This window comes from Bos javanicus, chromosome 22, assembly GCF_032452875.1.
Source record: "Bos javanicus breed banteng chromosome 22, ARS-OSU_banteng_1.0, whole genome shotgun sequence".
NCBI lineage: Eukaryota > Metazoa > Chordata > Mammalia > Artiodactyla > Bovidae > Bos > Bos javanicus.
The window spans coordinates 52,356,544-52,572,151 of record NC_083889.1 but is presented as its reverse complement, the minus strand read 5'-3'; the positions used below and the strand labels follow the sequence as shown (position 1 = coordinate 52,572,151).

Below are 215,608 nucleotides of genomic sequence, written 5' to 3'. Positions count from 1 at the left end.
GCTCAAATACATTAGCTGAAACATCTTCCTTAATAACACTAAAATGTTAAGGGGGTTAAATCAGGGTTCCTCCATCTGATATAACACGCTTGAGTTAGGGTTAATGGTATAAGGCTGTAACCCCACGGGAAATACTCTGGCTACCTTGTTAAATAGCATATTTAATGGGTATGCCTTTAAAATAGATGTATGTCTCTCTCCACAACCTTTGATACAAAGATAAGAGTTACTGAGCCTCCGTGAACCTCAGTCTCCTCATCCAAGAAAGTGCCAATTCCTGTGCCTCCGGGTTGAGAGGATCAAAGGAACCCAACCAGAGCGCTCAGTGCCCAGCAGGCAGTGAGTGTTCCAACTGCTCCACGCCCCCAAGATCTGGCAGGCCCCAGCCTCTTCCCCAAGGGCATGCTGCATTGAGCAAAACCACCCCAGTGAGGAAGAGGTGGGATCAGCCTCTACCAAGAGGCTGAACGCTCTGGCCCTTCTTCCCGCCCGGCAAGTGGTGCATCAAGGGTGGGTGTGTCTCCACTGAGCCCCGTGTCCTCTTATCACCTCAGTGATGTCCCCCTTTGATGGGGACTCCCTCTAGGACCCAAGCCCAGTGGCAGGGGGCGTGGTGGGGTCAGGGAACCCAGACAGCAGAAGAGCATGGCTGGGAAGTCACTTCTCGCCAGCCACAGGTACAAAGGCAAAGACAAGTGCCTTCTCTTGAGTGGCCTGTTAGCCTAAGTGCAGAGGCCCAGCACCAGAGAGGGGGCAGGTCTACTTCCTTTGCTCGGAAATGCAGTGGTAAGATGCCTAGGACCTGTGGGGAAGGCCTGGGATAAACTCCAATCTCAAGGATTAACCTTGGACTTCACACACTTAGGGCCACCATCTCCTTTCTCTCTCAGCACAACACTATAGACAAACACGCCAAGTTCTTTAATTGATTTTATTTTTTACATAAAAAGTTCAGTAAAAATTGGATAAAGTAAAGTGATTTTAAGCAGTAAATCAATCTTATCAACATAGCACAAGGCTGGCCGAAACCACAAGGCAGCCTGCTTTGGAGTATTTACATGATAACAAATTAAACCTTGCAGGAGAACTTAAACCATCCTTACAAAGTCTTCTGTGATCCTAGCACATAGAGGCTTAAAAGCAAAACAAAAAACAAAACCCAGGAAAAAAACAAACAAATTATTTTCAATATATTCACATATACATTAAAATATAATACAGATGGTCAGGGTCGGGGATTGTGGGTGGGGATGCGCATAAGCCTGTGCGCTGACAGCACCGCCAAGGAGGAGACCCAGGTTGGAGTGGGGTCAGGCTGAGCAGGTCTCAGAAGGAAGGTCTCAAGGGCCTAACCCCTGGCCTCTGATGGCCTCTACCAACAGCTCACAACCAGGGACCACGTGTTGTAGATGGAGCTCAGTATTGTGGCTTTCAGTTTAATCCGCAGGTTTGAAGTCCCCAGGGTGTTGCGTCACCAGCAGCACACAGCCCTGACGGTGGGGTGGGGAAAGGGCCCACAGGATGTCTTCTCCCCACAGTCTCTCCTACCAGCTTGCCGGGCCTCCCACCCTGGCCCCGTAGGTCACTCTAACTCAGTGTCCTCTTTGGGTTTGTAAACAGCCCCAAACTTCTGCATGTACTTCTTAATGTACTCCTTGGTTTTGTGTTTCACATTCTCATTGCACTCCAGGTCCTCGGGGTTCTTACAGTACTTCAGCTCCTTATTCATAACGCCATGAGTCAGCTGTCCAGGACACAGAAAGAGACCACAGGCCACCAATCAGAGTGGAAATGATTCAAGGGGGAAGGCAGTCTTCTGCCCCAGGACCCTTCTCAGTGAAACTAGGAGGTGAATTAGACGCAGGGAGGTTGGGGCAGGCTGGTGCTGAGGTCATCAGAAACAGGAAGCTCAGCTGTTAGAGAACCACTACCCTCCAGGAGGGTCGCCTCCCTTCCCAAATCTTCCCCTTATGTTCCTGGGTCTCCAGCCTGGGCATGTGGCAAGGAAACCCTTTTATGATGAAAGGGACCTTTTTAGAAGGTCTAGTGTGCCGAGAACGTTGTCAGACCACAAGCAGGGGAGAATACCTTGCGAGCTAGGTGTTTGAAGTCTTCGGTTGTGGTAATTCTTCCCACTTTGCAGTCAGGTTTCCGGTAAGGGTTCAGGCACTGGACGATAAACTGGGACATCTGCAGGCAGGGGGAAAAGAAGGCAAGAACGTTGTACTGAGGAAATGCAGAAAGGCAGCAAGCAGAGCCAGCCCGTCCTTCCCTTTCCCTTACTCGGGCTGGCTGGTGTGGGTAGAAGGAGTCTAGTATGCCAGCGGGACAAGAGATAAGGATCGGGGTAGCCCCAAGAGAGACAGGGCTCCCTCGGATGGGCTGGGCAATGGAGGGACAGAAAAGCAGGACTCCACGCTGAACCTCATGGTAGCCCCAGGTTTCAGCTAAGAAGTCTCCTGTCCTTCTCATAAAGAGACTGTAGCTAAATTCTCTGGCTCCTGCAGGCAGGGCAGAAAGGGCCTTTCTGTGCTGCCAGGAGGCTCAGTAACCCCAGGAATGCAGGTGTTTTGTTACTGAAGACTGCTTAGATTCTGTAAGTGTTGCACTTCATGGGATTTATACACATCAGTGTAAAGCAGATGGATGGTCGCATGTTAGAGCAACTGGTTGGAGACGATCTGGGATAAGACCCCGGTCACTACACAACTTCCCAAGTCCTCCTGAGCTGTCTCTAGTGTCTGTCCTAGCCCGTAGCTCTCAAGAGTGATCTAGGCGCAGGACCTCTAGAAGCATCTGGGGCACTAAGCCACAAATTTGACTCCCGAGGACAAAGGGAGCGAGGCGGTGAGTCACTTCATCAAGGAGCACCATGAACAGGGTCTACCCATTCCTGAAAGTGAGCTGTCAGACACTCAAACGACAAGGCTGTGTCACCAGGTTGGCACTAAATAAACAGCTGCTAGCTGGCTGAGCTGAAACGCCTGCCGATCATTTTACACGGTGACAGTGAAACACTAAGGTTTATCCTTGAGGAAGGCTTTTGATCAACAGTTTTTCTGTGGTCTTCTGCTTCCATACTTTCCCTTCAATCTGTTTCCCTGAGTACAACAGGGGATTTCACTATTCCCAGCTTAAAATCATGCAGTGGTTCCCTGTAGTTCAGTATGAAGCAGCACAATACTGTTCAGCTTCATCTTCCCCCACCCCCGCCACACCCTGAGCCACAGCCCCCAGAGTCCAGGAAAGGGATGCCGCCTTCTGCCTGCATTGCATATCCGGTCAATCCCGACCTCTGACTCAAGAGCCCTTCCTCACACCCTGAGTAGTGACCTCCGAGCCCCATCACTTCTTTGCAGGTCTGCTTCCTCCAATGGACTATGAGCCCCTTCAATGAATGAAGACTAGAGTTTAGAATCTGGATGCCCCGAGGCAGGAAAGGTTAGTGTTCTGAGAACTGGAAACATATACTTCTAACAGCATATAGAGGAGCTGCTTTTTCTCCATCACCACCAAAAGAGCCATCATGGGGATCGGGACTCTGAGCCAGAAGGCCCAAGTTCAAGTCTTCTGTCTAGAGCCTGTATTCTCTGAACCTCAAGAGCTCCTCCACAAGCAGAAGAGAAATGACAATTCTGGTGCTTCTACCTTGAGTGCTGTTGTGGGGGTAAAATGATACAATGGACATGAAAGCGCTTATTATCCAGCTGCGAAGGACCATACCCACGTGTCACCAAACAACAACTACACAGTCCAGTCACAGAAGCAAGGGAACACCCAAAGGCAGGGCCACCCAGTACTGCAAACAGCTGTGCCTACTTTGGACAAGAAGGAATGGGGCTCAAGTTTAAGTTTTCCAAGCTTAGTACCCACATCCCAGCCAACCTTACCTCTTTTCTGAATACTTCTTTGCTTTTCTTAGCCAGCTCACTGGAGGTGTCTGCTTCTGCTGTCTTAGGCTTTTTTGAGGTCTAGAAATGGTAAAGAAAACACCACGGTGCAAGGATGAGAGGTCAGGTCAGTGATGTCCCCAGATGGGATACCCAACTCTTGGTATTATTTATAGGATCCTAACGGGACACAACCTGGAGTCAGCCGAGCTGTTGTTACCACTCTCACTTCATGTCTAAATCCAGCCATCTGGCTCCAGCCTCATTTCTATAAAGCAAGTTCTAATTCTCTATCCTAAGAGAAAGTAGATCTTGGGTATAGCTGGTAACCCTTTGTTTCCGGGTCACCTCTGCAAGGGAGTGTGCTGTGTGACTTGGACCACTCAGGTCCCTGTTGTGAGATGCAGCACCCCACATTGCGAAGTTAGCCCCAGGCTCACCAGCTCCACCTCTCCCATCTCTTGACATCCCAGGACTCTGGGACAAAGGCAGAATGCGCTGCCCACCCGATCGTGGTCCAAATACCATGCTCCGCATCCTAGTCTCCTAGACTGTAGGAGACAGTCTCAGCATGCAGGAGAGGCTCCTTCAAGGTTGGTAGCCTCAGTCCAGGAATGGAAAGACTGAAGAGGTATCAAGGTACTAGGGGTGGGAAGGGGAGGAGATGAGAGTTATCCAAGTCACTGACCAGATGACTAGATTCAAAGACAGAAGATCCTCAGTCTCAAGATGCTGAAATGATGACACACTTAGGAATACTTCCCTCCAGCACTGCGAGCGGGGAAGCTGCCAGTCCCTGCCCCCCACCCCCCACCCCAATCAGGCACTGCAGAGAGGGAAGGGGCTGGCAGCCCTGGCATTCAGAGCCTCCGCTGGGCAAGGCCATTTTCCCACATTTTAGATCACTGCCAGTCATCAGCCCCTTCCTAGAAGCGTACTTGTCCATGGAAAAGATTATGAGCGTCCCCCTTCGAATACCACTCGCTTCAGGTGGATGCAGGAGCTGCAGTTGGCATTACAGGTACTTCAGGGTTTAGCTGGCTGCTTACAGCACAGTTTTTTCTAGTCCCAGCCTATCACCAGTTCTGATTCCTCTTTTTCAGTATGAAGGTACTGGTGATGAAGGGACAGTTCAACCCCTTCTGCTCTGGACTGGCTCCAGAGAAAGGTGGCACACCCCCTGGCTTCTGTAAATCAGCTTTCTCTGACTTGTTATAAATGCTTTGCATATTTTCCCCTTTTCTACTTTCTGTGGCTGTGGGACCAGGAAAGGGAGGGCAGGGTAGAAAGAACACACAGATTCAACCTCTGGTTTCAGGAAACAAAACGCAAATTTTCAAATGTTTTGCTTTGAGATTTTGTGGTTATTTTTTTCTAGCAGTAGAGAGTATAGGTGTGCTCCACAATAAGACCTCACGTAGCAAGGGATCAACTACACCCTGAGTAAGCCAAGATAATTTCATCACACCCTAAGCTATTCTCTTGTGGATCTCGGAAATGAGTAGCAACAGCAGTAAGTACAGAAAACCCCTCAAGGTATAACAACTACCTCAAGGCTCTGGGTCCTATAGAGGAGGCCAGGCTCTCAGTGAGGGCACTGTGTAAACAGGCACGTCCTGCTTCCCTCTGAATGGGGTATGTGTTCAGAAAGCAAAATAATTCCAGTGCATTTCTAATTTAATCTCTGACTTGGTGAGGCTGCAGGGCTTTAAAACCAATTACTGAGCACAATGTCCTGAGCTCTGTCTAGGAGCCTGGTCCAGAAGAAGTTGAGCTATCAGAAACACTGCATGTGATTCAACCTAAATTCTGCAACACACCAACCTGTACATGCCGATTCAAAGGTTAAGAAAGAAACATCCTTGAAAACAATACAAAACTCAATATATTGTTTTGAAGTTCCTGCCACCTTTGATAACAAAAAGAGCAAAAGAACTTCGGTTCTAGACCAGGCACTATATACCAAAAAGAGGGGTTGGGGGAGGAGGGCAGGAAGTGGGGATACAGGAACAAATTGTTTCCACAGCACTTTCAACAAACAGGGGCTGTTCCTGGCCTTTTTCATATCCACTTGTGTCCTTAGCCCCAAGTGATGCCTCTCAGATGCCTTTGCATGAATCTTCAACATCTCCATTCTGAGTTCCTCACTTTGCCTAAACTATTACAATACTCCTCAATCTGGGTTCCACTGCTGCCAACCTCATTTTTTCAAATGGGCCTGTTTCACTCAGGGGACACACTTGACTGCCGGACTCACTGCTTTAAAAGTATCCATGGCTTTTAATCATACAATAATCACACTGGGAGGACACCAAGATCTTAGACCATTAACATCTGATATACTTTTCCATATTTTTGTCTGGCTCACTACCCAATATGTACCCAAACTCTCACCATAATCAATTATTTGTATTGTTCTCTTTCTCTCTCTATATGCTCTGTCTTGTACTGACTTTATACTTTGCAAAAACTACTTTATTTGCCCAGAATTCTCTTTCCTGCTCAGCTTAGCTATAGGTCAACTCATGTTTTCTATGACATATCACTGGTGCATTTTCTTAAGACCATTAACCACTGTATTCCTATAGCATTCTGTACATTCTTCAACTACAGCAATTATCCCATTGTATTTCAAGTTTATAGATGTGGCTATTTTCTTAGACTGAACTTCATGAAGACTAGTACTCAGATTTATTTTTCCTTCTATGTGTAATACCTCATGAATTAATGAAAATTTACAATATTATGGTCTTCACTTCCAAGGGCTTTAAAATCGAAATGAAGACCCTAAAGATGGGGGGAAAAAAAAAGAACAGAATAAACACATGCCCCACAGGCATCCTTCTGAGATGCTGGGTGAAAACAGCAGGACACCGGTGAGGAAGGTGAGATCCAAATAAGTTCCTGGTTATCATACAGTCAGATCAGGTCCCCATGACAGAGACTAAGGCTTGTGCAGGACATGCGGGTTTGATCCCTGGGTCAGGAAGATCCTCTTGGAGAAGGAAATGGCAACCCACTCCAGTATTCTTGCCTGGGGAATCCCATGGACAGAGGAGCCTGGCGGGCCGCAGTCCACGGGGTCGCAGTCGGATACGACTGAGCGCACAGGCACCTGCCTCTATGAGAACTCTCCCACGGAAACTTCACGCACTACTGGCAGATGCACAGTGACGTAGCAACTCGAGAAAACAGCTGGGCAGCTGCTTAAGAACTCATACGCACATATTAACATTGTCTAATCGACCTAGCAATTCCACTCCTAGGTATCTACCCAAGAGAAATGAAAATGCATGTCCAAAGACTTGTACACCACTGTTCATATACCATTATTCATAACAGTCAAAGAGTGAAAACAACCCAGATGTCCATCAATTGGTGAATGGACAAATAAAATGTGGCACATCTAATATAAAGGGATATTAGTCAATGCGAAAAAGAAACAGGCTACCAAGCCATGAAAAAGCATCGGAGAACCTTAAATGTATACTGCTAAGTGAATGAAGTGAATCTGAAAAGGCTACAGAGTCCAAATATATGACATCTTATAAAAGGCAAAACTGGAGAACAGTAAAAAGCTCAGAGGTTGTGGTGGATGGGGACGGGGGATGGGGAGGGAGGACACGATGAAGAGGGGAGCACAGAGGACTTTCAACACAGTGAGACCACGCAGTGCACTCTAACAGGGGACACACGCCTCTACACGCTTGTCCAACCCACGGAAGTACCAAGAACCCGGAGGCAGACTGCAGACTGAGTAATAACGATGTACCAATGTAGATTCGATTGCGATAAACGCACCACACCCTGGCAGGCTGTTACAGTGGAGGACGCTGTGCATGTGTGGTGACGGGAGATGTATGGAAACTCTATACTCTCAGTTCAACGCTGATAGCAACCTAAAACTACTCTGAAAAATAAAATCTACCAAGAAAATAAGAGTTACGATAAGGACCTTTTCAGACAAACAGAAACAAGAGAACTCATCACCACTAGACCTGAAATACTCGAAATATTACAGGAAATTCTTCAGACTAAAGGAATGCTAACTATAACACTGAACAAAGAAAAACATATCCCTCAAAGTGAATAAAAATAAAATGAGCTATGGATTTGTTTCCACTTTAATTCTCTCTCACTCCAATTCCTTCCCTACTTTTCTCTCTCATGTTTCTCCACTGACCTAACTAGTTGCTGCTGCTGCTGCTAAGTCACTTCATTTGTGTCCGACTCTGTGCAACCTCATGGACAGCAGCCCACCAGGCTCCTCTGGCCACAGGATTTTCTAGGCAAGAATACTGGAGTGGGTTGCCATTTCCTTCTCTGGACCTAACTAGTTAAGTGCCTCTTATTTTCAAAATTAAATACTATTCAAATCTTAGAACACAAATATATTATCTTTGATTTCATTCAAGACACCACCTCCTTGGAGACAATGAGTCCTGTTCCAAGTGAAAAAGGATAAAGTTGTTAATTCAGTTGCTGAGAGTCACACTGATTTTACATGACCTCTAATCCTAATTCAACTGGAAGCTTGGAGCATCCCCTCAGCTGTAGCAAGTACAACTGTCTCTAAATATTATCAAAAGTCTCCTGAGGAGCAAAACTGCTCCTAGTTGAGAACCCCTGCATTAAAAAGCTAACAGTATTTATCTCCAGAGCGGGACTATGACGAAATGGGAGCAATAGAAAGAAATTAAGGGTTTTATGTTTTGTTCTACCATACCTACTCTGCCCTGTGTGGATCCCCTACCACCTCCGAGAATGTTTCACATGCCTAATTCTCCAGGACAATAAGGAAAACAGAATTCCAAGATAACGTGGCTAATGGTACTAAAAAATGACAAGACAAAGACTCCCAAATGACCAGGAAACAAGTAAGCCACACTCACCTTCATGGGATTTTCATCATATGTTGGGGTTCCCAAGTCCATCTCAGCTTCATGCTCAAGGCTGGCATCATCTCCTGGGCTTTCCCAAGTAGGAGGATCCCACTGAGTCTGCCTAGAAGAAGGTAAGAACAGCTATGCTGTCATGGCCAGAAAACAGAGGACTCTGGCATAGGTATCTCTGCTCATATACTCATAAAAATATAACATGCAATGAAACACAGAGTAGGTCAGCTCCATGAGAGGGACATTCTTCCCAACAGCAATAACTCTATCCCAGAGACATGTTGTTTAGGCCACTGTATTTCTATAGCCAACGTTGTGGCAACGTTTACTAAGTATCAAAGACAACAGTAAAACCAAATATTCTGTCTGGCTCTCATCTGGCTCTTAATGTCCTACAAATAGGATTCAACAAAGGCTAAGGAAAGTACATGCAGTAGGCGCCTGCCTACGCCACCCTTTTGCAGGTGAAGAGATCAATCATAACTGTACCTAGCATGTACGTGGAGGAAAAGAAAATGAATCACAACACCCTCTTCACAATCCTTGATTCATGTGAGAAAACTCTTTCCTGCTTTAGGAGTCTTCTTGTTTGTATTATTAATAATAGTTTTGCTCCTCTGGTTTGATGATTGACAAAATGGAAAAGATGTGATGAACAGGTTAAAAACTTGTGCCTTCTGCTAAAAATAGTCTCAACTGACTACAAAAAAAAAAAAAGAAAAAGAAAGAGTTCAACCATGTTAACTCTTTGCATGTTGTTTTCTTTTTTCTTTTGGCTGCACTGCAAAGCTTGCAGGGATCTTAGTTCTCCAACCAGGGATTGAACCCTGGGATCCTGGGCTAGAGTCCTAACTACTGGATTGCCAGGAAATTACCTCACTGCATGTTTATGGTTGTTTTGAAGGTAAGCAGGCAAAAGTGGCTTTGTTTTTGTTAAAAAACCTAGATCTGTAAAGTAACAAGTAGAATTAAGGAAACTCATATTCAGGAGTCAGAAGTCAGTTGTCACAAGAAATGCTGTTAAGGGGAATCACTTAAAATGTCAAAAGCCTCCAAGAAGCTAGCAACATGCCTGACAGGTCTATCCTGTCGTTACAGTCTTGTGCTTTTCTCCCACAGCAATTTTTAGTCAGCAACATTAAAAGCATTTGATGTAAATCAGTTCTGTAGATGATTATGAAAGTATCTCTATCCGACAGAATTAATTTAAAAAAAAAGGGCTCAAGATTTCTATTGTAATCAAAGAACCACATGGAGTTGTGGGTTTTATTATGGGAATTAAACAGAGAGGGAGGTATTATGCTCTTAGGTGCTAGCTGAAGAAAAGCTAGAAAAGTGCAGACATAAATAAGAAATACAATTCTTTTTTTCCTGGAAAAAAGTGGTAAAGTTTGCTTTGGTATTGGGAAAAAAACAAAGTCCTGATAAAATTTGCAGGCACTGATTTTTAAAGTCACAACACTTTCAGTCAGCAGTATAACAAGAGCTTGTTTTATAAAGATATTTTTACAGAAGTAATGAAGACCTAAGTAGAAAGGGAAAATACTTGAGTGTATGAAATTTTTCATTTCCTTCTGTCACAAGACGTTACCAACAAGAACTTGCAATATTCTTGGATTAAGAGATCTAACGATGCTAACAGAAAATTGTAGATGCCCCAAAAAAGCAATTCACAAAAGATAAAAATGGTCAATAATCTAATGAAGACTTTCCATCTCAAAAATAAAAGAACTGAAAATGAAAGTAAGATTTCTTATCTACTTTCTTACATGAGTTAAAAAACCTACATGAAAAAAAAGGCATCTTTGTATATACATTATGTGGGAGGCAAAACTAGTATGATTTTTTTTCTTTAAATGATAAGCTGACAATACATGTTAATTTAAAATGTATATCACTTTTGACCAAATATTTTGCCTCTAAGAACCTGCCTGAAGAAGGCAGTAATTATTAGCGTCTGTAAGAATGTCTAGCTTTAGAGCTATATATAAAATAGTAAAAATCCATCCATCGGAATAGGTTAAATAAAATTTGGTATAGTCAGACAGAAGAGCAGGGGTTAGGGGAACTTCTATAAAGGATCTGTGACCTTGTGGACCAAATGATCTCTTTCACAACTAGTCTACCGTGACTGGAGGATGAGAGCAGCTGTAGATAATTCCTAAATAAATGGGTGTGTTCCAAATAACTTTATCTGCCAAAACAAGTAGCCCATGGGCTGGGCATAGTCAACTGACCCCTACAACACATAAGCAAGTATTAAAAATACTGTAGTTTTATATTAATGGATAAGGGAAGTTCTATAAATAGACTGGTAAATAAAGCAGATGACAAAACACACACCCCAACAACTTACATTATATACCAATGTATACAGAACACATATATATTCACATAAAGCTATCTGCCTAAAATATATTTTTAAATTCTAAGAATAAGATAAATCAGGTTTTTTTATATACAGCAGGGGTCAAACTATGACTCACGAACCATATTAAGTTTACTCAGAACAAAGACACGCCCATTCATTTATGTACTGTCTATGGCTGCTTACGCAACAACAGAAGAATTGAATAGTTGTGACAAAGACTGTTAGGCATGTAAAGCCTAAAATACTTATTCTCAGGCTTTTTACAGAAAAGGTCTGCCCGTGACCCGAGAAATCTACTACGCTAGATGAAGTTACTACCATTTTTTAAAAAGATTCCTTAATTTTCTTCAAGAGTCTTGCATATTAAAAACACCAGAATGTTAACAAAAAAGGACAGAAGTCTAACATATGTTCCAACATTTATGATGTGTTTCTGGAAAGCCAGCAGCCCTCAAGCACAGTTAACAGCTAGTGACGAGTCTATAAACATAAAACCCCCCTCGTGGAGGCAGCTTCTTTGACCAACTGAAAGCCAACGTGGGGGTGCCAGCAGCTTTTCTTACCTGGTGACCACATGGTAGTAGTAAATCTTTCCTTCTGGGTCTCGGGCTGTCTTCCAGTTGGGAGGTAAGACAATGGTTTTTGGTTTGGGAGGAGATGGGGGTGGTAAATCCAGGAGATTATTTGTCACAACCATTTCAGGCTAAAAAGAAAGACACATAAAAGGTCTTGATCAGTTGATCAGTGACATTCCTTTTTTTTTTTTTTTCCTTTCACTTTTCAGCTACACCACATGGCTTGTAGGATCTTAGTTCCCTAACCAGGGATCAAATCTGCACCCCCTGCACTGGGAACACGGGGCCTTAACTGCTGGACTGCCAGGGAAGTCCCGGTGACATTTCTTTTAATTTGGCTGAAAAGGACAAAAGTAGTTACCTTAAGCAGTATGTTTCAATAAAAACATTACATGTATTCTTAAAAAAAAAAGACAGAAGGGTACAAGCTGGGGAATGATCAGAGATGGTTCACATGAAGAGCTTTTAGTAATCTATCAGAAAATTTAGAGCAGGCTCCAAGTTCACTATCCAATGCATCATATTTAAAAATATTCAGCAGCTCATTAGAACAATATTTTTTGATCTTAAAAAAAACCAATGCTAAATGGCATATAACCAACTCCAGGGTACTGATTAGCTGAATGGACTTAGGACATAAACACATGTGATAGAATGTTAACATTTATCCATTATTTATTTTCTATGTTTGAAATCTCATATTTACATTTTAAAAATATAGAAATGGGTGACCAGGTTGGTGGTTTTTTTTCCTCCAGTTTAAAAATTATTTTCTAAACAAATAGCTTTTAAAAATTTAATGCTACATTATGAAAAAACAGAAAAACTTCAGGCTCCTCTGTCCATGGGATTCTCCAAGGCAAGAATACTAGATCAAGTGGCCAAGCCCTCCTCCAGGGGATCTTCCCAACCCAGGGATCGAACCTGTGGTGTCTCCTGCATCTTCTGCACTGCAGGAGGATTTCTTCACCGCTGGGCCACCCGGAAGCCCAAAAACTTTATAATCACTGTTATAAACTGAATTCTGCCTCTCTCAAATTCGTATGAAGCCCCAACCCCCAATGTGACTGTATCTGGAGACAGGGCCCTTAAATAGGTAATTAAAGTTAAATGAGGTCATAAGAATGGGGCCCTAAGCCAACAGGTGTTACTGATGACAGTTTTATCAACTAAAATATTTCTTACTGGCTGTAAGGGCTGGGGCTGCCCTGGTGCAACTATTGTAGTCACGGCTGCGGTTGGCTGTACCACCACTCCTTGTGGGTGAGCTGTGAAAATCTGTTGTCCCTGGATGTACTGAAGACTTGGCTGGGCATAACTCTAAAAGATAAAATTAAGAAATTCACAATTCATACATTTCTAGCTCTAATAAAGCTGTATCTGACTTCAAGTTGACATAGATGTTGACTGGAAGAAACATCCATTAACTTTTTTAAAGTTTCAATGTGAGTATTTTACTACAAATTTGTAAAACAATCTTTTGTAAAAAGCTAAGAAAATTGACAGCCAAAACCCAATAATGCCCATTCTCTTACCAGCTGTATTTAGCACTGTAACATTAATTCTAAGCCAAACACGAAAGGAAAACCACACATACAAAACTAAGCGTAAGAACGTCCAGTGCAGTGATATTTATAATTCTGAAAAAGAACTTTCAATTTAAACAACTACTCCAGGAAAACGGATAAACAATAACCTTACAAGCAAATGTATTATATAGTCATCAAAACACATACAAAAAATACAGAGTAATTTGGAAAAATGGCTAAGAATCATGTTACACAGAAAAACATGATAAAAAGCGTCCAAATTCAAAATACTTAAAATATATAAACGTGGTAAAAGAGATCATAAAAAATGAAGGCAGTTAATACAGTTTAGGTTTTCATAATCAAAGCAGGACACTTTAAAAAGGGAAATAAAAAAAGCAGGATACTTTGTCATAGTCTTCTGAGCAAAATTTTGGTACAGCTTCATCATACACAAAAAAAACTAACAAGTAAAAATTACTTATTTGACTTCAATACTAAGTATGTCTACAGGAAACATGTCAGGGAGTCTCTGCCATCACAACAATTCACCTTTAAGGGGTGATGAGGAATGATGGGAGGGACACAGGAATGTGATGAAGATGATGCCTTAAAACAGTCTTCTTTTTTAGAAAAGCTTAAAATGTGTTGGTTTTACAAAAGATTTTTTAAGACTTGATTAAAAACCACAAAAATAGTCACCTTCCCTCCCCCAATCCCTCTGGGGGAAACCAGCTGGAATACTGTCAGCAGTCCTATTTAGGGTGGAGTAAGGAACCAAGAGCAGCTAACAACATGTGAGTGAGCTTGAAAGTAAATGTTCCATCCTCTGTCGAGCCTTCAGATCACTATGGCCCTGCTTAACAGCTTGACTGTAATTCTATCAAAGACTCTGAGCCAGAACCATCCAGCAAAAGTGCTTCTGAATTCCTGACCCACAGAAACTATGAGATAATTACTTATTGTCTTAAGCTGTTAAATACTTGTGACAAAACAGATAATTAGTATATTCAAAATTAGCAGCCTAAAAGTGCTCAAAGGCAGGACACCCACCTTCACCAGATTTACAGAAAAGAGGGTTTCCAAAATTAGTTACCTGCACAATTGGTGGAGTTGTCTGTGAATAGGGTGATGTCACACCATAGACAGTTGGACAAGCCTGTCCTTGGTAATATATGGTTGCTTGAGACTGTGCAGGAGAGTACTGCTGCTGTACGCTCACGGATTGTTGGTTTGAATCCCAAACACTGTAATTCTGTCCTTGGACTGGGCCTGGGGCTGGCACTGGCAAGACAGTGACATTGGAGTCTTGGTGTACCACACCGTCACTCTGGGCCACATACTGTGAACTGGAAACTTCCACAGGGGCTGCCACATGTGGCACCACTGGCACAGGTGGAGGGGCAGCAAGGGGTTCTGTAGAATGTCCCACCAAGGGCTGAGAGTGATCATAAGCAGCAGGAGAACACACAGGGTCCATGCTGGGTGTGGGGAGGAGCACCTTTCCAGCATTCGGATTGCTGGGATCCACATAGGCCTGCATGGGATAACCTGGTGGGTAGCCGGCAAAGGGGTGATGAGGGGCATTGTAGCCAAGAGAGTCATAGGGCAGTGGAGACGTCATTCCCAGGTTCTGCATCTGCTGCTGTTGTTTCTGAGCCTCCCGCTGAGCGACCTCTTGCTCAAACAACTTCCGACGCTCCTCTGTAGAAAGTTTATTTCGATCTTTAATTCGTACTTTCTTTTTAGAAGTTGGTGTATCATATCTAGAAAGAAAACAATAAAGCACCACAAGAAGTATTTCCCTAAATCAGAGACATAACCAAAGCACTAGTAAATGTTATGTCACTCAACGCTAAACCAATAACCACACCAACTCCAATTTGGCACTGGCTAAATATCATACAAAAAAAAACACCCCATGATAAATATGAGTAGAAATCAATTACCAAGATAAAAAATGCTTTCATTCTATGATTTGCATTGAAGGTATTACTAGCACAGTAACACGAACAAGGCGTAAGAATTAGAAAGGAAAACCAAAACAAATTCGTATGACAGACTGTTGACAAGGACAGAAAAGGAGAGGGTGGGGCATAATGGGCAAAAAAAATCTACACTATTTAAATTAGTAAGAATTTCATATGCTTAACAAACATACGATCAACATATGCAATGGTCAACTGCATATCTGAACACTAAAACCAAACTGAATATGTAACAAAAGGTATGTTTCTCAGAAATAAATACACCAAAAGATGTGTATTTTTTAAGTTTTCCTAAAGAAAACTATAAACAATTAAAAACATTAACAAAAAACTTTACAAAAATATTAAAGAATACCTAACGAGACAGAGAATATGCAAATACTCAAAGCAGATTCTAAGGAAGAATAAATGTGAGAAAAAGACAGGAACATCCCAGAAGATCAAGTAAGGATCTGTCCTACTTGCTATCAAGACTTAAATATAAGACAGGCATAGGAGCCTCGTCACAGATCCTCCCATATGTGAAGACCTGTTGGGAGAGAGGCGGTACTGCAGATCATTGGGAAAAAGAGGAACTTTCAGAAGTAAATGATAATGGGGCAACTGGGTATTCACTTAGAAAAAAATGAGACCAGGTCCCTACAGTAAAATATATACAAAAATTAATTCCCAATGGATTAAGAACTTAAATCTCATTTTTAAAAAAAAGTACACACACACAGAATCACCTTAAAAGTAGGGAAGAATTTCTTAAAATATTGTAAACGTTGACTATAAAAGAAACATACAATACTATGATATATTCAATAACATCATAATTAATACATCCTGAATATTTAAATACACAGAAAGAATCAAAACATAAGTCATAAACTAGGGAAATATACTTGCAGAATATTTAGAATATAGAAAAAGAACCCCTAGAACTTAAAAAGACAAAATTTAATGAACACATAATAAAAAAATTGACAACTCCATTACATAACTACTGCATCTCAATTTTTTTTTAAGTATATTTAATTTAAAAAGAACTTGTGAACAAATGTTTTCTAGTTCCCAGGAGGTGATCATGGGGCCTGTTTTTCTACCAGCAGGACAAAGACAGCCTCTGCCACAGGGATCAAACATTTTGAACAAGTATGGCACAAGAGTCACTAGAAACAAAAGTTCTGACTTTTGTTTAGAAGAATTACTATTATCTTTGAAAGGTTATCTCCCATCAACCGATACAACCCTTTAAAGAACAAATCTTTGGCTCCTCAAATAGCACTTAAATGTTATGAAGTCGAAGCCATTCAAGTAACAAAAATCTATTAGTCTTTACAATATTATTACTGTCAAAAGACACTATCTCAATATCCATGAATACTTTTATTATAAAAGCCCATGTTGCCCCCAATCAGAAGTGTGTTGCTTGGGCTCTCAAAAAATGACTTGCTCGAGACAGAGAATAACTCACAGAAGCCACTTACCTGTCATCTGGCCTTTTGGTTCCCCGCTCATAGGCAGAAGAAGGTGGTGAGAGGGAGCCCCTTCGTTTCCTTTTCTCTTTAATTTGAGTTTGTTTGTCTGGGTCTCTCTCTCTCGACCTGTTAGGAGTCTTTGGGGCAACTGTTTGATCTCTGAAGCCTACAGCATCCCTTCCTCGTTCGGTTACTAAGGGAAAAGGGTTTTAAAAAAATTTACTTGAAGACTTTTCTCCACATGATAGTGTATAACTGTATAATAAAATTTCTATCCAACAAATGGATCAATGGACTCTCCTTCACATACCCAGTCCTGAAGTTGGATGAAACACAAGGTCTTGTATGCTTGTGTGCTTTACTCCCTAAAAGACTCTTCCAAGAATGCCCTTTTCTACCTTTTTCCACCAAAGTCTCAGTTCAAGCTTTCATCATTTCTAATAAGTTCTGTGGAACACATACATGCACGATGTTCCTGATACCTTTAATAAGGCTTTTCGATTCAAAATGCAAAAGCCTTCCACTGCCCTTATAATGCCGCATATTTACAATTTGTAGAACAGCCTGGTAGGCTAAAGCATGACCACCTCAATAGAAAAGTCTCTTACTAAAAAAAAAAAAAATTGGCAGTAACTAAGAAAGTTATCAAAGCCAAAGAGCTACATCTCAAAAAAACAAATGCCAGCTTGCTCCTCAAAGATGGAAGCTAACCTTCTTCACTCAGTCTCTAGAATGGTTCTCACCCTCTTCCACTGCCACTGCTCCAAAACCTGCCCTAAAGTACTACTCAGAAGCATTAGTATCTGCTTTCACTTTGATCTGCCCAATGACTATTTCCTCCTTCAAATCTAGGTTCCTTTCCCTTGTGTTAATTTCCTTAAAATGTGGCTATTTCTTCACTATATATGTGTAAAATAAGAAAAGGAATCATAGCAGTAGTATATATTTTGACTCTGTACCTTTGAATATGTGAAGCAAAGAAATCATCTTACATATAGAAGCTGATTTCCTCATATTTTAAAATGAGGAAAAAGCTAGACTACATATTTCCCAAAGTATTTCACAATTCTTCTGAATGTTAACAGCTCTAAGCTTTTTAATTGCTTGACACTGAGGGGTAACACAGGAAATCAATGGGCTTCCCTTGTGGTTCTGATGGTAAAGAATCGGCCTTCAATGCAGGAGACCCGGGTTCAGTCCCTGGGTCAGGAAGATCCCTGGAGAAGGGAATGGCAAACCACTCCAGTACTCTTGCCTGGAAAATTCCATGCACAGAGGAGCCTGGCAGGCTACAGTCCTTGGGGTTGCAAAGTCAGACATGACTGAGCGACTAACACTTTCACTTCACCTTTTTCATGCACAAAATATCTCTGAATACCTACTCGTGCTCTCCTTTTCAGTTTGACTTTTCTTCGGAATTCGATATACCTCCTGCAAAAACACAAACCAAAAGAAGGGTTATTAGTGATGAGTGGAAGCGATAATTGCTTTGATTTCACACTGGCAAAAAAGAAATGGGGAGGAATAGTCTGGTATTTAATTATTCTTCAAAAATTTACTTATATTTGGCTTTAAATAAGAATAGATCCTGGTCCCTTAAAAAATATATAACACAAATACATATTTATTTTTAAACATCTACCAGGCTTGCATGACCTCATTAGCCAAGGAGCAGATTAAGTAACTAGGGCATTATTTCTGGCAGAAATACACCTCCTGAAAAATCTTAATTTCCATAAACTGTCTGCATATAAAATGAAGTCATCTATAGTTTCTTTCTACTGAGAGTATTCATATGAACAATTGGAACATCTCACTTGCCATCACTACTTATAGAAAGAAAAGGTTAGGAATAACAGCTTCACATCTCAGAAAAATTACATGTGTAAAGATAATTCCTGCTTTTCAGTATATTTTCCTACAAATACAGAATCAATGTAGCTAATGGCTAAATGTAATTTACTCTTACACTCCTGCTGTTATTTTTAAAAAGAAAAGTTTTGGATCATTGTGGCTCTTCAAATACCATCTAATATTCTATCAAGATTCTTCTTGAGAAATATAAACTAAGTCTTGAGGTAACTTTTCTTGCTGTATGAACCTAGAGCCTAGAAATGAACCTGTTTCCTGAAAATCTCTCTCTGTTTTAAGTCCATCAAGCAGCTCTTAGACACATTCTTCCTTATCCAGTCACCTGGTTGAGTGGGCAACAGCACACCCACACATTCTCAACAGTACATCATATAAAACCCTTGCTATAGAGTCTTTTTGAAATACTGACCACATACAAGGTGACCTGGTAATCCCATTTTTTTAAGGAACTGTACTCCAAGGAAAATCTTTCTACATGATTTTTGGTTCTAACAACATCTGAGGAAAATGGAAATAACCCATATATCACACAACTGAAGAAAGGTCAAGATATAATATTCAGCTGCCATTAAAAATGCCAAAGTGGACTATACACATACATGGCAATCTATAAGAATATAGATTTTTAAGAGAACCCTTTAATAATACTCCATGCATGCTGACAAATTATCTAATATAAAGATGATGACATTATTGAATGTGCACTTATCCTGTGTGCCAGGTGTCATGCCAAGCATTTCAAACACATAATCTTATTTGAGTTTCAAAACAACTCTCATAGTTTGTTATCTCCATTTTACAAATGGGAAAACTTACTTAAAAAGTTTAGCAACTGATGCTTTCAGAGCACTTTTGCTTTGACTCCAGAGTACATCTGTCCATATGACGAAGTGGCATATTCTGGAAAGGAGTGCCGTTTTGTGGATTTATGCACAAATGTAGTAAAAATCCACCATCCACCTAGCCTTTCCTAGGTAGGATTTCCACTAGAGCTGCGATTCTCAACTCTGGCAGCATGATTAGATCACTCCAGGAAACTTATAGATGTACTATCCCAAACAAACTGAACCTAAAATTCTGGGAATGAGTCCCAGGCATCTGTATTTTTTAGAAGCTCCCCAGATGATTCTGAAGTCCAGAGAAGATTAACAACCACTGAACTACTGGCTTCTCTTAACAGGCCTCACTCATTTCTTCCTCATAAGGGAGAATCTGACAAAAGAACTATGTTTATATCCTCAGTTCAGTGCCATCTAGGCTCTTCCTCCTCTTGGGCTGCATCTGCCTAGAGAAGACCACATTCCAACCTATCCCTCTTCCTTGACTAAGTTACCTACTACCGATAGGTCATTTTCTTCCAATAGTTTCAAAAAGTACACATGGGAAATTTATTGGCAAAGCACTCCAGCACATTCTTTTTTTTTTTTTTTAAACACATTTCAAATGAACTCACAGAATAGACTGTAGAAAAAGGATTAAAACAAAATTACAAAACTTTGTAAGATTACTTTTTCTGGAAAGTATAAAAATTTAGCACTGATGAGACTGTTCTTTAGCTAAACAAGACTTTGAGAACAAAATACTTTACAATGAGAGTATAATTAAATTTTACCTTTTATTATATAGATATCAGATTATATATTCTGTAATAACAGATTTTTTTTTTTTTTAACAACTAAGACTATTTTTCCCTGTTAGCAAGTACAGACAGAATTGTGTAGTATGCATCAAACAAATCTTTCTTCCTAAATGATGGCAAGACTAAGAATAAAAAAGAGAAAGACTCTGAGCCAGGTGCCATTTTTACTGATGGAAGGGCACAAAAAAAGAAAATGTGAAAGCAAAGTTATGAGATATGGAGGCTAGAAGTTAAAGTGCCAACTCCAGGTAAAAGGAATTCTAGGAGAGAAGGAACTATTTTGAGAAATAATCAAGGTGATTTTTTTCAGGATTAAAGAAATATAAAATACTTCTGATTAAAAAGGCAAAGAACATCAAATGAAGCTGGGCAAGACTGAAGGCAGGAGAAGGGAACGGCAGAGGATGAAACAGTTGGATGGCATCACCAACTCAATGGACATGAGTTTGAGCAAACTCCAGGAGATGGTGAAGGACAGGGAAGTCTGGAGTGCTGCAGTCCATGGGGTCATAAAGAGCTGGACACAACTGAGCAACTGAACAACAAATCAAATAGGCAACAAAAAGATTATGACTTAGCAAGTCTGCATCTGGGTTTATCGCTGCCTTCTCCCCTCAATCTCATTCTGGCTCATTTTAAGATAGGTAGAAAACTGCATCCATACAATGGAGTATTATTCAGCCATAAAATGGAATTAACTACTGATACATGCTACAATGTGGATAAAGTCTGAAAACACTATGCTAGGTAAGAGCACTCAGACACAAAAAGCCACATATTTCATAATTCTATCTATCCTCTTTATCCAGAGATTCTGTATCTGCAAATTAACCAGCTCACTAACATTTATTTGTAATTCCGAAATTATGTTGAGAGAAAACTTCAACAACTCTTCCCCCGAAAAGATGAGTCAATTGGTGACGTTTTTGTTATACTTTTTCCAAACAATTAACTGATAACATGATGCAACACACTTACCCAAGATGTACATGAGAATCTTTTCATTATGTGAAATAATGAAATGAAACAATAAAATAATCTTTTCATTATTTTCTCTGAAAATGCTTCTTGTATACTAGTATCCTTGTGTATTTCTTTTCCAACTTCTTCAGTATTATTTTTACTAACTTCACCCCAAGGTCTGACCTGCAGCCTGGTTCTTTAAGTATCCCTTCAACCCCAGCTAAGAATGGCTTTGCACATTTTTAAAGGGAGGGAGAAAAGGGGAGAGAAAAAAGAAAGGGAAAGGGAAGAAAAATTCCTTTAAATTCAATCATGGATCATAGTTTGATCTTTGCAGCATTAAGGGAGAAAAGATACTTGAACAAAACACTAAAATGGTCATTTCTATGATTTAAGAACGGCTTCCCTGGTGGCTCAGATGGTAAAGAATCCACCTGCAATGCAGGAGACTTGGGTTCAATCCCTGGGTCAGGAAGATCCCCTGAGAAAGGAATGGCTACCCACTCCAGTATTCCTGCCTGAAGAATTCCATGGACAGAGGAGTCCATGGGGTCGCAAGGAGTTGGGCACAACTGAGTGACTAACACTTTGGGATTGAAGGAAGTCTGAAAAGTATTCAGCAAAGGTACATAACATGGGTTGTCCAGGAAGGCTATAGCAATCACTATTTTTGGATCAGAAAAAGGAGTGGAAAGAATGTAGGATTTAAATCAGAAGACCTGAATTAATTTTTTTTTTTTTAAGTTTTATTAAAGTATAAAGGAGATAGAGAAAGCTTCTGACATAGGCATCAGAAGGGGGCAGAAAGAGTACCCCCTGAATTAATTTTCTACTACGTTGCTTAAAGTTAAATTACAACTTCATAGGCATGTTTCTTTCCATTTTATAGTTGATAAAAACACCACCACTTACTTTATAGGGCTGTAAAGATTACATGACACTCATTCTAGTTTCTGACCACCCATCAAATAAAATATACATACTATGGATTCAAGCAGCAGTGTGGTACCACGGAAAAAGGACCTTCATCATTCAAATATTTCTGAAGTGCCAAACTACACACTACACTCTCTCAGTGCTCTGGGCAGACTCGAGTGGCCACGGCAGACCCAGTCCCTGCCTCCGCACAATGTGCAATTACGAAATGGTTATCTGCTGTGACTGGAAAGGATGTTATGAGAGCATAAAGGAAAGGCATAATACTCTATCTTCGAGGAAAAGGAATGACTTTCAGGGCAAAGGAGGAAACTTAAGTGAGAAGAGACATCTAAATAAAAGTCTTCTCAGAAATGAGTCAGAGAGTGTGTGTGTGTATGTGCATGGAACATTAGTAGTATCATCCCACTGGAAGATCAGAAACGCTTGCAGTGCGAATGTATAAATAAATAAGGACCAGATTATGCCATAGTATGCAAGCCTTGTTAAGAAAAATGGACTTAACTTTAACAATGTAATAAGGAACCATTTAAAAGTTTTCAGTACAACTTTGACATGAATGCAGGTATATTTCCAAAAGGATAACTCTGGAGACTGAATGTAGCACAGACTGGAGGGGCATAGAGTATCATTCACTATTCTTAAGTGGTAACATTATTACAACTATTATTACAAAGACACCATGATAAAAGTAACTCTTATTAAGATTAAAGAACAGTCTCTGCCATTGAAGATCTCATGGTCCTGTGAGGAGAAACAGGCATCTAAGCAAGCAATTTCAGAAACCTGGTAAATCTGCTACCACTGTACAGAAATACAGAAAAAGGAAGGCTGGATTAGAAAATCACCATTTGTTAAAAATCATAGTTGCACAAGATTCAGGCCAAATCAATGGGCGGATAAATTTCACAAAAAACAAAGTATTTGTAATTTCTAAAGGTGCTCCTATATGACACTTTTTTTTATACAGGAGAAAATAGAAACCTAGGAGACACCACCATAACCAAGCGATCAAAGTTGACAATGCCAGTAATGAGATAAATGAACCAAGCACAACTCCAGACAAAACCAAATTGAGGGGTATTCTAGAAAAATTTTAAAGTATTCAAAAATGTGAAAATTGTAAAAGACAAAGATTGAGGAACTATTTCAGATTAAAGGATACTAAAGAGATAAAAATGTAATACTTGATCTCAGGTTACATTCTGAATCACAACTTTTTTTTTCTATAGAGAACAGCATGTGCACAACTGGCAAAATGTGAATGAGGCCTTTTTAAAAGATTAATAGTACTGTGCCACCGCAATTTGCTGATTTTGTAACACTGAAGTTATACAGAAGAATATCCTTGTATTTGGGAAATAAACATTTAAAAACATCTAGGCACAGTGGGCGTCAGATCTGTTAACTTACTCTTTAAAAGTTAAAAAAAAAAGAGAAAATAATGAGGTAAATTTGGTAAAATGCTAACATTGGGGAATCTGAATGAAAGGTTTAGAGGAATGTTTTACTGTTTTTAACTACATTTGTCACTGGAATGTGTATTACATGAAGAATACATAAAGAATAGTATTCCTTCAGTTTTCCTATAAATCTGAAATTACATCAGAATTAAAAGAACATTAAGGAAAATTTATATAGTCTCATTATGGTTATATATAAACTGGATTATACCAACTTATCTGTACTTGAAAAACTTCTTAAGTTTCTGACTAACTTGATCACGGTCCTCAGGGAAAAACAACATTCATTACAGGTATCTTCTAGCCCAGAGATTCCATACCGTATATAATCTTCTTCAGATAAGTCCTACATCCAAATCACTCAAAGTAACTTATCCTAAACAGAGTCAAGGCTTTTTTTAAAAAAAGTAACTTCACAGGCTATGGAAACATGATCATTAAGTCTTTAGGGAAACAGAATTAAGAGCTCACGTAAAAGAATAAACTGTCAAAATGACTTCATTCAAAATCGGAATGTTTAGAGCAGCCAGATTCTGTGTCACTCAGATCAGGTGTTGGCAAACTTTTTCTGTGAAGAACAACACAGTAAATATTTTAGGCTCTGTTGGCCATCCAGTCTGGTGCAACTAACTACTTAACCCTACCAGTGCAGTGCAAAAGCAGCCACAGACAGTATGTAAATAAATGAATTTGGCTTTGCTCTCCCTAAAACTTCATTTACAAAAAACAGCAGTGTGGCAGATTGAGCCAGCCCATAACTTAGATAAATTATCTGATAATAAAAAAACCCAGACTACTAATAAGTTTTAAACCGTGCTTGTCTTTTATCAAGTCAGATATTTATTACAAAAATTCAACACAGTGGTATCCAAAATAGTGCTCTTCGGGGGCAATTCTGAATTTTAATGAAAAGGATAACTAATATTGATCCTTATGGATACAGAATAATCTTTACTAAGGATTTTGAAATTTATAGAAAATCAGGGCACATCATTCATTTTGAAATGTTGCACAGTAGACTTCACATGTAAAATTAGTTAGGAACCAAAATTCCAAGCAGTGACAAAACCTTTTTTTTGGCCGCAAGGCTAGTGGAATCTTAGTTCCTCGACTGGGGTTCAAACCAGGACCCTCAGTAGTGAAAGTACGGAGTCCTAATCACTGGACTGCCAGGGAATTCCCTCAAGCTCAAAACTTTCCAGTTAGGTAACTCTATATTATTTAAAACTTCTGTAGAGAGTTCGATGCTTAACTTTCTAGGAAAATAATGTTTAATTAAAGATGTTTTGAAGGACTTCTTTGGCAGTCCAGGGGTTAAGACTTCGCCTTCCAATGCAGAGGGTGTAGGCTCGATCCCTGGTTGGGGAACTAAGACCCCACATGCCTCTTGGCCAGAAAACCAAAACTTAAAAGATAAATAAATAAAGACAATGTCTTGAGATAAAGAAGATAATAAGGATGGTCTTTAAGAAAAGTCCACCTTATCACATATACAAAATGTTCCTTAAATCATCTAATCGAGGTAACTAACTACTCAAATTTCACCATAAAGAGACACACATCCTGTGATCTAAGTGTTCATAAAAGAGGCTCTGGAATCACTAGCCATCGCAGTCTCTCAGCTGTTTAACTGCAACTGATACCGCCAAATGCACAGGAACCTTACCTCTTCTTCTCATGATCCAAATGAATGAAGATTTTCCAGTCAAATTATAATTAATCATCACTTATAACCAGCTGTTTTGCCCTGTGAAGCGTAGGGTATATTTTCAGCACGAGGGGTGATGTACAAGAATTCCTTTTACAAACAGAAATATATGCACATGCCCCTGCTGAAAACGTTGCCCAGTTGATCTGCATGTGAAAATGAATACACGCTTATGTGTAGCAATGTGCTTAAGTGATGTTTCTTGTTGAGGTCTACTTTAGGAGTCAAAAATGTGTAAGCCTTGTGGAACCAAGGCAGTGGTCCTGTGTATAGAGGTATAGAAAAAGTAGCTCACTTAATCCTTTCTCGCCAGGAGTCGGGATTTTCCCAGAACGACATCCATTGTCGGCAATGGACGCACCAAAATAACGCCGGCGCCAGTGAGTTAACCACCTCTGTCCTCTTTTCACCTATTTTATTTTTCATGCATCATCCAACTTCCCAACCATCTTCCTGTTTCTTCACAGAATGCACGCTAGGTTCTTGTGTTTCTTCAGCACGAAGTTGGAAATGGAGTTGAGAAAAGGAGACACATGGTCAGCTGGTGATGTTAACAAGCTCCGTGCTGCCCTGAGAAGCTGGATGGAAAGGTTCAGGTTACAAGGGGGGTCATCATTAGGCCTGCGAGGACAAAGAGTCATTCCCGAAGCTCCACTCCCTTCCCTCCCACCCTCTTTCATTCCCTGGTGGTCCCTACTGTCTGCCTTCACAGCTAAAGGGCTAAGAAACCTGAGGCAACCTCTTTGAGTTCTTCACTCCATCCAGTACGTAGACAGGCCAAGTGGAACACACGTCCAGCAATGTTACAGTGGCCCAGGAAGGTCAAGGAAGCTTGGAGTGGCTAACATAACCACAGTCTTAGAGCAAGGCTTTTTAGTGTAATCTTGGAATTAACACCAGCAACTAACACGTGCTTGCAAACAGGTGCTTAAAAAAGGTTGGTTGAATAACATTTTCTTTTCTGCCAACGTTTACTTGAACACATAGGTGGAAGTCAGACAGAAGTAGTTAACTCTCTCAATGCCGGGAATAGGATGGATATATACAAATCACATCAAGGCAAGGTGTTTCTCTAAAACATGTTCAAATTACGGGTCCCTAGCTAAAGTATATATATTTTAAGGACAACTACAATCAGTTTTGAAATTAGAACCATGGTAAATGTTAATCAGAATGACAGATGAATTAAGAACTCCAGTACCAATGCATACCACAACATCACAGTTCAGTCAAGCAAAAACATTTCTCAGTACTGCAATTCTAGATGGGTAATGATTCCAGAGCAAATTATAAAGTTTGAAGAAGGAAGATTTTATTTAATGACTTCCTTGATGCTAAGAACTGGGATAAATCCAAAGTATGAAGGTGAAGAAGGATATGCTTTAGGCACAAGTAAAATTTTAAATCTCAAGTCAAGAGAATCATTCCAGATAGTACTGTGTAACCACACTGATCTTTAAGATGGGAGGATAATAAGCAGGGGAAGAAATAATTTGGTAGGACTCAAAAAAATGTATGTCTGGAGAATGAGTTTAAAATACCAGTCATATCTGAGTTAAAGATATCCCAGAGAATAATTTATATCATTACGATTATAATTTTAAAAACTACCATATAAAGAAACAAAATACTTATTCTAGATTTTAAGAAGAGACAGGTTTTTAAGAAATTAAGATGATTGTGTCTTTTTTTAAAAAAATTACGTCAATCAGTGCCTCCTCAGGCAAAAGTGAACTACCAGGTCTGCAAGCCCGCTCTCACAAGCTGTGTCTGCCAGGGCCTTCCTGTCTTCACCTGCGTGCCTGTCTCCATTTCCACCCCCCTTACTGAGTCAGTCTTCACACAGGCTCTAACAGTAGTCTCCAAACACAGGAGGGACTTCTTCCAGGGACTCCTTTGCCCTCAACAAAGCAGGCCTTAAATAAAGGTTCACACATATGACTGTCCCAGGAACTCTTTCGATTAACTGCAATTCCAGTCCCTGTGTTCACATGCTGTATCAAAAACAGATTTAACTTTGAATCTTTCCTTTTGTATTTATAAAAGGTCAGATTTCAAAAGGCTTAAGAAGGCTGAGTTTATGCTGAGCTGTAAGTGATCAAATAGAGTAGCGTGAGTAAGAGCTCAAATGGGTAAATGAGAGCTGAAACCACACCATCCTTAAAGAAGGGTCTCAACACAGTAAATTACAAATGCAAACACAGGCACAGTGCACAAACAACCGACTACTCATTCTGCTCAGTGTAAGGACAGTTCCCTACAGGCCCAATGGTAGGATATAACGAGTGAGTTTTGTAGTCATAAAATTGGGAACTGAGAGGACTCCTGGTTTATCTGGCTGTTCACCGCTGGTAGAAGACAGGAGGAACAGAAGAAGTGGCTGGGTAGCAACCTATTCCCACGAGTCCACAAGATCTGGATCCCAGATCCAAATCACTTACAATCAAAATTTACCACACCTCTCCTAGGCTTATCCTGTTATTCACTTCTGTGTTTTATTCAAGACCCAGACTGGGTTCTCTGCAAAGAAAACCCTGCACATCATGCTACATACTTGAACAAACAATTATATACGTATTAGATGAAACGGTTCCAGAACTCTGTTTTTTTCTTTTGGCCAAAGAAACAGGCTTTTAAAACTAGGCCTAGTTCAGAAACAGTAATAAAATTGATATGAATTAGCTCCATATAAAGTTGTTTTACTGGAACAGATAATTTATGTTCAGTCATTTTTGATCAGAACTTGCTAGAGTACCCTGGCTTTCCAATTAATTTTAACTAATTTCTAGTTAATCCAAGAAATTAATTCCAAACTATTTTCAACATTCATTTTTTTTCTTACATAGACTCTTCAAATGTAGACTCATGTTTGTTACTCAAAGGATTTTTGTTTTTAATGTGAAGACCACTTGAATGACTAAGTTTACTATCATGATATACTTTTGCAAGCAAGGAAAAAGGGGATATCTGTGTATTGGTTTGGCTGGTATTTCTGGTCAAAGTTTAAAAGACGTTATTTATAGAAATACTTATAATTGGCTGACAGAGAGCATTCCATTTTTCAAAAGTACACACAGCTAGAAAAGTAGGTAATTCAACTCAAAGTTTATGGAACTCTAAACCTGGGTAATTCAGATTAAAATGAACAGAAATGTTCTCTTACCTTTAGGTCTTTCCAACTGTCCAGGAGCTTGGTGGCCAAATCACTTATATCTACTGTTTTGTCTGGCGGTTCCTGACTTCTCTCACTCTCCACATCAGATACACCCTCCTCTTCATCTTGGGATGGTGTTTCCTCGGCAATAGGTTCGTCAAGTTTCGCGCCACTGCTCTCTTTGTGTTCTAGTTCAGCGTCAGCCTCCAGTTCGGACGTGGGGAGCTTGCTGGCCTCCGCAGCAACGTCGCTGTCAACTTTAGGCTCAGGCAGCTGTTGCACGAGTAGGTGCTGCGGCTGAGGCTCTTCCTCTTCTTCGATGGGGACATTCTCTAACTGGTCCAGGTCCTCTTTCCCATCCTTGCCTTCTAGCTCGCTGGTGGCATCAGAGATCGCACTGTCCATGCTATTTTCACTTATAATTTTAAGTCTGCGAAACATGAGTTTCTTGGGGGTGTCTGTGTCAGCTTCTGCGCTCAGCTTGGTGGAAGGATCAGGTGTGTTGAGCGGTGTGTGAGCACGTGATGTATTTTCACTAGAATACCCGTCTCCTTCACTCAGCTGAGGGATAGCAGTCTTGGTTTGAGACCAACGTTGAATAATAGGAAGTACTTTGCTTTCCTCCAACATATTTTTAGTAGGAATAGGTAAATGTTCCAGAGTCTTTATAATCTAATTAAACACAATACAAAAAAAATCACTTTGTACAGCTGACTTTTCATGAGACTCAGATCAACTCTGTAGAAACAGTGGTTTTTGCTGTCTTATTAAATCAAGATCTAGGTCTTATAATCACAGACAGATTTACATGTCATAATATTACTTTCTTCTAGTATGGAAGGAAAGGTGTTTTATTTTTTAATATTTTTCTGCTGCACCATAAGGCATATGAGATCTTAGTTCTCCAACCAGGGATGAAACCTGCACCCCCTACAGTGGAAGCACAAAGTCTTAAATACCGAACTGCCAGCAAAGTCCCGAAAAAGTGTTTTAGTAACACTGACCAGCAAAAATATAATGTGGAGCAGGTGACTGCTCACCTATTACTAGGACTAATTTGATTAATATTCTCCACCAGTAGTTCTCAAACCCAAATGGATTTTTAAAAAAAAATATCAACACTACTGGACCTCATCTTAAGTATGTTTTTCTAAAAAATTTCCCAAGTGACTGTGATAAATGCTTGGAAACTATGCAACAAAAAATATACATTTAAATGTCTTATATACACACAAAAACACAGATATTACTTAACTTCCTTAGTCTTTGACAAACAGCTGTATAGCAAAGAGATTCTCTCTTCATTCCAAGATAATCATCCATCCCCACTCTCTGAAATTCAAGAATTCTTTCCAAAGTGTTTCCCCACTGTAGTTTTATAGAAACCCCAAGGCTTCCCTAATTCCTATTTATTGCTGAATCTCTTGAGAGAAGGATGGAAGCAAGGCAATCACTCAATTCACCACTCTCATATTTATGCTTTTAAAAGCATATTATTAAATGACTTTGGGATATTAGAATTTATGATTAAAAAGAACTACATTTAAACCAAGTTAGAAAATATTGTGTGTAAAGGTATAAATATAACAAGTCTAATGATGCTATCAATGAACATTTATTTAGATCTTTAAAAACACTTGATTACTCCTCAAAATGTTCTTACTCTTGTCATCAAAATTCAGCTCTTTACTAATTTTTTAGAACCTCAGAATTCAACTTCCATATAGCTTCCTAACTTTTAAAAACTATGGTTTTAGCAACACACTGGGTCTTTCATGTAACAATGTTATTATATCTTGCTCTTGCAGTTCCCAACTATGCAGTACTAAACTTTAAAAGACACCATAGAGAAAACCACTGGGCAAACTTACTTCAAGGAAGGTGTGTGTAAAGTTACAGTTACAGAAATGACACTGAGATGATAAAATTTATGCAATTATTTAATATGGGTGATAATTACACAGCTAAATTCATTATCCACCTGGCTTCCCACGTGGTTCAGTGGTAAAGAATTCACCTGTAATGTAGGAGACACAGGTGGGTTCGATCCCAGGGTCGGGAAGATCCCTGGAGAAGGAAATTGCAACCCATTCCAAAGTTCTTGCCTGGGAAATCCTATGGACAAGAGGAGCCTGGAGGGCTACAGTTCATAGAGTCTCAAAGAGTTGGACATGACTTAGGAACTAAACAACAACAAATTCATTATCACTGATATTATCAGAATGCCCTCAACCTAAATAATAAATTTAGTAGTTTAAAGAAACAAGCAGGTTGAATGTGAACTGACCTCTTCCTGAAGCTTCTGGTTACTTTCCCGGCCATCACCTAGTTCTGCCATCCAGATCCACAGCAAAGACAGCCCGTGACGTTCCAGAAAGGACTTCAGACAAGACTGTGAGTGTGTGTTCTTCCATGGGGGATGGGAAGCAGGATGCAGGGTATTGGGGATTGGAGGAAGGAGACAAATAACACCAGAGACAGCATTAAAAAGGGCCCATAGAGAGGACTGAAAAGTTTGTTTATATTCAAAAAGAAATCTAGAAATTGTTTTGATTAATTCAATTAGAATTGTGCAATTAATAAATGCTTTAGAGTAAGATTATAATCTCTTTTGATACCTAAAATGTCAACCTGGACTTTACTAAAGTTCAATTCTGAGGGATTAAGAAAAAAACTACATTCACCATTTTTACTGGAAAAGCTAAAACTATAAAAAAATTTATGGACACAGATGTATAGAACAATCTTTTGGACTCTGTGGGAGAGGGAGAGGGTGGGATGATTTGGGACAATGGCACTGAAACATGTATAATATCATATAAGAAACTAATTGCCAGTCCATGTTCGATGCAGGATACAGGATGCTTGGGGCTGGTGCACTGGGATGACCCAGAGGGATGGTACGGGGAGGAAGGTGGGGAGGCAGGGGTTCAGGATGGGGAACACGTGTACACCCGTGGCAGATTTGTGTTGATGTATGGCAAAACCAATACAATATTGTAAAGTAATTAGCCTCCAATTTAAATAAATAAATTTAAATTAAAAAAAAAAAAAGAATAAACATATTCCTGTTAAAATTCCTTGCTTTGAGATCATGTGGTAAAAATGGCCTTGGCATGCTAATAATCAAGTGAGGAGGGAAGACCTCTATTAAGAACTATTACACACAAGGGCATGCTAATAATCAAGTGAGGAGGGAAGACCTCTATTAAGAACTATTACACACACACACAGAAAAAAAATCTCACCATGTTCTTTGACTAGAAAGAAAACAATATCTACTAATAGAGTAAGTGATGCTGAACTCAAGACATTTTTAAGAGTACAAGTTTTCAATGTCATATAGAACTTGCAAAACCATTCTAAAAATAAGAGTAACTCTTATTAGAATTATTCCTTTTCATCATTCTGGACTGTAGTTTAAATGTCCCACCTCAAATTCAGAAATAAATAAAGTAATATCAAAGTGTTCACCTGTATGAGCTTGAGACAGGTAAGTTTCTGTTCCAAAGTTTCAATTCTAACCATTAGCCGGGATAAGCTGAGCACTTGGTTTTTATCAGAGAGACCCTCGCCATTCTCCATCAAAGCTTCTAGCTCCCCATCCACCTGCGACAGCAAGGGAAAAAAATCTGGTTATAAGACAAGAACAACAACAAAACTCCAACTAACCTAATAATCAATTTGAAAAGATGCTCAATCTCACCAGTAATAAGGAAAACAAAATTAAGACCACAATAAGAAACCATGTTATACTTGTTGTAAGAAGTCTGATAATATTAAGTCTAGGCAAAGACGTGGATCAAAATGAACTTTAAATTAAAAAAATGAACTTTTATACACTAATAATGAAAACAAACTGGTATGATCAACTTGAAAAGCTTCATTCAGTCATCAAATACTTATCAAGCACTTATATGTCAAGTACAGTTTTAGGTGCTGAAGACACTGCAAGAAAGCAAAACAAAAAAATCTGCCTTTATGGGAGGAAAAAAAACTGTATCAGGTGAAAAGTAGGTCAGAAAAAAATAAAGCATTAGCTTGAAAAATGAAATATTTGTATCCTCTATGCCTAGCAGTTGCACACCTATGAATAAACCCAAGAGAAACTTCTGCACTTGTGCATCAGAGAATCAGAAGAATGTTCATTGAAAAGCCATTCAAAAGAGCAAAACACTGCCAACAACCCAAATGCCCATGGCCAGGCTGGATAAACTGGCATGTTCACATACTGGAATATACCACAATGAAAGGAATCAAGTGCAACCAAATGCAACACAATTTATCAATATTTATAAATTCTTATTCTTTAGTAATACTTTACTATTTTGGGATATGAACTATCTTCAATGGGCCCAGGCACCACTTTTAATACATTCTGATAAAATATAATATACATATAGAAAAGTACTAGGTTGGTGCAAACATAATTGTGGTTTTGGATCATGAATTTTAAATCATTATAACTAGGCTCAAATTCATCTTAAGTAATGAAAATAGGAACCATTACAATCAACACATCTTTGCCAACGAGAAATAAGTTTGTTTATTCCTAGAGCATAAACGTCCATGCTTAAGGATTTGACAAACTCTTGGAAAGCATTTTCTGCCTTATGCAGGTTGTAGAACCATCTTCCCTGCAAAAAGTTGCCAAGATGCTTGAATGAGTGGTAGCTGGTTGACAAGAGGTCAGGTGGATATGGCAGATACGGCAAAATTCCATAGCCCAGTTCATTCAACTTTTGAAGTGTTGGTTGTGCAACATGCAGTTGGGCACTGTCATGGAGAAGAACTGAGTCCTTTCTGTTGACCAATGCTGGCTGCAGGTGTTGCAGTTTTCAGGGCAACTCACTGATTTGCTGAGCATACTTCTCAGATACAATAGTTTTGCTGGGATTCAGAAAGCTGTAGTGGATCAGATCAGCAGCAGACCACCAAACAGTGACCACGATCTTTTTTTGGTACAAGTTTTGGCTTTGGGAAGTGCTTTGGAGCGTCTTCTCAGTTCAACTGCTGAGTTGGTAACTGCTGGTTGCCGTAGAAAATTCACTCTTTGTTGTGTGTCACAATCCGACAGAGAAATAGTTCGTTGTTGCATACAATAAGGGAAGATGACATTTCAAAATGACAATTTTGTTGATCTAGGGTCAGCTCACGAGGCATCCACTTATTGCGCTTTTTCACCTTTCCAATTTGCTTCAAATGCCATACGGTTATAGAATGGTCAACACTGAGTTCTTCAGCAACTTCTCGAGTAGCTGTAAGAAAATCAGCTTTGATGATTACTCTCAACTCATCATTGTCAACTTCCAATGACTGATCACCATGCTGCTCGTCTTCAGGGCTCTCATCTCCTTTGCAAAACTTCTTGAACCACTACTGCACTGTTCATTAGCAGTTCCTGGGCCAAATGCGTTGCTGATATTGCAAGTTGTCTCTGCTGCTTTATGACCGATTTTGAACTTGGATAAAAAAAAACAATTGCTTGAATCTGCTCTGTGTCTAAAATAATTTCCATAGTCTAAAATAAAGAGCAAGCAATAAGTCATCAGCCAAAAAAAAAAAAAAAAAAGTGAGAAACGCTCATTAAAATGATGTATAATATAACCACACTTACTTAAGAATGTATACCAATATCAAACAGCAAAGGTCAACAGCAAAACCGCAATTACTTTTGCACCAACCTAAGATATAAACAATTAGCAACTAAATAGGTAAACAAGCAGTGGAGCAACATCCATAGCAACCAACACTCAGGTAAAAGGGTTGGGTGGGGTGATGGGGAGAACACCACCAGTGTTCGTGAAGGGCTGTGCATGCCACTTCCTTGTTATAATACCTTCTCTTCTCCACTCTAGAGATAATGTCTCCTAACTTTTTAGGAAATAGTACACTGATTGTTAAAATAGGTTTACTTCATATATATAAATCACTAAATATTATAATTTTGTCTATTTTTAACTTTTTGGAAATGAAATCACACTGGACAAAATTTTTGTGCCATGATTCTTTTGCAGTCAACTTTACAGTTTAAGAGTCAATGCTGTTGCATGTAGCCATATTATTTTCATGACTAGTTTTTTTCATCACACGATTACATTTTAATGTAGTCATACTAATGTTAATGAGAATTTGAGTTGTTTCACTTTTTCTAATATAAGCAGTGCTGCTGTGGCTCCTGATGTGCATTTTAAACAAATCTCTCTCTGGTTATAGACCTAGGAGTGCAACTGCTGGCTCATACAGTATACGTACATTTACCTTTAGTAATAACACCAAACTGTTTTCAAAACGGACTAAAGCCATTTACACCTCCAACACTAGTTTATGAGATCTCAAACACCTGAGAGTAGTTTTAATTTGTACTCCTCTGATTAATGAGATTGAACATCTTTTCATATGTTTACTGGCTATCTGGAATACTGAAGTGTCTGTGGAAATTGTTTATTTTTCCTTTGGGGCTATTTTTTATTATTATTGATTAGATGGAGTTCTCTATATATTCTGGACACTACGATTTGATTGTTAGCTGCTGAAAACAACTATTTCCTCTATTACATGGCTATTACATGGCTTTTTATGCTCTTTATTGTGTAAATTCGGAGAAGGCGATGGCACCCCACTCCAGTACTCTTGCCTGGAAAATCCCATGGATGGAGGAGCCTGGTGGGTTGCAGTCCATGGGGTCGCTAAGAGTCGGACACGACCAAGTGACTTCACTTTCACTTTTCACTTTCACGCATTGCAGGAGGAAATGGCAACCCACTCCAGTGTTCTTGCCTGGAGAATCCCAGGGATGGGGGAGCCTAGTGGGCTGCTGTCTATGGGGTCGCACAGAGTTGGGCATGAATGAAGTGACTTAGCAGCAGCAGCAGTTTATGACACACCGAAAGAAGGCAATCATCTGTTCTGGAAGAGCTTACAGTTTTGTTAAGCAGATAAACTATATGTATATAGCTGCAATCCTAAGAGCAAGGAATAAGAACTGTTCACCAATCAAGGGCTAATATGGGGTGGACAGGTACAGACTACAGTGCCATTAGCATATCCCTGTTAACAGTTAAAATGCACAAAACTATGTTTGAGACTGCTCCTCTCTTTCCCTCTCTTTGGCATCCCCTATCCAACAGACTTCCAAAAACTAACACTTGGGAATTTCTTTCTCTTTCTCTTTTTCTGGGGTGGGGAGGGGCGGGGAGGGGTGACAGCTGTACCACGTGGTTTGCAGGATCTTAGTTCCCCAGGGAACTAAGGGATGGAACCCAGGGCTACGACAGTGAAAACACTGAGTCCTAACCACTGGAATGCCAGGGAATACCCTAACATGTGGAAATTTCAAGAGGTGCTATTTTTGTGATTCTATTCAACTATATCTGACCAGAATTCAGAATCGAACAGGGCATTCTGCCAGAATTTCAGACAAACCAACCAAGAGTGAAGCTCTTCATGAGAGTCAAGGACAGATGAACTTTTTGGGATTCAGATTCATTCTGGGTCATTCCTCTATCAGGGTGAAGTTTCATCCAAAACATTTCTGTTCGAGAATAGCTTCAAATTCACATCAGGAGCAACCCATGACTTCAACCCACCAAATGACTAGATTCACGTTACATCTACTTTAGTCTACACTAATACAAAACACTGATATGCACACACTACTGTAAGAATAAAAACAAGCAAAAACCAGGAGTATCTACATCTTGGTCCCTTGGAGTTGTTCCCGAATCTTATCAGGAAGGCAGAAAGTCATCTGCTATCATTATGATGCCAGCATAATACCACCCAAGAAACCATCACATTATAAGAACATTCCCCACCAACAAGACAGTTTTTAATGCAAGTTTTGGAAACACAAAACAGCCAAATGAAAGCCTTTATGTAGATTTTAGCTTAGGTTGGAAAAGACCCTGATGCTGGGAGCGATTGGGGGCAGGAGGAGAAGGGGACGACAGAGGATGAGATGGCTGGATGGCATTACCGACTCGATGGATATGAGTTTGGGTAAAGTCCGGGAGTTGGTGATGGATGGGGAAGCCTGGCATGCTGCGATTCATGGGGTCACAAAGAGTCGGACACGACTGAGCGACTGAACTGAAGCATGTTTAATGAGTTTTGTGGTTGTTCTGGTAAACTACCAATTCTATGAAATAAGCCTTAATAATAAAAGTAATTCTGAAGTTTCTAGTGCACTGGGACGACCCAGAGGGATGGTATGGGGAGGGAGGAGGGAGGAGGGTTCAGGATGGGGAACACATGTATACCTGTGGTGGATTCATTTTGATATTTGGCAAAACTAATACAATTATGTAAAGTTTAAAAATAAAATAAAATTAAAAAAAAAAAAAAAAAAAAAAAAAAAAGAAAAATTTCCTGTTAACAGTAAAGTCCAGAAGCTAAAAGGCTGTAACCCAGTGACCCCACTTTCATGGATACACTTTAAAGAAACATATACAGAAGAGACATGTGCAAAGCCTTTAATGGTGACATGAGGAGTAAAAATTGAAAACATAAGTGTTCATGAGTACAAATATATGTAAATGAACAGTTACATGATGAAAAACTTTACAACAGTTAAATGTGTATGTATATACCTCAACATAGATCAAATTTTAAAATAAGAGTAAAAACAAATTGCAGAAATACATATATATCATTTCTAAAACTACACAAAGGAACTCAGTATGGTTAAGAGCAAAGAAAAGAACTAGGTAAGCTCTTTTCTATTGCCTACGGAATGACCATGTAACCTCTTTGAGCCTTAGTGTTCTCATCTGTAGAGGGAAAATCTTTGTTCCTAACTTAAAAGAGCTTTTTGTGAGAAGCAAATGAGTTAATGTGTCAGGTGATTAGAAAAGTGCGTGACAACAATTATAACACGTATGCTCTCTAAAACAGAGCTGAATGATAATACTCTAAAGAGCAGTTGTTCATCCTGGGTGGTACAAGCAAAACTGTTTCTTATAAACTTTCCTTTTTCACATTTTTTAAATGACCCTTTTTTGGGGAATTTTTAAACGGCCCTTTTCAATGCTTCCTGCTATCTAAATCTTCTTATAGAATTCAGATTCTCAATTCATTCTCTACAATTAATTTGGGTTTACTGAAATCACCTTTTAACTATTATCCCTTCCGTGTCTTATGTCTGTTGTCTGCTCATCTAAATAGTAAGATGGCTGTCATCTATGATTCTTAGTAGTATGGGTTTCTGAAAAGCCTAGAAATGAGCTAGCTGCAAGAATCACAGATAGATTTGTTGGCTGACACTTGAGGCTCCCTGGCTCCTTCACCCAGCCCTCCCTGAAGATTTGCAGGTCTAGGGTTAGGTCCCAAAATGTGCATCTTTAGGACGGACCCTGCAGGTGGTTCTGAGGTGAAGAAACACTGCTCTCACAAAGGGATCCTCAGACAGGGGAGGTTTGAAAAACAACACAAAATTCTTGTCCCAGTTAAGAGTCCCTTCAGTACCAAGATACCACTTACCTCCAGTAGTTGTCTCAGGTGTGAACTGAGGTAGAAAAAAGGCTATTAACCACTGGTATAATGGATTAAATAAAAAGACCATCTGAGACTATCCCTTTCTCACTCCTGAGTCACCTGTTACTTCTCAAAACTCACCTTATGCTCCCAAAGAGGATTAGAGATTTTAAGAACACTTGCAAACAAATGAAAACACTAGTATTAAAAGATTAGGAATGTAGATCAGACTTATGTGAGCAGATTAACATGACAGATTAACAAGTTACTTATACGTAAAATTACAAATTTTACAGGCTTTTAAAAACTATTAGCCCATGTGTTTTCAAGATGAATTCAACAGTTCTTAGTATTCAAGTGTAATCTCTATGAACTAAAAATAGCAATTGTACTTTTCCAAAATTATCTCATCTACTAATCCTGACTTTCTCTGGTTGTAGTTTAACTTTTCAAAGTTCAATCAGTAAAGTTACCTTCCTTCTCGAAATGTGTATGGTGAAAGCTGAAAGAAGAATGGAACTTACTGAATCCTTCTTACGAGATCGTTCTTTCTTCATTTTCCCTCCTGCTGCTCTGATGCTGACTCTGTTCTCTCCTCCCAGGTAACCCCGGCAATTAGCTGACCCACAGAAACACTTCTGTGCTTCTTTCCTGTGCAAGGAACATAAGAAAGATGTCTGTTATGTGAAGGTAAACCATAAAAACTGTTGATAGTAGTATAGCAATTACATACAAGAGAGAAGTCAATCCAACCTAAAGAAAAAAACCAAACAATTATTTCAAGAGATACCAACAAATCTGATACTAGCTAATGGAAATGCCTGAAAATTGCTCTTAAAAAATTCATTTTTTCCCAATCTTCTTTTATTAGCTAGACAAAACTAGCCAAGAAGTTAATAAGTAATTTCTCCATTTATGAGAGTTCCTACTAATGTATGAAAATAAGAAATCATGTATCTGTTTGGGCTAAGAACAAAATAGCTTAAATAGATCAGTATCTATTACTTACACATGAATATTTAACTGGCACACAGAACAAGATGTATTCTTATGAATACATATATAGATAATAAAATGCATAATTAGTAAAGGACACTTAGGAAACACGTGGCTATTAAAAGTTATCATTACGTTAAGGATGAGACACTACTAATACATATAGTAATAAATAAATGTAACCATGGAGTCAAGGAGAAGTGGAAGAAAGAACAGGCCTAAGTTTACAGTCCTGTGTATAAATCACCTCTGCCAACTATTTACTTGGCAACCAGAGCTACCTAAGGAAAACGTGAAGGACTATTCCAAAAGCAAACTGATAGATTTTAGTATTTAACAGTAACAATCAGAGGCACAAAAATATTTGATAAATACAGCCAGGGATCACAAACAGATCTAATTTCTTGTTTCCCTTCTTTCAAAGGGGACAAGAGAAAAAAAAATGGAGCCCTATGTGGAACTCGGTCAATCTCAGCATATCTGACTATTGCCTAAATCGATTAGTTCATTAGGTGTTGCAAACGGTGATACCATCACTACCTCATTTATTAGCTAAAATATCTTTATAAAGAATTCCTCTCACAAACTGCTTGAATCTGAAATAGAATTCACTTAAGAAAGGAAGGATAAATACTTGACTTTTTTCCCTCTTTTATTTTTTAAATCAGTGGTTACTAGTAAGGGGAGATAAAGGGGAAGGGGCAAAAGATGGATAGGGGATTAAGAGGTACTAACGATTATGCATAAAATAAATAGGCTACAAGGGCTTCCCAGTGGCTCAGTGGTAAAGACTCCACCTGCCAATGCAGAAGATTCGGGTTCGGGAAGATCCCCTGGCTGAGGACATGGCAACCCACTCCAGTATTCTTGCCTGGAGAATCCCACGGACAGAGGAGCCTGGTGGGCTACAGTCCATAGGGTAGCAGAGAGTCAGACATGACTGAAGTGATTTAACACATGTTGTACACACGTAACTTCTGTACCACTGCACATCAACTATATTTCAATTTAAAAAACCATAAATTAGTTTTCAAAATCACGAATTGGTTCCTTTAAATTATGACTAATGCAGTTTTAAAGAATTATTAAACTCATGGGTTTTATAATACTGTGTTTCAAACCACTGGTAGTTATTCTTATTGATGCTTAAGTCTAAATAAAAACTCTCCCACTTTCAGTAAGTGAGATTCTATTCAAATTAGTCCTGAATCCTTTGGACATGACCCTCATAATCGTTTATAACTGGTTTTCTGGCATGAGGAGATAATCCAGAGTCAATACCTGTCACAAACTTGACACCTTTCTTTTAGTGGGGTTTTATAAGACCACAATATAAATGCAAGGGGTATTCAGTGCTATTGTATCAGTTTTTGGTAGACGGAACTAGGTAACAAAAATATTTTTTCAGAGAATGATATGATATAGATGAGACAAGATTAGCCATGAGCTGATAATTGACAGATGAATTATGGCTACACAGGGATTTATTATATTGTTTTCTTTATACACATCCACACCCTGTTGACATTTCTATAATAAAAAGTTTTAAAATTACATTAGAAACATAATTATATAAATGAGGTTCAGAGGAACATGTAGTTCCTGCACAATATCCCTTAATGGCCTGATGTGACATGTAAAAGGAAAACACTACAAGAGAACACTAGAGATAAGAGCTGAAAGTGCATATAACTTCTTAGTAATTCACATCTAAGTTTTAGACTCCTACATCTAAACAGTATTTCCCCGTCAGAAGCAGCAGAACAGAACAGAATCAATACTTACCCGTATCTTTGGAACTGATAGTCAAATGTTAACTCGGAGCCTGAAGGAACCAGTTTGGTAGTAAAAAACCCAACTCTCAGTTGTCCATTCACAGTCCACTAAGGTGTTGTTTTTAAAAGAAAATAAATTAATGACTGGTTAATCTTTTTTTTTTTTAAGATCATCATTATCTGCCTTAATTATGTATGTGTCTCTTTGGACAATAAATGCTTTTCCACACAGCAAATGGAGGAATTAAAAAAAAAAAGAAGTATCAATCTTACTTAATGAGCTACCAATACAGTATCATCTATAATTTATCTCTAATAAAATTAACTGCTATTTTAACTTGTTTAAAAATACATTTCCATACAGTAAGGATTCACTTGTACCAAAAACAGGCATATAGGGAATGTTTGGTATCAATGAGTACCAGACAAAGTTGTATTACTTTATACTACGTAAAAAGTAACTATTTTCTAAGATAAGATGGGGCGTGGAAACAGGAAAACAATAATGCCAAAGTTTAACTGCATGAAGCCGTGGTTATAATGCTGAGTGTACAGAAAGTAAAGCATCAGAAAAGAGCATAAAACTCGACAATTAAACTGGGGGTAAATATGCCAGAACTGGACCTTGTAATTCCAAAATATCTAAGATGTAAGTTGACTGGAGAGCTCCTGTCTAGACCATCTGAGCATGTTATGGATGAAAAACCCAGGCTTAAAGAGGTGAAGGGACACAGTAAAACTAGAGTCTCATGGCTAGACATGTGGCCACCAGCTGCAGTCAAAACTAGAACCAGAACTTAATTAAATAATTCCACACTGGGTTCTCCTATTCATTATATGTTTCGGCTCTTGGGAGAGCTACATCTATTAGTACAGAGATCAAAGAGCAAAAAATATCCAAGAGTCAAAAGCACTATTTCAATATGAGAGGAAATTATTGATGTATTTTTCTAGGGAGTGAATCCATAGCTTTCTTAACCTAAAACAGAACCACAATATTCTAACGTGGATATATGTGTGTGAATATATGTACATATGTATATATTCATATATACACACACATATATGTACATACATGCACACGTGCGCACGCACGCACGCACACACACACACACACACACACACACACGTGTGTGTGTTTCCTAAGCTGAAAACACAAATCAGAGGGTATGGAGATCATTAATTATCTCAAAATGTTTTATCAAATTCAGTACATGGATTTATCAAGCATGTCAACTATGTGCCAGGCACAGGGACCTAAAGATAACCAAGACCTAAAGTCTGGCCTTGTTGAGGGTGAGAAGAATACCTACATGCACACCACATATTATCTTTCTCATCTGCAGCCACTCAGTCCCTTACAAATATTAAAACCACCAAATCTGGCACCTGGATAAGACGGATATATAATTGATATAAAATCTGAATACTGCACATTGGACTTCATCAAAATTAAAATTTAGTTTCTCATTTTGGCACCTTAACAATATATAAAACTTATAGGCAAAGAGATGTGACAATTAAATGCAATTGGAGCTCCTGGATGGGATCCTAGACTAGAAAAATGACAGACGGCAAAATTTAAGCAAGGTCTTTAAAAGAGTTAATGGTTAATAGTATTTCCTGGATTGGGTAACTGTACTATGGTTACATTCAGTAGACAGTTGGGGAAGCTAATGTAGGATAGCATACAGGAACTCAGTCCTCACTATTTATTATTCTATAAATCTAAACTTATTTAAAAATAAATTTTAAGAACAGAGTAAGAAAAACTGATTAAAAATAATATCCATGGGTATCTTTGATATAGATCTAAAATTAATAGAACAGCAGTCGTGAACAAATATTTCAAACTCATATCTACCTCAACTTACTTTTTGAGTCTCACAGTTTGGTTCACAGCTGTGATTCATGAACCGGGAGCAATTTCCTTTCTGAGTGGCATCTATTATCTAGGGAAAAGGATAATTTAAGAGTTAAAAATGAGACCTTAAATATATGTGCATTTTGCAAAAGAAAAGCATCTGGCAAATTAAACACCCTTAATATCCTGTTCCTTTAGAGAACTCTCTCACATAACTTTACACATCACAGTGTCAAATATCCAGCTTCTTAATTCTCAAGAGATCTGCTATAAACATTTCACCTCTGGGTCAAATTATCTCCATATTGATCAATGTCTCATTTTCTTTTAGCTATTTCTTACATCCTATTATACTGCAAACTTACTTCACGTGTATAAAACTTCATTTTAAAATGTATGCATGAAATACCACAGTATGTAGCTCTCAAGTTTGGGTATGTATCTAAATCCACTGGAGAGCTTGTTAAAACTCTTGCTGGATCCACTCTAACAGTGAGAATCAGCAGATCCAAGGATAAGTTCCTACAACTTGCATTTCTAGACTGAACAGAGGCAGACATGAGAATCTAGCTAAATTTATTAAGCCAGTCATTAAACAAATTGTAAATGGTGCTCCTCACTAAAAAACAACTTTTTTGGAAAACAATTTTCATAAAAGCATATTTGTGTCAATATATAATGGGCTTATTGTCACTTATTGTTATGTCCAAGGCCAGGGGCGGCGGCCAGGAGGAGCAACCCCACGTCCAAGGGAGCAGGAGGGCCTAGAGGAGCTATTCCACGTTCAAGGTCAGGAGGGGAGACGGTGAGGGATACCCCTCATCCAAGGTAAGGAGCAGCGGCTGTGCTTTGCTGGAGAAGCCATGAACAGATACCCCACGTCCAAGGTAAGAGAAACCCAAGTAAGACGGTAGGTATTGCAAGAGGGCATCAGAGAGCAGACACACTGAAACCATACTCACAGAAAACTAGTCAATCTAATCACACTAGGACCACAGCCTTGTCTAACTCAATGAAACTAAGCCATGCCCATGGGGCCACCCAAGAAGGGTGGGTCATGGTGGAAAGGTCTGACAGAATGTGGTCCGCTGGAGAAGGGAATGGCAAACCACTTCAGTATTCTTGCCTTGAGAACCCCGTGAACAGTATGAAAAGGCAAAATGATAGGATACTGAAAGAGGAACTCCCCAGGTCGGTAGGTGCCCAATATGCTACTGGAGATCAGTGGAGAAATAACTCCAGAAAGAGAGAAGGGATGGAGCCAAAGCAAAAACAATACCCAGGTGTGGATGTGACTGGTGATACAAGCAAGGTCCGATGCTATAAAGAGCAATATTGCATAGGAACCTGGAATGTCAGGTCCGTGAATCAGGGCAAATTGGAAGTGGTCAAACAGGAGATGGCAAGAGTGAACGTCTACATTTTAACAATCAGCGAACTAAAATGGACTGGAATGGGTGAATTTAACTCAGATGACCATTATATCTACTACTGCCAGCAGGAATCCCTTAGAAGAAATGGAGTAGCCATCATGGTCAACAAGAGTCCGAAATGCAGTACCTGGATGCAATCTCAAAACGACAGAATGATCTCTGTTCGTTTCCAAGGCAAACCACTCAATATCATGGTAATTTTGCCCCAGATATCACAGTATCACAGTTTTTGCCCCAACCAGTAACACTGAAGAAGCTGAAGTTGAATGGTTCTATGAAGACCTACAAGACCTTTTAGAACTAACACCCAAAAAAGATGTCCTTTTCATTATAGGGGACTGGAATGCACCAGTAGGAAGTCAAGAAACACCTGTAGTAACAGGCAAATTTGGCCTTGGAATACGGAATGAAGCAGGGCAAAGACTAATAGAGTTTTGCCAAGAGAACACACTGGTCATAACAAACACCCTCTTTCAACAACACAAGAGCAGACTCTACACAAGGACATCACTAGATGGTCAACACCGAAATCAGACTGATTATATTCTTTGCAGCCAAAGATGGAGAAGCTCTATACAGTCAACAAAAACAAGACCAAGAGCTGACTGTGGCTCAGATCATGAACTCCTTATTGCCAAATTCAGACTTAAATTGAAGAAAGGGAAAACCACTAGACCATTCAGGTATGACCTAAATCAAATCCCTTATGATTATATAGTGGATGGGAGAAATAGATTTAAGGGACTAGATCTGATAGATAGAGTGCCTCATGAACTATGGACGGAGGTTAGTGACATTGTACAGGAGACAGGGATCAAGACCATCCCCATGGAAAAGAAATGCAAAAAAGCAAAATGGTTGTCTGGGGAGGCCTTACAAATAGCTGTGAAAAGAAGAGAAGCGAAAAGCAAAGGAGAAAAGGAAAGATACAAGCATCTGAATGCAGAGTTCTGAAGAATAGCAAGGAGAGATAAGAAAGCCTTCCTCAGCGATCAATGCAAAGAAATAGGGGAAAACAACAGAATGGGAAAGACTAGAGATCTCTTCAAGACAATTAGAGATATCAAGGGAACATATTCATGCAAAGATGGGCTCGATAAAGGACAGAAATGGTATGGACCTAACAGAAGCAGACGATATTAAGAAGAGATGGCAAGAATACACAGAAGAACTGTACAAAAAAGATCTTCAAGACCAAGATAATGATGATGGTGTGATCATTCACCTAGAGCCAGACATTCTGGAATGGGAAGTCAAGTGGGCCTTAGAAAGCATCACTACGAACAAAGCTAGTGGAGGTGATGGAATTCCAGTTGAGCTATTTCAAATCCTGAAAGATGATGCTGTGAAAGTGCTGCACTCAATATGCCAGCAAATTTGGAAAACTCAGCAGTGGCCACAGGACTGGAAAAGGTCAGTGTTCATTCCAATCCCAAAGAAAGGCAATGCCAAAGAATGCTCAAACTACTGCACAATTGCACTCATCTCACATGCTAGTAAAGTAATGCTCAAAATTCTCCCAGCCAGGCTTCAGCAATACATGAACCATGAACTTCCAGATGTTCAAGCTGGTTTTAGAAAAGGCAGAGGAACCAGAGATCAAATTGCCAACATCTGCTGGATCATGGAAAAAAGCAAGAGAGTTCCAGAAAAACATCTATTTGTGCTTTATTGACTATGCCAAAGCCTTTGACTGTGTGGATCACAATAAACTGTGGAAAATTCGGAAAGAGATGCGAATACCAGACCACCTGATCTGCCTCTTGAGAAATTTGTATGCAGGTCAGGAAGCAAGTTAGAACTGGACATGGAACAACAGACTGGTTCCAAATAGGAAAAGGAGTACGTCAAGGCTGTATATTGTCACCCTGCTTATTTAACTTATATGCAGAGTACATCATGAGAAACGCTGGGCTGGAAGAAACACAAGCTGGAATCAAGATTGCCGGGAGAAATATCAATAACTTCAGATACGCAGATGACACCACCCTTATGGCAGAAAGTGAAGAGGAACTAAAAAGCCTCTTGATGAGAGTGAAAGAGGCACTGCAGATGGTGATTTTGGAAAAGCAGAGACATTACTTTGCCATCAAAGGTCTGTCTAGTCAAGGCTATGGTTTTTCCAGTGGTCATGTATGGATGTGAGAGTTGGACTGTGAAGAAAGCTGAGCGCTGAAGAATTGATGCTTTTGAACTGTGGTGTTGGAGAAGACTCTTGAGAGTCCCTTGGACTGCAAGGAGATCCAACCAGTCCATTCTGAAGCAGATCTGCCCTGGGATTTCTTTGGAAGGAATGATGCTGAAGCTGAAACTCCAGTACTTTGGCCACCTCAGGCGAAGAGTTGACTCATTGGAAAAGACTCTGATGCTGGGAGGGATTGGGGGCAGGAGGAGAAGGGGACGACAGAGGATGAGATGGCTGGATGGCATCACTGACTCGATGGACGTGAATCTGAGTGAACTCTGGGAGTTTTTGATGGACAGGGAGGCCTGGCGTGCTGAGATTCATGGGGTCACAAAGAGTCAGACACGACTGAGCGACTGAACTATTGTCACTTTTAAATGGTTTAATAAAAATATATTTTCAACTTCTCAGCTTTTAATATATTGATAAATATAATCCACATAAACAAAAGCTCTTTAGGAGACATCAGTGATTTTTAAGAATTGTAGTGTGAAACATGCATGTTTACATTTACATATACATGTAAATACTTCTCCCTCATCCTTTTTTAAAGCAAATAGAAAAAAACTATACACATTATTCAGCTCCTTATTTTTGCCACTTATATTTGTGGCAATATTATATTGATATTATAGTCCATATCAATGATCCCTTTCAAACTCAACAATTTCCAGATCTGCTTCAAAACAAACATATTCATGCCACTTACCTCATCATTCTTCAGGGCCATGAAATAGTAGTGGATGTTTTTGTTTCGTGCATACTCCTTTACCCGGGCTTTAAACTCTTTATGATCAAGTACCTCTCCACAATATTCCAGGACAAAGGTGTTCCTGGCCAAAAAAAGAAAAAGAAGTCTGTTAGTTTTCTCTAACATTTATCAATAGTCATGATTAAGCTCCCTTCTTGGCTTCTTTCAGTTAGCTTCTACCCTTGATTGTTCTTTAGTAGTTACTCATCTGTTTCTTCTCTATTGAAGGTATTAATTCTCAGTCTCTTCTCTCTCCCTTTATAAAAGCTCATTCTCACCAATGATTTCAAGTATTACCTCCATGTAAACAAATACTTCTCTATGCCTTACTCCCAAGTTCTGACAAGAAATGACCTACCTGGAAGTTTTCTCTAATCCTTGCAAAATACATATGCCCTGGGAATTCCCTGGGCCAGTGTGTAGGACTTGGTCTTTCACTGCTATAGCCTGGGGTTCATTCCCTAGTCAGGGAACTAAGACCCCCCAAGACACAAAGCAAAAAAATAAACGAACATGCCCTAACATTAACCACTGGCATTCCCTGGTGGCTCAGTGGTAAAGAATCCACCTGCTAATGCAGGAGCCATGGATTCCATCCCTGGTCCAGGAAGATCCCCTGGAGTAGGAAATGGCAACACATTCCAGTATTCTTGCCTGGGAAATCCCATGACAAAGAAGCCTGGTGGGCTACAGTCCATGGGGTCACAAAGAGTCAGACATGACTAAGCGACTGAACCACAACAAATACCCAAGAGACTTTTTAAATGTAAAAATGCAAATCATTTGTATTTGTTATGATATACTGACAAAATCAGTATATTTCTTTTTTTCGGGGAGGGGGGCCATGCTAAAAAAATGCTATGCTTAAAAAAAAAAAATGCTATGCTTAAAACTTTCTTTAAGAAGCCGGAAACAAATACTTAGAATAGTTAAATCCACAGAAATGGCAGATTTAGAGGTTGCCAAAGGTTGGGAAGAGGGAGCAACAAGGAGATTCTGCTGACTGGGTTAAGGGGTTTCCTTTAGGGGTGATAGAAATTTCTGTAACTAGACAAAGGTGATAGCTGCCCAACATCTGCTGATGCTCAATTGGTCAGTTGTATCAGACTCTTTGCAAGCCTTTGGACTCTGTCCATGCCTGAAAAATCTCATGGATGGAGGAGCCTGGTGGGCTACAGTCCAGAGGGTCACAAAAAAAATCAAACATGACCGAGCAACTAAACACACAACAACATTAGTTCAACCTGGACAGCACTGCCTTCCATTTCTACAACCTAAAACTGGAGGGTTTGGTAGGGATTTGCTTGGTTTTTTGGTGGAGTCTGTCATATTTTAACACTAACTAGTAGTTTTGTTCCAAACACCTACTTACACTGTGTACATCTGACAGTATGTCCTTGTTAAGTGGGAATACTCTAAAAGTGAACATCTAAATAGCTTGGAATCAGAAGTTTATAAAACTGGTATTACCATCAGCATATGGAAGTTACATGAGTGAAGGTGTCAGAAACATGGCAACATTAAGTCCTAGTATATTTTACCAAAGCAGGGTTCTTTGTGAGTAGCTGAGGAAAGCTCAAGAGCTTTAGGAAATTTTAACCTGCTATGTGAACCAGTCACGGACTTTCTCCTCTCCCATTTCCTTCTTCACAAAAGAAACGGATTTCTGAGCCAACGAATAGTCTCTGTTGCATATAGTAAGAATTTATATTTAAGTTGAAGCTATGTTAGTGCAGACTCTGCCAAAAGACAATAGTATCCATTACTACCCCATAACAGAAGTTTATGTCCAAACTGGAGTTTCTTTAAAAAATAAATACATTAAAAAAAAAAAAAGATTCTCCAAAAGAGAACCCTGGCTAGCTTCAGTAGAATAAAATCTGCATCTAGATCAGAGTTAGTGACTTTAGAAACGCAGTGGACCGCCTTGGGAAATACTGAGTGTGATGTCTAATAATAGACAAGAGAAGCTTGTCTATTATTTATTTAAAATATTATAATGGATCCACTGAGTTTGGATATGGAATATATTTAGATGATTCTGTGAGATATGTTTCAAAGAAACAATTTAAAAATGGTTATGAACCAAGATATTGTGATAATACTTTGTAGAAAAGAGAAATATGACGTTTCTACTATTTACTTTTTTTTAAATGAAACATGTTTTTCTGATTGGTTCTCAAAAAGATAAAAGTGATATGAATATCAATTCCGACCTTTCAAAAGATACATGAGGATTCCTGTCAGAAAACTAAAGTACCTGGTTGCTTTGAATTCTCACAATAAAAAGATTAAAACCCCTCACCCCATTCCAATTCCCATTCAAGTGTGGCCATACGCTTAGGATTCTGAAAGAATAGCTGTGCTTTAGTCACCAGAAGCCAGCAACTGTTTTATTTTCTTCCTTTATTCCTTTGATGTATTTTAAAAAATTCTTCCATCATAAACACATGTAATCTATATATACTTAACTTTAAAGAAAAAGACAATCAACTTTCATAAGAATACTTAAATATACTATGTATAAAAAATGAGTGGCTAAAGGAAATACTGAATATGGTAGAAAATAAACTGTTTTATTACATTACATATAAAAGTAACATGAGTTAGAAGGCAACATGTATTCATTCAAAAATGTTTACTGTTTATCAAGTATGCTTTAATTCTCTATTCTAATATCCTTAGACACTCTTCACCACTCTTATCCCAACTTATATAGATTCACTGTTATAGATTCTGTCCTAACTCCTCTTTACAGGATTTCATGGGGATTTTGGGGGTCTACACAAATACTTGGTAATTACTTGGAATTAAAGGTAATGTGACTATCAGACAAAGAAGGACTTGCCTATTCCAAACATCACAAGGGACAAACTGCTCTCTCAAATATATAGAGAAGAGATTTCTATTTAATTTCCTAAAGTGAATTAAAAAAAAAAAAACAAAACTAGCTACCAAGCGTCATTCTGCACAATAATCATTATTAAACTTTAGTGTAATAGGCAAATTATTTTCCTAAAAGGTATCTAATCAACTTCAACAATACAAATGAAATGAAAGATGATCAAAACCTAACTTACGAAGGAAGGTCTTTAGCAGCTCTCAAGCCCCAGCCTTTCTTTTCCGTGAGGATGACTTCCACATCTGCATGCTGTTTTCTCTGAAACCGTCTATTGGAACAATAATCCCCATTTGGACACCGAGAAGAACTGAAAAGACAGCGCGAGAAAATTAATTCTCCAAAGCAGCAAAAGAACTAAAAACGTGTTCACTAGAATTATGTAAATATATCTGTATCTTTATGGCATAATCAGCATATGTGTGGTAAACCTCCAAGTGACCCTTCCTCAATAATTCTTCCCATCATGAAGGGACTCCTTAGAACTGAGTGCCTACACTGTTAGTTAAACACATGGTACCCGAAATACAGTTTCTCAACTAGTCACTACCCCTCCCTCAGTGTTAAGACACATTTCCAGACTGCATGGAAGCCTGCGGCACTCTGACAACTATGCAGAGCTAACTTATTCTCAATCGGTGCGCCTTCTCTTATATTCCACTCATCACTGATTTCATCTTTTGAATGTACCTAACTACTTGAGCTACATGTAAGCAAAACCAAAGTCATTGTTAAACATATCCTTGTTCAGAGTAAGCACAACATGAAGAAGCAAGGTTCCTCCATAATGGATTCTGGAATAAAATAAAAAATTTACTGAATTCTTAATAGTCCAAAGCTGACGGGCTCCTCTGCCCATGGAATTTTCCAGGCAGGAATACTAAAGTGAGTTGCCATTTGCTACTTCCAAGGATTTTCCCGACCCAGGGATGCAACCTGCATCTCTTGCATCTCCAGCACTGGCAGGTGGATTCTTTACCACTAGCTCCACTTGGGAAGCCCCCTTATACTATAAAGCACCTTAATAATCTTTTGATGGTTAAAAATGATACAATTTTCATTCTGATTGTTTTTTAAAAATCACATTTTTTAATGTAAAGATATTTACTATTTACATGAAAAATACTGAACCAAATGTCTATCAATAGAAGATTAATAATTACACGTTAACTATGAATAGAATACACAATATAGTCAAGGGAAAGATTTGGGTAGGTCAAAATATGTAGCTCTGACTAGGTCTCCAAAACATATTAAAAGCGCGTGTGGCAAGTGAGGGGGAACAAAGTTTCATAAACTACATACAGTAAGAATTTCATTTTTACACACACAAAAAAGGAAATGTCTACCTCTGCTGCTACAGGCATAAAAATTATCTGGAAAGACTACAAACAGAGGGATTGAGGCTTACAACAAGACATTTTACTTTAAGCACTTTTGAAATGTTAGGATTTTACTTCATTTTATAGTAAAAATTTAAAAATACCAACACTGACTTCTCAGGACATGAACCTTACAAGAGATAAAAGGAGACTCGGTAAAAATTAATATTGCTATGTCAGCATTAGGGCTACCTTACAGAGCACTTTCAGTGTGTATCATAATCTAATGCACAATGTGAGGGAAATCTGTCTCCTTATAAACTGGAGACTGGAGTTTTCATCTCTAGTTTCACATGGGAGATTTCATGGCTCATAAATACTCAACAGTAGGTAGGAGGAGAAAAGTCAAAATTTTACTCTTAATAATTCTTCTCAATATTTAGAGACATTTAATAGAATAACTGAGCAAAAGCAGAGCATTCTGATTTACTTACCATTCAATCATGAGAAGACGATTCAGACAATCTTCCCCACATGCTATTTCACCTTGAGCTCTTTCATCTTTAGAAAGAGGTGTACACTCACATTGCATTCGCTTAATATCCCGATGGGATTTATTCTTCTTTCTATTAGGTAAAATTTTATTAAAATTGGTTAAATAAATGTCCTAGCAATGATACAATATACACAGTCAAAAAATGCCAAATTTCATTTGTTTTCCCTTTAATGATTCTGGTTAAGTCAATCATTTAAAAAGAAAAAATGTTGAACCACTAAGCATTTATGAGACTGAAAACACAAAGAACTGTGTTACAAAACAGATGAGAGGCAACCTCAGTCTTGGCAAATGGGAAGATGGGATAAGCTCAAGTCTATCGTCTTCTTTCCTGCTGCTGCTGCTAAGTCGCTTCAGTCGTGTCTGACTCTATGCGACCCCACAGACAGCAGCCCACTAGGCTCCTCTGTCCCTGGGATTCTCCAGGCAAGAATATTGGAGTGGGTTACCATTTCCTTCTCCAATGCATGAAAGTGAAGTCACTCAGTCATGTCTGACTCAGTGACCCCATGGACTGCAAGCCTACCAGGCTCCTCCGTCCATGGGATTTTCCAGGCAAGAGTACTGGAGTGGGGCGCCATTGCCTTCTCCATCTTCTTTCCTAGTCCTTGTCACCCAAGCCTTAAATTCTGAGCAGTTTCAAGTTAGTACTCATATTTGGCTCCAGAGGAAAATTGGAAAACTCATGAGTATCAGGTAATAACACAGCTGATTAATTAAAGTTAAGTTTAAGAATCAGTCCTTATGGACTTCTTTGTGGTCCAGTGGTTAAGACTTCATGCTTCCACTGCAAGGGGGTACAGGTTCGATCCCTGGTAGGGAAACTAAGATCCTGTATGCTGCCATGTGGTCAAAAAAAAAACCCAATCAGTCCTCATGGTTATACAAATAATAGTTGAGATACTAGGCTGAGAAAGATAAGGGGCTGCTAAAAAACAAAACAAACTAAAAAAAACAAAAATAGGAGTTTTAAATCAAGAATCTACCTCAATCAAACCCTTTAGAGACTCCTTCAGCAACATCATTTTTGTGCAAATCCTGTTTAAAAAAAATTCAAGGACAGATGAATAAGTTCCCCTTCTTAAGATCAGGGAACTATGACTTACTCTTCAACTAACAGACAAGTGAAGCACAGCTGCTGCTCTAGGAGACTGTCTTAATCTCCTAACTAATCTGCTTTCACCTTCAACATTAGTTCTTCTACAGTCCCAGTTTTAGAAAGTACCTAACCAGGGTCATGAGAGTTTTCACCAAGTTGCAATAATAAGAATGATTCATCTGGATCAATTTAAGACATAATTCATTAATACACATAAGAATATGCTTTGCCTGAAGAAAGATGACTAAAGATAAACAAAATACCTTCTTGCAAGTACTTAAAAGCTGTATATAAAAGCAGTAGTTTTATTTTGCATTGCTCCAGAAGGCCAGATGAGGACTAACGAGCCCAGATTTCTTTCAGGTAAACCTATTTTCACTAGACATAAGAATGCTCATACTTGACAGTAACTTGTTTTCTCAGTGGGTTCTACAAATGCCCAGCATATGTCAAGCACTTTAAAATGTTGCATATGTGCTAAGTTGCTTCAGTTCTGTCCAACTCTTTGCAACCCTATGGACTGTGGCCTGCCAGACTCCTCTGTCCAAGGGATTCTCCAGGCAAGAATACTGGAGTGGGTTGCCATGCCCCTCTCCAAGATTTAAAATGTTGTATATATATATATAAATGCCTCCCCCTCTAGAAGGCCCTCAAATGCCTCTCACCAACCAAATTTATTGTGTATAGTATTATATGTATCTGAAACTCACTGCTAAATAAAATCCAGAGAGTTGGGTTAATTTTATTTCTATTCCTGTACAAAGATCATGTAAGTTGCATGACTCTACTCACAAAATACCTAAGGAGTACTACTTAAAATAGTCAATATTTTGAAGTTAAACCTAATTTACAACTAGATACAAATGAATGTTACTATAAGAGGCTCTTTTTATCCTTCAAAAATAAAGTTTTGTTTTGTTTTTTTTTAATAGGAAAAACTTCTGATGGGTCTAACGTTAAGATGAAGTCTTTTACCTTTTCCACAGTGGAAAATGTCTTCATTTTAAAAAATTCTGAATGCTTAAAGGGATGATGGCTAAGTTGATTCTCAACTAGAGGAGAAATTTCCAAAAGGAGGTAGGTGATTAGGAGACTATAAACTTTTTAAACACATATTCAACATATATTTACATTGAGAAAATTAAGACTGTCAGAAAGAGGTGAAAGAAAGTTGACCAAAAAGCTCTGCTCTAGAGGATTATGTTTTCATTAGCCTATTCTCATTATACCTTATTTCATGTGAGGGATTTTACCATTTATTTCCTAAAAACTCATCTTATTGCCAAGTTTAATCTATTATCATCAGATTTTAAAACATGACAAAAGAACACTGTGTTTCAATCTAGTTCTAGTTTGTAAAGTACCTAAAGATATTTTTCAAAAATCTTCACAATGAAGAAAAAAAAAATCCAGCATAACTTTTTTCTTCTCTGGAGCTTTGTTCCACTTTCTATTCCAGGTTCACATGTAAAAAGAAATTTAAGAAAAACTGGGCTGCTCTATATACTTTGGTTTTAATGTACTTCTAGAACCAAAGAGGTAAAAGGAGGAAAAAAAAAAAAAAAGCAGATATCCCCTCCCTGAGAGGAAAAAAAAATTGAGGGAGGGACTCTAACACCACCAAATCTAAATAGGCAAATATACTTTTTAGATTTTTTAATTTACATTTTATCACACAACATATTTCACAAAACTGAGCTCATATATTAACTTCTGAAAGCTAAGTTTTTTCCTACAAAAAGAGGTTAAAACTTCTCAGACAAGTATTAATTTGGCTTACCTTTCTGTTAAATAAACATTTTCTTCAATCAGATCAAAGTAACAAGGCATCTTCCCTTGCTTGGCATATTCCTTCCACCGCTGGGGGTCCCTGAAGTCCTCCATGACACAGGAAGGCCCAACCAGCGCTGAGCCGAGAGGCACTGCTGTCTCTCCCTGCTCTATCTCCATTCGAACTTTCTTTCTGTCCTGAAGCTCACCATCACTTTCAGAATCACTCTCCAATTCCTGTCTTCTTTTTTTAAGAGGCCCTCGATCTTTCATATCATTTCTGTCTAAGTTTTTCAGAAGATCTTTCTTCTCATTCACAGCCAAAGAGTCCTTAATGGAATTGCTGCTTATCTCAGGTGCTTGCACTGAACCCTTGTCCTTCTGAAGGGACAGAAAAAATTTACTGGACTGACTTGAAAAGTGAGATCCTCCACGTTGATCCCAATTCTCCTCCTCTTCTCGGTCATCTGTTAAGGAATCTGGTACCTGCCCTTGAATTCGATCATACACAACCCCAGCTCCTGGCGGTCTACTTGCTGATCTTGGATCCCAGTAGCCGTTGCCTTGCCAGTAATTGCGTGCCCCGCTATACTGTTCTGCACTTTGCTGATACTTGTGTCCACCACAGGCTCCATAGCTGCTGTCAGGTTGCTGATACGTGGTGGTAGGCTTTTCTTGTTGAGAGAAGTCCCACCCTAGGTTTCTGAGCTCCTCTGATGAACGGAAGCCATCCACTCGGGAGATCTCACAAGAAGAAAAACTTGAGTCTGTTTTTCCCAGTCGACTATCTGGCCTGTTAGGAAAAGTAGTCTGTTGCCGAGACTTATTTGAGACATCTTCAAAATCATCAGAAGAATAAACTGGTAGCTCTTCCTGCTGCTGAGAAACTATTTTAGCTTTCACTGTTTCCTCAGAATTTGAATGACCTAGAGGGTCGGATTTTATGTCTGGATGACTTGTACTATCAACCCCATCACTCTGCGGATGAGCAATTTCAGGCAGGTGATTATCTATCTGTTTTCGGCTGGGCTGTATAAAAGAAATTTCGGAATTTTTCTCTGCTGCTTTATGAAAGAAGAACTTCTCAGTTTGAGGACAGGCTTTACTTGTTATACTCTCAAATTTTTCCTCATATGAATGTCTCCTTGGCTCCAATCTCTCATCTTCCCAGTGATCAGAATAGTGTCTGTAACTCTGACTGCTCCGAGAAGAACAAGGACTAGTTTCTTCCATGGTCAAAGTAGAATTCTTTGGCACAACCACAACAGACTGAAGACGGTTTCTTGGAATACTGCTATCATCAGAATCTGTATCCTCTGAATCACTTTCATCACTTGAACTTTCGGAAGAACCAGAATAATCTTCATGGACAGTAGATACAATCTCTGAGGCATGACCACTACTGTCACATTTTAAGGTATATGTTATACCATCACTGTCCTCCATAGTTAAATTCAAATCACAAGAAGAAAATACAACTTCTGAGTCATCAGAAGTATGTGCATGTCCTCTTCCACCTTCTTCATCTAAAGAGATCTCTGGTCTTCCTCTTCTATCAGGCAATAAAGAATTCCCTTCTTCGTGAGCCTCCTGCACACATTTCTCAGACAGTCCATTATTATGCCTGTTATCCCATGAAGCAAATCCCCTTCCTGAATCAGGAAGGTCACTACCTACTTCTATTACTGTTTCTTTCTCTGCATGCTTTAAAAACTCTGAGTTTTTACTCTTCGGCACAGCATCCAAAACTGGAGATATATTCTCTCCACACTGCAAGAGAGTTAAACTGTTCACTTTTATTCCTGGGGGAAGACTCTGAAGAGATGAAGCAATACATGAGCTCCCTGGAGTATGATATAAGTCATCAAAATGATTAACAGAAGCTGAACTAGTACTACCAACACTCTGCTTATATTCTCCACATGCAAATTTTGAGTGCTGATCAATTAGATTTCCATTATCACATATAACTGTTTTTGATTTCAAATGCACATTCATAAAGCTATTTGAAGACATCTTCGTGACTAAAGGCTCAATATTTTCAGCTCCGGAATGACATGAAGAAGGGTGGTTGTCATTTGAAGTACAGTATATATCTGAATCTTTGGTTTTACAGCAAGAAACTCTCACCTCAACTGGTTCTTTAACAACTGTTTTGGAATAATCCATAGTCATAACTGGCAAAGATATGAGTTGATCTTGGTGTGGTGACACTAGAGGTTCTGTTTCTCTAAATGGGCTTTCTGACTTACTATGCTTCATGCAAGTATCATCCAAGTCTTTTTCTTTACATCTATTAATATTCTGAAATCCATTTGATGAAAGCATGCATGTTTTGACCAAGGGGGATACCTCTGATCCAGTCACACTATCATCAGAAGACATCAAAACAGTGTCATGTTTAGAAGTGCAAAATGCTGCCAAATCAGATTCTGCCCCTGGAGACCCATTTATATTTAATTCTGTGGGACAATAACTTCTTAATTGATCATTCTTCACTTTACATAAAGAGTCTACTTCCTTAATACTATCATGGCTATCATGTCCTATAAATTCAGACTTAAAAACAGGTGATCCATCTAGCTTTTTAAAAGTAGGTGAATCATTTAATCGATTTGATGGAGACGGAGACCGAGTCTTCTCTCTCTCAGGAATTTTACTAATCACTCTTAATTCACTACCTTTTGAACAAGGAGTCTGTAAACTAAAAGAATGAGACTGTTTGGTTTCCTCATTCAATTCTGTACAACAGAAAGAATTTTTAAATTTATCAGACTTGGATACAGGTTTTGAAGGGGCAGATTTGTAACGGGAAGCATTGTTATCATGCTTGGAATATGATGACCCCCGTCGGAATCCGAGTTCATTGGGGGGAGAACAGCATCTTTTCATTGCTTCATTTTCTGAAGTCCTTTTGGATTCTCTTTCTAATTTGGAAGAATACTTTCCTCTTTTCTCAATCTCTAAGTAAGAGGACTCAGTTTTACAGTCTCGGTCAGACTTAGAATAGGATGATGATGTCCTTAGGTTTCTGTAAGAGGAAGAATGAGATGAGGTGCGCCTTGAGTATGTCTTCTTATACTCATCTTCTGAGTCAGAACTCTCTCTCGCCCTGCTATCTGTATATGCCCGAGAATAGCGAGTCCTTTCTCGATAGGGGGAACTCCTATGGTAGCGACGATCAGAGTCATAATAATGGGATCGTTCTGACCGAGAATAAGATAAACTAGTTCTAGAGCCTCTGTCAGATCTAGACCGAGATCTGCTCCTCCTTCGTTCTCTCTCTCTACAGCGAGAAGATATATACCGAGTATCTCTTTCAAGTTTTGAGTAGCTAAAATATTTATCATCTCTCTCTGTTTTAGATCGTGAAGATTTCCCTAAATCCTCACTTTTTAAAGTTGCTAAGCTCTTTTTTGAATCTCTTTCTCTGTCAATGTTTGCTGAAAATTTTAAATCATGCGATCTTTGACTTGAGGAAGTCCGTACAGAATCTTCATCAGATTCTGAACCAAGAAAGGTGCCTTCAGATTGTGAGGATTTCTTCTTAGAACCTGTTTTTTTAGAGCCCAGACTACTCTTAGAACTATCTGGAGTTTCTTCTTCCTTCCCAATATGGGAATCTTCTTTTTGTGAAGGAATATCTGCTTGCTCATTCAAACTGTGAGTTATGTGTTCTTCTGAACTATTAGATACAGGGTCCTGTTTAGTGTCCACTTCTGATGATTCTGGTACAATTGTTACTGGTGGCTCCTTCAAGGCTCTAGCAGCTACATCTACGGGTGCTGTCATCAGAACTGTAACTGGTGTGTGTGGCAAGGCCACTGGCTCTGTTACTGGTGCTGGTGATGAGGGTGTTGTGGCTTGGGGAGGTGGAGGTGGTGGAGGTGGAGATGAGGGTGGCGAGTCTACAGTTGTTGATTCTGCTCTGACTGCTGGTAATGGTGCCATGGGAGGAGATGGAGATGCCACTGCTGTGGTGGCAGTCAGCAGTGGCCTGGATGTTACATGAAGCAGATGTTTCTTAAAATGGATTTTGCCCAATTCTACCCTTGATTTCGGTGGCGAAGATTCTTCTGTAGTAGATAATGTATCTCCAATGTCCGTCTTAACTTTAGGGGTCGAGTCTACTTGAAGAGGTACAACTGGGGAATTTGGAGTATCATTTTGCTTTTCATTGCCAAGTGCAGTCAGAAACCTGTTCTGCAAAGTTTTCTTTGTAAGGCTGAAGCTGAATGACACCTTCTGTCGTCCCTGTTCCTCCAAATTAACTTTTGTCTTGGTGCCTTTGGGCAAAAACCGACTAGAAGCAACACCTTTGAACATTGGTCCTTTGATGAAACCTGTTTTCGGCACATTTTCAATCTTTGCCTAGGAATGAACAAAAAGAGCAGTTACTACTACAATAAAGTTACTTTTAAATGGCTAGCATCGCAGTTTACAATGTCAGAGAAACGAAAAGTCCTTTTTAATGACAAAAACAGCATGAATTTCATTAAGCTATAAAAGTATTAAAAAAAATCCTCTTTATTATGGAAAATTTTAAACATACCCATAGGTAAAATAGTTTAATAAACCTCTAAGTACCCATCCCCAGTTTCAACTAATCCAAAAATTATCCATATTTTTCTACTCTTATTGTCTCTTAAAGGATTTTACAGTTTTAGAACTATTTTCCAAGCAGAATTTTAAAAATAATCTGATGTGTATTTCAACATACACTATAAGAGGACATGTGGATAGACAGCAATAGCTAACATCTCCAACATGAAAATACTTTGTTCTTGTCCCTATCCTGTAAGAAACATCGTAAGTCATTACAACTAGTGGTCTTCTGGCATCACACAGAATCATCACTTGAAGGGACTACCTGAGGGGACTTCCCTGGTGGTCCAGTGGCTAGGGCTCCACACTCTTAGTGCAGGTGGCCCGGGTTCCATCCCTGATCAGGAAACCAGATCCCACATGCCACAAGTAAGAGCTCACATGCTTCCACTAAATATCCTATGTGCTGCAGCTAAGACCCAGTGCAGCCAAAGAAACAAACAGATTAAAAAAAAAAAAAAGAGTCGCTTGGGTACTTGGTAGAAATATAGATCTGTATCCAAACTTCAGCAAATATCCATTCAATAGCTCTAAAGTGAACAAGAAGCTTGTTTTGTTTTCTGAAAACAAGCATCTCAGGCAATTCTGAGGGACTTCCTAGATGTGGGGAACCGCTGGTACAGAGCAGTTTCCAACCTCATTCATTTTACAGATGAGGTAACCAAACCAAATGAGAACCAGGCCTTTCTGCCTTCCTGGAAATTACTGTCCTGGCACATTACCACTACATCTGCTGGACCCCATACATACCCAGGCCAAGCGGACTTATCGTATTACCCTACTATAAGCAACAACTACAAAGTATATATTTAAGAAGGCTCTATCCTTTATTATTTGCCAAACCACCAAAGGAACTGGTGGGCTTCAGAAGCTAAAGGCTTAACCTCGGTTGTAGACAGAACATCAGAAAAGTCTACAGCAACAAACTCAAGTCTAAATTAAAGATAGTACACTTGCCATCTACATTTTTCTAATTGATGTTCTTTAATCAACTCTGGCTATTTAAGAGAACAGTTTTCTACTTCAACGTGGTAAAAATCTGAAATCAGTTTTCAAAAATTATACAGTAACCATTCAGTTGGGAAAGTAAACATTTTTACATGCATTATCACAGAGCAGTGGTCTTCAAATATTTCTTAAGAAAGAGAATTCACTGTTCAAATTAAATCTTGCACGGAAGCTCAGTGCATAAAAACAGTAAAAAAATAAACTGTCTTAAGTTGCTAGCTTCCTTTACCTTGACAAAAGGTCTTGAAGCTTGAAAGTTTAAAAACCATTTTCATGAAATATACAACATCCCCACTGGAATGAATTATTTCAGATTCAAAAACAAAATTAAGCAAAAACTATTACTTCATTTCATATTCAAAATGATAGCTAAATTTTGAATGTTTTCAATCTCATAATCACTGAATACCTAATTAAATTACACTTACCTCATTTTCTTCTTCTCTATTGTCATCCAGCCAAGAAAGCATGCAAAAGAATAAAAAAGAAATCATAAATACTTAAAATGGAATGAAATGTAAGTTTTTTATTAAAGCTTAGGATACATACAACCTCCAGGTATATTCTAAATGGGTTATCTGTCCCTTCATAGCCTTAGTTACATTTAGTATAGCAAATATTCAATGAAGATAGTGTTATGCACTGTGCTAGGTGATGGAGAGAAAAGGTGATTAAAGCAGAGTCCTTCCCCTCAAGCAGCTCTTATGGTTCTCTGTAAACATAAAATATAATTGTTCTAAAAGTAATTCCAACATAATGGAGCAAATAAATACAAGGATAGAAGTATGCACAAGTATAACAGTAAAGAGGAAGATAAGCAACTTAGTTCAGTGGAAGGATAGGAATGCAAAGAATTGTTTTTAAAAGATCTTTTTAAAGACAGTAATGAAATTGTTAGGCCATAATTAATAGCAGGAATCAGCCACAAATGTTTTTAATAGAACACTTGCTTTGGTAAATAATATAATGTCAAGAGCAAAAAATAGGAAAGTTTGAAGGAAAGTTGATAGAATAGGGGTAAGAAGTCACAGGTAGTACTGAGTCTCCTGTGCCCTCGCCATAAAACATAAAAACATAATGCAAAAACATGCATTTAACTCTCCAACATGAGATCATGCTAGAATGCCTTGTTTCTTCTTTGGAAAATCTACTACAGAAGAAAAACCAGAGGAATATGCACCCCAATTTTCTGTCAAAAATGTACAGTATGCAGATCTGCAGCTTACTGAAGAACTGTATTTAAAGAATTTTGACTATCCATGTCCACACAAAGACAAATCTCTGTTAGGTCACAGGACACATGTGGAAAAAGATTTAATTAACAGTTTTTGTCAGAGCAAGCTCAAAGAACCAAAGAATGACATGATTATTCAAATCGACCAATCAACCAACTTCTCAGGAAACACAGGAAGTTTCCAAAGGGAGGACGCGTATAATGAGAGAGATTTGGCCATATCAACAAGATTCATAAATATAAACAAGTCAGATAGTAAGGAAATGTATTTCAGATACCATGTTACACAGGAAATGGTTATACTTAAAAGGATATAATTTTATTTACTCTGGAAAAAGACAAGTTACAGGACCATAGCAATGCATCTCAAAGTATAAGGAAACTTAGAAGATAAAATAGGCTTATTTTTGCACAATTCCAAAAGTTGGACCTGTGACCAACAAAAGTACAGAATGACAGATTTTACCTCATTTTAAGTTAGAACATATTAGTTTTCTTTATTTGAAAAATACATGTACACAGGGAAAAACATAAAATTTACAAAAAGATATACAACTAAAATTAGATGTACCTAGAGGCGACTATTGTTATCTTCTGCATATCCTTTCAAAAAGTGTGTGCTTATATGGGCACACACATTGCTTTTAAAAGAGAAAAGACATACACAAATGGAAATTATACCTCTCTACCTTTTCTGGGCTGAAAGCCCTGGATATAATTACACATCAACGTACTTAAGATATAGCTTCAGTTGTAGTTCTACCAGCCTAACAGATATCTATACGTCATTGGCATTTTTTTCTTTTTTCTGGGAAGTGCTTTTTTCAGCTCCTTTGCCACTGATTAGGTACTGAGTTGTTAGTCTTTCTTACTGCTTTATGAAAACAAAATATGAGGTAGCTGCAACTGGAATGTGCCTCTGTACTGGGTACTTTAATTTCCTTGTCATCAGAAACATTTAAGAAAAATCTGGATAAGAACTTACCTAAGATCAGACACAATTCTTAATCTAGATATAAGGTTATAAAAGTGAGGCCCTAGAAGGTCTCAATCCAGGATTTCAGTTTATTGAATTTCCTGAACCATACATCAGATACAGCATTTTATCTTGATTTTAATAAGTAAAGGCTTTAAAGAGTCACTCCTTCCTAATCTTTAATGCTTTCTTACTAAAACTCAAATATTCCTCAAATACTTAAAGCTGGTATTTCTCATATCTGAGTGAGAAATATCTCATATTTTTCTTTGCTATTACATGTGAATCTGTATTACTTTTGCATTCAGTGCAGTAGATTTTTTTTTTTTTTTTGCTTTTCTTTTTTTAAACACCGAAAACATTTTGTATCCAGGGATAGCCAATTAACAATGTGTGGCAGTTTCAAGTGAACAGTGAAGGGACTCAGCCAAACATACACCCATATCCACTCTCTCCTAAAGCCCCCTCCCATCCAGGCTGGCACATGACACTCTGCAGAGTTCCCTGTGCTATATATATTTGGGGGATCCAGATGAATGGTATATAAGAAATCCCTATTCCTTTTGAAATCATTCTATAAGCCTGAAATTACTTCAAAAATTTAATTATTTTTAAACATAAGATAATAAAATGTGAAAAAATATTAAATATCCTCACAGAATCCTTCATCCTTTAAGAATTTTTTTTTTTTTAAGAGACTAATGGACTCTTGGGGATCCTAGAGCCTCAGCTAGAAAAACACTACCTGAAATCTTTCTAAATTTGTATTCAGGTAGGCATTGAACTCGACTCTATAATAAATAGAGTATAAAATTCAGTTCAGTCCAGTCGCTCAGTCGTGTCCAACTCTTTGCGACCCCATGAATCGCAGCACGCCAGGCCTCCCTGTCCATCACAAACTCCCGGAGTTCACTCACACTCACGTCCATCGACTCAGTGATGCCATCCAGCCATCTCATCCTCTGTCGTCCCCTTCTCCTCCTGCCCCCAATCCCTCCCAGCATCAGAGTCTTTTCCAATGAGTCAGCTCTTCGCCTGAGGTGGCCAAAGTACTGGAGTTTCAGCTTCAGCATCATTCCCTCCAAAGAAATCCCAGGGCTGATTTCCTTTAGGACGGACTGGTTGGATCTCCTTGCAGTCCAAGGGATTCTCAAGAGTCTTCTTCTCCAACACCACAGTTCAAAAGCATCAATTCTTCGGCACTCAGCCTTCTTCACAGTCCAACTCTCACATCCATACATGACCACTGGAAAAACCATAGCCTTGACTAGACGAAACTTTGTTGGCAAAGTAATGTCTCTGCTTTTGAATATGCTATCTAGGTTGGTCATAACTTTTCTTCCAAGGAGTAAGCGTCGTTTAATTTCATGGCTGCAGTCACCATCTGCAGTGATTTTGGAGCCCAAAAGAATAAAGTCTGACACTGTTTCCACTGTTTCCCCATCAATTTCCCCTGAAGTGATGGGACCGGATGCCATGATCTTCATTTTTTGAATGTTGAGCTTTAAGGCAACTTTTCACTCTCTTCTTTCACTCTCATCAAGAGGCCTTTTAGTTCCTCTTCACTTTCTGCCATAAGGGTGGTATCATCTGCATATCTGAGGTTATTGATATTTCTCCCAGCAATCTTGATTCCAGCTTGTGCTTCTTCCAGTCCAGCGTTTCTCATGATGTACTCTGCATATAAGTTAAATAAGCAGGGTGACAATATACAGCCTTGACGTACTCCTTTTCCTATTTGGAACCAGTCTGTTGTTCCATGTCCAGTTCTAACTGTTGCTTCCTGACCTGCATACAGATTTCTCAAGAGGCAGATCAGGTGGTCTGGTATTCACATCTCTTTCCGAATTTTCCACAGTTTATTGTGATCCACACAGTCAAAGGCTTTGGCAGTTCCAGAAAAACATCTATTTCTGCTTTATTGACTTGGCATAGATGTTTTTCTGGAACTCTCTTGCTTTTTCCATGATCCAGCAGATGTTGGCAATTTGATCTCTGGTCCCTCTGCCTTTTCTAAAACCAGCTTGAACATCTGGAAGTTCACGGTTCACGTATTGATGAAGCCTGGCTGGGAGAATTTTGAGCATTACTTTACTAGCGTGTGAGATGAGTGCAATTGTGCGGTAGTTTGAGCATTCTTTGGCATTGCCTTTCTTTGGGATTGGAATGAAAACTGACCTTTTCCAGTCCTGTGGCCACTGCTGAGTTTTCCAAATTTGCTGGCATATTGAGTGCAGCACTTTCACAGCATCATCTTTCAGGATTTGAAATAGCTCAACTGGAATTCCATCAAATTACAGAGGTAGTATTGTGAAGAGATGAAAACTCAAGAGAAAGGAGAGGAGAACTGGCTGATAACAAAAGGAAGGAAGATAACTGACAAAACGGAAGGCTAGTATTTCATAATACTGCTCGTAACATCTTAGCCCAGAAGTTGACTTCAAGCAGTACTCTGAGCTCTCCAGGAGAAAACTGGTTTGCTATACACACCAAGGCCCAAGTAAGAGCCACAGGAAATACTGGCAAGGAATCCTTCTCAAGTACTAAGTGATTATCTCCAATATTAGGAAAAAAGCAAAATTTCACAGCTGCAGCCAGCCTCCTCCTACATCATAAACTTTGCAGAATGACAATCACATATATAGTCTTGATTTGCATTTATTGTGCCTGTTTTCCTTAAAACAGTGTAAATTACAAAGAGACAAAGGTATCAATAACATCTTGTCCTTACTGTACAATCTCCTTGGGTTTGCCAATCCCATTCCTAGCATAAATTCTCATTACTTTTTGAATCAAAGAAATTTCTTAACAATAACATCAGGTTTTAGCTTTCTCATTTTAAACAATTCTCAAAGGAAAAGAAGTCAATACCTCAAAACTGACCTGTAGAAAAAACAAGCCATACAAGTCATAAATTGTAACATTTGCCATCCTCTCATCCAAGTAATGGAACTCATGAGGACAAGTGAATAAAAACACTGATGAGAAATATATATATGATTTATGTGGACAAAAAAATAGCCATGAATATCACTGCTTTTTATCAAAGGCCTGGAAATTTCAGGCAAAGCAGTTTGGAATGAATATACTAACCTGAACTAGTGCCAACGGACTTGATAAACGTAGGCGCTATTTCTCATTTGCTCTAAAGCCCACATCTTCAACTAGTATAGTATCTCAAACAGAGAGTTTTAACTGATAAGAGTTTCATGTATACAGATTAAATGTTATTTTTAAATGTTATTAAAATTACAGCAAGAATATTCTCACAGTATGGCATCTTTTCAAAGCTATCTCTGGTTATATAAGTAAATATAGATCAAAACAGTATTTCTCTCCCCCATGTCATATTCATCAATTACTCTTATATCCCCAAATAGTTGAAACTTTAGTTTAATGTGGAGTGTCTATATAGATAGTAAAGTTATCTTCTTTAAACAAGAAATCACTTTGTAAACACAGCTGATCTCCAGTGTATCACTGAAGAGTTTCTAGTCAGTGAGGAAAGCTAAGAATATCATCCCAAATGTTAACAATAGTATGTATACCTGAAATGTTTCTAAATTGGTCTTCCAAATTAGCCTCCAGCAACACTTGCATGAACTGAATTATGTTCTCCAGTTAAAGTAATCTGTTTTCCAAAACCCATAATTGGGCAGTAATTTGAACATTTTAGGGCTTACTATATACAAATGAGTTTTACTACATTTTTCTCTGTTTTGAGTTAAATCTCTTAAATTACCTGTTTTATTTTCCTCATTAACAAATTGTGGGAGAAAGTATAACCATTACCAAATAACCTTCAAAAGACATTATGCATAAATGCTGAAATTCATTTTTAGTACTAGCCAATGAATCACAACAGAAAGAGCTGAAGGCTAAGTTCTTAGTAACTGGACCACGTTATGTATACTACTATCTTACAGCCAATTAGACTGCCAGCACCATTATAAGTAGCTAACAGAATATTTTCCATTTTTCCAGGTATTTCATTAAATGCTTTACATACAACTAGCTCATCTGATCCTCAAATCTAAGAAGGGTATACTAGCTATTTGTGTTCCCATTTTCACAAATGAAGAAACTTAAGTTATAGCTAGTAACGTGGCAGAGCCAAATATTCAGGCTGTTTGACTGCAGAGCCCTTGCTCTTTAAGTCAAATATTTATTAGCTGGAGGTGATGGAATTCCAGTTGAGCTATTTCAAATCCTGAAAGATGATGCTGTGAAAGTGCTGCACTCAATATGCCAGCAAATTTGGAAAACTCAGCAGTGGCCACAGGACTGGAAAAGGTCAGTTTTCATTCCAATCCCAAAGAAAGGCAATGCCAAAGAATGCTCAAACTACCGCACAATTGCACTCATCTCACACGCTAGTAAAGTAATGCTCAAAATTCTCCCAGCCAGGCTTCATCAATACGTGAACCGTGAACTTCCAGATGTTCAAGCTGGTTTTAGAAAAGGCAGAGGGACCAGAGATCAAATTGCCAACATCCGCTGGATCATGGAAAAAGCAAGAGAGTTCCAGAAAAACATCTATTTGTGCTTTATTGACTATGCCAAAGCCTTTGACTGTGTGGATCACAATAAACTGCAGAAAATTCGGAAAGAGATGTGAATACCAGACCACCTGATCTGCCTCTTGAGAAATCTGTATGCAGGTCAGGAAGCAACAGTCAGAACTGGACATGGAACAGACTGGTTCCAAATAGGAAAAGGAGTACGTCAAGGCTGTATATTGTCACTCTGCTTATTTAACTTATATGCAGAGTACATCATGAGAAACGCTGGGCTGGAAGAAGCACAAGCTGGAATCAAGATTGCCGGGAGAAATATCAATAACCTCAGATATGAAGATGACACCACCCTTATGGCAGAAAGTGAAGAGGAACTAAAAGGCCTCTTGATGAAAGTGAAAGTGGAGAGTGAAAAAGTTGCCTTAAAGCTCAACATTCAAAAAATGAAGATCATGGCATCCGGTCCCATCACTTCAGGGGAAATTGATGGGGAAACAGTGGAAACAGTGTCAGACTTTATTCTTTTGGGCTCCAAAATCACTGCAGATGGTGACTGCAGCCATGAAATTAAACGACGCTTACTCCTTGGAAGAAAAGTTATGACCAACCTAGATAGCATATTCAAAAGCAGAGACATTACTTTGCCAACAAAGTTTCGTCTAGTCAAGGCTATGGTTTTTCCAGTGGTCATGTATGGATGTGAGAGTTGGACTGTGAAGAAGGCTGAGTGCCGAAGAATTGATGCTTTTGAACTGTGGTGTTGGAGAAGACTCTTGAGAGTCCCTTGGACTGCAAGGAGATCCAACCAGTCCATTCTGAAGGAGATCAGCCCTGGGATTTCTTTGGAGGGAATGATGCTGAAGCTGAAACTCCAGTACTTTGGCCACCTCAGGCGAAGAGCTGACTCACTGGAAAAGACTCTGATGCTGGGAGGGATTGGGGGCAGGAGGAGAAGGGGACGACAGAGGATGAGATGGCTGGATGGCATCACTGAGTCGATGGACGTGAGTGTGAGTGAACTCCGGGAGTTTGTGATGGACAGGGAGGCCTGGCGTGCTGTTATTCATGGGGTCGCAGAGTCGGACACGACTGAACGAGTGAACTGAACTGACACAGAAATGGGAGAAAAAGAGTAAAATGTTTCAGAGAAACATATTTTGATTTAGTGTAATAGTAAATGTATCTGCCTAGCAACAGAAGGGGCTGCATCATGAAATAAAGAGTAACAGAAGTGTTCAAACTAGAGTCTTGATCATGTGTCTGTGTTTCAGGGCAATCAAACAGATGGTGAGTAATAGCTGTTCTTTATAGGAGAATTTTAGCTAATAAATACAATAATCATCAATGGCAGCAAAACCTAGCAGATGAAAGGTTGATGAGGAACTTTTATAATGAATGGATCAAGCCAACTACACTAGAATTCGATGATTAATTTTAACGTCGCTAAAATTAAAACAACCAGGTACATGCCCTCCCCTACCTGCAGCCAACATGATACAATATGTAACTGAAAAACTACTAGCAGGAAATAGGTGGGGTAAAAGGCCTGATATAACTACCAGTCTTCAAAAAAATGTAGCAAATGTATAAGAAGACTATCACAGATTGAGATTTGAAATCTAGGAATCATATGACTATTTAGATCCTGATATTTTTTTTAAAAAATGAGCAAGGACAGTATACTAAATAACATTAAATATTTACTGCCAGTTGCACTAGATATGCCTGGAGAAGGACATGGCAACCCACTCCAGGATTCTTGCCTGGAGAATCCCCATGGACAGAGAGGAGCCTGGTGGGCTACAATCCATGGGGTCACAAAGAGTTGGACATGACTGAAGCAAATTAGAATGTATGCACGGGCACTAGATATGACAATGATATTGTGGTTATTTTTAAAGCCTCTCTTATTTCTGTAAGTATGAAATGATAGAATACCTGGGGTGCTTTAAAATATTCCAGAAACAACAGAAGCGGAGAAGGCAATGGCACCCCACTCCAGTACTCCTGCCTGGGAAATCCTATGGATGGAGGAGCCTGGTAGGCTGCAGTCCAAGGGTCTCTAAGAGTCGGACACAACTGAGCGACTTCACTTTCACTTTTCACTTTCATGCATTGGAGAAGGAAATGGCAACCCACTCCAGTGTTCTTGCCTGGAGAGTCCCAGGGGCAGGGCAGCCTGGTGGGCTGATGTCTATGGGGTTGCACAGTCGGACACGACTGAAGCAACTTAGCAGTAGCAGCAGCAGCAGCAACAGAAGAGTAGGAGACAGATGAAACCAGAATGGCGAAACATTAATAACTGCTGAAGCTTGATGAGTACACTGGGCAGAGCAAAGGGTATTCATTATACCATTCTCTCTTGTATGAACGTTTGAAGTTTTTCATAATAAAAAACGCTTAAGGTTTAATTGCAATACGAAAGAGGATAACCAACCTGCAAACAAGAAACCATGTGTGCACATATAGCAAGCAAAGTGCTGGCAAAAGGTATGTATTCCCATTACCATCCAATCACACATCTACCCACAATCAGGGCCTAGTCACCTGGCTGTGGCTGAGCATTAAACCCTTGACCCAAGCAAAAATCATCACCAGGATTTACCCATCTGGTTTAGAATTTATTTCTATGGTTCTAAGATTTAACTCCCCAATAATAAACCAAAATAAAATCATAAATATGCAACCATAGCAAACATTATGTATGATGGAAATATTTTCTATATATTAACTTTTGCCAAATAACATCAATACACAGTTCTACTTCAGAGTCATTTTCTTTTAAAATAGTTAAGGTGAGAAACTTAAAAAAAAAAAAAAAAGATCAGCAACAGTGAATATAAAGCAATTTTGTGTTTCGGAAGGAGAATACTAATATTCTGAATATTTGAACCTATTTTCCACCCATTTGCCAATCTCTTTGGATAAGGCACCATGGTGCTAAATTTTCACTTCTGTGAAAATTATCTTTTGAGTTCTCAAAGTAAATCTATTAATAAAAACAGTATTCTGTATGTCATTTTGCAAATGAGAAATCTGAGTACAATTTCCACTACCAGATACATACTATAATAATGCATAATAACTTCTATACCATGTGTTTCTAGTTTTAACTTGTATCTCAAAAGTCAAGTTACACTAAATTACAATTTTGAAAATGTAGTTGGTCCACAGACCTAGTCAAGTCCCAAAATATTCTAGTCATCACAGAGGGTTGGGGAGTGCAGTCAACAGCTTACTGTATGAGGTCAAAACTTATGCTCTTTAACAATGAAATACTTCAAACTGACAAGGGAGATGCCCACCTCAGAGAAACAACAAAGAGTAAAATAAAAGGATAGAAGGACTATGACTTGGAATTAACAACAGTAACTAATATCATATCCAGAAGTGCGACTAGGCAATTGGGTTTTCATGTCTGCCATCAACACCTATAAGAACACTGAAAAATCAAGGCTGACACTGCGTAAACACTGTAACTAGTACAGTGTAATGAAAAAAGTACTATATGACTGAGCCAAAGTTTTCTTTTCTAGGGCCTTTCGTTCAGAAGGCATGCTCTAATCCCCCTTCTCCCCCTTTATGTGTTTCCAAAACACCTGATGGAGAGGCATAACAGAGTCATCAGTTCAGTTGCTCAGTCGTGTCGACTCTTTGCACCCCATGGACTGCAGCACGCCACGCTTCCCTGTCCATCACCAACTCCCAGAACTTACTCAAACTCATGTCCATTGAGTCGGTGATGCCATCCAACCATCTCATCCTCTGTCATCCCCTTCTCCCGCCTTCAATCTCTCTCAGCATCAGGGTCTTTTCAAATGATCAGTTCTTCGCATCAGGTGGCCAAAGTACTGGAGTTTCAGCTTCAGCATCAGTCCTTCCAATGAATATTCAGGACTAATATCCTTTAGGATTGACTGGTTTGATATTCTTGCAATCCAAGGGACTCTCAAAAGTCAGTTAAGTCGGTTAAAAGTTAGAAAAGTCAGTTAAACTGGATTTGAAAACCAACTACAATACCAAGAACTGAAATAGTAATACTGTAATTACTTCAAAGACAATGAAAGGAGAACATCTATTTACCATAAAACTCTTCACACAGAAAATATTTGCAAACAATGCAACTGACAAGGAGCTAATACTCAAAACATACAAACAACTCGATTAAAGAAAGAGCCAATCAAAATATGGGCAGAAGATCTTTAATATAGATATTTTTCCCAAAAGACACGTTGATGCCTGACAGGTACACAAGAAGATGCTCAACATGGCTAATTACTAGAGAAAAGCAAATCAAAACTACAATTACCACCTCACATTGGTCAGAATGGCCATCATTAAGAAGTCTACACACAACAAATGCTGGAGAGGGTGTGGAGAAAAGGGAACCCTCCTACACTGTTGGTGGGAATGGAAACTGGTGCCACCACTATGGCAAACAATATAGAGGTTCCTCAAAAAGCCAAAAATAGTTGTCATATGATTCAAAAATCCCACTCCTGGGCATATATCCAGACAAAACTGCAATTCAAAAGGATACAGGCACGCCTATATTCATAGAAACACTATTCACAGTAGCCAAGACATACAAATAATTTGAATGTTCATCGAAAGAAGAATGGTTAAAGAGGCTGTAGTGTGTGTGTGTGTGTTTATACACGCAATACATACATACATATATATATATATATATATATATATAAAATGAACTACTATTCAGCCATAAAAGAAGAAATAATGCCATTTTTAACAAAATGGATGGACCTAAAGTTACCATACTAAGTGAAGTAAGTTCTAACACAAAGCACAATACACTGTCCTACCTAAGGCAGCAGTCATAATCTCTCTCAGACCACCATCAGCAGATCTCTGGGTTTCATTGGTTTGTCTTCACCAAGATCAACAGAAAAAGCCTAAAAAGTGTCTTGAGCACCAACCACTTTCATAAGCTCAATACATACAACTCAATTCCCTGACCCCCCTCTCCTAATCTAATAGTTATTTAAGACAGTCTTACCATCAATGTTAGTATGATTATAATTTTCCTCATTCACTCTATGAGGAAAACAGGATAAATAGAGTTATGACCAATCAGATCAACTCAAACATTAACTAAGCACATATGACTATGTTCCCAGATGCTACTTACTGGGATTCCTCCATTTAAAAGAGTAAGTCTCTAAAACATACTTATCATGGTCCTTGGATTTTCTAGAACTAGGACTACAAAAGGCTTCCCTGGTGGCTCAGACATTAATGAATCCACCTGCAGTGCGGTAGACCTGGGTTCAATCCCTCGGTTGGGAAGACCCCCTGGAGGAGGGCATGGCAACCCACTCCAGTATTCTTGCCTGGAGAATCCCCATGGACAGAGAAGCAACAGAACCAACATGTCTAAATCATGCAACAGAACAGATAAATGCTAAGATAGGCTCCAATGAAATGTCAGCCTTTCTTTGATGGTCTGTATGAGGAACTACCCAAAGTATCTTAAAAGTTAGAGAATTATAAAAAATACACATGCATAAAAATATATCTTTTAAAATATTCGTATGAAAAATTAGTAATAAAAATACTTAATAGGGACTGGAAAAAACACAAGCTGGAATCAAGATTGCCGGGAGAAATACCAATAATCTCAGATATGCAGATGACACCACCCTTATGGCAGAAAGTGAAGAGGAACTAAAAAGCCTCCTGATGAAAGTGAAAGTGGAGAGTGAAAAAGTTGGCTTAAAGCTCAGCATTCAGAAAATGAAGATCATGGCATTTGGTCCCATCACTTCATGGGAAATACATGGGGAAACAGTGTCAGACTTTATTTTTGGGGCTCCAAAATCACTGCAGATGGTGACTGCAGCCATGAAATTAAAAGACGCTTACTCCTTGGAAGAAAAGTTATGACCAACCTAGATAGCATATTCAAAAGCAGAGACATTACTTTGTCAAAAAAGGTCCATCTAGTCAAGGCTATGGTTTTTCCTGTGGTCATGTAAGGATGCAAGAGGTGGACTGTGAAGAAGACTGAGTGCCGAAGAATTGATGCTTTTGAACTGTGGTGTTGGAGAAGACTCTTGAGAGTCCCTTGGACTGCAAGGAGATCCAACCAGTCCATTCTGAAGGAAATCAGCCCTGGGATTTCTTTGGAAGGAATGATGCTAAAGCTGAAACTCCAGTACTTTGGCCACCTCATGCGAAGAGTTGACTCATTGGAAAAGACTCTGATGCTGGGAGGGATTGGGGGCAGGAGGAGAAGGGGACGACAGAGGATGAGATGGCTGGATGGCATCACTGAGTCGATGGACGTGAGTCTGGGTGAACTCCGGGAGTTGGTGATGGACAGGGAGGCCTGGCGTGCTGCGATTCATGGGGTCGCAAAGAGTCGGACACGACTGAGTGACTGAACTGAACTGAACAAGTACATGTCACAAAAGCACACAACTAACAAACTGAACAGCTAGTACGTGCATATCTGAAAAAAATTTACTATCAGAGATTCCAACTTCTGCTCCAATTTCATAACCTCTGACACTATCATTATCCTCTCCAATAATCAAGAAAAGTAGCCAAAGAAAGATGAGCCCCAAATATTTTTTGGTAGACTCACTGTCTCTCTATAATACACAAGAGTATTCTATAATTGGGGAAATACTGGTTTTATATTTAACTATCACTGTTTCAATTTACTATTTAGTTATTAACCTTAATTCTTTATACAAACTGCTGTTAATCTGCCAAGAAGACTACATACTGTAGTTTTCATAATTTAGACAACTGGTTTCCTAAATAATTATACTCTCGTACTTATTTTTTAATGGATACGGTAAACTTGAGCGAAAATAAGATACCTATTACGGTGACCCTGAGGAAAACCTCAGGAGTCCATTTTAACCTATTTCTAACAAAGTGTTTTATTGTACCTCAAAACTCATCCGTTTTCTACAGATAATCTTTAAAATTTTTAGCACAGAAGCAGTACCACAAAAAGTGTAGCTTATGTTTTAGAATTGATATAGATATGAGAATTGAGGAATTAATTGAAGAAATATACATTTAACCAGGCAATTTTAGAAAGTCTGTGTGTTCAGCATCAGAAAAACAGACTTCTCAAGAAAGGGTTTTTGCAGTCATCTATATAACTTATGAAAAAACGTTAGCCCTACTTTACAGTCATACAAAAATTCATAAAAATTTTAAACATGACATCTTCTGCTTACTAAAGTAGAGCATGTGTAATTAACAATTAATCAACAAGAAGCGAAATATCACACAAAAGACTCAAAACACAAGTTAGTCCATGAGTCTCCAAAGAGGTAATTATGAAGCAAATAGTGGTGATTACTGTATAGCCCAAAGAGTCTAACTGCATTTGGCAGGAAGTAGGCAGCCGGAAGAGCTACAATCAGAAACGACCACTTGCTCCAGGTTCTTATACACCCACAGCAGTGCTCTCAGTAAGCAGACCTGGTAGAAGCCTGCCAGCAGGATCAAATCCCTATCACTACCCACACCATCCTAAGGATATTTTCACTAGTGAGATGTTAAAATGGGACAGAAAAGGCATTCTAAAATAAAAACACCTAAGAACCTCAGACGAACTCTAAACCTCCATCTAAATGACCAAAGTATTTGTTCAGCTGGAAAAGACACTGAAATAATCATTAAGCTTAATTAAAAAACAACCTACCAATGTTATACATGAATTCCAAAGCTGAGGGACTCAAAACACCCAATTAATGTACAATAACCAAAAATTATACAAAATAATTGCCTCATTTGAATTCATGAAAGTACATTTACAAATATAAATCCCATTATGAAAAAAAAAAAAACTTATTGAATCTTCAGTTGACTAGGTTGTTGGCTAGCTTCAAATTAACCATTTTCAAGAGACTGCTCTTAAATACCTTGAGTTGAGAAAACCAACTAATCAAAGTAGGGCAGGAATAAAAGCTATTTTAATCCATCAACACCAGACAAGACAAACAAATAAATATGGACAATAAAATAGAATTTTAAAAAAGAAAAGGAAAGAGAGAAGTGTAGGAATCAAACTCTAAACAGAATCACGAAAACACCATCATAAATTACCAGATAAACTCACCCTGTGGGAAAACATTTGGAAGGAGATACTTTCCATGCAGCTCATGTCCTAAGGCTTTTAAACTACTTAACATGATATAAAATAAAGCAACTTAACATGGCACATTCACAATATAGAGTATTCCCTATTAAAAAAGCACATCTTACACACAAATGCAAGCAGGCAGATGATGCAGTATGTGTAGTAGACAAAAAGATCTGGAAAGGTATACACTGAACTGTGAGTAGTGGTTACCTCTAGGATGAGCTGGATTTGAAGAGATGGAGCCAAGAAGAGATGCTAAAGGTAGATTTTTACTTTTTCCTCTGTTAAGTATATTATCTTGCCTTTTGCAATAAGCATTTATTGTTCTAGTAATTAAGAAGCCATCTCTGGACTCTCCCGGTGGTCCAGTGGTTAAGACCCTGAACTTTCTGTGCTAGGGGAACTAAGATCCTGCCTGCATGCCTCCGGGTGCAGCCTAAATAAATAAATAAAAAGAAAAAATGAAAACAGTTCAAATCAATACCAGACATTGTTATTGTTTTCAAAATATTTATGTTTAGTACAAAGAGTTAATAGTAGTAAAGTATCTTGAATTTAAAGCCCTATCTTCAGAGATTAAAAAAAATGGCAATTAAACGCAGTATGTAACCCCAGGCCAAAAAGAGGACACTATTGAAGTAACTGGCACACTTTAAATATGAACTATATATCAAATGTAGTATTATAAATGTTAAATTGCCTGAATTTGATCACTGCATGTTGGTTATACCTAAGAGCATTCTTGTTCTCAGGTTATACTATCAACTATTTAGGTAGGGGTTAAGGGTCATGGTGCCTGCACCTTACACTCAAATGAATGAATGAGTGAGTGAGTGAAGTCACTCAGTTGTGTCTGACTCTTTGCGATCCCGTGGACTGTAGCCCCTCAGGCTCCTCCGTCCATGGGATTCTCCAGGCAAGAATATGGTTTAGCCCAAAATAAACAAACACCGAGTTTGACAGAAAACAAAATTCTGTAAAGCAACTATCCTTCAGTTAAAAATAGATTAAAAACAAACACAGGTATATATATATTTTATAAAGAAAGATGAAGCAAATGTGGCAAAATTTCAACAACCAGTCGATCCAGATGAAAATATGGGAGTTTACTATGCTATTCTTAGAACTTCCCTGAAAGTTTGAATTTTTTTTTCCCCCAAATAAAAGATTCTTTCCCCCTAGAGAGCGATCTCTCTCAGAAAGGAAAACAAAGAATTCTAAGCCTGAATTTCAGTGACTATAGGTGTAAATGTTTCAGTTTCTAATATGAATCGTCTCTCAGGGTCTTACAATAGCCCTCAGTACATACGTTACAAAATAAGATACTCTACAGTATCTCACAAGAATTAACACAAATTATGAAGCTGGTCAACTTTTTATTCTAGCATATGACTATTCTTGCTTCTCTGCAAAAACTGACAATGCTCACAGAACAACACTAAACATCAGGGTTAAAAAAGATTATCATCAATATCTGTTAAACAGTAAATCACAATGCATTACAATTTAAAGGGGAATTTGTTCTTCAGTTGCTAAGTCACGCCCAACTCTTTCTGACTGACTCCAGCACACCAGGCTTCCCTGTCCTTCACCATCTCCCAGAGTTTGCTCAAATTCATGTCCATTGTATCAGTGATGCTCTCTAACCATCTCATCCTCTGCCATCCTCTTATCTTTTGCCTGCAATCTTTCCCAGCATCAGGGTCTTTTCCAATGAGTCAGCTCTTATAGATTAAATCAATTAGTCACTACAGTGAAAAGTGGCAGAAAAGATTTGCAACACCAAAGTTCCACTAAAACTAGAAAGGGACAACTGATAGGTATGTCTTGGCAGTTTGAACATTTCTTAGGGAAACACAGCAACTGCTCATCAACAGTTACTCGATACCCTTTTAGAGATATAATCTGTCAGTAGGAAGACTCGTTGGCCGGAAATCTAGATGAAGCAAGAGCAAAAATAGGGACATGAAATCTGGAGAAATATACTCTATCCTGAGCTTCCCAGGTGGCTCAGTGGTAAAATATCTGTATGCCAATGCAGGAACCATGGGTTTGATCCCTCAGCTGGGAAGATCCCCTGTAGTAGGAAATGGCAACCCACTCCAGTATTCTTGCCTGAACAATTCCATGGACAGTCCATAGGGTCGCAAAGAGTCAGACACAACTGAGCACACACACACATACTCTATCCTAAGCAAGAGAATAGCTCCATCAGGCTTACTGTGAAGTGAAGTGAAGTTGCTCAGTCGTGTCTGACTCTTTGCGACCCCGTGGACTGTAGCCTACCAGGCTCCTCTGTCCATGGGATTCTCCAGGCAAGAGTACTGGAGTGGGTTGCCATTTCCTTCTCCAGGGGATCTTCCCGACCCAGGGATCGAACCCGGGTCTCCCACATTGGAGGCAGATGCTTTAACCTCTGAGCCAAAGTCACTGTCAGGCTTACTGTGATCACCAGGAAACCCTCCAAGCAGTAGTTTGGCCTCCCATACACCTCAGTAGCCGAAAGACTATACCTTGGCCTGAAGAACATACCTCAATCACTATAAAGCTATTTTTCTCTTATAAAATAACAAAAACTGAATTATGGACTGGCTGCAAAGCTCCTAAAGGTCCAGACTCTATGTGGAATCTTTCAGTTGGCTTCCTATGGCATCTCTAACCCCACCATAACTTAGGTGAATTATGAGAATGTTATAAGAACATGACTATCGCCACTGCTTTATATTTAATTTGAACATGCTAAAGTATTTTTGCCAGCTAATAAACTTTATTTTTGCCAAATTCACCATGCTTTTCATATCACAGTGCCTCATAAAGTACTGTTCTTTCTAGCTGAATCTTTTTAGCCAATACTAATAAAAGTTTAAAGCAATCTTCCTCCAATTAAAAATAAGCAGATTTTTCAAAAAACTTAACACTGTCCTATTTCTTAAATCCTCATAAAACCCTCTGCAGAAAATACTGCTATGATTCTTACTTTACCTACAAGGACACCAAGGCATTACAAAATTTGCCCAGGTTCATACAGCGATTAAGAGGTGAGATTCTAAACCAAGAGTTAGGATACAGAGTCCAATGGTTTAACATGTTTTGTGCCTTGGACCATTCTGGGGTCAGGTGAAGCCTGCAAATTCCTTTTCAGCTTAACATTTTTAAATATGTGAAATAAACAAAAGGCACCAATTACCTTTGGGACAAAAACCCCAAATGTATGATACAGCACTGTATATGCTTCTCAACAATCTAGTGGTGGATCTCCAATCTACTGAAATTTCTATGTAATGATGAACGTAGATAATGAAGTATTTACAATAATCAAAACATAAAAAACCTGTGATTTGTACTAGCAGTAAAATCACAGGTACTATATTACAGGCCAATAAAATCACAGGTTAATACTACTATAGTTTTCTGTTTACATTAGTAATTAAAAGAAATGCTAACTTCTAGTTAGAGGTTAGTGAGGACATAATTTTCCCCCTAAGTTTATGGATGGTATCCATGTTAACACCGCCTTCTATATCAATCCTCTTAGCATTGCAGTTAAGAAAAAGAAATTTAAGAACGCAAAGTAGTTGTCTGAGGAAGTTTTACAAATAGCTGAGGAAAGGAGACAAGCAAAAAGCAAAGGAAAGGGAAAGATACACCCAACTGAATGCAGAGTTGCAGAGAATAGCAAGAAAAGAAGACCTTCAATGAACAACGCAAAGACATAAAGGAAAACAACAGAATAGGAAAGACTAGAGATCAAGAAAATTTGGAGATATCAAGTGAACATTTCATGCAAGAATGGGCATGATAAAGGACATAAATGGTAAGGACCTAACAAAGGCAGAAAAGAGTAAGAAGAGATGGCAAGAATACACAGAAGAACTATACAAAAAAGGTCTTAATGACTAGGATAACCATGGTGGTGTGGTCACTCACCTAGGGCCAGACATTCTAGAGTGTGAAGTCAAGTGGGCCTTAGGAAGTATTTCTACAAAGACAGTGGAGGCAATGGAATTCCGGCTGAGCTACTTACAAATCCTAAAAGACGATGCAGTTGAAGTGCTGCACTCAACATGTCAGCAAATTCAGAAAACTCAGCAGTGGCCACAGAATTGGAAGAGGTCAGTTTTTATTCCAATCCCAAAGAAGGGCGGTGCCAAAAAATGTTAAACTACCAGACAATTGTGCTCATTTCACATGCTAGTAAGGCTAAGCTACAACAATACGTAAACCAAGAACTCCCAGATGTACAAGCTGGGTTCAGAAAAGAAAAAGGAACCAGAGAACAAACTGCCAACATTTGCTGATCACAGAGAAAGCAAGGGAATTATAGAAAAACATATGCTTCATTGACTACACTAAAGCTTTTGACTGTGTGGATCACAACAAACTGGAAAATTCTTAAAGAGATAGGAATACGAGACCATCTTACCTGCGTCTCGAGAAACCTGTATGCAGGTCAAGAAGCAACAATTAGAACCGGACATTGAACAGCAGACTGATTCAAAATTAGGAAAGGAGTACGTCAAGACTGTACATTGTCACCCTGCTTGTTTAACTTACATGCAGAGTACATCATGCAAAATGCCAGGGTGGATGAATCATAAACTGGAATCAAGATTGCAGTCTGGGAGAAATATCAACAATCTCAGTTATGCAGATGATACCACTTTAATTGCAAAAAGTGAAGAGGAACTAAAAAGCCTCTTGTTGAGGGTGAAAGAGGAGATTGAAAAAGCTGGCTTGAAACTCAGCATTCAAAAAACTAAGATCACGGCATCCAGTCCTATCACTTCATAGCAAGTAGAAGGGGGGAAAGTAGAAGCAGTGATTTTCCTGGGCTCCAAAACGTGTAGTTAAAGCTATGGTTTTTCCAGTATTCATGTACAGATGTGAAAGTTGGACCATAAAAAAGGCTGAGCGCTGAAGAATTGATGCTTTAGAATTATGGCTCTAGAGAAGACTCTTTGGAGTCCCTAGGACTGCAAGATCAAACCAGTCAATGTGAAATAAAATCAACCCTGAATATTCACTGGAAAGACTGATGCTGAAGCTCCAATACTATGGCCACCTGATGCGAACAGCCAACTCACTGGAATAAACCCTGATACTGGGGAAACTGAAGGCAAAAGGAGAAGAATGCAGCAGAGGATGAGATGGTTAGATCATCAAAAACTCAACGGACATGAAATGGAGCAAATTCCAGGAGACTGTTAAAGGATAGGGAAGGCTGGCCTGCTGCAGTCCATGGTGTTGCAAAGAATCAGACACAATTTAGCAACTGAACAACAACAGTAATCTCGTGTCCTTTTCTCTGTCCACACTGGATCCCTTGGTGCTCTCATCCAGTCTTGTGGCTTTGAATACTACCTAAGTGGCTGACTACAAAGTTTATCTCTAGTCCAGACCCTTCTCCTAAAGTCCACACCTGAATGTCAATTCAACCAGAATATCTAAAAGGCATCTCAAACTTACCACTTCTAAAACTGAACTCTATTCCCCAAACGTGCTCTTCTCACAGTCACCCCTATTCTAGTTGATGGCAACCCCATCTTCCCACTGCTCAGACCCAAACTCTTGGAATCATCCTTGACTCCTCTCTCACATGCTACATCTGATCTATCAACAATTCACATTGGTATGGTCTTCAAAATATATCCAGAATTCAACCATTTTTCACTATCTCCTGTTACCACCTTGATAGAAGTCATGAGCATCTCTCTCAACTTCCAGCTTCCTTATAATGATATGTATCTCCCTGCTTCTACTGTTTGTTCCTCTCTGCAAACTTCAGTGATCATTCGGAAGCTGAAAGCAGACCGTGTCACTCCTTGGTTGAAAACTCCAGGCAAAGAACTTATAAACGCTCTACAAAGCCCTGTGAAATCTGTACCCCATCCTAACATAATGTATTAATACTATTACTTTTTTGTTCATTCCATTCTAGCCATACTGAGCAGAACTCTCTAGGTCTGCCTCAGTGTCTTGGAACAAACTATTCCCTCTAACTTCCTCCCTTTTAAGTCTGCCTAAACATTACTCTCAAGAAGGCTCACCCAATGCACCTCATTTTACATTTCAACATCTACCCCAGAAATTTTGGATTCCCCTTATTGTGCTCCACTTTCCAAAGTAATAACCTTTGAACATTCTATATTATGTATTATCACCCCTCACTAGGAAGGGTGCAAACACAAGCAAAATTGTTTTGTACGTCGCTCACCCCAGCATGCCTATGTTTGGCACAAAGTAAATATGCATACAATCAAAGGACAGCAATCTCTGTAAAGGATTTGCCTGTGTCTCATTAGAAGAACTCCTTGACGTCTCCAGCTGGATTTTTAATTTGCAGTGTCAACACCTGGCCCTGGGTCTGCTCAACAGCAGACACCTAATGCACAGATACTCAGGTGATTAGTCACTTTCACCTGAAACATAATCCTAGATGCCTGAGGAAAAGCTAGGTCTTACAGCTGTGTCTCATTAAATAGTTGGTAGGAGACAAACAGAACATCAAGTTCCAACTGTTACTTCAATCAAACTGAATTTAAGTTTCATGATTCATTTCTTCATGTGTCTAGGAAATATTTCAAACCAGCTACAGTCTGAAAAGGGCCCTTGGTCATTCCTCCCCCCAGCCATTGGCACCACCTCTCTAGCCCACCTAATCTTTTCATGCTTAACATCCTACCTCTTAAGCGTTCCTTGATGACCCCAGCTAGAAGCACTTACATGTGTCACACTCTGTGTCAAGTGCTTTTCATCTATTATTCTCATTTGGTTCTCCCAAAAGTCCTATGAGGTTGCTTCCATTACAACACCTATTTCAAAGATAAGAAAAACTCAAACTTAGAGAGATGAAGTCACTTGTTCAAGGTTCAATGAATGTTCAAACCCAGGTATGCCTGGCTCTGAAATCCAAGTTCTTTAACCACTATACCACTTTTCTCTCTCCAGGGTTATACACCCTAACTAGCTTATACAAACTACTTCATGGGATTTGTTGTCACTTCTTGTTGTTCAGTTGTTTCTGCATCTGTTAAAGCAGGTGATATCATTCAGGATGCTTCCTACCAAGACCCCTCCCAGTTCTTACAGTATTACAAAATAAAACGTTTTATAATTCTCTACATACTCCTTGTAGATTAATACACACACACACACCACACACACATTTTAGCACTTAGTCACTACAGAAATTAGAAATCTCCACTGTTAGGAAGCAGGACAGATAGAAAAGCAATAAAAATAAAAAAACTCCAAGACCTTATATAAAAAAATATAACACTTCTGATTCCTCCCCACATTCCTCCCCATGTCCATCAAAGATGCACTTGAGTCCATTATTCCATATAATATGAAAAGCTGTATTTTCTTTCAAGAAGTTTAAGAATGTGATCCTTAAGGCTTCTGTACTTCACCAAACAACCTGGTAAAAAAACTGAAAAGCAAGCACTTAAGACCATTCAGGAACTAGCATGTTATTTTGGACAGGACAAGTGCTCAATGAGCAGTTATTGGATCATGATACAGAATTTTCCTTTTTGTGAGGTTTTCCAAGTCTCAAACCAAGAGCCTGTAAAGAGTCATAGCAGAACTAAGCTGAAATGTGTCAAGAGAGCAAATATCTTGGAAGCATTCCGGTCATAAAAGTGAATTTCATTTGATATCTCTATCAACTGTTTAGGTTTGAAATATGCCATACATTTGTAGGTCCAGACTTGAGCCAACACCAGCAAATGCAGTTTAAGTTTCAAAACAATAGTCTTGGGAGGACGTAGGGAAAGAAGTGAATCCAGGCTCTGGAGTGGAAGCTCTCAAGAAACCAGATACAGTAGTTGATACGGCCCTCAACAGCAAAGTAAAAATGTCCCAGGCTTAAAATATACTATTGGTTTCTAGATATTTCGGTTTTCAAGACCACTGTCTTCTTTAGAGACTCCTCAAGCGATTCCTGCTTCTTAACAAAGTCTTCACAAGGAGTAGAAAGTCATCTATTCACGGCAAGAGGTTGCTGTTACCGAGGAAGTTGTGTGTCCGAAAGTGTGCAAATTTCATAATCTGGTAGAGAATGTATACCCCTCCGGAGGCTTTCATTTTCGGGCGGAAAAACAAACCCGGTGTCACCTCCACATTGGGGCCACTCAAACCTCGCCACCATTACAAAACCGAAGTGCCAAAGGTGCAGAATGTGAAGCCGGAAGCACTACCACGCCAGGATCAAGTTCCAGGAGAAGAGGGAAAAAAAAAAAAATCAAAACCGAGAGTGCAGCGCGGGCCCCTCGGCCGCCCTGGGCCGAACGACGCACGTAGGCCCTTCCGGTCAGAGCCGCCGTCGCCGGGAGGCCGGGCGACGGGCCGGGCTTCCACCTGAGCCCGGGGATTCGCGGCCTACTCTTGCCGGTGCCCCCTCGCCGAGTCTGGCACCGGCTGCTTCTCCAACTCGGTCCCTTTCGTAGGTAGCGCAGCCCAAGTGGGCCACGAGGATCCGGGGGAGACCGCCGATCCTAGGGCGGGCCGGATCGGTACAGACGCGGCGGCGGTCGCGGCCGCGCCGCCCCTCCCCCACCGGCCCGGCCCAACCGCCGCGGCGACGCGAGCAGCGGCGCCAACGCCGGGCCCAACCACCGGCCCGCGGCGGCCCGGACAAGGGGCCCGTGGCGGCGGCGCGGGCCCGCTCTGCACGCCGCCCGCGCGAGTTCACCGCGGGCCCGTTACTCCCCGCGCCATCCGCCAGGACGCGCCGCCCTCGGCTCGGGCTGAGATGGCCGAGGGCAGCGGGAGGCCGCGGAGCTGATACTTACTCAGGGGTTGGGTGCTCGGGGTCGTAGAAATCCCCCATCTTTGGAGGCGGCTGCGGCGGCAGCTGCTGCTTCATCGGGAGCCGCTGGAGACCGCGACTCGAGCCCCCTCCCCGCGGCAGGGCGACGCGAGGGAGGGGAGGGGAGGAGGCCGCTGGTCCGACCGCGGCGGCGGCAGGGGCGGCCCGCGTCGCTGGCCCGCTCGCTCCCTCCCTCCGGCGCCCGCCCGCCGCTCTCTCCCCCACACACTCACACGGGGAGCGACGCTTACCCCGCCCGCCCCTTAGCCGCACAGGCCCAGCCCCTTAAAGGGACACGCACCCGCCGCGCCTCCGCCGCCAGTCGGCGCGCCGGCAGCTGCCGGTAGTCCTCTGAGAGGAGCGGCGTGGGGAGCAGCTGTGCGGAGCCCGCCGACCCGGCCCGACTTCGCCTGCGACTTCCCGGAACAATAAGCCCCGGGCCCTAGCGCTGTCGGCCTAGCTCGGGGCCGAAAGCTGCTGCGCCGCGACCCCTCCCTCGGGCTTGCTGTGGCGGCTGGGGCGCTGAGGTGTGACACGGCGCGCCTCGGGGTTGTTTGCGGGCGAACAGCCCGAGCCCGCCCAGACACTACGAGCCTTCCTGCCCCGCCGCCCTCGAAGACCTGCCCTCCCGGAGCGCCGGAGTCCTCAGCGGCGCCGAGGGCCCCTCCCCTGGGCTTGCGGGCTCTGAGGTAAGGCGGGCGCCTCTTCTCCCTAGTCTCTCGCCCCTCTCTCCTTTATTCCTCTTCGCCTTCTCTTCCTCTCGCCTCTTCATCTCGTCCCGTCGACAAGCACGGAAGTAGAGCTAGGCCGGGGATTCGCGCTGAAGCCGAGCTCCGGGGACGCCCCTTCCTCCTTCCCGCCCCCGCCGGGTCGGCCGGGCTCAGTCTGCCCACCGCCCGGCTACGTCCCGCCACCTCTACCCTCCACCCCAACATCTGGGAGCGGTGGCTCCCGTGTTCTGCGTGGTTCTTACGACCTTGGAGGAAATGTCCTTTAAGAAAAGGTTATGGATCGCTTTCCTGCCCTAATGACGTAGTAAGATTAAGTAGGATAACTTGAAAGGGCTGTGGGTTTTATTTTTGGAAGGATAAAGAGTGTATAAAGCCATTAGCTAAAGGCTAAGGGGGTGGGGAGGGTTTCATAAGACCTGATTTTTTTGTAGTTTTATTTTTTCCACTGTAATTTTGAACCGGATTTTACTAGCAAGCAACTGGATGGAGGTATGTGTTAGGAACTGAATGTGTACTCCATCCCCTAAATTTATATGTGAAATTCTATCCCCCAAGATGTGGGGCTTTCGGAAGGTGTTTAGGACAGGACTGTGGAGCCTGCATGAATGAGATTAGTGGCCTTATAAAAAGCCCTTGAGAGAAGGAAATGGCAACCCATTCCAGTATTCTTGCTTAGAGAATCCCATGGACAGAGGATCCTGGCAGGCTACAGTCCGTGGGGTCGCAAAGAGTCCGACACAACTGAGTGACTGAGCACACACAGATTTTTTGCAATAGCCTTGCAGAGTTTCTGTCTTTTGCCTCTTTCTTCATGATCCTATTGCTCATGGCTTCCCTGGTGGCTCAGATGGTAAAGAATCTGCCTGCAATGAGCGAGGCCTGGGTTCAGTCCCTGGGTCTGGAAGATCCTCTGGAGAAGAGAATGGCAACCCACTCCCGTATTCTTACCTGGAGAATCCCATGGACAGAGGGATCTGGTGGGCTACAGCCCATGGGGTGGCAAAGAGTCGGACACGACTGAGCAACTTGCACTTCACTCAAAAGCCCATTGAGCCCTCTCCTGTTAGTTCTGAGGATATAAGGAGAAAACTCAGTCTGCAACCCAGAAGGTGGCCCTTGTCAGAACTCAGTTATACTGGCAGCTCAATCTCCAACTTTCAACCTCCAAAACTGTCTGAGAAGTGAGTTTCTGTAGTTGATAGCTACCCACTCTATGGTATTCCATTTTAGCAACCAAAGTATATGAGAGTATAAAGCCTCTCCTAGCTCTTTTTTATATCCTATATAAAAGGATATAAAATCTTATATATCCTACACACACATATTTATATGTTAGTGTCTATTAGTGCTTTATCATCATTGTTTCTCACTTGAGGATTATTTTGGTTTTTTGTTGGCTTTTCAGCATATCCAGACCCCATCTGACTCCCTTGGTTCAAGTCTCTCATGGCCACTTCTTTACAAACTATGAATATTGACTAATTTTTCTGCTTTTTCTCATTGTAAGATGAGAATATTAATGTGTACAGGACCTCACTGTTGCGAGGATACAATGAGATAATGTCTATAAAGCTTTAAACTTTCAATAAATGTCAGCACTTACCAGAGTGCAATGATTAAGAGCTACCTAGCACTGTATACCCGCCCTGCCACTTTCTAGCTGTGTGACATGAGGCATGGTTACTTTTCATGCTTGCAGTGCCTTATCCGTAAAATAGAGGTATTATCTACTGCACAGAGTGTTGTGATTATTAAAATCGTATAAAACGTGCTTGCACAATGCCTCTCCCCGAGTAAAGTTATCTTTTAGGCTTTGAAAGAATAAATTGGAGCCCTATGCCTTGGGTACCACATAGGCTATTGGGAGCCACTTCACACTGGACAGACCGGAAAGGACTATGATAAATATAGGTGAAGGTGGCTGAAATAATGTTAAGTGTGAGGTGACAAAGACCTAAACTGAGATAAATGAGAAAAAAGCAGTCAGTTACAGGTCTCCTGTTTCCTAAATAACAAAATAGATAGCTCTCTTGCAGGAGGTACCAGTTGATATCTCTAATACCTAGTCTTAGGATAGCATTAGTCTGGTTAGAAACCAAAGCAATAAGCATGCTGACCTGTGGGGTTCAGTGGGAAATACTAAGTCCCAAACATAAATAAATGAACCAAGTTTTTACAGGCAAGATTGAATACTATTAAATGCCCTCATCTATGACTGTACTAGGAGTTCTCTGTACAACTATTTTAAATTCAAAGAGAATGTGTTCACAAAATGTATACTTAGGCCTGGCCTCTTGATCAAAGCTGTGGAATAATTTGGTCTATAACTGACCATCTCCCAGTTTCTTGTTTAAGACTGCCTACAAATAAGTTTGAAGGAAAAATGTCAAAAGTTTTAAAATGAAATATTATTATAAGAGGCATTCCATAAAATCCTTCATAATTGTTCCTGCCATTACTGCGCCTGTAGGCCCAGAGCACTCCATCTCAGGGAACCCAAACAAAGCCAGTAGTGACCCTGAAACAAAGTTGACTCAGGCATTTCTTGCCTTAGGGGAGGTGGAAGGCCAAAGATCAGACATCGCCCTCAGTTACGCTCTTGGTACCTGGATGGGAAAAGAAAAATCATTTTTTAAGGTGGCTGCTACTAAGTCACTTCAGTCGTGTCCGACTCTGTGTGACCCCACAGACGGCAGCCCACCAGGCTCCCCCGTCCCTGGGATTCAGAGAGAGTATCAATTGCTTGCTTGAGCACATTTTCCAGAACTACTATGTGTAAACATAATTTTTGAAGTAATGTGTTGACAAGGCGGTTCTTAGGACTGGTACAACTCAGAAACAATAAGTAAGATCAAGACAGCCAGCTATTCTGAGGTACCACTGGGTGGTTCCTCTTTTCAGTGTGCCAGGCCAAAGCTCTGCTGCTTCAAATGAGAACCTGGCTAAGGCTCTAAGAGAGAGAGAAAAGGTTGTTTCCCCCTCAAAGTAGCTGGAGCTGAGTGAGGAAGCTGCCCCTACCTATTTAACCTCGTCTCCTACCATCCCATTCTGCCTTCAACAAATCCTACCCCCACCTGAGGATTCTCAGAAGACTTCCTCGAGAAATGCCAACTTGGGAAGGACATACAAGAACTAGGCCTTCAGTCCTACGGCTCCCCAGAGTTCCTGTCTTTGTCAAGAGGGGACAAGGTTGGCAGTGGCAACAAATCCAGTGTGGGCAGTGTGAGCCAGGGCAATGTGGGAAACCCTGTCTCTACCCATGTGCTCCCACAAATATCTTCACATTGGCAAAATTAGGCCCATTCTTAATGGCCATAGCCCGTGGTTAATAATGGTCCGCTGGTGTATAAAAGGTTGAATTTAATATCAGAGAGGCAGTTTGGGAGTATACATGAATGATATACAAGACTGGGTTATATCAAGATCAAATGTTTGAAAGTTGAGACTTGCCAATACAAGGTTTATGAAGATCACAGCAGTTTGTAAGACACCTAATTACTTTCCTTGATTATTTATTACCTTGAATCTATTCCTTAGTGTTAATGATCCTATCATCAGTTTGTTTTTTTCTAGTCCAGTGTACTTTTAAATAGAGGAATTGTGTTACATATTCCAGAAATGTATTTTTCCAGAAATGTATTTTTCATTATTTGTAATGAAAAAACAAAACTGGCTGTTACTGTAGTTGCACATTAACCATAACATCATGACTACAAACAAGTACATCCTAACATTAAAATAGAAACATGATTTGGTTATCAATGAGCTGTTATATGGGCTTCCCTGGTGGCTCAAAGGGTAAAGAATCTGCCTGCAGTGCAGGAGACCCGGGTTCAATCCTTGGTTTGGGAAGATCCCCTGGAGAAGGGAATGGCTACCTACTCCAGTATTCTTGCCTAGAGAGTTCCATGGACAGAGGAGCCTGGCAGGCTACAGTCCATGGGGTCCCTAAGAGTCAGATAGGACTAAGTGACTAACACATTCACTTTCAAGCTGTTCTATAGGGTTTCCCAGGTGGTGCCAGTAGTAAAGAACCTGTGTGCCAATGCAGGAGGCGTAAGAGACTAGGGTTCAATCCCTCGGTCGGGAAGATCCCCTGGAGGAGGGCATGGCAATCCACTCCAATGTTCTTGCCTGGAGAATCCCATGGACAGAGAGGAGCCTGGCGGGTTACAGTCCATAAGGTCACAAAGAGTTGGACACAACTGAAGTGACTTAGCACACACCATTTAATAAAAACTGTGTGTGTGTGTGTGTGTGTGTGTGTGTATCTTTTGATTCAGCAAATTCTGTTTCTGAAATTCTACTTCATAGACTATTCATACCAAAGAATATTGTCATTAAAAAGAAAGAATTTTCACTGTACTAGATGTTCTGGAGGAGTTTTTATGAGGTTTGGGGATTTTTTGAATGGGAAAAGCAAGATTTTTAGACATATATAAATATACATATATACATGCATATATTTATTTGATTTTGTGAGGATGATGAAAGATATGAACAAATATATGCCATTTAGTCAAGTTGTTTTGAGAGTTGAAGGAGGGAATGAGAAAAAAAATAAGGAAAAATTACTACTACCATACCCTGATAAATATATATTGATCTATAGATGTTTGTATATATTTAGAGCGCCTTTAAGAAATTAGGAGAAAAAAGTGTGTATCTACTGGCTTAAAGGGGTGTTAACTTTAAAAAGTAAGTATTTGGAGTCTATGTCTATTAAACCAAGATATGCATGAAAGTGAAAGTGGCTCAGTTGTGTCCAACTCTTTGCGACCCCATGAACTGTATGGCATGGAATTCTCCAGGCCAGAATACTGGAGTGGGTAGCCTTTCGCTTCTCCAGGGGATCTTCCCAATCCAGCAATCGAACCCAATCTCCCGCTTTGCAGGCAGATTCTTTATCAGCTGAGCCACAAGGGAAGCCCAAGATGTGCATACTAATATATTAATAAGTGCTTGTGTAAGTATATCCAAACAATGAGAAGGGTGCAGAATGATACAGATGAGTTTGTTAATATTACCAGTGTTTTGTATGTGAGGTATGAGAGAAAGAAAGAAATCAAAGATGAATCCTAAATTTTTACCTCAACACCTAGATAACTGGTGAAGACTTGAGACCAGGAGAAAGAGGTTGGAATTAATAATTATGCTTTCAATGTATTAAGGCAGGAAATGCTGATAAACATTCAGATGGAGATATCAAGTGAGCAGTTCAAAATACCCATCAGGAATTTAGAGGATTCCTCATAAGAAAATAGAAATTTTGGAGTCCTCAGTATACAAGTGATATTTAAAGCTATAGGACTGCACAAGATTTCCTAGGGAAAAAGTACAACTAAAGAAGAAAAGCAGATAAAAGGACAGTACTCAGGATTGAGCATTTGAGACTTAGCCTTTACAAGTTATAAAGAACAGTAAGCCAGCAAAGGGACACAGGTGAAATTAATAACAAACAGGAGAGTGTGGCCACATAGAGGCCATGAAAAGAAAGCTTCTAAATGAATTAACAAATTAAGAAGCAATATTGCTTTTTGCTCTCAGCTACTTTGCACATTTATCCTTGTATCGGTTCTCAATTGTCAGGCCTAGTGGGAAGCCAGAAATCTGTACTTCTATCCAACAAGAACAAGGCACCACTCCCCTCTGGGGTATCATAAAAGGTGAAATGGGAAACCTGAAATTTCACCCCCACTGGCACTTAGGACATGACACTCTATTCCATCTGGCCTAGTGTCAGAGAGGTCATTCTAAAATAGAAGGTTTACAAAAGATCCAGAGTCTCATAATGCTCTGACAGTCCAGGATGCCATTTTAAAAAAATCATTCATCAGGAGAATTACAAACTGAATGACAAAATACAATTTTGAAAGATGCTGACACCAGAAAGAGAAAGACGCATAACATATCACTTACATGTAGAATCTAAAATATGGCACAAATGAACCTATCTATAAATCAGAGTCAGAGTCCCAGAAGAAGAGAAGAAAGAAAGGTCAAAAGTATTCAAAGAAACAATGGCTGAAGACTTACAAATTTGTCAAAGTAGATACACCTACAGATTCAAGAAGCTGAACATATCCAAAACAGAATAGACCCAAAGAAATCTATACCCAGGTACATCCAATTTAAACTTCTGAAAACTAAAAAAAGAAAAAATCTTGAAAACTGAAAGAGCAATAACACCTACAGGAAACATTTTTTGGATGGCAGATTTCTCATCAGCACCATGGTGGTCAGAAGGAAGTAGCACATTATCCAGTTTCTGAAAGAAAACTGTTAGGCTTCCCTGGTGATCCAGTGGCTAAGGCTTGGCAATCCCAATGCAGGGCGCCTGGCTTCGATCCCTGTTCAGGTAGCTAGATACCACATAGGCAAATAAAGGTCCTGTATGCCATAACTAAGACCTGGTGCGACCAAAATAAATAACAACAATAATAAACCTATGGGAAAAGAAAAACCCTGCCAATTCCAGATTCTACATATGGGAAGATTATCCTTCAGGAATGAAAGAAAACTTAGAAAAGCTAAGAATTTGTCACCACTGAACCTACTATAAAAATTTCTGGAAAATGTTCTTCAAATATAAAGGAAATAATGAAAGATGGAAGTTTAAGCTATAAGGAAAAAGGAAAGCACAATAGAACAAAATATTACTAAATACAATATACTTCCTTTTCTAAATTATGTTTGACGGTTGAAACAAAAATATATCTCTCTATAATATCTGATTTGGTTTGCAGTGACTATAGAAGAAATATTTAAGACAGTTATAAATAGGGGAGGCTAAAGGGACTTAAAGGGAGCTACGGTTTCTATACTTAATTTGAACTGGTAAAATATTAAAACCAATAGACTGTTAAGTAATTTAAATATTTAGAGTAAATACCCCCAGAAAAATCTGTGCAAGAGATACACTCAAAACATTATAGAACACTTCCCTGGCGGTCCAGTGGTTAAGGGTCCACCTGCCAGTGCAGCAAACTTGGGTTCAACTGCTGGTCCGGAAGATTCCACATGCATAGAGCGCTTAGCCCATGCGCCACAACTACTGACCATGCGCTGTAGAACCCACGAGCCACAGCAATGTACTCGGATCCATATCTCACACTATAAACAAAAATTAACTCTAGAGGAGTCATAGGCCTAAATGTCAATCCTCACATTATAAAACTTCGAAAAACAGGAGAAACCTTTTGTGACCTTGACTTAGGCAATAAAAGCTCAGTCCATAAAACAACAAATTGACAAAATGGACTTTACCAAAGTTAAAAATTCCTGCTTCTTAAAAGACAATGTTAGGAAAATGAAAACACAAAGCACAAGCTAGGAGAAAAATCTTTGCAATGCATATATCTAATAAAGAACTTGAATCCAGAATATGCAAAGAATTGTCAAAAATCACCAATAAGAAAACAGCACAATTTTTTAAATGAGTAAGAGTTCTGAACAGGCACTTCATCAAAGAAGATATCCAGATGGCAAAGAAGAACATGGAAAGTGCTCAACATCATCAGACATTGAAAGTGAAAGTTGCTCAGTTGTGTCCAACTCTTTGCGACCCCATGAACTATATAGTCCATGGAATTCTCCAGGCCAGAATACTGGAGTGGGTAGTCTTTCTTTTCTCCAGGGGATCTTCCCAACCCAGAGATCGAACCCAGGTCTCCTGCATTGCAGGTGGATTCTTTACCAGCTGAGCCACCAGGGAAGCCCAAGAATACTGGAGTGCGTAGCCTATCTCTTCTCCAGTGGATCTTCCCAACCCAGGAATCGAGCTGCGGTCTCGCACTGTTATGTGTATTCTTTACCCAACTGAGCTATCAGGGAAGCCATTGAAGAAATGCAAATTTAAAATGAAACAAGATGTCACTACACACCTGTCAGAACAGCTAAAGTCAAAAAGGTTGACTATTTCCAATATGGGCTAAGATGCATTTTACTTTCTTCTTGCTGGTGGAAGGTTCAAGATGCAATAATTTGTCTTTTGTTTTGGAAGTGACATCCCAGACTACAGAACTCCTAACATTTTTTACTGATGTGGTGGCCCCCAATTCTTCATAAGATTTATCTTCCAGTCATTGTAGCACATAACGAAGAATCCTCCATGCTAGCCATTTATTGCTTATTTGGTCCATTAATATGATGTCATCAACATAGTGAACCAATGTGATATTCTGAAGAATGTCCATGTTATTTGGATTTCTCCATTTTATAGTTTGACCACAGACAAAGAGTTAAAGTAGCTTTGGGAAAAATTATAAATGTGCACCATTGTCCATTGCAAATGAATGTGAACTGTTTTTGAGATTAGAGATTGTCCAATGTTTACAGACTCTTTTAACCCTATTGTAATATGCAGAGCATCTGTTTGTTTGGTTCATACTACTTAACCCTAGCATATGACTGAACATAATTCAACATAGCCAAGTACCCCATATGGTAGAGACAGTTTTTTTTTGTCATTTTGTCCCTTATACAGTCTAATTTCTGCCTCATCAGACAGCATTCACGACTCAGAGAGGAAACTCATGCAGTAATTTTCCATGCTTTTTTAAAATTGAGAAATGGTTTGTGTCTAGAGAACTGATGCTCAGATCTACTGAAAAGGCTCATTTGTATTGAGTTACACAAATGGTGCCCTTTGCTACTGTTTCATCTAACCCAAGGACCTAAGGAAGTTGAAATTAATCCCAAGCCTGGAGTAAGAAATTAGTAATCTCTTCTTCCCTCTATGAACATCCTTTGTTTTTATTTTTTGGTTTACCAGTTATGATGGCACTAGAGAACTTTTTAAAAAATGTACTCTCTGAACAGCAATTTCTTGACTCCTCTCTATCTGCCAAAACTTGTGGGTAGAAACAGGGTATACAGAGATAAAGTAATCTCTGGCTTTGGGAGGCTCTCAGAGTAACTGGGAAAACACTTCAAATAGTTCAGGGACAGTACTGTATTGAAAGTACTGTAAAAACGGAACCAGAGTGCTATGGGAAAAGGAAGTAACTCTTTATGCCTAGAGGAGTTTAGAAAGGATGTGATACATACACTGAGCACTGATTAATAATCATCTGACAGAAAAGAGGGCAGATGAGGGCAATCTAGGCAGTGAACGTTAGCCCCATTAACGAGTTTCTTAGTAACTTTGGATCATACTTAAAGCCAAGTATGGATCATACTTGAAGAAGGGTTTTCTTTGCTATAAAGAACCAAAGCAGTGTTTAGACAGCTTTATATGCTAGGTTATGGGAATCTGAGGGCTTCCCTGATGGTAAAGAAGTCTCCTGCAATGCAGGAGGCCTGGGTTCAATCCCTGGGTTGGGAAGATATGGAGAGGGGAACGGCTACCCCAGTTCCCTGCCTGGAGAATTCCATGGACTGTATAGTCCACGGGGTCACTAAGAGTCAGACACAACTGAGCGACTTTCACTTTGATGAGAATCTGAATGTCTTTACATGGACTTTCAACAATGGAGCAGCAGCTAGCTAAGGTGAAAGACTACCTGCAATCATTCTTAAATATTAATACATGCTTATCACGTGAGAACGTCTGGCTCACCTGCCATGTCTGGCTTCCTAGGGTTTGTACTGTGGTGTAGTGTCACAGCCATCAGGAATGAGCCTCCTGTTCCCTTGGAATACATTTTCACAGCTTTAAAATTTTTTAGTCTTTTACAAATTCATGCAGAATGAGGAATCCAATGATCATTTATACTTGGGCTCCTTGGTGGAGTGAGGGCTGCTTTTTTCCTCAAAGGATGCTTAAAGGATCGTTTGGGTCATCACGGTTGAATTTTGTCAAAGTTTTTAAAATGTTGGAAACATGACTCATACAAATACAGAATGAATATGTGTCAAAGATTTATTGTAATAACTTATTAATAAGGGAGCCAGTTAGTTAAAGCTGGTTATAAGAGCATGTTGAAGAATTGGGTATTCATAGAGATTTGTAAAAGAAAACTAAGAGTAAAAAAGGAATGTTAGAATTAAAATGTTAGATTTGATATAAAAGAGGAGAGCATTCAAACTGTACCCTTTGGGGTTATTTTTTCTGTTGAATAATATCAAGCATATAATTTGAGATTCTAAGCTCATAATTGATAGTAATAACAATGCTTTATTCCCTTAGGCTAGGTAATGAAATAACTCTTGGACGAGACCACCAGCCCTCTTAGTTTCTAGTAATGCACTGAAAGTACGTGCCACCTACCTTCTTACCTTTTTTCCAAGTAATTTTTCTTAACATTTCATGTTTCTAAAGCCAGGCATTTGAGCTGTCTTATCCCACCCAACCCCTGTCTGTCCCAGCATGCCTTTGTAAGCCGAACTGCCCTCTACCCTTACTCTCTACGCATACCACTCTCTTCTACTTTAGAGCTATTGCCCACCCTGTCCCATCAGCCAAAGACCCTGAGGTTCATTGCCAGAGGTCAAAGAACAACTTATCCTTCAAGGGCAAATGCAGTTGGCACCCTCTTCTCAGAATCAGTGCTGTAATGAATCCCACTTGACACTCTTCCAAATTACTTAGTACCAGTTTATCTTGGCTAGTCTTAAAAAAAAAATGGTTTCTTGGGATTTCACTATTTTATTTGCTTGGAACATCTCTAGAGACAGCCTGATGTAAAACTAAGTCTTCAGCTATTAATGCATTTGCTCCTGTTTAATTGGATTTGATGGCTTGGGCACACCTGCACAAAAGCTTTCAAATGAAATGTGCATTTTGTTGTGTGAACCTAATTTAAAACTGGCCCTAGGGGACATTTTGTACAATTGGTGGGAAATTTGTGATATCTTGTTGAGACTTAAAGTGACTAAATTCAGCTTTGACTGAATTTTTGATGCAAAAAAAATAAATTTAAAAAAACCTTGCAAATTGGACCACAAAAAGAAGTCTGAAAGGTCATTAATTCAGGCAGTTGATCATGGGACAAACTGCATATCCAAATGCAAAAGAATGAGTTTGTTATCATACTAAGTGAAGTAAGCCAGATAAAGACAAATATCATATATATGTTTTATCTGAAAAACATGATACAAATTAACTTATTTACAAAACAGCAATAGACTCATAGACATAGCAAACAAGCCTACCAAAGGAGAGAGAGGGGTGAGGGACAAATTAGGAGTTTCAAATTAAAATATACAAACTGTTGTACTATATGTAAAATAGATAACCAACAAGGACTTACTGTATAGCACAGGGAACTATACTCAATATCTTGTAATAACCTAAAATGGAAGAGACTATAAAAAATATATATATATAACTGAATCTCTTTGCAGTATATCTGAAACTAATGCAATATTATAAATCAAGTATATTTCAATGAAAAATTTTTAATGCAAAAAAGAAAGTGAATTTCAACTACTGCCTCACAAAATTAGCTCAAAATGGACTAAACACCTAAATAAAACTGTACAACTCTTAGATGAAAACATAGGCATAAGTCTTTTTGACCACGAATTTGTCAGTGTTTTATTAAATTTGATACCAAAAGTGTTTTGTGTATTCTCCCCATCTCAGATGGCGTTCATTTCCTTCTTGTGCTGAATCTACTTGTGTCTAATCCATGGACTGTTTTCTCAACCCATCCTCTGATTTAACCTTGTTCATGGGAGAGCCCAGAGGACACTCCATTTATCAAAGCAGTCAAGAATGCACAGGTGAGAGAGGTACTAGCATCAAGAAAAAACAGTGATGACTGGTCTTTGGAGTCTGGGGCTAACAGTGGAGATGCTCTTAGACAACCAGCCTCCCTCATAGGATGCAAAAATATCAATAATAGAGGCCAAGTGATATAGCATGTAAAGTGGGCACAATTATCTTAATTACATGAAAGCTCTAGAATGGGTTAATAGAAATGGGGAATAGTCATCATCTTACCTTATCTTCCCAACAGTCCAGTGAGGCAAATATTCGATCCCATTTTATAGAGAATCTGCATGCAAGTCAAGGCTGAGAAGGACTGACACCTTTGCCAAAGATCCACAGAAAGAGGCCTCAACTCCAGGGCCACCTACCACCCAAGTCCAAGGATTAGCATCAGACCACACTGCTTATGAAAGAAGTATGAGAGACACTTCCAACCCTGCCAGTGGCTGATAGATCTCTGGGAGACAGAAACAGCATGAACTTATTCAGAGGAGGAACAGAAATAATGTGTGTTGAAACTTGATTTTATGGAATTTTCATCAGAACTGAGAAGTTAGCACTGAACTGCTTAGATCTACTGCATGAAGCTGATGAATTGAACAGCACAAAGGGTGCTGTACATCACCCAAATTCCCCTCTGGACCTACTAGGCACTTACCTCACTAGCAGCCCGTGGGTTCTAATCACAGGACATAGAGCTTCTGAAATTCCATACCATGCTCCATGCTTGACCTCATCACAGCAGTGGTGCTCCTTTAAAATTGTGGAGGTTCATCCTCCTATCCTTGAACACTGTAAACTCACTTGCTCCCTTTACTTCCTCAGAGAATCACGGGTCAACTACTGCAAAAATTTCCTTTATCTTTACCCTGGCATCTGCTTTCTTCCCTTTAGGAAGCTCTCCTGCTCTTAAGACTGAAAACCTGGCTGCTCTGTGTCTAGACTGTAGAAGTTCTGGAGATGAACAGTGCTGATGGTTTCACAACAATGTGAAGGTACTTAATGCCACTGAACTGTGCGCCTAAATACAGCACATGTCATCAGTGTGTTTTCTTCATAACCTTGGAACTGCAACTTTCATTCCTTTAAGAGATGGAAAATGCTAGCTATATAACCCAGTTGTTAACAACTTTCCTCTTTGCCATTAAATCAGAATTACTTACTGTCAGAAGACATCTGAGTTTATTTTTTACATGAAACAAATATGTTAATACTTACTTCAAGGAACATGACAGTAACCACTAGGAAATAAACCTTATAAGATTTTTAAAATCCATCAGGTTTAGTTTAAAGTGATACAGATCTAATATAATTAAGTTGTCCATTCTATAATTATTAAAAACCAGATAATATATTAATATACTTTTCTTAGGACTTTCTTGGTGGTCCAGTGACTAAGATTCTGTGCTGCCAATGCAGGGGACCCAGCTTTCATCCCTGGTCGGGGAATAGATCCCACACCACAACTAAGAGTTCTAAAGATGCTGCATGCCACAACGAACACCAAAGGTTCTGCGTGCCCCAACCAAGAACGTGGCGCAGCCAAATAAGTAAAGGGGTAAAATATTTTAAATATGTAAATATATTGCTTCTTAACTAATTTCTAATACAGTGTAATATATAGCTAAAATTATAAATCACTTATGAAGCAGAGTATGATAAATGCATGGTTTCCCTGGGTAGAATATACATATGGATGTGATGCAAATTCTGGCGTTTAACTTTTAAAAAAATAAAAAATCAAGTATGAAAATAGTAAATAACTCGATTATTTTCATTACAAGAGATCTTTTCCTATTTAATGAAGCAGAAAAGTATTTATTACTAAAAACTGATTAAACTAGCATGTAATTTCTTTTCCCCCCCCCAGGCCAAAAAACAAACAAAAAAACCCCCTCAGTTTTTAAAACAACAAAGATTTACCATAATAACAAATATTTCATGATATGATTTGATAAAAATTTTAACTAGTCAAGTAATGCACAACAACTCTAAAATAAATCACTTAAAAGTCTTATCTGGGAATTTTATCCAGTGTATCTGAAGAGACTTAGTAGTCCCATTAAAACATTCCAGGTATATTTAAAAGAATCACTGTCAATAGTGGATGCTTTTTTTCTTTCAGAAATGATCATTTAAAGACCTGCTTACATTACATAAATACAGAAAGATATTTTTGGCATACAGGACAGAATTTCTTGTTTTTTTTTAATTGAAGTATAGTTGATTTACAATATCACGTTAATTTCAAGTGTATAACACAGTGATTCAGTTATATACACACACACACACACACACACACGCATATACGCACATATATTCCTTTTCATATTCTTTTCCCTTATAGTACTGTGTGTATGTCATTCCCAATCTCCCATTTTATCCTTCCTCCATCCCCTTTGGTAACCATAAGTTTTTTTTCTAGGTCTGTGAGTCTATTTTGTAAATATGTTCATTTGTATCATATTTTTAGTTTTCATGTATAAGTGATATCATATGATACTTGTATATAAGCTCTTAGTATGATAATCTCTAGGTCCATCAATGTTGCTGCAAATGGCAATATTTCATTCCTTTTTATGACTTAATGCTCATGCTTTTTGTGGTCTGCTCACAAGTGATTATCTAACAAGAGCTAGGCATTCTTGGGCAATAGGGGATAGAAGAGACAAAATTTATTTAGTAAAAGTTACCAATACTCCCACTGCCTCACTCTATCATTTATCTGAATTCAGAACTTGGGGCAGAGTGCCCTGTTCTTAATTTAACTTTACAGTAGAGATGAGCCCAAGACAGAGAGAGAGACAGGAAACCCCCTCCAAGAGTAGAGAAGGGTAAGGTGTATGCCTTTTTCTTATAAAGGGACAAAGAGCTGTTGGTGATCCAGACCTAGATCTGACCAATGTTAGAAAATTTATGGGCAATGAGGACCTGGAAACATGTATCAAAGCCCTAGGAAGGCCTTCTCATGCCCCCAGGGGAATCAGATCCTGCTTTGCAAGACCACACATCTTAGTCACAGTGGAACTGGTGAAGTGATGTTGCCTCTTCACTCTGCCAAATTCAGAAGGAATTGGAGAAGTCCCTTCATCGGCCAGAAAAGGGAGGGACTATGACTTTTTAATGAGTAATTAATAATACCTTTCTTCTTAATTTGTACATGGTTTTCATGAATACACTTTATTTTTATGTACTGTTGCTTTTATTATTTATGTCTAGTGCTTGTCATACACACTGGTTTTCATGTTTATTTGACATTAAAATTATTGAGAGATCTTTTAATTATTTTAATAGTTAGCCAAAATTTTATTTTCTCTTTAGAACTGTTTTGTTTGATCTGTAATCACTGTGATTTTAAGTTCCTTTATTGAGACTACTACAAACACTTTTTAAAGGCTCAATCTACCTAAACTATTAGACTTGGGAAATGGCTCAAGAGACGATCATTTATCAACATAATGAAATACCATGCAGTCAACAGCAATGTTGAAGGCAAACAATATGGGCTTGCACAATAGCATCTTTTTTAAAACTGTTTTGCTTTATAGTTGATGGACAAATTAGTGTTTTATGTGTACAGCATAGTGATTCAGTTATAGTGATACATATACTCATTCTTTTTCAGATTCTTTTCCCATATAAGTTAATATAGAATATTAAGTAGAGTTCCCGGTACTATACAGTAGGTCCTTGTTGGTTATCTATTTTATATATAGTAGTGTGTGTATATTAATCCCAAGCTTAAATAGCATCTTAAATGCAGAAACTAGAACACTGATTAGAGTGAGTCAGATTATTTCAGTTCAGAGTTGAATTGGAAAAATTTAACATATTAAGTTGGGAGAAACATGAGGAATTTTTCCCTTAAATTGTTTTCTTCAAAGTGGTTAAAATATGTGTTACACAATAAAAATATGCAGTGTATGTCAAGAGCAGTGATCATTGTTAATGAGTAAACTAAAATATTCCTTGAAAATTGATTAGTAAAGAAAAGGACTTTAAAAGGGCAAAGAGCTTAAGTTATAAAAGGGAGAGTTGGTTATAGAAAAAATGTATTCCGCAAAAGCCTGCCGGAAAGACCCGAAAAACCTCTCTCCTGAGGGTAAATTCAAGAAAGGCCAAGGTAAGAGGCTCCCAGAGTAATCAACAGATCTGTATAATGCAGGTCCAAGGACCTGTTGCTGTTGATAAGCTTGAATATTTTGACATTCCCCCCCACACACAAAGGGAGAAAACCAGACATGGCAAAGGGAAATGTAGTGTATATAAGCTCAACAACCACATATCAAATGTGTGTAAATCTCTGCCTCTGTGTTACAGCATTTGTCCCCCTCCCAGGGATTCTCCTCGTCTTACCCTCCTTTCTGGGATCCTAGGTAGGGAAGCTTGAATGGGGGAGTGGATGGTCCTTCCTTGTTAACCTATGTATACTACTTGGATTCTGCCTCTGTTCTGGCACCTCACTGGGATGTGCTGGCCAGTGAAGCTGAACTCAAGCTCCACTGCCCGGGAGATTTCCTCAAGCCACAGTTACTCTGCAGCTCAGTTGCCTTGTTGGTTCTGATGTCATGTTGGATGTAGCACCGTGTTGGATAGAGTGCCACGGTGTGGTGCAGCTGTCCTGTGATGCACCACTGTGCTGGTGGTGACAGCACGTAAAAGGAATTCCACGTTAGACAGAGTGCCTCGTTGGCAGCAATACATGTTGGATGTAGCACCATGTAGGCGGTGGAACCAAGTAGAAGGGGGCATGTTGGTGGGCCCTTAGGGATTACTGAGTGCTGCACAGGATTTCTAAGTGGCTGCTCCAGGGAACCCAGGACAAAATGTCTACTCTAGGATTTCTCAGTTCGGTATCAGTTCAGTCGCTCAGTGGTGTCTGACTCTTTGCAACCCCACGAACTGCAGCATGCCAGGCCTCCCTGTCCATCACCAACTCCTGGAGTTCACCCAAACCCATGTCCATCAAGTCGGTGAGGCCATCCAACCATCTCATCCTCTGTCGTCCCCTTCTCCTCCTATCCTTAATCTTTCCCAGCACCAGGGTCTTTTCAAATGAGTCACACTTCAAAACTGTGGGTCCTTAATACGTATATTGTCCTTAGAAATTCAACGCTGAGAGAAGTGTAGAACTAGAGCTCCCATCTCTGACATCCTCCTCTCTTCCAAAAAAATCATAAGTAAAAATCACCCATCATTCCACCCTACATAGATAGCTACTGATCAGATTTGCATAATAATTATTTGTGTATATATTTGAGTGAAATGGCATACATTATACATAATGTTTTATAGTATTTTTATGTAATAGTATATCTGTCAGTCTTTATAGTGTGGGTAATTTAATTTTTATTAAATATAATTGATTTACAATGTTGTGTTAGTTTCAAGTGTAAAGTGATTGAGATATATATAGAGATATGTGTGTGTGTGTGCGCACACATGTGCGCACGCACACACACAGTCTTGTCTTAACTCTTTGCAACATGGACTGTAGCCCACCAGGCTCCTCTGTCCATTGAATTTCCAAGGCAAGAATACTGGAGTGGGTTGCTGTTTGCTGCTACAGGGGATCTTCCTGACCCAGGGATCGAACCCACAACCCATATCTCTCTCACCTCCTGCGTTAGCAGGCAGATTTTTTACCACTGCACCACCTGGGAAGCCATATATATATATTTATATATATATATATATATATGGTCTTTTAGTTTCTTTTTTATTATAGGCTAATGTAAGATATTGAGTATAGTCCCCTGTGCTATACAGTAGGCCCTTGTTGTTTATCTGTTTTACATAGAGTAATGTGTATATTTTAATCTCAAACTCCAAATTTATCCCTCCCCCACATTTCCCCTTTGGTAACCATACGTTTTTTTTTCTATATCTGTGAGTCTATTTCTGTTTTGTAAATTATCTTTATTTTTAATGGCTATATACTCCTCCGTAGTATAAATGTACAACTCCTTTAATCAATCCCCTCTTCATTTTGGGTGCTAACAGTTGTTCGCTCTCATATACAGGGGTGTTTATCCTTGCAGAGAAATCTGTTCACCACCATGATGTTTTCATTAGTAAATTTCCTAGAATTAGAATTTCTGGTTCAAGGGATAAACTGAAGTGATGCCTGCTCACGGTGAAAATTCAAACAACACAGAAGTTATATTGCTGATAGGTATATACTCTTCCAGCCTTTTTTCTCTGCGTGTTCTCACACTATGTGTGTGCACGCACACACACACACATGCTCATAAAAGGTAAAACGGTATCCTATTATGCATACTGTTCCAAAGCTTGCTCTTTTATAAAAAGTACAGTAGATCATGAACATCCTCCTGGTGTATAAGTTTACCTCATTTTAAGTTGCAAAATATTCCAGAATATAGGTTTATTTTGTCAGCCATTCTGTGTGGACAGACATTTAAGTTGCTTACAGTTTTTCTCTCATAAATTTGGTGGCAGTAAATACCTCTTGTTAGTAGAACTTTCACATGTGTAATTCTGTAGGATAAATTTCTAGAAGTGGATTTCTAGGTGTTAGGAATGTACTGAAGTTCAGTCTCAGTGTTGGTATTCTACCAAAATCTGATTTTTAAGTTTGGCTTTAGCCAAATATCAAAATGCTTGCCTTGTGATCACTTCTGATTTCCTTAACCTTCTCATCAGTGGTAGCCTGGATGTCAACAAAATTCCTGCTTTACTATTGACTCTGGTTTGTAGAATAATGCCCTCCCCCAAAGATGTCCATTTCTAATATCTGAAGGCTGTGAATATGGTAATTTACATGGCAAAAGGGGATCAAAGATGCAGACAGAATCAAGTTTGCTAATCAGATGATATTAAAATAGCTTATCCTGGATTATCTGGATGGGGACAAGAAGGAAGCTGAAAAGGAGGGTCAGAGGGAGTCAAGACTATGGAAAAACAGTCAGACAGATGGCTTTGAAGATGGAGTAAAGGGGCCACAAGTCAAGGAATATAGGCAGCTTCTAGAAACTGGAAAAGGCAAAGAAATGGATTCTTCCCTTTTGTTACATTCATTTTAGCCCCATATCAGACTTCAAACTATAAAATAGTAAAGTTGTATTGTTTCAAGGTATTAAGTTTGTGGTAATTTGTTACCAGAGCTTCCCTGGTGGCTCAATGATAAAGAATCCGCCTGCCAGTGCAGGAGATGCAAGAGATGTGGGTTCAATCCCTGGGTCGGGAAGATCTGAAGTAGGATATGGCAACTGGTTCTAGTACTCATGCCTGGAAAACTCCATGGGCAGAGGAGCCTGACAGGCTACAGTCCGTGGGGTCACAAAGAGTAAGACACAACAGAGCACGCACACACAATCTGTTACAACAGCAGTAGAAAACTAATATAGTGATCAAAAGGTTTCTGGGCTAACAGCAAATCTGGTTAAGTAAGTAGCATGGAAAATCAATGAAGAAAATATCTGATAAGTGTCCTCGACAATGGAACACACATGGTAAAGATCGTGGGCAGTTTTGGAGTCATAAGCATATAGTGTTTTGTCTGTAGCCTTCAGCAGTTTCTTCAGAGTAAGGATGTGTTGGTGAAAGGCAGAGAATGGACGACTTTCATCACTTTTCTTTAGGCCAAGAATTACTTGACCTGTCTTAGATTCAGGAACTGTCTTGTCACACATACACAATTTGCTCAAACAAGAAACTGCAGCCATTAGGTGCAACAGGATAACAAGAAGCCTTATCACTATTTTTTGATAATACCAGCATAGTAGGACTTAATAACAACCAATGGTTGCTTACAACAAAAATAGTTTGCAGGAACCTGATAAAGGGAACTGAAACCAATTTAATTTCCTCTCTTTGGGTTTAAGTTAAAAAAAAAAAAAAAATGGGACTAGGCATACTTTCCTGTCCTTATACACTGAGAACACACAAAAATAACTTGGCTCTTTGCTTCAGTAAATACTTGATCCTAGAAGACTGTGAACTAACAGAAAGAGCTTACTTGTCAAAACTAGCATTTTACTCATCAATACTTGCTTAAAGGCTATTGCCTCACAGTGCCTATCAATCCAAAATTATTGTTATAAACTCTGCCAAATTTCAGTCAGTTTCCTGCTTTGCAAGACGTTCCTTAAATCTACCCAGTTTGGGTCCTGTGTGTATATTAGTCACTCAGTTCAGTTCAGTTGCTGTCGTGTCCGACTCTTTGCGACCCCATGAATCGCAGCACGCCAGGCCTCCCTGTCCATCACCAACTCCCGGAATTCACCCAAACTCACGGCCATCGAGTCAGTGATGCCATCCAGCCGTCTCATCCTCTGTCGTCCCCTTCTCCTCCTGCCCCCAATCCCTCCCAGCATCAGAGTCTTTTCCAATGAGTCAACTCTTCGCATGAGGTGGCCAAAGTACTGGAGTTTCAGCTTTAGCATCAGTCCTTCCAAAGAACACCCAGGATTGATCTCCTTCAGAATGGACTGGTTGGATCTCCATGCAGTCCAAGGGACTCTCAAGAGTCTTCTCCAACACCACAGTTCAAAAGCATCAATTCTTTGGCGTTCAGCTTTCTTCACAGTCCAACTTTTACATCCATACATGACCACTGAAAAAACCATAGCCTTGACTAGACCGATCTTTGTTGGCAAAGTAATGTTTCTCTCTGCTTTTGAATATGTTGTCTAGGTTGGTCATAACTTTCCTTCTAAGGAGTAAGCGTCTTTTAATTTCCTGGCTGCAGTCACCATCTGCAGTGATTTTGGAGCCCAAAAAATAAAGTCTGACACTGTTTCTACTGTTTCCCCATCTGTTTCCCATGAAGTGATGGGACCGGATGCCATGATCTTCGTTTTCTGAATGTTGAGCTTTAAGCCAACTCTTTTACTCTCCTCTTTCACTTTCATCAAGAGGCTTTTTAGTTCCTCTTCACTTTCTGCCATAAGGGTGGTGTCATCTGTGTATCTGAGGTTATTGATATTTCTCCCGGCAACCTTGATTCCAGCTTGTGCTTCTTCCAGCCCAGCATTTCTCATGATGTACTCTGCATGTAAGTCAAATAAGCAGGGTGACAATATACAGCCTTGATGTACTCCTTTTCCTATTTGGAACCAATCTGTTGTTCCATGTCCAGTTCTAACTGTTGCTTCCTGACCTGCATACAGGTTTCTCAAGAGGCAGGTCAGGTGGTCTGGTATTCCCATCTCTTTCAGAATTTTCCACAGTTTATTGGGATCCACACAGTCAAAGGCTTTGTCATAGTCAATAAAGCAGAAATAGATGTTTTTTTGGAACTCTCTTGCTTTTTCCATGATCCAGTGGATGTTAGCAATTTGATCTCTGGTTCTTCTGCCTTTTCTAAAACCAGCTTGAACATCAGGAAGTTCACGGTTCACATATTGCTGAAGCCTGGCTTGGAGAACTTTGAGCATTACTTTACTAGTGTGTGAGATGAGTGCAATTGTGAGGTAGTTTGAGCATTCTTTGGCATTGCCTTTCTTTGGGATTGCAATGAAAACTGACCTTTTCCAGTCCTGTGGCCACTGCTGAGTTTTCCAAATTTGCTGGCATATTGAGTGCAGCACTTTCATAGCATCATCTTTCAGGATTTGAAATAGCTCAACTGGAATTCCATCACCTCCACTAGCTTTGTTCGTAGTGATGCTTTCTAAGGCCCACTTGACTTCACATTCCAGGATGTCTGGCTCTAGGTGAGTGATCACACCATTGTCATTATCTTGGTCTTGAAGATCTTTTTGTACAGTTTTGTGTATTCTTGCCACCTCTTCTTAATATCTTCTGCTTCTGTTAGGTCCATACCATTTCTGTCCTTTATTGAGCCCATCTTTGCATGAAATGTTCCCTTGGTATCTCTAATTTTCTTGAAGAAATCTCTAGTCTTCCGCATTCTGTTGTTTGCCTCTATTTCTTTGCACTGATCACTGAGGAAGGCTTTCTTATCTCTCCTTGCTATTTGGAACTCTGCATTCAGATGCTTGTATCTTTCCTTTTCTCCTTTGCTTTTCACTTCTCTTCTTTTCACAGCTATTTGTAAGGCCTCCCCAGACAGCTTTTTTGCATTTCTTTTCCATGGGGATGGTCTTGATCCCTGTCTCCTGTACAGTGTCACGAACCTCCGTCATAGTTCATCAGGCACTCTATCAGATCTAGTCCCTTAAGTCTATTTCTCACTTCCACTGTATAATCATAAGGAATTTGATTTAGGTCATACCTGAATGGTCTAGTGGTTTTCCCTACTTTCTTCAATTTAAGTCTGAATTTGGCAATAAGGAGTTCATGATCTGAGCCACAGTCAGCTCCCGGTCTTGTTTTTGCTAACTCTATAGAGCTCCATCTTTGGCTGCAAAGAATATAATCAGTCTGATTTCGGTGTTGACCATCTGGTGATGTCCATGTGTAGAGTCTTCTCTTGTGTTGTTGGAAGAGGGTGTTTGCTATGACCAGTGCATTCTCTTGGCAAAACTCTATTAGCCTTTGCCCTGCTTCATTCCGTATTCCACGGCCAAATTTGCCTGTTACTACAGGTGTTTCTTGACTTCCTACTGTTGCATTCCAGTCCCCTGTAATGAAAAGGACATCTTTTTTGAGTGTTAGTTCTAAAAGGTCTCGTAGGTCTTCATAGAACCATTCAGCTTCAGCTTCTTCAGCATTACTGGTTGGGGCATAGACTTGGATTACTGTGATATTGAATGGTTTGCCTTGGAAACAAACAGAGATCATTCTGTCGTTTTGAGATTGCATCCAAGCACTGCATTTCAGACTCTTATGTTGACCATGATGGCTACTCCATTTCTTCTAAGGGATTCCTGCCCGCAGTAGTAGATATAATGGTCATCTGAGTTAAATTCACCCATTCCAGTCCATTTTAGTTCGCTGATTGCTAGAATGTCGACTCTTGCCATCTCCTGTTTGACTATTTCCAATTTGCCTTGATTCATGGACCTAACATTCCATTGGATTGGGTTCCTATGCAATATTGCTCTTTACAGCATCGGACCTTGCTTCTATCACCAGTCACATCCACAACTAGGTATTGTTTTTGCTTTGGCTCCATCCCTTCATTCTTTCTGGAGTTATTTCTCCACTGATCTCCAGTAGCATATTGGGTACCTACCGACCTGGGGAGTTCCTCTTTCAGTATCCTATCATTTTGCCTTTTCATACTGTTCATGGGGTTCTCAAGGCAAGAATACTGAAGTGGTTTGCCATTCCCTTCTCCAGTGGACCACATTCTGTCAGACCTCTCCACCCTGACCTGCCCTTCTTGGGTGGCCCCACAAGGCATGGCTTAGTTTCATTGAGTTAAACAAGGCTGTGGTCCGTGTGATTAGATTGACTGGTTTTCTGTGATTATGGTTTGTCTGACCTCTGATGTCTCTCGCAACACGTACTGTCTTACTTGGGTTTCTCTTACCTTGGACATGGGGTATGTCTTCATGGCTTCTCCAGCAAAGCACAGCCGCTGCTCCTTACCTTGGACGAGGGGTATCTCCTCACAGCCGCTCCTCCTGACGTTGAACGTGGAGTAGCTCCTCTTGGCCCTCCTGCGCCGGCGCAGCCACCGCTCCTTGGACATGGGGTTGCTCCTCTCGGCCACTGCCCCTGACCTCAGGCGTGGGGTAGCTCCTCTCGGCCATCACTCAGTCGTGTCCAGCTCTTTGTGATCCCATGGGCTGTAGCCCACCAGGCTCCTCTGTCCATGGGATCTTCCAGCCAAGAATATTGGATTGCGTTGCCATGCCCTCCTCCACGTTTGGGCCCTAAAGCTCTATATATATCCTCTCTGACTTTCCCTTCTGAGAAATTGTTATGACACTTTGGCAGTCTCTTTAATGCTGTATGTTTATTAAATTTAACTTTACTTGAACAGATTTTCAGGGGGTCCTTTGGAGAGGTTTACTGCCTGGTGGCTCAGAGGTTAAAGCGTCTGCCTCCAATGTGGGAGACCCGGGTTCAATCTCTGGGTCGGGAAGATCCCCTGGAGAAGGAAATAGTAAGCCACTCCAGTATTCTTGCCTGGAGAATCCCATGGATGGAGAAGCCTGGTAGACTACAGTCCATGTGTCGCAAAGTCAGACACGACTGAGCAACTTCACTTACTTAATCAATAGAAGTAACCTTGAGAGTGCTACTTACTGTGTGTGCACGTGTGCTCAGTCATGTCTGCCTCTTTGTGAACCCCATGGACTGTAGTCTGCCAGACTCCTCTGTCCATGGGATTTTCCAGGCAAGAATACTGGAGTGGGTTGTCATTTACTTCTTCAGAGGATCTTCCTGACCTGGGGATCGAACCCACATCTCTTGCATCTCCTGTATTGGCGGCAGAAACCCTGCTCTGAAGATTCTCCTTTGTTGTCACTCCAGGAAAAGTGCTGCAGTTGGTGTGTATGCAATGGAAGCTGAGTACCACGTAGATATTCATAGACAATTTTGTTTTCTTAAACTCAAATCCCCTTGCTCCACAGCAACAGTTCTAGGTCCAAAGTCAATGGAATCTATACATCAGAAATAAAAATATATAAGTGAAAATAGCAGTGTTACCTCTGATATTTAGTGTTTCCTTCAAGTAAAGCAAAACGCTTCAGTTTGTGTGTTTGCTTCAGTGAAATTGTATCATCAACCTAGCATCAAGTCCAGGAATTGAAAAGGAGATAAATCTTTACCCAGTCAGTTCACTATTAGAAAGGAAGGAAACTTTAATAACTTGATGACAGCATCACTGTCAGCTGAACACTTTACTGTAGAACCTACAGAAATAAGTCTGGCTTCTTTACTCAATGCTGAAAATGAATGACTATTTAGTATCTCAGAAGTACACACAGTAATTGACCAGCCCATGGTACTTGGAAATCATGGTACCCATGAGTATTAAAATGTAAAACTTACAAAATCTGGCAATAAATAAAATAATTATAATTATCTATAAAATAAATGATTACTATATAATAATATTTTGAAATAATTTTACAATAAAATAATTTACATTTGCATTTGACAAAATATGTTTATGGTACACATCTGTTACACACAGTTGTTAAAGATATGGCCAAATTTTTGTCCAAAAAGTTTATACTAATGCATAAAGTGTGTACCAGTATATGTTGTTAAGGCTCTGGAAATACACTGCCTAATTGTCCTCCAGAAAACATGAGCCAGTTGATTCTCCAACACTGAAGAATAATGTCCATTTATCTCTTGTTAAAAGAGAATTTTTCATGGAAGTTATGAACAGGAACAAATAATGGGTATTTCATGTGCCTGGCCACATCTGTGACCACATTCTCTATGCTCTCAGTTTATCTGCTCCAGGGACTGGGAGCCCAATTTGTACCAAGATCATCCATTCTGCAGTTGGAAAACTCTTGTTCCATTTTTGCCTCCTAAAATAAGAAAAAATGTCCCTTTTGGATTTCTCTCATTATTTCTCCATGCAGTGGGAAAATTTTTTCTAGCTTACCTCTTTATCAGATAACGCCACCTTTCTGCAAGGAGTTCTATTTCCATCTTCATATGAGGCATGCTGCTGCTGCTGCTGCTGCTGCTGCTGCTAAGTCACTTCAGTCGTGTCTGACTCTGCAACCCCGGAGACGGCAGCCCACCAGGCTCCCCCAGTCCCTGGGATTCTCCAGGCAAGAACACTGGAGTGAGTTGCCATTTCCTTCTCCAATGCATGAAAGTGAAAAGTGAAAGTGAAGTTACTCAGTCGTATCCAACTCCTAGCGGCCCCGTGGACTGCAGCCTACTAGGCTCCTCCATCCATGGGAGTTTCCAGGCAAGAGTACTGGAGTGGGTTTCCAGGGGCCAAGTCTTATTTCTCACACTTACGTGGACATGAACACTCAAGAGCAACCATCCACTCACACACCTCCCAGACACAGCTGGTTGACACTGACCACTCTGGTTTTCAGTTCTCCAGGTCCTGGCAGTTCCCTTTCTTGTACAAATTTAGCTTTGCATTTAAAAGAATGGTATACTTTAGACAGCATCTCTGTTCGTAGTCAGAGTATCTTCAGGTTATCTTATTCTGTCATATTGATGGAACTGGAAGTCCCCTTCAGGGATGGCCATGATGGTCAGATTAGCTCAGAAGGAACTACTTTCTAGAACAAAAGGCACATTTGAGTGGACATGATGCCCCTAGCTCCCTGTCATGTTGGAAGCATCTGCTCCTCTAAGGAGTTTGTGTGGAGGGTGGTTGACTGAGCACCATCCTGGCTTATTCCTGTGGCTCTGCCCACACTGATGATTACTTGTTTCCTTTTGTGCCAGAACTGACCAGAGGCCTGTGTAATGATGAATGAGCTAGAAACAAACGGGACCAACTGCCGTGACAGAGGCCAAGCCTGCCCTGGCCTGCAGGCCCCAGGTCTGGCTGCCCAGGAGTTCTGTCCATGGACGTTCAGGATACCATATGCTCTTCTAGCATATGGGAAATGAAGGGAAGAGGAGAGGGGCTTGTAATGCTACAAACGGCTACTTCCTTTGGCACCCAACAAAATGTACCCCTGTGTTTTCTGTTGTTATTTAGTTACTAACTCTTGTAAAACCAACTAGACTATAGCCCGCCAGGTTCCTCTGTCCGTGGGATTTCCCAGGCAAGAATACTGGAGTGGGTTGCCATTTCTTTTTCAGGGGATCTTCCTGGCCCAGGGACTGAACCCAGGTCTCCTGCATTGGCAAGCAAATTCTTTACCACCGAGTCACCTTTACTACGTTCTATTTTCTGAGCTGTTCTAAAGACCCAGGAACCCCAAACAAGTCCTGGTAATGGCAGGGGCAACCAGAGAAGGGAAAGAATCTGAACTCTAAGGCCTCCAGCTGCTGGGACAATGCATATTGCCTGGACACATCTGCCGTTTGGCCACATTTAAAGGAAACATGACTGACCATCAAGGCTGTGTGCACACTGTCAGTGCTAATCAGTCAGTGATAGCCCCCATGTATCATCAAGGGGAATGAAGTTTGGGGACTTCACAACTGTTCTGGGAATCTGTTTTAGGACCACTGTGCACCTGCCAGTCAGTGAAAGAGAAAGGGGCTGGACAGGAGAGAAGGGACAGCCCTCAGGGAAAGCCTTTCAGCCTTCTCTCAACAGAAGCCCCCATCCAGCTGCTCACTGAAGGCCTGAAGAGCAGAATCATGGGGCCTTTGATTGGAAAGGTACTATTTAGTTCAGTCTTGCAAATAGTGAAGGTTCTGCAGTTTCCTTGTCAGCCTCCCACCATGGGGTTCTCACTACTAATTTCATGGCAGGAATGATCTCATTTTAAGCGTCTTCTTATTTTGTGATAAAAACCTGCCTTTCAGTCATTTCCACCTACACCCCATCCTCTACGTGTTGCTGAAGAAGGGAGTTCTGCCTTCAACTGGCTCAGGAACACAGAGAGCTATGGCCTGAGCCATGAGAACCAGGGCTCCTCAGACCCAGCTCACCCCAGGATGGCCATTCAGAAAAGGAAAGAGGCTGACCAGTGGGACCAAGGCCTGCCAGGGGCTACTTGTCCACTTTCTAACTGGAGACTTGTTAGGACCCCACCTCTGCATAGGGAAGACATCCTCCCAGATAGGAAATAAAGTTATTTGGGGACTTCCTTGGTGATACAGTGGTTAAGGTGCTTCCACTGCAGGGAGCACAGGTTTCATCCCTGGGGGTGGGATTGGGACCAAGATCCCACGTGCCATGTGGCATGACCAAAAAAAAAAGTTCTTGGATGAGCACTGAAAGTCGAAACCAAAAAGCTGTTTTATCCTGTCCCTGCATATCAGACAGCGTATTGAAACCGAAAGCATTCTGTGAAGGTAGTCAAGGGTGTCCTTTGAAGGCTGTTCCGTCAGGCAGGCCACTGTGTTCCCTGGACTGGGCCCCAGTCTCGAAGCAGAGGGGTTGGAGCCTGGGCAGGAGTGCTGGTAGCTTCTCTACAGCAGGCAGGACTTACTGGGGATCTCATCCTTCAATGCACTGGCCGTGAGTCCCTATTTTCTGTGTGCCTGCTGGAGGCCCATCATGGTTTTCAAATAATTGTGCTGGACACAGAAAGGGGGAGAAAATAGGAACTGATCAGGACCTGCAGACCTAGCAAGGCCTCAGAAGCCACACCACCTATATCCACCCAACATTCTTCCTGCATATATCACCATTTGGGGACAAGGACCCCCTTTGATGAATCCCAGTTCTGTGAGAAAAAAATGTTCCATTCAGTCTGTCTCATTCTTTCATCCTAAAGTGTATAAAATGTTTTAAATGTTGAAAAGCAGACATGCATATTTCAAGGGCTCACTTGAAAGTTTCTCACAAGAATTAGGTTCAAAAAAAGAAGAGGGCTTTCTCTCCAGAGGGAGGGGGACCCATGTACTCTGAAGGGCTTTCCCTCTGCAAATCAACTAGGTGTTCATGAATCCTACCTTTTAACGCACTGCTAGGCTCTTGGGAAGCAGGTGGGGAAAGGAAGCTGAAACAACATCAGTGGGCAGGGCAGTGAGCAAGCAAATGCCAAACCCACCAACTTGGAGTGTGGGGGTGAGTCCTAGATTCCCCACATGGTGAACCTGAACTGAAACTGAAACTTCCACTTGAAGCTGGAATTATTTTTTATTGTGGTAAAATACACATAAAATAAAAATTTCTGCCTTGGCCATCTTTAAGTATACAGTTTGGTGGTACTGAATACATTCATAATGTACAACCATCACTACCACCCATCTCCCTAACTTCATCATCCCAAACTGAAACGGCATATGTATGGAGCAATAACTCCCCATTCTCCTCTCCCCCTAGACCCTGAAAAGCACTATTATACTTTCTCCCTTTATGATTTTTAAGTCGTTTTATTTTTTAAAATAACTTACTGGCGAATACTTGATTTACAATACTATGTTAGTTTCAAGTATACAGCAAAGTGATTCAGTTATACATTATGTATACATATATTCATTCTTTCTTACATTCTTTTCTCATATAGGTTATCACAGACTATTGAGTTCCCTGTGCTATCCAGTAGCTCCTCACTGATTATCTATTTTATATATGGTAGTGTGTGTATGTTAATCCCAAGCTCCTGATTTATCACTCCCTCCTCGTGTTTTCCCTTTAGTAATCATAAGTTTGTTTTTGATATCTGCGTGTTCCTGTTTTGTAAATAAGTTCATTTTTATCATTTTTAATTAGATTCCACATATGAGTGATATCATATGATACTTGTCTTTCTCTGATTTACTTCACTTAATGTGACAATCTCTAAATCCATCCATGTTGCTGCAAATGGCATTATTTCATTCTTTTTTTATGGCTGAGTAATACGTACCACATCTTTATCCACTCCTCTGTCAATGGACATTTAGGTTGCTTCCATGTCTTGGCTGTTATGCTGCAGTGAATATTGGGGAGCGTGTATCCTTTTGGATTATGTTTTTCTCTGGATATACCACTAGGAGTGGGATTGCTGAATCACATGGTTGTTACATTTTTTTAGCTTTTTAAGGGACCTCAATACTGTTCTCCACAGCAGTTGTACCAACTTACATTCCCACCAACAGTGCAGCAGTGTGCCTTCTTCTCCACACGCACTCTGGCATTTATCATTATTGTCTGTAGACTTCCCCCGCCTCAGCTTTATTGAGATATAAGTGCCATAGAATATACTACTGCATACGTTTAAGGTATACAATGTGTTGACTGGACACACTTACATATTATAAAATGACTGCAACCACAGCATTAGCTAACACTTCTATCACTTCACATAATTACTATTTCTTTTTCTGTGGTGAAATCCTTTAAGATCTACTCTCAGCAACTTTCAGCTATTGACATATTATTAACAGCATTATTAACTATAATAGCCATTCTATACATTAGACCCCCAGAACCAACTCATCTTATAACTGGAAGTTTGTATCCTTAGACCAACATCTCCCGTTTCCCACATTCCACCCCCATTCCCTGGTAACCACTATTCTAATCTCTGTTTTTATGAGTTGAACATGTTGTTTGTGGACTTTTTAATGATGATCATGCTGAATGGTGTGAGGTGATACCTCAGTGTACTTTTGACTTGCATTTCTCTGGTAATTAGTGATGTTGAATATCTTTTCATATGGTTTTTGGCCATCTGTATGTCTTCTTTGGAGAAATGTTCATTTAGATTTTCTGCCCCTATGATTCTTTTTTTCCAGTAAACAACTTAGTTTTTTATTTGTCCAAGGCCAGCTGTTGCAGGCACTGAGACCCCAAGACTTCCAGAAGGGATGGGGGGAGCAAGCCATCCTGCCTCCCAGGTGCTGCCTGCCCCATCCTGCTTCCTGCAGGAGATGGGAGAGTAGATAAAGTATACCCTTGTGCCATCAAGCATCTCCTCAATTTTGTGAGTGTGTCATTCATTCGGGTCCAACCCTGCGACCCCATGGACTATAGCCCACCAGGCTCTGTCCAAGGGATTCTCCAGGCAAGAGTACTGGAGTGGGTTGCCATTTCCTTCTCCATGCCCCTATGATTTTTGACTACTTCATATAAGAGGAACTATTTATTTCAACTTACTCCATCTAAGTGGAACCAAGTAATTTCAACTTATTCAGGACTCCTAGAGTTTTTAAGTTCAATCACATTTTTGGTCAGCTGAATTTCAACAGGGGTACCAAACAGTTCAACAGAAGAATCATTTTTTCAACAACTGGTACTGGGAAAACTGAATATCCACATGGAAAAGAATAAAGTTGAACCCCTGCCTCACCTCATATGCCCCCTCCTCTCGGCCGAGAGGGGTAGGCCTCTCTGTGGTCAGATAAGGTAGCTCCTGCATAGTGGCCACAGTCAAATGATCTCTGAAGCTGCTGGGCTGCCTACGCCTAGTTGACCTTACTCCATCCTCTCTCATAGAGCCCTGCCTTTCCACAGAGGCAGGGCCCTGTTCACTGATCTGGGCCTCCCTTCAGGGGCCAGGGTTAATAAAGCTTAATGCTCACAGCATAAGGCTAAGTGGCTGCCTGGGAAAAGCCATCCTCTTGCTGAAGGAGTGGGCCCAGGCAACTAGGATTGGCAGGTGACCCTGCCCCAAGCCACAGCTGATTGAACCAAGACTGCACACTTAACACAAGAAGAGCATAACTGGCCTGTGCCTCCATCGGAGACCTCCATCGGAGAGGCTCTCCCCAGTAGGCAGTGGCCTCAGGGGAGCCCCAGGCCCTGACCTGGCATGTGAACCACACACGGGCTGTCTTAGCACTCACTGACCATGTCCACGCCTGGCCAAGGTCTGTGGGACCACTACTGTGTGCCACTCTGGAGTTGGCAGAAGATACCCACTGACTCTGGGTGACTGGATTTCCTTGGGCTGGTGTTTTCCCCCTCTGCCTCTAAAGTGGGGAGGGCCATCCTGGGTGTCCCAGTACTGAGGTCCCTGAGGCCTTGCCTTCCTGGAGACCCAGATCCCCCAAGTTACCTTCTGTTCCATCTTGACTTTGGCATTGTAGAAGGAGACAGAGTCAGGGCCCTCGGGCAGCGTCGTCTGCTGCAGCTGGCTGAACCTGTCCTGGTCGTCTTCTCCCTAGAAGAAGCCCAACTCAGCACAGACCCTTTGCCTGGCATCATCAGGATCTGCTCTGACGGGGCCTGTGGTGGGCATCAGGGCAGACCCTCATCGGGCTGGCAAACCTCCATCAGGAGAGCTCACAGTCCTTCAGCCCCAAGTTTCCCAGTGTCATCACAGATGCCTGTAACCACCATCAGGACAAGATGAGCCACTCAGGAAGGTTGGCAGCAGCACATGGTGTTTCCTGGGTCCTCATCCCCCAAAACTGAGGAGAGATCTGTGCCTGCCCACCTGCCTGGGGCAGCTGTAGGAAGGCCAGGAGCAGCCCATCCACTGCTATGCTTGTGGAGGGGGCAGGGGGCACTGCCCTGTGCTCGTCCACCATCCCCACCCCCACCCTGTGCCACTCACCAGAGACACAATCTTGCTGAGAGGCATCATGCCTGGCCGGATGCTGCCACCTGGCTTCACTGCCATCTGCAGGTCCTCGGGGACGAAGAAGGACTCATTGTACCAGATGTCAAATTCTGCAGGGAAATGCAGAGAGAGCATCATGAGGGTGGGGAGTCTCGAGGAAGCAGGTCAAGGCTATGTGTGACTGTCCTGTGCCTGTCACGGGCTTGCCCGCTGTTCACTTCCTGCTCCCAGGTCTTATCCTTTCCCATCTCCATTTCCTGCCCTCAGAGTCCTGGAAACACATCTAAAGCCCTGTCCCCCTGCCTCTGCCACAGAGAAGTTCAGAAGCCACTTCTAGAATCCAGGCTGTGGCCCTGCCCTGAGCCTCCTGGAACCCCAGGTGGCTGGCCAACCTCCCCAAATGGCACACCCGTGAGCAGGCGGTGTCGACACTGGTCCACCAGGTGCTGGCAGTACTGGATCTCAGCCCTGAGGTCACGGAGGTCCTGATACTCCGTCCGGTACTGCTTCTTGAGGTCTTTAAGCTTCAGGATCAGCAGGAATTCCTCCTCATCGATGATCATCAGCCCTTTGTTCTCATATTCGCCTGCAAGGGGATGGAGGAGGTCAGGGAATGAGGGGCCCACCTGGGGTGCAGGAAAGAAGGTGGTCAGAGAGGGCAGTGCTGGCAAAGCATGAACACAGGGCGAGGGGAAGGGCTGGCAGTGCAGCGAAGAGGTGGACAAGGCATGAGAAGGCTGGGCTACCAGGACAGGTCTCACAGGGAGAGGGAGCTCAGGTGAGGGGACCACAGGAGAGGCGAGTAGAGGAAATGGTACAGATGGCCCACATTCTATGGTTATTTTGATCTTAAACCCCATTAACCAGAATATCCAGTAAATACCTCTATTATACAGGTGTTTATCTTTTTCATAAGTTATATAAACAAGCTGCCACGACTGGCTAGTACCACAAGGCAGTTGGGCAAGATTCCTTATTAACAGTAGATGTAAACCCAAATTTCAAATTGTCCCCTTAACTTCAGCATTCACCAGCTACCTTTTAGAAAGCATCAGACATCTGTATTGTGTCTGCTGGCTGACAGAGGGCTCCAGGAGGGAGGGGTCGGTCATCCTATGAGTCTTATGTCCTCCACTCACGGTCTCTTTGCACAGTCCTTTTTAAGGGCTGTCAGTTTGATGAGGGTTGTTGGGTTAAGATAGAATTACCTGTGGAGCCACTCACCTGGCAGTCTACTGCCTATAGCACTTGAAAGTCCAGCAAAGGCATCACGTCAGTACCCAGGCCCAGGCTCCTGGAGAGTTAGTCCTGTGTGTGACTGAGGTGTGCGGCCAGGGTGCCTGAGGCGGTCCCCAGTACCTGGGAAGGCGTTAGCACCTCCGCTGATGTTTACAGAGGGGAAGTGAGGCACATGGTGTCACTGACACCATCCATGGAGAGGCAAGGGCTCCAATTCAAGGTGTCTGCAGCGGGGAGGCCAGAGTTTCCCTCACCTTCACTGCAGAGCAACCTGATCAGCGGGCTGTGGGCCAGTCCCAGTGTGGTTACTTGATAGACACAAATCTTTTTTTTTTTTTTTTTGAGCTGTACCATGGGGAATGTGTGATCTTAGTTCCCTGACCAGGGATCAAACCCACTCGTCCTGCATTGGAAGCACTGAAGAACCACTGGACTGCCAGGAAAGGCCCAAAAATCCATCACAGAGACTTTACGGCACTCTGTTGAGATAGGGAGTGATAACATCTCTTATACTTCCCAGAGGTTCTCTGATTATCTCCAAAGAAAAAAATTTCTAAGAGTTGAACTTAAGATGATTTTCATTTTTCTTTCATGGAAGACATGTCTCATGTCTAATGTCCCAAATGACCACTCTGGGCTGACAAGTGGCTGCCAGTCAAGGTACCTAGCAGGTATGTTAAAAAATGAACTACTTGATCTGTTCCCTTAAGATAAAAGTTATTTTACTTGGTATTTTACCAACCAATGGGAAAACAACTGCTTGGGGGGTAGGGAAGGGCAAAAATGTTTTCTGATATTCATAAAAGTTTAACTATTTAAAAATACTGCTTATTTTTTCTTCTTCCCATCCTTTAAAAATAAACATTTTCCAGGCATATTGAGGAGTAAGTGATATGTCAGCATAATATGCATATGATTTAAAATATGTAAATATATGTTCAGTTCAGTTCAGTTCAGTCGCTCAGTCATGTCTGACTCTTTGCGACCCCATGAATCACAGCATGCCAGGCCTCGCTGTCCATCACCAACTCCCGGAGTTCAAATATATAATAAGGAGTTGTATATTCAAAGACCTGGAGAAGGGCATGGCAACCCACTCCAGTATTCTTGCCTGGAGAATTCCCATGGACAGAGAAGCCTGATGGAAAACACACAATCCCTGGGGTTGCAAAGAGTCAGACACGACTAAGCGACTAAGCACATATTTAAAGAAGGTGTGGGCAGAGGGACAAAGAAGGACTCTAGCTCCCCAGGGCTGGCCAGAGCCAAGTGATGCCCCAGGGATGAAGGGTGCACCCCGGCATCCCCTGCGGCTCCCTTCCAACTTGGTCCTCCAGTGCCCACGTCTGCCCATCCCAAGCAGGATGACTGAGATCCCACTGTCCCCCAACTACCTTCTCAGCATGCTCACCTTGCTTCTCTCGTAGTGATTTCTGTAAATTGAGTGCCTCTTTGGTCATGTCGATCTCCCGCTTGATGGCATTGATGCGCTGTGTGGTCTCGCTGGCCCTTTTCCTCCGTTCGTTCAAGATGGATTTGTTTTCTTTGAAGATGCGGTTGATCTCACTACCCCGCTCATTCTTAAAGTCCTCAAAGGCCACAGGCTTGGCGGGTGGGGTGCTAGGCCTGAAGATGGAGAGGGAGATGAAGGGAGAAAAGGGGCAGCTGTCTTGGAGCCACCGGGCACTTTACATTTCTTCCCTGGAGCTTCTGTGAGCTGGAGGTCAGAATTCCTGGGTACCACCTACCCTAAATGAGAGGTAAACTGTATAGGAATCATTCTCTCATCTCTGTTCTATTCAGCCCACTGCAGAAAATGAAAATAAGGAAAAATAAAAAAACAAAATACCACTCATTACCTACTGGCAACCACACTTTAATGTATCTCCTTCAGGAATTTATTTGATACACTTTTTAATATTTGGATCATGCAGTATATATAATTCTGCATCCTTCGCAGAAGCATTCTTTCATGCTATTAAAAACTCTTTGAGAATCCTAGTTATTATTAACTAGATGTAAGATGAAGTGCTGTGTAGGTGAAGGTAGATTGTCTGCAACTGAGTTTGAAATCCGTTTAAAAAAAAAAGATGGATGAAAAGATGGAAAGAAAGACACATGATGAAATACTACAGTAACAGTACAATCAGGAGGGTGTTCACTATACAGATCTTTCAACTTCTCTGAATGTTTGGAAATGTTCACAAGCTAGAGAAAAATTCTTCATGTACATCTGTGTACATTTCAAGGGCAGAGAGAATCATTCACTTGGTGCCCTTTCCCTAATGTTGACTACTGAAGGTGTTACCAAAAAAATTTTCCTTTTGCTTTTTAAATTAATGACACAATCTTTTAATATAAATTTTTGTCTAAATCTCTTTATTATTTCCTCAGGACAGATTCCTAAAAACTCAATTACTGACTGACCGGGGAGAGGAACTGGGTAGCTGGAGGAAGGGTCTCACACTTGAGAATTTTGTATCTTTTGAATACAGTACTTAGCCATAACGTGCAAATTTAATTATTTAAATAATTGCTGTTTGGAGGGTCTAAAATGATTTTGCGTGTCCCTGCACCTTGGGTGGCTCCTGAGGTTGAGCCAGTGTGCGCCTGTATAAGCCACCACGTTTCTCCTTGGGGGTATGCTCCTAGTCTTTGCCTGTCACCCTTGTTTAGCTCTCTTCTATCTGCAGGTGCTCTTTCCACGTCATAGTCTGCTTTTGTATGATCTGGCGCAGGAGCTAGCATTAGATGGTCACCTGGGTGGGCGTAATTCCTCCTTTGGGGAGTCAGAGGCCAGGGGCTCAGTATTGGAGGTCTCCCGGTCCCGCACAACCATGTCTTTGACATCCCCATCCTTGGAGGACGGGGTCAGCTGGGTCTTGGAGGTGGAAACATCCAAGTCCTTGCCACTCAGAGGGCTGCTGGCACCCTCCTTTCTTGCTGAGGAGCTGGAAGGAGAAGGGAGGGAGACCCCGGGCTCAGTGTCTCTGATGCTGAGGGGAGTAATCTTGCTCAACACTCATACACCAGAGCCCCATCCCACTCAGCTCCGGTCTTAACACACACCTCAGCCAAAGGGCGGAGAGTACAGCCCTAAGCCATGCACGTGGGGAGGAGGAGGGGAGCATTTGTCTCCTGGCGAGAAACCTCCCAGGAGACTCCGCATTCCTCCCAGGAGAAACCTGGGAGGAACGGGGAGTCTCCAGTTTGGAAGCATGAGGACCTTGGGGTGGGCCACAGGCTCTAAGGAACATCCTGGCTGCTGAGGCAGGAGTCACACAGGTGCCCCTGGGAAGGAAAGCAGAGCCCTCACCCTGGGCGCGTCTGTCTGAGGCCCAGCAATAAAGACAGACACGTCTGCACCCCTGCTCTGACCAGCCCACGACCCGCTCGCCCACCTACCATCAGTGCCCACACCAGCTCCCGGGAAAAGAGCCATCCCTCTCCACGTGATGGTGCCCAGGGCCCTGCCTCCCGAGAGGCACGTGAGAGCAGGGCTGAAGTGAAGGAAGGATGCGTGGCTCCCTCTGTGACTGCTTCCTTCTCTGGTTTTCTTGCAACAGGTGTGGCCTGGGGCCCAAGCCTCGATCAACTGTCACACTGATTGCCTGACAGCCGCACAGAGGGGGTGAGTGCCCTGCCGGAAGAGGCAGGAGGAGGCCAGGATGCCCCGCTACCTGACGCCAGTCCTGCACGTGACGGTTTGCTACCATCAGCGTTGACCCATGTCCTTTCCCAAGGAAAAGGTAATGATGGTTAACAACATGTTGGTATTGAAGTCTTCCAGAGACGGGGACTGCGTTTACTCACTTATCCTCAAAACCACCCCAGTGACTAATGCTGCTATTATTATTATTCCCACTTAGGGGGAGGAAACCGAGGCAGAGAAGCTCTCATGCCTCACAGAAGGTGACCCTCTTGGGTGAGAGAAGTACACAGCAAGGAGGTGAGCCCAGGAGTTACCCTCAGAGTGGGGGCTGTGTCCACCACAACACAGCACTTCCCAGAGACGCTGGCTCATTAAGGGAAGCTTGACATTCCTCCCACCCTGCACCCACAAATGTGTCTTGCCTGCAAGGTGAGCTGGGGTTTTTATGCGACATGGGTGCCAATTAGCTGGGTCACAGAAGGAATGTGGTGGTGGGGTGGGTTTCCACGTGAAGTACCAATGGGCAAGTGGCAGCCCAGCATCTCATTTCCACTCTACCACTTCTCAGCAGTGTGACCTTGGAATGACCTCCCCTCTCTGAGCCTTGGTTTCCTCATTAGTAAACTAGAGACGTCAACTCCCACCTCACAGAACTGCTGTGAGCATGACAGATGAGCAGTCCCAGCCTGGGCCCAACAGACACTGTTAGTATTGGCAGGGGTGATGTCCATTGTGACCACCCCACCCCATCACTAAGACTGGGGGAAGGGAGGGACAGCTGTGTCCTCACTTCACCAGCCAAGGAGGGCAAGGTGCTGATCAGCAGGAGCATCAGGAACGTTACTCACCTAAGCTGCTCTTTAAACATCTTCTTGGACTTGGATTTCTTCCCGGGTTTGGTAGAGAAAGGGGCGACTCCAAGTCCGAAGCCTTGTCCATCAGGCTCACCCACTAGGTGGCCGTCAGCATCTACGAGCCCTGCCTGGACAGAGGCCAGTCACAGGTCTGCAGGTCAGATCAAGTGTTCAGGCCCCTGGGGGACCCTGGTGTATATGGACATGTTCATCCCACACACCAAGATGTGGCTCCTGTGGATGTCACTTCAGGCTGTCCCCACGCCAGCTGTCTCTGACCACCCCACCAAACATCCAGTGTCTCACCAACTGTTCTCATAGCTGGGTGTCTCATCCATACTCTGAGACTACTGAGGCCCATTTCCAACCTAACTGTGGGAATTGTCTTGTTTGCTGCTGGGCACATCTCCAATTTATGGAGATCATTTTGAATTCATACGTGGTTGACTCTTGCATGGGTCATTCCATGCTCACACTGGTGTTAACCTTTACCTGTTACAACCCTAGATCTGCTTTAATGTAGGACACTCGTTGCCTCTGGCAAGATCTGGGAATGCAAAACTCTGATGTGAGTCTTGTCGGCGAGAGGCAGGCGTGCTTACCTTCTGGACAGCAGAGATAGCTGCATAGTCATTCTTGTCTATGAGGGTGTACTTCCTGCGCAAAGTGGACTCCACTTCCTGTTCCTGTTGGCTTGGGAGACAGAGTGAAAGAACCCCTCGCACCTGGGGCAAGCTGAGCCCCCTGGGCAGCACCAAGTTCTGGAGTTAGAAATTGTTTGTGTGTGGCCCCTGAGACAGAGCCACACCCTCATCGTGAACCAGACCAGACAGAACACGCTCACTCCCCGCTCCCCACTCCCCAAAGCATGTACCCACTGTCCAGTCTCCAAATCCACAGGGGTCACCCTATGTGTCAAGGACAGCTGCTGTAAGATGACCTTTGACAAGGACCCCAAGCCTGCATCATGCATCCCGATCTGTCTCTAACTGGCCCTTTGGAATCACGTGCCCAGCTTCTATGATAACACCCAGCATGAGCCAGTCAGGCTACAGGTATGTCTGTACCCCAGAAAACCACAAATCCCTCTTGAGGTGGGGAGGAGGGTGCCAGGACCCTGCTTTGGCCACATAAAAACCTCCTGTCCAGTGAACAAACTCAGGAAACCAGTGACTACCTCCTCTCTGCATAGCCCTCAAAAGGGGGGCTGTCCCCACTTCCAGGGGAAGGGAAGGGTAGGAGGACCTGAGAGCTCAGAGGCAGACTGCTGAGGTCACCCGGGGCTGCCATACCCAGAGGCCTCTGATCCGGCTCTGCGCACACCAGACAGAAGGCAGAGCACCTGGAGGCCGGCACCCAGACCATGGGAAAGGAGAATGGCAGCCTGATGCAGGACTGGGTGGGTGTGGTGGGTCCCTTACCTCAGCACCACCCGAAACTGGTTGAACACCTCCTGGATCTGTCTGAGGTTGATTATCTGGAGAGGATACCAAGGCAGAGGTTAGACCAGGGGCACCACGGAACTAAGGCTGTGTCTGTAGAGAAATCAGGACCCCTTGACTAAGCCTTGGACCATATGTCTCAAGAAGGGGACATGTACCAACACCCTCTCAGCAAAGTGGCAGTCAAGCCCTCCTCAAGAACAGAGAAACCCTTGATTAGTAGTTTGGAAACTATTGAGGCTATAAAAAAATCACCTTTTGTGACTGAAGATTTATATAAAACTGAAATGACTCTAGTTCTTGAAGGTTCTAAGAAAACATCTAAATAAAATTAACTGTCCTCAGCTCTCTCCTGCTTCCAAAAGGATCCATCATGAACCATTCTGTGTGGGTACAGACAAATGCACACACCTGCGGCTGAAGGAAGACCATCAGCCTCTCTTGACCCCAATGCCCTCTAGCATTAGCCTTGACGCCTCGGTCATTCTGGGGCTGCCCTTCCTAGGAAGATCAGAAGAGCCCTCAGCTGTCCCAGGCCTGCCTCTGGCAGCTGCTGACAGTAACAGGCTGGACAAGGTTCTGTCCGTGAGCCCCATGATGAGAAGTCTGCCAGCATGTGCTCTGAAAACAGAATGCCTCTTTCCCCCTGAGAGCCTTCCCTTTGTGGCTGCTTTATTCCTCCTTGGCCCACTCCAGCATGGGCCCTGGAGGGGTCCACCTTGCAGACAACCAGCATGACCGTCATCCTTTAATGCCCTCCCTCTGCCTGCCACAGATAAGCTCCCGAGGTGTTGCACCTCAGTTCATCCCAGCTCGGTTTCCCTCCCCACCATACAGGTCAGGCCACCAGAGTACACGAGCTTGAGCATTTTCCTGAGGCCACTCAGCAGGGAGACTGCTGAGCTCTGAGATTCGACCCAGAGCAGCTTGGCTCTAGGATCTGTATTGGTGGCCCCATGATGGACCACCCCCACTGTATTTAAGGCTTGGACCACTTCCCACATGGTCAAGGCTTGGACTACCTCCCACGTGGTCAAGGCTTGGACCACCTCCCCTGTGTTCAAGGCTGTAGGCCACTCTGTGGGGCACCCACAGCCTTGCAGCCTCAGTGGGCTGAAGGGCCCTGAGGCCAGGAGTCCAGCACCACCCACCCTATACCCCCTGCACCCTCTCAGTGAGGTTCCCAGGCTAGCACAGCATACATCAGAGATGGAGACAGAGGCCCTGGCCAGCTGGATATGGTGGTCCTGAGGGGCTCCTTACGTCAATCTCTTCCAGCGTTCCCTCCAGGTACCTTCGCACCTGGGAATTGATCTCAGCAATCTGGATTTCATCCATAGGGTCATAGTTCACGAGGGTACGGTTGGCCTTGGAGAAGGAAGAGGGACGTACTGTTAAGCTCCAAGCGCCCAAGCCCAAGCAGGGTGGCAGGGACCTTTCTGAGGACCAAAGTGGGGAGGCTGGGCAGAGAGCCTGGCTACCCAAGCCACTCCACTCCCTTCATCACCATGTCCTGGTAGGGAGGGCCTGACTCACAGGCCAGGTAGTTGGGTCAGCACGGGACAACCAGGTGGGACAGGGAAGGAAAGGCTGCCAGACAAGGGCCTGCTCCTCCAAGCCGGGGGGCTCTGCTGGCTGAGTCTCAGCAGACTGTGGGATGAGGGCCACAGGAGGGAGGGGGCGCCTCTGCCTTGAGACCCTCTGGACCATGAGCATCAGCTCAGACCAGCACTGGAGGTGTCCTGCCCCCCCCACCCCTGCCTTCCAGCTCCCTGCTGCCCCTAATAACCATCCAGCCTATCCACCTCCCTGACCTTAGAGCCGTCATCAGGCTGTCTGCCTCTGTACCCCCACCTGCCAGGCTTGTGGCCCCTGCCCTTCATCCCCTTGCCTACTGCCTGGCTCTACTCCCTGACCATCTGACAGCCCTGCCCACATCTTGTTCTTCCAGGGTCTCTGCCCAACAGACATCCCTTCTGCCCCCGCAGTCTCTGTTCCCCCAGTCCCCTGTCTACTCAGCCCCTGACCCACATGGCCCCCTGTCCACCTAGTCCCTCTGCTCACCCAGCCCACCCTCTGATCCCACCCCTGCCCTGACCCACTGCCCCCTCCCACCTAGTCCTTCTTCCCACTTGGTACCCTGACCCCAGTCCCTCTAGTATTCCACCCACCACCTCTAGCCCCTTACCAGGCTGTCGTGGATGGCTAGTTCCTGCTTGAGCAGTGCTAGCTCCTTCTCCAGGTTCTTGACCATTCTCTGCCAGGGAAGCATATAGAGGTGGGTGGTAGCAAGGAGGACAGTCAGAGAAGCCACTTATAATCCCCTACCCTGTCCTCAGACATCCTGGCCCTTGCAGGTAATCCATGGAGTGTGATCTCAACATTTGGACGATTCCCTCCCAGCTGTTGACTTTTCCTCAACTGGGTGAGTTTAGGGTTTGAAGAGGTTTCAGCACTTCTCTGTCCTTTGCCTCTTACTTGCAGGGGAGACTGAGAACAGAGTGAATATGGGCACCACTAGGGCCACCCTAAAGCCCGATCCAGAAGCTCCAGCATACTTCAATCCACCAGGGTCACTGCCCTCTCCGTGCAGCCTGTGCCTCCAGGATGTTGTCACCCTCATCCTCTCCAGCCACTGCACAAAGCATCACCATTCCCTACTGACAGGTATGCCACCTCCATTTATTGCTGCTATAAACAATGCTGCAGAACACCTTTGCTCTTACATCTTTGTGTAGGATAACAGTGACCTATGCACTACGTCGGAGAAGGCAATGGCACCCCACTCCAGTACTCTTGCCTGGAAGATCCTATGGAGGCGGAGCCTGGTGGGCTGCAGTCCATGGGGTCGCTAGGAGTCAGACACGACTGAGCGACTTCACTTTCACGCACTGGAGAAGGAAATGGCAACCCACTCCGGTGTTCTTGCCTGGAGAATCCCAGGGACGGGGAGCCTGGTGGGCTGCCTATGGGGTCGCACAGAGTCGGACACGACTGAAGTGACGCAGCAGCAGCAGCAGCAATGCGCTGTGATCTGCCCCATTACTCCTTGCCTATGCTTCTGCCCCTGCTCACACCACTCCCACCAAATGACCACACTCCTGCCTCTGTGCTGCCCGTCCCCTCTGCCTGGGACACTCTTCTCCCAGGTATTCGCATAGCTCACCTCCCTCAAGTCTCTGTTCAAACACTGCTAAATTAGGCGCCCCTCAGTTACCCCATGTAAAACTGCAATCCCCTCCCACTCTCACACCACTCTTTTTAAAAATCTTGCTCTAGTTTTTTTTCATAGAACATACCCTAGAGCGGTGCTAACAGAACTTGCTGTAATGATGGAAAGGTTCTGTTGTGCCACAAGCCACATAAAGCTATTGAACGCTTACAATGTGACTAGTGGGACAGAGGAAGTGAATTTTTAAAAAAATTTTTAATTTTATTTCATTTTACTGATTTCAGAGCACTTCCTTGGAGGTCCTATGGTTAAGACCCCGCACTTCCACTGCTGGGAGTATGGGTTTGATCTCCGGTTGGGGAACTAGTATCCCTGTGGCATGAGGTGTGACCAAAAAGAAAGTTTTTTTTGTTTTTGTTTTTTTACTGATTTCAGAAGCCACGTGTGAGTAGTGGCTACTGTATTGGACAGTGAAGCTCTAGAACTTAACCTATTTTAGTTTTAAGAAAAATTATATATAAGGTGTACAACATATGTTTTGATATACATGTACACAGTGAAATGACTACTATAATCAAGCTAATTAACATATCCACTAGTCACCATTTTTTGTGTATATGGTACAGTTTCTGAGATCTACTTCCTTTGCAAATATTCAGTATACAGCACACTACTATTAACTATATTCACCATGCTATATGTTAGATCCCCAGAACTCATTCATCTTAGGACTGAAAATATGTACTGTTTGACCCACATCTCCCATATCTCAGCCTGCCTGCTCCCACTCCTGGTAACCACTGCTCTGCTTTCTGCTTCTGTGAATTCGGCTTTGTTAGGTTCCACATGTAAGTGAGATCATGCAGTGTTTTTCTTTGTGTATGTGGCTTATTTCACTTAGTACAATGTCCTCTAGGTTCATCCATGTTGTCGCAAATGGAAGAATCTAGAACTGACTGATTTCTTCTGTTTATTACATCTGTCTCTCCCATCTCCAGCGAACTGTCAGCTCAAGACAGATTTGTGTTTCTGTTGGTCCACTGACGTGTCCCAAGTGCTTCAAAAAGTGCCCGGCACATGGTAAGTACTCCATAAATTTTAGCTGAATGAATAAATGATACATTTCTAGAAGCAGAATTGCTTTGTCATTTTACATCTGGTACTATCCTTGAGTCTTTCATATAAGCCCAGGACTTCATGTTGAGAACCTTCAGTATGAACAACAGGCTTCTTTTAGTTGTCCAAAATGCCCACTAGAGGGAGCCCCTGCCAGCTGGGTCTCAGGTTTAGTTGTTTGGTCACTAAGTCATGTCTGACTCTTTTGCAACCTCATGAACTGTAGCCTGTCAGGGTCCTCTGTCCATCTGGTGACCAAAGCAGGGACCAGTCTATAGCAAGGGGTCCTGGTGGCTCACTGGCAAATCAGAGCACAAAGCCTGAACTCAAGACACATGACCAGGGTCCAAATTCTGACTCTGCCCCTCTGGGCAACCTCAAGATAGTCCTTCAGTGGATTCCTATGAGGTGACTGAGGGAAGTCCTATGAGAGAGGGCTGGTGGCCAGCCCCTACTCATATTCATCCCCTCGTCTCAGCTGAGGGATCTCAGTTCTAGAAAATGCACTCTACCCAACCAGGGAAACTGGCTGAGCTGCAGGGGACCTCCAGCTCGATGACTCCTCCGTCCACCGTGGTGTGAGGAGCCAGGCTGAGACCTCTGGGCCAGTCAGGTGATGGTGGGAATGGGCCATCTGCTTCCCTGGGTCACCAGGCTCCAAGCTGCACCCTGAGAGCATAGAAGCCACCTTCTTACTGCCTGGCAGGCTTAGTGGCCTCTATCTGTCCTCTTCTACTGACTGACTGGAAAGAAACTGCCTAGAAACAGAGCTGGAACAGCAGACCCCACAGAATAGGATCTGGCAGCACCTCCTGGCGGACCAGCTCCCTTGTAAGACAAAGGAGCATTTTCTGGATGGAAAAAAAAAACAACACCTTGGAGACAAAACAGACCCCATGTAAGTTCCTTGATGGTTAGGTGTTTCCATTATAAATGTAATGAGGATAATTCAGAGAGTTCTGCTTAAGTTCACAGCAGGCTGGGAACAGCTCTCAGCCAAAGAAGTTGCCCTATTTGACCTCACTGCAGTGTGTAAGTGCATTTCTTCTTGGCAGACTAGGATACCCCAAGTCTTTCTGCTGTCTGTTTATACCCATGACTCACAACCCTTCCACCACCTCATGGAATCACAGACATAGTGGGAAGGTCACTGGAGGTCTTCAGTCCAACTTCCTAGTTCACAGATGAATACCCTGAGGCTCAGACTCTGAGCAACTCACTGCAGAGAGCTGGTAGCAGAGGAGGAACTCAGTCTCCCACCTTTCAGCCAGCCCCACCAGCCAAGGAACCCTACAGAAGCTATTCCACTCCCTTGAAAACAGGCATCAGTACTGAAAATTGTGCTGGAGACAACCTGGGAATACTGACCACAGTCTAGGAAAGGCGGCACTAAAATACTTTGCCAGGTCTCTCTCAAGAACTCGTGCACAGAAAGGAAAAGGCTCATCGCAAAGATTATAAACACATTCGCATTTGGTGACAGGGCAACTTGGCTGTCCAGGACCAACACTGCAGATTTCAGAACAGGAATTACATTAAAATGAAAGTCCCTGCCATCAGGTGCAATGCCCACCCAGCCAGGTTCACAGGTGGTAATGTTGTAGTCCTAAGCTAAGTGAATACCAAATAAGAAAATAAGAAAAATAAATAAGAAAAGCTCCAAGCTACAGAAAAGCGTAGAAAATAATGCCATGAAACTGTGGGAAGACCACCCTAAAATCTGACTTTTTAACAGCATGCTAAATACTGGCTGCAGGTGTTTTTTATTTTTAAAAGAAATAAAACATTTAAGATAAATGTGAAGCCCCTGGACCCCACTCTGAGTCCATTCCCCACCCTGACATCCAGAGGGAACCCCCAGCTCGCTTTGGTCTTTTCACTCCCACACATTTTTTTCTTTGACTGCGCGCACACGTATGCACCAAGAACAATCAGCATTGCTTTTTATGTCCTTTATCCTTGGTATGAATGATAGATGCCACCATTTCAATCCCCAAGTTGTTTTCTCCCTAGAGATTATCCATGCTCAAAGCTCAAGCTCTGCTCCCTCCCTCCACAACCTATTTAGCTACTCTCCCGTTAAAGGCTATTAATTGCGCTCCTAACTTTTCACCATCGCAGTAAGCGGTGCAGCACCGTTTTCTGTAAGTCTCTCTGTGCATATGTGAGAATGCCACTGGACTGTACACCTAGGAGTGAGGCTGCTGGTCTGCAGAACTGAGTGGACTGCTAACTCACATTTCCTAAACATTTACGCCATGACAGCACTGTGCTAAATGATTTCTACTCATTACCTTACTCTTCACAACATCTCTTTGAGGGTGGACTCTGTTGTTCTTCCCTTAGAAAGAACAAGTATCTCACTGAGGCTAGACAGCTGAGAGAACAGGCTACTGAACCAGGATAGCCCAGTGCACGTGCCAGGGCTCTTAACTACGGTGCAAGTCATTCTCCAAGTGAGGTCCCAGAACAGCAGCACTGCGAACACTTAGGAGAAGTCTGAACCCTCAGCCCCACTCCAGACCGAGGCAATCAGGAACTCTGGGAACAGGTCCAGTGACCTGTGGTTCAATGAGCCCTTGGGGTAAGCTCTAAGCTCTACTTCTTCCTCAACCTCCAAACCATGGTTTAGATACACAGAGCCCTGGAACTGTTATTTTCCTTCAGGATTTAGAGTCTAGAAAGTTCAGGTGATTTGTCATGGGTTTAGGGCACACATGTGCTCCTCTCCAATAACTATGATTGCATAAGCATCTTAAAGGAAAAGCAAATTATTGGTAAATGTATTTTTACTTAAGTAGATGTTGCCAAAATGCTCTCCAAAGTGGTTGGCAGTTACCCTTTGACCAGAAATAAATAAGATCTGTTGTTCTGCATATACTCACCATGTTTTGCATTGTCAGAAAATGTCTAATTTTTGCTAGTTTGAAGGCAGAATTCCACTAAGGTTTTAAATTGCATTTCCCTGGTTAGTGTTGATGCTGAGCATTGCTCCTGATTGGTCAGCTGTATGCTGAGAGGGATCACTCAGGCTGGGAAGAAAGCTGTTCAGTAGTGACCTAACCAGATGAGTCTGAGAGACAGCCCACACGGATTAAGCTCAGAAGCAGCTCTAAGGGCTCCCATGCAGAAGCCCGGGGTACTCAGAAGCCTTGAGGCCCCATGTATTGGGTGGGGGCCTGACCTAGCCCTTTCACCTTGGTGGCAGCCCCCAAGGGGACCTACCCCAGAACAGAAAGTGACTGACTCAGGATAGCATGGGTATCTTTGATGGAAGCAGGAAGGGAAGCCAGGCTCATGGGACCCAGGGAGCAAACCCATACATCTTCCCCAGAGAGAGACACCTGCCTACACCCTTAATACCTCAGCGTCATACTTTTCATTGACGGTAGGCTCAGTGGTGACCAGCTTCATCCTGCTGGCAAACCGCAGTGAAGACAACTGAAAAACAGATCAGACAGACCTCTATGTTCTTGGCAAATTACTTGTGACTAGAGACATTTGCTAAACAACGTCTAAAGGAGTCCACTAGAAAACAAATCTCCCCAAAGAGAGGAATGCTCCATGAGCTCATGAAGTGACATCCGGGGGGTCTTGTCTGTGTCCCTCCAGGGGCACAGCCAGCCAGGGGTGGTTATGGCTGGAGGCCGATGGGTAGGCACTTGGGAGACAGCCCCGGAGCACTGATGTTCCATGAAGAGTGGGGGGCTGCTCCCTGGTGTGAGGAGCACATGGGGCAGGCCCTGACATCTCAGCCTCAGACTATGCTGGGCTGACTCAGGGCCTGAAGCAGGGAGGCAGACTCAGAGGAGGGATGGGTCACCCAGAAATAGCCTGAGGAAGGCCTGAAAGGCCTCTTCCACTGGACAGTCTTGCCTAGTGGTTAAGAGCTCTGCACAGACCAACCGACTGTACATCCTCAGATGGGTCTTATAACCTCTCTGTAAAATCAGGGAGACCTGGCTCACAGGGTCACTGGGAGACTTAGTGCTCAGGTGTGTAATGTGCTCTGGACAGAACTGACCCACAGTCAGCCCTCAAAGAGGCCCCTGTCATTAGAGTTACTTCTATGTGGGGTGAAACCAGACTCCTGCTGCAAGTACAGCAGCACGTGTGGCCACAACTCCCTTGTACACACAGGCAGGGTCACTGCATAAAGCAACATGAATCACGACAGGCACTGTTTTAAAGTTAGAAAATTTGGAGAAGAGAATCATGACCTTCCACACTGCCAATCTGTCTTTGTCCCAACCCAACACCCCTTCCCAGCAGCTCCTTGGGGCTCCTGTGGGCTCAGTCCTGGGCAGAGATCCCAGGTGGTATGGGCACGAGCCTCTGGGGACAGCAGGTGCCAGGAGAGCTGCTCCCTGTGTGACCATCTCAGAGGTGGGCATACGGGGAGAGAGGGTCTTCCACGGTCTAGGAGGACAGATTTCTAAACCAGGCAGCCAGGAGGCCCAATAGTCACATGACTCCTCTTGGGGTTCACTCACGCTTTATGATACTCTGAGACTAGTAGGTCCTGAAGCCTTCCTCTGGGGATGCTGCCTGCACGTCAGCTGGAGCTCCCCTCCCTGGCCTCCCACGTCCCAGGACGCTGAGTGTGCAGCAGGAGAACTCCCCCTGGAAGGTGGGACGGTCACTAATGCACAAAGCTGGGAGGCCCTGCAGGAGCGTCTTGCCCTGCAGTATCTGACCTATTTCACCGAGTGGATTCTGCATATGACTGAAGCTTGCCCTGAGCCATCCACGTTTGAGCAAAATGTCTAGGGAGAGATTTCCAGTCCTATCTCACTTAAGATGAGCTGGGAGGAGAGGCGGGGAGCCCCAGCTATGTGGACTCTCCTGTGTCACTAGCTCAGCTTGTATTCCTGCCTCTGGTTCTCATAAGCCTCTCGCCTCCTCAGATCACCTGTTTCCTTGCTGCTGGGTTCATCTCCCTGAGTCACGAGTCTGGCCACAACCCTCTTTTACTAAAGCCCCGTGACAACCCCTGCCATCTTCAGGAGAGCAGCCAAGGCCCCAGCATGGCCACCAGGGCCCCTCCAGCCACTCACCTTTTCCTTCCTCTTTCCTGAGCCTCCCACTGCGTGGGTCAGAAAACACAGTGCTTGCCCCACCCAGCTGACGCATAGCCTCGTCTCCTCAAAGGCTTCCACACTGAGCTTGCCCCCTGCCTTGCCTCTCCCTTGACACAGCTTCTGCCCCTTGGGACTTGGTATCTGGATCCTGGCTGGAGCCCTTTTGGCTCAGACTCATCCCCTGGATCCGTCCACTCTTGACCATGTCTGCGGCTACTGAGTCAGTTTACCCAGTCCGGCACGCCTGAGGATGGATGCTAACCCGGCTGCACTGATTGTCCTTACATACCGTCTCTTCTAACTGAGCAGCTTCTCCATAGATGTTTGTCACGAGGACCATGTTGCAATTTCCCCCTGCAGAAAGCAAGACACAGAAGGTCCGTGAACCATGTGGGTTTTCTGCCAAGACATTCCTTTGAGGCTGGTGGTGGTGATCTGTTATTATCTGAGTGCTTGTGTCCCCTCAAAATTCATATGTTGAAGTCCTAGTGCCCAAGGTGATGGCATTTGGAGGTGGGGCCTGTAGGAAGTGATTAAGTTTAGATGAGGTCATGAGGGTGGAGCCCCATGATAGGATCAGCGCCCTTAGAAGAAGAGAGAGAGAGACCAGAGCTCTGTCTCTTTGTGATCTCTTTTCTTTCTCTCTTGGTCATGTAAAGACACAAGGAGAAAGTGGCCATCTACAGGTCAGGAAGACAGTTTTCACCAGGAACCATTCCTGCTGGACCTTGATCTGGGACTTCCAGCCTCCAGGAGGGTGAGAAATAGATGTCTGCATAGTGTAAGCCCCTCAGTCCATAGTATTTTGTTCTAGCAGCCTGACCTGTTTGAGGGCCAGAGAAGACACACGAAAGCATGCACAAGCCTGGGAGGCAGGGGGAAGACGGAGAGAAGAGGGAGAGGCCGCCAAATGTACCTTTTAAAGAGGAGCTGGGGAGAAAGCAGAGGCAAGATGGCTGGGGCAGGGCAGAGGCCTGTGGCCAGGGCTTTGCTTATGGGGGGCACACAGTTAATAATCACACACCCACCTTCAGGCCCAAAGCAAAAACTTGGGAACACAGGATGACAAGACACAGCCCCTGCTCCTCCATCAGGGAAGCTGAAGGAAAGGGAAGACCTCACAGGAGAGGCCCTCCACCTGGGGCTTCAAGGCACCGAAGGATTCTGCCGGCTGGTTCAGGGATGGCAGGACATGAGAGGGTGCCCCCGGTAGAGGCCAAAGCTTAGGCAAAGCCTCTGAGGAGGGAGCAGAATGGCATAGGGGACACGAGAGGGCACTGTGCTTGATTTTGCCTTTCCAGGTGTGTCTGAGGTCACTGTGAAAAGGCTGCAGGCAAGTCCATGCCACCGGGAGGGAGCAAGTCCATTACCACCAGTAGCAGACACCCCAGTCCTGTTCCTCCTCCCCCCACACCAGCCACCCCTCACCTAATGAGTCCTTGAGGGCGTGGGTGAGTTTGCACTGCCGGAAGGGAATGTGGTCTCGCTTCTGGTCCCCGAGGGCAATGATGGCCTGCTCCAGGAATGACAGCGACTTGTTGATGTAGGTGGCTTCCTTCAGGACTCGGCCCTCAGACTACAAACCAAAGGTCAGTTCTGCTTCAGGCCAAGTGGAGAGGCTGCCTCACAAAAAACACTGCAGGTCTGTGGCCAGGCCAGAGCCTCCTGCCCAGAAGCAGGGTCTTCTCTTCCTTGTATTCCACGTTGGGCTAATAAGAACACTCCCAGGAATGCTGATGCAGATATTCATATGAGTGAATGCTCATATGAATATGAATACTTGTGTGAATATTCATATAAATACTCCCTTAAGAGTCACACTGTTATGAACACACAGGGGAATATTTGTGCAGATATTTGAGCAAATAATCCTGGGAATATACAAACATTCATTCAACACACAAATACAAACACTCATCTGAATGCTCTTGTGAATACTTATGCTAATACTCATATGAATATTTATGTGAGATGAAAAATTCATGTAAATATTCATCATATGAACACTCATGCACAGAGAAATGCTAATATGAGCATGGAGCACTGACTGAGCACTGACTGCCAGGCACTTTGCTAAGAATTTAGGAGCCATCATCTCATTTAGCGTTTACAACAGTCCTGCCAGGTAGGAATTGCCTCTCTGATGCAGCTGTTTCACCTCTGCTAGTTCTGTCCCCCAAGCTGAACTGCGCCTAGCTAGGAACATTGTTCACAAATGCCCAGTGAGGGACAGTCCACATACACAGACACAAAGCTGGAAACAGGGCCATGGCTTGTTGAGGAGGAACTTCCTGCTCCCCCACTTACCCTAGACTTCCCCAGCCTCTCCGAGCCTGCTAGATCCACCAAGTTAATTTTGGAAGTGACATACTTTTCATCTGATAAGGTCCGTGAACGGGCCTGTGAAACACCCAAAACAGAGGTTAGGCTGTCACAGTGAAAAGCTTCTTACTGAACAGGCTCCATGGGAATCGACCTCCCTTCCCAAGCTATTCAAAGAGCTTGTACTTACCTCCACATAGATGGTAAAAATGCAGTGTGACCTGGATGAGTTCTTGTTCATTGTGTGGGAGGCTATAATCCTGTTGGTCTCTCCCTAAAGAAGAGAGAAAACATGTAGACATTTTGACATATTGAAATAACAAGGCATTTGAGTCATTTTTTAACTATACAGAAATGATCTTTACATCACAGCCCTTGGTCAGGCCTTCCAGGGAAATCTGATTTATAAACTAGTAGAACAGAAGACATATTGGAGTCCAGACCTATACTTTCACTCACTGCTAGCGACATGTGAATTTGTATAATATCTTTCTGAAAAGCAAAATGGCAACAAAAATTATGAGCCTAAAAAATGTTCATAGATATTAAGTCATAACCAACCTACATATCCAACAATTCAGGAATGATCTGTCTGGAGAACAATGTTATGTGACCAGAAGAATGCTGACAAATAGCTTTTAATAACAATAACGCAGAATCCAAAAATCAGAGCAAACTGCCTTCAACAGCACAATAAAAGGACTATCCACCACAGCCAAATGGATTTAGCCCGGAGGCAAGGATGATTTGACATACACAAATCAATCAATGTAATCCACCTCATTAACAAAATGAAGGACAGAATCATATGATGGTACAATCTGAGGAATGCAGAAGCATTCATAGAAGAAGGAATAAACAGACGGTGCTACCAAGATGTTAATAATGGTCACTTCTGGGTTGGAGTTTATAGGTGGATCTTTTATATACAGGTTATGCTTCCATATTTTTAAAATGAACATGAATTACATTTAAACATTAGGAAAAAAATCAGTAATTTGTATCTTTAAACAGACAGCCCTTGCCTCTAATTCACAGGATTAGGCACTATGACCAGAATATACTTAAAAGGAGACACGTAGAAACGGCTGTACTTAGAGAAAAAGATTCTTATGGGAGGGACTCCTGTCTCCTTAAAGGACCCTGAGAAATGCTATGAAGAAACCCCAATCAGTGATACTGCCTTCCCCTGAGGAGAGTGGAGCACCTAAAGAGGAGGGGAGGCCCTGGGCTGTGGAGGAGGCCTGGCTGGCTCCCAGGCTACATCCCCAAGGTCTCATTGTCACATTCAACTAACCTAAAATTAAGAATATTTGTTCATCAAATTGACATATCAAGAAAAAAAGACAAGTCACAGGAGATAGAAAACAGTTGTAATACATACAACTGAGAAAAGAACTAGTTTTCAGAATTTGTAAAGAATTTATACAAATGAGAAAAAAAAGACATCTGTAAAGATAATAATCAAAAGATATGAACAGGGAAATCCAAACGGTCAATAAACACATAATTAGGTCCCTAGTCTCACTAGTAATCAGGGAAATAAAACCCAATGAGTGGGGCCATAATGGGAAATAATACACACCAGCCAGACTGGTCAAAATTTTAGGATCAGAATAATGGGAATTCTGACAACCTGTTGAGGGAGTATGCCATTATTGGTATCGTTTAAGAAAGCTTAAGACACATACTCTCTGTGACCTAGCAATTACAGTTCTTGGCTTTACCTAGAGAAATGCATGCTTATGTGCATCAGATATACATACAAGAACATTCCCAGTTCCAGTTCCTAGTGCCATTGTCTTATATATCCCCAAATTAGTAAAACCCAACTGTCCATCTGAAGTAGAATGGATAACTAAACTGCAGTATGCTCACACAATGTAATATGATAAAAGTGAAAACCGTAGAATACCAGATGAATTGCCCATAAACAGTAGGTAAAAGAAATAAGACAATTCATCCTACATGATTCCTTTTATATAAATTTCCAAAAAGGTTAACTTATACTATTTGAGGAGATGTAAGTGTTATGCTACAGGTGGTTAAGCCCTCATGAAGACCAAGGAAATGATTACAAGTCAGGAGAGTGCTTGCTTCCAGTGTTAGTTGCTCAGTTGTGTCTGACTCTTTGTGACCCCATGGACTGTAGCCCACCAGACTTTTCTGTCCATGGTATTCTCCAGCAAGAATACTGGAGTGGGTTGCCATTTCCTCCTCCAGGGATCTTCCTGACCCAGGGACTGAACCCACGTCTCCTGTATTAGCAGGCGGATTCTTTGGATTAGAAGCCCAGTTACTTCTACGGGTATGAATAAATACTTATTCATGATAAACTCTTCACAAACTTGGACATTCTTTAACCTTAAGCCAAGAAACTTTCGGCAAACATCATTCTTCATGGTGAAATGTTAGGAGCAGCAATAAGATGAGAATGTGTTTTTGCTGCCTCCTGGCAGGCTCTTTCTTCTGTGTACGTGCAAGGGGTCTGTGTTTAAATCACCTCTGAGGACACCTAAGTGACTTTTTTTTAAACTTTTATTTGACATATATTTTAAATACCCTAAGATTCACCATTTTAAGTGTTATAGTTCAGTGATTTTTTAAATCAGTAAAATTACAGGGTTGTGTCACTATCACAATTCTATTTTTAAATTGTTGCATCACTCCAAAAAAGTTTTCTCAGGCCTATTTACAGTCACTTCCTGCTCCCCTCCCCCAGGCAACTACTAATCTGCTTTTTGTCTCTATAGATGTGGCTATCAGGACATTTCAAATGAATGGAGTCATACATTAGGTGACCTTTTAAAATTTCTTTTACTTAGCATTTTTCTGAGGAGGGAGGAGGAATTTCATCCATGTCATAGCATGTACCAATGTTTCATTTCTTTTTTATCGCTAGTTTTCTATTGTTTGGATGTACCATATTTTGCTTATCTATTCTCCAGTTGATGAATATTTTGGTTATTTCTGGTCTTTGGCTATTATGAATAATCTTATTATGAATATCTGTGTACAAGTCTTTGTGTGCACATAGATTTTCATTTCTCTTGGGTAGATCTCTAGGAGCAGAATTGCTAGGTTCAATGAAAAAATTAATGTTTAACTTTTTAGGAAACTGCCAAAATGGCTACAGCACTTTATAGTTCACCAGCAATGCAGAAGAATTTTAATCTACATGATTTTAAAAAGAATAACAAATCCCAGGGAATTTTTTTATTGATTTGTAAGAGCCTTTATATTTCAAGGACATTAATTTTTAATTTTTTCTATATCACAAATGCCCATGGTTAACTTTTTAAAGGACATTGTCAATAAAGAAAAAACTTCAAGAGAAAAAAAGACTAGAAGTCAAATTTATTAAGCCAAAATATATATTATTGGGACTTCCCTGGTGGTCCAGTGGTTAGGACTCTGCACTCCCAATGCAGAGGCCCAGGGTTTGATCCTAGTCAGGGAACTAGATCCCACATGCCATAACTAAAGATCCTATATTCTGCAACTAAGACCTGGTGCAGCCAAATAAATAAATATTTATATATATATATATATACACACAGACACATTATTATTGCCATATGTAGAAAACAGATGAGTGAATTCTTTTTTGCTTCTATATTTTTTCATTATTATCTGAACTTGCTAAACAAGTATATATTAACTTTAATTCTGGTTATCAAAGTAAGTAAGAAACTAAGGAGGAGGGAGGAAAAGGGGAACAAAAGGAAAGAAGGGAGAGAGAAAAGGTTAGGAAGAAGGCACCTGTGGTCCTGATCATCTCACCTCAAAGAGGAGGCTGAATGCATCTTCCTCCTGACTTGTGAGGTGGACCGACAAGCCCTTAATGAAGACCCCTTGAGGATTCTCCACGATGGTCATAGGTGTGACTGAGGGTCCAACATATGGCAGCGTGGATAGGAGATCAAACAGGCTCTCGTTATAGATTTCCAGGTAGGAAACGCGCACAGTAATGGCATGTGTGGGACGTTCTTCAATCATCTTAAAGACCTAGATGGGAGATTGGACAGCCGTCACCAAGAGCAGAACTCCAGCGACCAGCCAGGATTAGGGGAGTTCTTAGCTCAGGAGAGAATCCTCACCCTGGAAGAATTTACAGTCTAGTTACTGTGATGGTCTTCATCAACAGCTAGTAGTTCATCGGGTGATATTCACTATCATCTTGTAGTTTTTTGAGGCCTGACTTACAGATTGGCTAATAATTATACAGTCTCAAGAAGTAGAGGCATGATGAACGGAAAAGACTGTGAAGTGAAAATATCATTTTGTGGAGTTTTACCACACAGAAGCTTCTTTCACATCCATTATTTGATTCTGTCCTCCTAACTCCACTGTGACTGAAGCAGGGCAGGGGTCACACCCATCTGTGGTGGCTCGGCTAATAAGGGAAAAAGCCAAGCCAGAACTCAGCCTTCTCAACTCCAGTGCTTATCAGCAGGTGACTTTGGGCTGGTCTTTTCCCTGTCTCTGGACTTTAACTTTCTTATTTGTTCAATGAGAAGCTGGGCTGGATGATTCCTGAAGTCCCCCCTTATCCTAACAGGCTAGATCTGTGCTGTGCCACATGCCAGACACTAGCCACATGGCTGCTCAGCACTTGAAATGTGGCTCACACAAATGAGGAATTGAATTTTACTTAACTTTGACTAAATAATTAAAACTGATACTAAATTCAATTACTGGTAAACTTTTAAGTATGTTTGGAACAATTTGCATTTATGAGTCCACCCTTTCAACTGTCAATTGCATGAAATATAAATACAGAGAAACTATTTCTGATGAATATTTAGGGTCTAAATTGAAATGGGGACTTCCCTGGTGGTCCAGTGCTTAAGACTCCATGCTTCCAATGCAGGGAGTGTGGGTTCGATCCTGGTTAGGGAACTGTGATCCCACATGCTGTGCAGTGCAGCCAAAAAAAGGATGAAATGGGCTGTTAAGTATAAAATACATTGTTGTTGTTTAGTCGCTAAGTCACGTCCGACTCTTTGCGACCCCATGGACTGTAGCCTGCCAGGCTCCTCTGTCCATGGAATTTTCCAGGCAAGAATACTAGAGTCAGGTGCCATTTTTTTCTCCAGGGGATCTTCCCAACCCAGGGATCGAACCTGGATCTCCTGCATTTTCAGGGGCATTCTTTACCATTGAGCTACCTGGGAAGCCCATGTAAAATACATTTCAAAGACTAGTGTAAGGAAAAAGAATATAAAATATCTCAATAATTTTCACATTGATTACATATGGAAATGATATTTTGGCTATATTGAGTTAAATAAAATATTATATATCATTTAAGTGAAAATTGCTCAGTCACGTCTGACTCTGCGACCCCATGGACTATATAGTCCATGCAATTATCTAGGCCAGAATACTGGAGTGGGTAGCCTTCCCCTTCTCCAGGGGATCTTGCCAACCCAGGGATGGAACCCAGGTCTCCCGCATTGCAGGTGGATTCTTTACCAGCTAAGCCACAATTCATTTCACTTGCTTTACTTTTTAAAATGTGGCTACTGGAAAACCTAAACCTGCATATATGAGTTACATTATATTTCTGTTGGGCCGCACCGAGCTAGATTATCAAGGTCTAAGATGCTAAAGATGGGGGGGCTTCGGCAGCGAGGGGCACTATGGCTCTGCGTACAAATATCGGCTGGCTGGTTGCGTTTGTCAGAAAAATTTCAGGGAAGGCAGCCTCAAGTGAGCTGAGAGAACACTTTGCACAACTTGGCCATGTAAGAAAGTGCACTGTTCCTTTTGACAAAGAGACTGGCTTTCACAAAGGTATGGGTTGGAATTACTTTTCTTCAGAAGAACTTCACAATGCACTACAACAGGAAAATCATGTTATTGATGGAGTAAAGCTCCATGTTCAACCTCAAAAACCCAAAGCTTTACAAGGAGACCAAACATTTGATGAAGAGAAAGATTTTTGAGACCCTCACTGCCTACTGAATAAAGTAAATAAAAGAGGGGGGGGGGGAAAAGGTCTAAGATGCTGAGGCATTGACAGTGGGATGTTAAGGATATTGCTTCAAAAAATTATAGCATGGATGGTTATGCACAAGAGGGGCAACTTCACTTCCTACTGGACAGGGCTATAAAACTTCAAGTTGCTGTTTAGGGAAAAATCCTCTGCCTCCCACTTCCAAAACAAGGGTCCTCACAGAACACAGACTAGCAGACTCCAAAGGAAGGCCCTCCTGTCCTGTCTTCAGTCACACTTCCCAGACCCCCAGGGCTGACTCGGTCCTGAAAGCTCATGTCGTGTGATGATGGTGGAAGAAGCCAGAGCAGGCCAGTAAGGAAGCTCTGCAATGGTCCCTCCCCCTCATTAAAACCAGGAAGGAACAGAACTAGGTCCTCCGTATCCTCTGTTACAGGGCCACAGACCAAAAGAGCAGCAAGAAGCCAGTCCGCACATCTGACTCACTCTACCAAATGGGAAACAAGCTTAGCATGCGAGTCGGTCACACACCCACACACACACACTCCACCATGCATAACCTGTCTCCCCTACAGGCTGCAGCTCCTTGGAGGCCTGGATCCCACTGGCTCCAGGAGCTGGCCTGGGATGGGCAGCTTCTATGTGCCATCCTGCCCACGGGCCCATGCTCTACCTGCTGTAGGGCACGAGGGAGGATCCCTCGGTGCTTGTAATTCTCAGTTGCCCCCGTCATGGTATACGTCTTGCCAGCTCCTGTCTGCCCATAACACATGATGGTGCCTGCAAACATTTCAAAACACATTTTGGTGACATCCAGGAAAATAGATCTAAGGACAGCTTTTCCCTCCCCCAGCACGCCCAGCGCCAGCCAGAACCCTGGTGTGAAGGTGGCCATCAGGAGCAGCTAAGGACATCGGGAATTCCTGCCATGTAGGGTGAGTGGCTGAGCAGGGAAACAGGATGTAAAGGGTCAAACACAGACAGCTGCTCTGAATCTGTGATCCATGGAGGGCTCTACTGCTTCCCCTTCCAAGAGGGGATCTGATCCTAGGGCTTCTGAGGAGAGCAGAGAATTCTGGGCTACAGAGGACCTGGGAATTTTCCTAGCAAGATGAGGGTGATGAGAGCGTTGAACTCAGCCCTTCTTCAGCAAGACCATGGACAGCTAGGCTCCCAGGGCTAGGTCTCCCAGTGAGGCTGCCCAGACAGAAAGAAAGAAGAGCTTTCAGAATCCCCAGGAAGAGATGGGAGTGGGAAGGGCATTTTCTGTTACTGGTGAGAATTCTGTGTAGACAGCACATTCCCACAAGACCAAAGTTGGTCCCAGGCCACTTTCAGAAACCGAATACTGTGACTAGGTCCTGATCTGTCCCAGTGCCCTCTCTGGAAAGATGTTCACTTGCACCTCACTCGTGCTTTAGGTCTACCATCACCACCAGGCTGTGGGACGCAAACCAGTCACCTTGGGCTCCAGTTCCCACCTGCTTTTCCTCCCGACTCGGGCAACCTGAACCAGACCCAACCCAAAGGCTGCTTCTGTAGGTATTCACACAGCAGAAATGCCCAGGCAACACTGGGTGGTGGAAATCAGTGTCCGCCTTTTCCACATCGATGCTCTAGTTCCTGGGATTGGTAGGTTTTAACACAAGGGGCCTGAATTCAGCATTTGCACTGGAGTCAGAAACAGTATCTTTAATCCTGCAGGAATGTGCAGGAAGGAATCAGTTTAGCTGGGACACAGAGCCCATTTGTGGCTCCACAGCACCCAGCGCCCATGACTCAGCCTCCCTGGGCCTTAGCTCCTCTGTCTCTACTTCCTCAGGGCCACATCCCCTCAGGACGAATGAGGACCACACCTATATATCACACACAGGCTACAGTGTTCAGGCATCTACACTCAACTGACTTTTAAACAGAAGACCTAAAACTTGCAAACGGGGAACATTCTTGTCAGGAGCCGCCAGACAGGCAGTCTACAGACTGTGATGTATTTTTTCTAAGGACTTTAAAATCTTAAGATTCTTAAAATTTTACAACAATCTTAGACCGAACAAGTTTGTACAAATTTCACTATAAATGTTAATTTGCTAAATGGCTTTTTTGTTAAGCTTTTACCTTAAGAATATCAAACTCTACTCAAGTTTTTAGTGATATATGTAAATAATTTAATACTGGAATGGAACAGATCGATTGTGCTGGTAGGATAAATGGAAATAGCTCCTAGCAGGTAGCCAGGAGAAAAATGTTTTGACTCCATCAAATTTATCATAAAGACACTGTTTCAAAACTAATATTCGAGGAATGTGAAACAGGATAATAGTTGAATCCCCGTGACCTATAGAGAGACAGGGTCATTAAATCGTCCTATGAAGGTAGGAACCCAGAACCATGGGTCAAGCCATGACCACCATGTCACCAAAGTTTTCCATCATAAGAACATGGAGACAAACAAAAGTTAGTAAGAGAAATTGTAGTTTATTTTATTCACCATAAAATCCTTGTACCTCTTCCTGGGTGGGGATGTTCCCCAGGTTCTTACGTTAAAACAACAGTTAATTAACTAAATTACCGTTAAAGCCATTGAGGGCCTGAGAAACCACATCCTTCGCAACTGTCTCGTAAACCAGGTCCTGGGAGGCATCATGGAGAACTCTGTCCAGTTTGAATGACCAATCTGTCTGCTGGTTATTGACAACTCCCCTCCGAGAATCTTTTTTTAAGTGAATATCAATGGTCTAGGAAGAAACGAAGACTTGTTAAGAAACTGGTATAAAAAAGTCAATGGCAGCCAAGGCCTGACCTGGAGGAAACAGAGGAGGTGAACTTGAGGAACAACAGGGACTTGCATGTATCCTGGAAGACCTTCAGGATGGGGGGAAGGGAGCCACTTCAGGGAGGCCACACACCCTCAGGGTGGAAGGAGCAGGAGACAGGAGCACATGCTGGTTTCAGCACATCTCACCCTCGTGGACAGGGGGCTGTCTGTCTTGGTTCCCTCATCTGTGATATGGGGTGAAGCACATTTATCACATTCTCATTAAACAAGTTTTAGGGAAGTCCAATAAGCACAGGAATGCCTTCAAACAGGCCAGAGAGAACAGTGTGCTTGGGAATGGAGGCCTGGGCTAGAGCCCTAGCTCCTTGGTGACTGGAGGTGAGGCCTCCCTCAGCGTTGTGGTGAGCAACTATTCCCTCACACACTGTGGGCCACAGTGAGCAGTGAAGAAACGATAGCCACAGGAAGGGCACTGGTCTATTCCGACATAGTAACTCGCTGGCACTAAATCAAGCGTGCCTGCTGACTTGTAATCAGCACGTTTTCAGATGCAAAGATTTCTAAAAACTTTATTTTTAGATTTTTAGATCCCTCTATGGCAAGTCTCTTTGGCAGCAGCTGGTTTAGAAATATATTGGGTTAGATTTCACTTTAACTTTTCACTTTCATGCCCTGGAGAAGGAAATGGTAGCCCAATCCAGTATTCTCGCCTGGAGAATCCCAGGGACAGAGGAGCCTAGTGGGCTGCCGTCTATGGGGTCGCTCAGAGTCGGACATGACTGAAACGACTTAGCAGCAGCAGCAGCAGCTTAATGGTAGATTCCAATCTTTGAAATGAGGACTTCTGATGTAAATGGACTCTCACTGGACTCTTACACTGGCTGCCTTAATCCAGAAGCCAAGACACAGCCACACACAGAAAAAATAAGACCAGCAGAGCAGGGCTTGGTCCATTCATAACGTTAAACGTTCTGTGCTTCAGGGTCACTGAATCCACGTCCAGCAGGGTGTACATCACAGGGTTGCACCTGAGTTTCTTTCTGACTGCTAGGACTTTAGAAGCTTGAAAAGTTGACCTTTGAATTGCTCCCTTGAACAATGTCTCCATGCTGCCCATAGTAGATCCACAAATGTTTGCTGAATAAAAATATTCCGTAACTCTCAAGGTGTGCTAAATCTGTCTCAGGCTTCAGAATAGTCCTCAGGCATTGGTGAGGACATGGGGCGTTCTCACCGTAAGAGTTTCTCCCACTCTTTGGTAAGTTTAACAATAATCAACTGAAGACATTCCTACTGTACTCCCTGGGAGATTGTACAGTGGGAGATCTGATCACCAGAAAGTTTTATGAGTGTGGACAAATGTCACCTTCCAGTGTCAGATACAAGGATAAAGGCAAACTATTAACCAAAAAGCCAATAAAAATGGGAGTTTCATGAGCTTCCTCATCGACAGCGTTGGTGGGGGAGTACTCTGGACTTGAAGGACTCTAGATTCCATCTGAACTTTTCCCAGTTCTGTCCTGGTCCTTACAAGGTGGTCTGAAAACAGAGTAGTGAGAAAGCACTGAGAGATTCTCAGGCAGGTGAAGGCAAACACAACTGTACTTACTTTGTTGTCATCTCTATATTTGATCATTTCATGAGCAAAGTCATCAGTGGGTCTGACACGGACAAATGCGTGAACTTTTTTCCTAGAACCCATTTTAGCTAAAAAGAAGAAAACAGCAACATTTTCAGTAGTCATCCTCAAACAACCATTAGAAGGGAGATGTCATTGATCAACAAGATCGGAAAGCATGATGTGTGGTCCATGTTTTCCTCTCTCAGAGAGCCAGCCTTCTTTTTGCCCCCTAGCATCTCAGTGCTCTGCCCACAGGATCCTGCTCAACAAGTCTGTGTACTTCCAACTTTCTCAGGTGCCTCACCGTTCTCCACTGACCCCCTAAGAGACCAAAGTACAAAACAAAAAGAATGCTCCCTTCAGTGGGCCTAAGTTCAGATGTGGATTCTAGAAACGTTCTGTATCAGAGTCCACCTACACTTTGCCTTCTTCATTGTATTTTCCTCTTAAAATACTTACTATGAAATGCATTAGAACTAATTTTTTTTTTCATTAACATACCTTACCTGAGATGTAGCACCTCCTCCTCTACTTCCATTAGACTAACATAGATCAGAAAAAAAGATTTCCTGGAAGTATATTTAATGGAGCCTGCAGTCAAATATTCTTTCTTCTCCACCACTCCATTGAGAGAAAAATCAGTCCCCTACCTCCTCTGCCTCCCTAAAACCTAATTATGTGCATTCTTATCATTTTCAGGTAGACACACATATGTCTGTATTCCTTCATTCATACTATCATGAATAATTACCATGTGTAATAAAATGTTAAACACCGAATGTAGTTTCATCAAATAGGATGAAGGCTTAAAGCTGTAAGTGACAGGGAGGGAAATTTAGGTAAATAACCTTATTATTATGTAGAATTTTCCTATAGTGGAAAAGACTCTCAAAATAAGGACTATAAACATTATAAACAGTAAAGCAAGACACCAGTTAGCAGAGATGCTAGAAAAGGGGCTGTTGTCAGTTAGATCTCTAATATCTTGTATAACTAAAGTATTTCACAAACATTTAAAAAAACTGAATTGTGCCACCCTCCAAATGATAACTAAGAAATCTCACATTTTATTGGATACTAGTCTCATTGGTCAAATCACACTAGGTTCTCTCTCCTGAGAACGTCTGTGTAAATATATTTAATACTGTCACCTACTAAATTCTGGTTCTAACATTGATCAAGAGTGGAAAAGCAAAGAAAGTTATTAAATAGAAGTAATAATCACACTGATTTTTACTGCTTTAAGGGGGAACTTAAAATGTAATCAGCTCTTTAAGTGCCTCTTATACACTGATGACAAAAGATGAAGTACTGAGAGAAAATGTCAAATAATTCTAAGGAAAGCTAAAAATCTTTCCATTTTTAGAAAATGAATGTGAAAGGTATTCAGGTGGGTAAGGATCATGCCTTGTCCCATTTCAGGTGTAAAAATTTTGTTTGTAAGACTGAGCTCTAGAAATAAAAAGTCCCAAGTAGCTCTAACAGGACTGCTGAATTGAGAAAGCTGAAAAGATTATCTCATCTCCAGGTTCACTTTGATCTAGGATATTGGGAGAGTGGAGAGTAGAGGGAGGTGTGCTGACTTAGGCAAGCAGTGTCACTCTCTAAAGTTCCCCATTCCGGTCTGAGGGCCCGTCCTCCTGCTCAGGGAAGTTAAGATGCTGTCCAGGGTGCCCTCTGAAAGGGAGCATGTTCTGGGGGCAGGTGCCTAAAACTCCCTCCTGGCAGCCCCTACCCACAGACAGCCCAGGAGCAGCACAGGCCAGCTCCAAGCATCACCCTCCCCTCAGAGCCTGCCCCCTTTCTGCCCAGGAATTTGCCAACATGCACATGCAGCCATTCTATCTGTGCTTCCCAATTCTCCCTATGCTTGCACCATTGCTCCAGGCATGCCAGGAGCTATATTCTCCCCAGACAAACCTCCTCTATTAACTGCATGCCTCCTTTGTGTCCACTAGCCAGCAGCCCCTCAAACACCAGACATTTAGGGACCCCATGCATGCCATCTTGCACTTACTGAAATAATGCTTGTTACTGTTCTTAGACTGCATCATTTGAGACAGTTTCAGCTCCCAAATTAAATAACAAGCTGCTTGAAGGACTGGATGGTGCCTTTTATCTTGTTTGAATCCCCCCTCTAAGTCCAGAACACTGCCAAGCACAGAGCAGGTGCTTAAGAAATGGTGACTGGTGATGGTGGTGGTCATGGCTGGAAGTCAGAGGGTGGCTGAATCTCCATGTGTAGATCCATCTTCAGTCACTACTGAGAGAGTCCCAAAGGGCACAAGATGTCACTCCCTTCCCTCACCACCACCAACCCCTGAGCCCACAGCCCTTCCAGGAGGACACTAGGTTTCCAGGCACCATTTGGAAAAAGCCGTCTCAGTTCCTTACCACGCTCTCCCTTTTAGTAGAGTCCTTCTCTCTAGGATCTTGTGGGGAATGCCTCTCCCTCATGGACACCACCCTTAGATATCTCTGGTGTAAATAAGTGAACCTCTGAGTAGTCACCAGGAGCCCTCTCTGCTTAAAGGCTCACAGTTTCCTCACTTGTTTTAGGGGTGAGTGAACAGATTGCCACCCAGCACCCCTAAAAACTGGAGAAAAGCAGAGGTTCAGGTGGGTTCCTGTCTTCAGCGCTCCTGTCCAGAACAGACTCTCAAGAACAATCACAGCCACCAAAAAAGCAGCAGCATCTTAGGTCCCCAAATTCGGACCGAAGCCGAACTGGCCTTTCTCCTTTTTCTAACCCAACAGGCTGGACCTCTGTGTGGAGTCTGGGAGGCAATGGGCCTTGGGACCATTTCTGTGTCTCTCTGGAGCGGTTTCTGTATCTATAAAGCAAAGGGTCGGGACTGGTAATCCCAAAGCTCTCTAGTTAGTAAGTCATTTCAGTCGCTTAGTCATGTCCGACTCTTTGCCACCCCATAGACTGCAGCACGCCAGGCTTCCCGAGTTAGAAAACCGACGAATAAAAAAGGGTCCAGAAGAGCAGAGGTCACTGAACCTCAGGCGCGACGCAGGACCTTCGTAAAACCAGGGAATATTAGATCCGAAGGCCCTAAGCGGCAAAAAGGCTGAAAGAATCCCCTTGACACCGCACCCTCCTCCGCCCGGTGGAGGAGACCAGCGAGCCAAGTCGGGGAACTCCCACGAGGAGCGGTGTTCAGATTCCAGCAACTGCCCGTCACCGGGCGGAGACCCCCCTTTCCAGCCTCCCTTCTCCCCATCCCGAGCGCGCGTGACCCCTGCTCACCGCTCGGGAGGCAGGAGCCCTCTCCCAGCCGGACCGCTGCATTAGCAGCTACAGAATACCGGCAGCGCCGCTGCCAGTCTGTGTATACGGTCGCCGTGGCAACGGGCCGCTTCTGGCTATTCCGGAAGTACGAGGTGGTGGCGGAAACGAAGTCCGCGGTCCTCTGTTGCGATATGAATAAGGTCAGGGCCGAAAGAGGAGGACAAGCAATGGGACCGATTAATCCAGAAAGACTGCGGGAGCTGCAGGCACGAAGCCAGGGTCGGGGTAGCTGGGGAACGGAGCCGCAAGACCTGGGAAACTGCGAGGCCCGGCTTCCGGCGCAGAGCAATTTGAGACTACGGCGGCCGCGCAGGCCCATTCGACGCCGGCCCGGCGTCCCGGGCCGCCGTCCGCCCGCGCCCTCGCCCCGCCCAGTTTAGTTCCGAGCCAGCACAGCCAGGCCTGCGCAGTCTTGGCGGCCGGGGAAGATGGTGGAGGACGGCGCGGAGGAGCTGGAGGACCTGGTGCACTTCTCCGTGTCCGAGTTGCCTAGTCGCGGCTACGGCGTCATGGAGGAGATCCGGCGGCAGGGCAAGCTGTGCGACGTGACGCTCAAGGTCCCAGGGGTCGGGCAGCGCGGTGCTGAAAGGGCCGGGGGCCGAACGGGGAGGGAAGAGAGATGGGGGGATCGGGGAAGAGAGGTCTAGCGCGCTGAGGGGTGGGGAAACGAGGTGGGAGTGAGAGCGACCGGCGGGGAAAGAGAGGTGCCGAGCGGCAGGGGAAAGAGAGGTGCCGAGCGGCAGAGGGGGCTTGGGGCTGAGCGGGTAGACGGACAGGGTCAGCCTTTCAGTCTCAGACCTTAGAAGGAAACGCTAAGAGGTGCGCCGCTGAGGCCCTCGGAGTGGAGACCTTGGGGTACCCGCCTCCTTTTTCTGTCACACAGACGAGGAAAAAAAAAAAAAAAAACGGACTTGCAGCCGCTCTGTGGAGAAAGGGGGCGGCGGCTCTTTCTACCTTTGATGGGCACCACGGAAAAGCACCTTTTCTTGTCACCACAGACGTGCCCCCTCCTAGTTAGCTGCGGTGTGATAGAGGCGTGGGCTCTTCCTGAGGAGTCACTGCTCCCCCTGCCTTGTCTCGTAATAAGAGCTTTTAAAATCGGATCTGGAAATCTTTTGAGGTGGGCCACTCCCCTGACCCCACACTGGAAGGCACGCTACCAGCACCGCAGGGGTCCCGGAGAATGGACTGATGGCCTCCCGTGGGGACAGGGCTCTCTTAACCACCTGTTCCTTGTTGGCATTCTGGGCACAAGACCCAGCCTTCCTCCCGTGCTTTTGTATCCATTCCTGCTGCGGAGGCATGCTGTCCTGCTCTGCGGCCGAGCTGCTGAGCCAGGTGGAGCTCTCCAGGTGGAGATGCTGCTGGAAATCCTGTTCCCTGTTGGGCTTTGGCTAGAAGGATGTTAGCATCTGCGAAGGCCCCTGTTTAAAAAATAAAACTATGCAGAGATCTTTGTGCTCTTCTTGTTTTCCGCAGGGTTAAGGAAACTTCCTCTTCCACATTTCTGAGTCAGACCTCCTGAGACAGTTAAGTAGAATGGTTAGGAGTGTGGCTTTGGAGACAGAAGAAGGATTTGGATTAAAATCCTTGGGCAAGTTACTTAAGCTCTCTTAGCTTCAGCTTTCCAAATGTAAAAATAGGGATGATTTCTAATTCTTAGTATTCATATGAGGATTAAATGAGAAAACTTGCGGTATTCTTTGCATAATGCCCAGCCAAGGTTTTCGTCACTCTAAACCCCTTCTGAGACAGAAACCAACACAGTATTGTAAAGCAATTATCCTTCAATTAAAAATAAATTTAAAAAAATTTTTAATAGGAAAAAAAAAAGCCCTCCTGAAGGAGATTAGTTTTCCAGGAGAGGAGTGAAGTGGACAGCAAGGGGACAGCATCTTTTGTGGGGAGCGAGTGGTTTGAGAAAAATGAGCTGGACTAAAGGAAACAGAAAATAAATATAAATGAGAGGTTTTTTTGTTCACAGTGATCACATGGAAGCAGGTGTTGAGGGTTCTAGAGATTTGTAAGCAAGCGAATGATCTGTTTGTGGTAGTAACACTTGGGGTGAGTAGAGACTGGTGAAAAGCAATAATGGGGGTGAATTTTCGGATTAAGATTTAGGCTGTAAGGGTAAGCCAGGGAAAGCTTCTAAGACACAGAGATGCAAAAAGGACGTGATGGAGTAAGATGGTCACACTAAATAACCCTCACCCTAACCCACTAAACCCAAGTACACAATTTTCACTGAAGCTGACTTTAAGGGCCACACATTTGAATCTGGAATCTTGCCTAATTTGTTGTCATACTAATTTTCTGATGAAAGAGTAGGTGGAGGAGGATATTAGGAAGTGAGGTAAGGACTTGTTGGTGCGCGCCATTTTTATGTTATGTGTCATTACTGAGTTATACCAGTATATTTAGAGAGCTGCTGCTAAGTCGCTTCAGTTGTGTCCGACTCTGTGCGACCCCATAGACGGCAGCACAACAGGCTCCTCCATCCATGGGATTTTCCAGGCAAGAGTACTGGAGTGGGGTGCCATTGCCTTCTCCCATTAGAGAGCTAGAATAATCATATTAAAAGGAGCCATCGAGGTCTTCTAACAAAGCCATCCATTTCACAGATGAAAAAACCCTGGGGCTTAGCGATATTAAGGGATTGCCTAAGGCACAAAGCTGTATTATCTGAGATCCAACACAGCTGTTGGTTGGTGGAAGCAATGCTTTTGCATTCTCTGTCAGATTACTCACCTGCTAATGGTGTATAAAGCAGAACAGGAAACAAGCTGTCCTCTGTCAGCAGCGTCCTCTGTGAGCACAAAGGACAGTGATGTGTACGGCCAGGTGCAGTATCGCTCTTCTATTTCAAGACAGGAGACAGACACGGGCTTTTTCTGCTAGTCTTCTGGACCTAAGACTTCTTGACTCTTGATGTGGAGATGACCCTGTATTGGGAAATCCTGTGCTTCTGAATATTGTTCATTACCGGGGCGCTCTACTCACTTTTTTCAGGTAGCTGTGTTTCCTTTTCAGCCTTGCCTCTTTTTGATGAGTAGTTAAAATTAAGGGGAAGAGTGTGTTCCATTAGAGCACATGTTCACATATCACAGTGGGCACCTGTGCTATGAATTCATATTCATCAAAAAGTCAGTTTTGCTCTTTCTTTTGTGAGTTATGTCGGGGGTGTTGTTAAATTTGGACACTGATTTAGATGAATGAAAGCGCTTGATGCTGCCTGACTGTAGGTGGAGAAAGAGAGTTACATGGTCAGGCTACTCAAGATGGCTGTTGTCTTGCTCTCTGAACATCTCCTGCCCAACCAGTTCCTGCTTCATCTATATCCTGCTCACATGACTGGCCTTTCCACCCTCTTATTGCCTGCCCCCCTCACCCCTCACAGTTTGGGGTGTGCCTTCCGTTGGTTTCCCTGGTGACTAATGAGCCCACCTGACATCAGGTTCCCTACTACTGGTCATCTCCTTCCACTTGGGAGTGAAGACTACCCCCATGTCCTGCCTGCCTTCTGCACACAGTGGGATGCCCCTCCAGGACCTTGTTTCAGACGTATAAGATCCCTGCTATCCATTAAACCGTTGATGGCTCTGTTGCTGACTTCAGGTTCTTCCTTTGGTCTTAAAGCTGGGCACATACAGGCCTTGTAGGCCTGCTGTGTGCAGCCCAACTGAGGTATCTTGGAAAATCAGTTCCTAACCGAACAACGTTCACTGGGTTCATCCTGTGGCTTCTGGCGCTTGGCCAGCCATCTGGGTGAACGTCAGAAGCCTGTCTTTGGGGATGCTTCGTACTGCAGGTGGTTCCTTTATTGTTTTGTACATGAGACTCCATTGTTTGCCCCTTGGCCACACCTGGTTCAACTTGTGGGCTGATTGATGGAAAATGAGACCATGTCCTTTCTCCAAAGATGTGTTCCTAGCTCCTCCTGAATTACAAGTATGGCATCTGCCTTTCTACTTTAGGTTTGTTGACTGTTGGCACTCCCATTGTCTCCTTGGCATAGAAACCAGCCAACTTCCTCACAGTCCATCTAGGCCTTTTCTACCCAAACAGTGGATCACATCATTACTTGTTTCTAGTTGGGGAGGAGAAAGAATGAACCAAGATGTGTGAACCAGGAGCTGGCAAGCATATTCTGTAAAGAGCCAAATAGTAAATATTTTAGGGTTTGTGGGTCACACTGTTTCGGTTGCAGCTCTCCAGCTCTGGGTGTTGTAGCACAGGAGCAGCTGTACATAGAATATAAAGGAGTGGGTCTGGCTGTGGCCCAGTAAAACTTTATTTATAAAAACAGGTGTTGGCCAGACCCATTGGCTGACCCCTACTGTATACTGATACAGCCTCTGTAAAGTTTAAGACTTGTGGAGTAAGTTACACTTGCTTTATTGCCCCAGCGTCTACTTCTGTGGTTTCAGAGATTGGAAGCAGCTCTTGTTAAAGAGTACAGGTGAACCAGAAATGGAAAACTTTTTTTTTTTCCAGCTCACAGCAGTTGATCAAGGGACTGGCCTGGTCTGTGACCGATAACTGACATAGGAGAAGCTACTGTTACGTTATGCATCTCATCTTTTTTTTTTTTTAAATATTTATTTATTGAGCTGTGCTGGGTCTCTGTGTGGCACTTGGGTCTTCTGTCTTCCTTGAGGGATCTTTTTAGTTGCAGCACGTGGGGTCTAGTTCCCTGACCAGGAAGCGACCTTGGGCCCCCTGCGTTGGGAGCACCTCAGCTTCCAGACCACCAGAGAAGTCCCAGTATCTCGTCTTTAAAGCCTTGCAGCTCTGTTGAAGCTTGAAGCTGACTATTCCGAAATATTAACCGAGGACACCATGGTCCCTTTCTGTCTCAGTGGAAGCGGAGGATGCTTAGCTGCTTGCACAGGGGCAGGCCAGAGGAGACCATGATGGCTCCTGTGTTCCCATGGACCTGACTGGCTGTGTGCAGGGCTGGGAAGGTAAAGGCCAGAGTTCGGGCTTGTGGCAGGCCAGGTAGATCAGTAGCTCAGGTGCGGCTCAATATGTCTGGGCAGTGTGCTGCATATCTGATGAGAACACAGAAATGCTTTTTTTGGAAAATAAGCTCAAGAACAGATATGTGTACAAGCCAGTGCATAGCATCATTGTTCACAGTGTCCAAAAGACGAAAGCAGCCCAGTGGTGTGCTGCATCAGTGGTTGAATGGATAAACAAGATGTGGTCTATTTTGTTCCATACATTCAGTGGAATAATATTCCATATATCCACGGGAATATTCAGTTCACTTCAGTTGCTCATTCGTGTCCGACTCTTTGCGACCCCATGAATCACAGTACGTCAGGCCTCCCCGTGCATCACCAACTCCCGGAGTTCACTCAGGCTCACGTCCATCGAGTCAGTGATACCATCCAGCCATCCCATCCTTTGTCGTCCCCTTCTCCTCCTGCCCCCAATCCCTCCCAGCATCAGAGTCTTTTCCAATGAGTCAACTCTTCGCATGAGGTGGCCAAAGTACTGGAGTTTCAGCTTTAGCATCAGTCCTTCCAAAGAAATCCCAGGGCTGATCTCCTTTAGAATGGACTGGTTGGATCTCCTTGCAGTCCAAGGGACTCGCAGGAGTCTTCTCCAACACCACAGTTCAAAAACATCAATTCTTCGGCGCTCAGCCTTCTTCACAGTCCAACTCTCACATCCATACATGACCACAGGAAAAACCATAGCCTTGACTAGACGAACCTTTGTTGGCAAAGTAATGTCTCTGCTTTTGAACATGCTATCTAGATTGGTCATAACTTTCCTTCCAAGGAGTAAGCGTCTTTTAATTTCATGGCTGCAGTCACCATCTGCAGTGATTTTGGAGCCCAAAAAATAAAGTCTGACACTGTTTCCACTGTTTCCCCATCTATTTCCCATGAAGTGATGGGACCAGATGCCATGATCTTCATTTTCTGAATGTTGAGCTTTAAGCCAACTTTTTCACTCTGCACTTTCACTTTCATCAAGAGGCTTTTGAGTTCCTCTTCACTTTCTGCCATAAGGGTGGTGTCATCTGCATATCTGAGGTTATTGATATTTCTTCTGGCAATCTTGATTCCAGCTTGTGCTTCTTCCAGTCCAGCATTTCTCATGATGTACTCTGCATATAAGTTAAATAAGCAGGGTGACAATATACAGCCTTGATGTACTCCTTTTCCTATTTGGAACCAGTCTGTTGTTCCATGTCCAGTTCTCACTGTTGCTTCCTGACCTGCATACAGATTTCTCAAGAGGCAGGTCAGGTGGTCTGGTATTCCCATCTCTTTAAGAATTTTCCACAGTTTATTGGGATCCACACAGTCAAAGGCTTTGGCATAGTCAATAAAGCAGAAATAGATGTTTTTCTGGAACTCTCTTGCTTTTTCCATGATCCAGTGGATGTTGACAATTTGATCTCTGGTTTCTCTACCTTTTCTAAAACCAGCTTAAACATCAGGAAGTTCACAGTTCACGTATTGCTGAAGCCTGGCTTGGAGAATTTTAAGCATTACTTTGCTAGCATGTGAGATGAGTGCAATTGTGCAGTAGTTTGAGCATTCTTTGGCATTGCCTTTCTTTGGGATTGGAATGAACACTGACCTTTTCCAGTCCTGTGGCCACTGCTGAGTTTTCCAGATTTGCTGGCATATTGAGTGCAGCACTTTCATAGCATCATCTTTCAGGAGTTGAAATAGCTCAACTGGAATTCCATCACCTCCACTAGCTTTGTTCGTAGTGATGCTTCCTAAGGCCCACTTGACTTCACATTCCAGGATGTGTGACTCTAGATGAGTGATCACACCATCGTGATTATCTGGGTCGTGAAGATATTTTTTGTACAGTTCTTTTGTGTTTTCTTGCCACCTCTTCTTAATATCTTCTGCTTCTGTTATGTCCATACCATTTCTGTCCTTTATCGAGCCCATCTTTTATTCAGCCTTAAAAAGGAAGGAAATTCCGACCCTAAGCGCAAATGGATGAACCTTAAAGACATTACGCTACGTTTCAAAATAAGCTGGTCACAGAAGGACAGATATTGTATGATTCTTCTTAAATGGGGTAACCAGAGTAGTCAACTTCATAAAAAGAGAGAGTAGAATGGCAATTTCTCAGGGCCTGGGAGGAGGGAATCGGGGTCAGTGTTTCATGGGTACTGAGTTTCTGTTTAGAAAGGTGAGGTTCTAAAGATAGGTGGTGGTGATGGTTCTGCAACAGTGTGTCACTGAACTGTACACCTAAAAATGGTTAAAACAGTAAGTTTTATGTATATTTTACTACAATTTAAAAAGAAGAGACAAGCTGAAGACTTGTTAGCTAGTGGGCCATTGAGATTGCTTACAGTGCTTTGTAACTGGAAAGACACTAAAAACAGAATTTGTCTCTCTTCCTAGATCCCCTGGTCAGAAACATTTCATGCTAAGGAGTAATCGTCCTTAATCTTCAGTGTTTGCAGTAAGTCACTTCACTCATTAGGAACCACATTTTTTATTAGCTCAGCCCTATGACTGCACTTCAAATGGTCACTTAAAAGGACTCAACTTCTAAGAGATGTACATTTAAGTGAGGCATACACGTTATAAGCTTTTTATTTGTAAAATGTAAAAGTCATGTCATCTTAACAGAGCTAGAGGATCAGTGAAACACATTATGCTAACCTGTCTTCCAACAGCATCTTTCTTGGCATAGTCTACAAATTACAAATGCCTTTCAGATCTAGGTTTCAGCCTCTTGTTTCTCTCCTGAGCACTGGATCTGCATTCCCATTTGTCCTGTTGACCCTTACGCTCGTTGAGTCTAAAATGAGGCCTCTTCTAAACCATCTCTTCTTCTGTTTGCTTTGTTTAAAGATGGCACACCACCCGTCTAGTCGTGTAGGACTGAAACTCTCAGGTTGGTTTTATCTCATCCTCTCTCTTTCAGGTGCCTTTTGTGACATTTATCAGTAATGATAATTACATAGTTATCTACAGGATTATAACTCCGTGAAAACGGGCTGTGAGTGCAGCATTTAGTGAGGCGTCTGCAGAGCAGGTGCTCAGTAACCCACTGTCCCAATTCAGACCCTTTTCACCTTTTCCTAACCTGGGGATTCTTTAACTCTGGCAGCGTGCTGAGAATCGCTGCAGACCCTTTATGGGATGGTCTTGGTGCAGCCAGGGGATTGGTTTTCAGGTCTGTCCTGAGTGGCCTCCCTTTCATTCTCATTCAACAGGGTATCAGCAGATAATGTCAGCGCCTTCCCTGAGTCGAGCACTGTCCGAAGTGCCGGGGCAGGAGCCGAGCAGGCAGAGCCCCTACGGGTGTGAGCTTACTACCTTCCCCAGCGGGGCACAGTGAACAAATGAACAGTATAAAATGTCCAGCGGTGACATTGACAGAAAAGTCAAGAAGAATAGTAAGGGGACTGGGTGCTGGGTTTTTTTGGAGGGACCTGAGCCAGTCTCTCTGAGTAAAGACCTGAAGGAAGTAAAGGAGGAATCCATGAGCGTATCTGAGGGAAGAGTATTCTAGGCAGAGCGAATGATCAGCACAAGTGAAACAGGAGCATAGTTCACGTTTGTGGGGACAGCAGGCAGCTGGTGTGATGAGAATAGAGTGGCCCAGGAAAATAGTAAAAGGACGCAGGATCAGAGAGGCAGCCCCCAGCCCAGCATAGTTCCTTGCACAGTACAGTACGGCTCACAGATACGTGTTGAATGAGCAAGTAAATGAATGAAGCCAGATATCATTTATTTATCTACGGATGAATGAATGAGGGGGCAATGAAGGCAAGGCAGAGTGGGTCTTAGAGATGTATCTAAGGCTGCAGGTGTATCTAAGGTAGGATGCGTTTTCCACAATTCATGAAGCAAGCACACGGTATCGTTTGCACTTTCCTCTTCTTTTCCCGTTCAGGAGGGAGAATGCTAATAGCCAGAGCAAGAGACCAGTTCTGGCTTGTTCTTGAAGGAACGTCTGTTCTTCCACACCACAAAGAAAATCAGAGGTTAGAAACTTGTTGGCGGAGCAGGAAGGTAGAACAGAGCTGCTCAGCTCTTGGTGGGTTTCAGAGGGGCTCCTGCCCACGTTGGGTGAAGCTCATCTTTTGTCCTGTGTGTCTGTAGGCCGTCTCATCACTCTAAGTCGGCGAGACGTGGGGAGAGCCGTGGGGTGGTGGAGCCCAGGAGCAGCAGACGGTGGCTGGTTTTCCGTAGGATGGATGGAAGGACTGCTGATCTAACTGAACCTCTGATTATCCTAAGCTGCTCTCAGAAATCCGTGGCTGCCTCCTGGGAGCTTTAAGAGGAAGAAGCTTAAGGATGTTCTAGGGGCCACCCTGCACAACTTTTCTAGATCTCCACCTGTGTTCTCGATACTCCAGTTCCTTCAGACCCGGCCCCTCTCTGCCCTTCTCTCCTAGCTGCCCACAGTCTCAGCTGCTGACTGTGTCTTAGGACGTCAGTTCTCCATCTTCTGGGCCTCCGCTCTAATATTCCCGGGGCTTGGAGTATCCGCTCCCCTTGGCCAGCAGAGTCCTACCCACGCTTCATAGCTCCTTTTGCAGTTTTCCCTTCTCAAAGGGAGAGAAGCGACCAGACACTCCTTTCTCTGTTCTCCTAAAACACTTTGCATTTGTGTCTGTTCAGCACTGTCTTGTGGTCCTAAATTTGCACACCTGACTCCCTGCCAACCTGTATGGGCAGAGACCCGTGCCATCTGCTTTCTTTTGCCCTATCACGGTGGGGAGATGTTGTGTGAGATATGACAGTTTTCTCATGTCCTTCCAGGTATAGTTAATCTCTCCCACTTTACTTCAACCCCTGCTTACTCGGAGTAGCATCATGGCATTGGCCTCAGCCTTGCCTAAGAGCCTGTAAGCAGTGCAGACTCAGGCCCCACCCTGGAGCTTCTGAGTAGACTCTGGTGTGTCCTGTGCACCTGCCACCCCCCAACCCTGCTTAGCACACTAACACAGAGACGTGTGAGAACGTCTTTCTCCCTCTAGACGTTGAGCTTCGGAAGCATGGGAAGCATCTCTTATCTAACACTGTTCTTGGCATGTTTCAAGCTCTCAAAAGTGTTTGCTGAGTGCCCTTCCAGGGCCTCTGGCGTTAGGTTGGAGATACTCCTTCAGTCAGCATATTGCTGCAGTGCATTTAGCTGTGCATGATGCTTTGCTGCGTGTGTGAGGCACCCTGCCATGAGTGGGAGTCAGCCTCTTTCTTTGGACTTTAAAGATTGGTAGGGGAAATAGATAGCCATCAGTTAACTGTGAGACAAGGCAGAGGGTGGTAAGTTCTGTAACTGCACCAATATCACCAGAGGCCTGAGGGATGGCAGTTACTTCCAGTTAAGAGGGTTTGTGATGGTTTCGTCGAGAGGATGGTGTCTCGTTGGTACCTTGCAAGATGAATAGGACTTTGACAGACAGACATGGTAGGAAGAGCCTGGGGAGAGCCGGTTCAAGAGCCCAGGCTTGCAGGAGTGTATGCAGGATGTTTCTTGAGCAAGTAAGACACAGGGGAGCCAGGCGGAAGGTACGATTGGGAAGGTGGGTGGAATGCTGACTGAAGTCCTTGAATTCTCACGGTCAGGCATCTGAGCTGGTGAGAAACATTTGCAGATCAAATGTGGTTGGTATGGTTAGATGTTCAGTGGTTTCTGAGGGCTCCTCCCTCCCGTCTCCCTTTTTCCTCCCATCCTTCCCTACTGGACGCGGATGAGGCGGGGGTGGGTTTGAAAGAGGTGGGGACAGGCCTGAATGTTTAGCCAGCTCTTGACTGCTTCATTCCGTGGGACCATAGCCCCAGGTCTTTTTTTAGTGCTAGCTGGTCAACCACTTCCTCCCTCACCCCCTTCCTGAATCACTTACCCAGTGAGGCCCCCTAAAGCGGAGAGACCCAAGCTTCATCACAGAGGGTTTCACACTGCTTTTTTTGTTGTTGTGAATTTTTATTTTGTATTGGTGAAAGTGAAAGTTGCTCAATCATGTCTGATTCTTTGCAACCCCATGGACCATACAGTCCCTGGAATTCTCCAGGCCAGAATACCGGAGTGGGTAGCCTTTCCCTTCTCCAGGGGATCTTCCCAACCCAGGGATCGAACCCAGGTCTCCTGCATTATGGGTGGATTCTTTACCAGCTGAGCCACAAGGGAAGCCCAAGAATACTGGAGTGGGTACCCTGTCCCTTCTCCAGCGGATCTTCCAGAACCAGGAATCGAACCGGGGTCTCCTGGATTGCAGGTGATTCTTTACCAGCGGAGCTATCAAGGAAGCCAGTTTGGGGATTGGGGTTTAGCCAGTTAACAAACTGTTACAGTTTCAGGTGTACGGCAAAGGGACCCAGCCATACATATACATGTACATACCTGTACATATACATTCTCTCCAAACTCCCATGCCATCCAGACCACCACACAACGCTGACCAGAGTTCCATATGCTGTAGAGTAGCTCCTTGTTGGCTGTCCATTCACAGAATGTGCTTTAAAACAGCATCAAACCCCCAGACTGAACCAGTTCCATGCATTCTGTTGTACTTGCCTCACTCCCAGCCCCGTGGGTTTGTGAGGACTAAGCATCTCTGCTTGTGGTGGGATGAGCATCCTTCTGCCCCTGTCCAGGCCTGGCAGGCAAGCTATCCAGGGACACAGCCCCACCCCTTGTTGGCTATGGCCCTGAACCGGACATCTACAGCGAGGCTTGTTTATTTCTTCTAGGGTCCAAGATGCACTGTTAGTGTGGAAGGCAAGCCCTCCACGGGTTGGCCCCAAGCTTGATCCTCTTTTTCTTGAGGCTTTTACTTCAGCTGACGAGTTTTCAAATAAGGTCAGAGAGTAACGCTCCTTATGCTCTCTTCAGTCAAGGGCCGGTGTCTTGCTTCCACTGGCTCCCCCAGCCCTGAGCCAGAAAGATGAGGTGAAACTCCTGAAAAGTTGTGTGACTTGTACCCCAGATGAAGGACTGAGAGCTCTCACCTTTTAGATGAGATCATTTTAGGATTCATTCGGCAGACTCAAGAATGAGGCACTGTGTTAAGCGCTAGGATTCAATCTTTCCTTTCCGTGGGAAGATTCTTCAGCCTGGATGGGGAGACATTCATTAGGCCAACATAGTGCGGCATCTTCTGTGCTGGAGGCTCCTATCAAGTGCTGCGGGAGTGGGGGAGCCTACTGCCTGGGGGTCAGGGAAGCCCCTCAGAGGAGGGAGCAGTTGAGCTGGATCTTCAGAGGCTGAGGAGGAAATCACCAGGCAGAAAAGTAAGGAATAAGGATCCAGGCAAGGGAATAGGGCCATGTAAGGGAATTGGCAGCAGCTCAGAAGAGAGGCATGAAAGTGTGAGTCGCTCAGTCTTGTCTGACTCTGCGACCCCATGGACTGTAGCCTGCCAGGCTCCTCTGTCCATGGAATTCTCCAGACGAGAATACTGGAGTCGGTAGCCATTCCCGTCGCCAGGGGAATCTTCCCCACCCAGGGATTGAATCCTGGTCTCCTGCATTGCAGGCAGATTCTTAACTGTCGGAGCCACCAAGGAAGCCCAGAAGAGAGGCCTTGGTGAGGCATAAAACTGGTTAGGTACATGGGGGCCAGTTTAGAATTTGGATCTGACTCAGGCAGTAGGGCGGAGAAGGCAATGGCACCCCACTCCAATACTCTGGCCTGGCAAATCCCATGGATGGAGGACCCTGGTAGGCTGCAATCCATGCGGTCACGAAGAGTCGGACAGGACTGAGCGACTTCACTTTCACTTTTCACTTTCATGCATTGGAGAAGGAAATGGCAACCCACTCCAGTGTTCTTGCCTGGAGAATCCCAGGGACGGGGGAGCCTGGTGGGCTGCCGTCTATGGGGTTGCACAGAGTCGGACACGACTGAAGCGACTTAGCAGCAGCAGCAGCAGCAGCAGGCAGTAAGGAGCTCAACAAAATGGGGACTGACATGACCAGACTCAATTTTAAATCGAGTTGATTCATTCACAGGCTTCATTCATTTAACATATAAGGAGTGTTAATTTCTAGACAATCCCAGGAAACATGAGAAAGATTGCTCCTTTGGTGGAACTCAGGATAAGTAAGTTCTTCATGTCAGGGAACCACCATCTGCTCTTGTCAGGGTTACCGGTGACCTCGCTTCCTCAGTGCAGAGCTGCCCCGTGACCTCAGAGATGTCCCTCGTGCTGCCCCTTCATCATCACGTCCACCCCCTCCTGCCCACCATCCCTAATTGCTGGCAACCGCTGATTTGTTCCCCACCTCTCATTTCAAGAATGGTGTATAAAATGGAATCACAGAGTATGTGACCTTTGAGATTGGCTTTTTTTCACTCGCATAGTGCATTTGAGGGTCATCTAATTTGTTGTATCAGTAGTGTGCTCTTTAATATATCTGAGGAGTGTTCCATGGTGTGGATGGATGTACCACATTTTGTTTAACCATTCACCCACTGAACCTTTAGGTTCTTTCCAGTTTTCACATATTACGAGAAAGGGTGCTGTGAACATTCATTTACAGGGTTGTGTATGAATGTCAGTTTTCATTTCTCTGGGATAAGTGCCGAAGAGTACAATTGCCATGCCACGTGGTAAATTGAGTTTCAGTTCTAGCAGAAATCGCCAAATTGTTTTGCAGAGTGACTGTGCCATCTTACATTCCTGCCAGCTTGTCTGAGTGCAATGGTTAATTTTGTGTGTCAGCTTGACTAGGCTGCGGTGCCCAGTTGTTTGAGCAAACACCAGTCTAGATGTTGCTCTGAGCGTATTTTTTTAAGATGTGATTAATGTTTAAAAAGTGAACTTAGAGTAGAGCAGATTACCTTCCAAGATGGGCTGGACCTCATCCAATCAGTCGACAATCTTAAGAGCAAAAACTGAGGTTTCCCAAAGAAGAAACGATTATTCAAGATTGCAACATAGAAATGCTTCCTGAATTTCCCACTTGCTGGCTTGCTCTCAAGATAGCAGTTAATTTTTATAAAAACCGAGGTGTATGTCGAAGTTCTTTTTTTTTTTTTCTAAGGGTGTCCAATTGCTCCAGTCCTATTTGCTAAAAAGCCTGTCTTTCTCCCATGTGAGGTGCGCAGATGCTTTTGTGCGTTTGTCAGAAATCAGTTGGCTGTCCCTGGATGGGGCTTCTTCTGGGTCCTGCATTCTCTTTCATTGGTCAGTGTCTCTCTCCCTGCTCTGGGACAGCACGGCTGTGCTCACTCTGGCTTTACGTGTGACAGGTAGTGAGATGGGGAGAGCTGCTCCTCCCCCTGTATTTGTTCTGTCTCACCTGTTCCCCATTTGAACCATTTCAAGCATACAGTTCAGTGGCCTTAGGTGCATTCGCAGTGTGGGATAGCCGGTGCCCCTGTGTGTTCTGGAAACTTTTTCATCAGTTGAAGCAGAACTCTATAAACATTGAGTAACAAGTCCCCAGTGCCCCTCCCCCAGATCCTGGTTTCCTTCGTTTTATAGAGCCAGCCAAAAAGTTCATTTGAGTTTTTCCATGACATCTTATGGGAAAACCCAAACAAACGTACTGCAGAACCCAGTATTCTCTTGTCCGTGTGGTTTTCACGATTCCACACCCTTCACATAAGTGGAATCATATAATATTGTCCTTTTGTGCCTGGTTTATTTCACTTAGTATAATGTTTTCAAGGTTCATCCATGTTGTAGTGTGTATTAGAATTTCATCCCCCTTTTAAAAAAAGTCTTCCTTTTTTTTTTTAGAGCAGTTTTAGGTTCGCAGCATAACTGAACTGAAGACAGAGATTTCCCATACACTCCCTGTTCGTGCTGCACACGGAGCCTCCCCACCATCAGTATCCTGCACCCAACTGGTACACTTGTTACAGTCAGTAAGCCTATATTGACACGTCAGTACCACCCAGAGTCTGTACTTTACATTAGCGTTCACTTTTGGTGGTGTATGTCCCAAGGTTTTGAGAAATGAATGGCACATGCCCACCACTGTAGTGTCACAGAGCAACTCATGGCCCAGAAGACCGTCTGTGCTGCACCTGTTGGGCCCTCCCTAAGCCTGGCAGCCAGTGAGCCTTGTACTGTCGCCATAGTTCTTGCCTTTTCCAGAATGTCAGGTAGTTGGATGCATGCCTTTTAAAGATTTTTTTTCTTTTCACTTAAATATGTATGTAAGGGTCGCCTATGTCTTTTCATGGCTTGATAGCTCTTTTGTTAACTCCTTTGGGAAAATTCCAGGGAGCGTGATTGCCGGGTTACATGCTAAGAATACGTGTAGCTTTGTCCGAGGTGCCACACTGCCTTCCAAAGCAGCTGTCCCGTCCTGCGTTCCCACCAGTGATGAGTGAGCATTTTTGTTGCTCCGCATCTTTGCCAGCATTCAGTGTCGGCAGTGCTCTGGGGTTTGGCCATCCTAGTGGATATGTATTGTTACTTCATTGTTTTAATTTGCATTTCCCTGATGACATGGTGTGGAGTGTCTTAATATGCTTATTTAATACACTTATTTTTTGCCATCTGTATTGGGGAGATGTCTGTTAAAGTCTTCTGCCCATTTTTAAATTCAGCTGTTTTCTTATTGATGGATTTTTTAAAGTTTCTTGCATCTTTTGAATAACAGTCCTTTCTCAGACACGTGTTTTACAAATATTTCCTTCCAATCTGTGGCTTATCTTTTTCTTGATTCCATCCTTTTTAGGGCGGAGCGGTGATCTGTTATATGTATATGCCGCATTTTATTTATCCCCTTATCTATTGACGGGCGCCTGGGTTGTCTCCATCTTTCGGCCACTATGGATACTGGCGCTGTGAACACGAGTGTACAAATAAATCTTTGAGACTGTGTTCAGTCCTTTCGGATGCATACCTGGGAGCGGGACCGCTGCGTCATATTGTTGGTCTGTGTTTAACTTTTTGAGAAACAGCCAGACTGCCTTCCATCATAGCTGCGCCATTTTGCATCTCACCAGCAGTGCTCACGGGTCCCAGTGTGGTCACATCTTCATCGACGCTTGGGACTTTCTGTTTGATTTTTCTTTTTCTTTTCTTCCTTTTTTTTTTTCTTCTAATAACAGCTACACTCACGAGTGTGAACTGGCATCTCGTTGCGGCTGTGATTTACATTTCCCTGACGACTAATGATGTTAGACATCTTTTCATGTGCTTGTTTGGCCCTTTGCACTTAATTTTTGTTCAAAACTACTTTAGCTATTTTAGTTCCTTTGCCTTTCCGTATAAATTTTGGAATAATCTTGTTTATAGCTATAAAGACTCTTGCTGGAATTTTGGTAGGAATTGCATTAAATCTATGCACTGATTTGGAGAGAAGCAACATTTTTATTGCGTTGTGTCTTGTAATCCTTGCACACAGTATGTCTCTCCGTTTATTTAGATCTTTGATGTCTTTCATCAGCATTTTGTAGCACATCAATCCTGTTAGCTCGACTTGTTAAATTCGCATCGTTTAATTTTTTTGAGCAATACGTAATTATATTTTAGATTTTGACTTACACATGTTAACAGTATGTGGAAGTACAGTTGATTTTCTATGATGATATTGTGTCCTGTGGCCTTATATACTGGGACCTTGCTGAACTCACTCATTGGTTCTAGGTTATTTCTGGGTGGTGTTTGGCATTTTTTTTTTGTGGGGAGGGGACTGTGGGGGTTGGTAGATTGCCTTGGATTTTGTACCTAGACCATTGTGTCATTGGCAAATAAGGATACTATTATTTCTTATTTTCTGATGTGTATTCCTTTTATTTCGTTTTGTTACCTCATTGCACTGGCTGGAACTTTCAGGACTATGCATAATAGCGATGGTAGGAGTAGACAACCCTGCCTTCCTCCTCTTCTCAGGGAAGAGTATTCAGTCTTTTACCAGTAACTATGCAGGTAGCTGATGGTCTTTTGTAGATGTTCTTTATCAAGTCGAGGCAATTCCCCCTATTTCTAGTCTTTTTAGAGTGTTTATCATGAATAGGTGTTAAATTTTGTCAAATGCTTTTTCTGTTGTACATCCCTGATTGAGAGGGTCATGTGATTTATTTTTCTTCTAACCTGTTTTTATGGTGGATTATATTGATTGAGTTTTGAATATTGAATCTCCTTTGGATCCCCCAAATAAACCCTACTTGGTTGCAGTATATGATTCTTTTTGTATTTTGTTAAAGGATTTTGCATCTATATTCCTGAGGGATATTGGTCTGTAGTTTCCTCTCTTTTGTACTCTCTGTTGTCTACTTTGAGTATTAGCCTAATACTGACTTCAGTTTGAGTTGTCCCTTTCTCTTCTATTTTCTGTAAGAGATAGTTTAGAATTGGTATTAGTTCTTTTTTAAGTGTTTGGTGGAATCCTCCAGGTCTCAGCCTGGAGACAGACCTTCTTTTCGAGACTTTTAAAATTACAAAATCAATTTCCTTATTAGCTCTAGGGCTATTATAATGGTCTCATTTTGGTGGGTGAGGGAGAGAGAGCAAGGTGAGCTGGGAGTCACATTGCTCTGGAATCCACCGCTCACACTTACAGAGGAGGACACCAAGTGGCCCTAGTTCCCGTCCACCTGGCCTCAGGGGGGTCACACGCTCCAGTTACGATGGGCAGTCGGACGCTGGGTTTGTTTATCCCTTTCCAGAGTCAGGATATTTTCCCCGATTCAAAAAGTGAGTTATCTTCACGGCAGATAGCTGTCGACCATTTCTGCGTCCCCTGCAGTGTGTTCCCAGTCAGTTCAGCGCTGTGTTTGCTCTGCCCTTTGATGCCTGCAGCAGACACCGCTTCTGTGGCGTTTTCATACCTGGGGTCCTTGAAGACCTAACTGATGAGCTGAGTGGGGGCCTCCAGGTAACCACCAGGGGCCAGTCAGAGCTGAAACCACCTTTGGTTAGAGCCCGTTTGTGAAGACCAGGAAGGAAGGTCCCCCTTTCTTGCATTTTCCCAGGGCTTTCTCCAGACCACAGTGCTCAGAACTCTTAAATGCAGAACCAGCCTCAGCAGTCTAGACCAATCATTCACTGTCTCATGTAATCAAACAGGAAAAAAGATGGGGAGCTGAAGTGCTGCCAAGGCCCCTGCCCTGTGTGGTCAGCGTCCTCCCACCGCAGACTGCTTCATCACACACAGAAGTTGGTGGAGCCCCCGCCAGCTCCTTGTTACCTGGAGCTGTTGTCATCATCATTGCGCTATTACAGAGGATTCGTAGCAAATATATTATTAAGCATTATTCATACATAGCTAATAACTTTATATTACATAGCTATAGAGGTCATCGTATATCTAGATGATAATGAATATTCATGATAGATTGTTGTTGTACTAGCCATCAAGCGTGTGGTTATTTCTAGGTTTGCGGTATCTGGTGGTGGTGGTTTAGTCGCTAAGTCAAGTCCGACTCTTGCAACCCCATGGACAGTAGCCTGCCAGGTTCCTCTGTCCCTGGAATTCTCTAGGCAAGAATACTGGAGTGAGTTGCTATTTCCTTCTCCAGGGGATCTTCCCAACCCAGGAGTCAAACCCAGGTCTCCTGCGTTGCAGGCAGATTCTTTACCAAACGAGCTATGAGGGAAGCCTTACTGTATCTACTTATATATGTAAAAAAGTTTTGAATGAAATGAGTAGAAAATTCACAATGCCCTCTGCTCAGTCTTCCATATCCTTCTCTAAATTTAACTGAAGGAAACTGTGGTCCATTTTGGCTATCACTTTTAGCGAAACTGCCATTTTTTTCCTACCATATTACTTTATTTTCGCAAAGATTCGTTGATTTTCTGCGTAGCCATTAAGGATGGAGTTGGTATTTTAATTTCAATAAATATTTACTGAACTATTTAGGGGATGTGCAAGACCGTTATTACCTCAAGGAGTTTGAAGTCCACTGGACTTCAGAACAGAAAAGTATCATGCTTAAGACTGAGGCGTCACATCTCAAACATGCAGTAGCCTTACTTGTCTGACACGTGAATAAGATTCTGGTTTGGGTGGACAGCTGGGCCTCACTGGCTTTGTGCTGGGTGGTTGCTGAATAACGTGGGGGATTGGTAGGTTCCTGAGGTCTGAAGGCAAGTGCTTCAGGGCATCTCCAGGCAATCCACCTCCTGCATTGCTGGTGCACAATTAGCTGAGGCTAATTAGCACCGAAACTCCATGGGGGTGTTGGAGAAAGGATGATTGATTGTGTAACTATGGTTAAGAAACTGAAGTTTAAAAAAAAAAAGGCAACTGGTGGTAGCAGGCCCATACAGGCCATTCATGACTCCTGTGTGAACGCCTCTATTTCAGGCTGAGCTCACTTCCTTTTCGAAAGGAACGAGTGTTTTTGTATTAGACACTGTATCCCAGTGTTGGGTTCCACAAGGTGTAGACAGTTCATCCTAGTTCAGCAGGGTGTGACCTCTGAAAATCAGGTGTGATGTGGGTGGGGCATGGGGTGGTGTCTTAAATAAGTGGTCAGCATCTTTCCCTTTCTAGAGAATGTGTTCACCTCCCTCTTCATAATATTTGTTCCCTATGACTCTAGAGCAGAGGTCAGCAAACTTTTTCTGTAAAGAAGCAGGTAGTTTTTTGGTTTTGCGGGCCAGTGGTCACTATCTCAGGTACTCAGTTTGCTATTGTATGGGCATGTCTGTGTTCAAAAACAAAAATTTTATATATGGTTACTCAAAGTTGGATTTTATATGATTTTCACATGTCATGAAATCTGAGGCTTGATTTTTATCAACCATTTGAAAATGTAAAACCTATACTTAGTTCAAAAACAGGTAGGCAGGCCAGATTTTGGCCTATAACCATGGTTTGTTGACCCCTTCTTTAAAGGAATTAAAAATAACTTCTGTGAAATTCTCAATATAAGGACATTTTCTTTCTTTCTTTCTTTCTTTAACAAGCACTTATGTAGCACATCATATGTGCCATGCACTTTTAAATGCCTTGCATTAAATGCCGATATAATCCTCCCAATAACCCCATGAGGGAGGTACTGTTTACCCCACTTTTGCAGATTTGTGAATTGAGGCAGTAAAGTTAAATGACTAGCCCAGGGTTACATTGCTAGTAAGTGGCAGAACTTAGATTTGAACTCAGAGTAATTAATAATTTAGCTGTTAATTTAGTTCCAGAGTATCTGTTCTTATCTACCATGATAACTGTCTCTCTTAAAGAGACAATTATTGACTTTCTAGCCAGAAGGAATTTTACAGATTAACCCATGCCTACTCATTTTTATAGGCTCATCCTTACCCACAAGATTCATAGCTTTTATGATTCAAATGTGTGCCTTAGTGAAATTATGGATTACTACTTGTCATGCAATTTCAGCATCTCTTGTGACTGCCTAAAAGCTTAGTCTTAAACCTCACTGATCCCAAGGGGATTCTGTCTGCACAGGCAAGGCACTTAACTATTCACTTACTGTTTTATTTATGTTTATTGTGGGCTCCTTGAAGGTAGGAGGAATAGGATCAAAATGTTTCCCATCAGACAGAAATCAATTCTAGATTTCTTGCTTTCTTTGGGGACGCCTGTCTCCGATTACTCCCAACTCAGATTTCGCCCTGCTGCTTTTCCTGCCTGAACAAGCAACTAGTTGAATCTTGAGTCTCACCTGCCTTTGACAGGAACAGAGTTCATGGTATCATGCTACACTGTCTGTGCTGATCCAAAGATACCTGGGCAGGGTCAGGAATGAAAGATTTCTTAGTCTTTCCAAGGAAGAAAATGGGAAAATGTGTGTGTGTGTGTGTGTGTGTGTGTGTGTGAAAGCAAGTCACAACTTAGGTAGAGCTGAGGTGCTCAGGATTTCTGATTGCATTTGCTCAGTCAAGGTCTCAGACACCACTAACTAGGAGGGATCTCCAGGTACCTCTGGTGCAGGGGTTCCCATGCTAAAGGGATTCTGCAGAATTGTTGCAAAGGGCCCTCAAATCAACACCTGCACCAGTCTGTGGGCCAGATAAATTATATTGTTTAGGTGTAGGTACAGCTATTTTTCAAATGGCATGTAGGTGCCATCACCTAAAGACAAATTAGTTGTTCCCCTTAACTGAGCACGGAATTCAGATGTAATCTGGCTAGCATATCCCAAGATAGGCCTGTCGTCTCTTTAGCTGAGCTTTTTTGGGAAATCAGGTCACCCAATTCGTGCACATACAGCTTGTCCTTTTGTCTTCTGTTTACTTTCTGCATGAAAAATAAATGCACAGGAGTTTTAACACAGCAAATTGAATACACATTTTATCCTCCATTCCTTCCTGTAATACTGTTAAAATGGTAGTAAGAGGGAAAAGGGGGCTCCCTGGATGGCTCAGTGGTAAAGAATCCACCTGCCAGTGCAGGAGACACTCATTTAGATCTCTGGATCAGGAAGATTCCCTGGAGGAGGAAATGGCAACCCACTCCGGTATTCTTGCCTGGGAAATCCCATGGACAGACAAGCCTGGTGGGCTACAGTCCATAGGGTTGCAAAAAGTCAGACATGACTTAGCACACAGAAGAGGGAGAAGAGAGATCAGCAAATGAGAGGTCATTGGAATGTCGAAGCCAAGAAGTGAGTGTGATGAACTTAGTGGACCTGAGGAATTGAAAGTTCTTGCTGAAGGTGTGGGGAGAGAACTAACAAGAAAGAGGATTTGTAATGCGGAACCCTGGATTAGCTCCAGAACTGGAGAAACCAAATACTGAAAACAGGAAGATTAGTTGAAAGTCTGTGTAAAAAACAGATGCCTACAGCCCCTCCCCTACTCTCACAGGAGACAAAAATTTTAGTCTTAGGTATTGAATCAGAGGTACACCAAGCACAGAAGATGGGATGGAGTACAGAGCAAAACTGAAAATAGGGGCTTTAAGACAAAGTTATAAATATAGTGATTAGTAGAACAATTCCTCTCTCTCACAGTTTTCAGAATATTTGCAGGCAGATGCTCCCATGCAAAAGACTGAAAGGTCTTTCTCTGATAAATATAGTTCCAGAGAAGTCCTAAAGATACTGCCTACTTTGAGGGACCCTCAAAAAATGGCAGATTCTTCTTGCCTGATTACACTAATGTGAAGTGCTCAAGTTGATGAGCTTAGCTATCATAAACAGAGCTTTCCAGTAGCTTTAAAAGTCTGAGCAGATAGCCAGGTGTTATAAGACATTTAAAGGATATAAAAGACAGTCTAAAACAAATGGAAGAGAAAAGAACTCAGAAGAAACAGTAAAAGCAGGGAGAAGGAGAAGGAAATATTTTAACTATAATATCTTGAGAGAGATTAGAGAAAATATTGCATTCATAAAAGATGAACTAGATTCTTAAAAAATAAATAAAAGGAATCTCCAGAAAACAAGACTTCTTAGAAATTAAAAGTATGATAGCAAGTATGAAAAATACCACACAGAAATATTGAAAGGTAACGTTAAGTAGATTCTCAGAAGACAGACCAAATGAAAGAGATGAAACATTGGGGAGAAGAGAGAAATTATAGAGGATCATTCCAAGAGGTCTAATACCTAACTAATGGGAATGTGAGATGAAATAAACAGTAGACAGGAGGAAATTATCAAAGAAATTGTATGAAAAGGTGTTCTTAGAACTGAAATAATGTCTATAGAATGATGCTGCACAGTAAATAAAAGAAAATTGACTCCAAGTTACAGCCTTATGAGGTTTCAGATCTCTGAGGAAAAAGAGAAAGTCCCAAAAGCCTCTAGAGAGAGCAGTCACACACTTAGGGTTAGTATTCAAAATGGCATGAACTTTCTTGAAAGTAACAAACTAGAAGACACTGGAACGACACCTCTGAATTCTGAAAGAGGGCAATTCCCTGGCAGCCTAGTAGTTCGGATTCCACACTTTGACTGTCAAGGGCACAGTGAATCCTGTGGTAGATCCCTGGTTGAGGAATTAAGATCCCACAGCACTGCCCTCCCACCCTCAAAAAAAAAATTCTCAACACAGAATTTTATAGCCAGCTAAAATATCACCCAAGTTTAAGGGTAATAAAGACATTTTCAGACATTTTGTGCATATGCCCTTAGATATTGTGATATAATAAGAAATATATATTTGGGCTTTGTCCCTGATTCCTGACACAGAGCTCCAAAAACCCTTGTAACTTTCTGAGTTGTAGGGCTGATACGAGCTTCTTCTGTTGTAATACTTGCCTTTTGTTCTGAGTTCCCAACCCAGGAGCTTCTAAAACCCTTGGAATTTTCTAAGTAATAGGGGTAAGAGGAGAAGTCAGCCATACCTGTGTTTATGCTAACGAGGTAACTCTTTGTGGGCCCCTCCATAACTTCAGAATGAGAACTGGTTGCCAGAAGAACCAACCGTGTGATTAGAGGTTTGGAACTTTCAGCACCATCTTGCTGCCTCTAGAGAGGGGAGAGGGACTGGAGATGGTGTTAATCACCAGTGAGCAATGAGTTAATCAGTCATGCTTACTTAAAAATACCATTCTAGCAAATTCTCAAACCTGAAGAGGGGAATTGTGGGGAACCCCACCGCTCTTCTGACCTTATAACTGATTGGTCAGAAGTACAAGTGGCCCAGACTTGCAGTTGGCATCTGAAGCAGGAGCAGTCTGGTGGAACTGTTAGGGGTCCACACGAACTCTACATGGTGTCAGATTTGAATTCAATTGTAGGATACTTTGGCTGCCTGATGCGAAGAACTGACTCATAGGAAAAGACTCTGATGCTGGGAAAGATTGAAGGCAGGAGGAGAGCAGGATGACAGAGGATGGGATGGTTGGATGGTATCACTGACTCGACGGACATGAGTTTGAGCAAACTCCAGGAGATGGTGATTGACAGAGAAGCTGGCGTACTGCAGTCCATGGGGTTGTAGAGTCAGAAGTGACTGAACTGAACTGTAGGATACCAGTTGGTGTCTGGAAAGTTGGAGAATTGGTTGGTGTGAGAACAGAGCCAACGCATTTGGTGTCAGATATGCTGTGAGTTAAAAACAGTTCATAGTACACCCTTTTTAAAGACGCTCTGCTAGAAGACACTTTTCACCAGAAAAAGGAAACTAATTTAAAGGAGAATTAAATGGGATCCAAGAAACAAGGATTCCAATACAGGTTAGGGGAAAGGAATTCCCCTATATATATCTAGTATAGATATATCACAAGAACAAACTGATAGAGTAGTTGATGGAACATATTAAAGGGAGTTCAATACTTTATTATCTTCAGGGAAAATAGGCTTTATACCAACAAAGAAATGCAATCATAGTATACATCTTGGCTTGGCTACAAATAGTATTCACATAGACCTAATAATGCAACTCTTAATGCTAATTTAACCAAAATTTGTCATAATTCTATAGAAAAATTGAGAGTAAGCAGAGTAGTATGTGACAAAAGCATTAGAACAAAATCCTAATCTTCCATCATTAGAATTAAATAGATAACATCATAGTTATATTTTGCTGCATAACAAATTACCCTAAAACTTAGTGACTTAAAATATCAGATATTTATTGCCTCACAGTTTCTGTGGGTCATGAGTTGAGAAGCCCTCATGGGGTTGCAGTCCAGGTGTCACCTTGGGCTGTAGTCCTGTGGACCTCTCCTTAGTGAAAGTCACTCAGTCGTGTCCAACTCTTTGTGACCCCATAGACTATACAGCCCATGGAATGCTCCAGGCCAGAATACTGGAGTGGGTAGCTGTTCCCTTCTCTAGGAGATTTTTCCAACCCATGGATTGAACCCAGGTCTCCTGCATTGCAAGCGGATTCTTTACCATCTGAGCCACCAGGGAAGCCCGGACCTCTCCTTTGGATATGTTGTTACCCGGCTTCCCTGAGAGTACGTGATCCAGGAGAGAGAACCAGAAGAATTTCCAGTGTGTTCTGTGATCCAGCCTCAAATGTGACCTACCGTCATCACTTCTGCTACGTTCCATCAGTCATGCAGACCGACCCTGAGACATTGTGGGAGGGGCCTGCACAGGGACATGGATGCCAGGAGACAGGGGTCAGTTAGGAGCTGTTCAGAGGCTGACTACCACAAGTAATAACTAGCAGTGAAAATTAAAGAAATAATTGTTGTTTATCTGCTAAGTCGTGTCCACCTCTTTTGTGACCCCATGGACTATAGCCTGCCAGCCTCCTCTGTCCATGGGATTTCACAGGCAAGAATACTGGAGTGAGTGGCCATTTCCCCTTCCAGGGTATCGTCCCGACCCAGGGATGGAACCTGCGTCTCCTGCATTGTCAGGCGATTCTTTACCACTGAGTCACCCGAGAGGCCTCAAGAAATAATATTATAGGCATATTACTTAGAAAGGTGGAAAGAAATACCACAAGAAAGAGGCTGCCCTTAGGAGCAGGAATCGGGGGACCAGAAACTTCTAGTTTTCATTACAAGCCTTGTAGAACAATTTTAAGAAATATTGTGTGTATTGGTGTGATTTTTTTTAATTATGAAAAACCCTCAGTGTGCAGCCATATAATGTCACCAACGCTGGTAGTAGAACAACACGTGGATTATATGAGGAAGATGTAGAATCTGAATCTGGTTAAGGATCCTTTGGTATTTAGACAGTGGTGTGCCTGTTCTTGAAGCAGTTAATGGATAATAAACCTAAAGTTCAGTGAAAAAGAGGACACGGTGACACAGCCTGAGCTAGAATCCTTGAATAAATGTGACCCAAAGAGATGAGTACGAGGTAGTGAAATGGCTTTGGCATTTCACTAATGTGGGACTTGGATGAAAAAGGAAGGAAAAAACCAGACTGTTTTGCTCTTTCTGATGAGTAGAAAGTTCTTAAGTGGAAATGTTTATGTGTCTTGGAGCTATAAATGGCAAAGCTTGTTAAAAGGAATATCCTTTTGGCAGACAGTGGGAAAGCACTTTGGAGAACTCCCCAGGATTAAGGATGTGTCCGTGAGGGTTTGGTACAGATTAGAAAGAGTCGGCCTCTGTCCCTGTGAGCCCTGTGAGCTGTGCAGAACGCCAGCCAGTCCACAGCCCGAGTCCTTCCAGCTGCTGCCAGGGTCACGTTCCTAGGAGAACTCTGGGCTCCTTGTGGTCTACCACAGCCTGCTTGGCACCCCGGGACCCCATAATAACTGTGCCCATGGTATTTGCTCTGTCCTTGATCCCCACATGTGCCCCCACCCCCCAGCACTTTTCAAGCCTGGTCTTATTTCTCATGTGTTTACTCTTCTTGAGGAGCCTCCTGTTAGGTGCTTCAGGGCTCTTGGCTAGTTTGTGTCTTCCATCTGAATATTGGGATCAGGAAAAAGGGTTCGGGAAGTCAGGTCTCTGAGTTGCTAGGAGATGTGTGGAGGGGTGCAGTGAAGACTGCTGTGTAAATAAAAACTTCTAACTACTTTAATACCTCTTAAAAATGTGCTATTTGCATTCTCCTACTATAACTGAGTATGCTGAGTTTAAAGTACTTCAGGGTCTTTGTGGAGTGCCTCGGCCATCACGTACTGGGATGCCCTCAGTACCCCTCCACTGGGCAGACAGTTGACCTGTGGAAGGAATAGGGTGGGTTTTCACATTTGCGTTGCTCAATGTCTGTCTTTGTATTTTACTTTGCCCACAGATCGGGGACCACAAATTCAGTGCTCACCGGATCGTCTTAGCAGCCTCTATCCCGTATTTCCATGCTATGTTTACAAATGACATGATGGAGTGCAAGCAGGATGAGATTGTAATGCAAGGAATGGACCCAAGGTGCGAAGTTTGTCCCTCAGGTTCCACAGCCTGCTTTCAGCCTTGTGTTTGGTGCCCTTTGAGGGCCTTCCAGTGGGACCCAGGATCTAGCACAGCTCCACACACATAGTAGGTGCCCAGTAAACAAGCTAGAACCTCAGCCACTGGCCTGAGACAGGGTTAAAATAAGGAGTTTTGATGTGTTTTTCCTCTATTAGAGTAACATGTCTCATAGGAACTAGGGTTCAGTACAGAGATGGTGGTGTATTATTCTCTTCACTTTTCTCCCAGCCTTTTAAGCTGACAAAGTAGTCTTTCCAATAAGTGTCTTCATTCATTACCCTTTTCCTTAGTCAGGAACAGCGTTATTCATTAGAGCTTCCTGTATGGATGGAGATGTTTTGTTTGTTGTCTCCAAAATGGTAGCCCTTAGCACATGCAGCTGTTGAGCACTTGAAATGTGGCTGGTAGGACTGAGAGACTGAATTTTAAGTATTATTTAATTGTAATTAATTTAAATTTAATTTTAGGGGAATCCCCTAGTTGTCCAGTGGTTAGCACTCCACACTTTCACTGCCAGGAGCCCAGGTTCAGTCCCTGGTTGGGGAACTAAGATCCTGCAAGCCACACAGCATAGCCAAAAAGATAAATAAATAATAATAAATGTAGTTTTAAATAGCCATGCGTGATTTAAATACTCTCCTGATCAGGAGAGTTTTTCCATGAAGAGAATCTAGAAGTAAGGACAACTTTAAATAGTGCATAAACGATGCACTTTCAGTGCTTCCAGTTCTGCCTCCTGACCCTAAAATTCACCTAGGGCAGAATTTCTCAGCCTCAGCACTACTGACATCGGGGGACAATGATTCTTTGTTATGGAGGGCTTTCTGGGACACTGAAAGATGTTTAGATGGGACATATTTCATAGTATGCCTTTTTTATTTTTCTCCCTGGAGAAGGGAAAGGCTACCCACTCCAGTATTCTGGCCTGGAGAACTCCATGGGATCACAGAGTCAGACACGACTGAGCGACTTTCATTTTCTTATGCCTTTTTTGGGCCTTGAGAGGAAAAAGGTGTATTTATATGACGTAAAAGAGTGGACTGCAAGTCTGTGAATCCGGGCTGTTTGTTCATAACCTCGGCTACATGCAGAGGTCCATTGCACCTACTCTGCCTGGCGTTGTGCTGGGGTCTGGGCACATAGCAGCCAAGAGGACACACAGGATGACTCTTGTTGGGGGAGACGAGAAACAAACCAGTGACTCTAAAATATTAGCCCGCAACCTATCCTTTGTCACCCGACTTCTTAATCTGCCAGCGGTGAAAACTCGAAGGAGCAGCTAGGAGACTGCAGTGTTCTGTGGATAACTGAAGGTGACCTGCCCTAGCACATGGCGAGGGTTTATATACCCTCTGCAGGGGAGCAGCCCCAGGCCAGCTTACCTGTGAGGAGAGACAGCAACGTGTCTATCTCCACGGGCAGTTGAACATGCTCTTCTCTGAGGTCTGCGTCTGATGGAGCCATGCTAATCGCCACGTGCCATCCAAGCACCTCATTTAACAGGTAGACGGAGCACCTGTGATCTGTGCTGCTGTAAGCACTGAGACACAGCATTGAGGAAACAGCACCTCTTATTACGCCAGCTTTCTGGTAGCAGTGATCTGGTGGTAGACAGCCAGATACAGCTGGGAAGCAAAAAGAAAAGCAGACAAAGGCTAGCAAATGATGGTGGGGGTCCATGCTATCTCAGAGTGATCAGGGAAGCCCTCTGTGTTGAGGTGACATATGAGGTGAAGTGAGGGAGTAAGCCATCCGGGGGAGGAGCCCTCCAAACAGAGGGAGCCGCCAGTGCAAAGGCCCTGAGGTCAGAGTGTGTTCAACATGTTGGAACAGAGTAAGGGGAAGAGTGGAAGGTGATGAGGTCAGAGGTGGAGGGGCCAGACCATATACAGCCCTACAGACAGAACTTGGATTGCATTCTTGGTGTGAACTGGAAGGCAGAAAAAGCCTCATGCTGAAAGTTTATCCCAAGGAAATAATCGGAAAACATTATTTGTAATAGCTATTATGCTTACCAATAAAGAAAGAAATTATAGCATATTTATGTGTTGGACTACTATTTAGCACCCGTTAAAAATGTTAAACATGGGGAGTTTGCTGGTGATCCAGCGGTTAGGACCTGGTGCTCCCACTGCCATGGCCTGTGTTCAGTCCCTGATTGCATAACTGAGACCCTGCAAGCCTCACAGTGCAGCCAAAAAACCATGAATACAGTGTAGAAACATCGGAAAGGGCTTCAAAATGATTATATCCATACAACTACAGCATGCAGGCAAGTAGGAAATGAAAACGAACCTAGAAATGACTACAGTTGACTCATTCAGTGGTGAGATTCTGGGTTGTTGCTTTCTCTTTGTAGAACTTTCTGTAATAAAAATATTTGGGCAGTAAGGACACCCTAAGAAGTAGAAGTATAGCTACGGTGAAATGATTATCCTTTTCAGGTAGATTCTCAAAGGACACAGGCTAATTGTATCTGCGAGTGGGGGGCCATCCATTCTCAGCTAACAGTGTCAGCTCACTGAGGGCACGAGTCTCCTGTAAGCCAAGCCCCATCTCTGAAGAGCATCTTTCCTCTTTGCTCTAGTGCCCTGGAAGCTCTGATCAACTTTGCCTACAATGGCCACCTCGCCATTGACCAGCAGAACGTGCAGTCCTTGCTGATGGGGGCGAGCTTCCTGCAGCTGCAGAGCATCAAAGACGCCTGCTGCACGTTCCTCCGAGAACGGTGAGGTGATGCGATGGGCGTGGCCCGTGGTGGCGAGCGGACCGTCTCGTCTCTGGGATCCTCTGCCAGTTTGCTGAGTCTTGGGGGCGTGGAAAGTCTTATGAAGGGAGTGAGGAGCTGGGAAGATAACTGCAGAAATGACGTTTCTTGAAATCATTCTGAAGCAGTACCCAGTTCTTTGGGATGCACCTTTGAGGAGCAGGATTTATGGAGCCCTGCCTGCATTCTCCCTTGGCCTGACGTGTATGTCCTCTCCTGGTCCTCTGCAGTCTGACCAGCCACCTCCAGATTTGGTCAGCGTTGCCTAACGGTTCCACAGCTGTCTCCGTCTTTGTGTGGATCCTTCCCCTGCTTGAATTTCTTAGCCTTCCTTTTTCCTTCTGCTCTGAAATACCCCTGCCAAACTTCACCTCTTAGAATTCTCTGTCCCCTTTAACCTTTAATCCCCTGGGAACAGTCACTGTGTGCTTTTAGGGTCAGGGCCATGCATTATGGCCTTACCTAAGTCCAGCGCTTGGCCTTGACCTTTTGAGGACTTGGCAGATAAAAAGGCTCTTCCTCCCCTCAAGAGGCAGAGATCTTAGTCACAAAGTAGAGGCGACTCTGAACACTGGAGGCCCAGGGCTGAGGGTTAGTGCTGGGCCACACACAGGCAGAGACAAGCCAGAACAGCACCCCACAGCACTCCTCTGTCTGTGGTCTCTCCAGGGCCTGGCTCCAGCTGAGCTCCCCTGATACGGGGCCCCTGGTCTCAAGACCAGCATTCCTCTTGCCTCACACCTGCCCTCCTGAACCTCATCCCCTCTGAAAACCCCCCCTTCCCTCTCCCATTTCTACTCCACAAGCCCAAATCTCTTAACAGCTCTGTGGACCCCCACTGCTATCCACATCCTGCCCATGTGGTGCTCAGGGGCATCAGTGAGCACTGCTGTGTGTGCAGCTGGTCTCAGCAACCGTGGGAACGATGCTAACAGGCAGGGGCACCCTTCGCTGGTTTCATTGGGAGGTGGGTGGTCCTGTTTGGGTTTTGCAGTGGAGACCATGTAGTGAGTGCAGCCCCAAAGCCTGACTTGACCAGCCCTAAGATGCCTTCTGGGTCAAGCTGCGTGTGGCAGGCCGTGGGGCACTCGCTGTCTGTCCTACTCCTGTGTGAGCTTAAGGACACGGACTGGACTTGATTCATCCCTATATTCCCACAGAACTTGGAGACTGACTGAGGCCCTCTGGAAGGGAGGAAAGGTGGCCATTCTCACGAGGGGACAAGAGCGCCACCTAGTGGCCTTTGAGATCCTTGCTGTCAACACTGGATCCAGGCTCTATGAGTGTCACTGAAAAGATTTTTAGACCAGTGCACTTTTTACATGCACCAGTAATGACATCTCAGGAAAAGGTGCTTAAACACAAAGCCTGATGTTTTGAGTCCATCCTTGACATTTTTCTGTTCAGCACTGGGAGCCTCCTTCTGAAGCCTAAGCTCACACCTTATTCCTGTTTTTTATTCCCTGCCACAGGCCCCTGAGGCTTGACCTCCTTTCTGTTTTCTTTTCAATGGCTGCCATCACTGCCCAAGTTTCTGGGGGGTGATTCTCCCTGAGCCTGACTGTAGAGCGTGATGGGGTCTCCCAGCTGCCCCCTTGACAACAAGTACGTGGGCCCTTCACTTTCGAGGTCTGATTACTAAAGACTTGAGGGAAGCCATCCTGAGCGGTAGTGGAAAGGCCAGGGCTTGACAGAGCACAGAGAATGTATGAAGCCATCAGAGTTCTTAGAGCAGTAGTTCCTGAGGCCGCTCTGCCTGTGAGGTCTGCAGTCTGCTGATATTTTTTTCCCCGTGAGATTGGGGTTGATTTTTTTCTCTTGACCCCTTTTCCAGCCTTCAGATGAATGGACCTCCTTGTTTTTAGGTGGACATTAGAAGTGGGTATTTTCCAAAATCTCCTTTCAGAACTGGATCGGAACATCAGATGCACCTGTAAACCAAGCCAGTAACTTACTCAATTCAAGTCGCCGCTTCCTGCCTCCGATAAAGCATTGCATCTTATCCTGGTTAAACAGTGTCAGCCCAGAAGGAGGCTGGGAAGCGGCTCTTGACAGATGTGGGCCTCTGTCGGCCCTGTGGGTTACTGTCCCTCTTGTCTCCCTCCTTCTCCTGAGTGGCCCCCTCTCCTGCACAGCTCTCCCTCCTCCTTCCCCACCAGTTGGCTTTCAGACAGGCTCCCCACATCCCATCCTCTTAGATGTGAAGACCCACTTCAATGGAAGGTGTGTTTTGCACTCAGTATCATGGCAAGCCAGTCAAAGGTGAGATGCAAGAATCCTGACCAGAGGGAGGGGTTGACATGTGTCCCAGGCAGCAGTGTGGATCGTCCTTTCCCACGTCTATGGACTCTACCAGCTCCCTGTCCATGGCATTTGAACCCTCTTCTTGATGTCAGAACAATGGAGTTGAGTGACCATGTGCTTATAGAGGCTGGAGTGGGGTAGGGGGTCTCTCCTCGTATCTCATCTGCCAAATGGTATGAGGTGCTTTGAGCAGGTCTCATCCTGAGAAAGGCTAATGATATCTGACAGATGACTGAGCTGACACTCCGACCCTGAGCCCTGTGTTCCCCCCTGGCCATGCTGCTTGTCCATAGGTGCTCCGTGCTCATGTTTCCTTGGCCTTTGAAACTACACTTAGCTTTGCAAAGTAATGGACAGAGCCAGCTCAGGCTGGAACAAAAAACAACTATATAGAATTTAGTCATAAACCAGGCTCCCGAGATGCTCCGCCTTCTCAGTCCCTGACAGGTCTGCTGCTGGGGGGCAGTGCTGAATATTGGTTGGTAAGTATAGCTTACTGTAACCCTTAAATCAATAGGGGTGGGAGAGGAGAGAAGGCATTCTCACAAGGAAAGGTCAACCTGGGCAGTTTTTAATGTAATATTTACCATCTCCTACCACAAGACTATCAGTCACAAAATCAAAATAAGAAAAGCCTTGTCCCTCGGGGTCTACTGGTACCATCAAGATTTCGGAACCACATTGAGCTCAGTGGGAATTTTCTCAGATGCAGTAATAGTTGGAAAAACAAGCATACTAGAAAGTACTAGAAATTAAACGTGCAGCTGACTTCATACCAGACACCATGCTGAGTGCATTTCCTATGTTCCTGCCTAATGGCCACAGCCCCAGGAGGTGGGTAGCTGTTGGCATCACCTTTTTCTAGGTGAGGTTACTACTGACACTTGAGGAGCCTAAGGAATCCCCCCAAGTCGCCCAGGGTGGCAGGGTCAGAATTGAACCCCAGGTTTCCCTGGCTCTGATGAGCACACGTCTGCCTGAGGGCTTTAGGAACGTTCAGTCTCAGCATCCCCACTTGCTTGTAGAGAGACTGTGAGCACATTTCTTTGTTTCTCTGAGCCTCAGTTTTCCACCTAAAAATGAGCGCAATTACTGTTATTTTGGGGTGTTGTTTAAAAGATCCTAGAGAGGGACTTCCCTAATGGTCCAGCGGCTAAGACTCTGGTCCCAATGCAGGAAGCTCAGGTTCAATCCCTTGGTTGGGGAACTAGATCCCACGTGCTGCAACTGAAAAAGAACCTCATGATGCAACTAAGAGCTGGCCCAGCCAAATAAATAAATATTAAAAAAAAAAAAAGAGATCCTAAAGAATACGTATGGAAGGCCTGGCGCCACATAAGTAATACGTGTCACTGTTGTCTGAGCAGCCAGGCCCAGAGAGCCTCTTTCTGTTTATAAAAAAAAATTGAAAAAAGGAAAAACGTGGAAGGGTCCTGACGTAAGAGAAGTCATCTCTGCATGTGGTTTAAACTCTCATTCTACAACTTCAGGGCCTTGCCGGTGTCCAGAGGTGGACCTTCAACCAAGAATGTCAATGCCTGAAGGAAAGCACAGTTTCCCAGAATGTGCTCCGTTCTCTCCTGAAAGGTGCTTCGCAGGGCTTCCCATAGAGCTCTGTCCACCCTGGCGACACCCGAGTCCCACGAGGCAGACGTCTTTGAAGAGAATCTGCCTTAGTTTTGTACCTTTAACAAGTGGAGTCCCAGAGAGGCTCGGCCTGTGTCACCCAGGGAGTTTCCAACAAAGCTGAGGGCCAAGCTTGTGTATTTTCCCCATTCTGTAGCTCTGCTCAGAACCAACTCGAGCATGACGCAAGATCACATTCCTCCTCTTAACTTTCTTCTTCTCACCTTCTCTATGCCAAAAGGCTTCACCCCAAAAACTGCCTGGGCGTGCGCCAGTTTGCCGAGACCATGATGTGCGCCCTGCTGTACGACTCGGCCAACAGCTTCATCCACCAGCACTTTGTGGAGGTGTCCATGTCAGAGGAGTTCCTGGCCCTGCCCCTGGAGGACGTGCTTGAGCTGGTGTCTCGGGATGAGCTGAACGTGAAATCGGAGGAGCAGGTCTGTAGAGCAGAGTCTGCAGGTGACACGGGGGGCTGCTGTTCTTCCTCATCTTTGGAAAAAGTAAAACAGAAGACATTGCAGATCGTGGTGTGTGTGCCCCGTTGCTGCTCATGGGTTCACTTTATCATACCATCTGCACATTTCACGAGAACTTTTTTCCCACACATTTTAGCATCTAAAAAATACTCAGTTGATTTTATCAACTGCGTAGTCCTCATTCTTCGATGTTTGGGTTATTTTCCAAAATTTACTCTTAGAAGTAATGTTTCCATGAACTGGAAATGAGCACAGATAACTTCTTGAAAGAATCTTACTCTAAAGGTGAGTAGAGATAGGGGCAGTGGCTAGGGGGCATATGAAGTCAAGAGGGTCTTGATTGTTTTACGATGAGAGAAATTACAGTACAATTGGACTGTTGATGGGAATTTTCCAGAAGAGGGAAGAATTGGAAATGTAGGAGAAAGGGGAGATTGTTGTCCTGGGGTAAATGAGAATGGACAGAGTGTAGGGTACAGGGAGGGTGTCTGAGAGGAGCTCGGGCCCCTCATGTCCAAGGCGAAAAGGAGAGCCCATGCCCAGCACAGCAGGAAGGGCGGTGTGCTGAGAGAGTCTGCTTACATTGTCTTCTGGTTTGTTCCTGTGTTCTCAACTGAGAGCGAGGGTGAGGGAAGAATGTTAGACGTCTGAGGAGAGATGAAAAGGTACGAGCTAGGCATCGAGGAAAGAGGGGAGAGTAAATAGACGAAGCTCGGGACTTGGAGAGGGCTGGATAGGAGGCAGGGCCGGGTGAGATCTGCAGTCGCAAGTGTCACATAAGCTGGTTGGCCCTGTTGTGTGTTGTCTGTCGGCTGTATGTACTGGTGCAGGGTAGAGAGTGGGTTGTGTTTAAAGAGCTGGGCTTTATCAGGGGACTCAGGTTTTTTCTAGGTAAGTGTGACTCAGAGAAATAGGAGACTAACATGGGCATGATAACCCATGGAACCCGTGTAGGTGAGAGAGCTAAGGAAATAGGCTGGAGGGGGACCTGAGAGGGAGGTGTGGGGTGAGGGAGAGCCATGCCCAAGGCTAGGTAGAGTTGGTTGCTGAGCTGGAAGGACTGGAGGCAGTGGTCAGGTGCTGCTGCTGCTAAGTCGCTTCAGTTGTGTCCAACTCTGTGCAACCCCATAGACGGCAGCCCACCAGGCTCCGCCGTTCCTGGGATTCTCCAGGCAAGAACACTGGAGTGGGTTGCCATTTCCTTCTCCACTGCATGAAAGTGAAAAGTGAAAGGGAAGTCGCTCAGCCCTGTTCGACTCTTCGTGACCCCATGGACTGCAGCCCACCAGGCTCCTCTGCCCATGGGTTACTGGAGTGGGGTGCCATTGCCTTCTCCGGGTCAGGTGCTAGTATACTTAAAATCATGGAAGGTACTGGCCAAGCGAGGTGTAGGTGATTATAGGGTCCTCTCAGGATAAAGACAACACCTTAGAGTAATCAGGAAAAGCTTAAATGAGGGGCTTCCCTGGTGGATCAGTAGCTAAGGCTTCACACCCCCAGTGCAGACGGCCCAGGTTTGATCCCTGAGCCGGTACCACAGGGAACTGGTACCACAGGCCGCAACTAAGAGTTTGCATGCTGCAACCAAGATCCCACGCAGCCTAATTAATTACAAAAGAAAATCTTAAATGAAAGCGGATGGTTTTAGTAGCCAGAGAGGAGTGAAGGTCATCCTTTCTGTTGAACAAAAGTGTGGTGCAGGGTGTCTTAAGAGGACAGTGAGTTGGAGGGCAATGAGGGCTGGGCAGTGAAGGGCATCAGCCACAGGGTTGAGAGGAGGTGTATTTGGACCCAGCACTACAGACACCCGGAGCACCATGGCAGCAAGGCCTCTGCTCAACTGGCCACAGGTTTGGGGGTATCATGAAGCTGTACCTTGGCCGAAGGAGCCCCAGGCTCCATCAGACACTCAGCAGAGATGTTAGTCCCAGCTCAGCTCCTTTCCTTAAAGTCCGAAGAGTCCTCTCCCCTGCATGTTAGTGACCATCAAAGAAGCAAAGCCTGAGCTCAGCAGCATGGACCCTGAGATTTAGAGGAGCACACCCCATCCCAGGAGCAAGGGGCCCTGCACTGGTTTGTCCACTAGTTAATATGGCCCAGGGCAGCTCACATGTGCTGTGGTATATTCTTCAAGGGCCTTTGGGCTTCAGAGGGAGAGATGCTTGTGACTGGAGCCCCCGGGGAAGGCTCCTTGGAAAACCCACTTCTGAATCCAGGCCTTAAAGAAATGGGAATGAGTTTAGATGGAAAGGAAGAGATTCGGGCATTCTAGGTGAAGGGGGCAGCCGGCCTGCCTAGAGAAGAGGATGCAGGAGCTGCGGGAATTAAGGTCGACAGTGCTTTGTTGTAGGAGAGAGAGGAAGAAGGAACCTCGGGCAGGTTTTCATTAGGAAGTCATAGTGAAAGCGAGGATGGTGTTCCAGTAGCCTCGGCTTGCGCCTCAAGAGACTGGACCGGATGGGGTAGCTGGGGACGTGGAGAGAAGGTGGTGGATTCAGGAGGCAAGTCAGGAAAGATGGGTGGGCCCAAGGGAGTGGAGGGTTTGAGATTGGGGGGTACCGGGGTGCAGGCTCTGGATGGAGGGGTTGCCACCAGCGTTCCCCTCTCTGTTGTGGCAGGTCTTTGAGGCCGTGCTGACCTGGGTCAGGTACGACCGGGATCAGAGGGGGCCCTGCCTGCCCGAGCTGCTCTCCAATATCCGCCTGCCCCTCTGCCGGCCCCAGTTCCTGTCGGACCGCGTGCAGCAGGATGACCTGGTGCGTTGCTGCCACAAGTGCAGGTAAGCGGAGGTGGGCCTGCACACGGATGCTGCCCAGGGTCTGGCGGGGAAGAGAACCTGGCCGCTTCGTTCAGGGGAAGAAGCATTTGGAGTGGTCATTCTGAATTTGTGGCACACAGGTTGATCTGCCTTCTGTCTAGAACCTAGAAGGGTCCAAGTCTGTCACGTTGAGCAGAGAAATGTGCCCTGTTTAAGCATCAAGGCAGAAGGGTCTTCCTCCCCTAAGTTATCTGAGGATTTTCTAGCATCGCCATCCATTGAGCTGTTATGAGCTTACAGACGTCTGTCTTGCGTGCCCTGACCCTGTTCTCACCAGCAGCTGACTTAGTGGTGACTTCCTGGGGCTCCTTGTGCTCCTCCGTAAACATTAGTCAGTGTGCTGGCCTTGGGTGGGTTTGTCCAGCTGCAGTACTGGGCGGGGTGGGTGGGGCATGTTTAGGAGCAGGCAGAAATGGTACCCAGGGTAAACCAAAGAGACTGTGATGCGGCAGAGCCACCAAAACAGCTCAGGAGACGCCATCCTCGGGGGAGGAGGTTATAAAGTAGAGCAGCAGCGGAGCGTCTGCGTCTTCCTTCTTGCTCATCACATTCCACATTCGCAGCTGGCTCAGGAGGAAGTCGGGGGGTGGGGGGGCAAGCAGTGTGAAGGTGTGTGTCAGGTTGGGCTGGAGGTGTGGCTGGAGGCAGCTGAGCCCCTGGAATGAGCAGTCTCAAGGGTGCCGTTGGGGAGTTTGAGCTTGGTTCTGTAGGCAGTGGGTAGTTACGGAAGGGTCTTAATTAGAAAACCAACCTGGACGGCAGGGTGGAGGCCGGCCTGGAGGCAGGGGTCTCTCAGGAGCAGGTGGCTTCTGCCGCCTCAGTCCAGGTGAGATGGTTCATCGCAGGGTGTGAGTTACAGGAAAGAAAAGGAAGAGCTGGGTCTGAGTGGCAACAGGATGCAGGCAGCTTGTTGAGCCTCCCCAAGCCCAGCTAGTTTATACAAGACTGTTTTTCTTCTATTTAGCTAGCGGAGGTGGGCTCCACTCATCTCGTCCCTCCAGTGTCGAGTGGGTCTCAGTGGTTGTGTGTAGTTTCCCTGGACTCGCCTGCGTTCTTTGAGACCAAACCTTCCTCCTAGGCTTCCCATGCAGTTGTGGGTGGGACCTGAAAATGTGGGGCAAGAGGAGAGAGTCCTTCCTGTCCTGGATTCTTGCACTTTATTCCAGGGACCTGGTAGATGAAGCAAAGGACTATCACCTCATGCCAGAGCGCCGGCCCCACCTGCCGGCTTTCAGAACTCGGCCTCGCTGCTGCACATCCATCGCTGGGCTCATCTATGCTGTGGGGGGCCTCAACTCAGCAGGTATCTTGCAGCTCCCCTTCATAGAGCCCCGTCTTGGCCGCCGTGGTTGAAGAAGCACCCAACAAGCTAGCCTGGCTCCCCTGCTTCCTCTCCCTGGTGCCTTTTGATTTTATATCGTCGCTTTGCTGTTAGGGCATGTCAGATATTAATACTCTTGAAACAGAATATCAGAGCACAAAAGGTCTTTAGAAATCCTGCAGGCCTGGCCTTCACAGTGAGGAAATTGAGGCTCAGAGAACTTGATCTGTGTTCACACAAGTTCTTTGGGCTGAGCAAGGGCCTGGCTCCTGGGCCCACACTCATTCTCTAATATCCTGTCAGCTACGGGATTTACTCGGCTCTGGATAGGATATAATCAGAGACCCAATTCTGTTACCAGGCTAATCACATCGGGTCGTGTGGCCCTCTGGGCTTAGACTCTGAGATGTCACCGTGTAAGAAGCCAAATTCTCCAAGTACACAGGGTCTGCACTGTCAGTACTTTTCACTCTTGGACTCTTAGCCTCTAGTGAAATACACGTGCCTTATAGTCCTCGTGCTCTTGGCACTCCTGTGTCATACAGTCAGGCTCTCAGGAACGCTCCCTGGAGCCCGGGCCCCTCCTGCCCACCCCAGGTGTCACTGTCGGGCGGGAGTACTCTAGGAGAGGGCAGTGGAGACTGCTGAGTCCTTGCAGTGCAGAGGCACAGGGAGTTGTCACCTAGGATGTGAAGGCCTGGCCTCTTCAGAGGCCGCCAGGCTGATGGGAGGTGGGGAGCTGGTGGGCAGTCCTGGACAGTTTTGCTTTTGATTGAAACTTCATGGGGAGATGGGTCCTGGCCTCTGCTGCTTGTTAACCATATGACCTGGAAAAGGTAAGTCCTCAACTAGTGAACGTAGAGCATGGCAGGTGCTGAGTGTCCCAAAACAGAAGAAAACAGGGAGGGGGTTATTTTATTTGATCTTTTAAAAAAAAAAAACAACAACAATAGTGAAAATGGTGGGGTTGGAGTTACTCCTGCTGCCGTGGTTACCATTGGTTGAGCTAGGTGTTCTGTCATGTAATCCTCGTGGGAACTCTGCCCTGGAAATGATCTCACGTGTGAGAACAGAAGATGGGGATGCCAAGCAGCTTGCCCAGGGCCCCCTGCTAGGAAGCAACAGTCGCACTGGAGCTATGCCCTGCTCTGTGGGCATGCCGCCCGGGTCGGGGAAATAGTGGACCCCATTTGCCTTCACCTTTGCCTTTCAGCAGGTGAAGAACCTTCTTGCCACTTAAAAGCGCCCTATCTAGAAAGGAAACAAGCGCCTCCAGTCTGCTTCTGATTTCCCTTAAAGAATTAGGTTTGAGGTTATCCCCGGCTCCAGTTCCACAGGGGGCCCTCCAGCCTTGAGTGATTGTGTGGGAAGAGCTGATAAGATCAAGTCGAACATGCCATGTAATCATTGCCCAGCAGCCGTGATCTAAACGAGCGGTCTCATTTGTTTTAATTTGAGTAGCAAATTTTTATGCAGGTGACTCCCTGAATGTGGTGGAAGTGTTTGACCCCGTCGCCAACCGCTGGGAGAAGTGCCATCCCATGAGCACAGCCCGCAGCCGCGTCGGCGTGGCCGTGGTGAATGGGCTCCTCTACGCCATCGGCGGGTACGACGGCCAGCTGCGGCTGAGCACCGTGGAGGTCTACAACCCGGAGACGGACACGTGGACTCGAGTGAGGAGCATGAACAGCAAGAGAAGGTATTCCGGGAGCAGGCTGCACGTCCTGCGTCACTCTTTGGGACCCCATGGTCTAGGATGGTGGCGCCATCCTAGATCAGCAGGACACGAAGTAAAACAAACTCAGGCTTCGGCCTGGGGATCCCTGCAGCCGCTGCCCGTACCTCCTGGGAGCCAGCACCCCCGTCTGCTTGTGGTAAAACCCCTGCCTTGTCCTTTGAGGAACCTGGGGAGATGACACAGGGGCGTGTGGACATTGTACTGTAACTTAAGTGCCAGATAAGGACTGAAGGTTTTTATTATGGAAGACGCAAGGAGGGAAAGAAGCTGGGCTGGAACATCGGGAAGGTTTCGGCAAAGAGGTGCCGGGACCACAGTTTGAAAGCTGAAGAGTAAGGAGGATTTAACTTCTGTCAGTCACACGAGGGAGTTGGAGGGAATTCCTCCCTATGCTCTCTTTCCCCCCAGGATCCCTGCCCCACATGCTTTCACTGGCAGGGGCTTTGTGGAGCACAGCAGTGCTCTTTACCTGGGGGCTCCACACGGTCCCCAGGCCTGAGCACACAGCTGGCTGTGAGGTGGACCAAGCTTGTGTCTCCTAACGCCTTCCAGCCACTTGTCTGCTTCTGCCCACGTTTCCTGAGTAAGACGAGAGATGAGAGGACATCCAAGGTGCCCTGTTCGTTTAACCAGAACGGTTCTGCGTTGATCCTTTTTATGTATTGCGCCTCCTGGACATATGCCCAACTTTGGGAGGAAAAAGTTAAGATGATATTATTTTTGAAAAGCCCTGGACCAGCTGCCCTTTAAGGGCCTTGTCTACTTTTGTAATTCTGTGGCCTGAGTATTTGCCTCACAGACCCCTTTGTCTGGCTGTGATTTGGGTTTTGTCCTCGTAAGCTCGTGAAAAAAGAGAGAGATGCCAGTCACCGTGTGTGTGAGGAAGAGGAGTCATGTTTCAGCGTGGAAGTCCTTTGCCACATGGAAGTGTCACAGCCATGATACACGTTGTCCTCATTCAGTTGTGTCTGTGTGTGACCTCGAGCAGGGAGGAACCTGCCTTTGTATCAGTGAGATTCACAAAAGGCCAAAGAGCTTCGTTTTTGGAAGAAAATATATGTAGAAAAGATCTGTCCTCTAGTGGTTCCTTCTCCTCCTGCCTCTGCCTCGGGGCTTCCCCTTCTGGCTCCTTCGGTCCTTTGCAGCTTTCTATGGCCTCAAGTGACTCACTGCTCAATATCCCCCATCAGGAGGGCCTTTTTCACTTTAATGGCCATGAGTTGTTTTTCGTTGCGTGTCTGCTCTGGGCTGCTTGCTAGCTTCGACGTCACAAGGTCTGGAATGCTGTCTGGGAGGAGCCCGCCGGGTGGCACCTTCTCTCACTGTGGTTATTAGGCGCACAGGCCCAGCTCCATTGCATCCCCCTGAAGTGACAAACTGCCTTAAAATGTGCATGGTCACTTCTCCCCTGATGAACCACATGCCTTCTCTCCTGCTGGCTGGTGACAGCCTCCTTTCTACCGTTGTTCCCTGCCCTCCTCTAGTCCTGCAGGCTCCTTGCCCAGAGCCCTATCCCATGACTGTTCCAGTCCACAGCGGTCAGTTCAGTTCAGTTTAGTCGCTCAGTTGTGTCCAACTCTTTGCGACCCCATGGACTGTAGCACGCCAGGCCTCCCTGTCCATCACCAATTCCCCGAGCTTGCTCAGACTCATGTCCATTGAGTCGCTGATGCCATCCAACCATCTCAACCTGTCTCCCCCTTCTGCTCCTGCCTTCAGTCTTTCCCAGCATCAGGGTCTTTTCAAATGAGTTAGTTCTTCGCATCAGGTGGCCAAAGTATTGGAGTTTCAGCTTTAGCATCAGTCCTTCCAATGAATATTCAGGACTGCTTTCCTTTAGGATGGACTGGTTGGATCTCCTTGCAGTCCAAGGGACTCTCAAGAGTCTTCTCCAACACCACAGTTCAAAAGCATCAATTCTTTGACACTCAGCTCTCTTTATAGTCTAGCTCTCACATCCATACATGACTACTGGAAAAACCATAGCTCTGACTAGATGGACCTTTCTCGGCAAAATAATGTCTCTGCTTTTAATATGCTGTCTAGGTTTGTCATATCAATAATCTCAGATATGTAGATGACACCACCCTCATGACACAAAATGAAGAAGAACTAAAGAACCTCTTGATAAAAGTGAAAGAGGAGAGTGAAAAAGTTGGCTTAAAGCTCAACATTCAGAAAACTAAGATCATGGCATCTGGTCCCATCAGTTCAGTTCAGTTCAGTCACTCAGTCGTGTCCGACTCTTTGCAACCCCATGAATCGCAGCACGCCAGGCCTCCCTGTCCATCATCAACTCCCAGAGTTCACTCAGACTCACGTCCATCGAGTCAGTGATGCCATCCAGCCATCTCATCCTCTGTCATCCCCTTCTCCTCCTGCCCCCAATCCCTCCCAGCATCAGAGTCTTTTCCAATGAGTTAACTCTTTGCATGAGGTGGCCAAAGTACTGGAGTTTCAGCTTTAGCATCATTCCTTCCAAAGAGCACCCAAAGCTGATCTCCTTTAGAATGGACTGGTTGGATCTCCTTACAGTCCAAGGGACTCTCAAGAGTCTTCTCCAACACCACAGTTCAAAAGCATCAATTCTTTGGCGCTCAGCTTTCTTCACAGTCCAACTCACATCCATACATGACTACTGGAAAAACCATAGCCTTGACTAGATGGACATTTGTTGGCAAAGTAATGTCTCTGCTTTTTAATATGCTGTCTACTACTACTACTACTAAGTCACTTTAGTCGTGTCTGACTCTGTGCGACCCCACAGACAGCAGCCCACCAGGCTCCCCTGTCCCTGGGATTCTCCAGGCAAGAACACTGGAGTGGGTTGCCATTTCCTTCTCCAGTGCATTAAAGTGAAGAGTGAAAGTGAAGTCGCTGAGTCGTGTCCGACTCTAGTGACCCCATGGACTGCAGCCCACCAGGCTCCTCCGTCCATGGGATTTTCCAGGCAAGAGTACTGGAATGGGGTGCCATTGCCTTCTCCAGAATATGCTGTCTAGGTTGATCATAACTTTTCTTCCAAGGAGTACGCGTCTTTTAATTTCATGGCTGCAGTCACCATCTGCAGTGATTTTGGAGCCCCAAAAATAAAATCTGACACTGTTTCCACTGTTTCCCATCAGTTCATGGCAAATAGATGGGGAAACAGTGGAGAGCCCCCACGGTTTTTTGGAGGCCCCAAAATCACTGCAGATGGTGACTGCAACTATGAAATTAAAAGACGCTTACTCCTTGGAAGGAAAGTTATGACCAACCTAGACAGCATTATCAAAAGCAGAGACATTACTTTGCCAACAAAGGTCCATCTAGTCAAGGCTATGGTTTTTCCAGTGGTCATGTATGGATGTGAGAGTTGGACTGTGAAGAAAGCTGAGCGCCAAAGAATTGATGCTTTTGAACTGTGGTGTTGGAGAAGACTCTTGAGAGTCCCTTGGACTGCAAGGAGATCCAACCAGTCAGTTCTAAAAGAAATCAGTCTTATGGACTCTGTGGGAGAGGGAGAGGGTGGGAAGATTTGGGAGAATGGCATTGAAACATGTAAAATATCATGTATGAAACGAAAAAAAAAAAAGAAATCAGTCCTGAATATTCATTGGAAGGACTAATGCTAAAGCATCCAATACTTTGGCCACCTGATGCCAAAAGCTGACTCATTGGAAAAGACCCTGATGCTGGAAAAGATTGAGGGCAGGAGGAGAAGGGGATGACAGAGGATAAGATGGTTGTATGGCATCGCTGACTCAATGGACATGAGTTTGGGTAGGCTCCGGGAGTTGGTGATGGACAGGGAGGCCTGGTGTGCTGCAGCTCATGGGGTCGCAAAGAGTCGGACATGATTGAGCGACTGAACTGAGGTTGGTCATACCTTTTCTTCCAAGGAACAAGTGTCTTTTAATTTCATGGCTGCAATCACCATCTACAGTGATTTTGGAGCCCAAGAAAATAAAGTCTGTCACTGTTTCCATTGTTTCCCCTTCTATTGTCCAAGAAGTGATGGGACCAGATGCCATGATCTCAGTTTTTTGAATGTTGAGATTTAAGCAAGCTTTTTCACTCTCCTCTTACACTTTTATCAAGAGGCTCTTCAGTTCTTCTTTGCTTTCTGCCGTAAGGGTGGTATCATCTGCATATGTGAGGTTATTGATATTTCTCCCAGCAATCTTGATTCCAGCTTGTGCTTCATCCAGCCCAACATTTCACATGATGTACTCTGTATATAAGTTAAATAAGGGTGACAGTATACAGCATTGATGTACTCCTTCCCCAATTTGGCACCAGGCTGTTGTTTCATGTCCAGTTCTAACTGTTGCTTCTTGACCCACATTCAGATTTCTCAGGAGGCAGGTCAGGTGGTCTGGTATTCCCGTGTCTTGAAGAATTTTCCACAGTTTGTTGTGATCTACACAGTCCAAAGCTTTGGGATAATCAATAAAGCAGAAGTAGATGTTTTTCTGGAATTGCCTTGCTTTTTCTATGAGCCAACAGATGTTGGCAATTTGATCTCTGGATCCTCTGTCTTTCCTAAATCCACCTCGGACATCTGGAAGTCCACAGTTTACGTACTGTTGAAGCCTGGCTTGGAGAATTTTGAGCATTGCTTTGCTAGTGTGTGAGATGAGTGCAGTTGTGCGGTAGTTCCCCTTGTCTCTTCACACTGTCTTTACCATTTCATTAAAAGGTAATGTCACATGGTTTTGTGGCACCTCTCAGTCCTTCTTACATTTTTGTTCAATTCCACAGTTGTTACTTTTGCCTACTTCTAGAAGGACAGTAACATGTCTAGTGAGTTTGTGACCTTCCCACAGTCCTCTCCTCAGGCAAGTCCTGTCCTCTTTCAGGCTGACTAAGGGATGTCACGTGGATCACTGTGATTTGCTGTGTACATTAGAAAGGGGGCTGTAAAACCTGGCATCCTTTATTTTACTGTTTGTTAGACACCAAGATTCGCTTTTAATCTTCTTCAGCATCAGGTCTGAACACAGTGAATCGGGCAGCTTGGCACTCATGTTTCATTTTCATGAGGCTTTGTGTAGACCAGAAGACTGTATGATTACACCAGATCCCTGCTTCTTTGATATTAGGAGAGCTTGGCACGATGAACAGTGTGGGAGACAGGCCCTCTGGGCAGCCCTGAGAGGATCGCCTGGCCTCCTCAAGCCACAGCTGCCCATCTCTGCAGGGGTGATGGTGATGCCTCCCATGGGATCGCTGAGGGTGTGAAATAGCAAGTAGAGAGCACCTGCTGTGTGCAGTGGGTGTGAAATAAACAGGAGCTGTTGCCTGACCCCTCAGACAAGTTAGGGGACATGCAGGGCCATGTATGTAACAAAAAGATGTCTGCCATACCTTACAGTGAAATGTGTGGGGAGATCACAGTCACCCACATGTTAAGGGATTGTTCCTTACAAAGCACCACACTCAGCAGTGTCAGGGTCTCACTGTGAGGACCCCTGTCTTCCAGGAGGTCCCCACTTGTCAAGAGATGGCGGGTCGATGTCTGGTACCCCTCTGGGCAGGGCCTTTGGCTCGCTCGGCTCTCTAGACCCGGTGCCCTGGACGGTATGCCTGGTGAAGGTCTGGTGTGCTGGACGAATGGGTGACGGACAGCTGTGAGAAAGGAGCTGCGCTGGGAGGGCGGGGTCGGGAGGGACTCATTCTTGCTGAGGAATCCAGGATGGCTTCTGGAGGAGCATAGGGAGGAATTTGACCTAGGCCTTAAAGGTGAATCCTACCCTGAGCACGGCAGGGCAGAAGAGCATATCAAGGGCTGAGAAGGAGGTGGAGGAGGCACCCCGGGCAGGAGGCAAGAGGAACCCCAGGGCGGTTCCGTTTCCATTTTACACCGTTGCTTAAGCACATACCTGGGATTTAGGTCTGTTCTAGAAGGAGGCAGTTTGGGGCTCAGCTTACTTCTCTGCACGTGAGAGGTTGCCTCGGGAAGTCTGAAGCCCTCGGGATAACAGCTGTGTCTGTTTCAGTGCCATGGGGACGGTCGTGCTGGACGGACAGATCTACGTCTGTGGTGGCTATGATGGCAACTCTTCTCTCAGCTCTGTGGAGACCTACTCACCTGAGACAGACAAGTAAGGAGTCCAGCTCCCCTGGGGCATTGGAGCTTGTTAGAGTATGAAGATCAAAAGTGCTCTCCTCATGCTTCTCGAGGTTAAGGAAGATTTCTCCTGTTCAGCCCCTGTGGCGTATGTTAGTTGCTCAGTTGTATCTGACTCTTCGCAACCCCATAGACTACAGCCCTTCAGTCTCCTCTGTCCATGAAATTCTCCAGGCAAGAATACTGGAGTGGATTGCTGTTCCCTTCTCCGGGATGTTTTCCCAACCCAGGGATCAAACCCTGGTCTCCTGCATTCAGTAAAGAATCCAGGCAGATTCTTTACTGTCTGAACCACCAGGGAAGTCTACCACCTGTACTTCCTTGCATGTAATAGGTATTTAATAACCTTTGATTAAATGAATGAATAATTAAATTTAAAAAATAAATAGTCTGCATAGGTACTTGGAAACACCTGTTAATGCTCTGTACCACTTAAATAAATCAACTCATTTTAATGGAAATGCATGTGAAAGGGCATGGGAAATAGATGAATAGCACTTTCCAGAATGGGTAATATATGATTTGGGGGGAAAAAATTATACATTAAATTAAAGAAGCTTGGGAAACATTGATGTCTGTACCACCAGAGGCCTCGTCTTCCCATAACACATATTAGCATTTTAAAAGACTGAAAAATTCTGCAGTAGAGAAACCTCTTTAATTTCACTGTATCTGTCACCATCCTGTGGTCTCATTTTGCGGAACACTCTTTGAAAAACACCAGCAAGGTTAGCCCAAGCTTTTCATTTCAGTATTTTAATCTGCTTGTATTCAGTATTTGAATCCTACAGTATAAACACATTGGATCCATCACAGAGCGTTTAAGCCTTTATTCCACACGCTTAACCAACCTATTAAGTGTCAGGCAGCGAGCAGGATTTCTAAGATGGTTAAGCAGCACCTCGTCTGCCGGGGCCAGTGCACACAGTGGTGGTCTTCCTCTGGGGGCCTGTGTCTAGAGCTCTTGGGTACAGAGTGGGGAGGGCTTCCATCTTCCCACGGCTGAGGGGGCAGAGTCAGGTTGCAGAGATACCTTCTGAGGGGAAATGCACATCCCAGGAGAAGAGACAGCAGGGAGAGAGGCTTGCAGATAAGAAAGAGCTGCTGTGTGAGGTTGAGGAGCAGGTGTGGGTGGCACATGGCAGAAGGCACAGCTGGAAAGAGGATGAGGACCCAGTGGCAAAGAAGCACGTTAAGGAACTTGGAGTCGCCTTAGAGGAAATAGGAGTTGTCAGAGGACATTCCGTGCCCAGGGGGGATGGGAATGATCTGAAAGCCAGCCCCAAAAGCAGGCAGTGGCAATGGTCCCACAGGAGGCCACAGCCAGCGCAACGGAAGTGAAATGCGGACAAGCAATGACCAGGAGGCAAACCAGCGGAGATATGGTGACCACAGAATGTTGATGATGGAGAAGTGGTCTTAAAAACTTCCGAAACTGTAAATCTAGCAGCTAGATGGCTGGTGGTCCCATTCACAAGACCAGAGCTATCAGGGAGGAGCAGATTTGTCAGAAGGCCTTGCTTGGGCGTCCTGACTTTGAGTGTGTGGGCCTGAAGCTTAAGCGAAGGGCGGCAGCCAGAGTGACCTGAGCAGAGATGGTGGAGGAGGCCATAAGAATTGGAGGGATCGTCCAGGGTAGGACAGAACACAGCACAGCTCCTCCAGATCCTCTGCTGTCTTGGGAGGGCAGGATCCCCAGATCTCATGGCTCCCTTTCTCCTTTGCCTCTTTCCTGAAGGTGGACAGTGGTGACCCCGATGAGCTCGAACCGCAGTGCTGCGGGGGTTACAGTCTTTGAGGGCAGGATCTACGTGTCGGGCGGCCACGACGGTTTGCAGATCTTCAGCAGCGTGAGTCTGGGTTCCTCCTGGGCTAAGGGCACCTACGCTCCCTTTACCTGCGAGTGTTATTTTGAAAGGACATTCTTTGGAAAAAGGCTCAGCCTGGCCACTGCTAGGGAAAGTGTCATCTTGGGGCCTCAGGCCATCTGCCATGTGCTCTGAAATGCCGCCTCCGAGTGTGGGAACCCATGTGCACAGAGAGGGTTAGAGTGTGGCCTTAGCATTCTCACCCCCACCCTGGTCAATTCCTCAGTGAGCAGCGCATGAGACCTGCTGAAATTCCTGCCCAGAGGAAGTGCAATCATAGACAGAGTGGGAACTTTCAGACAGTTGCATTCTTCTGGCCATTTGACTTGAAATTGCATTTATTTTAAAAAGAGCTCCAGAGCCATTGAGTGTCATTCCACCATCCACCAGGGCTGCGGGGGAGCACACAGTGGGGATCTCGGGAGACCCCGCACTCCCGCTGCTCTGTCACCACACAGAGCGAGCGCATCACGGGCAGCTCTTCGATTTCTTTCTGTGGGTGTAGACAGAGCTGGTGAGGTCAGGCCGTCTCCCTGTCGCCCATCCCTGTCATCTCACAAGCCCGTGTGCAGCTGAGGAACGTGGGCCTGGGGGCCAGGGCCCAGCCCGGCAGAGCTCCTCGTCCCCCGAGCCTCTCCCCGGGCGCTGAGGGCAGCCGGGCCGCCGGCGGCCGAGCCTGGGCCTGACCGCCCCTCTCCCTGCTGCAGGTGGAGCACTACAACCACCACACGGCCACGTGGCACCCGGCGGCCAGCATGCTCAACAAGCGCTGCCGCCACGGGGCCGCCTCCCTGGGAAGCAAGATGTTCGTGTGCGGGGGCTACGACGGCTCGGGCTTCCTCAGCATCGCCGAGGTGTACAGCTCAGTGGCGGACCAGTGGTGCCTGATCGTGCCCATGCTCACGCGCCGGAGCCGGGTCTCCCTGGTGGCCAGCTGCGGGCGGCTCTACGCTGTAGGGGGCTATGACGGACAGTCCAACCTGAGCTCGGTGGAGATGTACGACCCAGACACGGACCGCTGGACGTTCATGGCCCCCATGGCCTGTCACGAGGGCGGGGTCGGTGTGGGCTGCATCCCTCTGCTCACCATCTAAGGCGCAGGGGTGGGCCGTGGTGGGGCAGGGATCTGGTACAAACACGGGCAGCACTCCCTCCCAGGGACCGTCCCCCTGGGGAGAGGTGCTGGCCAGACGACAGGGTGAAACGGGAGCTCGCCGGAGGTCCAGGGTTTCAGGTGCTTGAGTCCTCCCTGGCTGTGCAGCCCTTGTGATCTTCAGGCCTGGGTGACCAGGATACACAGCGGGGGACAGAGCCCCTGTGGGTCCCGCCGCCAGCCGGTGACGGAGCGGCTCGGCCGGTCCACACATCCACGGGCTCCATCCAAGCCCACCTCCAAGCTGCCGTAGCTCCGTGGGCCGCCCCTCTGCAGAGGGCTTTCCATCTTGACAGTCCTCGCCTACCGCACACCAGCCGTATCGTGGCCAGTTTGCGATGGGGCAGCTGCAGTGGCCGAGGCCACTGGAAACTGTGGGATGTGGCCGGGGGAGAGGGACACAGGCCAGAGGTCCTCACTTCGAGCCTGCAGCATGGCAGGGCCAGCTGCACACGGGCCCCTGTGCCTCTTTCCATCCAAGGGCCCCGAGGATTCTTGTCTACATTGCTGAGCAAGCAGGGAGAACAGAAGCTTTTCCTGTGTCTAATTTTGGGATTGCCATGAGGTCTTTTTCATCTTATTCGAGAGAAACCGAGGGAGAAGGAAAAAAAAAAAAGATAACTTGAAAGAAACTGAAGGAAAGTTAAAGCAACACTTGAAAGAAACTGGAAGGAAGAATACTTTTTTCAAGTGAGCTTTTTTTTTTTTGCAAGAAGAAAACATAAAAGACACTAAAGGCAGTTACGTGTTTAAATGGAAAACCGCCACCCGCCATGAAAAGGGTGGTATCTGCTCCCACATTCTTCGGATCCCAGGGTCCCGAGGCCTCGCAGGGCACGCGGGGTTCCCTCTGAGCCCCTCCGCGCGTCTGGAACCAGTGCACTCTTACCCAGTCCTGTAGCACGGTGCTCACGGGGTTTGTCTCCACACCCACTGTCAGAGGACTCTCTTAATCGTAGGCTTAGCGAGTTGGCTGAGTTATCGCCGCCTTTCTAGGTGGGAGCTCCCAGCTCATCGCCGGGGCTCCGTGTGCCCGGTGGCCCCCTCCCGCTGCCACCGTGGAGCCCGTGCAGAGCGCCGCCCCCCCGCACCCCTCCCTCCCTTGGCCGGCAGGAAGCAGCAGGTCTGGCCAGATGCTCATTTGCCCACCTGTCCTCCTCGGATAGTTTTCCTCTTCGTGACGCTACTGGGGCACGTCGACCGTTCGTACCTCGAGAACCTAACCAGGGACTTGGTCGTTCCACCAGCCCAGGGCTGGCTTGGTCCAGCCGCCGCCTCTCCCCCGCCAGTCGGCTGCTCCCCCATCCACTCGCCAACTCCAGGGGTCTGGCCTCCCCTCCAGCCCTTGGCAGACCGACCAGCAAGGTGGACCTTTACACTCTCACAAAGCCGGCTTTACGACCCAAGGAAGTAAAAGCCGAAAGAATCTCTTGCTGCTGCAAAGAACAGATTTTATATTTCTTCCTATGATCTTAGCAAACGACCTCTTGAAGAGACTCCACGCTCCTCCTTCGTCCTCCCTGGATAGGACCTTGACGTTGCACAGCAGAAAACCGACGGGAGGACACTTCTGTGATCGGTGCGCTGGGCAGGGGAGCTGTTCCTCAACTGCTGCTGCCAAAAATCAGGTTTTCCTAAAATGCTTCCAGTAGAGACTTAAGAGAGGATACGTTTCCAACGCGAGATTGGGTCTCAGGGTCCCAGTCTCTACTTGGTTGGTCTCCTGCCCATCGCCGCATCTGCCCGGGTGTCCTGGAAGCCCATTCAGAAAGGCACAATGTGGCATTCTGAGACATCTCTCCTACCCTGGGACCAGGAGGCTTACCAGTGTGTGCAATCGCCACGTTTCCAGAGGAAGTACCTTTGACACCTGCCACTTAGGTGGAGCTGGGCCTTTGCTAAAAGCACCCGAAAATGATGTTTTTATTTTAAAAGACTAAACAGTCTGATCCAGTTTAAGCCCAGGCTCACGGTGGAGCTCCAGCGTTTCTCACTCCCTGTTTGCCTCTCAAGGTAGACTTGGAAGGAGGGTGGGGTCCGTGTTTCCTGTTAAGAGAGGAGTTTCCGATGCACATCTTCTTATTATAAGCCCCTTCCTTTTGTGACTTTGCAACAGCACTGACAAGCCTGAGTTGTGAATGTGTTAAGAATCAGCAAGGGGGCCTCGCCAGGTCCTTAGGATGCTGACCCAGATTTTGCCATCGGGGTTGAGAGCTCAGTTTCCCACCATCTGCCAATCTTGCGGTGACCTTCCTATGCCTACCCCCACTTCCCCGGGGCGGAGTTACACTGCCGCACCTGGGCTCAGTGTTTCCAAGTAAGGTGGAGCCAGTGCTTTGACTTGGGTTCTGAGCACAAGCGAGCCGACACCAACATTTCACGCTCTCCACAGTAGGTTCCTCGGTCCGACGGTCATAACTTTTCACAGGTGGCTGGTCTGACCCTTTGGTGTTGGAGCCTTTCCAGGAAAACCATGAAAAGACATCACCCAGAGATACTGTGGAAGGGATGTGGGACAGACACTGTGAACAGTAAGCCTTGGGGTCCAGCCCAGCTCTGAGCAGAGGGCTGTGGCCTCAGCTGTCCTTGGGTATTTCCCCTTAGGTAATAACACAAGGAGCCTTCTCTTCTGGGTTTCATCTGAGAGCAAAGCCAGGATGGGAGCTGAAGACCAGCCTTTTGACTTGGCCACAGAGATGTGAGTAGGTAGGAATTCTGACTCTCCCTCCCCCCAATTTATTGTTTCCCAGAAAACCTTCATTCCTTTTATTTATAGAACGCATGTCTTTTGTGTTAAGAAACCAAAGAGAAATAAAGAGTACACTCCTAATATCTTCTTGCCCTTCCCTGATTTATTTATTTATTTTTAATTAGAGGTAAATCATATTTTTATTGTAATTCAGTGAAAAAATATTGGACAAAGTGAAAACGTTTCTGTGGAAATAAGAAAAAAGCCCAACTGGATGGCAGATGTAGTTTTCAAAGAGACGTGTGTGTATTTTATAAGAATGGGTTCCGATGAAAAAATACGCAAAAAACTTCATGAACATGTTGCATGTTTGCTCCTGTCCAGATCACCCCTTTCTTGGATCTCCCCACTTTTCTTCACTCCCTGCCCTAAAACTCCACAAGAGTTCCTCAGCAGAATGTGACTGGCCTGTGAGTGCCTGGAACCAAAACACCCAGCTCTTTTTTTTTATACTCCAAGCCGGAGGTACTTAGCTTTGGTGCACGTAGAAGTCACTGGAAAGTTTTTAAACCACAGATTGACCCCTCCCCAGAGACTGGTTCCCTTGGACTGAAGTGCAGCTCAGGTCCTTATGCAGACAAGTCTCCGCCGTGGTTCATAGGCTCGCCCATGTGTGAGAACCGGGCCCCTGTGTGCAGTTTCCACTTCCCCGGATGGAGCCACGTTCCACATCTGTCTTCCTGAGACTACACGCTGGTTACTGTGGCGGTGGGTCTTAGGAAACTCTGCATTCACACTCTTCCTAAAGTCAGCTGTTGGCGAGTCTCATCCAGGGGGTGATGGTTACACTCTCGGATGACAATTAGAAGTTTTTGGAAGGGTATGTCACCCACATTCCCCCACCAGCACTGTTGATTCTCGCTCGGGCCTCTCAGTAAGTAACCTCCATGCTCAGGCCCTTGTGCCTGTTACTTCCAGGTAACGTGGCTCATTTTAGCATAAAGAAATGATCTCAAAAGGTCTGAGCAACTGACCTGATTTATCAACTAACCGATAGTATTGTCAAGAACCGAGGCCAGATCTCCACGCTCACTGTCCAGTTCAGCTGGGGGAGCAGTGTCTTTGTCCTCTGGAGCAGCTGATCCTGCAAGCTCCCAGCGTGGAGGTCTGCCGCCCAGTACCGTGACGGGCCTTCGAGAAGCAGGCTGAGCAGCGAGGGAGAGAGAAGAAACCGTGTTGTAATTATGGAAACAGGTACCTTTATGTCGAAACAGGAAACCAGATTAGCTGTGGGCTCTGGGCTGTGGGAGAAAGGCCAAATGCCTGTGATGTGCTAACAGCCCTTTCCATGTAACCTACACCGCTTTGCTCAGAACCACAGGGTGGCCCAGGGAGCTCTAGCTCGGCTCATCTGCTTGACTTTCTGTTTCTCTGTTGTTGTTCACTGAACTCCTCTGCCTTCACAACTAGCAACAGAGCCCACTCCTCTTCACCCCAAAGACCAGCAGCACTGGTTTTTACTGCTGCTCACAATAACATCGTTTTACCCAACCGGAAAATGGCAGGGGAATCTCACGGTTCTCACCAGTTATCTCCCAGGCTTACTGTTCCTTTTTCATCTCAAGTGATGACACAAAATGTTTTTCTCTAATGGAGATCGGTTCCCTGTTTAACTCACTCTCTCTAGGTTTGCAGTTCAGGGTGAAAATGCAAACCACCTAGCAGGGCGGAGAAGGCTGCTGTGGTCTGGCCTCTCTGGCCGGCCCAGGACGTCTCCTCCACGCTTGTTTCTAACAACCCCAGCTGGACAGTGGCCTGTGTGCTTGTCTCACCCACGAGATGGTGAGCTCCTTAACAGTCACCCCTATTGTGTGCCAGCCCCAGACACACAGAAGAGACACGACCATTATTTTCTTGAAGAACTTGAGGGCAGTCAGGTATATGCAGATCCAAAGTTCACCTAATCATGCTTCCTAGTTTCCCTTTGTTTTGAATCACTGGGTTTTTAAAAATAATTTTAATGAGGTGTAATGTACTCACTCATTCTAAGTGTGCAGTTCAATAGTTTGTAGTAAACGTGCAGAGTTGTGCAACCATTGCCGCTGCCCCATGTTACGATATTCTCGTCACTCCATAAACTTTCCCCATGCCCATATGCAGTTAGTCCTCATTCTCACCCTCATCCTTGGGCAACCACTATTTTGCTTTCTGTTTCTATGGATTTCCTTGTTCTAGATGTCTTGTATAAATAGGATCATACAATATGTGGTCTTTTGTGTCTGGCTTCTTTCCTTGGAATACTGTTTTTGAGATTCATTGATGGCATAGAAGGTATTGGTAGTTTGTTCTTTTTATGTTATTGTTCCTGTGAATAGATTCCACTGTATGCATATACCACATTTTGTTTATCCATTTTTTTTCACCAATTGATGAATGTTTAATTTGTTTCCAGCGTGGGGCTTTTATGAACAGTACTGCTCTGACGTACAAGATTCTGTGCACATACATTTTCATTCCTCAGGTAGATTGCTAGGAGCAGAATTGCTGGATCATACATACGGTAAGCTTATGTTTAACTTTTTAAGAAACTGACAATTTGTATTTCTCTCTAATGGCTAATGGTTTTTGAGCATCTTTTCATGTTCTTGTTAGCCATTTGTATATCTGTAATAAAATATCTACTGAAAACTTACCCTTTGTAAGTTGGGTCATATGTCTTATTGAGTTAAAGAATTCTTTACATATTCTAGATACAAATCCTTTATCAGATAAATGATTTGCAAATATTTTCTCCCAGCCTATAGCTCATCTTTTCATTTTCTTAATAGTATTGAAGAATAATATCTTAATAGTGTTGTATAAGTTTTTAATTTTGATTAAGTTTAGTTTTATAAATTCTTTTATGGATTGTACCTTTTGGTGTCATATCTTAAGAGTTTTGCCTAGCCCAAGGTCATGAAGAAATTCTAGAAGTTTTATAATTTTAGCTCTTGTGTAGGTGTAGAATCCATTCAAGTTAATTTTAAACTTCATTTTGTGTCTCTGTGTGTGTGTGTGTGTGTATGTGTGTGTGTGTCTGTGTGTGTGTGTGTCTGTGTGTATCTGTGTGTGTCTGTGTGTGTGTGTCCCTGTGTGTGTGTATCCATTTGTCCCAGCACATTTGTTGCAAAGACTATCTCTTCCTCCATTGAATTGCTTTGGTACCTTTGTTGAAATCACTTAACCATAAATATAAGGGCTTATTTCTAGACTCTCAGTTCTGTTCCACTGATCTATATGCCTGTCCATGAGCCAATACTATGCTGATTGTATGGTACTGAGTTTTCCAGCATTAAAGTAAATCTTAAAAATAGATAATGTAAGTCCTCCAGCTTTGTTATTTTTAAAAATCCTTTTGAATATTTTAGGTACTTCGCATTCCTATTAGCTTTTATAGGCCAGCTTGTCAGTTTCTACAAAAAGCTTCCCGGGTTTTTAATAGATGCTGTGTTGAATGTAGAGATCAATTTGGGGAGAATTAGCATCCTGACAATGCAGTCTTCCAGTCCATGAACATGGAATATTTGTCATTTGTTTAGATCTTCCTTGATTTCTCCCAGCAATATTTTCTCATTTTTGAAGGGTTGCACTGCCTTCTGTTAAGTTGATCCTAACTGCTTTTGTGTTTTATGCTGTGTGGGTGTAACTACACTGACTTAATTTTATTTCGGGAGGTGTTTTTTGTTAGTGTATAGAAATACCATTGGTTTTTTGTATGTTGATCTTGTATCCTGTGACGTTGCCAGACTCATCCATTAGTTATTCTTTCTTTCTTTTTTGGCTGTGCTGCACAGCTTGAAGGATGTTCCCCAACCAGGGATTGAACCTGAGCCATGGCAGTGAAAGCCCCAAATCCTAACTACTAGACCACCGGGGATCTGCTAACTACTACACTTCCAGGAAATTCCCTTTAAAGTCTTTATCTTTAAAAAAATTTTTTCACATATGTGTATTCCTTGGGATTTTCTATGCATATGATATTCCATCTGTGAATAAAGATAGTTTTATCTTTCCAATACAGATGCCTTTAATTTTTTCCTGCTTTGTTGCACTGCCTAGAACCTCCAGTATAGGGAGTTCCCTGCTAACCTAGTAGTTAGGACTCAGAGCTCTCACCACCATGGCCTGGGTTCAGTCCTGGTTGGGGAGTAGATCCCACAAGCTGCATGCTTTGGCTGAAAAAAAAAAAATAGAAAAGAACCTGCCGTACAGTGTGGTGTATAAATGCCACAGATAGACATGGTTGCCTTGTTCTCAGTCTTAGGTAGGAAAACATGGTCCTTCACCAGTGAATATGTCAAGCTGTGGGGTTTTCATCAGAGACCTTTTTCAAGTTAAGGAAGTTGCATTCTGTTTTGTCATGAATAGGTATTAGATTTCATCAGATGCTTTTCCTGCACCTATCAGCTTTTCCTGTCCTTTCAGCTGTTAATATGGTATATAACATTAATTGATTTTCAAGATACTGATACGACATTGAATTCCTAGAATAAATCCCACTCGGTCATGGTGTGTAATCCTTTATATGTTGCTGAATGGCTTGCTGATATTTTTTAAAGGAGTTTTTTATAATACATCTGTGTTCACTAGGGCTGTATTCTGTAGTTTTCTTTTCTTGTGATGTCCTTGGCTGGTGGTACTGGCCTCATAGAACGAGTGAAGTGTTTCCTCCTCCTTTATTTCTGTAAGAGTTTGTAAAGAATTAGTATTATTTTTTTTAATATTTGATAGAATTCACCAGTGAAGCCATCTGGGCCTATTATTTGAAGGATGATTCTAAATTTATAATTCAGTTTTTTCACTTGTCTCCAGGTGCCCTGAGGGTGGATACCCACTTCTCTTAGGAGATTGGAATGATTGATGTTTCGATACAGCATGAAAGAATCTCAAAATAATGATGCTTAGTGAAAGAAGCTGGTCAAAAAAGGAGGACATTGCTGTGTGCTGTGTCTTGGTCTGTTCAGGCTGCTATAAAAATTACCAAAGACTGACTGGCTTATAGACAGCAGAAATGTATTTCTTGCAATTCTGGAGGATGGGAAGTTCAAGATGAAGGGACTGGCAGATTCAGTGTCTAGTGAGGCCCCACTTCCTGGCTCACAGACAGTCGCCTTTTTGCTGTGTGTCTTCACATGGCGGGGATGGCACGCGAGCTCTCCACAGTCCCTTTTATAACATCAGTTATTCCAGAGCCCTCGTGACCTAATATCAGTACATCCTAAATGCCCAGTCTGCAAATACCATTACTTTAGAGGTTAGAATTTCAGCATGTGAATTTTGAGGGAACACAAACCTCCAGTCTATAGCAGATTTCCATTTATACAGAACTCTACCCAGCACTTCATGGCAAATAGATGAGGAAGCAATGGAAACAGTGACAGACTTTATTTTCTTGGGCTCCATAATCACCATGGACAATGACTGCAGCCATGAAATTAAAAGACACCTGCTCCTTGGAAGAAAAGCAGTGACCAACATATTAAAAAGCAGAGACATTACTTTGCTGACAAAGGTCCAGACATCTAGTCAGAGCTATGGTTTTTCCAGTAGTCGTGTATGGATGTGAGAGCTGGACCATAAAGAAGGCTGAACCCCGAAGAATTGATGCCTTCAAACTGTGGTATTGGAGAAGACTGTTGAGAGTCCCTTGGACTGCAAGGAGATCAAACCAGTCAGTCCTACAGGAAATCAGTCCTGAATATTCATTGGAAGGACTGATGCTAAAGCTCCAATCCTTTGGCCACCTGATGGGAAGGGCTGACTCATTAGAAAAGGCCCAGCTGCTGGGAAAGATCGAAGGCAGGAGAAGGGGACGACAGAGAATGAGATAGTTGGATGGCATCAGCGACTCAATGGACATGAGTTTGCACAAGCTGCGGGTTGTTGAAGGACAGGGAAGCCTGGCGCGTTGCGGTTCACAGGGTCACAGAGAGTCAGAGACGCCTGAGGGAACAAGAAGTAGAAAATGCAAACTAACGCAGCAACAGAAGTAGATCGCGGATTGCCTGAGGACAGCAGGGCGACGAGGACTCAGAGTTTAACGGGTGTGAGGAGACTCTGGAGGGGTGGTGGGTATGTGCACTATCTTGTGGGGATGGTTTCACAGATGGACATTATGTCAAACTTATCAAATGTATACTTTGAATATGTGCAAGTTATTCTGTGTCAACTGCAGCTCAATAAAGCTGTTTAAAAAAAAAAGTTGGACACTGATTTGCATTGTGGCCTCTAAGGCCCCAAGGTTTACTGTCTCTTCTGGGGCTCCAGATCCTGGGGTGCAGTTCAGGCCGAGATGATGAGGGGACCTGTGGACTCCAAGGGCTCTGTGGTCTCCATCACGTGGAGATAAACCCAACTTAGCAGGTCCTTTGCTCAAGTCTAACACAGGCATTTTCCTTGATATAACGTTGTCTTCAGATTTACCTTAAAGGCTGTACAATATGCAATCCAGTGAGTATAACACAGATTACTTAACCATTCCTCTGTTGGCTGGGCACTCAGGCCATTCCCTATTTCCAAGTAGCATAAATAAAACTGCCAGAACAGCAATATTGCTTAATTACTGTCTACAATCCTAGATAGTAATTTACCAATACATTAAGTTCTTAGCATGTTCATACACTCTGATACTATTTCCATTCTAGGAACTTATTTTTATCTCAACATTGTTTAAAAACAAAACAAAAAAACGGGAACAACTTCAACAGCAGGAGTAACTTAAATAAATGGAAGTCTAGTCACCCAATGGAGCATAAGACAGAAAAAAAGAAAAAATGTGACCCAATAGTGACTGAAGTGTATTGGCTGATAGGTTAAAGGAAAATAAGCTGGTTGTAAAATGGGACATAAAATGACTATGGTCATTTTTTCTTTTAAAAATAAAGCTCACATCATATCTGTCTATGGTGATGGTGGTTTAGTCACTAAGTCCTGTCCAGCTCTTGTGACCCCATGGACTGTAGCCTGCCAGGTTCCTCTGTCCATGGGATTCTCCAGCAAGAATACCGGAGTGGGTGGCCATTTCCTTCTCCAGACTTAGGAATTGAACCTGGGTCTCCTGCATTGCAGGCAGATTCTTTACCAGCTGAGCTACAAGTATCTGTACAGAGAGCGAAAGTTGATTTCTGCAGCCGTTTAGATGTTAACCTAGAGGTCTGCTCACCCATTGTGTTCCCATGCCCAACCCCGGTGAATTCTCCCTTCTCAGTCTTGCTCTGATGGCTCTGAAGACTTTCAGAAGCTGCCAAGGCCAAGAGGCTGAGCTGTGTTTGGCGCCTTGGTGCTGTCTCAGGGCCTGATCATGCTGGGACTAGGAGAATGCAGCAGGGCAGCCCAGCAGAGCCTGGTGGCTGGTCCCATAGGCCTGCCTCTCACTGGGTACAGTATGATGGGCCAGCTTCCCCAGACCGCGTGTGATGCAGCATTGACCGCCACAGATGAGTCTTGAACTTCCGGGGAGAAGTTGCTGAGCCCCATTACTGTCCAGGGCCCCACAGAAGACCTGGCTGAGGCCTGTGAGTATTCTCTTGGGGATGGAGGTCAGGCAAGAGAGTGGTAGACGGTGTGCCTTAGCTGCTGGCACCTTCTGTGGGGCTACAAGGGCCTTCTCCAGGTGAACATCATCACCGCACCACAGGGAGAGATGGTCTGAGGTCTAGTTTATCCTGGTCCACCCAAACCTGCCCATTTCCCACCTGAGGGTCACTCCCTCAATTTAGATTTAGATTACACGCTCCTAGATTTAGATTACAAGGGGGTTGGAGTGTGGACTACAGTCGAGTCAACCAATTTCCTTGAGGCGTAGTTTTCTCACTAAAAGTTGCTGGTGACGCATGCACCTTGCAATACTGTTCTAAGACCTGAGAAGTGTGTTTTGGTTCACTGGGAAGTAGCGTTCATAAATCATGGCTATTATCATTAACAGGAGTCTTTGGCTTCCCTGTGCTGTGCTTAGTCACTCAGTCATGTCCGTCTCTTTGCAACCCCATAGACTGTAGCCCACCAGCTCCTCTGTCCATGGAATTCTCCAGGCAAGAATACTGGAGTTTGTGGCCTCTCCTTCAGGGAATCGTCCCGACCCAAGAAGTGAACCAGAGTCTCTGGCATTGGAGGCGGATTCTTTACCAGGTGAGCTACCAGGGAAGCCCTGGCTGAAAAAACCCATTCCCCCGAGGGGCTCTACACTATGGCCCCTCAAATGAGAGGGTTTCCCACAGATATTTCTCTAGCAAAGATTTGAAAAAGGGGGCCTACTGGTGAGAAGAAAAGGGCTCTCGTCCACTCAAGTATTTACTGAGCAACTGCCATGTGCCAGGCCCTCTTCACAGGGCTGGATGGATCAGGAACTGAGACCAACTCTCCAAAACCAGACTCTCCCTGAGAGACAGCAGAGAGTCTGAGCAGGGCTCACGTCCTTGGGTGGATGAGGCTGCCATCAGCTGGATTGGGCACTAAGAAGGGCGGTCTGGAGGGAAGATTCTGAGTGGGTGGCACCCCAGGACATCCATGGGGAGGCGTCTATGAGGCCATCTGATGTGCGAGTCTGGGGATCCAGAAGAGGTTCTGGCTGGAGCTTCATGATAAAGAAGGAAGAATAAAAGTAGCCGAAAGGAAGGAGAGGTGGTTCCAGAATAACCTGGGGGCAGGTTACTTTGCCTTTGAGCTCCCAGCATGGCCCTCAGATGGCGCCCCTCATTATCCCGTTTCTCGTCACTGCCACTGCCCTGACCGCAGGGAGTCTGTGTGCCCAAGGTGCACGGTGGAATCTCACTCCCAGGACCTGCCTCCTTGGTCTCTTCCTCCTAAGTCCAGCTGGTTCATCCCTGGCACTTGATTCATTCACTTATTCACATCATCGTTCAACTTAGAAACGTTTTATTGAGTTTCACTCCTGGCGCTCTCAGCAGAGGATGCCCTGGCACCCTCTTGGGGGTGCTAGATACATGAAGGGACATTTCATTATCACAGTGACTGAGCAGGGAACAGGGACACTCAGGGTCCTGCCCAGAAAGAACTGTCCTCCCGGGATTCAGGAGCACTTGGCAGAGAAACTCCCTCCCCAGCCCCCTGCAGCTGGCACAGGAGGGCCCTGCTGGGAGGAGAGACAGTGCTCTGTAGCCCAGGACGCAGCTGGTACTTGCCAGCGTGGTTTGAGGATCGTGACTGCACCACGGTCGAGGGAAGGACACGTGCTGCTCAGGGAAGAGCAGAGAGGCTTCCTGGGGGAGGTGACTTTGGACCTATGCCTGGAAGGATGTGGAGCATCCACAGACACGGGATGGGCAGGAATTCCCCGGCAGAGGGAAGCAGGTGTGCAAAGGCTGAGGAATATGGGTGGGCTCATTTGCAGGCCAGGGAGTGCTAAGGGCAGCAGAGGCAGAGAATGGGTGGGAATCGCAGGTCGCTGTGGGCTTGCAGGGCATCCCTTCCCTTCTCCAGCCCTAGAAATTCCTCAGGATGTTGGAGATGATATCGTACTTGGCTCTCTCGTACATGTCCCTGACCGCAGGTGGCAGATTGGAGCTGTCAAGTTCTGGAGGGTCTTCCCCAGCAGACCCAGCAGAGCGCCTCTCCCGGCGGCGGGGCTGCAGAAGTGATGCCGCGGTTAGCGCCCTCATCGATCGCCCCCCGCCTTCCTGTCCCACGTGCGGCCCCTCTCTCCCCAGGTGGGGATGAGTCTTGAGGTCCAGGCAGTGACCCTGGTGATGGTGCTGGAGGGGTCCCCAGTCAGGCCCACTCCCAAAGCCCAGAGGGGCTAGAAACGCCTGCCACTCTTGTCCACCCCGGCTATTGCACTCACTTACCAGGAGGCTCCACCTCCGGCTGGTCTTCCCAAAAGTGGGATGGGGAGGCGGGTTACCAGAGCTCAAGGCCCAGAGAACAGCCGGTGGAAGACTGAGTCCCCTCCCAGCCCCAGGAGGAGACCATCAGTTCCTGCCCCCAACCCCTTCTGCCAGACGACTAGCAGTCAATCATCAAGGTCTGGCCACGCCTCTCCCCTCCAGACTACTTGAGTTTAGACCGGTTCAGTTTCCAGGTCTAAGGTCTGGGACCTCCAAAACTGAGGTTCCACGCGCCTAAGTCAGTGGCCCGGATGAGGGACCCTCGATCACTGGCGGTCACCAGGCAGAGCGCCGCTGAGACGGGAACTGGGGCAGGTGAGGGCGCAGGGGCTCACCTCCGGCTCCAGCTCACGGTCCGGAACGCAGTTGAGAGACAGGAGGCGGAGTTGCCGCAGCATGAAGAAGGAGCCGGTGCAGTTCCGCTCCTCCTGCCGGGGAGCAAGCACACAGGCTGTAGCAGACGGCGCCCTCGCCCAGGTCCCCCGACTCCCGAGCTCCAATCCACCCGCTAGACGCCGGAGGGAGCAGCGGCCGCTGGGGACACCCGGGCAGGCTCCGTGTGCGCCCGATAGCATTAAGGACTTTCATGCAAGTTCTTACACGGGAAAGGGTCTCCATAAATTAGCCGAGAGGGAGTTATATTGTTTAAAACACTCGTGTGTACATCAAAAAGGTACCGAAGATGATACACCAACAGTTAATGTTGTCTCCCGAGTAGTGGGGTTGCAGATTTTTTGTTGTTTACGTCGCTTCTCTAAATTTTGTTAGTTTGCTATAATAAAATATTTTCCTAATATTAGAAAAGCAGTTATCTGTTCAGTTCAGTCCCTCAGTCGTGTCTGACTCTTTGCGACCCCATGAACCGCAGCTCGCCAGGCCTCCCTGTTCATCACCAATTCCTGGAATCCACCCAAACCCATGTCCATCGAGTCAGTGATGCCATCCAACCATCTCATCCTCGGTCGTCCCCTTCTCCTCCTGCCCTCAATCTTTCCCAGCATCAGGGTCTTTTCAAATGAGTCAGCTCTTCGCATCAGATGGCCAAAGTATTGGAGTTTCAGCTTTAACATCAGTCCTTCCAATGAACACCTAGGCCTGATCTCCTTTAGGATGGACTGGTTGGATCTCCTTGCAGTCCAAGGGACTCTCAAGAGTCTTCTCCAACACCACAGTTCAAAAGCCTCAATTCTTCGGCGCTCAGCTTTCTTTATAGTCCAACTCTCACATCCATACATGACCACTGGAAAAACCATAGCCTTGACTAGACGGATCTTTGTTGGCAAAGTAATGTCTCTGCTTTTTAATGTGCTGTCTAGGTTGGTCATAACTTTCCTTCCAAGGAGTAAGCGTCTTTTAATTTCATGGCTGCAATCACCATCTGCAGTGATTTTGGAGCCCAGAAAAATAAAGCCAGCAGTTATCTGGGTGGATTATAAAAGCATCAACAAAAACTAAAAAATAATTTATGGTTTTCAACTGTGGTGTTGGAGAAGACTCTTGAGAGTCCCTTGGACTGCAAGGAGATCCAACCAGTCCATCCTAAAGGAGATCAGTCCTGAATATTCATTGGAAGGACTGATGCTAAAGCTGAAACTCCAATACTTTGGCCACCTGATGCAAAGAACTAACTCATTGGAAAAGACCCCAATGCTGGGAAAGATTGAAGGCAAGAGAAGGGGACGACAGAGGATGAGATGGTTGGATGGCATCACTGACTCATGGACATGAGTGTGAGTAAGCTCCAGGAGTTGGTGATGGACAGGGAGGCCTGGTGTGCTGCAGTCCATGGGGTCGCAAAGAGTCAGACACACCTGAGTGACTAAATTGAACTGAGGCGGATTATGGTCCCCCTTTGTTCTTTCTCTTTTAATATTTAGTTGCTTCTTTAGCATGCATTGCTTTTCTAATAAGGATGGGCAAATTGTAGTAAGAAAAAGCCATAAGGAAAAACCCAATTTTTTAAAAAAGCTTCCACAGTCAAACCTCACCTGTCTGTGGGTGGGTGGAAGCAAACTCGGCCTCCGGGAAGGAGGTGAGAGAGAGGGGAGATTCCTTGTCCTGCTCATTGGGGCGGGGAGCCAGGGGATGGATGGGAGACTCACCCCGCCCTCCCTGAAAGGACACTTTCGGGGCCTTCGGCGGTACCAGAGCAGGAAGCACACAGTCTCTTTAATCCTGAAGTTGAGCGGGATCGTGGTGGAGTTCTAAAGAAGCAGGAGAAGAGTCACAGTCATCTCCCTTTTACACAGGAGAGAACAAAGGCAGGGAGGAGAGAGATCACAGTTCCAAGTTGACAGGGCTTGCCCAAAGTCTGCACTTCCCACCTAAGACAGGCGGCTGCTTCAAACAGCCTCAGCAGAGACTGAAGGTGCGCATGGCTTCTGGAAACCAGCGGAGGCCACCACTTCATGGCTGGACCACCTTGAGGGGTCACCTCCCATCTCTGCACCTCAATCTCCTCTTCTGGGACAAAGGACCTAGAATACTTGCCTTGCATGCTCAACTGCCAGGAGAGAGGTAAGGGGGTGGGAAGGGGGACCCTGGAAGGCCCTGCTGAGGTGCCTTCTGGTGGGACCAGTCTGGCTCCTGTCCATCCTTTGAAACAGCTCTGCTTACTCCTTCAAGTCCAGGGCCTGAGTGCAGAATGGACTCCCAGACCCCACATTCCACCCTTGGGCAAAACCCAGAATTGATCAGCTAGCCAGCTGTCAGGCTGGAGAGAGATTCCAGTCTCTGTTTTACCTTCTGAGTGGAGAAACATCATAGTAATAACAGCAGCATCTGCTGTTAACCGAGCACTTTGTGCCTGTTTGGGGCACCTGCTCCTGCCTGCTGGCCTCACAGGATGCTGTGAGGTAGGTGGTACCCACTCCCCGGGCTTGAGCCCCTGACCCTCACCAAATCAGGTGGCGGCGGGGTGCTCTCCAGCAGGCCAAAGATGCGCTGTCCTCGCCTCCCCTGGTTGAAGAACTTCAGGGCCTGGGTGACGATCTCTTCATAGCTCAGGCCACGCTGGGCCACACAGGCCACGGCTGCCAAGCCTGCCACCAGTACCAGTGCCTTCCAAGCCCCTGCCATCGTCCCTTCTCGGATCCTCTGCCACTTGTGACCCCTTTAGGTGGTAATCACGCAGCCTTGCCCAAGTCCTGCTGGCGACATTCCGGGGGCTGAGGCCTTCCTGAAAGGGGCTTCTCTTTTCCTTTGCTAGGCACCCGGTGTTAGCCAACAGTCCAAAATACCAGTGACTAAGAGGCAAGGAGGATTGGGCAATTGGCCTAGGAGTGAGGCAGCCCCGAGCTGGGGGCAGGAGACCGGTGCGATGCTGGGCACGTCCCTTCACTTTGGCCTCAGTGTCCATCTCTCCCCCAACCCTGTGCCACGGGGAGGCCACCTCTGGCTCTGACACTCCAGGACCCTGTGCCGTCTCTTGCCTGGTTGGTGTGGTTTGGTTCCAAAACAGCTGCCTGGGATCCATGAGTTCTCTGTGTGACCACTTCTCAGCTGAGAGCACAGACAGATGGTCTGGTTGAATGCAATCCCGCTAATAACTGGATAAGTATTCCAACAAGTAGCAACAGTATTCCATGAGTAGGAATACCCCGAGTGCTCTAACCAAACTGCTCTTGAAGAGTACAGATGGTCTGTACTCTGGCTGACACCTACCATGTTGCATATATTTTTAAAATACTGATTGTTGTTGTTTTAGTCGCTCAGTCATGTCCAAGGCTTTTGTGACCCCCTGGACTGTAGCCCACCAGGCTCCTCTGTCCATGGGATTGCCCAGGCAAGCACACTGGAGTGGGTTGCCATTTTCTCCTCTAGGGGATCTTGCCCACCCAGGGATCGAACACACATCCCCTGCGTTGGCAGGCAGATTCTTTACTGCTGAGCCACTGGGGAAGCCCTAAAATACTGATTGTCAGTCCTTAAAAATCTGGATGCCTGATTTAATTCAAAAAAAATCATAAGATCTGACAATTCATGGCTCACTAGTCCCTGTCATTGGGTTTGATGGCAGCAACCTCTCCAGGGAGAGCCTCGCTGCCCACATCCCCCAGGCCAATCCCTGCAGGGCAAAGAGGGGAGGCTGTCCCCAACAGGATCAGGGTAGGGACCCCTGGCTGTTGACACAGGCGGCCCCAGGCAGCAGCCCACAAGGGGAGCCGCAGGAGCCTCCCCCTCCTCCGAGGGCTCCCATTTTCCTCAGCTCCCTGTTACTGGGGCCAGGTTGTTGACTTGCCAACCGCCCTTGGTTCTGGGTTCCTGTTCCACAGGAGACTCAGAAACTGGGGAGGAGAGGAGCGGCTACGGTGTTCTCACTGAAGCCCGCCAGTGGGGAAACCAAGGCACAGAGCAGCCCACCCTTCCTCCAAAAGCTAAGGGTGGAGCTGAGAAGGACAGAGCCGGAAGTAGCGAGAGGGGGCAGAGCACAGAACAGTCTTTGGCAGACCCAACAGGTCCTCAAAGGCCTGAGTCTCATCATCAGATCCATGCAGCCGTGGCGTATAATGGTGAAAAATTAGAGACAATATAAACATGCTTCAAGAGCAGTTTGGTTAGAGCACTCGGGGTATTCCTACTCATGGAATACTGTTGCTACTTGTTGGAATACGTATCCAGTTATTAGCGGGATTGCATTCATCAAAGGTTCTTAGCTGGAGAATGAAGGTTCTGCTGCAGCTGATCTCGTGTCCGTCCCAGGAAGTGTGATAAGGCGAGACGGCAGGTGCTCACTGTAGAATCCTATGCTCTTCCTATGAAACGTCCTAATTTCTCCTCCGAGTTAAAATGCAATGAGAATCTGTGTGGTAAAAAGGAAAGTGCATTTTTAATTTTCTTGCTCTCAAGAAAGCTTTCCCCTAACTGTTGGGGGCCAGAGTGAGGCACTCGGCCCGTGGCAAAGGTCATGAGGAAGGAGGCTCGACATACGCAAAGGCGGGATGGAGCCTCAGGAGTCCCCCTGGAAATCCTCGAGCATCTACCCCCATAACCAGAGCCTGCCTACTTTACTACTTTGTGCTCATCTACACCTCTGACTTTACGGGGGGCTGTCCCCCACCACCTCTTTCGGAGAAGGAGTTAACTTAGAGCTCCAGTTAATAAAAACTCCTGGGCGTGACAAGAGTGTTTTAACCTACAAACTCCTCTGAAGGTTCTCTAGCCTTCCTGACAGGCTTGTCCGGCCACATGTGATTGCTCACAGCCTCCCAACCGTGAGAGGCATGAGATGCTTTAAACCTTCTAAAAACAGGTTCCTTAGAAAAGTTAGAAACCTATTAGTATAAGTATAATGGGCTGATTAGAAATTGTATTGGTGAAGGGTTTTTCATTTGTTGAGCCAATGTTTGTTGCTAAGTCTCCACATCCCCTGCCCTTACACACATAAATGAATATATAGAAGAAATAAGTATTAACCTTTGATATTAATCACATTGGACCTTAGGCTAAGTAAAATCTTTCCTTAAATAAAACCCACTATACCCTCACCCTATAGG

At 43.7% G+C, this 215,608-nt stretch overlaps 4 protein-coding genes and 2 long non-coding RNA genes across 18 annotated transcripts; 3 read left to right on the top strand and 3 right to left on the bottom strand.

The window, feature by feature from the left end:
• Positions 1-917: 917 nt before the first annotated feature.
• Positions 918-83,916, bottom strand: SETD2 (SET domain containing 2, histone lysine methyltransferase). Of its 3 annotated transcripts, XM_061396975.1 has the most exons (21): positions 83,834-83,916; positions 60,612-60,627; positions 54,581-58,941; positions 51,640-51,771; positions 50,005-50,133; positions 46,883-47,006; positions 42,566-42,643; positions 40,702-40,799; positions 38,445-38,571; positions 31,921-32,055; positions 30,734-30,853; positions 28,456-29,118; positions 18,094-18,142; positions 16,721-16,904; positions 14,357-15,026; positions 12,917-13,051; positions 11,720-11,859; positions 8,783-8,894; positions 3,891-3,971; positions 2,089-2,190; positions 918-1,744 (listed from the first exon to the last, which is right to left on the bottom strand). In XM_061396975.1, exons 1-21 carry the CDS (start codon positions 83,905-83,907, stop codon positions 1,583-1,585), a joined length of 7,692 nt encoding a protein of 2,563 aa, XP_061252959.1. In that variant the 5' UTR covers positions 83,908-83,916; the 3' UTR covers positions 918-1,582. The 3 variants fall into 3 exon arrangements, 1 of the variants encoding a protein (XP_061252959.1); XR_009732550.1 differs by lacking the exons at positions 918-1,744; positions 2,089-2,190; positions 3,891-3,971; ... (2 more) ...; positions 12,917-13,051; positions 14,357-15,026 and adding an exon at positions 25,654-25,870 and having other exon boundaries at positions 16,791-16,904; XR_009732551.1 differs by lacking the exons at positions 918-1,744; positions 2,089-2,190; positions 3,891-3,971; ... (2 more) ...; positions 12,917-13,051; positions 14,357-15,026 and adding an exon at positions 25,703-25,870 and having other exon boundaries at positions 16,791-16,904.
• On the top strand, positions 8,893-24,564 carry LOC133235453 (uncharacterized). The gene is made up of 2 exons (XR_009732556.1): positions 8,893-9,689; positions 11,941-24,564. It is a non-coding gene; the product is annotated as an uncharacterized LOC133235453 (long non-coding RNA).
• Positions 83,917-84,447: 531 nt separating the features above from the next.
• Positions 84,448-138,839, top strand: LOC133235452 (uncharacterized). 4 transcript variants are annotated; one of them, XR_009732553.1, is made up of 10 exons: positions 84,448-84,539; positions 96,109-96,248; positions 97,132-97,232; positions 120,974-121,156; positions 121,277-121,488; positions 122,814-122,968; positions 125,840-126,022; positions 127,526-127,607; positions 132,842-133,101; positions 134,026-134,153. It is a non-coding gene; the product is annotated as an uncharacterized LOC133235452 (long non-coding RNA). The 4 variants fall into 4 exon arrangements; XR_009732555.1 differs by lacking the exons at positions 132,842-133,101; positions 134,026-134,153 and adding an exon at positions 137,270-138,839; XR_009732554.1 differs by lacking the exon at positions 132,842-133,101.
• KIF9 (kinesin family member 9) lies at positions 111,947-149,025 on the bottom strand. Of its 5 annotated transcripts, none has more exons than XM_061396979.1 (22): positions 148,662-148,750; positions 147,423-147,665; positions 145,394-145,491; positions 143,578-143,743; positions 141,682-141,788; positions 138,830-139,054; positions 135,237-135,320; positions 135,032-135,124; positions 134,153-134,300; positions 133,014-133,078; positions 131,007-131,084; positions 125,544-125,612; positions 124,619-124,723; positions 123,335-123,390; positions 122,516-122,606; positions 121,908-122,041; positions 120,167-120,358; positions 118,819-119,033; positions 116,578-116,754; positions 116,163-116,278; positions 115,662-115,766; positions 111,947-112,251 (listed from the first exon to the last, which is right to left on the bottom strand). In XM_061396979.1, exons 2-22 carry the CDS (start codon positions 147,610-147,612, stop codon positions 112,201-112,203), a joined length of 2,565 nt encoding a protein of 854 aa, XP_061252963.1. In that variant the 5' UTR covers positions 147,613-147,665; positions 148,662-148,750; the 3' UTR covers positions 111,947-112,200. The 5 variants fall into 5 exon arrangements, with proteins under 5 accessions (XP_061252963.1, XP_061252962.1, XP_061252960.1 ...); XM_061396978.1 differs by having other exon boundaries at positions 147,423-147,668; positions 148,662-148,749; XM_061396976.1 differs by lacking the exon at positions 147,423-147,665 and having other exon boundaries at positions 148,662-149,023.
• Positions 149,026-149,040: 15 nt separating this feature from the next.
• On the top strand, positions 149,041-200,375 carry KLHL18 (kelch like family member 18). Of its 4 annotated transcripts, none has more exons than XM_061396982.1 (10): positions 149,041-149,260; positions 175,185-175,315; positions 177,945-178,085; positions 182,296-182,494; positions 185,152-185,312; positions 186,518-186,654; positions 188,149-188,371; positions 194,392-194,496; positions 196,261-196,372; positions 197,098-200,375. In XM_061396982.1, the coding sequence occupies exons 1-10, from the start codon at positions 149,132-149,134 to the stop codon at positions 197,482-197,484; spliced, it is 1,725 nt and encodes a 574-aa protein (XP_061252966.1). In that variant the 5' UTR covers positions 149,041-149,131; the 3' UTR covers positions 197,485-200,375. The 4 variants fall into 4 exon arrangements, with proteins under 4 accessions (XP_061252966.1, XP_061252965.1, XP_061252968.1 ...); XM_061396981.1 differs by having other exon boundaries at positions 188,134-188,371; XM_061396984.1 differs by lacking the exon at positions 175,185-175,315 and having other exon boundaries at positions 149,174-149,260; positions 188,134-188,371.
• An 8,773-nt stretch (positions 200,376-209,148) lies between these two features.
• LOC133235450 (15 kDa protein B-like) lies at positions 209,149-213,289 on the bottom strand. The gene is made up of 4 exons (XM_061396986.1): positions 213,012-213,289; positions 212,216-212,317; positions 210,449-210,541; positions 209,149-209,855 (listed from the first exon to the last, which is right to left on the bottom strand). Exons 1-4 carry the CDS (start codon positions 213,189-213,191, stop codon positions 209,712-209,714), a joined length of 519 nt encoding a protein of 172 aa, XP_061252970.1. The 5' UTR covers positions 213,192-213,289; the 3' UTR covers positions 209,149-209,711.
• Between the last annotated feature and the right edge of the window lie 2,319 nt (positions 213,290-215,608).

Excerpts from the sequence above, each read along its gene's own strand:
- SETD2 (XM_061396975.1), bottom strand. The coding sequence starts at position 83,907 with ATGAAGCAGCAGCTGCCGCCGCAGCCGCCTCCAAAGATGGGGGATTTC. Across the intron at positions 38,572-40,701 it reads TATCAGTTCCAAAGATACGG|GAAAGAAGCACAGAAGTGTT; the intron begins GTAAGTATTGAT and ends TTCCTTGCACAG. Across the intron at positions 1,745-2,088 it reads TCAAACACCTAGCTCGCAAG|CTGACTCATGGCGTTATGAA; the intron begins GTATTCTCCCCT and ends TGTCCTGGACAG.
- LOC133235450 (XM_061396986.1), bottom strand. The coding sequence starts at position 213,191 with ATGGCAGGGGCTTGGAAGGCACTGGTACTGGTGGCAGGCTTGGCAGCC. Across the intron at positions 210,542-212,215 it reads GTCCTTTCAGGGAGGGCGGG|GAGGAGCGGAACTGCACCGG; the intron begins GTGAGTCTCCCA and ends GCTCCCCGGCAG. Across the intron at positions 209,856-210,448 it reads ACCGTGAGCTGGAGCCGGAG|CCCCGCCGCCGGGAGAGGCG; the intron begins GTGAGCCCCTGC and ends TCACTTCTGCAG.
- KLHL18 (XM_061396981.1), top strand. The coding sequence starts at position 149,132 with ATGGTGGAGGACGGCGCGGAGGAGCTGGAGGACCTGGTGCACTTCTCC. Across the intron at positions 175,316-177,944 it reads ATGCAAGGAATGGACCCAAG|TGCCCTGGAAGCTCTGATCA; the intron begins GTGCGAAGTTTG and ends TCTTTGCTCTAG. Across the intron at positions 196,373-197,097 it reads GTTTGCAGATCTTCAGCAGC|GTGGAGCACTACAACCACCA; the intron begins GTGAGTCTGGGT and ends TCCCTGCTGCAG.
- KIF9 (XM_061396976.1), bottom strand. The coding sequence starts at position 149,022 with ATGGGCCTGCGCGGCCGCCGTAGTCTCAAATTGCTCTGCGCCGGAAGC. Across the intron at positions 141,789-143,577 it reads GGCCCTCAATGGCTTTAACG|GCACCATCATGTGTTATGGG; the intron begins GTAATTTAGTTA and ends AAATGTTTGCAG. Across the intron at positions 119,034-120,166 it reads GAGGAATTACGCCCACCCAG|GCCTAGCACCCCACCCGCCA; the intron begins GTGACCATCTAA and ends CTCCATCTTCAG.